General features: G+C 40.6%; 11 protein-coding genes and 1 non-coding gene across 25 annotated transcripts; 6 read left to right on the plus strand and 6 right to left on the minus strand.

Moving 5' to 3' along the window:
- Positions 1-28,136: 28,136 nt before the first annotated feature.
- On the minus strand, positions 28,137-31,184 carry LOC136783115 (uncharacterized PE-PGRS family protein PE_PGRS54-like). Its single transcript, XM_066742975.1, has 2 exons — positions 30,952-31,184; positions 28,137-30,756 (listed from the first exon to the last, which is right to left on the minus strand). Exons 1-2 carry the CDS (start codon positions 31,072-31,074, stop codon positions 28,276-28,278), a joined length of 2,604 nt encoding a protein of 867 aa, XP_066599072.1. The 5' UTR covers positions 31,075-31,184; the 3' UTR covers positions 28,137-28,275.
- Positions 31,185-37,344: 6,160 nt separating this feature from the next.
- On the minus strand, positions 37,345-39,054 carry LOC136783113 (uncharacterized). Of its 2 annotated transcripts, none has more exons than XM_066742973.1 (7): positions 38,908-39,054; positions 38,720-38,793; positions 38,512-38,628; positions 38,259-38,438; positions 38,083-38,191; positions 37,858-38,020; positions 37,345-37,777 (listed from the first exon to the last, which is right to left on the minus strand). In XM_066742973.1, exons 2-7 carry the CDS (start codon positions 38,789-38,791, stop codon positions 37,774-37,776), a joined length of 645 nt encoding a protein of 214 aa, XP_066599070.1. In that variant the 5' UTR covers positions 38,792-38,793; positions 38,908-39,054; the 3' UTR covers positions 37,345-37,773. The 2 variants fall into 2 exon arrangements, with proteins under 2 accessions (XP_066599070.1, XP_066599071.1); XM_066742974.1 differs by having other exon boundaries at positions 38,720-38,831; positions 38,908-38,950.
- A 2,705-nt stretch (positions 39,055-41,759) lies between these two features.
- Ehbp1 (Eps15 homology domain containing protein-binding protein 1) lies at positions 41,760-48,440 on the minus strand. Of its 2 annotated transcripts, XM_066742971.1 has the most exons (16): positions 47,741-48,440; positions 47,464-47,671; positions 47,201-47,382; positions 46,903-47,114; positions 46,706-46,841; positions 46,401-46,631; positions 46,140-46,329; positions 45,899-46,062; positions 45,609-45,822; positions 45,320-45,493; positions 44,975-45,055; positions 44,592-44,888; positions 44,382-44,513; positions 43,901-44,307; positions 43,686-43,807; positions 41,760-43,606 (listed from the first exon to the last, which is right to left on the minus strand). In XM_066742971.1, exons 1-15 carry the CDS (start codon positions 47,842-47,844, stop codon positions 43,726-43,728), a joined length of 2,814 nt encoding a protein of 937 aa, XP_066599068.1. In that variant the 5' UTR covers positions 47,845-48,440; the 3' UTR covers positions 41,760-43,606; positions 43,686-43,725. The 2 variants fall into 2 exon arrangements, with proteins under 2 accessions (XP_066599068.1, XP_066599069.1); XM_066742972.1 differs by lacking the exon at positions 45,320-45,493.
- Positions 48,441-49,003: 563 nt separating this feature from the next.
- LOC136783122 (uncharacterized) lies at positions 49,004-54,938 on the plus strand. The gene is made up of 12 exons (XM_066742983.1): positions 49,004-49,299; positions 49,390-49,759; positions 50,051-50,397; positions 50,485-50,718; positions 50,821-51,072; positions 51,140-51,302; positions 52,372-52,616; positions 52,769-53,138; positions 53,378-53,709; positions 53,930-54,172; positions 54,260-54,511; positions 54,703-54,938. The coding sequence occupies exons 1-12, from the start codon at positions 49,116-49,118 to the stop codon at positions 54,870-54,872; spliced, it is 3,162 nt and encodes a 1,053-aa protein (XP_066599080.1). The 5' UTR covers positions 49,004-49,115; the 3' UTR covers positions 54,873-54,938.
- A 126-nt stretch (positions 54,939-55,064) lies between these two features.
- Positions 55,065-58,374, minus strand: LOC136783180 (glycine, alanine and asparagine-rich protein-like). Of its 2 annotated transcripts, XM_066743106.1 has the most exons (3): positions 57,481-58,374; positions 56,224-56,471; positions 55,065-56,133 (listed from the first exon to the last, which is right to left on the minus strand). In XM_066743106.1, the coding sequence occupies exons 2-3, from the start codon at positions 56,455-56,457 to the stop codon at positions 55,333-55,335; spliced, it is 1,035 nt and encodes a 344-aa protein (XP_066599203.1). In that variant the 5' UTR covers positions 56,458-56,471; positions 57,481-58,374; the 3' UTR covers positions 55,065-55,332. The 2 variants fall into 2 exon arrangements, with proteins under 2 accessions (XP_066599203.1, XP_066599202.1); XM_066743105.1 differs by lacking the exon at positions 57,481-58,374 and having other exon boundaries at positions 56,224-56,827.
- LOC136783124 (tol-Pal system protein TolA-like) lies at positions 58,264-59,637 on the plus strand (the record flags this gene model as incomplete). Its single annotated transcript, XM_066742984.1, has 3 exons — positions 58,264-58,434; positions 58,496-58,699; positions 59,290-59,637. Coding segments are annotated over 3 exons (723 nt in total), but the record flags the coding sequence as incomplete, so codon positions are not given.
- Positions 59,638-62,797: 3,160 nt separating this feature from the next.
- LOC136783179 (uncharacterized) lies at positions 62,798-68,577 on the plus strand. 2 transcript variants are annotated; one of them, XM_066743103.1, is made up of 6 exons: positions 62,798-62,935; positions 66,559-66,685; positions 67,202-67,399; positions 67,615-68,046; positions 68,130-68,363; positions 68,438-68,577. In XM_066743103.1, the coding sequence occupies exons 2-6, from the start codon at positions 66,617-66,619 to the stop codon at positions 68,558-68,560; spliced, it is 1,056 nt and encodes a 351-aa protein (XP_066599200.1). In that variant the 5' UTR covers positions 62,798-62,935; positions 66,559-66,616; the 3' UTR covers positions 68,561-68,577. The 2 variants fall into 2 exon arrangements, with proteins under 2 accessions (XP_066599200.1, XP_066599201.1); XM_066743104.1 differs by lacking the exon at positions 62,798-62,935 and adding an exon at positions 66,372-66,482.
- A 31-nt stretch (positions 68,578-68,608) lies between these two features.
- On the minus strand, positions 68,609-72,359 carry Vang (Strabismus domain-containing protein Vang). Of its 3 annotated transcripts, none has more exons than XM_066743102.1 (4): positions 71,921-72,359; positions 71,259-71,847; positions 71,019-71,177; positions 68,609-70,942 (listed from the first exon to the last, which is right to left on the minus strand). In XM_066743102.1, exons 1-4 carry the CDS (start codon positions 72,049-72,051, stop codon positions 70,115-70,117), a joined length of 1,707 nt encoding a protein of 568 aa, XP_066599199.1. In that variant the 5' UTR covers positions 72,052-72,359; the 3' UTR covers positions 68,609-70,114. The 3 variants fall into 3 exon arrangements, with proteins under 3 accessions (XP_066599199.1, XP_066599197.1, XP_066599198.1); XM_066743100.1 differs by having other exon boundaries at positions 68,611-70,942; positions 71,259-71,853; XM_066743101.1 differs by having other exon boundaries at positions 68,612-70,942; positions 71,259-71,850.
- Positions 72,360-72,651: 292 nt separating this feature from the next.
- LOC136783100 (replication factor C subunit 4) lies at positions 72,652-74,583 on the plus strand. The gene is made up of 2 exons (XM_066742960.1): positions 72,652-72,862; positions 72,941-74,583. Exons 1-2 carry the CDS (start codon positions 72,750-72,752, stop codon positions 73,896-73,898), a joined length of 1,071 nt encoding a protein of 356 aa, XP_066599057.1. The 5' UTR covers positions 72,652-72,749; the 3' UTR covers positions 73,899-74,583.
- Positions 74,584-90,656: 16,073 nt separating this feature from the next.
- Arl8 (ADP-ribosylation factor-like protein 8) lies at positions 90,657-94,228 on the plus strand. Its single transcript, XM_066743172.1, has 3 exons — positions 90,657-90,958; positions 91,254-91,570; positions 91,658-94,228. The coding sequence occupies exons 1-3, from the start codon at positions 90,836-90,838 to the stop codon at positions 91,776-91,778; spliced, it is 561 nt and encodes a 186-aa protein (XP_066599269.1). The 5' UTR covers positions 90,657-90,835; the 3' UTR covers positions 91,779-94,228.
- A 167-nt stretch (positions 94,229-94,395) lies between these two features.
- LOC136783214 (dipeptidase 1-like) lies at positions 94,396-216,859 on the minus strand. 8 transcript variants are annotated; one of them, XM_066743164.1, is made up of 15 exons: positions 216,779-216,859; positions 216,542-216,736; positions 209,660-209,968; positions 160,768-161,051; positions 160,181-160,337; positions 139,282-139,414; positions 135,697-135,847; positions 131,281-131,350; positions 125,370-125,546; positions 117,607-117,691; positions 117,142-117,217; positions 116,824-116,962; positions 115,896-116,597; positions 115,707-115,798; positions 102,263-102,441 (listed from the first exon to the last, which is right to left on the minus strand). In XM_066743164.1, the coding sequence occupies exons 1-13, from the start codon at positions 216,857-216,859 to the stop codon at positions 116,508-116,510; spliced, it is 1,947 nt and encodes a 648-aa protein (XP_066599261.1). In that variant the 3' UTR covers positions 102,263-102,441; positions 115,707-115,798; positions 115,896-116,507. The 8 variants fall into 8 exon arrangements, with proteins under 8 accessions (XP_066599262.1, XP_066599263.1, XP_066599267.1 ...); XM_066743165.1 differs by lacking the exons at positions 116,824-116,962; positions 117,142-117,217; positions 117,607-117,691; ... (7 more) ...; positions 216,542-216,736; positions 216,779-216,859 and adding exons at positions 94,396-96,663; positions 96,748-97,009; positions 97,383-97,608; ... (2 more) ...; positions 100,503-100,605; positions 101,447-101,530 and having other exon boundaries at positions 102,258-102,441; positions 115,896-116,506; XM_066743166.1 differs by lacking the exons at positions 115,707-115,798; positions 115,896-116,597; positions 116,824-116,962; ... (9 more) ...; positions 216,542-216,736; positions 216,779-216,859 and adding exons at positions 94,396-96,663; positions 96,748-97,009; positions 97,383-97,608; ... (4 more) ...; positions 105,551-105,702; positions 107,164-107,578 and having other exon boundaries at positions 102,258-102,441.
- Positions 98,891-98,963, plus strand: TRNAT-UGU (transfer RNA threonine (anticodon UGU)). The gene has a single exon. It is a non-coding gene; the product is annotated as a tRNA-Thr (tRNA).
- Positions 216,860-257,265: the final 40,406 nt, after the last annotated feature.

The following is a 257,265-nucleotide window of genomic DNA, read 5'->3' on the forward strand; positions in this document are numbered from 1 at the left end:
ATGCGGCCGTCCTGCTTTTGCCCGTGTGCCAGAAGCGAATACCGTTGCGTCTCACCGACAAAGGCACAACACACCGATGCAGCAAACATGGACAGATCCTCCCGTAGCCGACACACATGCAACGCCACAGTGGCGTGGGTCGCCTGCAAAATCCATCCTTCTCTATTTTCCTACTCTGCAGGGTATAAGCGTACACCCCCTGCACGGTACCGTACGTATATCCTGTATCCTCGCTACAAACGACTGTTTCCTAGGCCTTCTACCTTCTAACCCCCCCCCACCATTATACTACCATAACATATAGAATTCGAGCAGAAATTGCGGCTTTCGAGAGAGAGAGAGAGAGAGAGAGAAACGAAACCGGTCCCTCTCGCAGCGGAGGACCGGTCATGAGAAGGTTTCGATGAATTTTTAAGTGGCTCTCCACAGCCACCAAGCGCCGACGCGCGATCCTCTTTCGGTGTGTGTAGAGGAAAAAACGGCGACTCGGACGCTCGTGGGCCTCAGGGCCCAAGGATTTATTCCGCCCCAAGGACGATTCGTCCTTCTTAACGGGCCTCCGCTGATTCATTCTCGTCTCCCTGACAAGTGACTTTCGACTTGATCGATGATGATTCTCCACGGAGAGTAATCCTGCCGGACCGAACTCTCTTCGGTGTATTCCTGTGTGTGATCCCCGATGCGAACGAGGGTATAGTTAATATTTTTTAAATGGGAGGGGGGGGGGGAGGGGAGATTAGCTACGGTAACCTTTTTAGTTTATTAGAGTGGCGTCATCTCGAGACTGTGCATCGGTGACCTTGACAACCGAGCGACTCAATTATTTCCTTTTTATACGCACTTCAGTTATTTGTTTATATATATATATATATACGCGTTCTCGAAAAATCCACACCCTCTTTTCCATGCGGCGGAGCCTGCAGAAGCACACATGGAAAAAGCGATTCTACCAAATGCGACTGACAAAGGCTGTTCCATTTAGGGAAATTTCAGTGCGAGTCCCGAGTGCAAGGTTCGCAGGGATTACGCTAATGTCGTAATTGGAAAACCTGGAAATCTTAATGTTGAAATGCTCGAAAGGCTGCGCTTAATTACATTTTCTCATTAACAGTGTTTCTCCATTTGTAAGCGCAGTATGCTGAAAAGCCTTGGGGCGCCAGTATAGAGATTACTTACGCTAGTCAAAACGCTTGCCGAGAGCATGTCAGAGTCCGATTCGAAAATCAATTAGCGCGAGAGATACGGTTTCCATGTAGAATCGGCTCTCGAGAGGTCCCTCGCCTCTCCGATGCGATGCGAATCCGGATGAGGCGCGGATAAGTCCGCTGATATAGTTCCGGGGCGCCGGCTAACCCGTGTTAGAAAAAAAAGTTTTAATTAAAGCTGGAATAGGAGTTTAATCGTGCAAAAGGGATTAATTGCTGACGTTGGACAGTAGGGAGGAGGGGGGGGGGGGGGGAGGAACTGAACTGGAGCAAAGGAGTCAAAGGGACTACGGTCCGTACCACTCTTACAATAATTGCGTATTTTCCGAAGAATCTGGATTAACAAATTCATACATATATATATATATATATATATATATGTAATATAGTCAATCTCCTTTCTCAAAAACCTTTCCTTCGACACCGATGTTTCCTCGATAAATACATCAACGATTCCTAGAAACATATGACTATACGAAAAAACTATGGATAGTAACGTGAAATGGCGAGGCTGCATTATTGTTACGACATATATATATATATATATAGATTTGGCAATAAAGCAACGTGGGAAAAGTTAAACTGTATCGGCAGGCAGGTCAAGACGCAATTTGTTTTGATTTAGTTGGGAGTAGTGGGAGGGGGGAGGGACGAAAGTTTTTCGCAAGTACTTTCCTGCTGGGAATTTTAGGAGGTGGCCATTTCCCATTCTGAATAACGGCCGTTCGGCTTTATCCGGCGCGGCGCGGCGTCTCTGCTTATTCGCCAACTGTATTTGTGGCATTCTTGCAAGTCGTATAAAGTTGAGTAATAGCGAGGACGAAAGATTTTAGAACGGGACGTTATGATAGCGACGCTGTGACTCCGTGCGCGGTTCCAAGAGTTTGCTGAATGCTTCCTTGGGAGATTGTAGGGTGGGGGTGGAAAAATGGAGGGTAAAACTGGCTCCCAGCATGGAAAAGGTCGTCGCACGCAATTCCACCATTCAATCTTCTCTCGTATTTCACGTGGATTTCACGTGGAACGCTGGACAATGTGCTTAAACTGTATACGTTACGGTTAACGGCATAAATGCTACAACCCTCTTCCACGATATACTCGTAAAACCCCTGTCCTCTATACATATATATATATATATACATCTCCATCTCTCTCTCTCTCTCGGTATACCTATAGATACTCGTCATTCGAGTGATTTTCTCGCGAGTAAATCACGCGAGCGAAATTCGATTAAATCGCGAGACAAAAGGGAATCGTTTATGGGGACTTTGAATCGGTAAATAAAGCAGCGAGTAATCTTTTCTTCGGGGTTATTCCGTACGTGGCTGTATATCGTAATATCGCTAATGGATCTTGCGCGTGGAAAGGGTCGAGAGAGCCCGTGGGTTAATTTGTCGCGGAAATCTCGATGGTACGCGCGCCAGTGTAAGAGTGTGTTTGTATTGTTTGCTGTGTGTGTGTGTGTGTGTGTCTGCTTTGGATATAATACACACATACGCGTGTACAGATACCGGTATAAAGATGAGACGACCGGAGGAGTCGAGGGGACGGGTCTCTCTCTCTCTCTCTCTCTCTCTCTCTCAATAAAGCAAGGACCTTTTTGAAGCGGCACCGACAGGGGCCAAGCGACATTTAACCGGAAACTTGATATCGGTGGACATTCTTCGTTCCAAGCTCTTTCAATTGATTGTGCGCCGCACAACAATGAAGGATCAACGACGCTATGGTATATATACGTGCTGGAGACCGTACGCGGAGGCCCGTGTATGCCTTGCCGCTCCGTATTTGCTCTTCTTTGTGCACGACTAATCGCCTTCCACTCCGAGATAAACGTAAACGTCTCTCAAAGATTCGATAACAGCTACCGATCGATCCGTCCCGACGTCCCACAAGCTCCCGTTAAAAAATTAACTTTCGGATCCTCGAGTTTCTTCTCCTCTTCGTGGTTGCGCGAATGTGGAATTCGTTCAATTAATAAGGGATGATTGGTTCGTCGAGAATTTTCCAAGGATCTCGATGACAAGTTTTAATTTAGAACATCTTGTTTCATCTCGATAATTGTTTGTCTTTGGTTTGTATCGTGGTAATGTTAACAAAGTCTTGCGAAAGTTTTCCCTGAAAAATTAAATTTTCTAATATCTCAGATTGCTCTGTATAATAACTGCAGGCTACAATTTGCTCAGTGGTTTCTTCTTACACACACACCGACATTGTCGATATACCATAGAGAATACCAATGGAATCCTCGAAACGTCCCAAAAGCCTTCTCGAAAAAACTAACTCTTACACGACACGGTGCAATTTTACCCCAACCACAATTTAGTCCCCGATGGTATCTTCGCGCGAGTATGGGATACGTCACGAGTGAAATTCGCGAATGCCCGGAAATGGCGAATATGTGTTGGGAAGCAGTGATATGACACAAAAGATAGATAGAGAGAGATATACTGATCAAAGGCAAACCGAGGGTCTTCCAATGCTATATATAGTACACTCACCATCCCCCCCAGCGAAGCATCAAAGTTAGGACCAATCGATAAACAGAGCTGCGGAATTCGTTGGCGAAAAGAAAAATTGGCCGAACAATTGAATGGTACTCGTGCGAGCCAAGAACAAACTTAATCCTAGAAAAAGATGGAAGGGGATTATCAGGAAGATTTCCAGCAAGTACGCGGACCAAAGAACTCGATCGGAGGTCGATGTCTCGTGCGGCGGCTTTCGAGCGGGCGAAATTTTTCCCGGTACAGAGCTATACATACACACATATATATATATACAGTGCGCGAGTAAAAAGGTGACGCGGGGTCGTTTCGTATCGCTAACTGGGCACGTTATACGAGTGTCAGGTGCTTTAACGTCCGCTTCTCGTTACCGGATGAGATTAATTATTTCGAGCGAAGCTAACCAAGCGTCGGGCAAGGCACAGGGACATTCTTCCAACTTATTTCGCGAAAATTGCAGCGCGTTAAAACCGCGCGAGGGATCATATCGATCGAGCGCATCGCTTTCTCGTCTTCCGTCACGTAAATTTCATTAGGAGGCTGTTAGAGTGCTGGTGGAGAGTATATAGGGTAGGGGGGATGAATTGGCGAAATAGTATGTAAAATGAAGCGGAGAATCGGGGTGGGAAGGAAATCGAATTGAAAAAATGCGGGCGGGGTGAACTTTACAGACATTTCTCTCTCTCTCTCTCTCTCTCTCTCTCTCTCTCTCCCCCCGTTATTCGCGCGAGGTTAGGACCCCCGCGAAGTCTCCGGAGGAGGCGAGCGGGGGAGGGGGGGGGGGGGTAGGAAAAAGTTAGTAAGAAGCGTCGTCTGCAGATCCAGGATCCAGCTGGCTAATTCCGGGGTAATGAAGCCGGGAGTGGGGTTTATTTTATCGTAACGCGGGACTGGAATATCCCGCCCGTGTTTTCGCCGGTTGAGAGCTAATGAGCAGCGTGTCGCAAGCCAGGAGAGTAAAATTGGAGTTGGAGGATGGTGCGGCGGAGTCGGAGCTTGCGGATTCGAGACAAAAGAGAGGGGTGGGGAGGGGGTGGGAGTTGACGATAACGCGGGCTAATCTAATATCGAAGCGAAATTACGCGTAAGGGATGCAAATGCACGGGGTACCCTGTGCCCTAATAAACTCCTTTCATTAGAGCTGCCTACTGGGCGAACAAGCCTGCAGTCGTAACGTAATTCGGTGACAGCTGCGCGACGTGGCTCGCGGTTTCCTCTTCTACCCTCCCCTATACTCTCCATCCTGTCACACACCCCTCGACACTACCACCCTCGCGACCCTCGTTTTGTATCAGCCACACGTGCATTCGTCAACTCGCAGCAGCCATTGTTACCGAGACTCGACAAATGAACGCTCTTCTGCCCTCAAACTTCCTCTTATAATCGTATATATATATATATATATATATATATTAAGCGAGCTTGCATATTTTTATTATTGCAAAATGATAAATTTTTCTAGAAAATTTCATCTATACTATATATTATATATAGATATATATAGATATGGAAAGTTCGATGACTCGCGTAACAATTTTCCTGCCTAATTCATGGAACGATATAAAATATATAAGTCATCCGGACGTTTCGGCAATCTCCCGTAATGGATTTGTCGCATATGCTGTATCAGTTTAATTGAATTGACGTTGCTCGATGGGTATAGGGATTTAAAGTTGTATGGAATTTCGAAAAATCCCAGACTGTGCACGGGTCCATTCGTCAACTCGGCAAAGTTGCATTTCTAGCTGGCTGCCGAGCAAATATGAATTAAATGGCCGGGCTGCGTAGTGAACCTCGACGTTTTAATTACTGCTGTTTAGCCACCAGCCTCGCCTCTCCGATCGTTCCCCTTCCCTCTTCACTCTCTCTCTCTCTCTCTCTCTCTCTTTCGCTCTCACTCCATTCCCGGGCAACCGACTTTTTCATACGCGCAGCTTTGTTACATCCCCCCCCCCCCCTCCTGCCCCTACTGGATTCTACACCACTGCGAGAATTTGTAACCAACGCCTGCGAATGAAAGTTCCGAGCGAAGCGTATCGCACGGAATTAACATTTCACCCCGAGTCTCATTACCCCTCCCCCTCCCCCCTACCAAACCCTCTTTCAACCTCACTCGATATCCAAGACCCCCCCCCCCCCGCCTTCCTTTCGAATCCAATTCCTACCGCGCGATCATATACATATACGTCCCGTTCGATCATCGAGATTTGCCGCGCGCGCGGGAAACCAGATTCACGCTTTTAATTTCTTTAATTAAGAGAAATTGCGCGAGCGCATATCGCTCGAGGACGGATCGTCCTTGGATTTTCAGGGGTGTCTCCCGTGGGATTCGATAAGAGCAGCTAATTCGAGCTGGATTGGACGGGAAAAGAGCGAGAAAAAGAGAGAGAGAGAAACTGTACAGAGACGAGATCATCCGTTCTGCAGCGGAAGCTTAACCGGGGCTTGCGGAATATATATATATATATATAGGAAGCTACTTATCCAGCGAGGTTCATTATCCTGTAGTATAATGATATGGCACTTACGAGACTGGCTTGTTGGAGAAATTTCAACGAGGGGGCCCGATGGCCCCTTTGTGAGCTTTGCGGCCTCTGTGACATGTCAAACGAGCCCCTTAAATTCTACTCCTACCCCGTTGCTTCACCCTTCATCCCCCCTCCCAGCCGTGTTCCACGACTCACTCGACCCACAACTCCATTGCCTGAATACAAACAAAGAGCCAAGTACAACTCCTCGTGCTCTTTGGATCAATGATACCCTCCCCCCTCCCCTCTACCCTCTTTCACGTATAAACAATTTGCCCTACAATTATCAATCGACCAAAACACGCTCTATAACTACATATATATATATATATAGGAGAAAGTTTATATCGTTCCCTTGGAGAACCACCAGTTCATTAACTTTACACTCCACCCCCCATTGTTGATATTCTTTTGCTCTTTCTTCCATCTCTCGAAACAAGATATAATTCGTTCGATAAAATCATATGTCGTTTAGGGAGCTCCGGACCAGGGTGCCTCGACGAAAAGTTTCAGTGGGTGGATTCTGGATGGTCCTTTGTGAAGTTTGCGGCCTCTGTGACATGTCAAACTCTCTCTCTCTCTCTCTCCACCCTTGGTCCCCTCTTGCTACCCCGAAAACTTTGTCGAGACCGAACTGAAGATGCGGAATGTAAACAAAGAGCTCGCCGGGTATAATGTCCGGTGGTGGAACGGGCAGAACTATTCTTCCGCGATCCTATGATCCCCCCCCCCCCTCTCCTCCTCCACCATTTCCTCCGTCTCTCGTCCTTTCACATGCTCCTTCGCAAAAATCTCCCTCGGATCTTAATTCCTTCAGGCTTTGCATCTCTTCCTAGGGAATTTCTCGAGCGTAAAATCGCCCCTCTCTCTCTCTCTTTCTCTCTCTCTCTCTCTCTCTCTCTCTCTGTCCTAGCGTAGATTTGGAAGAAGAATAAGAGCGCGGCGTATTATCGGATCAAGATATTATCATAATTGTGAGAGAGTCCGCCGGGCTCGAATTAACATTGAAAACTGGGTCCTCGTTCTTCTAGCTCGCGTCTAGTTTTTGTACTACTCGAGCAGTGCGAGAGAAAGAGAGGGAGAGAAAAGTAGAAGCTGAGCTCTTATTTCTCGAATAGCAGTGAATCGCGTTGAATTATATTGTTGGATAATTGGGAGGAGGGTGGCAAGTGCCATGAGATAGGGCAATGGGTTAATAGAGCGTAGAGTAACGATGGATCATATTGGCTCTTATTATTACTATATATATATATATATATATATATATATTCTCACACGTAGAACGACCGACAACTTATTTTCGGTAATGTCAACGTTGAAAACTGGGGCCTCGACTCTTTTAACTCGCATCTAGTGTTTTTCTGTTACTCAAATCAGCTAGAGAAAGAGGGAAGACATTATACAAAATGAACTTTTATTTCTAAAATAGCAGCAAATCACGTCGAATCATATTTCTAGATAATTAAGAGAAAAATGAAAACTGTGTCACGAGAAAAGGCGATGTGTTAATAGATCAGGCCATTCGTGGATCAAAGTTGATCGATATTATCATTCTTATATACAAACTCAAGGACCGATTTAAATTATTTTCGGTATTTCGGCAGGCAGGGCAGAATACGCAGGATATACGGCCCTGCATACCAGACATTTTCGCCGGGACAACACATGCTAGCCCTGTATCGACGCCACGGATCCACGAGCCTCGCTCCTTCGTATTGGTGAATAAACAGATACGATAGCGATTCGCGACTGTAGAAAAAAAAAATTATTGAAATTTCTACGGAAGAATCCATTCCTATTGGAAATCGATGGGAAAAAATTGCTCCCTTGGTATATACATATATATATATATATATATATATATATATATATATAAGAATCAAGAAACCTATCGTTGCTTACATATATATATATATATAAATCTACAATGTAAATTTTCCGAAATTTCTCCAAAGAGTAATTCATCCCTCGAAATCTTTGATTTTCAGCGTCCTATGTATATATTCGTTTGCTTCTTTTCAGAAACTGCAGAAATAGTAATACAGGAGCGTAGCAAGCGTGGGAGATTGGTGGCCGAGAAAAAAAGCGGCTATATTCTTTAGTAAAGGAACACGTGGCAGGGTGAGTTTTTAATTGTTTAATATCAACCAATGAGAAGCTCGAGAACCGCAGCCTCGTTGGTACACAAATATTTATATAACTACAAAATATAAATTTCCCAAAAATTGTTTAAAAAACAAAATCCTCCCACGAAATCATTAATTTCCAGCCTCTTGTGCATAATTCACTCGCTCCCTCGAAGAAACTGCGAAAATAACAATACAGGAGCGTATCGAGCGTGGGGGAATGGTGGCCGAGAAAAAAGTGGCTATATTCCTTAGCAAAGGAACACGTGGCAGGGTGGGTTTTTCGTTGTTTAATATCGGCCAATAAGAAGCCCGCGAGCCGCAGCCCGTTGGCACACACACACACACACACACAAAGGGTGCAGGGGAAGAATACTCTCGGCTGGAGGCCGATGAATGGCAAACACGGTGTGTAAACACCGAGTTCGCAGTTACACGATTCAACAAGAACGCGAGTTTGCATCGCGATACAGCGTTTCGTTTGTTTGCTCCCCCGTGAAAACGATAAATACGCTCTTACGGGAGGATAATTGTCGCCGTTGCGTTGCGAGACTCCTGGCCGAAGAAGTCATTAGCAATGAGTTATGTACTTTTGCCCGCACGATAATTACTGCCCCGGGGGACTCTGGCTTATCTCTACTCCCGACCGAAATGACTCCACCTCCTCCCCCCCCCCCTTAACCCCTTCCCGCATCCTCCACCAAAATATAAAAAGAGAACCGAGTCCCGACGAGTTCCTACGAGTTCGCCACGTGCCGTGCATCAGTGCAGGGAACCTCCAGAGGGTTGGAGACTGGATCAAACAATTAGGAAAAAACGCGTATCGTTTATCAACGGAGCAACGAATTCGAACGAATCGGTAGTTTTCCAGCGGAAGCCGCTGCTTTTTCAGACCAGAACCGGATATCGACATTTTGTCTCGAGAGCAGAGCGTAGGAATCCTCTTGGGTGCGCACGCGCGTTCCCTCCTCGGCCTACGCAACCATAGCATCCCTCTCGTAACCCATCCACTACTCGGCAGAACCTCCGAGCGTGGACTTTCTTGTCGCTATAGTTTTCCTCGTCTCTATCGCGAAAAATAATTTATCTCCGCGATGCGCTGAATTATGCATAACCCCCCCCCCCTCCCCCCTCCTATCCCCACTCACTGGCTTACACTCGGATTTTTGTTTCTCGCCGCGTTCTGTCGCTGGAATATAAATAGTATTTATTCGATTCACGACCGCTGTGTGCCGGGATGTATCGCGGGGTAGAGGGAGGGGGGAGGAGAGAGGAGGGAGGGTGCTAAATTAATTTCCCCGCGAATTCCTCGAGCCAATGAGATGCGTCGAGTTATACGAGGCAAGAGAGATACCTGCGAGATTATCCCGGGGAAAACTTTGTCGGAAGTGCCGCAGTTAAACACAATCTACAGAATTGAAATAATATGCAGATGTAATTTTGGAGTAAGTTTGTATCGGGGGGGGGGCCCTCGCCCCGCTATTTTAGCAGCGGGACGTCTGGCGAATCGCTCGAAAAGTTGGTCGATGCACGGCGATGGGAGCGTCACTTATCGTGCCATGGATGGATCCTTGCCGAAGAGTCGCTGGGCTACGGTCAAACGCTCTTTCCGCTCCACCCCAACCCCCGTTACACCATACCAGAGCGCCTTGAGTAGAAAATACTGCGCTAGTCCGCCCACATCCATTCTCCCGCAGTCTTCTTTAATACACGCTGCGGAATTCAGGCCGATATTTATCGCGAAACAACATTGCTCGGCGTGTCTCGTACATATATATATATATATATATATATATAGGAGAGCCGAGGTAAAATGTGCCTGGCGTTAATTTCATTTCAAGCCGGTTCATCGGACGAATAAATTAGAGGGAATCCCGAAAGCTACCGAATTCAATGCAGAAATCAAGCGGAGTTACACCAACGAGGTAAACGAACGGGATTGAGGGTCGAATTAACTTTTAATTGGAAAAATTAGTGGAAAAAGGGGGGGGGGGGGATAAGGCTAAGAACGTATAAGAAAATTTCATTATTCCGCTTTGGCGCGGGGGATCTCGCACCGACCTAATGAATTAGCCTTCTTTCGCGCGTATTGGATTAAATCCCTGCGCCGAGACGCTTCTCAATTGATACAAACGACGCCCTCTTCATTGGCCGAGCACCCTTCTTCTTGCAGCGCGCGTGGCGAGGAAGCTTTCGAAAAATTTTCATCACGAACCGCCATTGATCTTTATCAGCCGGTTCTCCGCGCTTTCATTCGCTCCCGGGGAGCACAGCTTTATATATATATATATATATATCGCTGCGCGAGCAAAGCGAAACGTGTCAGGAACGTTGCTGACACGTTCCGCCGGACCGAAAACGAGGCCGCGCCACAAGCGCCATCTTCTTGCAGCGCTCCGACCGCGCGCGCGGTACCCGCTCGAGCACCGCGAAAGGGTAAACAGCTTAACCGTCGCTGCCAATTAAGTTTCACGGCTCTTCCGCAGAATTTTTAGCAAGTACGTTCCTTTGTGGTAATTTCCGCGCGCCAACTTTCCCCATTATCGCGTAATTCGCAATTTCGAAAGCTCAAAGCTCGCGACCGGCAATTATCTCGCGCGCCAACTTATCTCGTTTTCCCGATCAAAATTTACACCTTTCGCTCGCTTTATCAATTCGTGGCCCGAGGGGAGAGCCACATATATATATATATATATATATATATATAGATAGATAAAGAGAAAATTAGGTGTAACAAAAAATGGGATGGAGGAAGTGGAGGAGCAGATAAATAACGGCCGAAGGAGTATAAATTAGTACGCGAGAGTTCCAACTGGAGGACTTCCGGTACAAACAAGCGCTTATATATATAACTGCCCTTTGGTCGTATCCACACGCTCTCGTGGCCCACATATCCCGAAATAATATACATCAATCGGATATGAGAAGCCGGAGAGAAAAAGAGTGGGAGGGGGTCTTGTACTCAAGATCGTAAATTCACCGGGCAAAAATATTCCTTCCGAGTGGCTCGTTAAATTCCGACGTAGAATCGGTCGGCAAAACTCCATCGATAGATCACGCCAAACTTCCTGCACGTTCGAACCAGCAATTTCCTCCTCGGGCCCGCGCGCTCGCTTCGGAGTCGATCCACAATAACAACAGTATTATTTTCGCAGAATTTTCCTCGAATTTTCCTGGAATTTTCGTATACGTATATATAGGTTGCGGCGCGAGGAGAACTCGACTTTTCGACGCGGTTCCAGAGGGGAGGGGGAGGGGGGAGGAACACAAGCGCGACAGTGTTTGACGGAGCAACGTCGACGCGCGGTGACCTCGTCTTCCGGAATTAGTCCCGTGCTTGCGGCTCCGCCAACAAGTGGTTGCGTCTTGTTGGCTCGCAGACTCGTTGCAGTTGGGACAGCTGCGAAGATGTTTGTCATTCGTCCCGACCACCCTCCCCTTCATCCCCCGCGGTCCCCGACGACTTATCGATCCTATTCCACGCCCACGCATTAATTATGGATACGCGCTTCGACCATCAATTACTACCCATCTGTTTTATTCATCCTGAAAAAGCTCTGCTAATCTTTCTTTAATGCCCGATCCAATAAAACGTGCTATTTACCAGGAGAGCCGCGAACTTTTGGGAAAGGAAGCTTTTTGCCGGCTCTTTAAAATATTCAGGAAACAAGCCGATTAATCTAACGGAGTTCAAGGACAGGGGATGAAAAGCTGCGTGTAATGGCGAGAGTTAATAGCGAAGGTATTAAATGTATCTATATACATAGGACACGGTGGAAAAATGGCCGAAGCACTCCAACTTAACAATCCACTCCGCCTAAATGGTCCGGCACCATTCGAGATTCCAACGACGGATGGTTGGAATATCCAATTCCGCGAATTTTCTACCCCCAACCACTCTGTACCGAAGGCTTGCTCGGCGAGCCGATGAAAATTTCAACGCCGGACAATCTCTTACAGGTTTTTTCTTTCTTCGTTTCCTGTAGGTAAAGCGGGAAGATGATCAACACGCGTGTCCAGTGTAACCATATATATATATATATATATATATGCTACTCGAGTCCATTACGAAGTGGCAAGGTGCATCACAAGCGTGGCCGCACATGCAGGTACACACCAGCTACGGATATTACGAGCGGGCAAAGTTGTCAAAGGACTTTGCCGGCGACTGTACTCGGGTCGACATATTATTGCGGAATCGTAGCTCGTAGGACCACTGGAGGAAGAGCCGGAGGTGGGGAAAAAAGCCCGAAAGCTTAGTCTAAGCCCCCCGAGCAATGTTTGATCAGTTAGTCACCGCTGGGATATTGTTACCGATGGCCTCGCTTAATATTCTCGGATTACTAGCCCACCCTGACCTAACTTTTCAAAGAACCTAGCCCAGCCCCTGCGAGTCACTCCCCGTACCACCGTGAGCGACCGATTTTCCACGCTGATAGAAGCGAAAATTCTATTCCTAATTGGAGAACGTGTTGTTTGTAAGAAATATCAACGACAACATTTCAGACAAATTTACTCGTGTCAAATAAACTTGTGAAAAAATAAAATTCGCCTAGGAATAATAATCCTCTGTTCATTTTAAATGTGGAAATCTATGATTGTTCTATATATATATATATATATATATATAGAACAAATGATGAAAGAAATTTTCATGAAACTCTGTCGCAGAGTTTTTCATCCTTTTCGTCGATCCAAGGACAGAACGATCGGAATCGAGGGTCGAGTAGGATTTGCAGGTGGTGTACTGGTTTCACAGGAGGTTTTTTCCCCCAGGGGGAGGGGACGGATCCCCGGGTCCGCTAATTGAACGCGTAATTGATGAGGCTGCAGTCTGTACTTACACAATGCTCCAATTGTGCTCGGGTAAGCGCCGTCGCACGGTATGCCAATATTAGCGATGCACTCGATGTCCCTATGGAGAAGAGTGCCTCTCTCGAGGCACAAATAATGTACCGAGCTGCATAAATACTCCAATAGCTGGGGCAATGTGCCTCGTGAGGCAGAGACCAAGGCCGAAAAGTGGCCCTTTTAATTGTTTTTTCCTTCGGGCCCCGAACGATGCTCGGCCTCCTCGCCAGCGACTCTGATTCCTTCTCAAGGTCACGCGCTCCACGAGCGGCCCAACCCTGACCAATCGTCTCGATTGAATCCCCCCTCCCTATAATACTAATTCCACAGGAGAGTTTTCCAAAGTTTGGCTCGTTGATGCAGGCGAAACATATTTATTCTCCGGGTTTATCTTCCGAGTATAAGGGTGTGGGACGGGCCGTATATACCGAGGAAGAAGCCCCGTAGAAGGGGAGGAATTTAATAAAGCGGAGGATGGACAGCGCTCTCCAAACAGTTTCGAGGAACGCTTATAATTCAGCCGGCACTGTTTGACCAATTCTCGAACAAAGTAATAATGTGAAAAGATCGCAGGTCGACCCTCCCCCCCCCCCCCCCACTCCTCCCTCTCTCTTCCGCAGCTCTCTCCACTCCACAGCGAGGAAAAAGAGATAAAAATTCAGGGGCCCCTTGCTCGCTATTAAATTGATACAGCCGCGGCTATTTTTATTTGCCTCCAACGAGAAACTTTGCCGCCGAATTAATTCAAATCTACGGTCCCCCTCTGTATTACAAAAGTTTCAGCCAGTCTCTCCTCTTTTTCTTCGCGTCCTACCGACCGGTCCCTCCGTACCCCCCTCCCCTCTTCTTCCGCACTCTCATAACTGGTCGACTCGTTTCTAACTGCGAGTAACCGTGAGTTTATCGCGAGAGTATATCTGGGGGAAAAAGGAATTTTTGAATCTTTTACGAATTTCAATCGTCGTAAGGGGAGCGGGGGTTAAATTTTCCAATCGCGAGATTATTAGAATGGAGCAGTTTTTCAAAGTTCCATTTTGCAAGGATAAAAAGAGTAATAATCGAGTGATAATTTCGAGGGAAGTTTTGAGAAACTTTAGAATGGCTGCATGGTTTTCACGGACCAACCTAGCTGTGATTGGCCGAAGGAGAGTCGAGTATATTCCACCGCGCGATGCAAGAACATCTGGCAGAGATTAAAAGTCATTTGCCGTACCCAGTGTGCTTCGCTATTTTATAAACATACGATGGAAATTGGTGCAGAATTTCTGGTTGCAGGATTTCTCTGCACCCCTCGCAAACGATTATAGCCTCGTCGCGTGTGTAATGGGCAGAATGCTGGAAACACAGGGGTGCTTTGCTTACTCGAATTTGTTCCGCGCCCGTTGCATTACCTGCTTTTCTTTGCGCGCGCGAGCGCACTTTTGTGCCTCTGTGTATGTGCGTGTGACTAGATGGGATATAGTTAGGGGTTGGGGGTGACAATTGCGTATTCCAGCCATAGCGTGTAATGCACTTTTGCGATGCAGTAACGCCCGGGAAGAAATGCCATCTTCCATATATGTGCACTCCGCCCATTCGGAAAGCATTTTAACAACTTTGCTATATCAAAGATATAATTATACGAAATGTCAATAGACCAGGGAACCAACTCGATCGAAGGTATTGTTTCTGGAATTTATGCACGAGAAAATTATGTCTTCCATATATATATATACTAATGTCTCTCGTTTAAAAATTATTTCAATTTCATCATAAAAGATGTAGCCAGCCACAACGTTAATCGACTGGAGAGCAAACTCGATCGAAAGTATTGTTTTTCGGATTTATCCAAAAAATTTCTCATAAAGAGATTAACGCACGAGCGAGAGTGCAGCGTACGCTCCTAATGGAAAGGAATGTTCTTCGCTCGCGTATAATATAAATTAATAATGCTATTGCAAAGTAGAGCTTGCTACGCTCGGCGGGAATAATTTTATTTCCCGGACACGTTATACATATAGTTACTCTATTATATCGCGGGGGATGGGGATATTCTCGAAGGTTCTTTTATTTATTCCAACCAGTCCGATTCCTTACAGCGCGCGACGTGTCTAATGTTCCTGGAGGGGCTATTAAAGTAACGAAGCTAAAGCCGGGCAATTTGCGTGGACAAAATATCCGACATTTAATTAACGCACCGCTTTTCCAGCCTCCGTGTGCGCGATACGCGTTGATAGTATTGCGTTTAATTCCCAGTAGGTGCATAACATAAGTTATCCCTCTGGCAACTTTACCGTCCCCTGATTAAATTCGCTAATGATGGAATATTGCTAAACTGCTACTTCATTTTTTCCCTCGGTATTGTTTGTCAGAGTTTAGGGGGGGGGGGGGGATGATTAGTGGTTGGGAGTAATTAAAAATAAACGATCACACGTGGAATAAACGTTCCAAAGATATTCGGTGATTTAATCGTGTGGGACGTTGGGAATCGAGTGTGCGATTCGCGATGCCAAATCGAGTGGACCGAATTCGAGTTATTCGCTTTGTTACAACATCGATCTTACGTAATCTGCGGTGGACTGTGACCGAGGTTGAGTCGACGAATTTTTCATGATTCTTTGTACTCGTTGTTTACTTTTTAACGCTTTCCAATTAAAGCGTCTTGAAAATCTTATTTCGAACCGGGTAGGGAAATATGACGAGGATTGAAAGTAATCAAGGATGAGTGATGATTCGTGGAATAAACGTTCCGAATTAATTCGGTAACGGAATTGCATTGAGCATTGAATATGAAAACCGCAATCTTTCTTTACGAGCATATATATATATATATACCTGATAAAAGTTATTCACTGCACTATACGCAAGGTTACGTAACCATGCGGCCAAAAAAGAGCAAAATTAACCCGGTGAATCTTATCACGATGCTCTCCAGCACTCGGTTAATACGGTAATTAACGCTTCTTTACTATGCTCTTTGCTTTTTAAGGCTTTCCAGTTAAAATACAGTAACTTGCAAATTTTAAATGGGGTAGGAAATTGACAAGGATTAAAAGTAATCGAGGATAAGCAATAATTTCTAGAATAAATTTTCAAATTAATAGTGCATTAACACAACTCCATTGAAAATTCAATAGAAATTTTTCTTCCTACAAATAAAAGTTATTCGCTGTTACAAAAGGGGGATTACGCATTCATTTGACGGAAAAGGACCAAAATGAACCCAGTGAATTTTATCACGATGGTATCCAGGACCCGGTTAATACAGTAATTAACGCTTCTTTGCTCGCTCTTTGCTTCCAACTTTCTCGAAATAAAACACACTAATCTGCAAATCTTACTTTAAACATAGGAATTTCGTGGAATAAAAATTCCAAATAATTCCATCGAAAATTCAATAGAAATTTAAAACCCTAAATCTTCTTCGCGAGCACCGAATAAAAGTCGTTCGCTGTGTATACGTTACGTAACCGTACGACCGAAACGAACTCAGCGAATCTTATCAGGATGGCATCCGGCACCGGTTTGATACAGCAATTAACGCTTCTTGCTCGCTCTTCGCTTTTTAACGCTTCGGACGAACGGGACAATTCGAAACGGCGCATCCCGCGTATCTCGCTGTGCGCGCGCGCTGCGCGATCTTTCTTCTCCGTTCAGCAGCCATAAAATGCGCGCAGTATTACCGTAAAACTAGCTGTTAAGCTTGCACGTGTAAAGTTACCGTGCGTAAGAACGTACTTTACGCGGCTGCGCTTCGGTGCGAGTCGCGCGCGCGCGCGCGCGTATAAATCTGTGTGAGTTGGTACGTGCGAATTAATTCATGCGAGTAATGGTGTGCCTTGATGCATTCGTACGGGGCGCGAGTTAATGGCGTGCTGGGCCCGATGCGTTTGTGTTAGAAGGGACGTGGGTTCATTTCGCGGATGGGAATAGGAGAGGAGCACCCTGCTGGCTCGGTTGAGCTGAAAAAATAATTAGCATATAAGCCGGAGCACCGGACTCGCTCTTATATATATATAGGCACCTTCTAATTCCTCTGGCTGCACAGCCTCCTATATATACACCACAATAAAAAACCACGATTCTCTCTCCACTAAAAATTTCTTCCGAAGAAACATGAAAAATTCAACGAATAATTACAAGTGTATCGATCGGAGAGCGGAGATTCGAGTTCTCGGCGTCTGGTGAAAAGTTCCGAAGGGGTGGGGAGGAAAATCTGGGCCAAAAAAGAGTAGACTCGATCGAGACGGTGCGTAAAGCTGATCCCGCGAGGAAAAGGGTCGCTATGCTGCGGTGAACGCGAAAGATTTCATCCGTTGGTTTCTCCAGCAAAGATCGTGGCCCGGAAAGTTTCACCCCCGCGAAAGATGGTCCCACGACCTTTTGAAAAGTTTCCGAGGGAATCTCGAGATGGATCCTCGTCGCTGCTGTCAAACGCTGCCAGTCGAGGAGCCTAATCCTCCGGTCCGTCGGACAAATAACCGGGAGGGAGGGTGCGCGCGGAGTCCCTCATTTTTATCTCGAGCGTCAGCGATCGGGCCCTTTTACACTGTCAGCTTTCTGGACGCGCACACAAGCGCGCGCGGAGTGTATATGTGGGCTGGTCAACGACGATTGGATCTGATCCGATCGTTGGAGTTAAGGGATTACCTGGGCCCGATCCTCCCGTACCCTATTCCATTCTAACCTAACCTCAGGTAGAATGCAAATGACACGGTAGAAAAGCCTCGGATTCTTTCCTTTCGTAGACTCACGCACCTCTACGTCTCTTTGCTCTCTTTCTCTCTCTTTCTCTCTCTCTCTCTCTCTCTCTCTCTCTCTTGGATATATATACAGACACACAGTTTACTCTCTATCTATATCTCACAGTATACGCGTCCGCTCCTGATTTTTACGATAACGTCAGACCCGGAGTGCACGGAAATGTATCTGTGAATCTGGCACGGGAAGATGCAGTTGGAAAGTGTCTCGAGAGAACGTGACGTTTCCGTTGCAGATGCAGATGCAGATGCACTATCAACTGCAAACCTCCTTTTATACATTTTCCTGCACATATTTCTCGGATTAAGCCGAAACACCTCGTCTGGTTCCTCGATGAAGCACCGAAAATGCGGACTATTATTTTTCCGGGGCCGATTCGGAGGGATCGACGCACACGACTGCTGCTGCTGCTTAATTGTCAACCGGGCGAATCTGTGTCGCTCCGCCGTGCAAAGGAGGATAAAGGGTAGAGATCCTGGCTCGCAATCATGCGAATGGAATAATTGCGCGAAGGGAATTAACGCGCATCGGCTACGGAGGACAAGGAACCGTAATTGTTGCCGCTAACTAATTAATTAATAGCTCCAGAAGGCGTTCCCTCGAGTTCCTCCCAGATATATCACTGGAATTCTACTCTATCGCCTTATTCCACCCGAAATTATGACGATTCTTGTCCGTTTCACCAGATAGATTGGTTTTTTCTTAGGAACATACATGCTAGTCAAGGTAATTGTGATCTTTGATCATCGAGCATTTACGAGGAAAAGTTTTGTAAGCATTCGATAAACAGTTGTTCATTGTTACAAATTATTCCATTATTAATCAGTGCACGGTGTACTATTCATGTAAAGCAAAATAAGCATTCATAAATACTGCAAAATTAGTCATTATTATAGTTTATACGAGTTGAATTTATTTATTCAACGAAAGTATAAACACATTTATGCAAAATCTTACATAATTAATAGTATATATATATATATCGGAATTCTTTAACATCGATCACACACACACAAGTGACCCAGTATATTCATGACAATTAATTAATAAACATTATTCAAATTTATAAAATTGCACACGAATGACTAAACAATTAATAAAACGCTCTAACAATAACAATCACACAATATTATTAAAATCAAATGCAACAATATACCAATCGATAACTTTTCAAATGTATTTAATTTGGAAAGAAGAAAGTTATAAATTCCAAAGAAATTATCGAACAAATTTCTACAGTATATATATACACACGAGGTAATGGAAATTGGCGAGGTTTTCCGGCGCCCGGTAGCTATATAACGCGCGAGCTGCCAATCGCAGAGAGAGAGAGAGAGAGAGAGAGAGAGAGAGAGAGAGAGAGTCTCAAGTGACAAGGCGCTCATCTGGCTGCAGTAATTGGGAAAAAGGCCTTTCACACGCAAATGCCTTTCGATTTGCCGCAAGTGCGTCGAAAAGCGTCTCGCTGCTCGATTGCTCCGGAATTTTTCTTTCGGAGCACTCGACGAGCGTGTCGCTGACCTGACGTTTAATCCGAATTCAATCGAGATTCTAAAAATTCATTTCGATGGTGAAAACCTGTTGGAGAATCGGTGCTACGCTGCTCCACACCTCCGATGAATTTAAATTCTTTCGCCAGTCGACGTATTGTTCCAAAATCTGCCGGAGCACCGATACATACACACACACACACATATATATATATATATATATACGCGGGACGTATAAGGGGATTAAGTTAGTTAGGTATACGTCTCGCGATAAAACGATATATATATATATGTAGTGTCCGACGTTTGACGGTAAAAAATAAAGCCAATCAGAAGTGACTTAATTTGCCGGGGAACTCATGCGATCTCGTAATTCCGTTGGTTCTGAGAAATCGTCGGTGTAGGGGTAGAAGAAAAGGAGGGGGGAGGCAAATCCAACGAGCGTTTCGAATTAAAAATTCAAATCACCCTGCGCCCGTCTCCTTTTGCTCGATTTACAGGCTTTTTACCGCTCTCCGCCGATCGAAACTGCCCCGCCTAGCGTCCTCCTCCCCCTGTGATATACGAGAGACACCACGCAGCAGAGAACAGACCGCCGCGTGCATCTCCAACTAATTTCACCTGCCACGAATGTCTTCATAATATTTAGTATCCTCGACCCATTTAAGCTCCTTCTCCCTTTCATCCTCTGGCCCGAACCTCCTTCGCTTTTTAATTACCAGCCAACCTTTTTCTACATATGTATATATTATTTGTGTGATTTATCTATCTAGAATCAACATGACCATCGGTATTTTCCTCCCGACAAAATGTTGCCAGACTCTGCATGGTTTCGTATTAGAATAAGATTCTTATTAGCAAAGCAAACCTTTTATTTAAATCACGCACGTGCAGTTTCGCCAGTTTCATTGTTTAATTTTATCCACGCGGAAAACACTCGAAATATTGAACAAGTTTTTTTTATACCAACCTTTTCTTTTTCTCTTTCTTACAATGAGCGATCTCGTTTATTAGAGATGGAAGTGCGCGTCGCGAATTAAAGTTTATTTTAAATATCCGAGTCGCGTCGTAACAATTTAAAAATTAATTAATCGCGAGTGCCATTATCGTCGCGGTCGTCATGGCCCGCAGGTTGCAGAGCAGATGTATCTTCGCCGAATGAGTGAGTCCCACGGGTAAAACTGATGTGGATTTTTTTTATCGACCAAAGAATGACCGAGAGAACCTATACCAGTAGGCTCCAATCGGTCCTTCTTCGGTTAAAAACCATTTTTTCATGTTTTCTTGTGTTCTCAGGTCCAGCCCTTGCGCGCGCGCTTATATTTCAGCGTTAGATTTTCGATGTAGGTAGGCCCCCTAGCTTTGCGTTCTAGGCAGGCGTTATAGCTTTCGGTGATAGGTATATAGGCTTTCTTTCTCAGGTACACAAATGTATAAAGTAGCTTGAGCGAGTGCCAAATCTCGAGAAACCCAGCTCCAAAAAAATAAAAAACACTCTTTTCCAATTGTACATATACACTAAACAAACACGCGTATGTAAATTTAGCAATCGTTCATGTACAGCGAAGAAAAAAATTCAGCAAGATGGATTTCTCGTAGTTGAACATTTCTATGAATAATTAACACGGCCTCGAATTAACGGGATTAATTTAGCAGGTGGGAGCTTCTCACGGTAATGATTAAACCGTAACGCGCGGTAATTAGTGACCTAATTAACTACGTAGCGAAGCACGAGGGATTACTATGATTCAAGGAGATAATTCATTAAGCGTCGGTTAATGATCTTTCATCTTTTATACGACGCGAGGCTGTTAATGAGCGTATCGATAAATGAGGGATGCAAATACAATGGGGACCACCCCCTTCCTCCGGGCCTTGCATCAATTCGCTCGTTTCCACCTTGTCAGTCACTCGCTCCGAACACGAAGAGACGAAGGTACATAAAATACACATATATATATATATATATATATATATCACCCAGAAAGAATTTTAACGAAGAACATTACGAATCTCGTCACGACAAAGAGCGCGAATTTCCATGAAAATCGTATATAAGAATCGCTGTAGCACGTGGCAATGGAACACACATATAGGTACACACAGAGGATAGTTTGATTTTGCTGCAGAAATTGATCGATTCTCGCGGTATTGTACGAAGCTATCACGGGGTGAAATTGCGGCTGGTCCCGTGACACGCGGTTATCAGTTGCCAAATAGGAAAACGATGCGGTTACATCGGTTGCGATGCACGCCGACTAACGAGCCGTTGCTTACAGCAAAGTCGACCAACAAAACCGTCGATCGCAGACGGCCATTTATCGAGCTTGTGGCGAGAGCCAAAAGGCTTATTATTACCAAATAACCCTGCAGCGTTGCGCCTGTGTGTGCGTGTGTTTTTTGTTAGCCTATATGAATCACCCGAACACCGCGAACCGTGTTAACGATGCATTTTTCAGCCGAGATTCGGGAGGGGGGGGGGGGGGGGGAGTGGAAATTGAGTGGCAAAAATGGAGCACGAACGTTTCTTGGTTTACACGCGCGAAAGGGGAAGATTTCTCGGTGGGGAAAAATATCAGCTGCGCGCGGAGCAGCGGCCCGTTATCCTGCAAATCCCACTCTCGTTTTATCGCTCCGTCGAAATTGGACTCGCAAAGGATATCGGACTCGTGGAGCATCCTGCGAGTGGGCCGACGCGACGCTTTTTCATTAAAGTCGAATAAATTGCACGGTGCGTGCTCCCAGCTCGGTTTTCATGGCCTTGGAATACTCGATTGTCCTTCGCGATACAAAGAATTTCTCAAGAAATTCTCTCTAGAGCCAACCACCATCCCCCCTCCTCCTTTCTTTCGTCTCGGTTCAAAGCAATCATCTGGTCCTACATTTAATTAATCCAATTTCACGCGCAGACTGCAATTTATCTTAATTAACTTCTCTCCAATAAACTCGCCACTCGATCGTGCTGCAATTTTTCTCCTTTGCCTCGTGCGCTTTTGTCCAAATCAATTATAATCGTCGCTATATAATTTTTAATTAACCAAGCGAGATCTCTTTGGAATAAAATAACTTTTCTCGCTGCTTCCTTTCCTTTTTTTTTTCAAGGGAATGATAAAGCAGAGGTGTACATATATATATATAAATATGTATAGACACAATTGATCGTGAGAAGAAGCGAGCGCAAAGTTTCGGATAGAAGCGACCGGTCTGCACGCGGCGATCTCCGTGCAGGTTTCCTCGTGGTTTTCTTTCCGACCTTTCAAAACTGCCACGGGGATACAAAGATCGTTAACTAAAGTGGGTAATCATACCCACCGGTTTCACGCCGCAACCAACCGGGTCGGTCGGTACACCGTGAACACATACAGGGTGATTCAACGAAAACTGCAAAGTTTCTCGAAAAATTACCTACTCGTTGGCAAAACACAATTTCAACTCTCTCCATTATTATATCTTGATAATTCGCTCGATTCTCTTTATATTTCGAGTCCCTCGCGAGCGAGGCGTTCGGGAGACTCCTCGGCCTGCGCGCGAGATACCAAGGCGAAACGCCTTGATTGCGGTTATTATATATATATGCTGTCCAAGGAAAAGATTTCCTGCGAGTGGAGAGTGGGGCAGAGTGCAAGCACACACACACACATAGAGTGCGCGATTAGCCAAGTTTTTCCATCCCTTTTTCCCAAGCCATTGCGGCGGCTCCAAGCGTTTGTTAATATTTTTAACGCGGTACTTTCTTCCCTCGCCTCCGCGCAGCTATATATATATATATACATCCAAGGGCAAATGCAATTTGGAAAAGTCTCGAGAGGAGAAAGGCGCGCGGGGTGCGATAAGAAAGTTGAGGAGACTACGCTGATTCTATGCCGTAAAGGGGAATGAGGAGAATTGACGAGATAAGGGAGAATATCGTCCGTTTGGAATTGGGTCACCCGGTAGATCGGCGAGCGTATATGGCAGCTTGCATACGCATTGCTGAACGCAAGCGTATAATTATACGTCTCAAGTCCGCACCTCGAAAATGCCGCCTTGTTAGCAAATCTCGCGAGTCGCGCGCAAACACCTGCCTGATTGTTAATAATTTGCCACGTTAGGGCCCCGGCCGATTTCGTCGAGACGACTCCGCACCGTGTTCCTCCGCGCAGTCTGCTCTGCTCCGAGCCCCGCACTTTATTATTATTATTTTCATTTCGAGTCTCGATCGCTGCTCCCTCAAAGCCACGCCTAAAACGATCGAGAAAGGTGTTAATCCCTCCCAATTTTCACTCGCGTCGTCGTAACATCTTTCCCCCGTTTCTTACCTCCGAGAGAAATCGCTACACGCGTTATGGTGTATCGAGTATCGTGTATTCCTCGCGTCGATACATATTTCTCTCATTATTTCGTAGGTTTTACGAGCATCGCGTATTACCGGTCGATACATATCTTTCTTATTTATTTCGAATTTTGAAGGAAGCGAGGAGAAGGATATTAATCTTTGCTATAATTTTCACTCGTCGTCGCGGCGCGATTCTCGAAGAGAAATACGCGGGGTGTCTCGAGTATATCGTACGTATCGCTGGTTAATACACATTTTTCCACATTATTATAGGAATTTGAAAGGAACGGAGAGAAAGCTAGTGGCAAGCCTCGCTAATTTTCGCTCATCGCCGAAACCTCGCAGCTTCCTTGGCTGGCAAAGAAATGGCTGTACGCGGCGCGTGTATCGGCTATTATTGCCGGCAAACACATTTTTGTTCTCGGCGCACAATAGCCTTTGTACAACTAGAATGCATAATGGAAAAAGCGTTCTGCGGGATATAAAGATAAATTGACTGGATGATAATAATACGGGGATTATTAATAAAAGTAACGTGCGAGCGGTTAAATCCGAACGCGATACTCGGAATTATTTTAAAAATCCCACGCAGCATCGATATAAAGAGCGGAGCGAAAATTCTCCCTGTCATTCCTCCGGCGGCGCGCACTCCAATAGTATATATATATATATATATATGCACGCGCGTTGGATCGATTTTATTTATTAGCCTCAATTTTCTTTTATTACCTGACAAAACTATTGATATTCCTCTATTTATATAAGCGCACGCTCGCTTAATTTCGCCGTGAGTTTCATCGATGCTTATCCCCGGGTGAATTTTGCCAGGCCAATCTGCGCGGCGCGGAGCTAGTTGATAATTGGTAGATTTAAGCACAGTGGGGGTAAAAAGGAGGGAAATAGCGAAGGTTGAGAACACTTAACGTTAATAATGCCGTCACCTGTGCACGTTTGGTCATTAATCGTGGCGAGAGAGGCAGGCAGGTCCGTGGGATATGAGGCCAGTTAAAACACGCGGCAACGTTGGACCTCGTTCCCCCCCCCCCCCCCCTCTACAGGAGGCCCATTCGAATCCTCGCTGCGTTCTCGCAATTTGTTACTAAATTTATTACGCGGACAAAGATAAAAAGTAACGGATCGTGCGATGAAAGTAATCTCAGCACCCCCCTCCCCCACTCTCCTACTCGACCTACCCCGCGTCCTTACCTACCACCCCAACTCCCTCGATTCTCCCCAAGACTTTAAGCGTCCGTTTAATCATCCAATTGCAACTGGCTCTATTAATTAGCCAACGCGATGTTGGAAGTATAAATGAAGCTTTGCTTTTTATACTTTATATCTCGTCCCCCCCCCCCCCCCCACGAGATCGTTAATCGATTAACAGCATCGAATAAATCGCAGCTGCGTCGTGTTGTTTTTCCAGCCTGATAAACTATATATATATACATATCGTGCAGATTTTCATTCGGCCCTTTAAAAGGGCAGTTAACGGAATAACGCGAGGGATATCCTGCTGGTTCCAGTATAGTGAGTGCAGGGTAGAGGGGGGGGGGAGGGTGATATAATAACGAGGATGGTGCTCGGTGCAATTCTAGGCGTGGCCCACATGCGTGTGACAGTGGCAGTAGCGCGCTGCAGACACACCGTGTATATAGCGCCATATATTTAGAGCGCCGCAAGTGCGGAATGCAAAACGCGTGCACGCACGTGCAGCAGCGTGAAATTGCAGCGTGCGTTGTCGAGGGAGAAAAAGGCTTACTTTGGAATTTCGTAATGCCGAGTCACCGTCGTGGCACCATAACGGCCCACAGTTGGTGTAATAAAGCGGAGAGCAGGGCCAATGTTCCCTGATACATTTCATCCCCCTATCCCCACGCAGGCCTGCCTCGACGCGCGTACCCTGCGAACCATCGCGATCCCCCGTCCCCTCCCCTCCCCGAAGCCACGCTACCAGCCCCGTGACCTCCGAATGACGTATGGAGCCCGCATTAACCACCTGGATTTTCCTCGCACTGCATTTGTTGCCCGATGATTTATACTCTGATCCTGCAGCAACCTCCCTCGAACCTTCCCTACTTACTCAAACCCGGCCATAATCTTCCAATCACATTCTCGCCCCGGAATATAAATACCAAATACACAACTCTACACCCCTGTGCGCCCCCTGCGATCAATCTCGTGGATAATGATTTGTGTTGCTTAATTTATTTCTCGTACGAGTGTTTGTTTGTCTTATTTTACCACGAGGTAATTGTAACTGGGCCATGGACCGACTGTTTGTTTTTATGGAGAATTTTTCGTTGATATATTTGTGGATTTTCAGATCATCAAGCTTCTAACACAGCCTGGTCCACTGTATTAATTACCCCTCGGTCTCAATTTCACGCTCTTTATTGGTTTTGTTAATTCTATATTAATCGAACCTGATAATTTACAAATGATTTCTATACTTATGTATAGAAACGCAACTGTGATCCGCGAATCGCGTTCTGCCTCTCCAAATATATAAGAACCAAATACACAAGCCCAAAACCCCCATATATCCCTTCGCACACGATCAATCTTCCAGCTAATAATTTATATCTCTTAATTTATTTTTTGCCAGTGTTATAGTTTTTTCCTCGTTTCACCACATGCATGGATGTATTACAAGAGAGAATGAGAGAATCGATACGAGCCACTTTGTTTCCATTTAGATTTCTTGATTTATTTATTTGGAGAATCTCGCGCTCCCCTCACACCTGGTCGACTGCGTATTAATTGCACGGTTTCGATGACCTTTCATTGAATTTTATCATTTTATCCAGCTTCGCGCCTCCTAGTCAAGCCTGATAATTAAAATCTCTCGGTTCGCGTATTCCCGATGAAAAAGCCTCGCTCGGCGGCTCCGATTGGCTTCAAAGCTATCAATTAATTCATTTCTCTCATCTGGACAAGTCCGTAGAAATTTCCTCATGGCCGACGTACTGCAGCGTAACGAGCTATAAAAATAAATCGGAGGAACATGGCGGAGGAGGATCGATGGAGAGATTTGCTGAAATAAATATTGTTCCCTCTGTGTGTGTGTGAGTGCGGTGGAGCGCGTTTCGGGATGAGAAATTAGGAAGTCCAGCTGACACCGCGTAAGTCAGGCTAAATTATCGAGCGGTCGTATCGGGATATAATTTACGTTGCTTATCAATTCCAGGCACAGAGTGTAGCATTTGCTGACAGACTGCTTTCGCAGGATGCGCAACGCTGAGGAATTTAAGGCTGCATAGCACGTAAGCCGCAACTGTTACTTGATTCGGTTCATCCTCCGTGTCCTGGCTCGAGGCTTTTTCTTCTCGCATGACTCGCGAAAATTGTACTCCAATTTAGTAAAATCCGATTTATATGGATAGCTGCGGAGTCGGGGACGTATCAAGATGTCGGCGGGTGGAGTGTGGCAGAGAGAGAGAGAGAGAGAAAGGGGAGGGGATGGGGGAGAGGGTCGCCCACGGAGGCCCATTTGGAATTTTGATGACGTCGACGAGGCGATAACGCGTCGATGCTACTTTCACGATGCGATGATAACGATATTTACGTGCCGTCTATAAACAGGATCCTGATCCCCAGCTGTTTATATCGGCCGGCCGATACGTGATGTATACAAAAATCCACCAAACTCCACGATTCCATCCAATTAATTTCAACCTGTATGAAACACGCCCACGCGGTATAAAAGACCGGAGGAGCAGTAGCGCGGGATACATTCGCTGAAATTCTTCGTAAATAAAAACGGAAAAACAAGGGAATTTCAATGATACGATGCACACCGAGAAATTGTGCTGAAAATCCCTTTGGCATAAATGTTTGAACGGCGGAAACCCTTTTACCGGAGTAGCAAGCGATGTCGACAGTGAGTGAGATAATTTTAGATCAATTTTGACATGGCAAGAGGCTGCTCTCCTGCATTCAGCGAAAAGCCTCGGCGAACCAGTTCGCTGAATCGATATTTTACTATAGGCAAAGGCGGGGCAAAGCGAGAGAGAGATGCTCCAGGGTAAAGCGATCCCTTGAGATTTTCATCGAGCTACACTAGATGGCAACACACGCCCAGCCACTTTCCATTCAATGTTATATACCTATATATGTGTATATATATATATATATATATATATCTATACAGTGATAAACAAAATATGCATAAAGTATATAAATGAAGAAACACGGCGCTGCTGCCAAAAATGTATATTGCAACTCTTAAATTTTTATTTTTTCATCTTACATTAGATCGTTCATCAGCCACATTCGACAAGGACGCATTGGGTATTTACCAAACAATCTCTTTTCCTTGCTCAACCTCTGGTTCGCAAATGTCATTTTCAATTTGTTAATTTCATATAGCTAGCTAAGTATATATTTACAAGAATTGGTTTAAGCCAGTGTAAGACTGACTGAGCTATATCCTAATAGATAAATAAATTCGTTGGCCTAGTTCGAGCTTCAGGGATAATTTCCTTCTTGATTGCCCCAATTGATCACAAGTTTAAGGGATCTACTGGCCTTCCTCCAACGGAGGAACAACGTTTCCTACATTCGCTGCATCATTTGAATCATCTCCGGCCGCTGCGATTTCTCCATCGACAGCAACGTCATTGCCACCGTCGCTTCCACCATTGACGACACTGCTGCAGTCGAAATCGCAATCCACATCTCCAGCATCGTCATTGCCACTTTCACCGTTTGCTCCACTACTACCGTTCGTATCACCGCTGCCATCTCCACCATCAGATCCTGTGTTTCCATTGTTACTATTACCTTCATTATCACCATTTCCATCATCACCTCCGTTGCCTCCTTCCCCTCCGTCAGCGCCATCACCTCCATTACCACCGTTTCCACCATCACCACCATCTTCGCCATTTCCGCCTTCACCTCCATTGCCTCCTTCACCACCGTCGGCCCCGTTTTCACCGTTTCCACCATCACCTCCATTGCCTCCATCTCCTCCATTAGCACCATCCTCGCCATTACCACCATCTCCTCCATTGCCTCCGTCTCCTCCATCACTTCCATTTCCTCCATCTCCACCATCTGCCCCGTCACTACCATTGCCTCCGTCTCCACCATCAGCGCCATCACCTCCAGAGCCTCCGTTTCCTCCATCACCTCCATTGCCTCCGTCTCCGCCATCAGCACCATCACCACCATTACCTCCATCACCAACGTCAGCACCATCACTTCCAGAGCCTCCGTTTCCTCCATCACCTCCATTACCTCCGTCTCCTCCATCAGCCCCATCACTTCCATTGCCTCCGTCTCCGCCATCAGCACCATCACCACCATTACCACCATCACCACCGTCAGCACCATCACCTCCAGAGCTTCCGTTTCCTCCATCAGAGCCATCACCTCCATTGCCTCCATCTCCTCCATCAGCTCCATCACCACCATTACCACCATCACCACCGTCAGCACCATCACCTCCAGAGCTTCCGTTTCCTCCATCAGAGCCATCACCTCCATTGCCTCCATCTCCTCCATCAGCTCCATCACCTCCATTGCCTCCGTCTCCGCCATTAGCACCATCACCACCATTACCTCCATCACCACCGTCAGCACCATCACCTCCAGAGCCTCCGTTTCCTCCATCAGAGCCATCACCTCCATTGCCTCCGTCTCCGCCATCAGCACCATCACCACCATTACCTCCATCACCACCGTCAGCACCATCACCTCCAGAGCCTCCGTTTCCTCCATCAGAGCCATCACCTCCATTGCCTCCATCTCCTCCATCAGCACCATCACCACCATTACCTCCATCACCACCGTCAGCACCATCACTTCCAGAGCCTCCGTTTCCTCCATCAGAGCCATCACCTCCATTGCCTCCATCTCCTCCATCAGCTCCATCACCTCCATTGCCTCCATCTCCGCCATCAGCGCCATCACCTCCATTGCCTCCGTCTCCGCCATCAGCACCATCACCACCATTACCTCCATCACCACCGTCAGCACCATCACTTCCAGAGCCTCCGTTTCCTCCATCTCCTCCATCAGAGCCATCACCTCCATCTCCTCCATCAGCTCCATCACCACCATTACCTCCATCTCCACCATCTGCCCCGTCACTACCATTGCCTCCATCTCCGCCATCAGCACCATCACCACCATTACCTCCATCACCACCGTCAGCACCATCACCTCCAGAGCCTCCGTTTCCTCCATCAGAGCCATCACCTCCATTGCCTCCATCTCCTCCATCAGCACCATCACCACCATTACCTCCATCACCACCGTCAGCACCATCACTTCCAGAGCCTCCGTTTCCTCCATCAGAGCCATCACCTCCATCTCCTCCATCAGAGCCATCACCTCCATCTCCTCCATCAGCTCCATCACCACCATTACCTCCATCTCCACCATCTGCCCCGTCACTACCATTGCCTCCATCTCCGCCATCAGCGCCATCACCTCCATTGCCTCCGTCTCCACCATCAGCACCATCACCTCCATTTCCTCCGTCTCCTCCATCGGCTCCATCACCACCATTACCTCCATCTCCGCCATCAGCGCCATCACCTCCATTGCCTCCGTCTCCGCCATCAGCTCCATCACCTCCATTTCCTCCGTCTCCTCCATCACCACCACCTTCCCCACTGCCTCCGCTTCCACTATCACCACCGCTGTCTCCGGCACCTCCACCTTCCCCGCTACCGGCGCTTCCACTATCGCCTCCATTGCTTCCGCTACCACTATCACCATCGCTTCCACTATCACTGTCGTCGCTTCCGGATCCATTATCCGGTGGTGGTGGTGTAGATATCGGTGTAGCCCACACTTGGAAGTCCAAACGCAGTCCTTTGCCTCGTTCACCAACGGCCAGCACTAGTACGTTATGAGTTCCAATTCCGCCACGAATGATCTGTATTACCGCTTTACTTTTTCCAAGATCGTCAACCTTGATTGCACTGATGGTACCATTATTACTGTGTGCCCCAGCTCTTGCAATCATCGGTACTCCAGGAATCGGAGGCTGTGCGATAAGGAGAGAAAATTGATAAAATGATTAAACAGTCCGGTCGTTATAATAATTATGAAGAGAGTCAACGATTATGCAGAGGAATTGTGAGATACTTTGTCCAAGCACCACATTAGACCACGGCGTGGAGAGTATTCGAGCTAAAGATCGTAAGCGGATGAAAATGAGATAATAGAATTTATTTTATACCTTGTAAATTAATCTGTCCGTAACTAGAACATCGCCTTCCTTTGCATGGCCAACGATCAGATCGTTTGCCATTACGAAGGCGGCCATTGAAAGGCACAAAACTATTGAAATTGCCGCCCGCATTTTCGCTCCCGTCAAAACTAACCGTTCGAGAGAAATATTCCTTCTATACTTGCTCCGAAATCGATTTTCTCAGTTAGTCAAAATTGTCCCTTTCTCTTCCGTAGAGCCAACTTGCCCCTACACTCAATCATCACAGCATTTATACTTTCTCGTTATCTGACTTATAGACCGATTCGCAGAAATCATTGCTCATCGATATTATTTCTTCTACTTCGAACGTTGATTGATAATAAATTAGATAAATTTATTTGTTTGTTAATACAATTTTTCGTTTTCTCTCTCTCTAATCGTCTCTCTCTCTCTCTTTTTCTATTACTCTATTGTACCGATGTTTATTGGACTTGAAAAGATAACTAGCATTAGAGAGAGAGAGAGAGAGAAGTACAGAAAATTTGCTAAATCCTTGAAAAGATTCGCGCGTAATTACACAAAATGATAATCTTAAATAATATTGAATTTTATCGGTGTTTTACGATTTTTCAGCAAAGACACATTTTTTAGTTAAAACGAAAGAATCCAGTCAAGGATAATAAAAGAAAAATCTGCGATATGAGGGCTTAGGAAAATATTTACTGTACTTTAATCGAGAATTATAGGTGATTTTCAATAAAATTATTGTTTACTACAGATTTTTGATGTTGTCACCAGCCTTCGCTTTATGTACTTACACGACGTTGGGGGCCTGATAACTGAAGAGGGATCTCGATAAGAGGATCATGTGACCATTAATTACGACGCCAGGCCTTGTTATTCTAGAAAAGCTACTGTATTAATTTTTTTTCTAAAAATATCGCTGAAGAAAAGTTTAAACGTTATCCGAGGACTGTCTTTACCTTTACAAAACAAAGGACACTTGAAAATACCACGATACATGTTATTTCTAATAAATTTTATTTATTTCAGAGGAGGTACAAATATAGCTGAAATGTTTTCGTCTCGGATGCTTCGTCACAATTACCTTGACTCGTGCAAAGTACAGCAATCGTCTGTCTCTAATCATTTCCCACAGTCACAAACATCGGACGTTCAACATGAAATTTTGGACTCGCATCACATGGAATAGTAGGAAACAATTCTACAGCTAAACGAAAGTTGAATCACGTTTTACATGCATATAAATATATATATATATATATGCATCGATGGAAAATTATAGAAAATTTGCCTTAATTCATGAAAAATTGTTCCATTAGAGGTCGACCAATGAAAAAAGAAATGCTGAACGATTCGCTCGCTTGGCTGAGCGTCGCGATAAAGCAGAGGACGAGGGAGAGTGTTTCGGATTGACCTTGCGAAAAAAAAAGTGTACGTGCAACGACAGTAGCTAAAGTTACGCGTGTAAAAACTACTCGCTTTACACCTGCTCGGCGCAGCAGAATTTTTGCGTCCCGGCAACCGTGCTTTTTCGTTCATCTGCATGAAAAAACTTGAAAAGGCCACAAATCCACTTTACTCGTGGAAACTGACGTCACAACCCGAAAAATAAAGGAGAGCCCACTTTTTGCAACGTTTCGCGCGCGATCGCAGATTAAATCATCGGCAACTATTGCACTATAAATATCGCACAATATACATATATAGACAAATGAAAGTGTTTAATCGATAAACGACGAAAGAATTTCCATGTGAAAATTGTACACTTGAACATCCACCGACAAAGAGGAGGAACGAAAACATCGGAGGGTATAATTGGGGACTAATGACCATCGTGTGGGATGAAGGGGGATTTCGAGGGAAACAAACGGTTCTTGGAGAATTTCAAGATGAATGGGAATTAAAATTAAGGAAGGATAGAGATGGACAAGCGGCTAAACAGCCAGTGGGTTAACCACACCCTGAAATAGATTCAGGGAAGATTGTGTGCAGATTGAAGTTGGCGGCCCTAGGGGCCCGAGGAAGCCCTGCAAAGCCTCGGCCAGCAGCGGAAAGCCCTTTTTGTCCGCTCTCCCTCTCCCTCTCTGCGTCCCCACTCCCTTTAACCCCCGGGCACCGGAACCCCGTGCAGCACAAATCCCTCTCCGTCCCGCAAACACAGTCTGCTCGAAATGCGGAAGATCAGAGCGCGCTCTAAAACAAGGAATTTCAACGAGACACACCAAAGGCCACCTCCAATTTCACGCTTAAGAACTTTCGATCCTCCTCCATTGATACTCCTACATTTTAAATGCCACCCTCGTCAACCCCCCCCCCTCCTTACTATTCCCACTGGAGAACCATTCACGCTACCATTTTCGACTCTAATTTATTCCCCTCCTACCCTCCCCTTTTCCACGCAACGAACCATCTCGCCATTTTTCCAACTTCGGGAAGACTCGGGACTCGGAGGACCACCCACTCGGTTTTTCCTAACGAGCAGGTGACCCTGCACAGGATCCCTCGACTGACAGCGGGACGTCGCAAGCGGAAGCTATTTTTCGGAAACAAAGAACCGTGTGGCGTCGCGAGGAGCGAAGAGTCGAAGAGTCGTGGAGAAAGAGCTGGACGTCTTCGGCGTTCCCAGAGCTTTACACGGCACAAAGGCAATCGGCCGATTGCTTATTTCCGGTTCACGTCGGTCCGCAAAGAAAACGGAAAATTACTCGACGAATGGGAGCCAGAAAAATCGATATTTTTCTCGGATTCTCGCGATATTAACCGACCATTACTGGCGTTTTTTTCTCATCTCCAACCATTTGTATTACGAGTCGTATATATATAGTATAATGGTTCCTGCTTTCTCGTTATCCTCGAAGAATCCTCAAGGTGTACACACGTATATATATATATATATATAGGTATGCAAAAATTGGAGCCTTGCGGGGGTGGAGTTTTCGGGAAAGGGAAAAGGGAGCTTATATTAAACTGCGAAGGTGCGAAGGGTGACTGAGAGTCGGGTGGTATCAAAGGAGCTGAGATAAAGGACGATCGTTAAAGGGGGAAAACGAAATTGGCACACGCGTGCTTGATTCTACTTCTTTGAGGATCACAATTTAGAAGGTTCATGCCAATGGAAACGCACCTGGAATGCACAATCGATCGTCCTCCTATGCTTTCACGCATCCCTCTGTCTAGCGACGAGCGATATTTCTCCCTGCGACTAAACTCCGAACGACTACGTACCCATATATATATACAGAGAGAGAGAGAGAGAGAGAGGAGCCAAGGGTAAAACGGTTGCAGGAAATTTTGATTTCGTCCAGAGAGAAGAAACGGAATGGATGGATTGATCGATTGATTCAGTGTAGACGGGCTCCCTAGGGAAACACACACATATATATATAAAACACGCAAGAAAATATATATGCACTCTGGCAGGTTTTGCGTGACGCGTGCTAATTAAAAGGCAAAAAAGGAGCCTTCCGGGCGAATCAGGACGAGTCGGTGATTAAAAGAGAGAAGGAGGGGGGAGTAACTGGTAAAATCGAACGGGCTTGTAATGGGTTTCGAATCCCGTAGGCAGCTGCTGGAGATGAAGAAACGATAAGGGAGCAAGCGGCAAGTTTCTAACGAGAAGCATTAGCGAGGTGGACGAGGTGGCATCAAATATGTAGATAGTGCTTCGGGGAATTTCTCCGGAGAACAAAGTTGCGACAACGAAGCCGGAGGTGAACGAGCTCTGCCGGAAGTGCTTTGGAGGGAAGGAGACGGAATCTGCGTAGAAGCCTGCAACTCGTCTCTCTGCTCTCTAGCTTCTCCAAGATCCCCCCCCCCCCCCCATCCTTTCCTCCCTCCCCCACTTCTCACCAAACCCGTACCAACTCTGCTCCCGTAGGATAATGCGAGAACCCAACGCGAATAAGTCGACCGAAAAGCCCGGAATCACCCTATTAATCCTTATCAGAAATTTCTAATGAATTCACCAAGTCTCCGTTTCTTCCCTCCCCCCTCCTCCCATACAGACACGCTTTTTCTATTTGTGCGTGTACGCGAGAGATATTTCGCGTTGTTGCATGCATTCAAAAATTCTTTGCACCGTGACTCTTCTTTCCTTCGATGCGATTTGAATCTGATCCCCGTGGGATAATTCGGGGAAGATAGAAAATTTCCAAGGATTACGTCTCCTATCCCCCTTTAAGGCTTTTTGTTTTTGTATCGTACAAAGAAAATTGTTGCGACGTTTGAGAAATTCATTGGAATACGACGCGCGAATGTTGCATGGATCGATTGGATCGAACGTTGAATCCCGACGAAAGCCCTTTGCCCTTTAAATCGTCCTCGACCCATCGAGTGACCAATCGGAAATCGCTGCATTTTGGTCAGCCGCCTTGCGCAGGAACTTGGTCCGGAGCAGTGCATTAAACTGTATCGCTAACTGGGAAATGGTCTAATCCAAACTTCCCGTCTGATACCGAAATTAGTTAATATGTAAAGCAACCACGGACTGCAGTTACCCGGACTCTCTGCAGGGATTCACCTTATCGTTTCGCCCACCTATCCTTACCATTTTGCATTTTACACCTTTCTTACGGTATGCAAAGTGGAGACGGTGGTTCTCCGCTGATAAAAACAAGAATTTCGCAATCATTGAAAAAACTCCCGCGATATACGCGCAAAAGTTTCTCGCCTTGGACGCGATTGACGTTTCTCTTTTTTCTCCAGACTTTTGTCCTCCGGATAGGTAAAGAAAGAGTAGAAAGGGGTGAAGGAGGAGGAGGAGGGGGGGGGGGGGGGGAGTAGAGATAGAGAGTTATAAAGCTATTTCGTGGAGTGGAATTGCCAAGGAGAAGCAGAATGGAAAGTCATCTCGCGCGGTGATCACGCGTGAAACTGGCAATCGAGCTGATTTCCATTCTGGATTGTTATCCCCCGGGCTTAATATCGTCCCAAAAGGGCAACAGCGTTGCGGGGGGGGAGGGACAGGAAGCGCGCGGTGAGCGAAGCGAGGCAAGAAAGGGATGGCGGTTTCCGGTGAAGAGAGTGGCGAGGAGACGCTAGGTGGAGTCGAGAGGTACGTTGAGAAAGGGAGGGGGGGGGGGGGTGGAGGTAAAACGTGGATGGTCACCGAGGTGGAAAGTAGTACGCGAGATAGGACATATCCGTGCTGGAGAGTCGGATAAGTGGAAAAGGGCCGGGAGTACGCGGACACACGAGTGAGCAAAAGGGTAAAAGAAAGTTCTAGTCGGACCAGAAAAGGCTATGCTCGGTTTCCCTGAGACGTTCCAAGGCTTCGTGCCCCCCCCCCCTCCTCTTCTTCTCTCCCTCACTCTCTCTCTTTCCACATCCCACCCAGCCACTCCCAACCGAACGGAACAGGAAGTAGAGAAAGCCGCCGCGCGTCACTCCATTCTCCACTTAACGGAATGGAATTTGTCAACGCTTGCCTCGCTGTCAAATAAAATTCAAATAAGACGAGGGTCAACTAATCGTCTAGCCTCGCAACATTTTCACCCTTAAACTCCGCTGCAGAATGGACCACCCTTCTCTTCCCTCTCTTTGAGGTTTCTTCGTCTCTCACGCACATCTACCCCTGCGAGTTATGGATTCGTCCCCGTCAGCAGTTCGTGATGGCCATTCCTAAGACTCGTCGATGGACCTGGTGAAAAATAAGCCCAGGAGCGTCCTTCGAATGCCTCGAATTACGAATCGCGCGCAGATGTGTACGTACGGGTGTGTGTAGAGGGTACTATGTGTGTTTGGAGAGAGTCTGGCTTGCCGAGAGCACGCGGTGTTGATGTTTCCTTTGGACGAGGAGGAGCGAAACGCACACTTGGAATAAATAGTGGATCCTGCAGGATACGTGGCTGCGTATCTGATTAAAGCATCTCTCCCTCGCGCGATATATATATGTACATGTATATATATATATATATATATGTATATATATAAGAGGGAATTCAGTTGGCAAGAGCAGCAGTCCGGAGACGGAGGCGATCGACTCGTAGACGTCGGTCTGCGCAGGCACACGATTAAATATTAAGGGTGTACTCAGCGAATACATTAGTAACGGCGGAGCAAGTTCTGCTTGTAGCGCAGACGCCGCAAACACAAAGGACCTCGCAAAGTTAAGAAAGCTTCGGAAGGGGATCCAGGATCTCCCCTCCTGGGAATCCTGCCACGTGCCATTATTCAGAACCTTCTCCCTCTCTTTTTTTTCATAAATACACTCCACTCAAACACCAGAAATAACTTTGCATCCCAGGGCTTAATTGCCTCTCGCTCGCTCCTTCGTTCATTCATTAACCTTTCAACAGCCACGCTTTAAACCCTCCCAAACACACACACGTATACACAGGCATTCTACTATATCTATCGCAACAATTGGAACGATTTCGCTGGAAATTAAAACACACCTCGTTTCCAGCCGCTAATTTCATTACACCCTCCAACGTTATACATTTGTTTATTTTGGCGTAACGGTAAAATGCTCGCTTTTTCTATACTTTAAAGGTCGTTCTATTTGTGGAACAATGAGGTCATTAGCAAAGATTCGGAATTCAGCGTATACAGTTGATAGTTTTAACGTTACTCGCAGGAGTCGCGTTCGTATCGTCCGTGTGCACCAGGTCCGAGTAGAAGCTAGGATAGTCCTTTCGATGCACGTGCGTCCAGCGTTGTTCCATATACCTCTAAGCGCGTCCATAGATTCTCTTTCCTATAAACCGTACGTCCATGATCGTCGATGCTCTCCACTGTGCGTCGCAACGTGCCATATTTCTTGGACTCGGAGCAGTGGTGGGACTTAATTGCAGCTTAAAGTAAGGCAGGAAATGGGCTGGAAGGTTAGCTGTAAAATATCGTTTCTTGTGAGAATGACTCGCGTTGATAATATACTGCTGATAATGGCTGGCAGGGAGCGAAACTTACCGAGAAAGGAGCGTGTAATGGATGGTGCATGACGCAAATACGATAACGTATCCGTACGAAATAATTTCGTTAGCACCGTTATCCTGGAAATCCTTCAGCTTGTTACTCCCGTCGATACTGCCGCTCCTGCTGCCAGCACTCGACTCCTCCGAGGAATCCGATCCTGAAAGGATAATAGCAATTTGCTTTTTACTCCATCTTATTGCAATCCCCGGCGATAAATACCCTCAGGATCGACGTCGTCGTCATCGTAAGCCACGCAGGCCTCTATCGCGTCGTCGCTGAAGAAACGGGAGCTAAAGTCTCCCGTCTTCTCCTCCCACTTTACCACCAACTTAAAAAATATCTCTCTTAAGCATTCGTCTTCCACCACGTCGACTCTCCGTCGAACAGTCCCTTACCTCCAGAACGTCGCAAGCCTCCTTATCGTATTCCGCCAGTTTCTTCGATAAACAATCTACGTCCGCGAGCGAGGCGTTCGTCACGTTCTCGCACAAGTAAGTTTCGGGATTGCATCCGGTGAGGGTCACTCTCATCTGACGAATCACCGGTGGCAGGTTCGGAGCTGAGACATCGTCCGCCTGCAAAGAAATTTCCATTCTTGCTCCAATCTCTCGTTCTCTATTATTTCCTATCTTTTATTTTGGATTTTACCCATCCGGACGCCACGTCAGCGATCAATTCGATGGTGTCGTTGTTGGATTTCACCACGACGTTTTTTATGCTCCAGCCGGATCCTTGGCAGCCGCTAAAACTCAAGTCCTGCTCGATCTGCGAAACGTCCATTCTCGTTTAGCTTCTTCCACGTCTCGTCGACGTTCGCTATATATATATATATATATATATATGCAGGTATACTTACGATTTTCGCGTGTCCGCTCAGAAGCAACGTCGTTAATATGTACAAAACTCGTTGCACTTTAAAGGATGACATTACTGGAAAATGTTTTATTCGTAAACAAGGACTAGTCCCTCTGGCAAGGATAAAAAATACACGTGCCAATATATACACGAGAGAGGAGCGACGTAGTTTCGTCCTTATATACTTACTTGTTAAATTAAAATGTGCTTCTCGCTGCAGGTTTTAAAATGTACTGGATAAAAAATAGAGCTCGAGGCATAACTAAGTGATAATATTCTGACGTAGGCACGCTTGTTACGTCGAGCCCCGTGCCAGTCACGTATTCTGCGTTCTACGCTTTTCTTACGTTTCTCCAGTATTTTCCTTCTCGGTTATACGACTCGAACCATCCTGGATTCTAAAAAACCTTTTTTTTCTCCCTCTCTCTCTCTCTCTCTCTCTTTCTATTTAGAAAAGTGCAAGAATCTTGATCGATGACGGGCGCGACTAAAATATCGAGCGAGAAATATTTCGTCGAGGAGAGCGAAGCAATCGTACGGAGGAGAAGAGTCGACGATTAGACCGTTGTACGAGCGCCGTCCTTGAATTATCCTTATCGCTCGGAAAACGAGTATTCTTAGAAAATTTCTATTTACCCTGGTTCTCCATTTAATCCGTAATTTTCTTATCGACGGTTCGACGATTCTCCTTCGAGTGCCTGTATCGTCCTTGGCGAAACACCCCTGTGTGTACGTACGAGCAATGGAAAGCGAGGAACGTTGGTTTTTGGGGAAGAGCAGAGCTCTCGCGGGGAGAAATATTAACGCTCCAATTATTATTCCAGTTCCCAGCGGAGAGGCTGAAGAAGGTGGGTGGGGATTTCTTTTCAGGGCGGAATCCGTGAATCGTGCGCGTTTTTCAGCAGAGACTCGGATGTTTTTCGCAGGGACCCTCGTAGTTTGAAGAGAAAGATAAAAATTTGAGTAGGAAAGCATGTGTCAAGATTGTAAAAGGGCGAGGTTTTAAAGTGGTGGAAACGTTGAATGTATAAAGGCTTATAAGGAAGGTCGTGCATATTCCAGGCTGCAGCTTAAATCCGAGTGTTTCAAGACGCGCGAAGGGGTTGCTCGAGCGAGAGCCGAGCTGGCATAATAGAACGTTTTGTTCGCGTTGACGGACATCAATATCGGCGAGTATTCCCTCGGAGGCCTTGAAGAATTTTAATGCGCCGGAGGAAGAATTTATTGCGACATAGAGTCCACGGTAATGGCGGAAATACGTATAAAAGTCTGAAAAAGGGTGAGCGCATTGTCGACGTCTAATGGCTTGCCCGGGGCGACACACGCAATTCACCCCCTCCCCTTTTAACCCCCTTTAAAGCGCGAGCCACCACCCCCCCCCCCCCCTCGTGGAAAAGCCTAAAGAGAGCCTCCTACGTACTCTCTGCCCATATTTGAATTCCCGCGCACTATATACTTTCAGTGCCCTTTTCAAAGAGTTTTTAAAAATTTAAGACCCTGGGCTAACAAATAAAATCCTTTTATTCGCGAAATTTTAGCCTCGTATAAAGTGAAATCACCTGGCAGCCGACGCCATTTTCGCCGGGCGTTAATAAATTTCCCGAGTGGATGTCGAGTGTGGTACGAGCTGCAGCGAGATTATTATCGCAGGATCTCGCGTTTATATCGATTATTAGGGCTTCGAGTGGTCCACGGTGTGTAGCATGATACTGGGAGGCCGACGAGCGTGTCTTTGGTATCCCAACACCTGGAGGAGACAAAGGGTTATTGCCTTGTATAAACCGGGCCAGTACCAGGTATGACGTAGAAGAGTATACGCGTGGAGCGACTCCCCCTCTTCGCTAATGTCCTTCGCCACCTGCTAAACCGCACCGGCCACTCCAAAAACTCCAATTTTTCTCTCCAGACGTCTCAGCTTTCTTTCGCCGACCTTCCCCTGCAAAAACATATACACGATTTAAAACCACAAATTACATCTCTCTCCCCGCGTATTATTTTCAATTTCCCCCACCGACTTTCGTTCGTTTGCGCGAAATTTCATTCCGGACCTTCCTCCTTACCTTACCATGCACGTATTCATGTATGTATATAGAAGCAAATCGATTTTTTCCTACCAAGCCGGATTTAACGCAAGTTGTATATATGGCATTGTAATAGGAGGCTCGCAGAAACTTAATCCACTCATCCTATTATGTCGATATAGCCCTGGAGGCTTCCGAAATTAAATGTAATTCCATTGAATGCAGTAGAAATAGCATTGTATTTATTCCATTGTACTGGATGATAAGACGGTACAACGGATGTAATATTCAGCAAATATTTAACCCAGCTGGATTAGATCGCAACATTGTCAAATGCCAAATTAATTCCACGATAAATGTACTCCACCATGCTCCAAATGCTGTACGTACGATATTTATTCAATTTTGCGTTTACCGTACACTGTATGTATGTAGTAAAGAGAGAGAGAGAGAGAGAGAGAGAGAGAGGCCAAGTTGAAAACAAAGGTGCACCAAGGGATAACGAGCCGAAAGTTTAGCAAAGCACGATTAAAATTGGCAAGAATTAGTTGGGTATTTTTCAGATTATCGTGCCCCAATTTCATAGGTTTCCATGATAGCATCATTATTAAAATGTAATTCACCTTCGCTGTCGCTTATCAACGCTTATATACAATTAGTGAGTTGCGCGAGTAATGGATGCATAATTAAACGACGTCTCGTACTTTAACGAAGTGCTTTTAGAGCTCCCGAAAACTAAAGCTTCTTTGAGCAAGGCGAAGCCTGGCGAAGATTGGGACGTGTACGGGAACACTGGCTTCTCGAGGATTAACAAGTCCTGGAAAAACTTCTCATCTTAACGTTCACTCTTGGAGCAGCTATTTTGCACTACCATCTCACTGCCTTTTTATCGCAAACATTTTTTCAAAACACTCTTTCTTATCTTGCTGCTGCTGCTGCTTCTCCTCAAGCTTTTGACCCAGTTATTGTTGTTGAAAGAAACGTAAGAGAGGCGAGAAGGCAAAGGAAAACAACAAGAAATACTTAACTCATCGTTAGTCTTCGTTTATTAATATCGCACGATACGTATATCACTTTCTTTATCATTGCTTACAAGACATTTTTTTGCGGACGCCACAAATGAGAGAGAGAGAGAGAGAGAGAGACAAAAAACAGAGAAATGCGTTTCAATGAAACTACAGCATTGGCAAGAATCATCTATGATTATATCATTTATATCGTTAGTACAGTTACTGAGAAATATAAATTGGAACCACTTTAGCAGTACAGCAATTAAGAGAATTTAACAAGATCATACAAATTACGGTATAAACGTATACGTGCATAGATGTGTCACTGTATGCGTGATCATGAGATTGTGTGTACAAGCGCATCCCTTTATCTATTGTCAAGTTGCACTTGTAAACATAGAAGACACCATTCGCTGATATTAAAGTAAATTATTATTGCTCAAATACAGTTAATTTCTTGCTCGCATTTATTATAGATTTGCTGAATTCGCCGACACACTCCTCCCTTTCTCGCCGGAATTCTACAAATCTTTCTTCAACATTTTTTTGTTCTTTATTTTATTTTTCAATCATTCTTTAAACTAACTTATACATTATTGCATTATTATACCGCAGTTCAATTTTTACAACCAAGTTTTTCTCGTTTCTCCGGTGCGAGTAAAATCAGTCGTGAGAGTTACGTATTACCGAAAAGATTTTACTGCAAATGAAAATTATTTACATTGATAATTAATTAGTAAATAAAAAAATAGGACTTTTGCTGATAAGCTTTACGAATTATTAGTTTCGTACAAGATCTATAAAACTTCTAGAATTATATACGCTGAACACAAAGAGATCATTTTACAGACTGTACAGATTGCGCCTAAAAACGGTTGAATGTTGAGTGTGGTCCGATAAAAATAAAATAGACGGGATTACAAAAGTAATTTGGCCTGGTTTCTTTTTTTTTCTACTATAAAATCAATACATAAACGTATGTATTCTAAGTTGTGCATAATTACAATCGTCGTCCCCCTAGCAAATCTTAAAAACGATTCAAGCAGCTTCGCTGGAAGAGTAAGATAAAATATACTAGATACGCGATTCACATAACAGATATTTAAACTAAGTCGTAGCAAAATACCTTTATCAAAGCAAATTATACAGGAGTCTAATGATTATCAAGTTCTTTTTTTTTTCTTTTTTAATATCTCAAGCGCCTCTTAAAATTTATAATGAGCCAATATGCATTTTCAACAGTCATATCACACGACTTAAGCACAGTCCAATTCGTAAAACCTCGGTTTCCCATTTTTAGGCCAGAAATACTCTTAACCTTACTATATCGATTAAACTTAATTGCAATTGAAATACCGAATATAGTTTAATAATAATTTACATTATATTACAATATGCAACTAACGTTATTACGAATAGAAAAAAAAACTTGTAGAACCAAAACCCTTAAATTAGTTTCCTAAGTATCTTAGAAAATTAAATGTAGTCAATAAGTTAGAGGAAGATTGAGCATCAAATAAACCTATCAATCTTCCACATTACTCGAGTAGACACACAGACTTTATAAAAAATGTAAAATCTTCATATGGCACAGTTATAGAGTATGTATGGCGGCCAATGCAGACTTTCGTTCAACTTGTAATAAATAGTTTGATTCGAGTTGCCAAAAATGTTTTTTTTTTGTTATGTCTCTACATGCAACTGAGATTAACGTGTTTATCGAAGATGAATCGATTTTTAACTCACAGCAAAAAATCTCTTCTTCGAAAATATTAATTCATAGAATTTTATTTTTTACCCGTAGCCTACCCAAGACATGGTCGTGTCCCCTCTTTGGCAACTCCACAGAAAAATGAACTGTAATATAACAATAACGGTATAATAATAAATATTCTTCGAGGAGAGAAAAGTGCTTTTTGTAATTTAATTTTATTACCTTTTCCTTCAAGTTGATTATACACACATTAAGAAGCTATTTATTGCACTAAACAATTCTTATTTCGTTGAGCCAAACCTGCCCGAGACAAGTCCCGTTCTATCTCATCATCGTCTTCGATACTGCAAAGCAAAATTAATGATAGACATATATATAATACAATATTTTTTAGCTCGAATAGAGACATTGAGACGAAATATCCAGATTACACTTACGCTCTTTCCTGCGTGTCCAAGTGATGAACCAGCTCGTCTCTCTTATTAACAATCGATACCAACTCTTCCAGTAACAGATTTTCTCGAATCTTCTGTTCCGGCGTTTTTCGCCAGTCTTCCACAGCAAGCATGCTTCTCAGTTCACGATTCAAGAGCTCGAAACGACGCTCCAGATCATCCTCCTTCTCCAAGATATTCAACTGCATCTGCCTTCGTAGCAAAGCATTTTTCTTGTTAACGAGGGTGAACCATAGTGACATCAATCTCTCCGTTTCCTCCTCGTTATCACTCTCCATAGCGGCGCGAAGCTGCTTCTCCAATTTTCCTGCCTGTATATCTATTTGACTCTGTTCCCTCTCGAGAGCTTCCAGCTCGTTTTGTATATAGGACGTCATGTCCTTACCCAACTATAATTAAACCAATCGATAAGCACACCTAATACAAACTATTCTGCCTTTTCTTAATCATCTGCTTAGCTTACCCCTTTAACGGTGTAAGGAGTTTTCTCCGGACTCGGTTTATCGGGAGAGATTCTCTCTATGATTTTGGAAAACGAGTATAAAGGCGAGCCAGTTTTCTTCTCACCTTCCAGTATGTTACCATTGTGCTCGGACTATAATTAAAAGAAATCAAATGTATTAAATTGACATTCTGGATGATCACTCTTTTGAGCATTTACTCAGATATTTACCTTGACGCTAAATCTGTCCCCAGGAGTAGAAGGCGTAACACTTCTTCTAGGACTATTGTTCTGATCATCGATCGACCTCTTATCGCTATTATTGTCATCGCTGAGCTGAGTCGGCGTTACACCCATTTTTACTTCAGCTATTAAACGCCTTGCTCTTTCTCGCAACTGTTGTTGTCTCTCGTTATCGCTCTGGGAATCAATCGGGCTAGTGGCAGCTGACATAAAACCTGATTTAGATCTTGATTCCAATAGTTGCCTGGCTCGTCGTCTCAGCTCGTCATGACGGCTTACCAGAGGCTACCGAATTCAACGACCAAACGTTACGCGTTTTTCTCATTTTCTAGATGCAAAGTCATAAAAAAACTGATAGAAGAGATAATTACATGCTGGACTCTTGGTTCTTGCATAGGAGACGAGGCTGGATACTCCAAGCTTCCGCGACTTCCTCGATCGACCACAGTGTCCTAAAAAACAATTTCCAACAATATTACTCTGTCTTTGTGTGCGCACATTAATATGGCAATACAAAAATCAACGTTTTCTTTTCAATTGTAAAAAGATCATGCAGTGAGATAAATCTTTTTCTGTCGATTATGTGGTCATAGGGATAAAAAAATCATGCACGTATAATACTGTGCTTAAGACAATAGTGCAGCCAATCATGCAAATCAAAATGTAGAACGAGCAGATAAACAAAGAAAAATTGTTATTATCTCGCATATACTAACATCACGGGTGGGCGATTGTGATTTCGTAATAGAGATTGACTGTGACCATTTATCATCTATAATCTGAATATTTTCCTCTTCATCGTCAGATCCGAATGGATCGGTTAATTGGCGACGAGTCATTAAAACAGGACGCTGCTGCACATGCTGCTGTACTCTCGTTGGAGATTTACTCTGTATTATTTTATCAAATAACAATGTGTCCCTTTTTATTAATCAACTCCTTCTCTTAAACTTACGCTTACACGATTTACAAAATGATTTCTTTAATTCAAAGGATTGATTTTACCTTTTCTCGAAATGCATATTTCTCTTTAGTCGGCGAGAGAACTTTGCCTAGAATGCTTTTTGAGCTGGCGAGAATGATGTCCTTAACATCCTTAACGCTGGACGGGGATTTGTCTTTCACGTCATCTTGATTGTCACTGTTGAGGCTTAAATGTAATTTATTTTTTAGCGAATCGATGCCAGTGTCATCCTTTTTGTTGTCAAATGGATTCGACCTGTGAAAATTTGTGTTACTGCAGAAGTTGTTTGAAAAACTTGACGTATGATCGATAGATCAAAATAATATATTACCTTCTATTATCAGTTTTATTATTTTTTAAGTCCAATTGTTCTTTCTTGCGTAGATTTATGATTTCTTGTCCAAACAGTTGAACACTGACATCGGTATCGTTATCAGTATTAAATCTACCTATCATGTAAGAAGACTCATCAGTGGTTTTTCCAATTTGGTGAACCTTCGACAAATATTTTTATATTATTTTACATATACTTATACGCATTTATTAAAATCAATTCTTAAAGGATAAGTCACCTCCAATTCGTGACCCGTGAAATGTGCCCTTAATTGGTATAAGTAAGTCATTACAGCTAATTTATCAGGTACGGTTAATATATCCATATCTGCTGGTTCTATCACTCTAGGAATTCCTAAGGCTTCTCCGGCATCAAATGCCTTTTTACAGTTTCCTTTCACGTCGTGCGGTAATAAGGAATCAATTTCGCTGCACGAGTATTATTTTTATATATTAAATTGCTTATAACTGCGTGTATGATCCTGCAATTAAGTACTTACATCATGTCTGGTCGAAAATAATGAATAATAGCACAGAATGCCATCCCATTGCGCCATGATGTAGTCAAATTTGTAACTTTAACTCCAGGATAATCCTTGGTTATATCTTTGCACCATTCCAATAAATCCTGACCTGGAGTAATGTCCCTCAATCTAGATACATTGGATTCATTCTTCTTGAAATCCAACAGTAGCAGTGGTAATCTCATTGTATTGTGTTCCTTATTTTTACTGAACAATTGTCCAAGATGAATATCGAGCAATCGAAGTTGCAATGAAAGTAAAAGAATGCACAGTAGACTTACTCATTTTCTGCAATAATGTTATCCTTTAATGGAGACTTTTCTTTGAACACATCCTTTATTCCTGTAAGGCTGATATCACGTAGGAAATTACCACCATCGTTTACCGGTGTTGTCTCATCTTTTGATAAACTGGCCACTGATAAGCAAAGCAAGATTAGACTAATAACATAATTTTCTTGACAACTAAGCAAACTTACCACTAATGGGAGTACTAGGTAACTCGCTTTCCGTAAGGCTGCTAGTCATCAGATCAAGCTGAGCCGATATGTCTAAAATTTCATCCAAATTTTGCCCAGACACTTCTTCAACATCCTCAGGAATGTCTTCATTGTCAAAATCATCCAACGGTGCAATATCACTGTTGTTATTCACAGACATCAAACTAGCCATACTCTGCATATCTTCATCCCTATATATAAAATTTAAATAATCAATAACACAGTAGAGTAGGGGGAGAAATTCTAAGGCTATCTCATTGAGATTATTGATTCTTACGTTGCCTTTCCTTCCCTGAGGAATACGCAAGATAAGGTACATTCCAAACTAGCACTGACAATTTTTTTAGAAGTTGGTTTCAACTCTAGCTTGAGCTGTTGTTGACTAGACTCGAGGGTTGCGTATCTTTTCATGTTAATATTAGCAGCAGCAACATGCCTTCTCTTTCCAGTCTGAGAAACCTGCAATAGGAAAAAAAATTATTAAAATATTCAACAAATGTGTACCATATATTTTTGATTAGTTCAATGATCAATCCTTACATCTTCTATAACAAATGTCCAGTCTTTGTCTTCCAACTCGTGAGTTCGAGGATCCTTGAACAGTGTCACTGAGACTGTATGATTATCAGGAACTGGCCAGCTAATAACACCTTTTAAGGGGTCACTTAAACTTGGCTCCCAGTCCAAGGGATCAGAGCTGACCCTTCTACTGCGTCTCGTCCAAACGACGCTCAACTTGTTTGGTTTCCTAATAAACGTAAATAAATAATGAAAAACTGCTCTCCATATTTTTATTCGCGAAAAAACCAAGACTCACCATTTGGTCGTAGTCTCGAGCGTAACTTCATGATAAGAAACAGTGAACTGAAATTTGGCAGCCCTCTTATTCACTCTCTGGAGACGTTTCCAGACAGAACTCATGTTTCTTATTGAGCTAGACTCTTAAAAAATTGATCACACAGCAAAGGCTCTCAATTTATTGCTTGGTCACAAGACAATGCATTTCTTTAAATGAATCGTGACGAAACTGAGCTGTCAGTGAAGCTCTTCCTTAATAGCAAAGGTTACGAGTTCAAGGTCTGTGATTATTCGCAGCAATTCAGTTGCATTGCGTCGAATGTTGTGTGTAAATTCAATCATCCGTGCTCTGCTGGGATGTAGATGTAGCTATATACCTGACTTATTCTCTATTTATAACTTTCATCGCCGACATTTTGCTAGCAGCTCTACTGTCATTTCCGTACAATGCTCTTTTCACAAGAACGACAGCTCCAAGACGAGACGGAAACTTCCGGATGAAGCAGCGCGCGAGCACTCTCGACGATCCCGATGATTGCGAAAACCGAAAAAAAACTTTTGCAATTAATCCGTAGGACGGTAGGACGTCACACACCAGGGTTAGGTAGTAGGTGAAGAGAAAAGTGGACGACAATGAGAGAGGAGGAGAAGGAAGTGTGGTGGAACGAAATTTACCGTAAGCGGTGAAGAACGTGAGAGCCAGTAAGCTTTCGGATGCATCGGTTCACCGTCAGATAGCGCGTCGATCGGCGTCGCTCGTTCGCTTGATTGACAACGTGGCCGGCAGATGGCGCGTCGATCGGCGTCGCTCGTTCGCTCGATTGACAACATGGCCGACAGATAGCGCGCCAATGCTAGCAATATTCAATGTTCCTATTCGAGGGAAAATTCAAAACTCTCCAAGAAACGCTCCACCACCACCACCTCCTCCTCCGTATCATTATAACCCGAGGAACCAGTTTCTCCAGCATCCCGATCGATCTCCCAGATATACATAAAACATAAATTCGAGGATCCAACGGAGAACGATTACTACTTTGTTTTACATTTTGTCGTTACACGTGGGATCGAGCCCGGGGCCTGGGAAAGTTGTTATTTCTCCTAATTGGCATTTATTTGAAAAAGAAAAAAGACTTATCGTGAGAGAGACTGGCACTATCTATCACGCTATGTTTAATAACAGATTTCCCCACGCGTCCAATGACACGGCATTTCTCGGAAGACAACAATTTCCAATGAATTGCAATTTTCTCAGCGCCTCTTATAAGAGTAACCAAGCGACAGGGAGCCAGTCGTAGATCGTTCCTCAAGCGAGCTAAATCCGATCGTTATCGCGCGCCCCATGCGTATTTTCCTCTTTTCCCGCACTCTTGTAACACACATGCGTCTCTGAAATGTCCATGCTATCGCTGATCGCGTACGAGTTCCTCGGGACAGCCATCTTATTGTTCGCCGGGCTCTACCTTTACTACAAATTGGTGGTATTCAAATTTTGGAAGAACAAAAATGTTTACAGTCCCGATCCAACGTTCCCCACTGGAAACGCCTTGCCGATGGTCACTGGCAAAAAGTCTCCCGGTAATTCACTATAATTATAATAATTATGGAGCGATGTATGAAAGAGAGCAAAATTCTATATTCAAATGTATACAATTGCGTTTTATACAGGCGAGGTCCTAGCCGAGCTTTACCTGCAACACAAGAAACTCCCTTTCATCGGTCTGTACATGTTCTTCAAGCCGAATCTCTTCGTCAATGACCTTGACCTGGTCAAGTTCGTTCTCACCAAGGAATTCGGCAGCTTCCACGATCGTGGAATGTACTGCAACGAGAACATCGATCCTTTGTCCGGTCATCTGTTCTTGTTACCCGGCAAGAAGTGGAGGAACCTGCGCGTCAAGCTCACTCCCACTTTCACTTCCGGTAAAATCAAGCAAATGTTCCAGATTTTGAAGGAGAGTGGCGATGGCCTGGCTAAATTTTTGGACAGGGAAGCCTCGATCTCGGACTCTTTGGAGATCAAGGACATCTTTGCCAGGTGAACCATTTCGAAGTTATCAAATCTCGAGGATCCTTTTTATCAGTATATAAACGTTAAAACGTTAAATTAACAAAGAAATGATTCATACAAATACATGCATTCGGACGTGCAAGTCATCTCGCAACGAACGTTTAATTGACATCGATGAGTTTGATCCAACGAATTAAATTTGGTCAGATCCCAATACTTTTCTCGTTAATTTTCTAACGAATAAACCAAGTGCGTATCTCAGTGCACGTGTTCGCAGCAAAATACTCGTTTGATTCGAACGATTTTTTCTCTACTCAGGTACTCGACCGACAATATAATGAGCACCGCATTCGGAATAAATTCCAATTCGATGGAGAACCCAGACTGCGAATTTCGATATTGGGGTAAAAAGGCGTTCGAGCCCAAAGCAGTGGTCAATACTTTCACCATGTTCGCCCCGAAAGTGTTGGAGATTTTTTCAGTTCCGTTCACGGACAAAGGAGTAACAAAGTTCTTCATGAACGCGTTCGAGGAGACGGTGAAGTATCGCGAGAAGCACAACGTCGTGAGAAAGGATTTTCTCAATTTGATCATGCAGTTGATGAAGAACGGATACGTGGAACCGGACGAGGACAAGTCCAACTCGAGCAATCAGGAGAATGGCAGTGAGTGCATTGTTCACGAGGAATTATTGTAGATAGATACAAAGTAACGATATGAGGTGGAAGGATGTAATGGTTGATTCATTTTAGAGGCTAATTATAACAAATTGACGATGGAGGAAGGAGCTGCTCAAGCTTACGTATTTTTCGTCGCTGGTTTCGAGACCTCCTCCACAGCGGCCACTCATTGCCTGTACGAGCTTGCGCTACACCAAGAAATACAAGACAAAACTCGAGAAGAGATCAACGCGACCTTGAAGAAATACGGAGGTCTCACTTACGACAGTATCAACGACATGCCTTATTTGACCAAGGTCATAAATGGTTCGTCATTTTATTATTTCTTTTGCGATTCTTCGCTTTTTCTTCATGATTAAAACAGTCTTCACGAAGGTTTTAATATATATATATATATATTTTTTACAGAGACCATGAGGAAGTATCCTCCAGTCCCAGTCCTAAATCGAATCTGCACGAAAAAAGTGCAATTACCAAACAGCGACGTTGTCATTCCTGAAGGTACCACCATCACTATCCCCATTTTTGGGATCCAAAATGATCCAGACATCTTCCCTGATCCAGAAAAATTCGATCCTGAGAGATTCAGCGAGGAAAACGTTGCTGCCAGGCACTCCTACGCTTTTCTACCTTTCGGAGAGGGCCCTCGGGTCTGCATAGGTAAACTCGAAGAATGCATGAAAAAAATCAAGAAAATTCTTGATAAACTTTTTTTTATCATTTTCAGGCATGAGATTCGGCCTCGTACAAACGAAAATTGCTCTTGTCAGTGCTCTGACGAATTTTAGATTCAAACCCAGCAAGAAAACTCAGGTTCCACTGATCTTCGATGGCGGCAGTCTGATCTTGACTCCTGTGGATGGAATTAACCTCAAAGTTGAGAAGATTTGATTAAGCGAATGACTATGATATTTGTACTGTCCTGTATACGTTCGTTGCAATAAACGACAAACGTATGTTACGTTACCTAATTTGCATACTCGTCTCTCAGTTATTAGAATAAAAACAGTTCGCGTTAAGAGTCTTTCGTGCTCTTCCTGCCTGCTTTTTTCTAACGTACTTAAATACGCATATATAATAATTTGAATGCTGGTGATGCAACGCAGACAGAAAACAATTGTCAAGCAAATTTCAGCATCGTGACTGTATACGTGCACGCCAGTGATTAGCAGATCGTTAAGATTTAATTGCACGCGATAAAGAGAGGATGTCATTTGTTAGGACAGGTTTGTCGAGATGAAAAATTTGATTGATCACCTGGAAATCTCGGAATTAACACAGCTTAGAGAACTAAGCTATATTTAACGTGAAATGTATATATAAGCATTGTTTAATTAATTTGTTTTTTATTATGTTTGTTTTATCGTGCCATTCGATATAAGTAGACATGTGCTTTATTGTTCCGAAAGAATGTCCTTTATTCGATTTTTGTAACAATCATCAAACTGGCGAGGATCATAAAGGGAACATTGTTCTCATTACGTACTGATGAAAATGATTCAGCCCGCTCGCCAATGAAACTTTGCACGATACTGCATTAGGAGAACGAGAGATCGTGATCGTGATTGCGATATTCAACGTATGATAATTATATGCGGTGCTAAAACCTGTTGGGAATCCTCGTAGGCATTGAAAACACGAGTCAAGGCTGGTTGAAAAGTTCAAATTTCTGATATCTGGGTAATTAAAGAATTTTTATTTATTTATTTTATTTTGTCTTCTTCTTCTTCTTCTTCGAAGCAGAGAAAATCAATTCAGGAGACAAAAATCAAGCTTCTGTAATCGCGAATGCTCTTATCAGAAATTTTGCTGATTTTGCTCGTCTCTTCTCCGCGAACGACGATAGAAAATGACTCGACGATTTCTGTTTTGCTCTGATGGAAAAAACTGGTCGTTTATGCGATCAATTTTTGTACCGGAGACGTTCGAAGCATTCACGCACGAACCTTCCAAGTGAAGCGAGCGTCGAGCACTGCTCCATAAAGTTGTGATAATTTTTCTGCACGCAGTTTTCAAAATGTTCGACTGGCTGAAATATTTGCTACTGAATTTTATCATTGCAATCTCGTTCCTTCTGTGTTTATTCTACTTGTATTGCAAATTTGTGGCTTTCGAGTATTGGAAAAAATTGAACGTTCCTCACATAGAACCAATCTTTCCACTTGGCAACCTTCTTCCATTCGTTTCTGGAAAAATTGCGGTCGGTGAGTGGTTTATCATTAAGATTTTTTATCTCCATCTTAACGACACTTTTCGATCTCTCTTATCTAAACAGTAAACAGATGTCTATCTGCGTTTTCTTTCGAAGACGAGAAACATTGTTCCTGAGGAATTATAATCGTGCGATTTTTTCCAGGCGATTTTATGAAGGACGCGTACCTGAAGTTTGCGGATGAGCAATTTTTCGGTATTTACACGTTCCACAGGCCGAATTTCATACCGGTCCATCCGGAAGTACTCAAGTTCATCCTGGCGAAGGAATTCTCGAGTTTTCACGATCGTGGTTTGTACTGTGACGAATCCCTCGATCCGTTGACCGGTCATCTATTTCTGAACTCTGGCAAAAAGTGGAGGAACCTTCGCGTGAAGCTCACGCCAACTTTCACTTCCGGAAAAATTAAACAAATGTTTCCGGTGCTGAAGAGCAGCGGGGAACAGTTGAGGCTGTTCCTGGACAGTCAAGTGGAAAAATCTGGAAGCGTTGAGATTAAGGAGACCTTTGCGAGGTACTTTTTCACATTGTTGCTGAAATTCTTTCCTTTCGCAATTTTCATTTCCACATCCTCCGATCTATGGCAAGACCATGAAAAAAGTGCAAAGTGTAGTTTTCGATGACCTTCCTCGAGATGGAATACGATATTTTTAAAACCGCGAGGATTATGTTGATACAGCACTTTGTTGAAACAACAATTTAACCTTGAATCATGAACGAAGAAAAATTAACGTTATAATTTTTCCCTCGCAGATATTCTACGGATGTGATAATGTGCGCCGCTTTCGGTGCGGATTGCAACTCGCTGCTGGACCCCGAAAGCGAGTTTCGTTATTGGGGCAAAAAGTTCTTCGCGCCAAGACCGTTGAAGAACACGCTCATTTTGTTCGTTCCGAAACTCATGCAATTCCTGAGGATACCGGCCACTGACCCCGGGGTCTCGTCGTTCTTCATCAAAATATTCCAAATGACCGTGGGGCATCGGAGGGAACAAGGACTCGTGAAAAAGGACTTTTTGAATCTAATCATGCAGTTGATGGATAGAGGATACGTGGACGTTGACGATGAAAAGGACAGCGTCGACTGTAATTATGAAATATCATTCGTTATATCTATATATACTAACACTTGCAAATATTTTTTCAGATGGTAAGTATATATATTTCTTATAACGATAAAATTATTCGTAAATTGTATCAACCAATTTCTTCGTTATTGCGCTACAAGTGTTTATTGAACAATTTATTCTCAGTGAAATGTATATTAATTGCTTCGATAAGAGAATAAAACTCGTATAATTTCCAGTAAATTTATCAAACGAGACGAAGAAGTTAACGATGCTCGAAGGAGCCGCACAGGCATTCGTATTTTTCTTGGCTGGATTTGAAACTTCGTCCTCGACAGCGACCCACTGTATGTACGAGATGGCCTTGAACCCTGATATTCAAGAAACTCTTCACGAGGAGATCGTCTCCATGGTGAATAAACACGGGAGCTTGAGCTACGAGGCTATAAACGAAATGACGTACCTTCACAAAGTGATAAGTGGTTTGTGCATGAAACAGAGATTTTTTCATTCAAATTTGTTATACTTGTATAAAGTATATCGTTTAATTGTGTGGGAATAATCGTTAGAAACTCTGAGGAAGTATCCGTCCTTACCGATCCTCAATCGAGTAGTGACGAAGACAGCGAAACTGCCAAATTCTGACGTCACTCTTCCAGAAGGGACTCTGGTAATGGTTTCCGTTATAGGATTGCATCACGATCCCAAATATTACCCGGAACCGGATAAATTTGATCCGGAGAGATTTTCCGATGAAGCCATTTCTTCCAGACCTCCTTACACTTATCTTCCATTCGGCGAAGGTCCCAGAATATGTATAGGTAAAATATTATATATTTACAGAAATTTTTAGCTTTAAATTTAAGCAAAGAAGCTATACAGTTTAATGATTAAAATTAATGCTGCGATAAATTGTGCATGTGCCAATATATTTCTTTTGTGTGCGTGTCTTCGAGCTTTAATTACGATAATTATTGCAATTCTCATTAATACTCTACTTTATCGTTTCAAGGCATGAGATTCGGTATGATACAAACCAAAGTAGCCGTTGCCAATGCTCTCTACCACTTCAAGTTCAGTCGTGGACCGGAAACTCCGTATCCACTCAAATACGACAAGGGAATCATTACGATGACCCCGAAGAGTCAAGTGAACCTCCTGATCGAACGACGAAGTAAATAAACTATAGCCTTTAAAAAAAAAAGCTTCTCTCCCAATTATATAACATTACCATCTTTTCATACTCCACAATTTCTTCGTGTTTACTAAAGTTCATCAAACTCTACCAACATTATACTATATACATGTATAGATAATTAGTATATCTCTAAAAAATTAACGCTGCGCGCACGATTAAACTCGACTTAGCGAGAGAAAAACCAACAACAACAATGCATAAATCACGTTCAACGACTATATATATTACAGCAATAACCCACAAAAAGCGCAATCTGGGTGAGGGAATAAAAGAATGCGACCCAGAGGAGCGAATTATTCGAATTTATTGAGCTCTGGCACACTGGGGAAGACGTAAAAAATGGAAGAAACTGACATGGTGTGGGAGGAAGGAGTTAGGAGGGGGTGGGGGGAGAGAAAAAAAGAATGAGATGACACCTATGCAAAGTTCTACTCGGAGAATCTATTAAAGGGCGTATTGAGAATATCCAGCGTATCCCTTGAGGCTCTTGTAGTCGAGCTGAGCTTCCGGTACCGAGTTGGTCAATTCCCTGTGCAGAAGATGATCCGGAGCTATGGCCAAGGTCCTCTCGGGTATTATGGCCACGAGAGAGGTTCTCTCCTCCAGAGGGTCCTCGAGCTCGAGGTGAGCGTACGCGGATTGGTCCGCCTGCAGCTGCTTGGAGGGCTTCTGGTGGGCCACCGCGGCCGCAGCGGCGTCAGCGGCGTGAGCGGCCGCAGCCGCAGCGTTGTTCTGCGCGGTCTGGGCCGCCGCCGCGGCCTTCTGCGCGGCCGCCTGCGTCGCCTCGAAGTCCACCCTGGCCTTGGCCAGCTGGTCGTCGATGTTGTGGGCCCTGACCTTGGCCTGACCCACCATGGTGGTCTGCGCCGCGAGCTCCGCGGCGGCCTCCGAGGCCGCCTGATTGGCGTGCTCCAGCGTGGCCTGGGCCGCGTTCAGGGCCGTCTGAATCACCTGAACCTGGTGCATCGCCTGCTGCGCCGAATTCTGCGCCGCCGTTGCTGCCCTCTGCGCCTGCTGCAGCTGCATCTTCTCGCCGTCTATGGCCTGGTGGGCGTCGCGACTCTGCTGCTCGAGGCCCATGAGGATTATCTGTTTACCCGCCAGGGCGGCAGCAGCGGTGGCCGCTGACTGCGCAGCTGCCTGGGCCAGAGTATTCTTGGCCGTGTACGCTGCCTGACTCGCGGACGAGTGCTGATTGTTCAGCTGCGTGTTCGCCTGATCCGCCGCTCCCTGGGCTATGCTCACCTGTGCCAAGATTTTTTTTAATATACTTTCCTTGCGTACTCTGCAGGTATTTCTGGTACCAGTGACGTCACAGCGCTACTTCGCACTTACCAATCCCCCACCCACGCTGTAGCCGACCTTTCCATGGCCCCCGCCGTGACTCGCCGCAGCCGCGACGTCCACGTACTCCTCGTAGGCTGGCTCCAGCACCGGCTCCCTGGCGTACTCGTACTCGTAGCCCTCTATGTCGTGCTGCCGCGCCGTTCTCTCCTTCTTCGAGTCCTTCTTCGGCGCCCCGTTCACCACCACGAACAACCAGACCAGTGTCACCAGAAGTATCCTCATCTTTCTTGCGCGATCTGTGCAAGATTTTCTTTTTTAATGAATCATCGTACGCAGCTTACAGGTACCAACCCTCTTAAAATTCACCGTGGTTCCTCATGAATGAATCCGAGCGTGCAGAATTTATTTGCACTGTACCCGAGCGCATTATTGCGCAAGGACTTTTTCCACGCGAGAATTTCTCCGGTAAGCACGCTCCGCTAATTCGTAGGAAACCAGTGACATCAATGTTACCGCCGGTTCGATCGCTCCAATCGATTATTTCGTGCCCGATTGCATTGTAGCCACCCGAGAAAGCGAGACAAATCGTGCGTGATAAATCTGACGAAACTTTTCCGATTTTAGAACCGTTGTTATATCCAACGTCCACGATCGTCAAGATCCATGATCCAGATTTTTTGCCCCCCCCCCCCTCCCCTCTTATTTGCGCTCTTCTGCCAATTTCTTCGTCCCTCCATGGCGGCGAGTGAAAAATTTTGCGAGAAGCCCGCGAAGCGCGGAGGGGGAGAGAAAAATACTGTGGAAAATGGGGAAAACTCTAAACCGGTTCGGTCTCGGTCTGTAAAGTTCGCGCTTTGGTGGTCGTTGCCGCATTTTTCCTCGGGGATCCTTTCCAATCGTGCGTTTCGTTGACGTCACACAAATCTGCATAACACACGCGTCACCATGTTACTGCAACTAACGCACTACGTTCGATCCCGATAATTCTAGATCCTTGAGAAAAAACATTCGATCCGGAGCACCGATTGAGAACCGTGAATTTATTTAAAAAAAATTCTACAATTCGCACAACGACACGTGGAAGGATTTGAAGGAAGTATTTTTAATGGATGTTAGTATATTTTTGCAATGGCGATTAAAGGTCCAGCAATTTTTGGAGATCGAGGAACCGTGTTAAGGTCGAAAGAATGTCTAGATCGGTTATTGGATGGATCTTCAGGGTTTACAGAGGAAAAAGCGAAAAGGGCTGTTAAAATTGAATGATTGTAACGTTTTTGGGTGAATTTATAGTCAGATAGTACTTACGGATAGTCGAATCGTGGAAGTCTGGCAGGATCTGAGCTGTCCTTGCTCGGGGAAAGAGCTTAGAACTGGATACTACTTGGGCAGTGATCGTACCTCTTATACTACTGCTCACTGGTCCAGTTCCCAGTTACTGTGTATATATATATATATATATACAGTGAGGAAGGGGTCGCCCATTCAAAATTAAGGGTAAGTTTCACCGATCAACGCCACTTACAAATTTCCTACCAAAAAATCCACCTCATTCCTGCAAAAACTTTGCATAAAAACGTTCTATTAGTTTTTACTGTAAAATACTCCATAAACTCCCCCCCCCCCTCCTAAATTTATCAAAGTCCATAAAATTGATAAAACGTCATCTCTCCACTTCCTTCAAACTTCACGCCGTTAAAATCGATCGATCACTCGGCTTGTTGTTTTTTCAACTCTCATTCCATCGTCCGCTAATTTTCCTTCGTTTCACACCGGAACCAAACGAAGAATCTTGCAGTGGGAATTGGGCCTGCGAGGGTCCTAGGGCCCTCCTCGTGACGCAGTCGCTTCGCTGCGATATGAAACTAAAGTTTTTCCTCTCCCGCATCTTGATAAGTAAGTGGAGCAAATTATTTCGAGTCGAGAACGAGACTAACCAAAAAATTTCGACAAAGTTTTCCTGATGCTCGCTGAGGTTCTCGCTGGATTCCGGAGATCTCGGCTGGTGAATATGGAAGTTGGAGGGGGTGATGAGTGTACTAACATTTCATAGACCTTTTCTCTCGATAATTTTATATTTATTGATTTTAAAAGGAAAGGTCGCCAGGATTGACTGGTAGAGGGGATTGTCTGCAGAATGGCGCGTCGAGCGTTCAAAAAAAAACAGCGGAGAAGGCCAGTAATATCGCTCAGAAAGCTGCCCAGGAGGCGAAGGCTGCTTCGGATGCTCAGAACATCGCTGGACAGCAGGCGGCACACCAGGTGAGATTTCTTCGGCTTCGGGAAGCCAGCACCGGTGAAAAACGAGCGGTAAAATTTGCAGGTCAAAGTTCAGTTGGCGGAGAAGGCGATAAACGCGGCAAAAGCTGCGGAGGTTGTGCTTTCCGGGAAGAAAGCTCTGGTGGAGCAGCTTCAGGAGGAGGTCAAGGAGGCCCAATCGGTGGTCCAAGAAGAGAGCCAATCGCTCCAGCAAACTCAAAACAACGCAAATGCTGCTGTCCAGGCTGCCAGAGAGTCCCAGGAACAGGTTACCAAAGCTCTTTCATGGCTTTTCTATATATAGGAATTCTATACATATATAGAGAAAACATCTATTAAACGCTAACATTATAAAAAAAATAATTTTCCAAATTGAATTTCTCCAACGATGATCTTCTTGATTTAACCTTAAAAATTCTCAATTCAAAACATTCGTGATTTTTTTTATCAAAGTTTCTTATCTGCAATTATATACATATATTGCTAATTTATTATTTAATCTCGTTATAATTAATATATTTTGCAATTCATTTTATCGAATAAATCCTCCCATTTATATATATATATAACATTATCTGCTGAAAGTGAGGCACCTCTGACGCCCTAGAGCTAGAAAGTAAAAATTCATTTATCTACGTAAGTTTGTCGATAGATATCAATCGTTTAAGACCTCTTCGAACGCAAATAGAAAGGAGCTTGTAAAAAACGTGCAATGTAAAAAATTCATCTCTTGCAATCGACGAGATAACATTTTTTAGGTTAATGCATCTATGATCTAGAGCGTGTTCGATAATAAGAGCTACCTTGTCCATGTATGCACACATATGCATGTAGATCATGCATGACTTTGTTGCACAGGTGAAAACACTGAGTCGAGCGATGCAAACGGCAAAGGCGAACGTGGCGAACGCCGAGGCCGCTGCGAGAGGCGCTCAGCGTGCGCTGACCGAGAAGGAGGAACTGCTGGATGCAGCGAAGAGGCGCGTGGACGAGCTCAGCGAACAGCTCAGGGTCGCCAAGGACGACCTCATCAAGACCAATCGCGCAGCCGAAAAAGCCAAGGCAGCTGCGCGCGAGGCCAAGGTCAACGCCATCAGGAACAAACGAAGACTCGTCCGCTCCAAGAAGAAGCACCGGCGCTTCCTGCAAGACCAGGAGGACTCACCGTCCTTCCACGATTCAGCGGTCCTTCCACCAGCGCGCTAAACCGTCCTCGCACGACGCATGTACGAATAAACGGACATTTTTATATAGCAGAGAAGTTCCAGAAATGTGGAAATGTCCGTTCTTTTCTACGTGTACCGTGCGAGTCGTTCGATAAAATTTAAGAACGAAGACTCTTCTGGTTCAAGAGGGAGCATCGTCCTTTTCTTCAAGCACGAGAGGATCTACGGTATTGCCAAAAATGAGCGGTTCTTCAGGAACGAAAGAACCCAACGTCCTTGCAAAAATCAGCGACCCTACCACCCGAGTCGAAAGCGAAGCGTCTTCCGGTCCAAGAGGAAGCACCGTCCCTTCTTCGAGAACCCGAGGATCCAAGTGCTCGCGTTAATCATCGATCCTTCCACCTGCGCGCCGAGTCATCATCCGCTGAAACTAATACGCAGTTGCGCCACGTGCGATTTCAACAAACTCGCGGTGGAAGGCATTGCGCGTGCTTTCAAGGATCGTTCGTTTGGATCGAGTAAAAAATGCAATTGGGTCGAGCGCGATAATTATCCTGCCACGTCACGCCAGGCGCAGCCACGTGGGCCGGGGCGCGTTGCCTCCGCGAAAATCCTCGGGAGGAAAGGAGGAGTCGTCCCGGATAAAAAATATTTTCCGAACGGCCGGATATTTTCTCGCGAGGTTTCTTCATCGGCCTTTATAATACTACATATATATACATACAATGTACACATGCATATAACCCACAAGGCCTGTGTACACACCGCGCAGTGAACTTTAATCGTATAACGTTAGCTCTCCGCTTTCGGCAGCCTCGTACACGAGCGTGATCTTGTTAATATCTCCCGACGCTGCATTTTTTTCTCTTTCTTCTCTCCCAAGAGACCCAAACGACCGCTGACATTTACATTGAAATCGTGACTTAGGAACAAACGCGCAGTTCCGGTTGGCTGGCTTCTTGCCTTTCTATAGCTGCTCTCTGCTGATACGCATTCACAGACACAGCCATGGAGCAGAGTGTAAAGTGGAACTCCCGGCGTAATAGCCAGTTACGTTCTCGTTAGACCAATCTATCCCTACCAGGGATGACTTAACTCTTGCGCAACCCCCCCCCCCCCCTCTCCCACTGCTACTCCCCCACCCAACAAGATTCGATAACCCCATCTCGATCATCGCTCCTCTTTCGCGATAACATTTTTTCCATATTGCTTATTATAACGCATATGTGTCAAATGTTTATTACACTATTTATACATAGTTGTGTACGTGATTGTACACGCTTCGACGACGACGCAAAATATTGCAACGATCCAGTAATTATTGGTTTTCTTATTTATTTTTTTTTCTGACTTTTTGTCAGTAGCTTTTGTACTCTCTCCTGTCTCTCACGATCTTCCCTTAACTGCGGTAGGATCAAGGTTTAAGGGCGAAAATTCGTTACGAGTTGCGATGGAATGGGAAATGCTCGAGTCGAGTGCAGACAGTGAAATTGCAAATTAGAAAGCTAACGCTGCAGCAATGTCTGCGTATGACTGCTTTGTTTCCACTTGCAGTCAGCTGAAACGTTCTCTTACTCTATTAACTTTTTCCCTTGTATGTTTTTCGCCTAATGTTATGCCAAGCCGCTGGTGCTGCTCGCATAATATTTCAATTCCTACCCATCCCCCCCCCCCCCCCTCCTACACCTCTTGCACACATTTCTCTTTTATATCCAATCTCCCATAACTAATGTTTCCTCTCCTATACATCGATCTATAACCGATCGTACCGACCGTGCTATTTTCATAGTAAATGTTTCTTAGCGCCCTCTTCGTGCCGATTTTTCTACTACGAACGAGAGAAACCGAGAATTCGTCGATAAAACTGCTTTGTTTCGAGGGGGTAACGATAAAACACGAGATAATTGCATTTTCTTTATACACCGATTTTTTTTTTTTAATTGCGAAGGTAAGATTCGTTTTACTCGATTTTTCTGTTCGCAATAATAATCAATGTCACTATTATACATTTTTTATCATAAGAATAATTTTTATTTAACCAATCTTGCTCGATATATTTAATTCTAAATTTCATCGAAATGTGAAAGACTGTCGAGTCAGCTCCTGTATGCCATCTTTAAAAAATATCTACATGAAAATTCTTTCAGATGCACAATGTAAAGAGGAATTTGTTTAATTTTCGAATTTTAAACAAACATTAAAAATTAACAGTATCCTGCTTTATTATAGAGAATTGAAATTTCTGTCAGTAGGCGTCGTGGAACGAGAGCAATGCGTGGGTAATGAAACTGTTTAAAGAGTCCGAACGAGGATGCGTCACCCTGAAAGAAAAAATCTGTTATTCATTGCGTGAGAAAGTGACAATCGCTAGTAAAAAGCAATTTCTGAGTGTGTTGGTACAGGCTCTATTCATTATTCTTCGGAACAGAGATGAAGAAGAAGAGAAAAATGCTAGTGCAGCTTTCAATTGAACGAGACTCTTCCATTGTTAATTTTACGGGCGATCTCTAACGGTCTTCACGATTTTACGCCAATGTCTTAAACTTAACGCCATTCGAGAGGATTTATGTACGATAAATCCAGCCACATAACGAAGCTAGTTTATTATACGCATGATAAATCTCACTTTTCGCAATTCCTTCAAGAATTCGTTACAGATTCTTGCTGCTCGTTGCACAAGAAGCTAATTAACGATTGTAACGAGTCGTGGACTGATAAATCTTCGGGGAATGCTAATCGCGCGAATCTGTCCACTATTGATCACCGATCGTTGAAAACGATCCACGGATTTATGCACGGTAGAATGATCCATGCATTAGCTTTAACAAGGAAATCACTTATGAGGGGCTTCGCTCGTGACATTAAGAAACACTCGTTTTGCAATTAGACGTTGAATCTCGCGGTAGAAATAATCACTGCTCTATATGTGTACACAATGCAAAGTTTTTAAAAATCTCTTTAACATTGAAAAAATTATTGTAAAATTTCATTCAATTGCACATTTTCTTATCAAAATAATCCAACGTTTATCCCAGTTATTATTCGACCAGAGCAATCTCCAGGCATTCCCTAATAGAGCTTTTGGAACAATATTGGATGATCGACCATTAGAAATTATTGGACGAAGATAACCACCACGTGATTGTGATCACCCCTGAGATAATTGTAGTTGGTGCAGAACTGGTGAAAGTCATAGAGATGTCGAGTCACGTGTTTAGCAGCCCCGAGTATATCTCGCGTTGGCCTACAGCAAAACTGCTCAGTATCCTCTTCACCAACCTCAGCCTCAACCATCAACTATACCAACCAAGACCCTGAATATCGGCGAATTTTCTACAGTGAGTAACGATTTTAAACCAATTTAAAAAGCCACTCGACAAACCACCCAGTTTTGTTTACCAAAGAAAAACAATCCATGAATTTATTTTTAAATTTAAACCAACGCAAAAATAAATAAGACCAGGTTCGTCGAATCATGGGTGAATCGCAGTTCGAGCATAGGACAGTATAAAAAAACAAGGAAAAGTGCAGCGATGTTCCTCGTGTGATTTACGAGCAACTGTGATAGTTGCGGTTCACGTGCAGCTGTGATTGGAGGGGTTGGGTCGAGGCTTGAAATTATCCAGGACGATCCACGAATTCGTTTCAACCGTCACGTACAGCCAGCGTTGATCTCGTGTAAGAGGGCCGGGGAGAAGAAAAAAGCAGAAAAATCGAGAGTCACGGGGGGTTCGCTAAACGTAACAGTGGAAAAAGTCTTTCTAGATGAAACAAACTCTCTCGCGAGTGTTTAATTAATTCTACTCTCGACTGAGTATGATAAAATCGAATCCAGTGGGAGAAAGATTGCGACAATTAATAATTATTATCACGAAGAAAATATTTCCTTAAAGTAGAAAAGGCTGTGGTAAAAAATACGTTGGAGCGCGAGAATCGCGAAACGGATCGAGTGGGTCGATTTGTCTCGTGTTTCGCTCGTCAAACGATCCACGAATTCGTTTCAACCGCGTCGCGTACGGCCAGAGCGTGGATCGTGCAAGAGGGATGAAGAAAACGCAAAAACGAGCCGGTGGAGGCTCGCTAAACGCTGCAGTGAAAAAAGGCATTCTGGGTCAGACGAGCTCTCGCGAGCGTTCGATTAATTCGCCTCTCGGCATCGTGTCGTAAAATCGAAGACAATCGGAGATTGCGATAATTAATAATTGTTGGCACGAGGGAACGTTGTTGTTGGCTCGGTGTACCTAGAATGGACTCGATGGCTGTCAGGTGAAAGACGCGTCGGGGCGCGAGATTCGCCAAGTAGTCCAAGTGGGTCGATTTGTCTCGTGCTCCACTCGTGAGAACGGACGATAGCAGCTGGCTGCTCCTGGCTAGTCCTCTCATCTATCCACGTCCAGCACGAGCTGCAACCTGCCATTTTACTCGTCCTGCTTGCGTAACCAATAATCATCTCGTTCGCTAAACATTGTATACTATATATATATATAAACATTCGCGAAAAAACAGTTCAAGAATTTTTTCAAATCTTAAATAAAATTTTTAAAAGGGCTCCAATTTTGGTAAACTGATAATCGTTCCATTTATAAAATATCTAAGAAGCGATGAATTTTTTAACGTTCCACGCAACAAAATTTGAATAAAAATACAACGTCAATGATAAATATATACCTTCTCCGGGAAGCCGCAATCGCGATGCTCCGACGTTCTCCGTCTTTCGATCTCGTCGATCCATAACTCCACCCCCTTAAGAGCCTTTCACTCTCATCCCAGACAGACAACGAAAACGGGCGAGATTTTTACTCGATTATTTCAGCTTTCCTCCTCACTGGCGATTTCTAACGAAAGGATAGGAGCGTCGATTTTCTTCGTACCGTCCGAATGACTCTGCAGGTAGAAATTGATAGATCCTATAACCAACCCATCGTGTATAATACGTAATCACTACTCTTTAATTACGCGAAATGAATCCTCTCTTTCAGGCTCGATTCAAGGGGAAATTTCTCACATCTTTCTATATACACTGTGTCCATATTATAAAAAACTTATACACACTTGTAATTTTGTTTATTCTCAATTAATATTTTTCACAGCGAGGCAATTCAATTTTACACAGATATGCAGCTATCCTGTGAAGTAATTAACATTTTTTTATATTTTTAAAATACGTAATAGTATAGCTTTTATAATTATTGCATAAAAATAAACACAGTTGGTTCCAGTTATATTAATAAATGAACGTTAATAATTCTTCCAAAGTGTTTTTAAGATAATTAAATATCTAGAATTCAAATATCAAAATTCCAATTTTAAAATGAAGATTTGACAAGGATCGGAGGTTCTTAAAAAGAACATCCTGTATGTGTAGTGAAGAGTGAAAGAAGCCAAGCAACGATTTCTTCAATATCTTCTTTCAAAAGTTGCAAAAGCACACCCTTTTTCTATATTTCTGCTGCTGCTGCTGCTGCTGTGCTGAAGTTCTGCCTGACCAAGCGTCCTACACCAGCGTTATGTAAATCTTCTCATCGAGATGTCGTCCCGTCGATTCTGTGTATACGCGCGGAGCGCTTCATACTTTCACCTAGAATTGCACTAGCTCGCCGCGTGACTCCAATTTCGATATCGACGTTGCATAATTTTTCGCGCTCACCGGAATCGCCTGCTGGCGCTGGGATCCCAACGATGACGTCCATAAATCCCCACGTGTCAAGGACAAACCTGGAATACCACAAAACGATTCCACTTACTCTATTTATTGTTCCCTCTGATTTATTTATTCCCACGCGCAATTTTACGTGTTAAATACCCCATATATGGCACAGTGAGAAAAAAATAATTCGATTCAAATAAATAAATTTTTATCATTTAAATAAATTATTTTAATTAAACTTCATTAGCATTCACCCAACCAAAAATTTATTTCAACAAAGTGATCATTGTTCTAAGTGTTTTATCATTTCCCTCGGCTACCCATACGAGCAAAATTCATTTTCCATATTTATCGTAAATCACAAAATAAAATTCACATGCAAAAATAAACGACGAAAAACTCGTGAAAATTTTTCTCTCCAGGGTTTTAAAGTTATCACGCGTGGTGATGATCCAGAATTGTGTAATTGAAATATGAACTTCGAGCGAGCGTTTTGCAGCTGGTTCTTCTCACAGTTGACGAGAGAAACGTGTGTTTTGTTCGGGTAAACGCTCTCCCTCTCTTACATAGGCGAGGTACTTCCGTGAGTAAGTTGCCTTTGTATCCCGGTGCATCTACCACGAGAGAATCCCAAACGTTTCGCAATTGATCACGCGTTCTTCAGTATTATATGACAAATGCACCTCACCACCCCAACTTCCAAATAATACATATGTAAAATTAATTATACCTTGGTGATAACATTTAGACTCGTAATTTAATCCAATAATATTGACGTATACGTCGCTTCAAACACTCGACTACTGATGGAATAATTAGACGTTGCTTATAGTCTGTTTTGTCTGATACGGTAGATCCAGATTGCTTTATCCCCTAGTTTGATAATATTAATAATCCTGTCCTGGGTTTTGGTATACATATATATATATATATATATCGTTGACGAGAAGCAATCAACTCAAGGGGATGAGAAACCGTCACTGTAACCCCGCGGGTCTTGCCAGGATTAATGTAGACGCGTAAATGTTACATATATAGTAACGTTACTGCGTGACGCGTTCAAGCCTTCGAGCAGAGTACACCGAGCACGCAGACGGCGGAGCATCTAACGCAGCAGTGAAGCAATGCCAACCCGCGTCAAAACTTCCGCTAACACCAAACAACCTTTCACTCTCAGATTCTTCGCACGCGTTATCCTTCCAACGAATTAATTATAGCCCAAACTTCCATCAGTCAAAGTATGCAACGTTAATGTGTAGGCTATATATATGTGTGTGTACATGTTTCTAATTTATTTTTTCTTCTTCCTCATAGACCGGACCGAAAATGCATCGAAACAACGAAGTCTTCTAGAGCGGAGAGGAAAACAACAATGGAAATTGGAATCTGGTGTAGATCGATCCTAATCGTTCTAATCCTGAGGGACTCCCAGGCGGAAAAGGTTCGATCGAGCGCATCCCTCCGATTTTTCGTCCGACCACGCACGATCTTCGACTAACAGATTTTTTCATTACTTCGTCCATTTTGTTTCGTAAAATTGCTAATAACGCGATTCGGAAAAATGTTGAAGTTTGGTGGAATTTGAGGAGCTCGACTTAATTAATTGTGCCAATGTGTGAATTTTAGTCTCGCGTTAAGATATTCGTTCGAAACGGTTCGTCCGATGACCGTTGATGATTGTATCTCTCGCGAACGCGAGATATCGCAATGTTAAAGTGCTATTTATATATACGAATGCCGCAGGAAAAACTCGAAGCTAATATTTCTACGAATATAACACTTTCACCCGGCTGCTTGTGTTTATTCCCCCAGTGATGTCTTCCTTTCGCAAGTCCGGGACCCCTGCACTACTGTTGAATTCAATCAAAGAGCGCAATGTGAACGAATCGTGCGTCGATCGGTTGATTTTCGAGCGAACTTAGCGAGAGCCAAGATAAACCGAGGATTATTGTTGCAGCAAAAAAGGCAAATCTTCAGGGAACAAGTGCTGCCTGCTTTGGGAGGCAAGATCCCGGAGGATGCATTCAGGACGGATCGACTGGCCTTGAACAGACTCAACAAAGAAGGGATCTCGGTACCGGATGGAGTACTGCTTGATCAGCGTCATGTTCAGAAACATCCACAGCATGTGCAGCGCATGCCCGACGTGATAAAGGTCAGACATGATCGGACCAACTTCTCCCCACTTTTTACCAATACAAAATAACCTCCAATTTATCCACCTTGATTACCTCCTTCGATCAACCGATCAATCATTAATTAATCGATCGATTAACCTGGTACACTGGTTAGTGCCAATTGGTCAATTCTATTGTCTTCTTAATTGTTATTTTAAATTGTACAAGTGTTATATGTGCATTTATATCCCAGGTTTATCTGACGTCCGATGGAAGGTACACACCTCCGGAAGGCAGATACCATTACAAACAGCCGAAAGCAGTCGATACTACTTACGTCATTACAAAACCATTCGTAGTGGAAAATCGATACATTAGCACCAACCATCAACCAGATTACAAAGCACCGAATCGCTATGGGGCTTTCCAAGAAACTATTAATTATGGGAACGCTTATTCCATGCTCCATGGGCACTCGGATTTTAAGCAATTCGCCCCCATCATTCCACCGGAGAAGCCTGGTGTCTACAGGCCGATCAACGTTCCCCTTGTCTTACCCAATACGCACCTGATCCAGCCACAATTCGATCCCAGCTGGAAAATTGCTTACGAGTGGCCTGAAACCTTCTATCAACCGTACGAAGATTATTTTATTAACAGTATCGCTCTCTTTAATCCACATCAAGTAATCCATCAGTCACTTTATTCTTTCTTCTTCTTTACATCGATTAACGTCTTTTATTGATTATTCTGATTTAATGGCTGCAGATAATCACTGATTACGAAGGTTTCTTGCACAAGTTTCACGATAGACATCACAGACACGTCCAGTCGAGATCGTCCAATAATAATCAACGCATAAGCGGGCCCAATTATCATGATAGAAAGGTCAACCAAACTCCACTTGGTTCTGATTATCCCAACTTGACGAGAATCCCCGAGACAAATTTTTCCTGCAACGGCAGGAAGGGATTATTTGCAGATGCGAAAACCAAGTGTCAAGTAAGTCCTATCGTGTTTTGTAAAAATTACTCAATATTCTAACGCAATCATTATCACTTTCTGTTTTTCCTAAGGTTTTTCATGATTGTACTGGATGGTCAAAAACCTCCTCTCTCTGCCCACCAGGAACTGCTTTCAGCCAGATAGAAAAACGCTGCGAGTGGTGGAACAAGGTGCAATGCAACAAACATTATTAACCCGCCAATAGGTATGTTTTTTTTTTTTTTTACGTAGATAGGCGCGTGGGGTGCCACGGACATTCCGTTTATTTTTCGTTACCTGACGTAAAATATTTACAAATTCAGATTTATTTTTCAATAAATATCATCTATGCGATGTTCCCTCTGCTACAAAACAACAATTGTATTTCTTTAAGTTATTTCTATTAATTAAACGCTAATACTTGTAAGTGATTGCACAAATTTTTCGCCAAGTTACCGTTAGATTTCTATTTTTTGGGTGCTCTGGACACCCGCCCATTGACGGATTAAGCATAAAATTTTATAATCGCTGTTCGCTACAAGTAACCTCTTTTATATGTTTTTGTAAGAAAATTTTATGAAAAAACTTAACCAATTAATTGTTTCAGTGTACATCTTTTTTATTTTTATAAATACACAGTCATCACAAACTCACATAAATAAAAAGACTTAATATAAAAGCTTAATCAAATGATCACATTGCATACTCAGAAATATTAAGTATTGGATGCAATATAATCCAACCTATTAATTAGGTTGTCCATCTTAACTAGCAAATATTTCAGCGACAAGAGGCAAGTAGGATATTTCAGTCCTGAAACAATTCTGATATGTAAATATATATATATATATATATACATATATATAAACTGATAATTTCATTTTCTTTCTTATTCTCTTTTCATGGAATGTGAGGCTCCAAAGCCAGGCAAATGTTATAAAATTTATCTGTACAAACTTTTTACTTAGCATAATTAAGTAAGTCTACATCTCATAGACAATTCACTGATCTCTTGTATATGCATACAATGTATATACAAGCTGTAAAGCGTTTGTAGAATAAACTTCTCATTGTCATGTATACATATTTCATTTTGTATTACAACAATAATTACGTGGCCCACGTATGCAAAAGTAGACTCAAAAGCAGTCTCCACTAAAATACCATACAAAATAGTATATCAATATAGTTGCAAATCAGATTGATCAGCTCCATTTAAACGTAGTTCTATCACTAATAAAATGTACTGTTTTAAATAAAAGTACGAGAAAATTATACATATTGGAAGTATGAGTTATAATGATTGACTTAAATAGTAACTGAAAAAATGATATATGAGATGGAAAAGCTATGTATCATTGAGACCTATATACGAGATTGTCTATACTACATAATCCCAACAATGTATAAAAAAAATAAAAAACATCTAATTAATCATTAAAGCTAATTCTTTACTAGTAGGATATACTAATTAAAGTTATATAGAGAGGAAATACGTTCAAACGAAGATACTTATCATTGAAATAATCCGTTGTGCGAGTATTTTCATAAAATGGTGAGCAATAATTACAAGTGAGAAGATGCAAAATAAATAAGTAAACAACAAATATACGATTGAGTATTTTTGCGTATTTCATACGACTCGCTTGTATCTATAATATAAGTTTTAGGAGATATGAGAAATGATAAAAGAGAATGCCTATTGTGGAAAAATTTAAGGCAATTTCTCAGCTTAGAAGCTTGACGCTTATGTCGATTCTGTCTCTCAACTATACAGAAGTCTCAGAATTTAATCTCAATAAAAATTTATTGGATTTTGGATGAGCTAATTGTTCGGTCAAGCTGAAATGGGGAATCCTGTAAACAGTACAGAGAAGTGCCACCTCTCCCTGTCTAAGCTGAAATTCCGAAGCATTGGCGAGTGGCCTTGAAGGTAATTCTCCCTCGCAAACAAGAGCCCAGTGATGGGATCGCTTCTGTCGTTCTTTCTCGTTGGAAAGAACAGGGCTGGTGGTAAAGAAGGGTTCAAGGAAGGCACGTGGTGTTGCATCCTGTGCAAGGCACCTGGCCAGTCTATTCAGGATGGATTCTACGGAGTGTCGTGGCTGCTGCCGTGTCACCCTCAGGTACTTCTGCAGGGCCCTTGCCATCGATGGGAAAACCGCTTGTGCAGCCTCCATAGGGTCCATCGGATTTGGAGCTGTTTCTACCTCAGAATGCAATCGTTTTATATGTGCAAAAGCCTCTTCTGCTGCTGTGATCAGTCTTGCCCGCCGTTTGCGCACTCTTCGCTCGTAATCGTGCTCCTCGTAAAATCTCTCGTTGTGACTTGAGTCTCGTCGACGTGCTTGGGCAGCAAGAACTGCTCTGTCTCCACTTCCTGCTCGAGACTGCACTCCGGTCACTGCACCATCCACATCGTAAAACTTGAAGCTCGATTGCTTCCTTCCGGATTTTGATACCGGCAATCGCTCTAGATATGGGTTGTATATTGGAAATTCTGTATAGTATTTTTCCAAAATCCAGACAGCTGCTCTCTGTATTGATAATTGTCCTATTGCATACGATCTGGATTCTCCATCTGGCGATCTTACCACCTATAAAAAAATAAACTTTGTCCACTTTTTTCTTCATTGCAATCAGTAGAAGTTTTAAAGAGAACAAAATTAATACCTTAATGTAATATACAGGCTGTAATTGACGTACTTCTATCAGTAGTACAGCAATATAGTGGATATATAGTAAAGTGTCGGTAAGGGTACCAGCATAATTTACCAAACTTTTGTACTCTGTTATTTCGCCATTAGCAACAGTCTTAGCACTCTCCGTAAACTAAAATAAAAAAAGAAAATAACATTTGTTACTTCATCTATTACACATTTAATCATGCTTAACAAATGTGACTGTATGTACCTGTACAACATAGAATAGCCAGTAAGTACAAATACATAGCATAGTAAGCAGTAGCACTCCTGCTCTGAACAAAAATATACGAGGCATAGTGGCATTTCTTGGACGTAAAAATATTGCCCAACTTCCAATACCTAATAATACTAATTTAAAGGCAAGTCCAAGCAATTGACCTTTACATTCTGCATTACACGACAGCATTTGTAGTCTCTGCTGCATAGTAAGTACAGCAGTAGCATCAGGAAAAAATCCTAATTTTGGCAGTATGACCATAGCTATAGGACTAAGAAAGGCGCTTATCCCAAGAATCATTGCAATTACAGGGCCTGTGTATCTATTGCATGTAAACCCAAAGGATCCATCATGATCATTTGGCCAATGGCTTACATCTTCGGTAGATTCAGATCTGTCAGATGTGTTCCCTGTGACTGCAGTAGTGTTCTCTCCCCAGTTTTCATCTTGGGGTAAAATCTGTACCTCGATCACTTCTTGACCCAAATTATCAACGCTATCTCCTCTAACATTGACCGTAGTTTGGAATGGGGCCATCTCACTAGCATCTATATTTGTCCTCTCTTTCCTCTGATTTCGACTGCTTCTAGCAAAAATATTTAATCAAAACTTGTCCATGCTACAAATAATATTATTAACAGTTAAAGATATACCTAGTATTTCTGTGAGAATGCTGCCGATGATGTTGTTTTGAGCTGTGACTTCGGTGGTGTTTCTGTGAAGATTTACTATGGTGGCTAAGGCTATGCTCACTAGCCCCAGACTTTACGCTCTCTGTCTCCATTCCCCGGCATAGGTTACCGCCCAGGAACTACCCCATACGAACATTCCCTCCCTTGGGAGTCAATAAGACGTGCGTGTATTTATAACAAACAATGATTAAAATTTTTACAACTCGAACACGAACTTCCTATGGAGCAACGCCGGAATATCCTCACACACTTTGCCAGCTTGGATCATACCGACCATACTGGTTCCAGAAATAAATATATTAAAAAAAATACGCTATTCCATTTTTAGTAACATTTATTTATTTTTCTGTTAACCCTTGTTTATACGTCAGAAAACGGACGCCGACACGCCTAGCATATATTATTCCTACCCCCTCTTCACTGCTTTTCAACCCTTTCCACATTCCTAAGTAATTGCTAGGAATAAAAGCTAAATCTCTAGGCAGCGTTGCCAGGAGCCCAGACCGCCCAGACGGCCCAGACTGGCCCAGACTTGCCAGCTAGTGACTATTATAGGGTTTTTCTCTAGGGAGTCTCAGTGAGCGCCGCTCACTGAACGGTTATATTTTTAAACACTCCCATTAGATGTGCGCCTATCATGCTCATTCTGAACTACCCCGACGAGTGAGAACGCCGACGCCAATATCGCGCCAATCGCGGTAGTTTAATTGGTTTAATTTAGTCCGATGTCCGGCGAAGCTATCAGCAGTGTTAACCTTGCGATTAAAACGATACATTTTAGTCAACCAGAATGCAAGCGTTTTTAAAAAGTGGAAAATTAGGGCAAAGTGAAAGTAGAAAGTGCTCTGTATCAAAACATAAGGAAGAGAGAATTCCTCCCACACAACCATGGGTTGAAAAATAGTGAGTAGTTAACTTTATTATGAATAAATGCCACAATTGTATTTCAATTAAAATTCATTTTAATACATTAATTTTTAGTCGACCAAAAACAGTTGAAGATATTGTTGAGCAGTCTGAGGTTGTTAAAGTACTGAAGCAGAGTTTAGATGGTGGTGATTTTCCTAATTTGCTATTTTATGGGCCTCCTGGTACTGGTAAAACTAGTACAATATTAGCAGCAGCAAGGCAAATGTTTGGCAATATGTTTAAAGAAAGAATTTTGGAGCTTAACGCATCTGATGAGAGAGGTATACAAGTAGTAAGAGAGAAAATTAAAACATTTGCTCAATTGTCAGCAGGAAATGTTAAACATGATGGAGAGAAGTGCCCACCATTTAAGATAGTCATTTTGGATGAGGCAGATTGTATGACTAGTATAGCTCAATCTGCACTAAGACGTACAATGGAGAGAGAATCTCATAGCACAAGATTTTGTTTAATTTGTAATTATGTTTCAAGAATTATAGAGCCTTTGACTTCTCGCTGTACCAAATTTAGATTCAAGCCACTTAGAGAGGATAAGATAATAGAAAGATTGGAGTTAATTTGTAAGGAAGAGAATCTTAGAATTGATACAACAGTTCTTATGAAAATAGTTGATGCTTCTGGTGGAGACTTAAGAAGAGCTATCACGTGTATGCAATCAGTTACTAGATTAAAAGGAGAGAAAGCAGAAATAACATCTGACGATGTTATTGAAATCATTGGTTCAGTACCTGAAGTTTGGTTAACCGCTTTAATTAATTCGTGTAAATTTAAAACTTTCATTGAAGTTGAAGAAGTTATAGATAATTTTATGTTAGAAGCATATGCAGCTTTACAAATCATTGAACAAATGAGTGAGAAAGTCATAAATGATAATTCATTTAGTGATCAGCAAAAAGCATTAATAGCAGAGAAACTTGGAGAGTGTAGTTACAGATTGATAGAAGGTGGTAGCGAGTATATGCAGCTCATAAACATCTGCTGCTCTATTATTAAAGCATTTAATTTGTAACAGGATATTTAAAAAAAATGTTGTAATTTAATATTATCTTATAAAAAATAAAATAATTTTTATTTTTTAAATGCATTTATTAAGTATATTGAAGCAAATGTGGTGCAATCTATTACACAAAATGTTATTTAAAAAAAGAAAAACATTAGAAAGGGTATTTGGTATAAACAATCACTTTAAGATTTTGTAATGACATTGGAAAGTTTTTTAAATCCAGGAAAATTATTCAATCAAAAGACAATAGGATCTCAACGTCAAGTAACTTCAAAAAAAAGTCTAGACCAAGTTGGCCTAGTTCAGCTGACTTCAGCTTGCTGACAATGGGCTCGTTCAAAAACAACCGGTCAGTGAGCGCTCATTGTGTACTACTTGCACCTGATTGGCGAAACTCAACTTACAACGTCCATGCAAGTGTACATACATCTAACCAATGCCAGATATGGCTTTTTCTAATGTTTCGATGCATTTAGGAACTGCTTTAAAAAGACACCAGCGCTCTTACTATGTAGTGCTAATACGCGCGCCTATCTATAACTCATCCTCGCTTATCTCGTATATACACAATGGGAAATTAAATCATATGTAGCTCAGGCATCAGACAGTGTAGTAATGAATTAAATAATATAATTCAACCCTGGAAAGAAAACTATAGTATAATTAACGGGAATCCGTATACCGACATTACAGGGCGAAAACTATTTCGCATGCAACGTCGTCATTTGTTGACGGATTGTAAAGTTATTACAGGTTTTTGGAAATGCCAGAAGCTTATCTACTAAGTTACGTTAGGAAAATTAACAAAAAATGAAAAAAAATTTTTGTTTAAATAATTATGTTAACATTATTGAGAAACAACAATTAAATCGCAAAATCCCCCAACGTACTTTACTAGATAATGTTCATACGTTTCCAAAAAGTCCACAAAAATGCAAATCTGTCAAGAAATGACGATGGTGCATGCAAAATAAATAATGGAAGAATTTCGTATTCGGGAAGTCGCCAACACGAAATTCTTCCATTATTTATTTTGCATGCACCATCGTCATTTCTTGACAGATTTGCATTTTTGTGGACTTTTTGGAAACGTATGAACATTATCTAGTAAAGTACGTTGGGGGATTTTGCGATTTAATTGTTGTTTCTCAATAATGTTAACATAATTATTTAAACAAAAATTTTTTTTCATTTTTTGTTAATTTTCCTAACGTAACTTAGTAGATAAGCTTCTGGCATTTCCAAAAACCTGTAATAACTTTACAATCCGTCAACAAATGACGACGCTGCATGCGAAATAGTTTTCGCCCTGTAATGTCGGTATACGGATTCCCGTTAAGGTGTGGTGTGCTCTTGGCACTTCTACAAGATTCCCAAAGATCAGAAAATTAATTCGAATCATTTACTAATCGGAAGGGATCTTGTAGAAGTGAGCCCCCCCACCACGACAAGGTGGCACACCGTCGGGGAGGGAGGCGGCGCCGCCTCACCTGAAACAAAAAGAAAACAAAAATATACTTGAAAAAACGAGTATTCAACCCGAAATGTGGAAGGATTTTCAAAGAAAATATTTCCACATTTCAGATTCTAATTAGGAATTTCAAAGACAGACAAAGATACAAAATTAATAAAGCATGCTACAAAAAGTGAATGTATAGAGAAACTAACTAAATTGTTACTTCTTTCTAGCTGTTAATTGAAAAGCTTCCTCCTCTCGAGCGTGAATGTTAATTCACACAAAGGTCAACCAGATCATGACTGATACTCTCCTCAGTGACTAATTACCCTTACATTCTTTGTCCCTTGGTGTGGATCCGAGTTGTCACACGAAGAACTACTACGTCGAGGAAACGATTTACACATCAATAAAGATGGACCCCTATTAGGTGAACTTAATGAGCCAACGTCGAGAGTCCACAAGGACAAAGTAAGTAAGGGTTGATAGTCGCTGAAGGAGGATCAGCCCGAGCCAGTTGACACTCGAGAGTCCACTTCTCAATAAACACCTGTACTTGAATTAACAATGAATGAAAATAATAAGATTAAATTTATCTATCCTTGAAATTATTTAAATAAATGTGGACTTAAGTAAACGGTCTGGTAATTAAGCCCTCCTCGTTGACAGCCTTGTCCTACAAGAGTCCTTCCTAAAACATAAAATAAATTAAACAAGTATGAGATATAAAAAAATAAATTATTTGCCAGTACGTCCTCTCCCGATGATGTCCCGATTCCAAGTGAGGGTTTGACTTGGTCCAACCCAGGATGGCAATGGCGCATGATTAGTGTTGGATTTATGTCGATATTGGGAAAATGCGGTCACTATCCATGGCTCTCTCCCGCTCCAACTGAAACAGAAAGAAAACAAAAATAAAATTGAAAAAACGATTATTCAACCCGAAATGTGGAAGGATTTTCAAGGAAAATATTTCCACATTTCAGATTCTAATTGGGAATTTCAAGGACAGACAAAGATATAAATTAATAAAGCATGCTACAAAAAGTGAATGAATAGAGAAACTAACTAAATTGTTACTTCTTTCCAGCGGTTAATTGAAAAGCTTCCTCCTCTCGAGCGTGAATGTTAATTCACACAAAGGTCAACCAGATCATGACTGATACTCTCCTCAGTGACTAATTACCCTTACATTCTTTGTCCCTTGGTGTGGATCCGAGTTGTCACACGAAGAACTACTACGTCGAGGAAACGATTTACACATCAATAAAGATGGACCCCTATTAGGTGAACTTAATGAGCCAACGTCGAGAGTCCACAAGGACAAAGTAAGTAAGGGTTGATAGTCGCTGAAGGAGGATCAGCCCGAGCCAGTTGACACTCGAAAGTCCACTTCTCAATAAACACCTGTACTTGAATTAACAATGAATGAAAATAATAAGATTAAATTTATCTATCCTTGAAATTATTTAAATAAATGTGGACTTAAGTAAACGGACTGGTAATTAAGCCCTACTCGTTGACAGCCTTGTCCTACAAGAGTCCTTCCTAAAACATAAAATAAATTAAACAAGTATGAGAAATAAAAAAATAAATTATTTGCCAGTACGTCCTCTCCCGATGATGTCCCGATTCCAAGTGAGGGTTTGACTTGGTCCAACCCAGGATGGCAATGGCGCATGATTAGTGTTGGATTTATGTCGATATTGGGAAAATGCGGTCACTATCCATGGCTCTCTCCCGCTCCAACTGAAACAGAAAGAAAACAAAAATAAAATTGAAAAAACGAGTATTCAACCCGAAATGTGGAAGGATTTTCAAGGAAAATATTTCCACATTTCAGATTCTAATTGGGAATTTCAAGGACAGACAAAGATATAAATTAATGAAGCATGCTACAAAAAGTGAATGAATAGAGAAACTAACTAAATTGTTACTTCTTTCTAGCTGTTAATTGAAAAGCTTCCTCCTCTCGAGCGTGAATGTTAATTCACACAAAGGTCAACCAGATCATGACTGATACTCTCCTCAGTGACTAATTACCCTTACATTCTTTGTCCCTTGGTGTGGATCCGAGTTGTCACACGAAGAACTACTACGTCGAGGAAACGATTTACACATCAATAAAGATGGACCCCTATTAGGTGAACTTAATGAGCCAACATCGAGAGTCCACAAGGACAAAGTAAGTAAGGGTTGATAGTCACTGAAGGAGGATCAGCCCGAGCCAGTTGACACTCGAGAGTCCACTTCTCAATAAACACCTGTACTTGAATTAACAATGAATGAAAGTAATAAAAGTAAATTTGCCTATCCTTGAAATTATTTAAATAAATGTGGACTTAAGTAAACGGAGAGTGTTTACTTCCTACTCCTTGGTAGCCTTGTCCTATAAGCGTCCTTCCTAAAACATAAAATACATTAAACAAGTATGAGAAATAAGAAAAGAATGTATTTGCCTGTACGTCTTCCTCCAACGACGGCTCGATTCCGAATGATGGTTTGACTCACTCCAACTCAGGGTGGCAATGGCGCATGATTGGTGTCGATTCGTTATAGGGTTTATATCGTTATTGGATACGGGGTCACTATCCATGGTCCTCTAGCGCTCGACCTGAAACAAACAAAAAATTTAGAATAAATTTGGAAAAAAACGAGTATTCAACCCGAAATGTGGAAGGATTTTCAAGGAAAATATTTCCACATTTCAGATTCTAATTGGGAATTTCAAGGACAGACAAAGATATAAATTAATGAAGCATGCTACAAAAAGTGAATGAATAGAGAAACTAACTAAATTGTTACTTCTTTCTAGCTGTTAATTGAAAAGCTTCCTCCTCTCGAGCGTGAATGTTAATTCACACAAAGGTCAACCAGATCATGACTGATACTCTCCTCAGTGACTAATTACCCTTACATTCTTTGTCCCTTGATGTGGATCCGAGTTGTCACACGAAGAACTACTACGTCGAGGAAACGATTTACACATCAATAAAGATGGACCCCTATTAGGTGAACTTAATGAGCCAACATCGAGAGTCCACAAGGACAAAGTAAGTAAGGGTTGATAGTCACTGAAGGAGGATCAGCCCGAGCCAGTTGACACTCGAGAGTCCACTTCTCAATAAACACCTGTACTTAAATTAACAATGAATGAAAGTAATAAAAGTAAATTTGCCTATCCTTGAAATTATTTAAATAAATGTGGACTTAAGTAAACGGAGAGTGTTTACTTCCTACTCCTTGGTAGCCTATTCCTATAAGCGTCCTTCCTAAAACATAAAATAAATTAAACAAGTATGAGAAATAAGAAAAGAATGTATTTGCCTGTACGTCTTCCTCCAACGACGGCTCGATTCCGAATGATGGTTTGACTCATTCCAACCCAGGGTGGCAATGGCGCATGATTGGTGTCGATTCGTTATAGGGTTTATATCGTTATTGGATACGGGGTCACTATCCATGGTCCTCTAGCGCTCGACCTGAAACAAACAAAAAAATTAGAATAAATTTGGAAAAAAACGAGAATTCAACCCGAAATGTGGAAGGATTTTCAAGGAAAATATTCCCACATTTCAGATTCTAATTGGGAATTTCAAGGACAGACAAAGATATAAATTAATGAAGCATGCTACAAAAAGTGAATGAATAGAGAAACTAACTAAATTGTTACTTCTTTCTAGCTGTTAATTGAAAAGCTTCCTCCTCTCGAGCGTGAATGTTAATTCACACAAAGGTCAACCAGATCATGACTGATACTCTCCTCAGTGACTAATTACCCTTACATTCTTTGTCCCTTGGTGTGGATCCGAGTTGTCACACGAAGAACTACTACGTCGAGGAAACGATTTACACATCAATAAAGATGGACCCCTATTAGGTGAACTTAATGAGCCAACATCGAGAGTCCACAAGGACAAAGTAAGTAAGGGTTGATAGTCACTGAAGGAGGATCAGCCCGAGCCAGTTGACACTCGAGAGTCCACTTCTCAATAAACACCTGTACTTAAATTAACAATGAATGAAAGTAATAAAAGTAAATTTGCCTATCCTTGAAATTATTTAAATAAATGTGGACTTAAGTAAACGGAGAGTGTTTACTTCCTACTTCTTGGTAGCCTATTCCTATAAGCGTCCTTCCTAAAACATAAAATAAATTAAACAAGTATGAGAAATAAGAAAAGAATGTATTTGCCTGTACGTCTTCCTCCAACGACGGCTCGATTCCGAATGATGGTTTGACTCATTCCAACCCAGGGTGGCAATGGCGCATGATTGGTGTCGATTCGTTATAGGGTTTATATCGTTTATTGGATACGGGGTCACTATCCATGGTCCTCTAGCGCTCGACCTGAAACAAACAAAAAAATTAGAATAAATTTGGAAAAAAACGAGAATTCAACCCGAAATGTGGAAGGATTTTCAAGGAAAATATTCCCACATTTCAGATTCTAATTAGAAATTTCAAGGACAGACAAAGATATAAATTAATGAAGCATGCTACAAAAAGTGAATGAATAGAGAAACTAACTAAATTGTTACTTCTTTCTAGCTGTTAATTGAAAAGCTTCCTCCTCTCGAGCGTGAATGTTAATTCACACAAAGGTCAACCAGATCATGACTGATACTCTCCTCAGTGACTAATTACCCTTACATTCTTTGTCCCTTGATGTGGATCCGAGTTGTCACACGAAGAACTACTACGTCGAGGAAACGATTTACACATCAATAAAGATGGACCCCTATTAGGTGAACTTAATGAGCCAACATCGAGAGTCCACAAGGACAAAGTAAGTAAGGGTTGATAGTCACTGAAGGAGGATCAGCCCGAGCCAGTTGACACTCGAGAGTCCACTTCTCAATAAACACCTGTACTTAAATTAACAATGAATGAAAGTAATAAAAGTAAATTTGCCTATCCTTGAAATTATTTAAATAAATGTGGACTTAAGTAAACGGAGAGTGTTTACTTCCTACTCCTTGGTAGCCTATTCCTATAAGCGTCCTTCCTAAAACATAAAATAAATTAAACAAGTATGAGAAATAAGAAAAGAATGTATTTGCCTGTACGTCTTCCTCCAACGACGGCTCGATTCCGAATGATGGTTTGACTCATTCCAACCCAGGGTGGCAATGGCGCATGATTGGTGTCGATTCGTTATAGGGTTTATATCGTTATTGGATACGGGGTCACTATCCATGGTCCTCTAGCGCTCGACCTGAAACAAACAAAAAAATTAGAATAAATTTGGAAAAAAACGAGAATTCAACCCGAAATGTGGAAGGATTTTCAAGGAAAATATTCCCACATTTCAGATTCTAATTGGGAATTTCAAGGACAGACAAAGATATAAATTAATGAAGCATGCTACAAAAAGTGAATGAATAGAGAAACTAACTAAATTGTTACTTCTTTCTAGCTGTTAATTGAAAAGCTTCCTCCTCTCGAGCGTGAATGTTAATTCACACAAAGGTCAACCAGATCATGACTGATACTCTCCTCAGTGACTAATTACCCTTACATTCTTTGTCCCTTGGTGTGGATCCGAGTTGTCACACGAAGAACTACTACGTCGAGGAAACGATTTACACATCAATAAAGATGGACCCCTATTAGGTGAACTTAATGAGCCAACATCGAGAGTCCACAAGGACAAAGTAAGTAAGGGTTGATAGTCACTGAAGGAGGATCAGCCCGAGCCAGTTGACACTCGAGAGTCCACTTCTCAATAAACACCTGTACTTAAATTAACAATGAATGAAAGTAATAAAAGTAAATTTGCCTATCCTTGAAATTATTTAAATAAATGTGGACTTAAGTAAACGGAGAGTGTTTACTTCCTACTTCTTGGTAGCCTATTCCTATAAGCGTCCTTCCTAAAACATAAAATAAATTAAACAAGTATGAGAAATAAGAAAAGAATGTATTTGCCTGTACGTCTTCCTCCAACGACGGCTCGATTCCGAATGATGGTTTGACTCATTCCAACCCAGGGTGGCAATGGCGCATGATTGGTGTCGATTCGTTATAGGGTTTATATCGTTTATTGGATACGGGGTCACTATCCATGGTCCTCTAGCGCTCGACCTGAAACAAACAAAAAAATTAGAATAAATTTGGAAAAAAACGAGAATTCAACCCGAAATGTGGAAGGATTTTCAAGGAAAATATTCCCACATTTCAGATTCTAATTAGAAATTTCAAGGACAGACAAAGATATAAATTAATAAAGCATGCTACAAAAAGTGAATGAAAACAGAAGCTAACGAAATTGTTACTTCTTTCCAGCGGTTAATTGAAAAGCTTCCTCCTCTCGAGCGTGAATGTTAATTCACACAAAGGTCAACCAGATCATGACTGATACTCTCCTCAGTGACTAATTACCCTTACATTCTTTGTCCCTTGGTGTGGATCCGAGTTGTCACACGAAGAACTACTACGTCGAGGAAACGATTTACACATCAATAAAGATGGACCCCTATTAGGTGAACTTAATGAGCCAACGTCGAGAGTCCACAAGGACAAAGTAAGTAAGGGTTGATAGTCGCTGAAGGAGGATCAGCCCGAGCCAGTTGACACTCGAGAGTCTACTTCTCAATAAACACCTGTACTTGAATTAACAATGAATGAAAATAATAAGATTAAATTTATCTATCCTTGAAATTATTTAAATAAATGTGGACTTAAGTAAACGGACAGGTAATTAAGCCTTACTCGTTGATAGCCTTGCCCTATACTTGTCCCTCTTAAAACTTAAAAAAATTAAGCAAGTATGAAAAGTAGAAAAATAATTAAGATATTTGTCAGTACGTCCTACTCTGATGACGGTTTGACTCCAAATAATGGTTTGTCTTTCTCCAACTGATGGAGAAAAGGGTACAGGATTGGTATGAATTCCATATGGAATATATATCGATATTGGACAGTTTTGCCACTAGGAATAGTCCTCTTCCACTCCACCTGAAAATAAGAAATGTTAATAAAATTTGAAAAAACGAGTATTTAACCTGAAATATGGAAGGTTTTTCAAACAAAATATTTCCATATTTGATTTTATAATTTGGAATTTCAAGAACTGGCAAAAATGGTATTTAATACGAAGATTCTACCAAAAACATACGATTATAAAAAAAAGGAAAATGGTATTTGATTCTAGTTATTAATTGAGATGCATCTTTCTCTCGAGAGAGTGAACGTTAATTCAATTAAGATGTGCCTTTATTAGTTGAACTGGACATGTGGGAAGATAGAATCTCCGTGGAAAATGAAGTTGAGGTGATTCCCTTTATTTTAAAAGGAATTAAGAAACCTGAAAATGATACCCTACCTAATACCGAAAACTATAATGACTATCTAATTCACAAAGCTAAAGAGCCTACATATAACGCCAATCTAAACCTAATGAAAAACAGAAAATACGCGCAAAATAGAGATAGACGATACGGAGGATCTGAAAAACATTAAAAACAAAACAAGAAATGATTTTAACTGAAGAATGGCCAACTGTAACCTACTGATAGGCTTTTGGTCATTCTTTAGTTAATAAAAAAAAATTCCACGGTTTTACCCGTGGGACTCACTCATTCAGCGAATTCCCAGCCATAATTCATACATATTCCGCGATAATACCGAAGATGGGAATGGTGATGTTGATGGCGATGATAATGGCGTTTATGGTGACGATGGAGATGAGGACGCTGACGTTATGCACTCGCGAAAAAATGATTTTTAATCGGCACTGCGCGAATTGTTTTTAAGGTACACTTCTCGCGACAACCGCACTACGCGACGAGCACTTCACGACTGACACTACGAGACTCGGATTATTCAAAAGGCAGTACGCGACGCGATTTCTCTTTAACGTACACTACCGGGACAACCGCACTACGCGACGAGCAGTTCACGACTGTCACTACGAGACTCGGATTATTCAAAAGGCACTACGCGACGCGATTTCTTTTTAACGTATACTACCGGGACAATCACACTACGCGACGAGCAGTTCACGACTGACACTACAGACTCGGATTTTAAAATCAGCAGTGCGCTACGCGATTTCTTTTTAACGTACACTACGCAGGAGAACCGCACTACGCGACGAGCAGTTCACGACTGTCACTACAAATTCTGATTTTTAAATCAGCAGTGCACTACGCGGTTTCTTTTAAACGTACACTACACGAGAGAACCGCACTACGCGACGAGCACTTCACAACTGACACTTCGAGACTCGTATTTTTAAAGTAGCAGTGCGCTACGCGATTTCTTTTTAACGTACACTACGCAGGAGAACCGCACTACGCGACGAGCAGTTCACGACTGTCACTACCAATTCTGATTTTTAAATCATGAGTGCGCTACGCGATTCCTTTTTAACGTACACTACGCGGGAGAACCGCACTACGCGACGAGCAGTTCACGACTGTCACTACACATTCTGATTCTTAAATCAGCAGTGCGCTACGCGATTTCTTTTAAACGTACACTACGCGGGAGAACCGCACTACGCGACGAGCAGTTCACGACTGTCACTACACATTCTGATTCTTAAATCAGCAGTGCGCTACGCGATTTCTTTTAAACGTACACTACGCGGGAGAACCGCACTACGCGACGAGCAGTTCACGACTGTCACTACACATTCTGATTCTTAAATCAGCAGTGCGCTACGCGATTTCTTTTAAACGTACACTACGCGGGAGAACCGCACTACGCGACGAGCAGTTCACGAATGACACTACAGATTCGGATTCTTAAATCAGCAGTGCGCTACGCGATTTCTTTTTAACGAACACTACGCGAGAGAACCGCACTACGCGACGAGCAGTTCACGACTGTCACTACAAATTCTGATTTTTAAATCATCAGTGCGCTACGCGATTTCTTTTTTACGAACACTACGCGAGAGAACCGCACTACGCGACGAACACTTCACAACTGACACTACAGACTCGGATTCTTAAATCAGCAGTGCGCTACGCGATTTCTTTTTAACGAACACTACCGGGACAACCGCACTACGCGACGAGCAGTTCACGACTGACACTACAGACTCGGATTTTTGAAGCAGCTGTGCGCTACGCGATTTCTTTTAAACGAACACTACGCGAGAGAACCGCACTACGCGACGAGCACTTCACGACTGACACTAAAAGACTCGGATTTTTAAAGTAGCAGTGCGCTACGCGATTTCTTTTTAATGTACACTACGCAGGAGAACCGCACTACGCGACGAGCAGTTCACGACTGTCACTACAAATTCTGATTTTTAAATCATGAGTGCGCTACGCGATTCCTTTTTAACGTACACTACGCGGGAGAACCGCACTACGCGACGAGCAGTTCACGACTGTCACTACACATTCTGATTCTTAAATCAGCAGTGCGCTACGCGATTTCTTTTAAACGTACACTACGCGGGAGAACCGCACTACGCGACGAGCAGTTCACGACTGTCACTACACATTCTGATTCTTAAATCAGCAGTGCGCTACGCGATTTCTTTTAAACGTACACTACGCGGGAGAACCGCACTACGCGACGAGCACTTCACAACTGACACTTTGAGACACAAATTATTCAAAAGGCACTACGCGACGCGATTTCTTTTTAACGTACACTACCGGGACAATCGCACTACGCGACGAGCAGTTCACGACTGACACTACAGACTCGGATTTTTAAAGCAGCTGTGCGCTACGCGATTTCTTTTTAACGTACACTACGCAGGAGAACCGCACTACGCGACGAGCAGTTCACGACTGTCACTACAAATTCTGATTTTTAAATCATCAGTGCGTTACGCGATTCCTTTTTAACGTACACTACGCAGGAGAACCGCACTACGCGACGAGCAGTTCACGACTGTCACTACAAATTCTGATTTTTAAATCATGAGTGCGCTACGCGATTCCTTTTTAACGTACACTACGCGGGAGAACCGCACTACGCGACGAGCAGTTCACGACTGTCACTACACATTCTGATTCTTAAATCAGCAGTGCGCTACGCGATTTCTTTTAAACGTACACTACGCGGGAGAACCGCACTACGCGACGAGCAGTTCACGACTGTCACTACGAGACTCGGATTATTCAAAAGGCACTACGCGACGCGATTTCTTTTTAACGTATACTACCGGGACAATCACACTACGCGACGAGCAGTTCACGACTGACACTACAGACTCGGATTTTAAAATCAGCAGTGCGCTACGCGATTTCTTTTTAACGTACACTACGCAGGAGAACCGCACTACGCGACGAGCAGTTCACGACTGTCACTACAAATTCTGATTTTTAAATCAGCAGTGCACTACGCGGTTTCTTTTAAACGTACACTACACGAGAGAACCGCACTACGCGACGAGCACTTCACAACTGACACTTCGAGACTCGTATTTTTAAAGTAGCAGTGCGCTACGCGATTTCTTTTTAACGTACACTACGCAGGAGAACCGCACTACGCGACGAGCAGTTCACGACTGTCACTACACATTCTGATTCTTAAATCAGCAGTGCGCTACGCGATTCCTTTTTAACGTACACTACGCGGGAGAACCGCACTACGCGACGAGCAGTTCACGACTGTCACTACACATTCTGATTCTTAAATCAGCAGTGCGCTACGCGATTTCTTTTAAACGTACACTACGCGGGAGAACCGCACTACGCGACGAGCACTTCACAACTGACACTTTGAGACACAAATTATTCAAAAGGCACTACGCGACGCGATTTCTTTTTAACGTACACTACCGGGACAATCGCACTACGCGACGAGCAGTTCACGACTGACACTACAGACTCGGATTTTTAAAGCAGCTGTGCGCTACGCGATTTCTTTTTAACGTACACTACGCAGGAGAACCGCACTACGCGACGAGCAGTTCACGACTGTCACTACAAATTCTGATTTTTAAATCATCAGTGCGTTACGCGATTCCTTTTTAACGTACACTACGCAGGAAAACCGCCCTACGCGACGAGCAGTTCACGACTGACACTACAGACTCGGATTTTTAAAGCAGCTATGCGCTACGCGATTTATTTTTTACGAACACTACGCGAGAGAACCGCACTACGCGACGAACACTTCACAACTGACACTACAGACTCGGATTCTTAAAGTAGCAGTGCGCTACGCGATTTCTTTTTAACGTACACTACGCAGGAGAACCGCCCTACGCGACGAGCAGTTCACGACTGTCACTACAAATTCTAATTTTTAAATCAGCAGTGCGCTACGCGATTTCTTTTTAACGTACGCTACGCAGGAGAACCGCACTACGCGACGAGCAGTTCACGACTGTCACTACAGATTCTGATTTTTAAATCAGCAGTGCACTACGCGATTTCTTTTAAACGTACACTACGCGGGAGGACCGCACTACGCGACGAGCACTTCACGACTGACACTACAAGACTCGAATTATTCAAAAGGCACTACGCGACGCGATTTCTTTTTAACGTACACTACCGGGACAATCGCACTACGCGACGAGCAGTTCACGACTGACATTACAGACTCGTATTTTTAAAGTAGCAGTGCGCTTTATACGCGATTTCTTTTAAACGTACACTACGCGGGAGAACCGCACTACGCGACGAGCAGTTCACGAATGACACTACAGATTCGGATTCTTAAATCAGCAGTGCGCTACGCGATTTCTTTTTAACGAACACTACGCGAGAGAACCGCACTACGCGACGAGCAGTTCACGACTGTCACTACAAATTCTGATTTTTAAATCATCAGTGCGCTACGCGATTTCTTTTTTACGAACACTACGCGAGAGAACCGCACTACGCGACGAGCAGTTCACGACTGACACTACAGACTCGGATTTTTGAAGCAACTGTGCGCTACGCGATTTCTTTTAAACGAACACTACGCGAGAGAACCGCACTACGCGACGAGCACTTCACGACTGACACTAAAAGACTCGGATTTTTCAAACTGCACTGCGCGAAGCGATTTGTCTTTAACGTGCACTAGGCAGGACAACCGCACTACGCGACGAGCACTTCACGACTGACACTACGAGACTCGGATTATTCAAAAGGCACTACGCGACGCGATTTCTTTTTAACGTACACTACCGGGACAACCGCACTACGCGACGAGCTGTTCACGACTGACACTATACAGACTCGGATTTTTAAAGTAGCAGTGCGCTACGCGATTTCTTTTAAACGTACACTACGCGGGAGAACCGCACTACGCGACGAGCAGTTCACGACTGTCACTACAGATTCTGATTTTTAAATCAGCAGTACGCGACGCGATTTTTTTTAACGTATACTACGCGGGACAACCGCACTCCGCGACGAACACTTATCGACTGACACTTTGAAACTCGGATTTTTTAAACGGCACTGCTCGGCGCGATTTTTATTTCAACGTATACTACGCGGGACAACCGCATTCCGCGACGAACACTTATCGACTGACACTACGTAACTGGGATTTTACAAACGGTATGCGCGACGCGAATTTTATTTCAACGTATACTACGCGGGACAACCGCACTCCGCGACGAACACTTATCGACTGACACTTCGAAACTCGGATTTTTTAAACGGCACTGCGCGCGACGCGAATTTTATTTCAACGTATACTACGCGGGACAACCGCACTGCGCGACGAACACTTATCGACTGACACTTCGAAACTCGGATTTTTTAAACGGCACTGCGCGACGCGAATTTTATTTCAACGTATACTACGCGGGACAACCGCACTGCGCGACGAACACTTATCGATTGACACTTCGAAACTCGGATTTTTCAAACGGCATTTCGTGACGCGAGTTTTATTTTAAGGTATACTACTCTGGAAAACCGCACTCCACGACGAGCACTTATCGACTGACACTACGAGACTCGGATTTTTCAAACGACACTTCTCGACGTGAAATTTTTAAACGCGCTCTCTCACTCTTTAGTGAAGTCGCTAACTGTAACAGAAATAAATTATTGCATGTAATTTTATAGAGTTAATTTTAATTTATTTAACTTTAATATAATTAAAGTAAAACTGGCAGGCTTTAAAAGTCTTTGAGGCTTCTGTCTTTATTCGCTGCAGCACTCACACACACATACACAATAGACACGCTCCGCACTGACTGTAGTCACAAACTTTCTATTTATTACGCGAATTACACACAGATAAAAGCTTTTATTTTCATCACACACTGCATTCAGTACTATATATTCTATTAAAATATCCCAACTGCATTACTTAAATTTCCCTCTTGACATAATTAAATATGCGGAAATTATATAGAAAAGTTAAGTTTAATTTTTAAACAATTTATTGTCACCAATGCCGAATACTTATAATTGCACAACACTATTAAAAAATTTTAACCAGAATTTTAAATTTATTTAGAAATTAATAATAATTAATAAAATATTAAATAAATTTAAATTGTTTGTATAAAAATAATAAAAGCTAATTAAATTTATTTAAATTTTATAAAACGCGGCACAATTTTATTAATATTATAAAATAAATAGCTCATATGTGATGAAAATAAAACATTAAATTATTTTTAATCGCGACTAATTTAAACTAAATGTCAGTACTCAGTGGTTACGAAAAACCACAACGCGGGATCCACTGACGACCGGTACGCGGATAATTGATAACTGAGTATTTATTGAGTTGATGTACCCGCTACGCGAGAGGGCTATGCGGAACAGGTATCGCTTATTGTGGGCGGGTTAATTAGCAATCGCACCTGATTGGTTGCAATTTGAGATATTCCGCAAATCAGTTGCGACTGCTATCGGTATGAGTAGGATCTCTTTCACCAACTTTTAAAATGATTATTTTGCCAAGTACGGATTGACCATTTTTTCGAAAATACTTATGCTAATACATTGCAATGTTAACAATTTTATATCATATGGCAAATTTAGCTTTTAAAAGCCAGTGAAAAAGAATCTTAACGAGTAGTACCTGTCCCGGATGGTATTTTTTTGAAGCGCGAGTTTCAGTTTATCTATCAAATTTCCGCGTATGAGTTGTCAGTAAATCGCGCTGTTTCTTTTTATAATCACTGACATTTATTTCGCATTAGTCGCGATTAAAAATAATGTAGTGTTTTATTTTCATCAAATACGTGCTATTTTATTATTATGTTAATAAAATTTTACCGCTCTTTAATAAATCTATGTAAATTTAATTAAAATAAATTATTTTGTTACAGTTTAATTAATTTTAAGGAAATTTTCATTCATTATTATTGATTTTATATAATACAATAATTTAATGGAATACTGTATGTGATGAAAATAAAAGCTTTCATTTGTAAAAGAAGTGTAATAATTAGAAAACTCGTAAAAATTGTCAGTGTGCAGCACACGCGTGTGCGTGTATAGTGCTTGCACGATTAAAAGTAGAAGACTCAAGGACTCTCTTAACCCATAATTCTCATCATTTTATTTTGAAGTTAAATGAACTATAAAATGAACTCACTACAGTTTAATAAAATAATATTTGTTATACATTAGACGATCTTATTCTAAAATGAATGCGCGTTTAAAAATTCCACGCCGTTTAGTGACATTTAAAAAATTCGTGTCGCGTAGTGCCGTTTAAAAATAATTCTTTTGTAAGTGAATATCGTCATTATATATGCTGTTTTGCAATTAATTTACAATAAAAAATGTAGTTAATAAATATTTTAAAACATTTGCATGTTATAATAAATGATGTTCTGTTAAACAAATGTCTGCATTTATACTATTTATAGTTCCCGCTTACATCTGACGTGTATAACGAAATTTACCGAGCTCAGACGAAGTTTTTTATAAGTTTTTTTAATAGTGTATAGACACTGTGGAAAATTGATCGCCGTCTTTGAAATTCGTAGAGAAAGTACGAAGTGAAGTTAACTGAAAGGTCGCCGAATCAATTTCCTATGGTGTATGTAGGCCGTGTTCCGTTATTGACTGTGAGTACTAGTAATCTATAGTTTGCGTGACATAAACTATAGATTTTCAGTACTCACAGTCAATAACGGAACACGGCCGTAGTGCACAGTGGGAAATCAGTGGAAAATTGAATCGTGTGTGGTTCAGCTAGCTTCACTCTGTAATTTAACATGGAAAATGATTACTATAGCTGAAAGCACACACGATTCAATTTATAGTTGTAGTATATACATACGAACGAAGCAAGCGAGTGAGTTAGGTGCGCGAAGTAAAAGCGCTGGTCTTTTTAATGCGATTCCTAAAAGCATCGAAAAATTATGGGAAAGCCATACCTGGCGATTACTGTACATACTATGTACGATCACTCCGGTCCCATTTGGTCCCATTGACTAGAAACCTGAACCACCAGAACTGACGTTGCTGATTACTTATCGCTACTTTGGTGCGCGAATGAATACATGTCAAAGTTTCCAAGTATCCGACTATATAAATAAATTGAAGCAAATTATTTACTTCTCCCAAGCCTAATACTACCGGCTTCAGAATGATAGCTCTGATCAATCGGATCCTTGACTGGTTCAGATCTCTCTTTTGGAAAGAGGAGATGGAGTTGACACTTGTGGGACTCCAATACAGCGGAAAAACGACGTTCGTTAATGTCATTGCGGTATGCTAAATCTTGTGTATTTTCTTTAATTCCTCCCTTTTTAGACTATCTTTTTCCGAGTCAATGATGAGACATAAGAGATTTGTACATATATTGTTATAAATATGATACTAAGTCTATTGTGGTTTCCTCATTTAACATTGGATTTGATTAAAGTCTATTATATTTTTGTCATGCTTGTACTCAGATTCAGTTGATATATATTACTTGAATAATTACTGTGAAAGATATAATTTAAGTATTTTTTAACCATAACCTGTAATTATTAATGATTTTTTTACCTGCGTTTCTTTAGTCTGGACAGTTTAACGAAGATATGATACCTACAGTTGGGTTTAATATGAGAAAAATAACCAAAGGAAACGTAACAATAAAAGTCTGGGATATCGGTGGCCAGCCAAGGTTTCGATCAATGTGGGAAAGATATTGTAGAGGTGTCAATGCAATAGTATATATGGTAGATGCTGCAGATTCAGAAAAAATTGAAGCAAGTCGGAATGAACTTCACAGTTTGTTAGATAAACCACAATTAGTTGGCATACCTGTACTAGTACTGGGTAATAAGAGAGATTTGCCACATGCTTTGGATGAAAATGGTCTTATAGAAAGAATGTAAGCTATAGAACATCTGGTATAATTAATCTGTCTAATCCATATATAAATACTTGTAATTAAACTGCATTTCTTTCCTTCTGTCAGGAATTTATCAGCTATTCAAGATCGGGAGATTTGTTGCTACAGCATTTCTTGTAAGGAAAAGGACAATATTGACATTACGCTTCAGTGGCTCATAACACATTCCAAAAGTGGAATTCGCTAATGTACAAAAGAAAATTCGTAAGCAATTTGTACCAGAGGAGCCCAAGAAAATGAGAATAAAAGAACTGGGAACAATCTTGCAAGGATGTTTTGGATGTTATTATTTTAAAATGAGTCACTAATGTAGAAATTTCTTTGGTCTAAGCTTTAGCTGATTCAGATTTTGAGGTGTGATATTCGCAATGAATTTAGAAGGAAATATGCTTTATGCCAAGTATGCTCATGTGAAAAACATGCCAGCAACTCCTGTGAGCATGTTATTAGCCATAAGTGAAAATTTTTTATATTTGTTGTAGATTACTAATTTTCTCTGTCCTTTAAGTTAAACGTATTGTCAAAGAATAGTCTTTAAAGTTAATATAAAATGATGGTAGCTAATGCAAATAAAAGTGCAAAGGTTGTACTATCAATTATCATATGATATGCAGTTTTGAACTATTTAACAAGTGATGATAAAAACTCGATATAAAAGGTATACAAAATTGGTCGCTAAATGTAAACTGTATGATATTAAGAAAATTATATAATTAATCGAAAATAATTAAACATAAATGTACTGGTTTATTATTATAATCCACAAAGTATGATCATTGTGTTTTTGTATATACTTTACATATAAAATAATGAATTTTTGAATACAATATTTTTAAGCAGGGCCATTTCTCATAGCCTTTATAATTAGTTAAACAATTTTTAGTATGAAACAAAATCTAAACTTGCAAGTTCTAAATTCCACATGTCACTTTTATTTGTTATGCTATGTCTCTCTTTTAACCGATATTCTTTAAAAGTCAAATGAATTTAGCAGTAGTTATTATATATAAGAATACATTCAAATTTTTGCAGAGTGTATGAAACCATTTAAGATAACATCTACTCGATTTATAAATTGTTGATATTTATGGGTTTTTATGGTTTTTTGGTAATTTGCTATGACAACTTGCATGGAGCAAGTGAAATTTAATATAAAGAGTGTATCACTTATGGAGCGCCAGATCCTGTAAGGTAAAACACGTGTTTGTAGCAGTTTAAGATATGGATTTTTTTTACAGAACTTTTCTAAAGTCTACTTGTTAAAACTGAAAGGTCATAAGCGAAAAACTGTCATTCGTTTTATTGTCGAAGATAAATTAGTTTTAAATTTGTATTCTGGTGCATCTTCAGTGGTACACCCTGTAAACAGTTACAGCAGAGCAATCATTAGAAAACTGGACAAAACTTATAATTATCATTAGGAAATCTAATTATTTATTAAATTTAAACTATAATATTATTTTATATCTATGAAATAAGATTTTTAATAATTTAAATGTTTTTTTTTATTTGCACAACAGTCAGCATGCAAGCTTACAGCAAAAACATAAATTTGGCTTTAATACCATCTATCTTATTTCGCAATACTTAAATGTTTATTCGGAAAAGGATAACATTGTTGTACGGATTTCCTAAAAAGCAAATTATATTACATTATAATTTTGTTTATTATTTTTTCATGTGAACTATTTATGTAAAAATATGTGACAAAGAAAGTTGATAAAAAATGGTATAATTTTCCATACTGTAAATTAAGTTTGAATTATATTTCTAATTAATATTGTTTGGTAATTTATGATATTAAAAAAAGTATATAAAAAAATAGAACTAAAGATTTAACAAATACTTATCAACCAGTGTATATGTAACAGTAAGTGAAAACTTGTTAAAGTAACGTAGTGCCTCATGTTGGTGAGCTTCATTAATCTTGCATTGCATTCTTATTGCCTTAGTTTATTCATACTTTAAGATCTACATATTTAACATAGTCTTTAAATGGTATAAAATGATGTTATCAAAACATAATAAAGTGCACTTGAGATCCTAGTATGGAAATATAAGAAATGAGGATACCAGAAAATTACATAAATTTAAAATTAAATTCTTTATGTACATTTTTATCATATAGGCAAATCTAATTTAAATTTAACATTAATATTCTTAATCAATGTTATATGTTTGAATATTTTACATTACAGGTACGTATATTTATATAGGTATAAACGATTGAGTCACGACAATGAATTTAACTCAATGAGCAGCTATGTATGTATGTATGGTTTGCTGGTTGTCTATCAATTACGGTACGATCACAGTTCGATTATGTTTTCTTTGTTTAATTATATTACAATAATACCTCGCGCATGCGTGTGAACATATTAAACTGAATTTTTTTATTGCATATAACTACAATTAATATGCATTTTTATCAAAGAAGATATCCTATAATAGATAATTACCTATTTATCATGTTCAGGAAGAAATTAAAAGTGATTGAAGGATAGAGCTATTACTATTATAATATTTAATTAATTATATAAATGTTTTAATAGAACCGCTGCTTATAAATGAGTCACACACAAATGTTATTTCAATATTCTTTCGTTTTTTTCAACTTGAACACTATTATAGTATTGAAAGCTCAAAATTAAAATTAGCCGATTTCTTTTATAATTTGTTATATTATTATTTTATAGTATACAAAAATAGCTTTAGGTATAATTTGAGCTAGATTTAAATTATTTGTTTTATTAATACTATACTACAAATTTGTTTTTTATCACAAATCAATTTTTTGGGAATGATTTTTCTTTAACGATACGTGTACGAATCGCTTTCAGAATTTTACTAATGTTCGTATACGATTTTTGGCTTTATAAATTTATTTATTTCACTTTTTAGCCTCTCATCTTTGATTAATATTAATTTTAACGTTTTAATATATGATTACAGCAATAGGCCGCGCTTTTACCAAAGCTCATTAAGTGTGAAATGTATAATGTATATATGTCGACTACGTTACACAAAGATTATAAACAGTTACTTCTAACGTTGCGTTTTATAGCCTATCTATATTTTATATGCCTTTAATTGGCTAACAATTTTTTGAATGGCCATTACCACTTGTGTTAAAAATGATTGTCATCCAGGCAGCGACAAATAAAAGTTATTCTAAAATACATAACAATTATCATGGTTATATCATGAAGGTAATAAATATTGTAAACTTTCGATAGAAAACTGAGCTTTTAAAGACTAATAATAAAATAACAATGATCTATTTTTGTTAGTATTCTGAATGCTCTGTAGGAGAGAGCTCTCGATATAAAATTACACACATATACATATAAATACACCGATCTTTAATACAAGATTATTCTATCTTTTTTGAACAAATTTAATGACATTTTTATAAATTCACATTTAACGAGGGGAATTCGTTCTTTAAATAAAACATTTAAATTATATTGTAAAATAATAATTGAAAAACTAAGTTTATGAAAGCTGAAAACTCTTCTTTAAGTTCTTAAATTTACATACTTGCTACTGATTGTCTCCTTATTTCTTATCAATACTCCGGGATAAATTTATACTACACTTTCTCTTAAAAATGATTGTCTTATTAAAAAACGCAATTCAAATGTTTGAATTCTAAATTTTGATATGTTATGCCAGTATATTAGAGCTTTTAGTATGTACTACAAGAATAATTTTAATATGAAGGTGCACCAGAAACGAATCGATACTGAGAAATAACAGAAAAAATATACCTTAAAATACATTACCTCTGGAAAAGTTCTTGTCCATAAACTATATTTACTACTTAACAAATTCTGAGACATACACAATAGTGCACTTATAATACTTCTTTTAAAACTGTGATGACTATTTGTATTTAAATTATATTAAATTTTGATTACTGATCTGGTTAGCTAGTTTTTATGAATCTTACGGATGATTTTATCTTATAGTAATAACTATTTACCATTTCAAACTCATAAGTATAAATTTTGATTTATTTTGTGTAATCCCTATTTAATATTATCTATTATGTATTTCTTCTTCCTATCAACAAACATTATTATTGACACAGCAAGTTTTTATAAAAAGAAATGTTTTATTTATTGTATTGGCACTTGTCGGTTTTAACCGAGCATTATCAAGCGCAAAATAGTTTCTGAAACCTTAACAATTTACTTCTCGCTTAAGAATGAATCTTTTCATTATGAAACTCTGCACTCTGCTTTGCCTAAAATTCTTTAAATATATAATTTAAGAAAAGAGATCTCATTGGATTCAATTTCATTCTTTTTAACTTTAGCCTGTCAAAATAGCAGACGTTATCCTAATACCAATTTGCTATATATATATAAAAAGTTTTCTGATCATACCGATTGCTTTTCTGATAATGATCTCGTAATCGATTTGATATACACAACTTAACAACAATTATAATACATTTATTTCATACCTGATTTTCGTCGATATCTAAAACTATATCATCTTTAATACCACTGCTTTTTAGAGCCTCGGATTCTGGTCCACTTTCAGAATTTTTTAGGGTGTCCTTGGAATCTGTTAAGTCCTTCAAGGTATCGCTGGTGACGTTCTCCTCCTTTTCATCCAAATCATCACCTGAGCTTTCAACATCGATTTCCGTTAGATTCTCCAGTTCCGGTTCTTCCAGAAGAGCATCAGCTTCCGCAGGGGCTTCCGAGGATAAAGCCACTGCCATTTGTTCATCAATGTCAATCACCCGACTGTCATCTGAATTTTCAGCTCTACTTTCCTCGGTATCCAAAGAGGTGGTGGTAGTGATGAAGTATCTCTGTTCGTAATCCGCTCCTTGATACTCCATCACTGCTTGAGTGTTCAAGGAATATCTACTGGATTGCGAATCCCTTCGATGCCTGTCGAAGGACCTTCTCCTATTATCGTCTGACCTTGAATGATGCAATTTCGGATATCGTTGCCTTCTCAGATTCTCACCACTGCTAGTTCTACATCTCATCTCTATTTCATCCGAGGTGCATTTACCATAATCCATGCTGAATCTTTCCGTCGATAGTTTCCTATATATGATACATATGGTTCATTATTATTAGAATCAATTCATCTTTTAACAAATTTTATTAATCCTCTGTCATAACACTAACCTGTATTCCCCTCTTCGGAAGTCTGGACTTTTTCTGAATTCAAGACTAGCTTTTCTGTTGCCCATTGTTTTCTCAACTCTCCTTTCGGGTCCAATACGGTCAAAGGACATCTTGCGAAAATTGGGAGACGAGACTTTGCGAAAATCTCGAGGCGAGGTTTTAACTGAATCCTTCGGGATTGCACCCAGCTCTTCTAATAGCCTGAGATCGATGGAATTCCGTTTCCTAGGCACGAAGTCATCCGGATATCGGCAATAAGAGCCTGAAAAATATTCACCGTCAATTAACTCAGAATTACAGATATAGCAACGCACTAGAAATATTCTCACTACGATCAACATATAAAGTATGCATTTTCATCTTTCTAGGACCCGTTTTTGTGCAATTAAATTTGCATTCAAGGATTTAGAGAGTTGTGGAGGAAAAAGAAATATTAATGTGCTACTAAAACGAGATATGAAATGCAAAATAGTCGCTTTTTAGTCAAGTAAATGATTTCAGAATTATTGTATAAATTTTACTTCAACGAATAAACCTGTAAAATTTCTTTTATCGTATATTTAATACTTTATGTCTGGAGTGCATATTTTTCACTTACTGTATAGGAAAATTATATTTAAAATATATGATTATACCAGGTAATTTGGGTGAATACACGTGGCTAACGGTGAACCTTCTTGCCTCATCGATCTCTTCCACATCTTCCACCTTTGTTTGTCTCGATAGTTGATGTCTCCTGGCTGTATCCGATCTATCTTTAATCTTAAGTGTAATGGGACCTTTATTGGGAAGGTGAAGGTCCATTGCCATTGATACTTGGCTGCCTCCCATTTTCTGTCGCTCTAAACTTTCCCTGCTCGTCTAATGAGAAACGCAAATATGTCACTATAATATAAATAATTCCTAAATTATGCAATTATTTTATTTGCTACCTGGGTGGGGTTATATCTAGGGTTGTCAACCGATACCGCGTGTCTCTGCAAGAGTTCTGGATTTAACAGAGCACATCCGGCATATTTTGGCGCTTTCTTGCACGGAGACTTTTTTTCTATTAGTGTAGGAGCACTCGGGCTCTTTTTTATGGAACAAGCTATGCTCTTCTGCTGCAATTCTTTGGAAAATTGCATGAATTCCGCTGTGAGCTGTTTCCTGGATGCTTCGTGGGCATTGGGACTCGGACTACGGTTGACCTTGAAGAGACCAACCTGCTGGTCCCACTTGGTTGTTTGACAGGAAGTCGACCTTCGGCTGCGTTGATTCTTCGAATTTCTCAAAGTCGAGCCTTGATTAAACCGGAAACGGGCCGGGACCACTTTCGCCGCGCTGTCCCGGGCTTCGAAGGTCATCACGCAAGCAGCCACTACTATGAAGCCTGTAAATATCGTATGAAAATTTTTACTAATTTTTGCATTTATTTCATGCAATTTTTATGATAAATTATATGGCATCTGAGACCTATGTATAGGATTAACTTGTTTCAATCTCCTTTCATTTTTATTGATTAGTGCATAAAACTTAAATTTTAATTCATTTTCGTAGTACAATTTTGTATACAGAGCGTTCCACTTTAATGGATTAGTTTTTTGCTGCTTTAATGTATCGAGCATCTTGTCATGTGTTTTAGGCGATTCTTTGGTTTTAATATTTTGCATTTGACTATTAAAAAGGAAACAACTCGTAAAACTTGATACGAATATTATTGAAATTTTCAAACTGAGAAATAGCAAATGGTTAATTATTTTTAAGTAGTAAATAATGTCATGTTTCATTATTGAAATGTATACAGGTACTAAATGTGAACATATCAATATTAAGCTCCCTTGATGTAATTAATTTAGGGGCAAATGGTTCATTCTACTTCATTTGCTATAAGCTTATGATTTTGCGTTTAAACTAAAATTTAATTTGGTAATTAATTACTATTCTCGTTTTTAATTTATTTATATATGCATATATTTATTCCATTGGTGAAATTAAATTAAAACATTTTATTTTAAATGTTTTTCATTAAATTTCTGTGAAAAAAGACTCTAGCATATAAAAAATGTAAAAATTATATTATAGAGTTTATTATAATTAATATAAAATATTTTAACAGTCATTCGAGTTCTACATACTATTTTACGGACATACTCTCGCGTGAGCCTCCATAGCTCAGGGGTTAGAGCACTGGTCTTGTAAACCAGGGGTCGAGAGTTCAAATCTCTCTGGGGGCAAAACTAGTTTTTGTTTTTTTATCCCTTTTCCCAAAATTTACTGTGATGTATACACATATTTACATTAATTTAGGTTTTTTTTTCTTAAATGAATATTTCAAGTGTATTTTAAGATGTAAAGTGTATTGTCGCCTTTCTTCTTCTCGCGCGCAGTTAAAAATTATTTATTTGAACGAGTTTATTTATTATGTTTCATGCGTATTCTATAGTTGCTCTAAAATAATTTTACATCGAATAATAAATTCCAATTTTATTAATAATATCAACATACAATTTTGTTATGTTTTTATTTATTAAAAATCTATCTCATTTTCCTACGTTTGATCTCTTGAGATTTCGATGACATCACTTGAAGCATCAAGCGGAAATTGTACGTTATCGTTAATGAAGTTTTACCTTATCGAAATTCGATAATGATATTTTGAATTATTAAACAGATATAAAAATTAGAATTTCTTACAGCATAGAGTTCTCAAAATAATCTTAGAACGTACAATTAAATAAGTTGAATTTTCTGCATACCAACAAATTCAAAGTGTCTTGCTATCTTATCTTTGTTATCTCTTTTAAAAAGAAATTCAATATTTTCACACATCTTCTAAATTCTGTTTTCCAAATGCGTTAAAAAAAATATTTACCTCCAACACCCATGACTATAGGACCAGCATAACTAAGGTTGTTTAAATGAAACCCACGTGACTCGTTCTTTACTTTTACGGTGAGATTACCTCGGACTTCTTGCGCCACGGATAATTGATCCGCATAATAACCTATTTTTAGGAATCGTTAGTAATAAAACAAAATTTTATTCAGTCAAAGCATTGCTACTTCTTTGTTAAAAATTATGCCTCAACCTTATACACTAAAATACAATAATAATAATTAAATCAATCTACTATTATTTAACAGAGAGAATATAGTCTGATCAAATGATGAATGACTAATTATATAAAGAGTAGAAGTAATCTTGAATAAATGATTTATTATTATAGCATATTATAGGAGTTCAGTACGTAATCTGAAAAGTGCAAGTGAATATCAAAGATATGAAATCGTTCACATGCTCTTCTGTTAAAGACACTAAGAATAAGCATTCATATTTTTTAAATAAATCAAAATCATAATACATATAAATGTATTGTTTATACATTGATCTAGAATCTGATGAAATATCGGATATTAATTTGATTAAAATTCTACATTTTATTTTTCTGTTGAAAATATTCTAAATTGATCATTTGATTGATTTATTTCAACATCTTAAAAATACGATACTTTCTGAAGCAGAGCAAAGGCAAAAAAGAAAATTTTATATATAAAAAAGCAACATATGGAGGCTTACAAAGGAGTAGAGAAATCGAAAATTTGTATAAAGAATTGATCAAAGTTTCGAAGAGTTTTTGGAGTCAAGAGTAAGTTTAGCTTAATAGACGGTTGCGATCTACTTTTTGTATGACTTGAATCTCGTGCAATTCTACGAGGTCCTTGGCAATTATTTATTGGTTGATGACAGATGGTGTGTTTGGAGAATCTACTCACCGATTGTCGCCATGCAAGCTCCTAAAAGCATTAGCAGCAGCCCGATTCCGAGAGCTTTGCAGGCATGCCACAAGCATCGCGTTGTCACCTTCCCCCTCACCACCTGTTCGGTTTAATTACTCCTGTTAACCATTTATAACTCGAGCCTACCGTTCGGCATCCCAGATCATAAGTGTTAAACGTCCGAAACACCCAGTGGGAGAGAGAAATGGAGGGAGAGAGAAGGATGAGGGGAGGGGGGGGGGGTGAGAGAGATTCCTTCAATGCTGTAACTCAACTACTATTCCTCTATATGGAAACAACTACATATTATTAGACAAACCTAATCAAACTATTTCTATTTTATGCGAGTGTAAAATCTAACAAATAGAGACTCGTATAGTTACATGACTAATACAAAAAATCTAAACTTACGAACTAAGATAAAATTATTGGTTTTCTGTCATACATAGAAAACAATAAATTATCTACGATGTTCTTCTAGTTAATCTCGAGTACCTTTTTCCATTTATTTATTTTATTATGGAAAATAAAAGATATAGATTGTTAAGTAAGTATATAATAAATGTTAAAGTTTTAAATTGTGTTTTGAAGAAAATAAAAATGTGACTTTTTTGCATTATTCGAGTAATACTTTCACAATCAAATTTTGTATTTAATCAATGTTGTTTTCCTTAAGCTGTGAATTTTATAAAATTGTGCAATAGCCTAAAAGTGCTAATTGTTTTCTACAGCTATATTATTTCAGGCAAATAGAAGGCTAAAATAAGGCAAAGTTACAAGAAATCTAGAAAAAACTTATTTAGTATAAATAAGAGATAATTAATTGATTGTTAAGAGTCGTATTAATCGAAGTTTTCTAAGTCCTTGTACTGGAAATTGCTTTTGGGGTAGCGTGGAGAGTACAAACTTATGTTTACTGATAATTTTCTGTACAAACAAACCTGAACATTCCAGTGTGCGCCAGGTCCACATGCTCTTCTCTGCGTACCTTGCCAGTGAACGCTTCCCTGAGGCATTCTGCACTCCTGCAATGAGAATCGATCGAAACACTTTTATATTCGAGCACTAATTATTTTTTTCCTAAGACTCCCTACAATTTTCTTATCTACCATTACCATTACATTTCCTTCTTACTTCCAAAATTAATAGTCGTTTATAAAATTCTTTTAAAAAATTATAAACATTTTATCTAAATTATTGTAACTATCGTATCCCCATTTTAATTCCTATATAATAATGTTGAATCACGTTGTTAACCTATTTTCTTAACGAATTTTCTTCATTTGCGGAACCCCAAATCAATTCAACTCACAGTACCATTCAGCATTTTTCATTATAAAAATTAATGAAGTAAACGTAGTGTCTCAACCAACAATCAAGAAAATCATTAGTACGTTCTACGTTAATGATCGTTGTAAAGCACGACTTTAGTCGTCTTAAACATTAATTATTTGAAATTCGCAAACGGAGTAATGTACATCTTGTAAACAATAAAGTAATTAAAGTTTTGAAAAAAAGAAGTGACCTGTTTATAAGATTAAAAAATAGTGAAATTGCTTTTTGAAATTGTTGATAACCTTCGATGCTTTCTCTGTCGTTACTTTAGTATTACTATCCTATCTTGCTCATTTCTTCACAGTATTCATATTCAACAGACAGCACAATGCAGTTCCGCCCGTTGCATTTGAGCTTCACGTGCACATGGAAAACTTGTCAATATTTGATAGCCTCATCTACAAGACTTTATCTTACCACTCCTTCGCGTGTGTTGGTTCCCTTTTGTAACCTTTCACTGTGAAACCTTATGATACGTGCTGCCGCATTTTCAAATCTGCAATTTTCTGATCCTTCCAATATATGTTTGTCTCGAATGCTTTTTATGACAATCCATTGCAAACGTTCGACTAGTATCTCCTAACCCGTAATATTTTGTATCCTGAAATGTATGCAATTCAATTAGTACATGCTTATTCTATAATTAACACGTTTTATTAATATACGATCATTTAAATAAATTATCAAATGAACCCGTTTCGGTACAAAACAAAAAAGCATTTTTAAACTAAAATTGCAGCTGATTGAAAAATAATATAAAGTTTTCACGTCTTTCCAAATTGAAATTGTCATATTGATAAAATATGTTGAGATAGATAAAGAATAATGACAGAATCTGAAAGAGCACACCTTAAAACCGTAACAACATGTGCGACAAAAAGATCTGTCTATGCTTTCTATCATTTCCAGTAACCTAAAAAGAAGAAAATTTGTGTCGCTTGCTACCAAAAGGGGTTAATTTGATGGTTTATTAAACTTTAAAATAAAATTATTGAAACTTACAGGCTACGCGCGCGCAGGAGTCTTTGACGCCTTTGCCTTTGGCCGCTGCAAGTTCAAAAACCCACAAAACAGCACATGCATTTCCCACTAGCAACATTCACTATAATTTCAATTATTACACGAATTTTTACAATTTGACATAATATTGAAGTGCAGTGTGTAATGAAAATTGAAGTGTTTATATTTGTAAGAATTCGTGTAGAGATTGAAATTATAGTGAATGTTACTCCAGTGGGAAATGCATGTGCTGTTTTGTGTTGTGGGTTTGTGAACTTGCGGCGGCCAAAGGTAAAAGTGTCTAGGACTCTTAAAGCCTATAAGTTTCAATGATTTTATTTTAAAGCTTAATGGCATATAATTTCTATTAATTTCCTTATTGTATAAATTCAACTTTTATTATATTTTTCGTACACTACAAGAGAAAAATCACTATTGCACATACGACTTAATGCAATACAGCTAAATATACTAAAAAGAGCCATTATTATTTTATATGTAAATTTTAGCAGCCTTGGTAATCTATAATGTACCTGTATCATCTAAATTTTCACGATATTATGCTAACCTACGCTTGCCATACTATCGCGTATTCCGGCAGTTGTAATATTTCAGTTATATATTTATTATCACATTTAATGTTTAGTCAGAGTTACTTTGCATTTACCACGCTTTGATCGTTAAATTGCAAGTAATTTTTATTGAAAACATCTTGATCAAAACTTTAAAGAAAATTTATGAAGACTTAATTAACGCGATTGGTTCTACTATATACAAAACTCTAATCAATACTTCGTGTGTTAATTATTAAAGTATGATAGAGTGTGATATTACAGTTACAATAAAATTTATTACTTAGTTTTATAGCATCGTTTAATTAAAACAAGGCAAGAATAATGAAAAGTGTACAGTATCAATAATTGTAACATCAATTGAAAAAGTTACAAATATTTTAAATTGACGCATGCTAATCATGCTGAAATGGGGACTGAAATAGTTAATCTCTGGCAGTCGAATGCTCTCATCGCACATTTCAGCGAAAATTCTGCTTAGTCTAGATGCTGGAATGATTCGACGGGGATTATCCGAATTATTTTTGTGAGGTAAATCGAGATTTCTACTGTAGCCACATTTGGATCAAGGCTACTCAAGCCGAACAAGAGAGATAATGGAAATTTCTAATTATGCATTGGCATATTTGTGGATCACTAATTAATATTAGAGAGAGAGACATATGTGGGAAATACAATCTGTGTGACATATTTCAGCAATGACAGATTTTTTAATTCCTTATATACGGATAACTATCGATAAATTAAATTCGCAATTGTTTGTCGAATAAGAATTAATTTTGTGGCTTACAGAATCGATTGTCACATCTAATAGCTATTGGATTCGTAATGAACACTATTAATTAAAATAAAATAATTATATATTTATACTTATATGAATAATACTTCAAGATCTCAAACTAAGCCAACAATTCTAATTAAAAAATATAAAACCTGGAAAAGGAGTGCTAAATACATTTGGCTTTAAATGTCTTGTGAAAGCGGAAGCTGCAATTTTAGATAAGCGCAGTCTAGGGTTAAATTGGCTAAAGCTAGGGATCTATGGATAATTAATGCAGCCAAATAATCCAGATAAGTAATAAAAGCGTCTGATAAGAGTTTACAATAAACCACGAAGCTTTTCACGTAAAATAATCTTGTTGCTATAATGAAGCAAGCAATAAAATTTGCTAGTGTCTTAAAATTTAATTAGGAGCTCTAGTTTCAGAGTTCGAGATAACAGATTTAGGCTAGAGATAAGCAGGAGATTTTAAGGCTGTAAGGGACTTTAAGAAAAAAGCTGATGATAAAAGCTAGTGCAAAAAATCAAATATAAAATAACTTCTATGGTATGAATTTATTTAAAGAAATATTTGATGCATAAGGCTTTATATTCGTGTTTATTATACTGAGTATAAAGTCGTGCAACTTTATTATGCAGCCACTTGGAAATATTTGCCTCCCTTGCAATATTAAAGCCTTGTAAATGCGAAATTTACGTCGCGCTGTACTATTTTGTGGAGCCAGCGCGTATAATTTTCTACTAAGCTCAACATTCTGCTAACTAACACCCGTACAGTTAAAATATTGAGAGCTTTTAAACATCTGACTACATTCTGTCAAAAATATTCTAAATATTTTCACTTGCAGAGAAATACCTTTGAGAATTATAATCGTAAATTATTTGCAAGAAAATGTTGTTCCGTGCATGGATATTTTTAAACTGAAATGAGCTAAATTATAAAATTATCGCAATTAAATTTTACGTTTGATATGTATGCAAAAGTTCGAGATTTCGAACTGCTGAAATAACAAGACTGGAGAGATGTGCGTTTATCGATTAGTTGGTTTTTCCGACAATAGAAATTCCTCCCGAGAAACCTTACGTATTTTTAGAACCAAAGAGTATGTAGATTCTATTTTTAAATACCAAATCATTTCTACAATATTATATAGTACTATGTTTTTATTTTAAAATGTTCTGATTTTATAACGACACAGATGTATAGTAGTGAACAAACATTCTTGCTAGTTTTTCGCAATTATCTATTCTCTATAAATTATGATAAATACTCGAAATATAATCTCTTAAATAATTAAATTATACTTGTTTATCTGAATGTTAAAATTGATTTGATGTAATTGAGATAAATAAGCTACCTCTTTGTAGATCAAGCTGCTGTTGCAGCATTGTCCTCGTCAATTTTTGTTTGGCACATTATCACTGAAACTTCTTTCTTAATTAACACATTGTTTTTTCACAATTCACAAGCTACGTTTGACTAATATCATTACTGATAACCATAGCTGAGCTGAAAATTTAACAGTGATAAAAAAATCTAACAATGGAACATAAAAAAACGAATTCAATTTTATAAGACATTAATAAGGGTTGAAATACTTAGATTAAATAATAATAAGCTGAGATTGAATTAAAATTGAAAAATCAATTTAAGTTAAGCAGGAATTTATTTACTCATCAAGCCTGCAGCTTTAATTTTATTGAAGCACGTGGGTCGCTCAAGCAACAATAAAGATTACGGTGGCTATTGGTAATGACAGAGATACTGGGATGTCTGGATCTCCATCATGATTCCCTTATGATTGCCAGAATAATCAAAAAGGCAATCATGGTAGGGATCCTGGTGCCCTAGTATTTTTTATCAATATTAAAAGCAACAAAGTTTAGATCAAATAGCATTTTATCCTTCGCCTCTTTCTGCCATTCGTTTGCTTATTTAAATAAAATACTAACAACCTTACACTTTGCTCAAACAAAGCCAAGTAATTTTAGTTAACCTTCTTCTCACAAATATTTAATACTTTTGCAGAAGATTTTTTCATCTATAATTATTTATTTATTTGAATTATTCAGATTAAACTTGGTTGATAATTATTTAAATTTGTTCTTTAAGATAAGACAGAGTTTGATAATTTATAGAAAACCATTTTTTTTATAAAGAGTGAAGGACTCAGTAGCTAACTTAGATATATTTCTGTTTTATATATACCACATATAATTTTTTTCTAATCTGTAAAAACTGCCGCTTTTATTTTTCATTTTAAAAGCAGGACGCGATCAATAAAGCTGTTTCATTGCTTTTTCATTTGCAATTTGAGTTTGCACAAAATTCATCATGGCTGCCTATTGTAATTATGACAAATTTAGGCTTATTAGCTTGATTTTTCAATAAATAAATAAAATACGATTAGAAGCTAATTAAAATAATTTCTCCTCTGTGTGTAATTTTGGTAGGCAAGAAACGAATGTCCATTTTGCGTAATTACTGTTCTGATCTAAATTTCATAATTTATTTGTATCGACAAATTACTAATAACTCTTTGTTCATCAATGTTACGCTTACATAAATTTAATTTCTACTAAACAAATATCATCACATTTTTTAGAATCTTCTTTACATGAAACTCAAACTATTCAACCATGTGATATAATATTTCAAACTCTGTTTACTGAAACGCCAAAAGTTTCAAATTCATAAAAATCATATAAAACCACATTTCAATCGAATTTGTAATTGCACGACACTCTCTATTGGTAATTAAACTTGAAGAACTATATAACAATGGCTAGAAAATGAAAAATCAAGCCTAATAACAGTTTTGTATTGTGTTATTTCAAATGTCGAATATAAAAATGTTCAAATGACTAGACGATAACTTCACCTGACAAAATTCAAACCAATCTAAGTTTAAGAAAAAAATTAAAAACTACAAGTATAATAGATTAAGAAAAAGCGTTAAATTACAATCACCATCTTAATTTTCCAATCACCACAATCTTGCAAAATCACAAAGAGTTCGAGAAAAAATTTTGACGTTATAAGTTGCAACAGTAAAAAGAATTCTCTTGTCACACAAAAGGTTCTGATGAGCACGATGACGAAAGAGGATATTGCTCTTTGTTTGTTTAATTTACATTTAACACACGAGGGTAGAGAGAGGACTGTAACAAGGCATAAATGGGTTTAATCGTGAGAACAAAGGATTTTTTTTTATGGAAGAGATGGAGGGTAGGTACAATGGGACAATATTTGTATAGGTAATGTAAGAAAGTGATAACAGCTGAGCTGGCGGCTAAGGATGCCAGCAAGGGACTCGAGTAGGATTCGCAGGATTCGAGGAGACTCGGGGGAGACGCTGGACCGTGTGTGCCGCTCGAGGGAGTGTCTCGACTCCAGCATCACCTGTTGGTCCCTCTATCCCGGTCACGGTTTACCTATATCTACACGGTATGCCTGGCACGTAGAAAACCATTGTGCCAATGCGCATGCGGAAACACAGATCGATGTGTTAAATCGCGCGCTTTTTCTCATCGCTAAACGTCCCTACTTTAATTTATTCTTCCTTTAAATTTTTACGTTCCCTACAAATCTCAGTCTACATCATTATATTCGTCGCTGCAATTAAATCTCAATATTATAAATAGTGTACAAAAAATTGAATTTCTATAAAATTTTAATAATGTTTCAGTGATAATATATAGTTATTATTTTGTAAGGAACGTTTAAGATTTTATTGTTTATTGTGTATAAGCTTTTAACGATTAATAGGAATTTTTGGGGAAAATAGCTAATGTCTCTCGAGTGATAGTCTTAGACTACTTGGAATCGCGAATTGGTGGTCGATATTCTCGAATGTAAGATTGAAAGTCGAAGGTAGACTTACAGTGCAGGATTCTTTCTTTTTGGTATTGAGATACTCGAACTAGCGTCTTATTTGGAGTTTCTCCAAAGATCCCTTGTGCCAGATTCGTGGCGAAGAGATTAAGCGCGCTGGAAATGCTTCAAATACTGCAATTTCTGGCTAATTGTATAATTCGATGCGTTCTGATAAGAATAAAGTAATTGGATGAAACGATGCGGAATATTAGAATTTTGGACTCGATAGTGGAATTTCATTTGCTAATTCGGTGGTCGGTATGATTTATCGCCAAGTGGATATAACTGTATTCATGCATGAGAGCTCGTTTTTCACACACATACATACATTCGAGAAAAACTTCTGAGAAACCCTTTGAAATCCTATTTTCCACGCAATTCTTCGAGTTTTGTCCAACGAACGAATTTCCGGTCAAAATTGAATCGCTCGAAACTTTGTTATATTTCTTCCGGTAAACTATTAACTGATCGACTAAACAACAAGCTACTGTAATTCACGGAGTAAATGCTCGGAAGGTAAGTGAACTATTCTTTTTTCCTATAGTTTTCAACTGATGGTAAGAAATAGTTTGATTAATTTATTCGATTTCAAAATTAAAAAGAAACGAATTGTTCTACAATGACGCATTTGTTCACCTTTCCTCATTAACTTAGGCAGAAAGAAAGTGAAAATTTTGAAAATAATTTATTGCAATTTTAACCTTATTAATATATAAACTAAAAATTTTTATTTTAGTTAATAATTCTTATTGTTTTTGAAAAAGAAAAAAAATTCATTTTAATCAAAATACATTATGGCCCAAGTAGAACAATTCGATATAAATCCCCCGTAAATATTTCTTGATCAGAAATTATTGTATAATAATAAAAATACTAGTGTTATATAGGAAATCGTTAAAAAAAGAATGATTTAAAAATAAATTGTATGGCAAAGTAAAAGGTAATTCAATTTCTCGAGAATCGTCATCGTCGTTTGATTTTTGTAAATAGTATTTTTATTAGATAATGTGTGCTTACGATTATTAGGTAACATAATGTACTCTAGGATCCTTCATAGAAGGCGTACAAATCATTGTTCCAGCAATGTCGTCTAGATTAACACAGATAAATCCATCGCCGTCGCCATCGTCGTCGCTTAAAGTTCCTGCCCGGTACTTTGCACATCGTTTCAATAGGATTTTATCCATCAACTTCTAGGAAGAATTGGCACAGAGAAATGGAATATCTCTTACATCACTACACAGAACCTAATCGAATGATAAAAGAGAATAAAGTTTTCTTAAACCGATTAAAGCCCTCCTAGAAGTTCTTTCATTGGCAAATCAATCTACTAATAATTATTTGTCTTCAATTAACGCGATGTGGAAAGAATCTTTGATATATTATAATATTGCACAATTTTATAACATTATGTTATTTTATTAAACGATTTTATTCTCATATATTGAATAACACATAATATGATATTTTAATAAGTTACATTGACTTAATAAAATATTTATATTATGTAACGCTGTATTGTTAGGATAAATAGAAATAATTTAAAGCACATAATATAAGAAGAAATCCTATTTTTTAAATAGCCGAGAAATTTAAGGGCACATAAATAGTAATGTGTTTTGTTGCAAAATTCTACAATATTATAATATATAACGAATAATAGTGAAATTTGAGATAATTAATTATTTATGCAAAATACCGTTTCGAGCAGTTGATGCTTCCGCCACGAGTAATCCGATGATCGACTCAATGTTCTCACGAGTTCTAACATCAAACGAACTAAAAGTTCATAAACTTATTTATTTATACACTCGCTAAAGTTTTACTTTCACTAACTAAAATTCATGTTTAGGTATCGCATCGCCTTTAAATATTTTCCTAAGTTTGCCAAACACTCCATGAGAAGAGCTCGTGAAAAATCATTGTGTTGGCTTTTGTTTAAAAAATTTCTTCAAACAATCTTCTCTCACCCCTAGACTCATTAAACACATTTACACTTTTTTGAAACTTTCCCTCTCATGCATACAAGTTTGATACACACTCACACATGCTTCTTGTATATATATATATATATATATATATATATTTATAATTTTTCATATGTTAATAGCAAGGGACTTAGTCTCATGTATGCTTACACGTACGTAAGTACATTAATGTCTAATTTTAAAGAAAGAAATGTAACTACGCACGTACGTTGATCTATAATTACATAATTATAAATAATGCAATAATATAATTACTTATATACAATATATTATATAATATGTTATATTTATTAATAATTGCACCATCCTTATTCTAGAGCTTTTAAGGACATAATCATAGACTGCATATATAATATATTTTATATTATAAATATATCATTACAATTATAATTATATAATTACGTCTCTTATATTTTTTTTATAATTATTTTCGTAGGATGCTATGTGTGAGAATGTGTATTTATGTGTATGTATAATATATATATATATACCTATAATATAATATATTGGGCTTCTTAAATAATAATAGGTGTCAATAGTATCTCTTGTTCGTAGCGTTAATATTTAATTTATTAAAACTTTCTATAGCATCTTAATTCTTAATATAGTCTCTTCGAGTCTGTCTTACACATGCTCCCTTAATTTTTTCCCTTTCTTTTGCCTATATATGTGCTTCGTCCGTACGTTAAGAAATTAGCTTCCTTTATCTTACAAATCTTGAAATCTTATTTCTTATTGTTCATTAAATTATTCTAAAGCACGATTAAACCAACGCCAATATCTCCGAAGTCAAATTATTTGAAATAAATGTTAAATTGCGTTAAACTTTTTCTCCATAGAATGTTAATTGGTCAAATGACAAAAGTGCAAGAGCATCTCATGTTAAAAAATTTGCGCAACATTTTATTGCAAAATTATGTTAAATATTTCACTCTGTAATAACAGTCAAGTCATTAATATATTTGAATAATCTTGTTAGCGATCAACAAAGTCAGTCTAGATTTGATGAAAACAGTTTTTCATATAACAGAACTGTTCGCGCGTATTAAATAATTATTTACTCTGTAATAAATGATTTTGCTTACTATTCTAATATACTTACGTCTAATTCGTATATTTAACAATTAATATATTATGAATTATCGTGACTCAGTAAATATTAATGAAATAACATGGTTAATTTATATAGAATATTTACTTAGTAATAGAATTCTGAATTTATTCTTAAATCTACTAAAATTTGTTTTCTCTTAACAAGATGAAACTTATCAGCTCGTGCTTAATTTCAAATAATCTTCAAACACTTTTGTCATTGGATCCAGTTAACGTATCATATCAATATTAAACATTGAGAAGTGCTCAAGTTAAAAGTCTCTAATGAATTCATAATAAAAATTGAATTTGGAATTGCAATTTTCTGCATTTCAGTAGAAAACGATTTTGATCAGTAATTTAAGATTTTATTTCTGACTGTTTTCCTGGCTGCCAATCCCCCTTCTATTTACACACCTTTGACAGTTATGTACACTTGCATTTTTGTCGTCATCTTTTTGCCAAACATGCCCTTTGTGCGTTTGGACATGTCATTAATTACATACAATTATAGTCAGTAATAATCTTATAATTCTGAGTTTCTAGGCAGTTGCGTGTCGTTCATAGTATAATATATGTATATATTTATATGTATATACTTTAGGGTTTTTCCTGTTATAAAGATTATCCTCTTATTAATCTTTCAGTAATTTTGTCGTGCTTCTTTGTATTGGTTTTAAGGTAATTTAGAAAAGAGATTATCCCCTACACGCTGAATCTTAGCTTGTAATTCTTAAAAAATGAACACGTGACCTGCTGCAAAAAATATCTCAGAGCCCTTGGAGAATTTTACAAATTTTATCATTAACTATTTGCTTTAGAAAGTCTTTGATTTCGAACAAGTTTCTAGTGTGTTAAATATCGCGTAAATGGAAAAGTGCCGTGTGATCAGACTGGAGTTTTTTATTTCTAGAAACAGCTTTATTTCTAGTCAAAGGTTATCATAATTTGCTAATTATTAATACATTAAGAGAATTAATTGAATTTAATAAATTTGTTGAATCAGTTGAAACGCTCTTCGCCAGACTTTAATAAATCCAATCAAGTCTTCATTTACTATTAGTGCACTCTCCAATTGTCTTGAGAGTTAAAAGCTTCGTTTTACTAATGAGCATGCAAATGTGCTAATTTATAAAATCAATGGCTAAACATTATTATCTACAGATCTCTATATACGCTATTTCTTAGCAAATATGTCGTGTGAATTATAAAATTTCTATTGAATGTCTTTACAAGGGTGAAGTTTTCTCGAAAGGCTCTAAAATTTTCTTTACTTCTTGTGTCTAATCATAAATACTACTTTGTTACATTTTATCGCTTCTCACTTTTCTCTTCCATGTCAAGAATGATTATCTAATATATCCTAAAGATTTTTCTTGTATATCTTCGACAATTTCTCTTTTCCCTAACACTTAACATCTAAGTGCTTGCATAGTTGTCTTCTCGCTTGATTTTCACTCGAAGAAAATATCTTGTCCAAATTAATTCAATGGTTTAACGAAAACACAAGGGCTCTACCTTAACAATTAGTCAGCTCTAAAGTCCACTTAAAAGGAAATCACTTCGAACGTTATTGAGCAATAATGCTCAGATTCCATGCCTAGACTTAGTCAATTATAATTGTAGATTACAAATATATTAATTTTTGGTCATTTATGTTACTTAAGAAACTATTTGATGGTTATCCGTTATTATTGCTACTAAATTCATCTAAATCGATTATCAATAAGAATAAAAAATCTTAATTAAATTACGAGTATATTTTTGCTTCGAGGGAAAATTTTAATGGCGATCTTCGATGGTAATGAGTCAAATGAAAATTCATGCCAAGTATTTATCTAGAAAGCAGTGTACAAAATAGGTGCTTTCTGCGTGTAAATTTTACAAATTTCTTTTATTACTAGTTCCAAGTATAAGAAACATAATTTGTATCACGCTAATTTAAGAAGGTTACCGTGCATTAAAGTTATATATTAATCAGTACATACTTGAAATAAATCTCTTATTTTGGATAAAGAAAATGTTAATTAGTTGAGGCTCATGAGTGATGAAAAGTTTGTATTTTTCTCCGCAATGAACGTTCATAATTTTTTCATTCATTAACTAGCGTGATACAAATATATGGAAAATCGCCATTTTTATGCTGCGTAGAAATTTTGTCCTCGCCTTGTTCGTATTTTCTGAATCTACTTAGATAACACGTATCAGAAATTGTTCTTATGTTCCCAGATTTCATGACAATTTTGTTTGTCCGAATTCGGTGGTACGTTGCATAAATATTGTGCTAACAAAATATCATGTGAAATTCGTATAATGTTTTACATCACCAAATCCATTTTAATTAATTAAATTTAACAATTATAATATTTATGCAAGGAGATTTTTATGAAAATTAATCGTTTAGAAAAACTTAATTATAAATAAGTATTATCTAATAATTTTGATTAATCTCATTTATTAGATAAATCGAAAAATTCTTCCTCGTCAATGTAGTAGGTAAGCGGAGGGTCAAGGACTTAGTTTGTACGGTAGGTAGTGTTTTTTGGATATGTGTGAAGAAATATTTGTTTTTCTGGCTTGATTTTCAGTGATTTTTGGCATCGTTTGGAATTATTAGCTAAATTTTATTGCTGCGCTTAATTATGCCTTTCAATAGGTTCTCTTTTGGCAGAGTAGCATTGTATATGACCTATTCATTTTGTTTATAATTAATGGTTGCGTGGTTTATCAGTAATATAAAATTCAGATATTTTTGTATTAATTGTATAAGTGTATGTGTAAGGAATTGTCAAGTAAGTATATAAATAAAAAAAGGTGTTTCTACGATAATTAAGAGATATTCCTAAAATCTGTAATAATATGAAGGGTGATCACAAATTCTAATAATACTATTTTACACAATTAACAAATATGAAAAATAGTAAAAATGTAAAAATTGTCAAAATTGATTGATCTATTTAATTATTTCATCAATAAATTTGTATTTTTATTAATTTAACTCTTGTATCTGTTTAACACTTGTGTTTTGCACGAATATATATACGCGATTTTAACTTTCATTTAATTGCGTATTTCGAATGTTTAACATTCAAAGTTTATATTGGTTAAAATTCTCATTAACTATACTCGTATGTGTACACTGCCTCGTCCCGAAATTGAAGAAGTAAAAAATCAAATAAATGGAAAACAATTATTTTGCTTATCGTGTACGTGTCCTTGTAAATTTATTTGTATCTGATTATCTATATTGTAAATGCTGTATATTTAATTCTTCTGTTGTTTCTAGATTGTGAATTGGCTTATTTAAAATGACCTTATTTTAGCCTCGTTAATCCTAATGCTGTTGTGAGACAAGTTGTATTTTATAAAAAACAATATAATCCACAAAACAAATTTTAAACTCCTATTAAAATTAAATCAAATTTAATAACCTTCTTTTACTTCCTTTAAAAATTATCGAGTATACGTAAAGTGTTTAGTCTTATGTACAGATATTAGAATGTGTCCATCTAAATATCTATGACGTTTAAATGTTACAATATAGAGTATTATCTACTAGCTATGATCCTTCTTTAAATTTGATTTTTGTATAAATTAGTATACAATGTATAATATATTCTTTCTTATAAAATACAAATTGACAGAAGGCGGATTAGCTTCATTACGTATATTACAGCACTGGAACTGGCAGTTACTGTGGAAAAAGCTGATATACTCTTGGCACGTGATAATCTTTTAAAGAATGAGACTACTAAAGTAATTATTCAATGTAAGATTAATCAATCTCAGTTATTTGAAAAAAAAATCTACAGTACCCTTGAAAGTAAATCAAAATACTATTCTGTACCAATTATCCGTATTATCATATGTAGAACTGTTTGAGCTCCGATAATGGAGCTCACAACATCCTCTTTATCGATCACTGCATTCATTCGTATCTTATGTTTGCAAACCTCCATCGTATAAAATGTGAAAAATGTTGTCTGGAAGCGTCGGCTATAGTTTTAAACGCAAAGAGATTATTTACTTGTAGATAACCAATACCACACACTTCTGTCTACTTTTAACTAAATTTTTTTTTTCAATTAACGTTTTTAGCTATGTAGATTGTCCCAGACTTCCTTTTCCAAGGATTTTCCTTGCGTGTGCATGAGGATTTCTTATAACACAGCGAGGATTTGCCCACAGTCAAACTTACAAAATAAAAAAGTATGCAAGAGGTTTTCAAGCTACATTGACAGGCTTTGTGAGACTCGTCTATTTCTTCTATTGTTGTATTGCCACGTAAGGCTAATGACTCTTTGACAAAAGACTAAAAGCTTTTGAATTTCCTTTTATCTAGATCTACTATGTTCTGTCTACTATCTGTTGGCCTCGATTCAATGCCACCTTATGGCACCTTTAACGATTCTTTTAAAAAAATATATAACGTTCGCTGTTAAATTATTAATTTCTATCGGATCTTTTAAATTGAGACTTTTGTATGGATTTCTAAACTAAAAGCTTTTCCCAGAAATAATTTTACTCTACTTTGCAAGAAGAAGAAATGCAACTTACATTTTGGAACTCCTAAAATCTATGTTTCATACGTTTCTTGTAGCTTCTTGTACCATAAGAGATATTCTATGAACTGCAACGGTGAATTGATACTGGAATACGTGAAAGAAAATTATTTTAAAAACCAGATTATTACAAAAAGTGTTGAAACTAAATGTTAAAATCGAAATAAATGAAGTAATAACTTACTTTTAAATCAAATGTAGACTAATAAAACATTATTATTGTTCAATTGAAATAATTAATTAAGATAAATAAATGCTCATGCTTTAAAGGTAGAAAAGTTTGTTAACACAAATGTGATGGGATCAATGGTATCGTCAGGGCTTCTTCCAGTTGAGTTCGATAATTGAGCAGAAATCTTGGTACAGAACACGTTTGGAACGAAATTGAGTTGTCTAGTAGCAAGAAGGAGCTTTCTTCAGTTAGACAATCAGAAAAAAAACAATACTTATAAAATATTGCGATGCTCATTCTGCACGGTGTTACAAGAATCCTCACGTGTATGTCTAAGATCGATAGTAAGATTTTCGTCTTTGTCTAAAAATCGATGAAATCGATTTCGAGGATTGATCAGAATTTTGCAGCTTTTGAAATCTCACTTAAAAAGATTTCCGATCATTGAGAAGAATATTGCAGTGGGGGTACTGAAGGTCGCATGTTTGCAGGATTTTAAAGAAAGCTGCTGATGCGTCTAAAGGCTCGAGGATAGTAGAACAAGTGTCCGAAGATGCTGCTGCTGATGTGAAGGATCCTCGACGAGTGTGCAAAGTCGACGAATCTTGGCGTCAGGGAAGCCAATCAAGACGCCCCATATGTACAGGCTGTGTTGTCTGGTGGGCTGATCTTTTCTACTGGCAATACCGCTGCTCGGTGCCATTCATCTCGTACCTAATATCACAAATTGGAAAATGCTACTTCAGCAAAGTCGAGCAATTTAATTATTAACTTAAATATATAGTTTATAAAGATTAAAATTAACAAAGATCATCTTTCTTAATATTTATTATTGTTGAGAGAAAAATAACAATGATAAAACGTATTAAGAAATTGAAAGGAGAAGAGACGAAGAAATGTGAATAGAGCACGCTTGATCCAAAGCAAGCTAATTTCGTACCTGTTCGACTTTAGCAAACACCCTCAACAAATTGAGGCCAGCTAGCTTCTTTATATCCTCCTCCGTCCACGCAGGATCCTCCAAAAGTGTTGCTAATAATTGCGGATATCTCGAAACATCCTCCAGACCGGTTGGAGTACTGCAAAATAGAAATTAGTTTAAAAAGGTGCTTCAAATTTATACAAAAGAGTCTTTTACTTTATTTAAAGTACATAATATGTATTATAATTTAATATTTGAATTAGGGAACTAATTTTAAATCTTATTAATAATATATATATATATATATATATACAAGTATTGTCAAAGAATAATTACATATTTATTCCATCGAAGCCAGCCCCTATTCCAACATGATCGATTCCTGCCACCTTTCGTATGTGATTGATGTGCGCTAAAAACAAGATAGCAACTTAATAAGGCTTTCTGCCATGAAAATCTCAAAATATCCTTTCTTAAAGTATCCTCTGAGGAATATTCAATCAATCAATCAATCACAGCCTCGGATAAAGTATCCAATCTACCACAACTTTATAATCTACAATATAATTATTGTTATCTAAGACACTATATTAAATATTTCTGTTACATCAAATGTCAGAAGGAGTTTATTAATTTCAATTAACTTAAAAATGTTTTATACGTTTAATTAGTTTCTAGTGGCAATTCAATTGTGTGTGTGAACCTTTGATAAAGAAAACTTTGGAATGGTATCGTCCCAATCTGCAAGGAATGCAGGCCAATAGTGATTGGTAGTTACTTTTATGAGAAGATAGTACTCACCAATGACGTCCTTTATAGTAGCAGTATTGTTACACGTTATAAAGTACGTATAAAAGGGAACCATCGCAACTCCGCCGTTTTTTGCCTATAACAGATGAAAAACAGAAACCCACATATGTTAGTGACACCCTTCTAGCAGTTTATTATGATTTGTTCGAATGAGTGTAAAAGTGTGATGAGTCTCGATGACATAAACCGTGAAACGTAATTGTAATGTGGAAAATTTCATATCGTTCAACATAATAAAATCTAGTTCTTTAGCTCCATGGGGGAATACAAAATTGTCAGACTGTGCTGGATCCTTCCATTAAATAAATAATAGCGAATATACCGTAAATGAATAATTTCTTTTCGAGCCTGAGCATTTGTTTAATGCTTATACACAAACTTCAAGAGTACGATAAATGAAAAGGCCCTTTAACGAGGAATAATACTGTCTGGTTATATATCCCAACACTTAGGATTTTTAATTTACAATAAATATTAAATTAATTAATTCATTTATATAATTGACATAGAAATAATTAAAAGTATTTAAAGCAGATAATATCGAAAAGTACGCGTTAAATTCCATTATAATAAATAGAATTATATTTTCTGAATTAAACTAAATCTTGTAATTACTGAATTCTCTCCTATAGTTACACGTGTGGCTTAATTTTCATGCAACAAACAAACCTTCAGCTTCAGCTGCGAATGAAATTTCGAAGTACGAGAAGAAGAGGGATGGAAAATGAGTGAGATTGTGGGGGAGGTCGGGGATATAGGGGGTATACAGAGGTTACATTCGTAATAATTCTCTGCTCAACTGCTCATCTATTACGCAACTCGCAATGGCGTTGTGCTCCAAGGGACAATAGCCAGAACGCGTTTTCACGATTTTGCCGTTTTAATCCAAGCTTAAAGGGGTTCGACGTCGAATATTAAAAAAGTTGCGACAACTTGTGTGCGTTTGCAACACTAAGGAGAAACAATGGTCGGGGGCGGAAAATACAGAAGAGAACCAAGTGCTAGAGTGCAATTGGCTAGGAACGCACGTTGAAATTCGATGAGCGAGCCTTCGTCACTCTTCAAGCCAACCCTGAAGGAACTCCGTGAAACATATCGTTCCGATCCAGCCGTACAACATTCGTCTCTTTCCACTACCTTAACATTACAACCCCATTCGTATAACCATCATATCTTCGCTCAACGATCAGCTCTTTTATGAACCTGTTCTCAAATAACTCGTGGCAGCCCAATAAAACTTGTTTTTCTCCCCAGTCCATCTCTCATTCGTATACACAGTTTAGATACTTTTATCTGTAAATCAATATTACAACGATATTAATATGGCAACCATAGATTGGCTCAAGAATGTGCAAGATGTTGAGCAATTATTGTGCTAAGTAAAATTTAAACTGCGAATCGGATTTAGCTAATAATAGGTAGAGATAATTAGGATTCCAGAGGTGATTCGGTTAACTAGTCCATAAATTGTAGTTGCAGTCAGATATTATATATGCATATTTCCAGTGGTTTGGTAATTAACGACGTACTATATACTAGTATATAGTATTAGTTACCATGAAATATACATACCAGTCTAAACTTGGCTCGAAGCTGCTATTCCTTTTCGTGCGGAAGGAACGAAAGTTCAAATCTAGCGAGACGAATCTAATTTTTTTTAAATTGCCCTTCCAATGGCTTGTGGGAAGCTCGAGCGATTAAACTCTCCCCGAGCATTTTGTCTCAGCCCAGTTATACTTGTGTTATTCCATCAGACACTATTATCATACTAATGGAAAAGCCTACAGTTGTTCGTGTCACATTGTTTCTTGAGGATTGCTTCATTTTCAGAGAGAATAAATAATAACCTTTTTAAATATTTTGATCTCTAATTTGTTGTTAATCGAAAAAATCTTGCTCGTGGACAATATAAGAGATACACAAATCAATGTTAAAGAAAAAAAAGTTTACGACAACGTTTTGTCGGGCGATCACTGCCAGATTTAAGGGAGAATTCTCCAGCAGGGTTCGGTGTAAAACGAAACGTTATCTCAAAGCTGAAATCCTGAATAAGTCAATTCTACCAGTGCATGGACTTTCAATCTTTATCTACTTGTTCACAGAGAGCCATTCATTCAGCCAATCTTGCTTGAACAATTTTCAAGTTTTCTGACGAATTTTATTACTTTTGAATAGCTGAATGAACTTGCATGAATACACCAAATATATACATATATAAATATATATATAAGAATTAGAGTTAGATGAGACTTTTGCTAAAAATTCGATTCCTTGCAGGAGATTTAATTAAAATGATAATTCAGGTAAAAACAGAAAAATCGTAGGTACAGGCTGTTAAAAAAAGCTGTCCGGTATCGCAAAATTGATCTGTGTGCCTGCAGGAAGTCGAGGAAATGAGAAAGGAACCGAGGAAAAAGCATTGGGAGACATTTTAAGCGTACTTTGCACGTTACACTCGAATGGAATAATGAATGCTTCATGGCAAGTATACAATGGAAAAATTACAAGGTCGAACGTGATTTATAATGCGAATGTATTAGAATTTCAGCTGCAACGTTACATTTTCGTACACAACGTGGAGCAATGTATCCTTCGTGGTAGCAGTAGCAGCAGCGCCGGTTTTATGATTTCTCCGAATTTTATTCCCAGACTCTTCTTCCCAATGGAATATTCGAGGCGATAAAGTTTCCGGATTAAACGCCAGTTCGTGCTGTGAGTTACAACGTCCACCTCTGTACTGATTTTATCAGATTTATCTAGATTTAAAAGTGCTTTACGTTTTGTTTTTCTACGCGTTTCAGAAATGAAGAGTAATGGAAAAGGCAAGTAAAAAGAATCACTGAGATAAAAAGCAGAATCTATTCAATCGACAAAAGTACCAAATAATCAATTGTTGAATAAATAAGATAAATCAATATGAAAGAATTTTTATAAAATTTTATGAAACTGTTGGCACTTTGTAGAGAGAGAGAGAGGAATCTTATCGAAGTGCGAGTTCGTTTGAGAAATTTAATATTCAAGGTTGAAAATAGAATTTGATTACTCTACAATTTTTCGAGCGGTGAGTACTCACCCTGGTGCGAGTTTATGATTGTGTAAACAGATTTAAAACATTTCTCGACATAGACTAGAGTTGAATTAAAATATGAGAACTAAAACGAGATGTAACAAGACTTTTTAAGGAGGTTCTTACGGTGTATAGCACCTATATACATACTGCACTAGTCAGATACGCTTTAAATTTTAAAGGAAAAAATCTGTTATATTGCAATTGATTGATTGATTAATTACGAAATTTTTTAAAATAGTTAAGGAATGATAGAAGATAAAATATTCAACTACGATCATAGTATATTTGTTCCTATTGCATATTTTTATGATGGATAAAAGGTTGAAGTGTCCAAAACCATAGAACAATAAAAATTGTGCTTTAATTTTTTGCTAATATTATACCAAAGTCTCAATTTTTTGCCCCTGTGATTTCCGAAAAAAATTACCCCAGATATTCCATATTTTTCATATAACTTGTTGGACAGAAACACATTACATTTTTAGATTGATTTTCAATTGTTCGTGAGCCACTTTAATCGTAAAAGCTATATACTCTACAGATTCACCGTTTCAATTTTCCTAAATTAAGATAGAGTCTCGTGTAACAGTTGAAAAAATCAATTCTTTTTTATAAATCGGTGATATTTGATTGCGATAGCTTATCAATAACAAAAACCGAAACAGAAATGTACACTTTTCTATTCAACGAGTGATTTTCAAAAGAAATGGAAAATAGGTCACACAAGTTTTTTATAGGGCGTAAAAATGCTAGTCAAATATTTTATCATTCCTGAACTATTTTTGACTATTTCATCATAAATTGAGCAATAAATTAGAAAAAAGGTCTCTATCAAATTTGAAGCATATTTGATTAGTCAATCTGAATATTCTATATCAACTAGAACCTCTGTAAGCATTCTACGCTCGAACAATAATTGAAAAAAAAATCTCACGTTTTAAACCAAATATTCAAAGTGAACAATTTTAATAATAAACTAAACTCTCCGCGAAGTATAATTTAAACCTTAACATTCGAATGTCCTATAAACCACAATGCACCGAGTAAAGTTTGTTTGCAATAAAGTAAAGGAAGCAAGTAGTAAGTGGGATATATGGTCAGACGTGCTACTTTTTAAATATTCTTCCTCTTAGAAAAAATTGAATCGAATTTACACTAAACTAGTTATCTCCTACATTTTGGCTTTGCAACTGGAATATACATTACGAATTATTGATTGGACTAATAGATAGGAGACATTGGCTGGCAGAACGGATACCTGACCTGGCTGAAACTACGAAGTGGGTGATGTTAATTGGGACAGTCAGTGTAGCACGGTTAATAACAAGTTATCGAGGGAATGGGAGAGGGATGAGAGCTTTCTGATCATAGCAGCTAGAGGGGAGAGACGAAATGAAAGGCAAGCTGCTGAGGAGAGAGCAGAAGTAGGAGAAAGATGGAGCGAGATAATTCGTTGCCGAAGCATCGACATAATTAAGGGATTATGCATACAGTATTGAAAGAGGAACCTAGACTAAACTTTCAACTCGATTATACCAAATTGCTTCTCAAGATTCGCCCGCGCTTTTGACTTTATGAAATTACAAAATCCCGTAGTAAAGACATGAATAATTTCAATATCGCTCTTGGCATAATTCAATTTTTAAAGCTCAATTATAATGCAGGAAATTCTAATGTAATTAAAAATTCGTAAACTCGATTGTTTTCGTACATTCCAATGCAATTTCAGTAAAAAAAAGTACAAGCTATATATATGTATATATATATATATATTGTATATGTATATATTAAAAAAATAGATAAAATTAAAAGTTCTCGCGATGGAATATTCCATATGATATAAAAGTGTATTAACGAATCAATGTACTTATACACGTAAGCAAATTAAAGCGAAGAATGTACACGTCAGTATAATTCTTGCTCGCATTATGTTCATAAAAGCGAAGGCTGAACGAACGATAAGCCCACGATTATCCATTCTCTGGGCACACAGGAAGGCCACCGCCGCGATTGAGCTCGAAACTGCTATAAGTCGATTGAAATTTCTTTAGAAAATTTTGCGGATTATCCGCGCGAGTATTAAGCTCAAAGAAAATTATTCCCTATTTCGAAATGTCGTTTTAACGACTTTGACGAATTATTTTGGTCGCGTGAATTATGCAAATTACCGGAGACTGTTGGTTCCATTAAGGTAAAACTTGTGCAGCACGCGTGTTGGGGTTTTCACCGATGTAACGCACAGCTGCTATCAGAGCAATTGTGTGTATTCCAGTGGACTGATTAAACGAAACTCTCTTTCATTAAGCCGCAGTGGGAAAGAAAGCAAATAAAGACCATTCTCACCACGTGGATTAACTTTCTGACGTTCGCTCTTTTACGATGCCGATAAAATTCATTTTACCCGGCGGTTCTTTATCGCTGGATTTCTCGCAGCTTGCACAGCAATATCGATTAATGTATGTAGGTTTATCCAATAATGGAGGTAGCAATTTTCCAAAGCGAACAAATGGAAAGGGCGAAAGAAGGATAGCGAAGAAGGAGGAAGGAAGGAAGGAGGAAAAGAATTGAGAGAGAGAGGAGAGTCCAGTGGGAAGGGGAGGAAGGGGGGGGGGGGATCGAGGGAAGAAAATTCAACGCACGTGTGGATGCGCGCATCTCGTTCATCTCGACCAGAAGCTTTTTCCAGCTACATTTGCGTCCAGCGAGCTTTTATGAGTGTGCAAGCCCGCTGGCCAAAACATTCGTCTCATCCGGTCCTCGCCACTTCAACCGGACGCATCCTGCAAAACACCACCTCTTCGAGTTCCTTCACCCCCAAAACCCACCCTCCCTAACGGCCTTCCCCTTTAAGCCTCAACGATCTTTAAATATACCTTCGCGTGTTTCAATTAGGTAAAACGAGAGCGCACGATTTTTGTCGTATTAACTAATTGAAAGCTCCACTTTCCAATAAATTAAATCGTTATTTTCGTGCACTAAAATCAATGGAATAACACAAAAACGATCATGACAGTCCTAGGTTCGTTTTTGAAAAAGAATTTCGATTGAATTTTCTATAGGTATACCGAGTATGTGAGAATTGTTCAAAATTTTGGATATTAGTTTTTGTTTTATTCTATTTTTACTTACTTATTATAACGGAATATTGAATTACTCGCACGTGCTTATTTCACAATTAAACACAACGTTTATCGCGACAACGTATTTTCAGCTTTCACTTACACTTTACGCAAGCTTAGAGTGATATTAAACCGAGCTTTTACGCTTCAGGGAGAATCTAGACGTGCATTTGGCATTTCTTCACTTGCACTTGGACTGGCAACCTTTTCAACATTGACTGCAAAGCTTTACAGTAGAAAATGCATCGATGCCTTCAGCCACTACAATATTTTGTCCCCACTCTTTGCCCTCTTTTCTTTCCTTGTATATATATATTTCTCTCCAACCCTTCGCTTTTAACCATTCGAATACTCTCGTACACCTTGCCATTTCTTCTTTTTTAATCTCCATTACAGCAAAAAGAAAAATCATCGAGATAAAATTGAATATCTCTCTTTTACAATACCCCTATTAAGTTATAACAATAATTCGAGAAAATTTCTCTCCGTCTAATTAAATATTAAAAAGTCTGTAATCGCGCGCGAAAATATAGGCATATTATTAAATTACAACGATGATCACCAAGCTATCGAAATTTTAACTAGTATCGATGCTAGAATTTTTCAAGAATTTTCCAATCTCGTTGCTTTTTTGCCAAAGCTCATTTTCTAATTGAAGCTCCGCAGCGTTAGAGCAAGAGCTCGCGCGAGAACCGAAGTTTAATCCAAAGATTGAAATGGTCTCAGTTTGGCTTTGGATTTTGCTGATTTCGCTGAGTAATTTTATACGACAAGCATCTCGAAGTTTGTGTCGTGTCGTACCGTGCCCCGCTATCCAGCTTGCATTCTTTCCTAGTTTTACCTCGGTAAGACTATTTTTTTCCCACTACAGCTTCTATTTGCCGCCCTATCTACCCTCTTTTTCATGCACTTTCTTTGCACCGACCAATTTACTAATTGAACACTCGACGCGTCCAATGTATCCCCCCCCCCCTCCCCCTCCTCCTAACCGAAGTTTTTCCAATGGAAATCCCAAGGCGAAATGAAACCTCATACAGAGGAGGTTTGCCATGTAAAAGCGTTGAGAGATAGAAAAATAAACCTACGACACTTTACTATTGAATTATTATCATACCACCTCAAATATAATGTACATATTTTAAGGTCGTTGATAAAATTAGAGAAAATTGTTTTACTCGTGCAAGGGGTTGAATACTCTCGTTAATTCGAGTAAACTATAAATGTTGATAATTTTGTTAAAGTTGACGCAAATAACATTTTCAGCTGATAAAGAGAAAGAGATATAAGGCTAGTGCGATGGATAAAAGCGAGTAGTCGTTAATAACGCGATTATTCGGAGAATCAGCCACAGTTGCGAAACGTGTAATCAGAAAGTAATTAGTGGCTCCCAAGAGTGGATATTAAAATTGGATAAAAATCTAGCGAGATGATGGCGAACCGTTGGTGAACAAGGATAACTCATCGCAGTTTGATCTTGGTAGTCATTTTGAATTTCCATATCGCAATTTTCGCAGTTACACGAGGGATGAGAATGGATTGAGTTGAGGGACAGATTTAGGGCTCACCAGATTTCTAAGCACGTCGTCCGGCACGTTCCTGGTGGAATTGCAGAGCGCCCTGGCCGCACTGTGCGAGAAAATCACCGGAGCCCTCGTCGTCTGCAGCGCCGCCCTCATCGTCCTCGTCGAAACGTGCGACAGGTCCACCAGCATCCCCAGCCTATTTAACTCTCGTACTACTGCCTGCAAAATTCAAAACTTTCGTTAGAATAGCACCTTTGACCTTTTTACACTCAATCGTTTGGTTAATTCGTTATTTTAATATAGAATGCAAAAATCACCTTCGAATTCGATTTGCTACTAAATTCTAATATTTATTCCATCTATCAGCCACTTTACGCTTCGTCGATTTGCCCCTATTTATGCTCGGCCAATTCGTCAGCTGTAGAATGCAAAACCTCCGTTTCCATCGTCAATCGAACAATTACGCACGCTACCTGAATTCACAGATTCCCCTCCTCCCACGTACCGTACGTTCTGCTTCATCAAAATGGCAAGCGACCAACTTCTATTCCGAGCAATTTTTCTCCCATTTCCAACCAAACCTGTTTACTCCCTAAATTATTTTTTCCATTTATTATTACTAATAGATAAGAAGCACACACACACATATTTATAATTCAGTGGGTTCTCGCTGGGTTATTCCGGAAGAATATCTAAAATTTTCATTTGCGATTGAAAGTCGGTGTACGTAATGAATGATTTATTGCAACAATCGGCCGCCAGTGATTAATAATAATTCCCTTTTATTACTACCATCTGTTGATCAATCACCCACCTGTGTACTGGATTAATTTCAAAACTCAGTTGTTCTCATGGGTCATGAATCAAACACGAAGGAGTGCAGGAGAGGAATCAAGAGAGTCAAGGTATTGCAGAGAGAGAGAGAGAGAGAGAGAGAGAGAGAGTGAGTCTCACACACTTGACCAACCCCCAAGATACACACGTGAGGATGAAAAAATAAAAATAATTCACAAGAATGTTGCAAGAGAATGACGGAAAGAGAGATAAATACGAGGGAGAGAACAATGAGATGTACTAGTGAGCTTCGGTTGAAGAAAAAATATTCGGAGATTCCCATCTTGTGACCCCTTTACCACCCATTTAAGGATAAACGCGAGGATGGGAGGAAATAAAAATAATGCAGAAAAGTGTTAAGGGAAGATAAGAGAAAGAGGGGATTATGGAAGGACAATGGGGTGTACTAGGGAGATTTGGTTGAAGGAAAGGAATTCGGGGATAGAAAAGAGGAATGGCAATGGAAAGGCTGAAGAACAGTGCAGGAGGAGGGGGGGGGGGGGGATAAGGGTTGGCCAACAAACATTAGTCGGCGGCGTAAGCAAACGTCCCTGCTATTTTGTGAAAAGCGAGAAAAAGCAGCATTGTAAGCGGCGCATCGATGCGAATGAGAGTGGAAGGGATGTCGGCTGGGATGTGAGGGATGCTGGGATAGAGGAAAAGAGGAGGGAGCGAGAGACGCGAAGTGGGAGCACAATGACCGCGTTTTTCAAGCGCGCCCCTTAACGAGAGTCTGTCTGCCATTCGCTTTACTCGACACGCACGTTTTTATCGACCTGCCTGGCCGTGCTTTCCGATAAACAAACTACTAAACTCCGAGAGCTCGTGAAGAAAATTGTTATTTGCCCCGGTGGGATTCGCAAATAATGTAGTTAGCGTTGAATAAAAATCACCATAAATCGCTTAAAAAAAAAAAAAAAAAAAAACAATGATATTTTTCATTCGGTGTGTCTAAAGTGAAACGACGGGACTTTTAAAATAATTGAAGGGGAAGGGGGTAATGTTATTTCAAGCGATAATAACCCTCGATCGTACGATAAGTGGTTCAAATCGATAACAAGGCCGGCTTTCAGTAGTTTGTGTCAACAATTGGTGAAACAAACAAGTAGTACAGGTCTGAAATAACGTCAGATGCCAAATGTGCGCGCAGTAATCCAAACGAAAAATTTTAACAGCTAGAGCTTTCGCGTTATCGATAGTTCCATCCTGATTGAGATTCAAGAGCTGCGATTAGCCAGGATGGAAAGAGCCGAAATGAGAGAGGAAAGCTCGCGAATGGGGCGTCTCGTATACTCGATTATGCGAGCGACGATCGTTCGACGAAACTCGATAACGATTAAGCGTTTCGCGCGTAGTTCGCGTTCTCGCAATCATACCGCGCCAAGTTTTAATCTGCATAAACCGCTGGCGCTGCGCAATTTGAGTTTATGCCGGAGCAAAAACGTCCAGTACAATCGCCAACAATGTAGAAGGAGGGTAAGTAAGGGGGAGAAAAATAGAGGGGGGAGGACCAAGGGGAGAGTACGATGCATATAAATAATAACAGTAATAACCTCCCGGACACTACTGCCGTTGCCGCTGTCTTTAAAGCCAACGACGCGGCTGCTAATTGAATCGCTCTTCATTGCTGGCGGCGAAAAAAAACTCATGCCGCTTTTAATTTGCTGCCCTGCTAACTACGACTTTTATTGCTTAAAAGGACTTGACGCATCGTGTATTATGAAAACTGAGTGGGGCAAAAAAAAAATTCGAGACTCTTTATATAGGATAATTTGCTAAATAACAAATACAGCAGGATAAACAGGTTGAAAAAATAATTACTGACATTTTTCAGTAGGAATAATTAATATTCGCGAAACTAACCATGTTTGAAGGAGTAAAGTATTATCGAGGAATTTTACGTTATTTCAAGAGCAGTCGAATAATGTAAATTTCGAGGAAGAAATGGGAGTTCCTAAAGGCTTTGCAGTTTTGAAATTTATAAGCAAAATTACTTGAATCTACTTGTTGTTATTTATTTAGCTATTGTAAAGGCCCCCAGTGTTATCCAGTAGTAAAACTCTATGCTTTCCACGGCTAACTTTATTGAAACGTCACCGTAAATTGTTATTGCTCTGCTCTTGGCAATGGGAACAGACATTTCGGATTAAAATTTCAGCGATCTTACGATTTCGCGAGGAACTATCTTCCCTCCCAGTTTATCTTATACAGAAGCTCTCCCGATGCTTTTTCCTATCACGGCTTTTCCTCTTAGAACTTTTCGCCGCAAGATTGCGTCAGGAAGGAAAACAGAAATTGCTTTTCGCGCACTGAAATTCTCCAACTCGTCATCCATCGTATTTACAAGTTTTATACGCGGACTTCGCGTATGATTCCTCCCTCCAAACTTTCACTCGCATATATACAAGTACAGCCGAGTTTTGCAAAAATTTTCATAGAGCCAATGTGGATAAGATCTCTCAATGCTTCTAGTTTTCTTTACCGTGAAGAAATTTAAACGGAGACTCAATGATTCGTTAATCTTTCGGTATATTGTACGACTTGTATGTAAAAACGAGTAGTACGAATCAATGATTACAGATGCAAGTAGTACGAGTCAATAACTCTTGGGGAAATTTCAATGTGGCTTGATACTGCGCGTACTCCACACAGGATTAATTAATAATTAACAAAATTATAAAACCACCGAGTCAGCGCCTCGAAACAAATTCACGAGGCACGAGCGAGTTACGTACCACAGGAAGAAGCAAAAAATCTCTAAACCAGTATAAACAAAAGAGTTGAAAAAAATGCTAAAGCTTTAATGATCCAAGTTGAATTCGGCGTTGACCCACTTCACGAAAGTTTCGACGGGGAAAAACCCTGACGAAATAAAAAATGCGCGAGAGCTGAAACGCGCGAGCGACGGTTGCAGCTAGCCAGAAAATTTTCAGTCATTTCGTCGCGAAAATGGCGGGAAGCTGAAGAAAAATGGTAAAATCAGTAGCTATCCAATTTCGAAATAAAACGAGGCCGAACTAAAGTCGCGAGCGTGGAAAAAATAGATTTGGTTATAAACAAAAAGCGACGAGATAGAAATGTAGTCCCTGTGGCGGAGAATATTTCGTAGCGCGAGGAAGCCGTTGGCAAAAAAGAACGTGAGCGAGGATAAAAAAAACTGTTTTAATTTACAAAGGGAGCTTAAAACGCGAGGGATTCGATTGAAAACGGTAAAAATTATTACTGAAATTACGCGAAACATTCTGGTATAAATTCGCTTGAATTTTAAATGCGCCTGCGGAGCGGAATGGACGAGTGTAAGAATTGAATTCGATACGTGTAACTCTCGAGGGCTGGGAGACATGGGTCGAAGGGGAGGAGGAGGAGGAGGAGGAGGAGGGAGAATGAGCAGACGAGACGTTACAGAATAAAAAAGGGAAAAAGGTTGGAACTGAAATTATCTGCTAAAACCGGGCAAGCTCGTTTTCCGCAAACCACATAATTTTTGTACGAAACGATCCTCCATAAATAGAAATGGGTATCTCTGGCGAAATATTCTAAAAAAGTGATTTCACTCGGCGTGGGTGGTGGCACGGCTGCACGTACAGGTGCGCCGTTGGCTTCGAATGTTTTAGTCCTTTTCTTTGCTCTACGCGGAGGCGGCGGTCTTGTTATTCTTATTGGCCCAACTCAGCTCGACCTATATTTCTTCCCAAAGCAGTTTCCTACTCGAAAAGCTTATGTGCATTTCAAATCATCGACAGAATACCACTACAGTCATGTATCTTCGCTACACATCCGCTATTACTATCGATATATCATTGATTCCCAAAACCTCCCCCTCTCTGTATATACGTATATGTATATATACATATAGTACACTACTTCAGTATCCAATAGACCAAAATACAGAGAAAAACGTGGAAAAGTTTACTAACCTTCGACGGAAGCATTAATGATACATTGAAGTGGGCAAACGGGTGAAATTTAAGCGAGCACAGGTAAATAAGATAAAAGGGAAAATGTGGATGGTGGTTCATCGGTTAATTACGCGCCACCAGTTCCGGCGCTAATTAGCATAATGCTGCAAAAATGCATAAATCAGCTCGCGTAAGGAGAGTGCGCGCATGAATCAGTCGGATAAACAGAAAGGTAAAAGTAAATAGACAGGCGAGCAGAATTTTGGAGATTAGCTAGAATGGGTATGGATAAGGTCTGGCGTGGGTGGCTGATAGACGACCAGACCGGACAGATAGAAATCCGGATTAGTGAAATTTCCAAGCGAAATGTCTGGCACTGTTCCTCCCGCAGTGGTATACCGGCGCCGTAGTTGCAATAACAATTTTGCAACGGCGATGCTTCAATAAAGTCACTGGGCTGCTTCGACAATCGCGGGATGTACTCTCGGCGTTACGCGCATATTTCCACGGTTTCCTCGGATTTCCCGTCGCAAATTACAACTTTCGAATAAGCGAAATCCCTTTATGAGATCAACAATGAACGTTTGCAGTGCTGGAAATTATGCGATCAATCCCCGAACGCGAAATAATTTTTTTTTTCAGTAGTACGAGTCAATGCTTTCTCCGACTACCGATGAATCTTCGGCAAAGCGCGCGTTACGCGGTAAACCGTTTGAAAATGAAATGCACACACGCATAATGGAATTGGCAACGGAAATGGCTTATTTGATTTGCGTCCCACTTTTCCACTGACCCTAAAACGGTTTCAATCCTTTCTATATCTTCCTTCGTCCTGCGCGGACGAGAGATTGTAAAATTACTAATTTTATACTAAATCTAAAATATGAATTTGTTTTTGCGCTCTTGCTGTAACGTTTTTATACTTCTATGTAAATCGTTACGGGTTGAAAAATAGAAAAGCAAAATCTATAGTGGAAAAATATATACGAGAATAATTTTAATAAATTGGTCGATCAATATTAAAAAAAACTGAGCAAAACGAATCGACTAGAAAAATTCAGCCTGATTCCAAAGTACTCGTTTCACGAGAGTTATGTTGATCAAAATTAATCCCGGAAAGCTTCCGCGCGAGCTCTCGAAGAAGCAAATTGTGAACTTTAATAAGTTTTATTAAAATAAGGCTAGAAGATGTAACAATGCAAAGCTCATTTGGTACTCACTTTGCCGAAGTCGCTGAGACCTGGTGTATTGTCCTGGGTATTGTTCGCCTCACCAACAGAACAGACTGCCCTGCCAAGAAAATGCTTATTAGAAACCAAATGTATATGACTTCAGGCATACCATACATACGCATAATCAAATTTCTTGATATCTTATGTCTTTCAAATGTACACCCTCTGTTTATGGTATATTGAAGTTCACGAACAAACACAGGTAAAAACAGATAGTTTTATATATACGTGAAAGAGATAACGGTGTATAAATAAAATGGGTCGCTCAAGTGAAACAATTTTTTTCTGAGATTGGGTATCAAATGGAAAAAGAGAATTTAATGGCGATACGAAAGCCGATAATCTTTCGATCCCGCTTTGGTTTCCAGTCGACAAACCGAGACGCAGCTCTGTCGCGGGAAATTCAATCGCGTCAGCAATCACGGTTTCCCGTGGGAGAGCCTGTCCGAGGGTTTGGGAAAAGTGGGATGCGGAGAGGGAAAAGCGAAGAGGGACACGGGGGGAGTGGCGCAGAGGGCAGGGCAGGGGGAGGGGGGGGGGGAGAACATTAGGCCTGGAGCACACGTTCGAATGCAATCACGATATTGCCCGAATAAACGTTTTATCCTACCTATGCTACGGAAATGGAAACCCGAAACAACTATAGTTAAACTATATACATAAAATGCTTTTTTTTTTCTCAGTCTGCCTTTTTAATCCATTCTTCGTCAATCTTTGCTTCCAATTCTGCTTTGCTCAATTTATTTAACGAGCTTTTAGGAACTTTCAGAATTTAAATTAACGTTCTTATATATATATATATATATATATATATATATATATAAAAGAAACGTAAATAAACTGCGATAAAATCAAAAAATGGGCTCGAAATGCTTCGGATGTATTATGATATGGAAATCGATTGGAATGACGCAAATATCAGGAAATACTAACACAAAATTTATGACAGTATAGCATACGCACAGACCGCACACACACACACACACACACACACGTTTCAAGAGTGAATACACTTGACGTAAAAATTGTACGAACCTCTGATGACTATTATGAGCAAGTGTATTACAATGACGCAATACTTGAACGAAGCGTAAGTAACAGCAATAAAACATGCATGTTCCTTTTTATAGCTTTGTGATTGTTTAAACATCGAGTTGACTGTTTTATTTGATTTTTAACGCCACGTACGTTTATTCGATTAAAAATTGAACAATTTCACGATGTATCTGCGTTACGAGCGTTTGTACAGGTATACATTGACATAAAAGCTGAAAGTGCCATGAATACACTCGAAGCTGAATAAATAAAATGGTGTAAAGTGAGAAATTTCTTTGGTTCGCTTTTATTTTTTAATATATCATTTTTACAGGCTGAAGCGTTTCTACGTAGATTAAATCGATAAAATACAGCGAGAATATTTACATCTAATTGAAAACTATAGTTTGAAAGAGAAACTTTGTTCGATTATTAAAGGAACGATCACAGATGCAATTTGGGGAAATATTTTATGGACGAAAGAGAGTCGAGCTGCTGGTAGGTCTGCAGGGAAAATAATTTCTTGCAGTACGCGTTTGGAAGGTTCATAGTTCACCGGGACTTAAAGATATTATTAAAATTGAATTTAGCGAGCCGATGCAGGATGTGGCCCTGTTTTGTGTTGGGTCTCCTCGCATGGCTCCTTCGGGGATCCGCCTTGAGGATTTATTCGTCGAAAAGTTCGGGCCGAAACGACACGGGTTTCCGGTCCCAGCCGGAAATAAATTACTAGCGGGGAGAGCTAACTCTGTCGGTGGTTTAAGGCCGAAGTGTTATACGACAATGGCGGACATGACCCGGTTCAAGCCTCTTCTGCTTTTCAATCCTTTCCCGAGCTTTATGCGTCCCCGGAGTTGGGAGTCTGGGGGGTTGAAAGAAAGAGAAGAGAAAGAGGGAGAAATGCTGAGACTGTGTGTGAGAAAGTGGGAGAAAGATGGAGAGTACAGCATGCCCGTTTTATACAGTCGTAGTAAATAAGAGCACATCCGGTTTCTGCCATGAAAATCTTTCGCTGTCCACTGTACACGTCCCACTCCCTTTTCTTCCCCCCGCCTACCTTCAGAACCCTCCGCGCGTAAAGCGCGCGAATAAATTGCGTGGAAAACGCGAAACTTTCCACGCTCCTTCATTCCCAATGACCAAGGCCTATAAATATAGAAAAAAATTTGCAAATCGATACATTATTCGCACCTAAACACGACTACAAGGGTCTTGCATAAATTTCAAAGCGATTTCGCACGATTTGCAAATTTTCAGTAGAAAAATCTGAAATTGATCGAACGGTTCTAGTGGAACGAATAGATCATAAGGGAGACAGGGGCTAGGAATTCGATCGATAAAAGTGCCGGTGTATTTAGCAGTGAATATTGGAAAGCAATTAGGTGGATTACGGGTGCCAATGGGAAAATAAAGTGAAAGGATTGCAGGGGGGAGGTGGAGAGCTTATAAAACGCATGGAGTTAAGGAGGGATTTGAAATAATTTCCGAAGATGTTTAGCGATCGGTGATGCGTGAGGGATTAAAGTTACGGTTAGGTGGCATGTGTAGGAGGGGGGGGGGAGGTAAAGGAGGGAGAGAAGGAATCGCGAAGCTGGATTCTGCTAATGATTCCTGAGTCCCTGGGTGTGCGGTGACAAGGGAAAAGTGGCACTTCGGGGTAATTCGGATGCTGATGCGATACGTTACCATGGTAATGCGATCTGGAGTAACGGAGTCCCAGGGAGTGAAGAGCTGCATAAAGCACGACTTTATTTACAACCGTACGACGCGGGCCCGGTGTCGGGGGACGCATAAAGCTCCACGTAAGGATTGATGTCCTGGAGGAACTCGCTTTACCGCCACGTTTCGACATTATTCGTTGCCCCGCGCACTTTTCAACTGGAGAATCGGCCGACTCCCCGCCACGTTACTTGCCTCGTAAAACTAAAGCTTTCCATTCTTGTTTATTAAGCACCCTCTCTACTCGACGCAACGATAAACTCACCACTGCTCGACAAAAACAGCGCCCGAAGCCCTTTAATATCATTCGAGCAACAAAAACACCAATACCCGAATCATCCTGCGTCCGATCGGAGTGCAAACTGTAATTTTCCGATGATCCCTGCCAGTCACTATACTGAAAGCTCCGCACTCCCTCTGTGCTTTCAATTATAATTGCAACGCGCAGTGTTATACGAGCAATGAAAAGCTTATCACTCACATTTGGTTTTCGCGCGGTACGACTTTATTACTCGACATTATACAGTTTTGCTTTTAAGAGCAAACGTGATAAATTGACGTCGTAAAACGAGTGTCGAAATTGGAACGCGCGCGACTTCGAACTTTTGGGGGTGAATGGAAATTTTTATTTGTCTTTTTTTTCTGTGTGTGTGTGTGTTGAACTTGGAGCTAACGAGTGCTATGGGAGTTTCTAGGGGTGGAGTATATATATATATATATATATGTGGAGTATTGTGTTGATTTCAAATGGAGATCATTTATCTTGAGTTATCAAAGTTATAGGGAATCTTAATAGCCGAAATACACGAGCTGCTTCACGAACACGCAAGTTTACTCCGGTGAAAGTACGCAAGTTCCCGAAGGAACTGGCAAGGCGATATCAATACGTTTCTGGATTTGTAAGGGCTGCCCGGTCAGCCATACAGAAACTTCACGGACGGATCTTAGCTTTTAATACAACAGATTTCAGCCTCTAAGATTTATTCTTATATAGGATAAAGGATTGTGAGAAATGTACAGATAAAAGAGACCCTTAACAAATGTTCCTTTGTCAAAGTCATGAAATAATCGAGCTAAAAAAATATTCTCTGGGCATCAAGCTATCCTACTAAATTGCTTTCAACGCTTCATTTCTCTCTCTCTCTCTCTCTCTCTCTCTCTCTCTGAAGCTTCTGATATTTTTATCTGCTTTGTACTTTCAATCTTACAGTTATTAGATGAATTCTTCGAATGCTCCAGTGTGAAATAAAAACAAGAGATTAACATTTACCGTTGTGATGAATAATGCAGAATTGAAAGGAACAAATTCTCTTGTTAATAAAACTTTCAACGATTCGAAGTTATTGTTTTCGAGTCATGCAATATTTGTATACAATGAACTATCAAATATTATTCATTGTAATTTAACTCGTGGATTGAATAACTTTATAAACAACAAATAAAGCCGTCTTGTATTTCCCGATAAGTTATCGTGTTTCAATGAGTGTGGTGCGAAAGCTTATAGAGTTTTTGTAATTATTATAAATGCTTGGGGAAATGAAATCTCTATAGGAGGAATGGGGCTGTCTTTAGAGATTATTCGCCATAGATTTGTCATTAATAATTCGGTAATATTTGCATAATAATCATAATTTAGGGTAGCGTACTCACCAGGAGGTGTCACAGGCATGCGTCAGGGTAAGATATCGCGCCCCCAAGCCGTAAAACGTCCTGAGAACCCCCAAGGAATTCCCGAGGGAGTGACCACCTTCCACTCCGATCAGACTAGCGATTTTCCCATCTCGGTGTGCCTCGATAAGACCTGCACAAGACACAAACATTAAATTTTCCATTTCACATTTTTCACGTAGACTTTTTATCTTCCAACATTACAATAATAATGATCCACTCGACTAACAATAAAGCCAAGAATTTCTCCGCAGTATTTCAAGCAAGTGAAAAATGTGTGGAGAAATTTGGAAATGGAGCAACATTGGCAGAAAATTGACAGGGCTTCCGTCAACAAATCGATAAAGGCGATGGAAAATGTGCAAGTCATTTGCAGTATACAGGAGAAGATCGGAGGTACAAAGTCTTTCGAAGAATTTGTTATGACACGCGGGAAATAGTATATCGGAACCAATATAGCCTCTATTTTAAAATTCACTGCATCCTTGGCTTCGATTGAAGTTCAGAGGAATGGTGACCCGCATTTCTTATCTCTTTCTCCCTCTTGTTTTCTTTTCCCAAGGAAACCTCCTTATTTCCTTATAATACAACCCCTATTATTCACTCCCCCCTCCCCCTTATATCCCCTTTTATTTTTGCTATATATAAAATCATAAATCATACAAGCGTTCCTTATCAATTCATAGCCATATAGCTAGAACATATACGTGTCATTTTCTTCTCAGTCATTTTACCCTTTTTATTCTCATTTTAAACAGTTCTCCACTTTTCCTCTGTTTCACATATTTTCCGGGATCCCATATTTGACTTAACGATTTAAACCGCAGCTTCAACCTCTTTCTTCCTTCCACGACCTCGTTTTGCACTCATATATATATATATATATATATATATATATATATATATACTCGGTAGAGTTTCTCTCGAGCTTATGAAAATGGCTGACAGCATTCAAGAGCTTCGGAGCAGGAACAAGTTTTACCACGAACGTTTCTACACTGCAGCAGAGACTGTGTGTAAGAGCAACCGAGACGGAGGGCCAGTTGCTTTTAAGCTTTCCCTTAGTCTGTCCGTCTACTCGGTCGTCTGGCTCGCTACTATACAGGCTCGCAGCGTTGTTTTGCAAAGCCGTCCGCGAGAATGGTCGAATTGCTGTCGGCGTAACGGAGCTAATTAACCGAGCACGTTAATTTTCATTAGGACAATGCATTTGATGCTCCACGATCCAATTACCCGATCCTAACGTTCCACGATTCTCGCTGCTCCTTTTTTTGTATCTTGCCCAGCGCGAACTCAATCCCTAAACTTAATACACTATATTAAAATAAAGCAACGGCGAAGCTTGCAAGGAGCTGTCAAATTATTTTCCTCCTAATTAATTTTCCATGCGTGAGTTATTCGACAAAAAAAAAATGCATTATTCGCATTTCACGATTATAACTACTTTTACTTTAATCCACACTTTGATATAATCCACTGTGGCTATGATAATCGTGCTAAACTCATCCATGAACTCGATTTGTTGCTAGTTTGTCGAAAATTGCTGAAAGTAATTAGCGTTACGTTGCTAATTGGCTGAACGCTTTAAGTGTCTTCCTACGAAAGTGCGACACATTTGATTTTACCCAATGGACTCCTTTAATGTCTCAGCTTCTTGTCCAACTTTTGCCTTTTCGCCAGCCTCTAATTACGATACTAATTAAGAGCCATAATTAATAATACTCGCGCAGTTCAGCGTACCCCGGCCTTCTCTTCTTATATATCCCCTTAAATTTTCTCCAAGACCTTTGATCAAGTCTTGCAAGACTCGACCAATCTGAAGGATAATTAATATATACAATCATTTCCCCGGTATATTATAAATTCATGGACGTAATGAATCTTCGCTCAGTAGGATCAAAAATTAGAAAAAGAAGAGAAGAATTTACTGTAATAAAATGTTTTACCTGCAGTCGATAAAGCTTATAAATTATTCTCCACTGTCGGTAAGACGTAAAGCATGAGAAAAAGAGGTAGGAAGAGGGAGATGGGGGGGGGGGGTAAAAACCGGAGGATTATAAAAATAAAATGGGGGCTGGAAAAAGTGAGCGAATGAAATAAGCAAAAATAGAGAGAGAGAGAGAGAGAGCAAAAAAGAAGGGCAGAAAGGAATGTAAGACGATAGTGTTAAAAGCGATAATTACATTGGTCTTTATAATTTCTATAGATAGCGCAGCAGCGAGAAATCGAGCAATTAATACTGGTCTCTTTTGTCCCGTGGAGTTTCCTGGCGGCAAACTTCCTGGCAAGGTTGCCGACGCTCCGCCATTGTTACTGGCAGCTGGTACGCGTTTCTAACAATCTAATTACCGTTGGAACAAGTTGCACTAACGATTGCACCTGCAAAATGAGCCGCCTGATACGGGCCATTCATCCCGACGCGATCTCGAAAATCGCAACTGTGAAATGTTTGATTCAACGCGCTTCGAAATTCAACTATCCGACGTGCGACGCGGGGTGCAACCCTCGCTTATCTCATCAATTTCGCTTCTCCAATCAGCATTCTACGCACCCTCAAATATTCTCCGAGAATTCTGCCAAATGATCAACAATAAAAAAATCAGGTTTTGTTTACGCTATTTATAATTAATTTTTTCAAACCGATTTACGAACCATCATTTCCATTATAAAAATTTATTGCAGGCATTAGTAGGGTTGGAGCTGGAGAAAAACTAACGTAAAAGAATTGTTTGATGCAAAATTGTCCATAACTACAGTTCTTTTATCGTTTTGCAAGAAAAAACGTTGACCGACCTTTAAAATCCTTGATTTTTTATTTAGTTTAACAGAGATTACCCTTTTTCCCACACCTGGCCCTTCGAGAATCGTGCTTTAAGCCGATATACCTCTCTATCTCTATTTTTGTTGTTAATACTACAAAACTACTGTTTTAGTTTTCCACTAGATTTTTTCCAGCGATAGTTACCAAGTGTATTTTTTATTTTGCCCCGATTCCACGTAACGAGTGTTGCTGTTACAAATACTAAATCGGTAACAGGGATCTCGGCTTTACGATAATTCCAGGATCGTAAAGCTAGGATCCTTATAAGCGATTTATTGCCGCAAGAACAGCCAAAGGTTTTACTATTATGGATTTAATCTGAGAGATACCGTTGCTGGTGCATATCCTGCACCACTTCCTATCCCTCTTTTTCGTCTTTATTCATACCCCCATGCACAGCTAACTACGAATTGCCAGCACCGTAAAGCAGATATTTCACTGTGTCAAGCGCAATTGCACGAGAATCACTAACCTTATTTCCAAATTCGCAACATCGCATGTGCACAATCTTGGCCAACGACGTAAATTCTATATAGCGTTCGAGTAGCCTAAGGTCAATTACCTTTTGTAGAAATAAAGTAAAAAAAGAAAAAAAGGTACTTTAATGAAAGTTTACGACCTTTGGAGGATTCGCGAAAGTGCATCAAGCCTCGACGACGACGACGACGACGGAGAGAAAATATAGGCGCAAGGGGGTAGGGTAAAGGGAAAGCTTGAAAGCTGAAAGGTGTGGAAAAAGCACTCACCTTTGACGGAGGTAACCAAAGTTAAATGTTGAGCATTCATTTCGGCGAGTCGACGAATCACGTCGATTTGTTCCAAGGAAAGTTGAACCGCGTTTAACTGAGCAGCCCCGCAGGGAACGTAAGCGGACCAAAACTGAAAAATACCAAGCAACAAGGTATTAATTAGTAAAACTCCATAATGATCCTCGTATAAGCATTAATTATTACAAACTCTCTCTCTCTCTCTCTCTCTCTCTCTCTCTCTCTCTGCGTATCTATATGCACACGCATGGTAGAGATTCGTAGTAATAATTGCTATACAATAATTATACAAATATAGTTAGCACGGTGCATCGATTTTTTATTCGATTTTCTAATTATCGTCTCTCCGAAACTCAGATAAAGTTTGAGAGGAATTTTTGCTCAAAAATGTATGCACATGGAGATTTTTCTTTCGAGTGTAATTGCGTATCGATCAGGGATTCTTATAATGATGATTATTACAAAAATTACGCAAAAATTCTTAGCAGCTTACGTCGATTTGTTATTGCATTCTCGAATTATCGACTGAAGCTGAGATAAAGTTTGAGATGAATTTTTGTTCAAACACGCACGTAGAGGTTTTTCGTTTGAGCGCAGTTACGTGTCGTTTACGGGGCCGTAACACAGCCGTAACCGTAAAGTACCAAAACACTTACAGAGAAAACACATGGCAATGTCCATCTTAGATTCCAGTGAAACGTTATATATATATATATATATAGCACTGGGCACTATCGCGAAAGGGATCACTGCTGGATACGATAAAATAATGGTTTTAACACTGCTAGCCTGTTTATCAGTTCAATTCACTTTACAACTTTGAGAGAAAATAACGTTAAAAAATAAGGCTAGCCGAGTATTGCACTGGAAACCACAAATACGTCCAAGCACAAGAGCAATGATTCAAGTTTTATTTCATTTTAGTAAATCGTAAAATACTCTTTTTTTTGGCAAAAGGATAGAACGTTCTGTATGATTGTTGGAAGGAAGACTATCTCGAAAGGTTATACATTGCTAGTAATAAAGGAGGAACGCGCGTTGAGTTTGCTGGTTAATCGAGTGGAGAGCAAAGACGGTGCAAGGGCTTTTCAAAGGAACCAACTTAGAAAGAGGGTGATTGCTTTTAATTATGACGCAGGGAGAAGAGATTTGCAACAATGATCGGTTAATAGAGGTTTCCAGTGAAAAATATTCTTTCAACTAGCGGTACAATTGAAAATGCTTTGCTCTCGAGTGGAGAGCAAAGATTTTAGAAAGGTTTTTGAGAGAGCAGAAACAGTTGGAAGAAACGGAGAGAGTGAGATTAGCTTTAATTATGAAGCAGAAAAATAAGGAATGATCGAAACAAAGATAAATTATAGTAGTTTGGAATAAAAAGTGTCCACTTTAGCGAGCAATCGAACATTCTGTCTGATTGTTGCAAGGCTTCCTCCAAGAGTAAATTGCGAGTAAGAAAGAAAAGTCGTTGAATTTACTGGTTAATCGAGTGGAGAGCAAAGATGGTAGAAGGGCTTTTGAAAGGAAACACGTTAGAAACAGGGTGATTGGCTTTAATTATGACGTGGGGATAAGTAGGGGGGGGGGGGAGACGAGGGTAAATTTACATTTAGATAGAAAATTGCTTGAATTAGCGTTAGGAGGTATGAATGAAGAGAGGATTTTAATGGGGTTCGACGGGTACAAAACGGATTGGTTTGCACTTGAGAGAGTTTGGCATGGTGTGTGTGTGTGTGAGTGACGGGCCGTCTGGCTTTTATTCCAGCTGCGCGTTCTCTGTGCCTGGCGATTGGTACATCGGCCAAAGATGTCCAGCCAGTGTGCAAGAGCCGCTTATTTTCCTCATGGAGACACACTTTGCGCCTCGTTAACCAACAAATTCACCGTGAAAATCCCTGTAACGCGGTTTAACAATCGCATTGCCATTCCTGAAACAAAAATCCCTCTCCTCGTGTTACATTATTAAAACTCTCTCGCCTGGATTTCTTCCTCTTTCTCCTATTTATTTTTTATATTACAGCAAATTAGCAAAGCTCCTTTGACACGTGTACGGTGCACGGGAGAAACGTTCCGTAGGAGCTACGAGGGATAAACATGCTCGCGCTGAATTAATAAATTCTCCTCACACCGTTGTCCCATAAATTCTCTCCCTCATTTGTTTACTGTCACGCAAATGACTCTATTTTTAAAGCGACAAAAAGTATGTATGTTCGACGAAATATGCCTCTACCCTGTTTCACGGTCAAAGAGATAGGGGGATGAGAGTTTCTGGAATTCGTGAAATAAATAGGAGGAATGAATGATTTACCTTTTGATTTGCCTGAGTGCAATTGCATTACCTCAAGCAGATAGCGTAAAACCTCACGTATCATATCGCATTCACAATTAGTTCGCCGATCGCTTAATAATTCATTGAGAATTTTCGATTAAACAGTTATTTATTCAATCCCATTCTCATTTATTATTAATGAAACTTATATTGCTCGTTTCGCAAAATCGCTATTACCGAGCGACTTGCTCCAATGAATATGTTGTTGTTAAAATTAGCAATTGAGCGTTATTGTAAATTTTGTATAGTCATTAAAATTTATTAACCTATCCGAGCCAGATATTGTTTAATGTATTTTGTTTGGCTTTAAAGGTTTATGAGGATTTTTGCTAGACTATGCTTTGTTTTGATTTCCACGAGTTATTTTTTTTTCGGATTTTGATAGTTTTGATAATGCATAAAGCACGCGACACACACTGGAATGTGTTTGTATGCGTTCGCTGCGGATGACGAATATTTCGCTCACGCTCGTACTACACCACGTTCACTTTTGTAAACAAAAAAAAGCTGATCCGCAGTGAAAGTGTTAATCTTTTCGTAACCGGATACAGGCATATAATTCTTTTTTTTTTTTCATTGAAAACAATGGTGATAAATACCAATAACAGATTTGATAAATTTAGAGTTTTTAATGAAAAAAAATCGTATATATGAACTATCAAGATCGAGCTCATTGATACGATGCCTATAAACTAATTTCATTAATTAAATTGCTCAATTAAACCCGAATTGATTCACCTATCTTTTGATGGAACACATTTAAAGCGGAAAACCCACCACGACATAAAGTGATTATGAATTTAACAGCGTCGATTAAATGTTGGTATGTTTATGGGAGACATGATCTATTCAATAATAACTAAAAAATAAATTGAATTTCTTTCGCGAAGCCATAAAATAGTCAAATGCGACAGAAAGTGTATAAAAAAATTTAATTCTTCCGTGGATCAATATAGTTAAGAGCATTTAAACTGAATTGGGGGCTTACTATCATTTCAAACTTTAACTCTTATATAATAATAAAACGATCCGACTACAATTTAACTACAGAAATGTATATTTTTGTACATTAGAATTGTATTCTTTGATTCGAACGATAAGTTTGTTTGTTTTTTAACATAATAACAAATTAATCAAAAATAGTGGTTGAATTATTGATATTTCCAATATTAGATGTTAAATAAACAACGTATTATTGTTTGCTTTTAAATGGAATATAACAGCTATTTGCACAAGTAATTATACTAAACCCCTATACGTATAAATTTATCAGTGAAACTATTGACATAATAACATATCAATTAACCTTTCATGTTGTATCGTATTCAGAGACATCGTTCGACACTCAAAGAAACCTCTGAAACTGTAGTATATGTTATCTAAACTACAGTTTTCGAGGCTACATTTACTTCGAATAACGTTCCTGGATACGATTCTTTGCATTTTAAAAAAATTCAATTCAATAAATTATATAAATTCAATAATAGAATTGACCAAGCAGATGTACATAAAAATGGTAATGTTACTCCCCACCCTAAGAGTGGAATAGGAAGGGGGGAGGAGAGCGACTCCTCACAATCTACACAACTACCCCAATCAGCAGCGATCTTAAAGATCCGAGAACCTTCAGGAATATTTTCTACGAATATTTGTTCTTACAGAGAGAGTCTTCATCCTTGTAAGTCTAGTTATGTCTAGGGGTATAAAAGTGCTCTAGAAACTACTAACGAATATACTCGAATTACACTAAGGCTCCATGTATTCAATGCTATTAATCTATTGTGCACTATAATCGCGGTCTAGTCGTTGCGTGCGCAGAGCGTAATGATCGACCACGTGGACGATCGGTATCTCGCGCGCGCCATCTGTATTGGTGCCTCAGCGTATGACGTCACGCGGCTCGAGATCTTTTCCCAGCGCATGCGCGTACGCTACGTGGCTACCGACGGCCTGACCTAGCGACGACCGGCCCAATCAAAACAAACAGCCAGTGTTGTTTCGATTCGGACGATCGAAGGTCACGACTAACACAAAGACTAAGGGGATTTAAAGGCCTCGAATCGTTTTTAAGAAAAACAGACAATTTAAACGTCTAAACTAATATCACTTTTATGCAACGGCGTAGTTATAATTCAATTCGCGCCTCGCACAAAGAAACAAGGGACTTACTGGGTCCGACGACCCCTTGCTCAGAGGCCTGCGCAACCTCTCAAGGTTCGCAAGGCCAGCGTTTCTTTATATAAAGGGTAGACGCAGAAGGGCAGTTTTGCCCTCGCGACCATCCTACGTCACAGGACGAAAACATAACGAATATTCATGCGAGCTGCTCCGCAAAAAGCTCGAATCCTCCTCAGCTCCTAGCACGTAAGGTTGCGTAGTTCCACATTCGCTGATTAGAATTGGTCCAGAGACTTCGCTGACTGCACTTATTTTCACCACTTAAACACAGCGACCGCTAATTCGGTCGCGAACTCGGTAAACTGCGAAGGGAGCCAGAAACTATAACGAGTGTCACTTCCGACATTTGATATACGAGCATCGGCGCAATCGCACGAGAAAAGGTCACAAGTCATAACACGCGCGGCCCGCGCGTGCCTATCCGCTACTGACGTTCTGCGCAGTACAATGACCGGCAGCAAAGGTGTTCCTCGATGCATTTAGGAACCGCATTGGAATCCTCCGATTACTCAAGACGGAAAAGCGGAAGTTGACGCAGATTTTAGACTAACAAGACTTGGATTAATAAAATTTATTTTTCTTAATAAAAAATTTACGTCGACTCACGCTTTTGGTCTCGAATAACCGATAGTAAGGGCCTTTAAAATGCGGCTCCTAAATGCATCAAAAACGTCATTCCTGTAGTTTGCGTGACGTCACACCCGTCGCCCGGAGTCGATGCGTCATCGATTATCGATCGATAACTCCCTAATTCCTAAGCGATCGCTTACCTAGCGCTTGAGATCGAGAAAGCGCTAAGCAGCGGATTTTCTGACGCTGTAGGAACGCAAGGTTACATTTAATTGACACACGGTATATTAAGATAAAGGTGTGTAACGATCTTATAATTATGAGATTTTGCAGTTTCTTTATTTTTCTGTAACTTTGAAAGATTGATTGGTTCATTAGAAGTATCAATTAATACAAGGACGTTAGAAATTGTTTATACCGACGTGAATGACCCAAGGGAAGACAGATAGCGTCGTTTAAAAAGGTGACGTAAATAATGTTGGCCCCCATTTTAATCCAGCTTCGCGCCAGCGTTTTTTCTTCGCATTTCAGCGTGCTCTTTCTTTTTGCCTGGACATTCGTATAAGCTCCGTGAAATGCAGGCCAGAAAATTTCGGACGGCTTTGGCCTAGCGCGCTCGTTTCACCAATTACATCCACGCTCTAATTACCATCAAGTTTCCTAGCTAGCGTAAATATTGAATTTCTACTCCGGCCTGGGCATAACGCGATTGGCATCCCTCGATTCTCGTACGACGACACATCAACGTCGTTATTCTAATCGAATAATTCCCATCGATCGTTGCATGGATTTTCACACAAAAAAAAAGACGTCCCAATTTGTAACACTCGATTAATTTATTTTTACAATTTTTAGTATGAAAAAATGTAAACTGGACCGAGATTTTACAATGGATTTAATCTTTACCGGTTTTCGAGCAAAATACAATTTTTTGTTTACTCTGCTACTCTAGCTCGTTATAAGACTTCTGTGCACAGCGCTAGAAGGTTTTACCTTACTTTTAGAGTTAACTCGTTTCTTTGAAATCCGTGTAGTAAGATAATCTTCAACCCCAATTTTTTCCCCACTTATATCCTTTGTTTTTTACGTCCATTTTAGCAAGCAAGCTTTTTGCGAACTTTGACATTCCATTTCAGAGAGCTTTTCAGTTTAACGAGGGGAAATGCAAATTATTGCTAATTGATCTTGCACAAATGTCAACTTTTCCTCTAACCAAAAATTTCCATCTGGCAGGCTTCGTAATATTCCAATGTATAAGCAAAGATTGGATTCAGTCTTCTCAGATTTAAACATTCCTATTTTAAAGTTCTCACAAACGAGGAGAGAGTTTTAATGGTTTGAGAATGTAGGCATTCATACATTCTTTAAAAAAAAAAGAAATTCTTTGAATGCTTGATAAGTAGTTTTTTTAAATTAATGCAGCGAGATGGACGATGAGAATAAAGAGGAAGCGAAGAACTAGGAAGATGTAAAATAGAATAAATTGTTGAAATCACGTATTTCTTATACCCTGTGGCATTAGCAATCTGACTTTGCCACTTGATCGAGCCAACTCGTCTGCGACACTCGAGTAAATCCAGTGGCAGTCCTGCAGGAGCTCTGGCGAGGTGTATTTACTTGTGTACCGAGAGTCCTATAGTTAATAAGCGGATGGGAGATAAAGTCATTCGAGCAGAAAGGGACGTGCGTTCTTCCAGAAGAAAAACAGATAATACTGACGTTTCGACTAACGTGTTGTACACAAAATATTCACAGTCCTATTCTGCACTCCTACTCTTTTATGCACAATTATTTACTGCTATCTCTAAATCACGCTTTATTTCCACGAATAAAATTGAGTGGTTAAAAAGAAAAGTTGTTGATAAATAAATATAATAATAAAATTACTGTAAACACATTCGTTTATGAAAAACAAACTGTACATATATGTTTTCATCAAATTTATTGTATACATTTCCCTTCCATATTGTTACGCAATAAAAACGTGTACCATTAAAAATATCAAAAACTATTTTTAAGATGCACCGAATTTAGAATCGGTCGAGCAAAAGTACAACCGCGGCTTAAAATATTTTACCATTCAAATCAGTTAGTCGAGGAGTGGTAAGAAAAGTATTCGTGTGCGGGTAAAAGCTTTCACGAGAATTTCCAAATAAACAGGCATGCTTTGCCCTGTTCCGTGAAAGCTTTCGAATCGTTGATTATCTTTTATCGAGGTCGACTCATTCAAACTTTCTACGGTCCTTTCGCGGTCAGCTTAGTTTCCCTGTTTTCCCAAAAGAAAGTTGCGAAAATTGCGAGGAAAATCGGTTATTTTACGACAGACTATTCCCAGAAAAACGTTTATTTCAACTATAAAAACACAGCCATATCGATATAAATGGTCTTATACGGGCTAAGTAGATAATATCAACGTTCTGTCAGACCACCTATACCGCGAGCAGGGAATTTTAACTCGAGCTCGCGCCAGTCTATAAACACACATTTTCCCTATAAAATATACGAAATTATATTAGTGTTATCTAAAGTAATGTGTCAAGTCTGTGATGTAACCTGTGTAATGTAATTACACTAGCTTGCAGGCATGCACATGTGCTCCTTTATGCTATATACGTACATGTATATGGGCACTGCTCAAAAGCGAAAGCTAGCATTTACATACGCGGTACGTTTACAGGTCACTAATTATATTGCGAGTCTTGAAGGCGATTTTTTCCATAAAATCATTCATTATATATAAGTTTATATTTGCAGATATAAGTGGAAATGAAATATATGAATAAAATCGTATATATAATTGGTATATACATTGACTATATCTCACTCTCAACAATCTGGTTTATTCATATTCTTTTTTTTTATACTTAAATTCCTGCACAAACATCTCAATCTCGCTGTCGGGTGGGGGGGGGGGGGGGTGGCCACGTAGCTTATTTCCACGCGGACGAATATTTGAATCACCAAAGCACCAATTTACGTATTGAACAATCGAATTTGCAAAGAAGGGAGGTAGAGAGGAACAGTGGCACGGGGGCAAAGGAGAAAGAAAAGGATAGAGGGTGGCTTCTTATCTAATTTTAATATTTACCCGAACATTCGAGATGCCAGGGTCGAAGTAAAAAATTGAATTTTATCCATCTCAGGCTTCTCCGGTCGATAACAATGGAAGGAAGGCACCCCCTCTCCTCCCCCTGGTCGAGATTGCAAGTCGATAATAGAATTACGAATAACCCCCCCCCCCCCCCAGCCACATCTTCCCCTTTCTCGACGAGTCCAGGCCAAGGCTTTCCCGTGGGTTCACGGGGAAGCCTTCGGGGTCCTTTCGCAGCTCAATTGGAATTTCAAATCGCGCTCTCGTCGCATTCCACGCGCGCTTATGCCCCTGTCTTTTGTTTCTTTGAGTTTCATTTACATTTCATTCCGTCGAGACCACACCGCGCGTGTTCTCCTGCCTTCCCCCCCCCCCCCTCCCCCAGTGCATCAGGCATCGAGCATTCTTTTAGGGAAATGTTTCCCCTCGAACACTCACCCACGCTGAGCGAGCTCGAATTTTGCTCGAGAGAGAGAGAGAGAGAGAGAGAACCAAAGAAGATCGATATACTCCGTTCCAAATTATGCGTGTAACAAATGATTATTGAAATTGAGAAATTGCCAGAAAGTTTTCCAGTCAATCCTAGCTGATTTTACAGATGCATCTCTATCTCTGGACCGGGGGCAAATTCATAGCCAAGCAGGCTCGAAGGGGCAAAAACGTTACGTCAATTTATCAGCGTGGTCGTGGCTGACTCGACGAAGGAAGCGCAGCTTGGAATAAAAAGCGCATGGAGAAGCTGCAAGGGCAAAAAATGCACGGCTCGCTGCGGTAGATGTGCTCGAATCGACCCCTGATAAACCTTGGTAAATAGGGGCCAACTTGATTGCAAAATTCCTGCGATTCGATCGTTGTTATTATATCAAATACTACACAATTTGTTCCTAATAAACAGGACTTTTTTGAAGATGGGATAAAATTGTGCTGCCTGCTCGATTAAAAATCCATTTCGTGTTAAGAATATTCATAAGTTGCGCACGCTGACGACCACGGGCTACTGAAAACATCTGCCACTTTTAATTAGACTGCCAATGTAATTTCTTGCTATCCAAGCACGAAAACCATCTTCGCGAGAAAATACTGAACGAGAGTAATCATTTGAAGGAGGAAATTATTTTTCTAATTCATCTCTTATTTGTTTCTCCACTATAGCCAGCTATTAAATGCTCTCCATTTGCGAATCATTCGAATAATCATGGACCTTCTCATTTCCCTTCTTGCAAATTTTCTTTGTAAAATTTATTCTCGTTGTGGAAGAAATAAAGTTTTTTGTAATTTTCTAATTATTCGAGTGATTTTAATTTAAATTGGCAATAACGATGAGTGTTTCTTTTTTTTTTATAGAATTAGAGAGAAACGTTGATAGAAAAGATATGAAAAACTTGGATATCGCAAATGATGGAGAAAAAAAGAGTTGGCTGGCTCGAATACTGTAACTTCTGTTTAGAACTGACCGACCCTTTAGGGTTGTTTGCGAATCTCGAACCTTTATCGAAGAAGACAAACAACTGGAATGAATCCTTCCCTTTTCTGTGTGCTACGATAAACCGTGAGCACACACACACACACACCAACATATGTATCCTCATTGCAGACTTCCAATAGCATAGTGAAACGTATGTAGCTTTGTTGTTCAAAAGCCACTGATAAAATTTATAACGAGCCAGTCGTTATTTTATTTGTTTGCAAAATTTCCAGCTTTGATGGAAAGCCCCATTTTTTCTTTGTTTTTCAAACCTAATTAACGTCATCGCAAATGACCAACGTTATATTTGTTCGCATAAGCTTGTTACTATCCATGAAAATGTATAAATGATAAATCTTTTAAGCAACACACTTTAACAAGTTTTTATTGAAAATTGTGTTTGCAAGGTTACATTTTGATGGTTTTAATTAACTTTTTTAGAGGCTTCTAAAATGTCGAGGGGGCTGTGGAAAATGATCAGTGGTCTTAAATTCAGTAAACTTAATAACGCGAGCGGACAAAGAAAGGTGCTTGGCCTCCCTTATTCCAAACTTGAGTTTCCCACTAACTATTTTCATTGAAGTTTCAAGATATTCGAATAATCTGACTACATTAAACTATTTCAATCTTCAACTATTTCTATTCGTTAGAATTCATTGCACGCTTGGACCAAGGAATGGCTGAATTTGGAGATGGAACGTTTCGTTAAATAAATACGTGGGTTTTGTGATAAAAAATTTCTGTCATTCGTCAGGTTCGGTGCCAAATAGGGAACCTATCTCCCAACTAGATCCGTTCGTCCCAACAAAGATTTGGCTCGTTTTCATTGGTAAACAAAGCTCGAGCTTTATCTCCTCCCATCTTTAAATGCTTTCTACCGCAAAAACTCTTGTCAATCGCTACTAAGATTTCTCCTATGATTAATCCAATATAATAAATGAGAAACTATATAGCAATAAAAATAATAATAATATTACTATAATATTACAGAGAGAGAGAGAGAGAGAATCGAAGAGAATTTATTTGTGCAATTGTAGCAGCAGAAAGCTTTTATTCCCAGTCACGACTGAGCTTAATTTTGCTGCTAGACCACTTCGGGTTGGCATAATTACTCGAAGAAGAGCCCAGACTGAAACTTCGACTGAGATAGAGATCTTGCTAAGTTATAATTTTGAAATTACAAGGAGCAAGAATGAATTGGTTTGCTCGATTCGGTGTTCCCAGTGGAGATTTGGCTCGTTTTCGTGGGCAAACAAACTGGCGAGCGCGGTGGGGGTTGACTTTTTTATTCATAACGCGCTGGGAAAGCTCCTAGCCGACCAGCCATGCACTGCACAGCTCCAGTTATATTTCTATTGATTGCAGCTCACACGGTAGCTCGTTACATACGGCTGACTCAAAAGCCAATCAGTGTAAGTCATCTTGTTGTGGCGCCGGAAATTAAGCTTTTGGCAGGAAGCCCGGATAATCAATAGTTCTCATGAACAGTGCGCAATAAAACACACTTTTCGTTATTAGTAGCAGCTGCCGAGTAACGAGAGCAGGAGCCCTTTTAGAGAGAGAAATGGCGCAGAGGGGGAAACTTCGATCAATTCAGCCGTCAATAAAGAAATCGGAAAAACTTTCGTGCTCTTCTTCAAAAATCTACTGTTAACTTATTCGTTAATCACTAAAAAGACAAAGAGCTTCCAGGGTGGCAGAGAGAGAGAGAGAGTGAGAGGCCAAAGTTTTCAATTCAAGCAAGTTTCTAATAATTTAAAGTGCTGGATCGATCGTCAGTCGCACAAAAAACTTTTTACAAAGAAGGTATATAAATAACATTATAGTTATTAAACAAACGCATGTACGTGTAACGGAATAAATTAAACGATTCGTAAAGAGCCGAGGAAACGAAGGACGAAAATGAAATGAAGAGAAATTATAAGCGAGATGTAGAGAGAGAGAGAGAGAGAGAGAGAGAGACGGGGGAGTAATTAGAATTATTAAAAGAGAGTCGTAGGCTATGACAGTTTAAAGTCAGACGAGCGAAAGTAGAAGTAGTTGTCGATATGTCAGACGGTTTCGAGATCAGTAGAGCTCGGTAAGCGTGTACGAGGTGTTCGATAAACTCGTAAATTACAGACGCGATGGGGGATTGGATGAAAATTTCCAAAATGGAATTATTGTATTTTTATCTCTATCGTAGAAGCAGAGTACCATGGTATATTCTACCCATCAAACTCGAGCACGTCAAATTAATCCGATAATGACCATTTAAGCTGGTGATAATTCATAAATAACAATTATAAAGCAATTTTACGAAAATGATAAAAATTTTATTTCTCGTTAGTGGCCCGGATTAATTCGATGCTTTAACGCTTCAATAGCGGTTTATCGCTGGACATTCGACTATTAAGGTAAAAACAGGAGGTGTACAGTATTATTTTTTCTCATTTTTACTCCAATACGTTAACTCATTTGATTACCTTGCCATTATCCAGGCCGGTAAGAAGCTTTGCATTAAAGAAACATTAGTTCTTGATTGGTTTTTTAATGAATTAAGAAATAAGCAGAAATGGTAGAAAGGAATTTTTACCTCGGATCAACCCCTTTAACACGTTTTCCGCTGAGTGATATTAATCGGACACCCTGTATAATGGTAACTCGCACGTTCCACCCATCAGCCATTATCGGAAAGCTTCGATCATGTGAGCTTGTGAGAAGAGCCGCAGTTTATGATACGTTACGCGAACCACTGCAATTCGTTCATTTTCTCTCAGCGAAATTCACCCAGTCATCTAATATTTATTCTCAAAATCATCCTATCTCGAACTGCAAACGTACATTATCGAATAAAAGTGTTTTTTTACTAAGCGCGGAACAAGCAAAAACATTTAGCAATCAACTCATATAAACCGGCAATTCTCTCAACGACTTTATATTTATTCTGAAAATAATCCTGTTAATTAAAAAAAAGAAAAAATGGAAAGACGAATTATTCCTCGAGATTTGTAAATATTGTACAAAATTTTGTATGCATAGTGTGCTTATTTATGGAATCTGATTGAAAAGAGTAATTAGTGGTTTTTAAAGCAACAAGTGATTATAAGTGAGAGTGACGCAATGTTATTTTAGGTGTGTTACAATATTTAAGAGACAATTGGTTAATTCCAATCGATCGTTGTGTAAGTGGATAAAACCAAAGGCTTCATCGGATATTTAAAATGTAGATAATTCATTAAAAGCTGGACGTTTCCCTCGCTAATTGAGTCAAAGAAAAGAATAACGAGTTTTTCACTTATGCTGGATTTAATTAGCAAGGGAGGAGAGTGTGGGTGAGTGTGCGTGTGTGTATATGTATATATACGTGGAGGCAGGCATTAGAGCAGTAGGGGGTTGAAGAATGAGATTTTTACACGCATTTTATACGCTCACAGGTGTTATCTTTGCATTCAGTGAGGCGCTCGTTGTTTTTCTCGGGGTGGGTCGACCTCGCCAGGGGGTAAATAACATCCAGAGGGCTCGTGTAATAAATAGAAGACATAAATCGGTGTGTGCTTGGCATGTGCCATCCCTCGCTGTCACTGGTCAGCCCTCGGTAGGCTTCGCAGCTGCATAAATGTGCAGGGATGAATGACCACTACCAGCCATCCGTGCAAACCAGCCCCCTACCTATCCCTATCTACCCCCATCTACCGCTAATCCCCAAAACTGATTGACGTATCGACACGTGTCAACACTGACACACAGACTTTGTCGTCAAATTCCACAACTTTTCCATCTTCGATGTTAATAATTTTCCAGGCGAGTCCGGTGAAACTCGAAGGAAAACCTCCGCACGCAACATCCAATATTGCCAGTCACAACACGCAGTGTAATTTTACCACTGGAAACATTGATCCACCCTGGGAGAAACTAATGAATATTTTTCGAGAAGAATATCGAGTTGTAAACAAACGTCAATGCAGTTTCTTACGATAATAAAACACAGAGGGATGATATTAGTTTTGCAAAGTTGCATACTGATTTGATATACGAGATGGAGTATCGAGGCAGCGAATAAGAAACATTTAGGAATATCACGGTTGACTTGGAAGAGGTGGAAGGACTATACGATTTCGATGGGTCGAGTCGAATTTCATAATTAATGGGGGAGGACGCACGAGTGGTGGCGCGGGCGGTAGGGTGATGAGAATGAAACGGCCAGGTGAGTGAACGAAGTAGAGGGAAGGTGGGAGCTGAACGGGCTTGGAACGAGGTGTGCAGCTGCAAACAGCATTCTATCAGCAACGTTTCAGTAATTTCGAGGCGTGATTGGCATATCGACACCTTCCACCAATTCGGCGCAACTTTATTGAATCTCGAGGCAGCCGTTCCAATTGACGAAGCCCGCGAAATCAAACGAGACGCGATCGATGAGCGTGTGAATCAGAAGTACCACTGGCAATCCCTGGTACCTGTGTGTGTGTGTGTGTGAGAGTGCAAGAGTGATAGCGATCGGGAGAATTTCTCTGTGAGAGACTGGCAGACGCTCCTTTACCTTAGGCTAATGGAGTTGCGGCGCGAGAGTCGAAATTACAGGTTAGACCAAACACTGGGCAAACGTGTTTCGGTGGCGCCTTCAGGATGCTGGCCAGTCTTGTTAACATTTCGCTAACGAGGTATGGTAATCAAAGAATATTGCTCGATCGCTACTGCAATTGCTTAGAGCGACCGGAACCTTCTATATATATATATATATATATATAGTATGTACAGGTTACTTTGCCCTCGGTTCAATGTAATTCTGTATAGATGTTACAAATTACATCCTATACGTTTCTCCCAATGCCAAACTTCTTACTCCAACCTTATTAAAGCATTGTGATCACTCCTGGGAAGCAGAAGGGACTATCGACGATTAAACTCGGAGAAAAGTATCGTTATTTTATTATTGCCCTCGTTCGGAAAAAAGGCTCCGCGACCAAACTCGAAGGACTGGAGTATATTTTATTGAAATAACATTGGATGTAAGTACGGAGGAGAGCAGTTTGATGAAAGTTTCAAACGTTCTTTTCGAGTTATTTGGATTTTATGGAAGTTTTGCGAAATTTCAGATTTTAAAGGAGAAAGGAGAGGGGGGAGGGGGGGTTATGGATGTTTTTCTGGAGGAGGTTAATCGTGGGTTTTCAGGCTACTCCCGGCGTTTCCGGAAGTGTTTCTAGAGGGCGGGTTGGAGTAGGGGGTAGGGGAGAGGGGAGGGGGTAGTCAAGGCAAAGCATTCCGAACGATTAGTTATAATGGACCAGTCCGTATAACGGGCGAAAGCCAAGAGACCACGTACTCATTACGTATTCAGCTCGGATTGTGCTGCATTCGGGACTTGGACAAGTTCGCCCCCCACCGATGCTATTTGGATTAGGGGGATCGGTCGACTAACGACTTTGCCGGTGTCAATAGGCCGAAGAGCTTGCGTTTCGCAATTCGCTTCTCGATTGTCAAACTAATAATTACGTGAGCTCCTTTAACGCTTATTCACCTTTTCCTTCTATACTTTATATATATATATGTATATAGATACAGTTCTCCTCCGGTTCTCCTTGCTGAAACTTTTTCCCCTTCGACCCTATCGACTTTTCGACCCTCGCAAAAACGCCCAATTTCCAGTGGAGAGAACAAGCCAAAACACAAAGTTTGATTGTAGGTACTGCGAGGACCTAAGAAAATAATAGTACGGCGTTATACGTTTGATCGAAATGTCGGAAAAGTTTCGAGGGAAACTGATTAGAGAGCGAGCAATGCCTGGTAGTACAAAAGTCCCAATAAAATGAGAAATGTTTTGTCCAAAAATCAGACTTTTTCCAGTGGAACAACACGAGATAATGGAGCCGAGTTTAAATGCTGCCCCAATTATTGATTCGTTCCACTTACTCTGAAAATTGGAGTTTCATGGCTGATAGCATCGACTGTGCAGTTTCTATACGGAATTGATATTATCGAATATAAGGTGTATTTAATAATTACGTATCTATATCGAGATTCGATTAGTCCTTAATCGTTTGGATTGAGAAAATAGTCAACAAAAGATATATAGTTCTACGTTGCTTAATCTCTTAATGGCTCTCGCGTGATTTTATGTAACAGGCTCAGCTGTGACTGTGGCAATTAATTTACGTTGACAGGTACACGAGAGCTAATAGCCATATCGTTAATAGCACAATAGAGTGGTGAGAGTAAGGGAAGGGGGAGGGGGGGGGGGGGAGGATGGATATGAAGCAGTTGATATAAGAAAATTAAAGTGTAGTTTCACGTGACGAGATTTTGGAAAGCAGGGTGCAGGAGCAAAGTGTGTTGGTTGACTTTGGCAAGAAGTTACGAGTAAATTAACATTCTGATGTGTAGTCAAGTTCCTCCCCAGGGAATTTTAGGGTAGCTTCAGCTATGGCTATAATCTGTATGCATAATAATAAGCTGCATAATGCAAGTAAACTATAAATTACTATTAACACGGTAGTTTCTCCCATAACCACTGTCAATAGGATGCATCGTTCACATAAGAGAAATCCGAGTTGTCCTGGCACGAAGCAGGATCCAGTGATCGTGGAAGAAAATAGTCAGACGGGGGAGGCAGCTGTCGCAGTAGTACAAACACAATTTGGTCCTGGGCGAGAGAAACGTTTAACTTATAACAGCTATACAATTGGCTGAGAGGTAATTCGTTAGAATTGACAAACTAGTTGGAGGGGAGAGGAAGGGGTATACAAACTGTCGTAAGAAAAAGTCAGATCGAGTCGAAATAGCGACAAGTGAATTTATCTTAAAACTAATTCCCGTGGAATCGAGTGGGAAACAATGTAGAGTTAAAGTGGCTTAAACGTACTGGGTCTTTTCTGGGTTTGAGGTAGGAAGGTGGTGGGGGGGGGGGGGGGGGGTAAAGGAAGTTTGAAAATTGAGAGGAATTTAATATAGGAGCGATCGTGGAATAAATCGGAGGGCGATCTTGGAAGAAGTTCTATTCTGCTCGGGCATTAGGATCGAGGGAAAACTCGGTGATCAGCTAGTGTGTGCCCGAGCGATGGAGGAGGCAAGGAGCGTGCGAGAGCGTTGGCGTGGAGCGTGAGAACCGAGAATGGCAATATCGAAGTTTCTTCGCAGTTTCCCACGAGGGAAGCGCCGATCTAATCTCTCCGACTAATCTCGCAGGTGAGAGTCCGCGGCCCCTCGGGAGTAGCAAGGGGGTGACTCTCGGGCAACGATAAAGAATCGAGGGCTTTAGCAGACAACAACAGCCACCAACGCGCGGACTCTTCAAGACCGAATCAAAAAGCTGAAGAATTGAAACACAAAAGTGCTGCGAACTGCGCTTCATCTCTTTTATCGACTTTGCTAAGAAATAATTGAAGAAAAGCGACCAGGAAATAATAAAAATCTAATGGAAAAATGGACAAGGATGTGGTGCTCGAGGAATATGAAGAGGGAAGGTGAAATATTCCCGGTTGAACGATCACGGTATATACGGAAGAAAGAAAAGCTACTGAGCCAATTTTGAAGATGAATGATTTGATGGATGAATAGGAATTACGTAGAAATAAAGCGTCGCTGCTGAAGTAGATTCAAGGAAAAAGGTGAATAGAGGAATAAATTGGAGAAAAGAGTTAATGATAATATATAAAACTCTAAATATGAGAAAGATTTATGAAATTTAGCGCGGAAACACTGGAATGATTTCAAGGTTTCAAGATAAAATATGACGTAGAAGGGATGGAATGTTATAAGATTGAAGTAAACAAAAAATGAGGAGAAGAGGGAGTTAAATTGTGAAATCCATATTTTTTCTTCGAAAGAATTTTACTATATACGAGTGACGTAGGTGGTGAAAGTAAAGAAATAAATAACATAATTTAAAATATACACACGAATGAAAGCAACAATGCGTTTGTTACTAAAAACAACGTGTAACAAGGGAACAAGTTTAAACTTTGGGTTAAAGGAAAATGAAATATAGAAGCAACGATAAAAAAATTAAATTTGAAAAGGAATGGTGCAGTATGTGTATATGCAAAAGTATGTAAAGCGTATAGTTGATAAGTGAAAAGAGTGGAGGTCGCGAAGTCTTGGGAAATGGACATGGATATGAAAATGGGGTAGGTCGTGGAGTAGACCATACTATAGTATATAGTGTGTGTGTGTGTGTGTGTGTGTGTGTGAAGGAAAGTATTAGTAACGCGACCGCAGCTATATGGAGGAGTACAAAAGAAGAGAACAAGTTTGAATTTTGGGAGAAAGGAAAATGAAGTATATATAGGGGTTGATAGAAAAATGAGATTTGGAGGGGAGTGGTGCATTATGGGTAGGAGAAAGTATCGAGGGTGAATATATAGTTGATAAGAGTGGAAAGAGTAGAGAGGACATGGAGATTTGGGGAATGGACAGGAATATAGGAGAGGGGGTAGATCAGAGTAGATCATAGTAGAGAGTAGAGTGTAGTATAGCATAGAGCAAAGGAAAGCACAGTGTGGCGTATTAGTGGCGCGATCGCAGCTAGTATAGAAGCCTAAGTGAATGGCTTTACCGAGGGTTTAGCTGATCATGGTACCGCCATTGATCCAGATCGAAATTGGCTCGGCTCTGTCATGAAACGTGCCCGGAGGATCATTAATATCCTCCTACGCTAAGAGAGTCCTGTGTGTTAGATTGGTCGGTATAAACAATGAGAGGGACCAATCCGCTTCAGTCCAGTCTCCATCAACAAATCGATATTACGATTAGTCTATTAATTAGCCATTCTTAATCATTACCTCCACTACGTAACTTACACTCTAATTCATCATCACTGGCCCAACGACGTATTTCCCTGCACCTATTGATTTTCCTTTTAAGAATAATTTGGTAAATGTAAGATAAATGAGAGCATATTTAATTATTCTCTTTTCGAATGAAAGAAAAAAAAGAACAGTAAAGACTTTATAATTAGTTGTAGTATATTTTGAGTGTACAGAGTGTGCATTTAACTGTGATTAATTAAGAAATTGTACGAAGGAAAGAGGATTTGGTGAATTTGATTATTTGCGATAAATTTCTTCAATTCGAATCAAATTTGGCAGCTTTGATCAAAACTATTTAATTTATGGTAAGAGATAAAATTTTTTATAGAAGTCTTCACCTTGGAATCACTTAAAGGATTTCGAGATGACAGGAATTAAATGCACACCTTGTACAAGTCCTGACGTCTGTGCCAGGCTTATAATTTGATTGTTCCCGTAAGGTAGTTATCAGTTGATCTTCTGAACTGAAGAATTACAACTTTCGGTGACTTAAGGGTTTAGGCGGAAAAGACTCGAGGGATAAAAATCCCCGTGGCATCTAGTGGAAGAAAGAGGACGTTAACTTATCCAGTTCTAGCTGTTCGCTAATTGAAAAAGTATTAAAAAAGTCTAGCGATTCGTAGATTAAAAAAATGTCATTACGAGGGTAAAGGACTCGAGTCTTGGAGGGAGAAAAAGTGAAAGGGAAAGGAAGAAAGCATAAACGAGGGGGGGGGGGGGGGGGGGAGTCAAGCCACAAGGTGGAAAATCGTCGACTGGTGGAAATAGAGTACAATATTTTCCAGGCTGATCTGAAGTGTCCCCCGATTGGCTGTATTCTGTCAACTCGAAGATACCAGTATCTTTCCATCCGATAAGAGTCAGTGGCTCACTTGTTGACCCGTTTCACCGATTACAGCCTATCCAGATACTAGATACGAGATGAGCCTGGATAGACGATGAGAGGGAAAGATAAAAAACCACTGACACTAAAAGGTAGGGATAAGAAAACTGTTTACTGTAGTTTTCAATATAAAAACGATTTTCCACTGGCTAATTTTATATGTTTAGTATAAATCGATTCTACGGTAAGTTATTCTTTCTCTATATTTGTAATATTTTCATAATTAATTGCAGCAGGCACAGTAGAGCTTATACAGAACTAACAAAATTATCGCCAAATCGCAGTTAAACGATAATTATTCTGGTTTACTTTATTTAACGTTCGCTGCATTTAAAATATACACGTAACACCTGAGCTGCATCATATTGTATATAGTACAATGCAGAGAACGTTTAGCGAGAGAAATATTTTTCACGAGAATAAACAGCACGTCTGTTAGTTTCACAGATAAAGCTTAAAGTGTTAGTTTAGTTTTCAGCGTCGATACGTAATTACTCACGTTAATTAACAGTTCAGCTAAGCCAGTGCAAAACGAGAGAATCGTATGTGCCAATTGCTGTTGCACTCACGCACCATCCGAAGTGGAGGTGTATAAAAGAATGGTTTGGAAAAAAGGACATATTGGGGAGTGTAAGACAAGAGTATATATATATGGTATAAAAATAATTAAAAGTGGCAAAGAGAGATTGGCCCACACGAATGTTGAATGTTCAATGATGGAACGTTCGTGGTCAAAGTATATCATCTCTCTTTCCCAGTCCAGATGATTCTCTTTGAGTCCAATTAACCGCATTTGGACTCTAGTTGCAGTGGACGAGGCTGAGAAACTTGTTTGGGATTTAAGGGTAGAGCACTCACTCAAAGTTTGCCAGATTGAAACACAGCAAGTCTCACCTCCCTCTCTCTCTCGCTCTCTCTCTCTCTCTCTCTCTCTCTCTATACTCCTATTTTCCCCATCGATAAATAAATCTCCTTGGAAAAAATCCTCTTAAATAAAAATTACAACTTACCTTGGAATTAACATAACAGCCACGTTGGACTCACGTGAATTTTTTTCTAGAGGAAGAAAAAATGAGAGAAATAAAATAAAAATAAGCTAATTATCGAATGGAGCATTATCGAAAATTGATAGTTTATTTGCGATTTATTATTATGGTCAAGAGAGCTTGGGGAGAAATTCAACTAATAGTGGAGCAATCGGGATAACAGCATTTCGACTGAAAGGAAGCAGAGTGAAACGATAGCGCGTGTGCTCCTTCCGATATTTATCTTTGCGGGAAAAGTCGTAAATCGTTAGTGCAAAGGACACAGAGGAAAAGGGGAGAGAAAGGAAAAATAAGAGAGAGAGAGAGAGAGAGAATGATGAGAATTCAGGTGGCACGAAACAATTGGAGGAAAACGTGGAGATGCCTTTAGTAGCTATTTGGACGATTGTGCAATAATTCACCTTATCAATGCTCCACGCTATATATATATATATATATATATATATATATTTGTTTTACGAATTGATATTAGTCGAGAGATTTGCGCAATTTCCTATACTATTCCAGAAAATGGGAGAAATCGTAGAAAAAGTCACCTGTGCTCCGACGAGACCAGCACGTAATCTAGGAATATCCGTGTGGCTCCAGACCGACCTAGCCCAAGGGTCGACTCTGCCGAGGTCACTGCTCAGGTTGACCTCGCCCAGTTGATTGTGTACGAACTTTCTGACGTTCCAAGGCAAATCGTTGTGCCTGTTAAAAAATTCCTACATTAATATACAAAATTTACAAAGCAGCAAAATAAATGAAATACAATTTTGGTGGATGAAAGAGATTAAAGGAAATATTTATTTTTACTACAATACGTTTGATTAGGAATAGGTAGAAATTGCGTCAAGTGGCTCTGAATCAAAGCAAGCGTTCCCATTCGTCATGCCATTATTGAAAATGAATGGGCGACAGGAATCGATATCACGTCCCACTCGGTTTAATTCAAATGGTGGGGTGAAAACAAAGGGAAAATAGTGTCGAGATTTTTTGATTTTTTAGAAATATCGTAGTTTGTGAGATAAATGAAGGTGGGGAGGGAGTAAGTAAATGGAGAATAAAATGAAGGAAGTTATAAGGGAGAGAGAGAGAGAGAGAGAGAGACGGAAGAGAGAAAAAGAGTGTAATTACTGACCCGTCGATCAGAGGCACTTCAGTGAGGATCCTCCTGATCACGTCCAGCCTCTGCTGGTGCGTGGCAGGGGCGGATTGTAGTAGCAGTGGGAGGCACAGTCCTCCGAGTAAAAGTGCGGCCAGCAGAAGAAGAATCGGCGCTAAAACTCGGCACCTTTTTCGTGGACTCTCGTCCCTTCTGTCTTTGCTGCTGCTGCCGCTGCTTGGCGAATCCTCGCAAGGCGGCGGAAGTCGCACGGTACCGTTGCACGGTGCTACGTCTGGCAGTTCTGTTAGGCACGTCGTCTGAAACACCAAAAGCATGCCTCTGGTTAATTATTGATACTATATCTCTTTCATCACGTTAATTATTAATTACCACAACGGATGCTTTTATTAATATATTTAGTTGATACTGAATAAGCTATGAATATAGTATATGGTTCAACATTGGATTTGTTGAATCTCGTGTGTGTCAAGTTGATTCAATGGTAAACTCATTTATTTATCCTGAAAATTATCCTTGAAAAGTGACTCGAATTTGAAGCGTTCTTGCAATTACTGAGAAACTATCAAAGATTTGTTAATTTTTATAATCACGAGGGAATGATAATTTCTGTTATAAATAAAGGGACAAAAATTGCAATTATACAGATGATTAAATTCTTGGTTAATTTTCAGTCTAAATTAACTTTGTCAGTGTAGAATAATATAGTTTCGTCTATTTTAATTTTGTCGTTTAATCCCAGAAGCGGAGCACGGTGGGTATTTGTTGAAATAATAGAACGAATCATTGCACTGCGAGGGGTCTGCTTTCCACATTCGGTTAACGTTTTTCGGAATATTTTTTAAAATTGCCATGTATCCATTTCTCGTGCAAAGATTCGTGTGAAAATATAGCGAAGAATGCGGGAGTATCTGAAAATTGATACGTTTAGTAAAGTTGTGCAGTTACGAGGTAATTAATCAGTCAATTATCCTTCTATTAGGAGCGGAAGCAAATGCAAAAATTGCCTACACTTTGGCTTGATAAATAGGGGCGTATCAAAAGCAAAGATTACATTATGATTAATCAATTTGCCTGAGCCATTTATTAAAACGTCGTTTATTCGCTTTATCATAACCTTGGCTTAATTTCGATAAAATCATTAGGCATATTCCTATTAGTTATCATTTAATACCCATCGATCAATCAAAGCCGCCTCGTATCGATCGGTCGCACGATAGTTTATTTAACAATACAAATAAACAAGATTATCTAATATAGATGCTTTAATTAATTTCCCATCGCCTCTCCCAGTTTGCGTGAAAATCCTCGAAGCTGAAATAAATCGAGTCAAAAAAATAAGAGAGTCAATGTGAGTCCCCTGTGTTCTCAACACCCTAGAACAAAGCGACCATTCCATAATTCCCACAAATTTTCCCTAAAAAACATAGTAACCCGAAGCACCAATTAAAAACCGTGTAAATTTCAGTAGACATAGATTGAAATTTCGTCTCGCCGAGTGCTATGCTCCAAGAGACGACAATTAGCAGGAGCAAATAAATTCAAGTGGAGGTTAAACGTCCAGTGGAGATGGAGAGAAGGGGGAGGGGGGGGGGGGGGTGAATGGAGGACGTGAAAAGAAAGGGTGGCAATAAGAAGGGAGGGGAATTTCATCAAATTTAAGAGAAGCTTTTAAGAAGAGCAATTACCGAGGGCAAGTGGATACACTAGGAGCAAAGTGAAATATCATTGGTGCAGCGATGTCCAGTTGAGTGGTGAAAAAGCGTTTAGAGCGAAGCGGAAGAGCTGGAAAGAATTTAGTTGTTTAGGGTTGTGGAGGATCGTTACATTTGCCCCGCACGCGCTTCACCTTGGCAAGCCAGCTCTCTATTCGACGGTCGCGCAAACTTAGCCTCGGCTTTCGTCCATTCTCGAGCACCGCCGGAGCGTGTTTGGTTGCTCGTGGTGCAACTATCGTAAAGTGCAATGACGCTGCGCGCACGGAGCTCTCACGCGTGTCGCCAGTGCGAAACTTTTATCGCGCTGACATACGACTGTGGACTGTTCCTCGACTCACCAACACATTGCAACACGCCACAGCGAGTTTCCGGTATTTATGGAGCACAATAATGCGCTAGAACGGACACGGTACCGTCGTATATATAGTGGAACTTTCGCACAAGTGCCGTACCGGGACGAAACCTTAACGGAGAGGCCAGGTCAGTGAGAATCCTCTTCAACTGCCTTTAACCCAACCCCACACGACGCGCTTTTCCCCCTATCAACATCCTTTCTTCGCCCTTTCCACTTTCTCCCTTAATCCGGACAACATCTTCACGACTGGCTTTCCGTAGATTTGATAAATTATCATATAGCGACTCTCGGAGGATCTTCAGCAAGATCCTCTCGTACTGGTTTATTTGATTTTAATGTCAAATTGTATATCACGTGTGTATCGTGAGATAAAGCTCTTACCAAAGATTTTTTGTCGCATGTAAGAGTGCGAATATAGAAATTCTTCAATGAAAGTACGATGAGCTTGTTCATGCACCATCTTTGTTTTTCCACGTCGATGAGTTGGTTGGTATAATTAAAGCTCTTCTCTATAAATAATAATATTGATCTGTCGTTGATTGTTCGATTATTATTAAATGTGTGTATAATGCATCGTCCATTAAGCGAAAGGAGTGTAATAGTAAAAATGTACACACGGGCAGAAATCCTATTACTAGCATTTTCATCCATTGCCAATGACAACGATGGTATCGATCCGAGCGATTATAACTGATTTGTAATTCGGTTTATGGAGGAGAGAAAATACACAGCATGGACAATGTGAAATTGTGCCGACATAAATTTCCCTTTGCTTATAAAGGCACACACACATGGGCCTGGCGGTGCGTTAGATGCAAAATAAAAATGTTGACTTCCTACGGTTTAGCCTGCGGGTCATCAAGGCTGACATTATAACGAGTCAATGGATTATTATAGCTGCTGAGAAAATCATCGAGTGTGAGGTAATTCAATTGAATAATCGACATCCGTTCAAAGTCAGTGAAACTTCATGCAATAAGGTGCAGAGTTAAAAATAAAAACCTGCACGAGGCCCTTATACGTTCTCGAGTTGAATCTTAGATGCGAGAAGACTTTGAATTAATTGAGTCAACTTTGGAAGGTAGGAAAGCACGTTCGGAATCCATTTATGGATACAGCACACGTATTCGTGTATTAAAATACTCTTCTATTATTTCTGGTAGCAACGATGCACTATATAGTTAATCATCCAAATCATCCCAATTATTTTGCAATTATCGATGTCCCAGTAACAGAACTCTCGGATATTCGACGTATTGATTTACGAGCCGAGGCAGAAGTGGCGTGGATGTCGAAATTTTAATCGAACGGCGCCATAAAATTGGCTTAAACGATGGCGAGAGCCAATCGTTGGTATCATGGCAATTATTTTGCAATTACCGACGTCTTAGTCATGAATCTCTGATATTCGAGATATTGATTTATGGGCAGAGGCAAAAGTGGCATAGACGTCGGGATTTTTATTGAAGGGTGCAATAAAAATTCTGCATTGCGGGGGTGGTTAAGGGGGAGGCGGATGGCTGCTGGGGAGAGGGGGACGAAGAAAGAAATATTCCTATTGGATCGTTATTTTCACTGAAAGGAACTGCACTTTTACTCGACGTTACATCGAGGAAAAAATTAGTTGATTCAACCGAATATATACTCAGGCTGGCAAAATTCATATTTGTGCGAAATAAAAATTTGCAAATAAATATTACGAGAGAAACATTGCATCGAAGCAACTATTAAATGTCTTCGAATTCATAGACAAAATAATTTATTCGAATTATCACGTCTATTTGATTGCTGAATAATCAAAGCAACAAATTAAATTTAGTAAGATTTCGGAATCAGCAGAATATATGAATGATTTGATTCAATTTAAATTGTATCAATAAAATGCTTCGATGATTTGGTTGAACAATTAATGCTATCAATGATATTTTAATGATAAAGTATAGTTTAATGAGCTAAATATTGATCGAATCAAAGTTTAATACACGTATTTACTCGATTGAAATAATTTTTTCTCCTTCTAAAAGTACATGAAGTCGCGTTGAATGTCGGGATGACGCTTATAACTCACGCAGGTCGTAATTTTCGAGAAGGAAGGAGAAATATCGGGGGATTCGGCTGGATTTTGGCAGATCGTCTATTGGATCACCATGGAAGACCTTCGAGAGAGCATAATAATCCAGTGGAACCATCTGCACGCTGATAATAATTCATTCCTCCTCGCTGATCCCATACCTTCCAAAACGTTCCCTCTCTGATCCAATTATTCAGCTTAATTTCAGGGGGATCTCGAAAATATTTAACCTCTTCTACAATTTCAGTCCCATGACAGTGATTTTTTCGTCCAATGAAACTCCGACCTTTTTGAAATACATATATATTCCCAATGAGAGCACAGTGTTCCTGATTCGAACTGTCAGACCCTTTACGATCATCGAAATCCCCCCCCCCCCCTCCTCCTCCTCCTAAACTTTCACAGGCGAATCAAAGTCCAAACTTTCCATCTGTATTAGTCAGCAACAAACTCGACTCTTGATCTCCTCAACGATCCGAATTTCTAAGCTCACAGATTTTCCGCAAAGAGACTCTTCGCAATTTCTTAAAACTGCAGACTAAGAGCAAGTTTGATCTCACGACGGATGCCATTCTTATATACTGTCGTGTGTTCTACAATCTAGTAAAAATAGGAAACACTATTTACTGTAAGACTATCTGACGTTTCATATTTTTTATCTTATCAGATGTACCGTATATATTGAAAAATAATTTAACAGAGCTTGTTAACAAAAACTGCAATATTAATGTCAAGGGATACATTCGATATAAATTCAACAGTTTTTTTTCTCTCTCTTTTATAAATTATATTAAACACGATACTTGTAATATAGAGATCGACGAGTAAATTTTAATAAAACTGTTGCAATCGAGGCATGTTAAAAGTGTGGTCACTCTCGTGTAGCATTTCTATAGGAAACCGAATTAATTTTTATCTCCCATTTTCCTTACGCTTAAATTTCTTTGCGCAATTGAATTTAATAAGAATTTAAAAATCTCATGGTTTTTTCAATGTTCAGTTACAGCGGTAAATGGCCTGCACCTAAGTGACCCACTAACACGGCTTAAAAACTTGAAGCTTCGCTTCTGATTCTCCGCGTTGTTACAACTACGTTAAAGAGTTATATAATTGAACTAATTAAAAAAGCCAGCTGAAACACGCGAAATTGTTCGCTTGTGACGCTTGTTTTAATTGTTTTAATATGTGTATAGTACTAATTAATACAGTTCACTTTCGAAACAATTTTCTATAAGATAATCATTTCAGTAAGTGATACAACTAAATAATTTGTCAGACAATTTTCTCAAACATTCATTATCAATAATTATATCAGTTTTCTGGCAAGAAACTAGCCTTAAATCACCTAATTCTTTTATCCCACAGTCTTATAGATAACTCTCCACGTGTATTTTACACCTATACGTAACAAGCTCGGTTTTGTTTAACAAAATTCTAACGAAGAAATTCAGAAATCATAAATGGTTATAGTAGAACGCGTTGTCGGACCATCGACAATTTCCTGGCAGCAGGTTCATTAATTAAAAATTCTTTCCAATTTGTTCCGGAAGGCACTCACCTTGGAAATTCATGAAAAAATCCCATGGTATTCAACGCAAAAGAACGTTGGCACTTTCCAACTTTATCAGAAACTTCTCACTATACAATAAATTACCCAAACTATATAGTCAGCTAATAAAATTACCTCTAACAAATGAGTCTGAAATTGATAAAGATCAGTAGCCAATAAATTAGCTTGTTTCAATTATATACCTTGATAATTTCCAAAGATTGTATAAACGTATTCGAGCATAAGTTGGGTTTCTATCTAAAATATACTGCACCAAGAGTTTTTAATCCTACTTTTCTCTAGTAAGGAAAAAATGAGGAACGAGTAAAATTTATGTTTCAGAAGATGAACATTTGTTGGAAAGACGAATATAAATTTATAAAGTTGACAAGTTCTCAATGAATTTTTGAAAGGGCAAAGGAAAATATGAAGTTTAATATATATATATATATATACATACAATGAAAAAGAGGAGGAAAGGGAAGTAGAATAAGAAAGGCAGGAATAGTAAAAAGAAGAAAAAAGGGGAAAAAGTAGAAGAAGAAAGCAGAAGATCCTTAATTCAGAACATTCAGGACTAAACGAGGGACTTTCAACGTTCCTCTCTTGGCTCTTGCTACTAGTTTCTTAACTGGTTCTTCTGCTTTCTTGGCTCTTAACCATCGTCTTTTTTGTCCGTGGAAGTTCGCGATCGCAGAGTTGCGGTACCTACAGGTAACTAGACAAAGACTTACGGTCCCTTTTAGAACAAATCTCTAGCTCTTTGCGGCTTTTCGTATGTTCCTCGCTTTCTTTTTTCACCTCGCAACCACGCAAACTTTCCCTCAATTTCAAGTATGAATCCATAGGAAAAGCTGGCGGATCACCGACTCTCGCTATTTACACTATTGCCTATTCTCTCGATTCTACGCATATATATACACACACACAAGAAGTGTCTCCCTTAAAAACCATATATATATATATACGTTAGATATAACGTTGCTAGGGTAAATTTCGCCAAGATTCCTATTTGAATATGCAAACGAACGCTTTGTTTCCACGCTCTCTAGTCTCATTAAATATTTATACTATTTACATTAAATTAAACGAATGGCGTATAATTCATCGTACCTGATGATTACGATCCTCCGGCAATCGTTTCTAATTAGTCACAAGTTGCTGCAAATTAATGCTATCATCGGTAGTTGAGTATAAAGAGTGTATGAATTAAGCCACGAGCTTGTTGCTTTGCGTTTATCGGAGAGGGTAGAGGGTGGTGGGAGTGTCTGAAGCACTCGTGTACGTGTGTGTTTAGCACTGTGTAGTGTAAGTGGATGGCAACAAGGCGATACAAGAAAGGGGTTGAAAAGGGTAAGCGGGTAGGTTAAAGGAAGTCAAGGGGAAGAGGGAGGAGGGGGGGGGGGTATATTGGAGAAGGGTGGAATTTTGCAGATAGGTTAATGGAACGAAGGGACCAGTAAGCGTGCTAAATCTGGCAAAGGCTTTCTACTTTGATCCAGCCTCGACAAGTGCTTCCGTCTTCAGTCGGCTAAATATCAACTCCCTTAAGGTGCATTCACCTTCGCATTTATAGTCTGTGTTCATTTCGAGTGACTCGTCGTCGGTCTGCTGCTACCTTTAAAGCTTTATCCCAACTGCGCAGCAAAATTATTTATCTATTAGACGATACTGGCTACCTCATGTATATATATACACGTGTATACCCTTAAAACTCGCAGCTTCTCAAAGATTCACAAAGTTGAGCGATGCTCACCGAAAACTGATCTCTAAACTTTTCAATTACCGACAAAAACTAATCAAAGCTCTCTTTTCGAGAGCAGCTCTTTGTTAGCTACCACAGTATTAGTGTTAAAAGTTTCTATTGGTATTTGACTCTCCATCTATCTCTCGCTGGCTTCTTTTCGATAAAATCTAATCGTGTGCGTATACTTTATAATTGCTACGTGTTCTCTGTGCGTTATAAACGTGTATAAGAAGAATTAATGGCAGTGGTGTAAGGATTGCATAAAGGAAAAATATGGAAAGTAGAGGTCGAAGGGGGAATAAACGTTGTGGAGATTGATACAAATAAAGAATATTTATCTCAAATAACACTCTCCTTTCGTTTCAATTAGATTTTCCACTCTATCAAAGAGATTCTCCCTGCAGCTGGTTATATTTAAATCAATTGATTATAATTACAGTTTGCTCTCTGGCTGGGAAGCCAAGGTGAAATAACAAAATGCATTTGGTTTGCATCGTATCTATTATTCAGACGAACTATCCGAGCCACGAAACTTTAGTCGTATCGTTGGAAAGCGGAATTCGGCAGCAAGGCAGGTACTCCGCCGGTTTGTTTCGCGTTACAGATAATTGCAAAAGCGCGCGCCACGATAATTCCACTAGTCGCGAAAAACATGCACTTCCGTTAATGCCGCTGGCTAAATAATCATTTCCTCCATCGAATTAATTTAACGAATCAATTATACCATAAATCATGTACGAGCAATCGCGTAACAAAACGAAATATTAACCAACGAAATTTCTCCAAAGCGCGTGGAGAGAGAAAAATGCACAATTGCACGTATACCCTCTCTCTCTCTCTCTCTCTCTCTCTTTCTCTCTTGACTGGCGAACAATGTACAAAGTTATTTTCGTCGAAAGAAAACAAAATAAGCGGCGATTAAATATTCTCAACTGGCGATGAAACTAATGAGAAACGAAACGTTTCGATGTGTGTTGCCATGGATGGATCAATTTGAACGAGCTGGAGGGTAATTTGAAATTACAGTGGAATGAAAACATATTTCCCGCAGTGACAAGGTAGCGGTAGAAGGACTGGATGGTACCTTTAATCGAGAAAAATTCCCGATAAAAAAGGCATTTAATTTAATTAAAATTCCGCGCCGTGCATGGTCTAGATATGAAAATTACACGAGATCTCGAAGGTGGGGGGGAGTAAGGGGTACGGAAGTGGCTCCCTCGGAGTTTAGCTCCGGTAATGGCGTTGGCACTCCGAACAGGCGCGTTGCACATGAAGGAAGGGTGAAAAGAGAGAGGGTTGGGAAGAATTCGAGAGAGAGAGAGAGAGAGAGAGGGCTATAATAGTTCAACGACAATAATTCATGCACCATGCCCATTTGTCCAGCTTAAGCTGCGCCGAACCATCCAGGAGCATCTCTCTCGCGTTCTTGCAGCTTATGTATTACTGTAGCTATATCCCTCCCTTGCTGTCCCATCCCCCTCGCTACTACCCCTCCTCGATGAACATGCACTCAAACAGTCGCACGTGTCCCAATCTTACACAGCCATTTCTCATTGTATTCGTCTCGTTACGTGCTTACTTACAGGAGCGTTACTCGGATTCTATACTGCACTCTCGCCAACCCTTAAACATTTCTATTATATATATATATATAATTACATTATGCAAATCCTCATAAACGAGCACACAGCAACGCACCCAAAGATTCTCGTTACGCGTTCATTTACACGCGTCGTAAACCGATTTGGCAATGTGTTTACGCGAAACTAATTTGTAGGAATATTTGTGCGGGTAACGCACGCACGCATTACACACACGCATAACTGTGCAAGGTACGTTCTTAGACCAGCAGTGGAGCAGTGGCGAACAGGTTGGACCTGTGCTTGTGTGTACGCGTTGCAAATACACGTGTGGAAGCGTTAAATGTGTACATACGTAATCGACACAATGCAGGTGCTAATCAGTATGTACAATTGCGGCACGCAGACGTTTGCTCGTGTGCGATTGGATAATGCGAATAAGCCACGCACACACACACACAGATATATAAGTGTATATAGACTCGGAGGAATTTAGACGCGGAAGGACACGCACGCGTGAAAAGGGACGAGAATCGAGAGAAAAGCAAATCCACTCGGCATTGTCAAGTTTTCGTATAAATTTCTCGTCGACGCGAATTCAAAGGGAGAGATTACAAAGGGGATGTGGAGAGGGGGAGGGGCGTGCCAAGGGGAAATGGGCTAAAAGCAGCCCTACTCCGTCTTTATCCCCCTCCCCCCTCCACCTCCTCGATCTCTTAATTCCAGCGCGATTAACGACGAGAAATTAGCCCTGCTTGTTCCCACCCTCAATCCCCCCCCCAGCCGGAAGGGGCAAGACAGGGACGCGCGCGTGTGTGTGTGTGTGTGCACGCGTCCCTTTGGCGCGCTCCACTCATTTGCCTCTACACTTCCATACCAACCCCTTTCATCCCTCTCAAGCTCAACCGCGAGCTTCACTGTTTTACAATGTCGCGAGTTCTCGGTTTACTCTTTTTTTTACCCCTAAAATTGAATTTCTCCTTTGTTGCTCCCCCACGTCCACTGGCTCGTCCATGCACGATACGTGCGTGCGTCTACGAGAGAATATCTAATGTTAATTTTCAGTCCGGAATACGAAGCTCTTATTGCGTAAAATTTTATTTGCTTGATATTATTTTCTTTCCGAGATTAGAAGGGTGTGGAATATTTAATTTTGTTTTTTTATTTGCGGCAAACCACGCTCGTGAGCAGGTATACGGAGAACACTGAAATTAGCGCAGGAAAATAAAGAATAGAGTTAGCTCTCGATAATACATATCGAGTAATTTATTGTTTTTCAAGCCAGATTTTTTTTCTCGATAAAATCTCGTGTTTTAATGGATAAAGTTGAAAGAATGTTAATAGCGATTGTTTTTTTTTTATAAATACTGACTTAGTACCTTGAAACGTACTGTTTCACGGTTTTGGAGTTGAGAATAAATTTTAGAGGAAGGAATTATCTGTAAAAGTTATCAGCACATTTGCAGAAACCAATATTAGCTTTGGCGAATTCTCTTTCTACTTGGTATATGTGTGTGGCCCAGTTTTTTTCGCCTTCGTCGCTGTGAACACTCCGAAGCGATTTTACGATTTGCCAGTCGTTCACCCAATTCAACGATATTTACTCATCAACTGATTGAAGAAAATAAGAAGAACGTATCAACGAAAACGTGACCTAAAACTCTTGCAAATTTACAGAGCTGGTCTTTGCTTCAACGCTGTTTCTCTGTGTGAGTCATGCAGACGGAACGAGGGGAATGACGATGATAATTTATGCCATCCCGAGAGAGAAACTGAAAATTAATTATATAATCGAGTCATGCTCTTGCACTAATTCGTGAGAGAGAGAGAGAGAGAGAGAGAGAGAGGCGAAGAAGCAGGGTCAAAAAACTTGACCCGTAACATCCGTGAACTGTGGAAGCCATGTGTATTTCCGGTTTAATTATTTTTAGCTGAAAGTGGAAACTTACCGTGTATGGTCAGCCATATGTCAAGAGACTAATTGCGAGAGGGATGTTTAGTCATTTTCAAGGGGAAAAGGTCAAAGTATTTTCAGCCTGCCCTTCCTCTTGCGATAAATTGCAAATTCAACATTAGCTTGGCCTTTATTTCGCCCATACGCTGTTTATTTTTTCCTTCGGATAATTAATTTCAGCAACGCTTCGAAAACTATGGCTTCGGATGATTTCATATATCGCAGAGATAAACTTCGCTATCGTGTGTTTTCAAGATAGGCAGATTCCAATGTATCATCCAGTGTGTCAGGATTCAGGATGAAGCAAGTGGATAAAATTTACTCGTGGATAATGGAAAATGCGATGTTATACGTACTATATATATAAAATGCAAACGAGACTGAGGTTAATTCACAGGATTCTAATGCCTGGCGTCATTAGCCACGTTTCGGGCGAATGAATATTGCTATACTGTTAAATTATTGCAAGTGGAATGAAAAGTAAAATTAACGTTACTTCCCCTTTAATGCCATTGACTCCATCTGTATATAGCAAATAATTATATCGATTCATCGCAAAGTTTCAATGCCCACTTCCTGCTAAAGCAAAGTATCGATGATATACTCTATTTGGACGATACCAGTACAGTTGCATCAATCTCTGTTGAAAACTAAATCAAATAAGCAAATAATATTGTTATATTCCAGGCTTCCGAAGGTTTCCTGCTATCACAGATGAATTGCTAGCAGTGAAAAAGGAAATGACTTTAAGTTGAAGGGATTAGACGATTTATTCTCTCAAAGCTGCCAATGGTTTTACATTGACCAATGGATCAAGAGTGTTTTTGTGCTTGCGTCTCTATCATCGAATAAAATTTCTCTACGATATCATGAAAATACACAAGATACAAACGAACATGGTTATTTAGCTTAATTCGTTATTGAAATTTTCAGTCTGTTTATCAGAAAAGTCCCGCTTAATTACTTTTGGCTTTTCGATCGTTTCGAGTAATTGGCATTGGACCAGATAAGGGAAGGAAGAGTATCGCAGAGGAGACGCTGTGAAAGCTGCGAAATAGAAACAGAAGTGAGTCGAGGTAAAAACTACTCGGGTAGGGAAGAGACCTTTTATTGGAATTAAATAATTTAAGTCTGTCTCTCTGATTCCTCGAGCTTTAAGGACTCGGAGAATCTTGTTCAGCATCTAAATTGAAACTTCCAATCAATATTGTCTGGGATATTGTCTGCAACACTCGAAAGAGAAACTATTAAAATTTTGTTGGAAATAGTCAAGTGGCTTCGCGGGCAACTTGCTATCTTTGATTTTACAGCCTCTAAAATACCTCTCCCTCCCCTTTCAATGGATCCCCAACCAAAGAGAATAATTATTCTAGAATATACAACAATAAAACTAATCAAACCACGAAAACTATCGATTAAAATCCAATCCACCCGTCACTCTACGCTAATTAAAATCAAACCTCGCCAAATTTGATCCTTGGAAAGATCCTGGATGAGTTCTATTACACATAAAAGTAGCGAGGGACTTAAATATACCGGGGGATATAAATTTCAGTGATTAAAGCAGAAATTTATCATTCAAACGACGCTAAATCCATTTCTGAAAGTTCGACTTTAATTCATAGAAAGCTTTTTCGCGTGTCAGGGTGGCGCGATTTATTCTCCACCATTTTTCATAACCAGCCGCCCTTTTCGTCGTTTTCACTTGGGTGTAACTCCGGGGAACGGAAAGGAGATAGCTTTTCAATGTGTCGGTGAAAGAGGGAAGAGGGGGGGGGGGGGGGATCGAGAGAAAGATTTAACAGAATGCCGATAATGTTTTATGCATCCTTCATTCTTGACTCGTATGCGGCGAGAGCCAGGGGTCAGGGGTCAGGGTTTGCTCGACTGGAGAACCGAAGAAGGGGGTAAGGGTGCGGTATACGGAGGGTTGAAGGTGTTGTGTCGTGGATCCGCGATTTCGAAGATCGTTCAGCCTGCGCTCCGAGCTATTTCCAGGTGGCGAGTGGCATTAGACTCGTGGTTGCCTATATGCACGTACGTGCCGATCGCGTATGTGTATGTGCGTCGTGTGCCGAGCGGCCACGATCCTCACCCCTCGTATCGGCTGCTAGATCTTAACGCTGCGCGTTATTCACACGTCGTTCGGATAATTTCACGCTTATTCGCTACTCGGTATTGAATGACGAGAGACGTTTACGGGTTTCCTCCCTGGCAATTGTAATTCCGAGGGAACACCCTGTCTCGACAATCTTCGTTAATTCCCCTCGCCTCTCCGATATTTAACTCTAATTTCGTTTAACTTGTGTCGCACTCTAGCTTGATCTCTACTACTGTCACCTTGCGTCAGCCTATTTCTTCTATATGCAAAAATTCATTTCAATTATTTACCACAGCCTATCGATTACTCAGTATATTTGCAAAAAGAAAATAATTGTCCAAATGGTAGATTTTCAAGCAAGAAAATCTGGGGCTGGCATTTTATGTTAAGTATAGCTATATATGTTGGTTTCATCAGGCGAGCAGAGCTCCGAGCATCCTTCGTTTTTTCGGCCTCGTTAATATCGGCTGTTCGTAAATCCTATTGGCGAGCGACGGTGAGACTGCGCCCACTCGGTTTGACGAAACGTAATTACCGATGTTGCGAATGAGCAATCTATCTTCCGCACGGAATAGAATTCACTTTTTAAGCTCCATCCTTCCAAGCGTTAATTGATTCATCAACCGAGTGAGAAGCGACCGGCTTTATTCTTACGTAACGGCAATCACGGGGCACAATCATTTCCTTCCCTGGCAAAGTTGCAAGATCTCCACGATATATATATATATATATATATATATAGCTACAATTCGCGCAGTGTCAAAGAGTGACAGGGTAGCTTTAATCATTCGCCACCTGATTGCTTCCCTTCCTTCGCGAATATTGCTTCAGTCACAATTTTTTCATCGCTGACAATGAAAAAAACCTCGGCAAAAAAAGCAGCCTCGACCGATCGTATCGCGTACTCAACTAATTTCGTATCGATTTAATGTGGAATTGCCTCGACTTCCTCTCTCAAAATCTCGTTAAATTTCTTTGAGTTCATTTACAAAAGAATAACATCGGCTGTATATATATATATTTTTCGTACGGATGTCAGCGTTGACAAGGAAATGATTCATTTTGAGTCAAGGATTCCAGTCGAAGCGATATTAATGCAAATTCCATTGCAACAGTTAAAGCGAATAAGGAATAAAGGATCGCAGTTAAATTGCGCGGGGCTTAATGATTTTCGTCTAATTTATTATGGTGCAACAGTCTCGGCTAGAGTATCGCTGATTCGTGGTTGGTTCTCGAGGAAAAAGTGTGAAGCGTATAAAAGATTAGACGAGGTAAGTCGATTGGAATACGAATGATCACGAGTAATTAACACTGATCGTACACCGATAAATTCTGTACATTTTATTTACTCTCGAAGCTGGTCGTTTGACTTGAGGATGGTAGAGTCAGTGTTAATAAGGTTTGTGGTGAATCTTGAACAGAGAACGATCGACTATAGTTAATTAACGAGGTTTAATATCGAAGGGTTAATTTGTTTGCGCGCAGGAATTTCTGCTTGGCAAGTTTTATAATTCATTAGGTGATTCGAAACGGAAAGTCCCGTAGGGAACAAGCAGGCCGTGTTGATTGCACGCATCCGAGCAAACAATGAAATGTCGAGTGTTGTTCAGCTAACTGACTTACACCACGTGCCAAGCTCAAAAGTTTCACATACGCCTTCCTCTCTCTCTCTCTCTCTCTCTCCCCATGATTCCCTTTTACCCCGAACAATGCCACCTCTACTCCTTATTAACGATGAATAATCCACGCTTTTAATAACCCCCCCACCCCCCTCCAACTCTCCCCCGTAATTTATTATTTTTTCAAAAGAAGAATCGCAAACTCTCTTTCGCGACAAAAGCCAATCAAAGGAAGCTTCTTTAATTGTTTCATCGAATATAAAATCTTCCTCTTCTTCAAATATTTAACCCTTTTATTGGGCCAGCTTAAAAGAACTTGAGAGAACCAGTTTTTTCACAAGAGAAACTTTTGGTTAAAATTAAAACTGAGACTCTGTCCCGAACTATTTCGCTCTTTGTGCTTATGCATCGGTGCAATTACAAGCTGGCGCAATTTAAACGTAAGGCGACTCTTTGGTGAAAGAATTCAAAGACGAGAAAAGTATTGGAGAAACGGAAGGCCTTGATTAGAGGTGATTAATAACCTTGTAGAATGGGAAGGGAGGGGGAGCCGTGTTAAATTCTACGCGACTCTGATCGATACGGGGATGAAAGTTTTCTGCAAAAACTCGAAGAAAGTGAAAGAAGAATTAGTCGTGGATCGATGCTACCGAAATTCGATAAAGACATTTTAACAATCGCCATTTAATTCACGAATAACATTTATTCTTTCTTAAAAAATTCTATAAATGTCTCAACGAGCAAATTTAATCTTTACTCAAATAAAAAAAATTATTAGATTTAGATAAATTTCACTAATTAATCACTATATATAAACTTTAATTGTATTAAAAATTGATTTCGTATAATGGAGATTTTCTCTTTCTCCGGATGAAACATTAACGTGACTCTTTATTATTTTACTCTTCCTCCAAGATTCGTCAAAAGCTTCAATAACGCTGCACCCTTACCTCCATTCTTGTCAATAAGCGAGAGCTAGTGGAGTAATGAAGGGGGTTGAGTAACATATATATATATATATATATATATACATTTCGAGTCTTGTTAGTTGCTCCGAGCGCTTTGACCGAGAGGAGAGCGAGAGAAACGGGCCATGGCAAATGCAAGCGCTTCTTCGTTTAGGTTTTTCCCACAAAACGACAAAGGAATTAAAAGCAGGCTGTATTATGTAGCCACCCAGTGCCATTTGCTTCGTTATGAAACTAAGCGGCGTACTTTAAGAGCCGCTCACCCTTAAATAGCCTCGCGGGTACCAGCAACTGTCCAAGAGAAGGGCACTTTACTACTTAAACCTCCCGTTTACTGCCACCCCCCCTCTCCCTTCAACTCCTCCTCCTCTACCTATTCGTTCCTCCTTTCTCTCCCCCTATTAGCTTCCTCTTTTTCTACCCTTATCGTTCCACAGTTTTCTTACGGTTCTCAGTTTCCTTACTCCCCAACTCCACTCACTCTCTTCTTCTCATTACACTTCAAATCTTCCACGTTTACCTTTGCAGTTTTCTTACCACTCTTCCCACTTTCTTGCCCCACTTTCCAGCCTCCGTGCACTCCCCTCGTTTATATATGCCTCCTCCCCAATTTTTACAGATCGCTCGCGACAGTCCTGCGGCATTTTTCTTTCGTCGCCCATCGATCCAGCAAATTTAATTATGCACGAGACTTTTCGTAGGCGGATTATCGATGTTTCTCTGTTTAAATTAATTCCATCTTCGGACAAATGGTAGGACGTTGATCCTGTATAGAAATTTTATTCGTTTTCCTGCGAAAAAAGCCTTTTCACGTGGAGAAAGCTCGGAATCTATCTTTTCCACTGGTGCTATTTATCCTTTTCTCGAGCTTCTCACTTTTCATTTCTCTCCACCCCCGAGGTCGTATATCTCTCGGTAAAGGGAATCGAGATGTTTCGAAGTGTCCGTTAACGAAACCTGGATACACCCTTGTAGATATAGAGCCTTTGGTGTTCTTTGCTGCTCGAGCTTTTAAGTGCCATCCAAAATCTTTCTTTATCGCTGCATTTTGGACGTACAACTCTGCCACGTTCTCGTAAATCTCGTACGTCTGGTTGTGCGTTTGAGATAAAATGATAAAGCGATAACTGGGAGTAACGCGTTAATTTTCCTGCAGCTCACTCGAATCTTTCAATTTGTCCGTAGTGCTTAATACTTTTTTCAGGCTACGTGAGAGAGAGAGAGAGAGAGAGAGACTCGAGTCTATTTGCCGGAGAAAAAAATTGCTAGGCAAAGTAGAAACGGAGGAAAGAGCCTGAGTAGCATGGTAAATTACGCTGAGTAATTCAATAGTGGAATGTAAAAAAGTTTATTCGACGTGCAGCAAAGCTTCTTTCTTAGTTTACTCGTGTGTATTTGTACTTTATCGCGTTGGAGTCTGAAGATTTTTGGTCCACGAGTTTCGATGTCTCAACGAATCGGTATACAGTACGATCGTTAAACGGTCGAGTTAGGAAGCCAAGTGTCGAGGATTCGCAACGCGTTGTCTATTCTCCGAATCACGTGTCCCATTCTCCTTTTCTCGATCGTTTCAGACTCCTTGCATTTACCTCATCCATGACCCGAACGCTTTATTACATTCCCCCTCTTATTGCCCTTTTACCCTTCTACTTTTCCAGCCACTTGGTCTTATTCTCCCAACTAAACTCAAATCCATTCCAAGGATCTTAAACTCTGGATGAATATTTAAAATTGTAAGATGAGTTTTTATTTATTTTCTTAATATCAAAATATTGTTCAGCATTTCTCGTACGTCGAATTGTGCAATAAATCTTTTGCCTATGTGTGTGTGTGTGTGTGTGTGTGTGTGTGTGTGTAATATATAAATGAGAAAAAAAATATGAGACAGAGAAATATTAAATTTGCAGTTTTCTGAAAAAGCTCAGCCATGCTTAAAGTGGTACGTGATAATGGGACATACGTAGCATAAAGATGCTAGTAGCTATAAAACCCATATACTGAAAAGTAACTACCACATAATGAAGACCCACATGCGTCAAAGGAATAAAGTTCACGTACGCTTGAAAAAATTACACCAATTGGAGCGAATACTCAATTTCATTTTATTTCTTATACACCATCGCAATACGGTTGTTCCTTGTTGAAATTCGTGAAAAAGCTACACGCCCTGGCGGAGATTTTAGAAAAGAGAAACGGAAATATCGGGATATGGCCGTGCAGCGATTAAAAATTGGATATTATTTTTCGGAGGGTGCAGAGAGTCTATCGAAAAATTTTCTAACTTCGTGTTTAATCGTCCGAGTATTCAAATTCGATAATCCGTTAATAATATGTCAGTGAACCTTGAATGGAGTTAGGGAACGCCATGCCTTTGACACAAAGCCTTCTGCTCCTGTTCCGATCCTGTTCAACCCATCCAGCCGATTGCTCACGTTCCGCTGCGTCGAGTTAAGCAAGGTAACAGAAGCCATTTGCTTGAAAATCATACGTATAATTATTTCTTGCGCTTAATCAGATTTTTCGCAACAAAAAATGTGTCGAAAATTCGACGAGTATCGGAATAATTAAAATATTGCTGCCAAGTATTTACTTTCACCGAGGATGAACGCGAGAGCTGTTTAATATTCCCAAGCTCGCGTTTCCACCGGAACCAGCGTGGTTTATTTATTTTATTTACCGTAAATTCACGAATAAAGCGATATAGCGAGTAAAGAAAATAGCCTGTCCGTTTATTAATTTTAATGCAAAAAAATAGCTATTAAAAAAATGATATAAACGGGTGGTTCTCGCGTGTGGTCGAGTATCGAAAAAATGCACAGCTGTAAATTAATTATTCCCAATTTAACCAACCTCGAAAAGTGCAGGAATATCAATTAACCAAATGAATTTATAGCACTCGTTTGAAATTCATTGTAACATTGATTGCAGGGCTCGCGAATCCTCACTTATTAATTTGACGAAATTTCAAGCAATTAAAGTTAGATAGGAATACAGGTAATTCCCCCCCCCCCCCCCCCCAGGGGATATCATTTCTTTTCGAGAGACGAAGCCCCGTGCTTTTTGCGCGCGGAATACATTATTATTTAAAAAAAAAAAAAAAAAAAAAGAAGTACCAAGTTTCCATTGTTCTTGCTTTATTCAGGTTGTTTTATTGAAACTAAAAAAGGGAGCTTTATTTGTACATAAAAGGATTTTTCACTAGAGGGGAGCTTGAAAAATAAGCGAAGCGAGAGACATTTTTCATGAATTTCGAGGAGGCTCTTATCAGCTATGACTAAGCGCTCGTCATAATCGGGTTCCATCTCATCTGCGTCAGAATTCTCAGGGGTAGAGTTGTTCTACACGTAAGGCAGTCTACTGTACATCGCCGAGCAAAATAGCTGGTAATTTGAATACCTTATAGTTCCTGTAATAGGACCTACAAGCTTTGCACCTGCACTTTCCGCGTTACTCAGCACAATGCGCGCAAAGCCCTCGCATAAAAGCTCACGCAAGATTATTGGCGCATAAATTAAAAACTTCAACATTTCCAGAAGCGCTTAAACATGTCACCGTGGCCGTAAAAAGTCTGCCATCCTCTTTTTACCAACCAATAATCCCAGGGCGTTTATCAAACAAGGACTACGAGCATTGCTCGCATGAATTTTCCAACGACAACGCTGACGAAAGAGCCCGTAAGAAAATAAGGGGATATACACGCGTTAAATATTCAAGTAAATATTAATAAGTTTGTAATAAGCATTCGAGCTTTTTCATGGCCGCAAAATAAAAGGAATGAAACTTATCTCTCGTGCCAGGGTCAATCATACTTTTGCCAATTTAATTCCCACATATTTTTCCCGAGACGCGCGCCCGGGATCCGAGTGAGCGGAGCAGCCAATTTGGCCGAACGAGGCTTGGAAGGAAATTTGTCAATTCAGAGGTGGCTCGAGATTAAACGCCCGTGGAGAGATGCGTCGTCTCTCTTCTACTTATTTAAATTCTCCCGTAAGAGACCGGAGGAGAAAGCTGGGGAAATGAAGAGTGCGATGGGGTTAAAAAATTCCAGTAAATAAGAAATTGCGTCATTTTTGCTTTTTAACCATCCTTCGATATCGCCTATATATATTTCACCCTGCGTCGTTCCACATCTCAACAATTTCCACCCCCCCCCCCCCCTATCCTCTGCGTGTGCGTTCGAGTTCCTCGCGAGAGAGATTAATTAAGCAAAATATCGCGTTGCAGCATTCTACTTTAACAGTCGTGAGTCTGCGAACAGTAACGGATCTCTCGTAACTAATAACGTGCGAACGCGAGTGATCAATCTTGCTCGCCCTATTAATCCATAGGATTATGAAATGGAAGAATAAAATGCTACGAGTGAAACGTGTTTGTTGTCTTGTTAAATAACTGGGTTAATTTTGCACATTGCATGTATAAACGTGGAACGCAGCAGTGTGGTTCTCTCGTTGATAAGGAATAACGTAAGGAAGGGCGCGAAGAACTCGCAGTGGCGCATTTCGACTCTTGTACGGATTTGCCTGCTACACGAATATTAATGAGCGATGTTAAAAAAACTCGAGCTACTCTTAACGGCCATTTCAAGCTTAAAATATGTATATATATATATATATATATATATATCGATGCGAGTCGATGGATGAATTTTTACAATTTCCTTTGACGGAGAACGATCGATAAGGCTGGCATAAATTCAGGTTAAAATTGCTGCAACCGATGCACTATCCTATTTATTCGTTCAAAGTATATATATATGTATATGTATCTAGGCTGCACAGCAGCTCGTTAATCTCATTTGCTCGGCACGATAATAATTTGTCGAATGATAAAAGACGAAATAACATACGTACCTATATATATATATATATATATATATATATATATACGCGTAAAGCAGGGGGGGGGGGAGACGTAATAAAAGTGAATTTGGCGGTTCATCGTTGACAAAAAGGAATTCGCGTGAATGAGAAAAGTTTTGAGGAGAGAGAGACGCGAAGAAACTCGGTGAAAAATCAACCTTCGCTTTTGCAGCTAAACGCGGCAAAAGTTGGGAATGCCTGCGGAAGAAATTTCTGCGAGTGCGCATCCAGTCTGGCTAGAACTTTCCGTTTCCACTGAAAATATTATGCGAAATAGCAGCAACAGCGCCAAATCCCCCTCATAATTCCCACAAAAATGTCAACCGGCAAAAAGTAATTTCTTCCTCGCCTCGGCTGCTAATGGATTTCCGATTATTCCATTATCAATTTCTCTTTTGAAAGAGATGAATTTTTTTCGCTTCTCGCGCGTCTCGTATCAATAATACTCGGCTGGTTCATCGGGCCGCTGATACTTTTTCGTCGCGATTGCGAGATTCGGCGACGGTTTAACGATTGCACGGCGTTGTTGCGCAGGGAAAACGACGCGATCCGAAAAAGAAGATGGAGTCATCTCGTTGGAGCAAGTGTATCGTCACTTTCGAGGAAAACAGTGATAAACTGTTGGATTATCGATAACGATAAGGCAGCAGGTTTGGTGGATCTAGGGAGTATTCTCCGCAAGTCGATGTGAACGATGGTTATATTTTTTGCGGATTTCCAAATGTGCAAATTGACGGGTCGGACATCCATTTGGATAGAAAACGTTTTAAGCGACCCAGGAAATTGCCGTTGCATTATGGTCCACGCCGCATATGCACGGATTGCCTCAAAACGATGCGAATAACGCGCGTTCGAGAATGAAACAATTAATGGAAATGCGGGGATTGGCATATGCATTTGCCGTATCCTGCAAAATAATTTCTGAGAATTACTTCGAGCCGAAGACCCAATTTCTCCTCTCACGTTCTTTAAACTTTTACTTGGAGAGCTTTCTCCACCATTTTCGCTCGCTATAAAGCAGCCTAATTAATCAATTTTTAACCCTTTTCTTGAGTATATCGATTATTAAAATTGCCCTTTTGTTTCGTTGCGCTAAAAATCATTTGTTAACTTATTCTGCGTGTAATGATAGTTGGGAGGACAATTGAGAATAAGTGATAAAGCATTAAGATTGGTACATACATACATATACATGTATTAAAAAGCGTGATCTTGAAAGTTGGGATTCGAGAAGGAAGAATGGCCCTTCGAAAGGGCGATTATTCCAAGTTCATCCAACTACGAATCGTTCGCAATCTGATTTCCTGAAACTCGAGAGTCTCGACGTCATCGAGTCTCATCCGGCGACCCCCGCGCACCCCTTTTCCCATTCTTTGCTCTCGGGTCGTTCCAGAGGGTAGAGAGAGGGGGAGAAGGGGCGGAGGGGGGGGGGGCGGGTGCTTAAGGATCTGCCGATTCTCTTAATTCGAAGGTGCATCGTAGGAACTGCTTGGGTGGGAAGGAAAGTTGAAGAGAGAGGCAGAAAAAGAAAGTAAAAGAGAGGAAGAACAAGCAAATTACGGAGGTGGCAGGTAGGAGGGAGAGGAAGAAAAATAGCGACTGGAGGAAAAAGAAGCAGGGACGCCCACTCCGTCCATTATTTTACTCCCGGAGGTGCGAAGTAATTTGAGAGAAAATTAAATCCATCGGCGAGCGATCCACGCGCTAGAACCACGAGAATTAGAGGCGATTTTGTTGCGAGGATCTTTTTTGCCCAGACTCTCCACCCTATTTACCCCCTCCCTCTCCACTCCCTCTTTAATCGACAAAAACCAACAAACATTCTACATACTCGCCAATTACACCTCGATGCTCGTAAAAGTTTGTTCGAATGACCTTTGTCGATTTATTATATATATATATATATATATATATATATATATATATGATATTGATACATGGCGTATATTCACAAAAAATGAATAGAAAATTAATCAAGCACTGCGTTGGCTGGTTGAGACAATATCGAGTATATTATCGTGTGCCATTTTACTTGTAAAATGTTCAATCATGAAAAAAGGTATAGCAGAGCTATTCTAGCACAGTGATAATCAAGATCCTTTTATATATATATATATATATATAGTTTTAAACAAAGAATAGTCAAGGGAAACTTTACGATGGTGCATTTCATGGGTATTTCGCGAGTTTTAGGGGGAATTCAATCAGTGGAAATTTTATCGTCCAACGACAACTGGCCGGTACAAGTGAAAGCTCGCGCTTTTCCAAATGAGATGACTGAAATCAAATGGGTTTATCGAAAATCGTTTGGCCATCGGGATTATATTCATCGAACCGGGACGACACGCACGTTCCACGTCGCCAAGTGGTGGCACGAAACACGAGAAACGAATCAGGTCGAGGGAAATATTGAAAGCTCCGCAAAAAGACTGATATAGGTGGAATTACACTGCAAGATGACTATATACAAAAGCATACATATATAATTCAGAAGATATTCGATCGATTGACGAGAAATAATTTCCAACCCCCCCCCCCTCTCTCTCTCTCTCTCTCTCTCTCTCTCTCTCTTTATAGAGAGAGAGAGAGAGAGAGGTTGCACACAGTGGCATAGAAAATTATTAATCCGAAAATAGATTTTTCAGGCTATTTCTACCTGTTAATATATATATATATATATATATATATATATATAGGAGAGAGTGCGAAAAGGTTGGGTAAAAGTGAGGAAAAAAGAAAGAGAAATTGATGCATTTCGTTAGTTCGCAGAGCCACTTGCAGTGTTATCGTTTATCGTGTTATTCACGGTGGTTGCGTTTAATTCGTATTCCATGGAAATTGGGCCCTTCCACCTCGACGAATATTTGCAACAAGATTTGAAAACCAATCGCATTCAACTATCGAAGTTTGTAAATTTTCATCGCTGAAAGCGCCAATGCAAATTGAAAAGTAAATTTTCACTTTTTAGCGAGTCTTTCGAGAAGAAACTGAGGTCGTAGGTCGGTTAAATATTGTAAGAGGGAGAGAAGGTTTGATGAAACAAACGCTTTGTCGCGTCGTCGTATGAATTTAAAAGCTATACTACTCGTTTGGTCGCTTATCGTAAATTAATGGCGCGTGGGTGGAAAAAGCACTATTTTCAGGATAATTAGCTCCATGGAAATGGCCTGTTTGGAGATTTCCAAGAAAAGCCCGAAGAAAAGGAAGTCGATAAAAGCTATCCTTGGGAGAACTTTGTTCTTTCGTTCGTTCGCTGACTTCAGGTGAATATTTGCCGAGGGCATGTCTAATACAGCATCTGTGCATTAAAAGTCCGAACAAGTTCAAACTTGTGTTTCTCGCCAGAAGGTAGAAGCTTCTTTCCAACGATTTAAGCATACGTTCTGCCTCCTCCCCACCTTCTCGAATTCAGAAAAGATTGATTGCATGTGAAATGAAATCAAGCAAAACGTATTTGAAACATTCCTCTTGAAATATTTTCCTAGCCAATGCTGTTCATTCGAATTCCTTTCAAACTTGTATAAATTTGTAGATTGAAAGAGCGTAATAAAATAAAAATGACAAATAATTAAAGGTCATTGACCTTTTGCTGACCTCGAACCAGAGAAATAAACTTAAGAAATATATCGTTCGAGTTTAGGTGCAAAAATGTGGGACGGGTTTCTCAAATTTAATTCATATGGAATAAACAAAGTAGAAATAGTCAATATTGGGGGAGACGGAGCGGCTGTTTGTCTGGTCACAGTTTAATAGAGTACACCGAGTCATTAAAAGTCTGCACGAGTTTTTGGCACATTTGCCGAGGAAATTTCCCGTTTTGTCCGCCGATTTCGAATTACGTGGCTGCCCCGGCGTGTAAATTCCATTAGGAGCTGCAATTTCGCGGCAAATTCCGTAGCTGGTGGGAAAGATCAAGAGGGTGCAAAGAAATGGAACTGTCGATTCATCGTTGAGGAAGTCGCTGAGGAATCCTAGTTGCTTTTCGATTGGTCCAGTGGTTTCTTCGAAAGGAGCTGGTTTCTATATTGCTGAATTATCCAAACATGGATAGTCATCTCTGATACTTCCGATTGATGGATCGATTACATCCTGGTTAGTTAGAAGCTTCTCCACAACCTGCACCAAATTACGTGAATACTAGTCTATAGTGGAAAATATCACTCACAAATCAGACATCTAAATTTCAGAATAATTTTTGTTTATTATAAAAGTTTCCACCGGAGCTTTTTTCTACTCAACACGCTCGTCCAAAATTTTCCTACGGTATTTAAAATATTTCGTCCCAATATATATATATATATACAGACTACTGAATTAGATTTTTTGCAAAGAGCAAGCAGTTTAATAGGATGGTCGATTTAGTAGATGATCCCCGAGGAAGATGAGAGGTATACTGCGGTATTGGGAAAATTGCGAGATCGACGTGCGCGATTTGCGATGCGCAGCCGAATGTTTGGTTGTAGGTTTAGCTGTCGCGTTGTATCCTCGAATAAGCGAGCACCTTTCGAATCGTAGTTTGTTTATTCTCCGGCAGCTCGATTTGTACCGAAAGTGTTGGAACGAACGATAAGTCATGATCGTGGATTTCCGGTAAGCTCGGTAATATCGACGTTGGAAAATTTCCAGATCGCCCGATATCCCCTGGAAAATTTATTTAGGATAATTTATCCGGTTTCGGAGTCTCTATGAAGATTCGCGAGACAGAAGAATTGGCGGCGAGACCGGGCTGTTCCGTACATTTCCATTTCCTATTTCAAAATTTCTCATATAAATCCATCACGAATTTCCCTTCGGTCATTATAATTTATCGAAATAAATGAAAAAGCTATACTTTCACCGATAATTATATCGCGACGTTATATATATATATATATATTAATAACCTTACGATATAAAAATATCCAAAAGTCTGTTATTATCCGTGCAAACACAAATATGAACAAAGAGAGAAGCGTGTAGCACAAAAGTTTGATACGAAAAACGAGGAATATAAAATTGAGTTGGAGAGCGACGATGTTACAAACGAAATTAGCCAATATTAATTAACAAGGGCCAGTTTGAAAGTGCAGTGCGAAGCGTAGACAAGGATTTTAATTATTTCTGCGGGGAAATCCCGACGATAATTGGAGGTAGGAATTTTCTTTTGGATTTACGCAGCGTCAATGGATGGTAAAATGCACAATGCGGCGCTCATAAATAATCATAGCCTGATTACAAGATTTTTTTTACGAAATACCAAGTTCCGGCCAGGAAGGAGGGGGGAAAGGAGGAGGGGGAGATTTAGCGAGCGTTGGCCGGTTTCTCGGGGAGCGCGCGCGCATTCCGAGTTAAATAAGCAGCTGAAATACGCGGACGGTAATTGAGTGGTAGTGTGCGTCTATCCCGCACAGCGTGCACGGGGAAAAGGTTGGTGAATCTTGCGTGGTTTTTATCGAACGAGTGACGCCCGCTTGTAACGTTCGCATTACACGTTTCGTTTATCGACCTAACCACCGATTATACAAGACTGTATATATATATATATATATGTAGTAGCAGCAACCCCGAAATTCCCCGTGAAATCTGGCGACTCATCCACTGCTAAGCACATCCTGATAAATGTTTCAAGCAGAAAACACGAAAAATGTGCAACGATGAAACAGCCAGCTCATATTTCTTTCTTCGCGTAACTAATCTGTCGCATTAAAGTCAATAAAGTGAATTATTAATGGGCCGGGGAAAGTTTTTATTAATCGTTCGAGGCTCCGGCCAATGACCCCCGATCATTAGTTATTCCCTTAAAATTTCACGATAATTGATTTCCGTCGATCCCCGCTGCTAATCGCCGTGCTTTTTGCGGCGGCGCAACTTTTTCCCGCGTGATTTGCACGAATTTTCGGACGAGCTTGGAGGTTTCGGGGGGGGGGGGGGGGAGGGGGTGAGGTATTTATGGGAAGTAGGGGTGTTTAAGGAGATGGTTGATCCGCGCGAAGAGCGCTCAATTGTCTGAATAATGACGAGTGAGCGAGCATGAAAATGGTCGCTACGCGAAAATAGAGCTTCGTCGACAAACGGGACCTCTGCGAGCGCGATAACAAACGTATTCGCGAGCTTGCAGCAAATTGGATCGGAGCCCTCGAACGAATTAACGCTGCAAGCACTGTCGTTTAGCGGCTTTTACGATTCTTCTCTTGTTTACGTACAGTTGGCTCAAATGAGCTTCGCTCACCGGAACTTATCAACATTCACGATGCATTCGCTCAATACGTTTGATGACACAAACTTTGTATTGCAGAACCACTGCTTTATGGCTCGTGCATCGCACTTGCATTTTAAGCGAAAACGAACAAAAGCTCGCCAGCCCCTTTGTGAATTTGTAAACTGCACCACTGACCTTTTTAACTCCCACATTTTCTCCATGTGTGTGCGCGTGTGTGTACATCGAGTACAATATATTTTATCTCCCATACACACGTATATACGCGATTATACATTTACGTTCCCTGCGAGTATTTATGAAGAAGAGAGGAGGAAAAAGCTGGAGCTTTTTTCTTATATTCAATAAAATACACCCCAAGTTCGTCAATTTCGTGCCAAGACTAACCTTTCGCCCTTTTAAATTTCCTTCAGTTTTATATTAAGAAGCTCCTCGCCCTTTTTTACCCCCCTCCCTCCCCCCCCCCCTCTCTCTCTCCTCGTGGTTACAGTATTTACATACTTCCATCATTTTTCAATGGGCTAACGCTGCTTTCACGAAGAACACGATAATGATCATATGTTCATCATCGTATTATCATAAATCTTCCATTTTCTTTTTCTTTCATTGCTTCGAAAGTCGTTCAACCTCTCTCTCTCTCTCTCAAGCCCTTTATTGCTTCGCGCGATATTAATTAAACATGATTCTCGTAATTATACTGATAAAACATGGAGGTATAAGCAAATTAGTCGTAGGTTTCTCTATCGAGAAGACGACCGGACTTATTTGCATGTGAGAATCTGCATACAAGCTATATTTTGGCACGTATGAATATTCCTAGGAGGTAAAATTGTGACAAGTATATCGCGCGTTGTGGTCAGAGTTTGTGCCAGGAAGCAGCAACGTGTGCGAGGCAGAAAGTACGGTGGCATTTGCATGATATTTTTTATTTCACTGCCAGTAGAGGGGATCGCACTTTGCTCCGGCAATTTTTGCTCACTTGCGATATCGGAGTTACGATTCCCCGGCGGAAAATGAGCGCGTTTGATATATTCATCCGACTAAAGGGTGTTTTCGGAGGTGGAAATGTGCAGGAACCAGGGGTAATAACGTTTATTGCCCCTGCGAAAAGTCTCTCATTCGCTTGACTCGCGGCTGACCGAACGTCGATCGTACTACTTGCAGGAGAGATAAAACCCAGCTCGCCTCTCATCAACCCTTTCCCAAAATAACCCCATGCTCCACCTCCCTCCCTCCCTCCCTCTCTTTATCTCTCCGTCTCTTTATATCCGTCTTTCCATCTGGTTCATGCGTGGCCGCCGCCATAAACCCTGATACCAACACTAAACTTCTTAGCTTATATTTACATTATAGCTCTGCTCGTAAAATTAAGCCATATCGACGATAATCGACTCTCCTCGTGTAATCGTATCGTTATTTTGACTTTCAAACAAGACTCCTCGTAACTTTTAGTTCTTCCAAATGAGCGATAAATGTAAAACGATATTTTTTCAACTGGAAACAATAGGATTTTTGATAAACAGGAGAAACGAGTGATTCTGCTGGCAAAATTAGGGTTTACCAGTAATAAGCGACTCTTCCACAAAGGCAATATATTATTGTTATGCAAACCAACGAGTCGCCACGTAATGTTTAGTTTCTCAAAAGAAGCGACGAGTGGCAAACGACATTTCCAACTAGAAAATTGAATTTGCGATAAACAGGAGAGACACAAAGAAATGAAAAATCGCGATAATGGGCTTAGTAATTAAAAGTTATTTATTAAAGCTGGATAATTAGTTTCCGGTGACAAGGGTGGTCACGATGCAGCCGTAAATGCAGTGAAAATTTGATGCTGACCATTTCCTGTTCGCTGCGAGAAGGTGCGTTCGCAGCGTTAATAAACGCATCCGGAAATGGAAAATAATTTTGCCACGCTTCTTTCCCATTGGACGGCAGGCTTTTTCTGATAAATGCGAACATTCGTCTGTTCCAGTGGCGTAAAACGTTCGGGGATGATATTTATAGGCGCCAGAAGCTTCGCTACCGGTTTCGATGGCCTCCTTATATATATATACCATCTCCCTTCCACGTATAAGAGTCACACGAAGGAGAAGGAGGGGGGAATGGGGGATAATAATTATTATCGAATTTCCATTCGACTCTCGTTTGCCTCCTAAGACCCATGCACGAACACTGCTGTTGCCGCAAGCTCTAAAAGGGAAGGGAGGGGGTTGAAAGGGGGTAATATCTAACGGAACTGTTTTACACGATGAAATATATGGCTGGCGTAAAGCGAATGGATGCATCCAACATATGTAATTCCACATTTTATCTAAAGCAATCTCCTATCATTCCACCAGCAGCTGCAATCCTATTTTTCATCCGAAACCTTAAACCTTGCTTTAATTCAAATCTTTAACCTTAATTTAAAATCACCTCGACCTCGCTAAATATACATTCCTTCCACAATGGACGATTCGATGGAATTATCGCTCTTGAAAATGGAGATTCCTCGAAATAAGGCGAGAGGTCACTGGAAAAGAAATTCATCAATTTCTCAAGGACTGCGCGGTGTGTGAAGGTATATACTTTCTCCACAAATAAAATCTGCGCGATGTAGCCTTGACAAAGTTTTCGACTCTGTTTTAACAATGTTATTACGTGGCAAGTGTAAATGGGTGTAATTAGCTGTAATTACGATTTGGGTTAGGTCATGTTGCTTCTCCACTGTTGGTAACTGGTCCATGCCAGGTCGATCGCGAGATTTCATTGCGGCCAGATGATTGGTTGCCTCTAAATAACGCAATGTGCACAGTTTGGCCAATGTTTGTAGTTACTGTTGACGTATGTCATTGCCATGGACTGCTCGCCATAATGGGATCTTAACTTTGCGGCCAATTCCGCAACACCCGCGTCTCTGGTAAATGATCTTGTCATCTTAGACTGTACAGGGTGTCTCGATTAATGACGATAACATGGACCAGTTTCTCGCCTACGATTTATGCGCGTACCGGTAAATTCTCGGTTTCTCTACTGGAACACACTTCGATAAAGTCAATAAATACGATAATCTCCTAATTACTCGTTTAAAATTATTCAACAGCGTTCGACGAAGCTAGATAAATCACGACATTCAAAATTCACGCGAGTCGGTCCCATTTGACAAAAATCACCTATTGCAACGAGTGGGCCACAAAAGTGAGGGTGAGTAATCGCCGGAACTCGGCGTCGTAACAAAACCGACCAGCTCGTGGAATCAATGAACTCCGATAAATTATTAATTTTCACAAAATTATTTCTGCGTGATTAAGCTGCTATTCTCGTAATATTGATACACGGCACCAGTGATATTATCGAGCGGTTGCCGAGCCGGGGTATTGCATGGAGCTTTCAATTTTTAATGGCGCTTTGCGGGGAAACAATATCCGGAGGGGCAACGCGTTGTTTCTATTAAGCCATTATTACACCGTAGCATGCAATACCTCGAATCAGATTTCTATATGCATATATATATAGACAGTCGAAACACGGAACACGTGAAAAGTGAGAGAAATTCGGATGCTTATTTCGAATTTGCGAAAACCGAGGGTACGACGCAATTTCATGCGGATCACGATTATTCGGTGCGTTCGAATCGACTCGAGTCGTCAGATGTATGTATGTATATATATATATATGTAGTTTTCTGGCGGGGACGTAAAATTTCTTTCTCTCGGTTGCATATCCTAACAAGGCATGAAAGAAACATAGTTCGCTCTGTAGCTGCTACAGGGAGAAACTGCAGTCACCGAACCTCGTGTGTCAGCTTACACGAGTACCTATACTACTGATTTGTGCAACTGTGGCTGACATTGTTAATTCAACAAACTTCATACGACTTTCATGCAATCCTCTCCTCCCCCCTCCCACTTCTGTCACCCCCTCTACAAACTCGTCAACTCTTTTCCATTCTTTTCCCATTACACGGAATATCAAACTTTCCACGTCTGTTTTACAGCGTACATGTGTGTATATGTACGAGATGAAAATTACTAGTGAAAATTTCATGCGTGGAATTGAAACTGTTTTGGAGTAATGGAAACTGAAAATTTCTTATTCCAAAGTTTTGGTAGATTAGAGGAGTTTGCGTATTTTTAGGACTTTTGTTGGAATATCGAGACTATATATATATATATGACTATAAAGTGCGATGAATCTTCGTGCATTAAACACGAGCTTATGATAAAAGCATCCTCTTGACAATAGCAGGTGGGAGCTAGGGTGCTTGAAGATAATTTCGTGCTATAAAATCAAATCAAGCCTCTCTTTATAGCTGTCTCGGTCGCTCGCTTCCAGACGGAAATGTTTATTCGATTTCTCGCAGCAACGCGAGTTATATCTCTCGATCGAGAGGCATGGACAGATGTTTTTTACACTACGCTTTAAAAACTCGCAATTTTTGCTTTCCTCCAGTCAGGCTGTGCGAATGGTTTTTTCAGTAAAATTCGAGTGTTCAATTCTTTTTGCTCGTCGTACGATTTTAGATTTTTCCTCGGACGATATATGTGACAAGAAAAAAGTTTCAAAGGGGGGGACGGAGGATGAAAGATTTGATTAAAATTCGATGGTGAAGCGGTGTGCGCGTGTGTCTGATGTTTTTATCGTATTTTTCAACGTCGATAAGCGAGGACGTTGGAGATTAACGAAAGGATTGGAAGGTAGAGAATAGTCAAAAGAGAGGGTGAGTGAGAGACTTGATGTGGAATTAAAAACGCTGTCAGGGCGTTTCTGGTGCCTGGTGCAAACGTCCCAGGTAAGCCCTACAACGGACCGAGTATCGAGCTAGCAATTAATTTTCTGTCGTGCCGAGATTCGTAAGAGAGGGGGGAGGGGGGTGAGAACTTTAAAGGGGTGGCCCACCATTCGCTATTGCAGGACATGAATAACCCAGAGCTGAAAGCTGTGGCTTCGTAGGGGCACTCTCGCTTATTTCCCATAAATTTTATGAAATTTTAGTGAAATATTAATTACCTTGCGTGGCCAGCGATCACCCCCCCCCCTTATAGAGAAGAACTGATTAAACCGCTCCCTATCAAACATTCCAGCTTTCCCAGAGCCTTTTTCAAACTTTAATTATAATTATATTTTGTCTAACACGGTACAAAATAACAGCTCTACGTTGAATTTGAAAAATTAAATTTCGCACTTACAAAGTGTCAACTAAACACAACGGCATCCCTCGAAAAAGCTATCCCGAAAGCTCATTTAAATTCGCATCACTCACGAATAAGTTAGTCGGACAAAATTCCTACGGGAGTTTCTATTTTACTTGCTTATTATAACCGTGGCAAATTTCGCTTCTCAAGCGACAATCAAAATTAGAGATAATTAATCAACTCTACGGTTTAATTAACTCTCGCAAAAATTTAATTTTCGTTTTTCGAGAGCAGTCGAGGTCGCGTGTCTGGACAAATCAGGGGCCTGAACGAAGAAGGGTCGTGATGAGCCGGTGCGCGTGGAATTAAATGAGTAAAAAAGGGTGGGATTAATAAAGTCGAGTTTTTGTCCGGGTAGAGCAAGGCGATCGCGTCGGAGGAGTGGCGACGAGAGGAGGCATCATTCGCCACGCTACAATTATTTCAATAATTGCTCATGAGACAGAGTGGGGGAGGGGGAGGGGGCTTGAGTAGGCTACGAAGGAGTAAAGATTCAAGGAGGAATATTTCACGGTTGGGGCCATATTAAGCCAGTAAGTTACGCCTGGCCATCCAGGCCAGATGTTTCTAGGAGGAGGCCACGAGACGAAGGTAAAGTTACGAGGAGAAATGCCGAGCATCGCCGAACCAGCTTTCGGTCGTCTTCGGGAGGGTCACGTGGTCCCGTAAGTGCTGCTTGCCCCTGAGGGGGTGGGGGGGGGGGGGGTTGGAAGAGGGTGACAATCACCTAGGTGGGGGAATGTCTGTTGTACCCGATATTGATGTCAAGGTCCTCCATCCCGGTCTCGTACTCCCGTCTCTCTATATAGCTTGGAGCCAGCGTCCAATCAATAGGATAAAATCGTACTCGACACTCCAACCACTGTGTGTGTCTCCGGATATTCTCTTCAGCTTTCTAAATTAGACCATCCCTTCTCTGCATACCCTGGATTCCACGTCGATACCTCTCTTTTAGATCCGACTACTTTATCATCAATTCTGTGTAGTAGATATATTCTTGATTTAATATATATGGTACTAAAAATTTTAATAATTTAGCAAGACTGATCTTAGACTGAGATAAATATTAGGTTTCGGTCACGATGTACAAAGATTGCGGGCAAACACTCGTAACTGAATTAGTTTTTACAGCAAAATTAAGCAGTTTGAGATACTGGATAGATTTATATAAACACAATAATACTGTTATCAATGGACCATTTTGATAAGATGAAATCATTCGCGCAATGTTTTGCATAGCATATGGACAGCAACGTTTTATTATACAGTGTCGTAAAGCTTCAATTGCTTCATTTAGCACTAAACAGGTAAAGTCGGGAGTATCGCTTATGCAAGTGGAACGAGTCAAGATAGAGCGAGCCATTGAAGAATATATTTAATAGAGAAAGTGAGAGAGAGAGAGAGAGAGAGAGGGGGGTGGGTGGGGGAGGGTGTAGGGTTGATTGCCACCTTCTCGTCAAGATAAGTTAAATTTACGATGGCAGAATTTCATACCGGCAAAAATCGTAAAGTTCTCGATGCCAAAAATGATAAAAGCTGGCGTATAAGATGCACGTATAGCTGTAATTTTTATACTCTAGCAAAAAGTCAGGCGAAATAAAATTAATCTTTGCAGCAGGCGGCTATAGTCATTCTTAGGTAGATAAAGGGAATGAAATGTTCCCTCTTTCATTGTCCAGCTTTCTCCTATATATATACACAAACCGCAGTAACACTTAATCACCATGGCTTTAATTTCAATGTTATCGCATGCAGTCTTTTTTCTCCTTGTCCATCCCACGGGACCGAGTTGTTGAGCGTAATAAATTATGCGCCACTTCTCTCTTTCCCCTGCTGATTGTTTCCTCTACCCCCACTCTCCACCTTTCTTTTTCCACTTCTTCGTCCTGTCCGTCCATACTCCTCCTTTGGCTCCTTCGAGACCGTTTCTTGTAATTCAGTCTTTTTATACCGATTCTCTCTCTCTCTCTCTCTCTCTCTCTCTACCGCCACAGACCGTTTAACACAAGTTCCAACGCTCGTTTAACCCTTTGTCGCCAGCCTCATCTCTTTACGTTCTTCACTACTCCTTGCCTCCCCCCCCCTCCTTCTTTTCTACACCATTCTCTCACTACTTTGACCAAAGGGAAACACAGCTTTAATTCGTAAACTCGTATGCGTGGCACTTTGCAGAGTTCAGGTATTTTAGTTCGCTTCATTAAGCCCGCCAAGCAAAGTCAGTCACTTATATACGCGCCTCGTACTTTTACAACGTTCGACTATAATGCAATAGATTGAAAAATTCGCATTATAATCGAGTCCCCGTCCACTCGAATTTCTTTCGAAACTCCTCTCACGAGTTTCGAAGCTTTCACTCAATTAACACACCCATATGCTCCCCCCGAACCATCAACGCGCGCCAATTCCACATCGACCAGACTTTGCACAAAGATTGCGTTTAAACTAAATTACAGCGAGGTCACGTATTAGCACGAATACTACAACTGAAATTGCGGTATTCGTTCGATTGATTTTCACGTCGCTTCTAATTACCGAATTTGGCGAAAGTTTGATTAACTTGCACTACTGTATTAATGTAAATATAGAGTGAAAATGTAGTTTATGCACGATTTGCATTGAGGCATTACGCGCGATAATGCGCCGGCAGATTGTTCGGTTCAATAATGCCATTATTCAGGCTGCATCGTCTGACCACAGAATTCTATGACCACTGCGCGCCAAGTAATAATCCCCGCGCCACCTTCCTTGCTCAGACGAGCGCATTCATCGATTTGCATTCGACGCTTCTCTACGACTACTGGTCTGCAGTTTCATGAAAATACGAGAATGTTACGGCACCTTCGTCATTTATCTTCATACGTCATCACTCGACTCGATACGTATAACAATCATCAATCCCATCAATTCAACCTATCAGAAACACCCTATTTATGCTATTAAGCTATTGGTCCTTTCTTTAATCATTTAGGTTACTTGGAATTTCAATTTAACTTTGAACGAAATCTTGGAATAATCTTACATCGTGTCATAGAAGTTCGTACGATTGTCGAGAGCAAGAATGCAATTTTTTGCTGCAAAATTTATAATATTGTTTGTTTCTCGCAGTAATACTCGCGTTAAAAATTAGTAATTGGATGGAAAAATGACGAGAGGCGAGATTGTTTTATATATCGTAGAGAAGCGTCGATAAGCTGGTAAGTTAAAAGTGAAGTTACACAAATGTTACTGCTGCAGTTTTAAAAATGCAGTGAACCTACAATGACCGGGTGCAGCGCGTAAGGGATTTTAAATAAATAACGGATTTCTCGAGATCGATCGGCCTCGTAAGGCGATTTTGCTGGCAACAGGTGCACACTGGGGGGCTGAGAGGGGGGATGAGCAAAAAAAAGAACACATATCGGCCCTGCGAGGATTCCAGATTAATGGGATAAGCCGGTGGAAGAGGCGCAGGCGTGACTGGAGAGAAATACGCTGGAAAACGGAATGAGTGTCATGCAAATGAAAATTTAAAAGGCGAAGGTCCTTAAAAGCTTCGGGCTTCTGTCATCCCGTTTTCACGATGTACCACCACCACCACCACCAGCAAAGCCACGAACGCTTTCGACCTAGCTCTCTCGCATATTGTACCGGATAAACCGACTAAGAAAAGCCAACGAACAAAAAATTACCACGTCGACTCTTTATACACGCTTTTCCTAAACTGTCCTATTAATGGCTGCTGGGAAAACCAATCTCCCTCAATCCTAACAAACTTACTTAATTAAGGATGAACCTGTCGACCTCGCGAGAATCGATTTATACCTCGATAAAGAAAATTACGTTTAACCGAGTTGGAGCGTAAGAGTGGAATGATTCTAATAACATGTATAATACACAATAGCATCGGACTGTATCGAATTTCGCTACCATAAAATTGAATAAATTCGTAAAATTTAAATCCACCGATCACTCGGTTTATAGGTATAATAAGGCGAGTTTATCGCCAGAGAGATTCGTTGTTTTTTTTTTTTACCATCGGTTTGAAATTTCAATTGACACGATTGCGATAAAAGAGAGTTATTTTGATGTGGTAGTTGCAAGGCTGGTGTAAAAGGGCGATATTCCCTCTGACATAGGAACGCGAGGGTAGAGAGACGATTGTTGACTTTTAAAACGGGGAAGGCTCGGTGGGTCCAGCTCCAGCGGACGTGGTTGATCGGCCAGGTCGATTTAGGATTTTGTGGCTGGAAAGGGAAGCAGGTGGGAGTGGCAGTGGTGAGCCGGCAATGGCTTTGATCTGCGTAATTGGCGTGGAGGGATTGCGGCTTGCCCAAGTAAATTGCAAAATGGACTTTGCACGCCGATGCAACAATCGAAAGTGCAAACTCAACATTCCGAGTGTTACGTACTTTTCGACGATACGAAACACTCGTTTCTGCCCTCGTCGCATTCCTCGCGAAAGAATTTTAACGCTAATTTTCTATTATCCTGCATATATATATATATATATATATACACGACGATTGTAATCCACGCGAAAAATACAGTTTTTACAAGTGTACGTGCGTGTTGAACGAGAAGTGTGTGTTTGGAGGGAGAAATCCAGCTGGAAAGCACGTATAGCCTTTGTTCTTTTGCTCGTCCTGCTGTATGTGCTTTTGACAAGCCGCGAAATGACCCAAATAAGCAACACGTTGTAAAAACGACCGTCTTCGCTTCTCCGCGAAGAAGAAAACTGTGCTTCGACGAGCCAGCTCGTCCACCGCTCAAACTAAATTCCGAAGCTCCACTTTCACTCGAAATGCAGCGAATGAAAATTTCACGCTTTTAAATGAATTTCGCATTTGCATAGGGCTTAAGAGTTTTCGCTCAATTTAACCAAGCTTTACCATAACATTATGAGAAAACTCCGTCGAGTCTCGCACCAACTTCTAATCCCTTTTCTTTAATCAAAGAAATGATTTAGCTTTCTGCCAGTGCACGTGTACCCATCGCACCATCCTAGCTCCCACCGAGGCCACTTTTACGCATCGTAGTTAATTCTCGGAATTCGTTGATAAAATTTATAAGAAAAATCGCGGTGGAACATTTTTGGATCGAGCGGTGGTAACCGTTTCGATGTTAACGAAGATGTTTTTTGTAAGAGGGGTGTGTGTAGAAGCAAAGCCAATTAGTGGACGATCGCGTATATGGGGAATGAGAGGAAAAAAAGGAAGAGAGGAAATTGTCAAGTAAGGTTCGATGCGGGTGGCCAAAGGACATCGTAACAAGACACGAATATGGCGCGGTGGTTGCGATCCCAATTAGCTACGCAATAACGGCGTTCGATTCGAAAGAATTCGATTAACGTCGGCAACGCTCGCTTTTGTCGCCGGGAAACTAACCAATCATTCTGGAATCACGTCCTTTATTTATAAAAAGAAAATGGACAAAAAAAACGCGAACCTTTTCCCAGTACCTGTATACACACACATATACAATATATGTAATCCCTAACTAGTTCAGCCTGAAATATATTTACCGTTCGGTCCGTGCGGCAAAGAAATGTAGAAAAGTGGGAAATTTTAATCTTATTTATAGAAGAAAAAATCTGAAAGAATTTATGTGCGCAATTTGTAGAAGAAATCGTACAATAAATCGTAGTCGGAGGATTTTAAGAGATGGTCCAATCTCTGAAAAATTATGAAGCGATCCAGAGGCAGACTCTGAATCCCGATCGATAAATTCTCGTCGATTTTGCATTTGCCAAGGATTCCAATTTTCCTCGGAGATTTTTCGTCGGTCCTATGGTTCATTTTTCTCCTCTGTCTTGGTTTTCGCCTCGTGCTAAGGGGTGGGGTGGGGGTTGTGGGTATTCTCCGTTCACCCCTCCGCGCGCGAGCTAAATATTTAGCCGCCTATATATAGTCGGTCCCGGGAAAGGTGAAAAACGGCGGGGCTGCTGGCCAGGGGTGGAAAGGTGATGGTTCTCGAGAGTGTGCGTGGAGCAAGGGGTGCGAACAAAAGACTGGCGAGCCCTGGGCTCGAGACGCCGGCAGTTGGCGAGCGAAGAAGGGTGAAGTGAACGGGAGGAAGAGAGGAAAGTGTGGCCTCCTGACGTCGAGCTGAAAGAGGAGAGACCAGCTTCGGAGACAGGCATATATTTCTGAGTTACGACCGCCCCATTGGCGTAGCAGCCTGGGGACACGATACGAATTTTACCCCCTATATTCTCGTAAAATCTTAAAAATTTCATTAGCCTAGGGCTACCTGACTCCTGCATCCCCTATATATATATATATGTAACTCTGCAGAACACATACATATCCTATGCGCGTGAGACTCTAAAATTAGGTATTAAATGTTGACCTAATTACTTGACCGTGCTGAACGCATAAACTGTTTCCCCATGCACAGTATCAAGCTCGGGTTAATTTTGGATTATTCGTTTAGTCGCTTATTATGAATATTCTATTAAACCTGAAATACCTACCTAGCTCTCTCCGCTCTAAACATTCCATAAAACATTCTGCACTGATTAAAAATCTTACCGTTGGTGCTGGAAAACCAAAGGAGCGAGGCGAACGGGAAGGGGATCGGTGTGAGTCGCGACAAAATGATAAATATGAAAATTTTACAAATGAGTAGAAATCGTACGACGTGTGTTTATAGAAACGAGCCACTCTCTGCGAATGAAATTCCAACGAGAGGCGAGACTGGAAGATACGGTACTTGCGTGTGGGAACGAACGAACAAATGGAAGCGTGGAGGGGGGAGAAGAAACACACAAACGTGCACCTACACTCTTATAAAAAAAAAATGAAAGAACCTTTGGGAGAGACACGAGAGGATAGATAGAAGGACTCGTTGAAACGCGTTTATTTCGTTTTGCTTGGAAGGGCTGGCCTCTGACAGCTAGTGACTGAAATGGAAACACAGGGAAAACGTGTGTCTATATATACATACACCTATATAAGTATCCGTGCTCGAGAGACTCCCTTTTATGCATGGATACAAACGCGTCCGGGTTGCTCCGCTACGTGCGAGAATCGAAAATCTTTGAAATAAAAAGGAAAAACTATGGGAAAATAAAGCATCAAGGACACGCTGTATATGGGGAAGGAAACAAAATTTAATTCGAGGAAGATTCCTGAGGAAGGTCAGAATAAATGAGATTCTTTTTTATTGAATCGTGCAGTGGTGGTGCTCTCTAGCATACGTATAAATAAATATATAACAGTGTACTCCACACACACACACACTTACACAAGGAGCGACTAGAGAGGAAGCGATCGACTTTAAGGATTTGGTTTTAGCACGCAAGGCCGCTCTCTCTCTCTCTCTCTCTCTCTCTCTCTCTCTCTCTCTCTCGTCCTCCCTTTAATTCTCTCCCTTTGCCCCTTCTTCTTTTAGAGTTTCGTGCATATAAATCGCTCGTCCTAATGGAACGTCCGGATCCCGCTCGTCGAAGTATTTTACGGTCCCGCTGTGTTCCGCACGTCGGATAAATAAGTTTCCCTTCGAGTAAAACTTTGAAATGCTTCGCGAAACCTGCGAAAGCTCGTCTTGTAAGCCAACTCCACTCGAGCTTTACGTACCTTACGTATATATATATATATATATATATATGTATAGAGAAAGAGAGAGAGGAGGTTGCGAGGAGAAGGATGAAATTTCCGAGGCCCGACGTTGCCATCGCGGGATTTCCACGTCCGGTCCCGGAGCTTTCGCTTAAGAGAGACGCGGCGCCCTTTGCAAGTCAAAACGGCTGGCCCGGCTACCGATATAGAGTGGATGAGGCACCCCGGGATAAAGCCTAATGTTTTCTTTCGCGCTTGGAAACTTCGCGAGTCGCGGGACGGAGAAAGACACTCTAGAAACTACCCCCCCCCCCCCCCCCCCCCGGTGAATAAGCTAGCGCAGGGAGAATTCTCGAGATTCTTCTAAACGCCACAACCTCCGTTCTCGGATCAGACCGGTACTGCACACTGCGAACCCTTCGAGAGTCGAGATGCTCGGCGTTGGACACATTTGCATTTTCCCACGAAGCAACGCTACGCGATACGTTCAACTGTCGCGAGAGCACGCACGGCTCGACAAATTCCTCATAATTATTTCTTCGCGTTAATTTACATGCTACGTCTAGATTTTTGCATCCAACCACTCCTCCCCCCCCCCCCCCCCTCTCTCTTTACTTTTCTTCTTTACATTCGAAATTTGATAAGCACCTTGGTTTTCCGCTCGCCGTTTCGTCCGTTGTACAGCGTGGTGTATTTTTCATATCGTCGAGGATTGATGCACGAGCGGATAAAGTTTATCGGCTAATTTGTCTAGGTTGATAAAAATGGATATTAATCGTCCGGTGCCGCGCATATGTTTAGCGCTAATTTATAGCAAATCGTTGCGAAATTAATTGCGAGCATAATGCGCAGAGGGGCGCGAGTGAAAAAATACTTGTACCAAAAAAGCCAATTATCCTGCAGTAATCGGTGTGGTTGGATGCGTAAGGACTGTAATTTAGTGGGAAATTAATTGACCACGATTGACGCGAGATGATTATTTAAACGAAAGAACTCGAGAGCGTTGCTCGTAAGATAATGGCGGATAATTTTATCGATTCGCCGTTTAATTACTTCCACTTAAAACTGTGGAGGTATTTTAGTAGAAATGTTGGTACTCGCCACACTCCAAAAGGATTATAGCTCTTACATACAATTTCATAAATCCGATTCAGGAGGATATGGACACATTGCACACTGAACTCTGCCGTTTAAACTGACCTGTGCAAAGTGGGATTCAACATTATAGTTAACCACATGAAATTCCGTAATTACATTCTGGATTAACACTCGTCTTGAATTATCACTTTGCTGGAATTATTGATTTCTGCAGTGTAATTGGCTAGTATTATTTTTGTAAAATATCTCTCTTCGCCATTAATCGTTCTGTATTCGTGCCAAATGTTCTACCGCAGTTAATTACTATATTTTCTCAACAACTTTGTTGCACGACGGTGGAAATACTGAAAATAGGTATTTAAACAATTTTATATGTGTTATCGGGGATTATATTATAAGCTGTGCATCTGGTCCGCATCCAACGTAACCTATTTATTATCATTTTAATGGAATTACTGATTTGTGTAATTGGCTAATGTTATTTTTTTAAAGATTTCAGCCCATGATGAATCGTTCTGATTTTATACGTTGATTATTAATTATTACATTTCACACGCGCTATTTCATTATATAAATATGGGGAAGTAGAAGTATATTGGAAATAGGTATTTAAGCAATCTTATACGTTATCGAGGATTATATTGTAAGCTATGCATATCTGGTCTGTATCCAGTATATATAACCTATTTATCGACTTTACACGTGTGCCACATACGGGACATAACCATTGCGAAGCGCGTTTACACGAACCACCTTGTTTCAGCTTATTACGCTTTAATGTTAAATTGAACAGAAATATGCACTCGCGTGCTTTCAATTCGCCTCTTGATTTTGCGCGAACCTATACATCTTCGAAATTTCTCCGAAACATCGTCCTTTCGTGGTACAGCCTGCGGATCATCCAATATTCTATCATCTTGCCCAAATCGCTAGCGATAAATCATCAAGTCCATTTGTTTCAGCGCGAGTTGCACGAATCATCGGGCGGAGTATTATATTTTCAATATTACATCATTAAGTTTTTCCCAATGAATTATACTATCGTTAATTGATATTGAAAGTATAAAGCTTTAAACCTGCAGCGTACCGCTGCATTACAATTCCCTTTTGCAATTGGCCGATAACTAAATACAGCGTATAATAATTAATAACAGTGAACAAAGGCAGCTTTCAGGACGGTGAATGTTAAATAATAGCAATTTTATGATGATATTCCTATATCGCGCTGAGAAAAAGTAATTTTCATCGAACATTCGATATGAATATCGCAGCGATGGATAAATGATAAATGGGCATTTTTAATGCTGCGGGAAAAAAAGGGAGGGGGGGGGTGGGGGGAGAAGTAGGTAAAAACGATTTGGAAATTTAGTTTAATTTCTTTTGTGCGGCTTGCGGTAATTTGACGTGGCGCATTTGCCGACTGGTTTTGTTCGGCATAGCCAGGGGATGAAATAGCATCGAGCCAGCTGGAATTTAACAGAAGCACCCCGTGCGCGCACAGTAGCATCCTACCTTCAGCAGCTAATTTGTCAGAAATCCGCGGCAATTTAGAAACGGCAATTAGCTGGCAGTATGCCGCATAGAGATGGAGATAGAGATAGAGAACGGCTGATGGTGGTGGTGATGGAGGAGACGAGACAACACGCACACACACGTGTGCATGCATAACTGGCACGTGATTGGTCAATGATATTCGCTATACGTATATATATATATATACATATGCACCGTATCAGCAAGGACAACGACATAGGCGAAGTTTGCTTGGTGCAGGCAAACTGCAGTGGTGCAGCCACCCCCACCCTCTCGCCAACCCCCACTTTCATCCCCAACCACCGTCGCACCGCACCACATCATAGCAGCCAGAGCCCGGATCAACCAGCCCTTATCCACAGCATCCGAAAATGGATTCCTCCTGCTGCTGCTGCACCTGGTCGAAATGGTTTTCCAAAAGTTTCGCGTTCGTTCAGGTGCCTGGCCTGCACCCCCCACCCGCCTACCAGACAGATATTACGATGATAGATACGTGTGGCGGTGCTGCCGGGCACCACTACCCTTTTTTGCCAACTCTCTTCCGGTTCTTTCGCCATTGGCTGCCTGCTGGCGCCTTGCCAAAACCACCCCCTACTACCCTTTCCTCGAATCGGTCCACGCGAGAGGAATTTCGACGTGTGTAGGGGTGCCAACCTCTTTTTCACCCCCTCCCCCCCAACCCTCACCCTTCGAACTACTCGCCATCCCTTTTGGGAGTGGCTCGGTCAAACTGGGCACCGGTATTTCCGAATGAATTTTTTTCTCTCGCGCTCGAAGGATGGCACACGAGAGAGAAAGAGGGAGAAAGGCCGGTCAAACGGGGGCATCGCGCAGTAGCCAAAGTTTTTTCATGGCTCGACCTTTGAAAAGATTTTTTTATGCCTCGCGAGGTTTTATCGACGACGAAAAAACATACGCCGCGAGTGGCTACAATTTTTTCCCCCTTTCACTTTTTTCTATCGAATCAACCCGAAAACCATAACGATAATATTCGGAGGTATGTATATACGAGGGTGATTCGGCAGAGAAAGGGGGATAAATGTTTAACTGTAGATTCTATCGCGATCTGTGACAAAAACTCTCCTCTAAACTTGTCCCATGCAGCCTTTCACAAGGGTGCTGCAAGATTTCCTGTTTTTTTATCTAGAGATATTAAACAAAAAAAAATTGAAAAACTCGAGCTGCAGAATGGACATTTTTCAGAAAAATGAAGAATCAATTGTTTCGATCATTCGTTATCAATCGTACGTTAAATTCTAATATCCTGTATTATCTTTATATATAATTAAAGAATACTGATTCTACAGGAACAATTGGCACAGCTTCGACAATACGTATTTTATCCTCTAAGCTCGATGAGGAATAAACACGTGGTAATTTTTACTTCGTCATTTCTACCGCGATAAAAGCCATTTAACATAAATTCTACATAAAAAATAGATCACTCTCGTGCTCGGTTCGAGTGTCAAAAGCAAAGGGTTGAACTGTACAAAATTCAGCGAGGGAAATATTGATGATAAATAATAAAGAAGAGCAAATGAAAAAAGTTGGCTGATTTAGAAAAAGGAGTTTGAAATAATTCACAGGAGTTTTGAGTCGCATCGTGAGACGCGATTTACATCCGACTTGGAGTCGGACTGTGCATTTTAGGGGACAATCGGAACCCACCCCTTCCCCCCTCTCACCCCTCATCCTTTCTTTTTACCCTCACTCTCAACTGGAGGTCGATACGAGACGTCTACCGTGAAAGACGGGTGGCTCGAGAGAAGGTGAAAGGATGGAAACTCTGAGGGTTGGAAAACCTGGGGGGGGGGGGGGGGGTGAAGAAAATTGCAACGCGAATGAAAACATCCTCCGATCGACCAGAACGATCTTCCTCGATCGCTTAAAACCTCTTCTAACCTCCGTGTGAACTTGCCATTTTAAAAATACTTATTTCAACCCCGTGCAAAATTTAACTCTGTACCACTGATTACTATCGATCACAATTATTAGTTTTCCCATTTTTTCCCTTCGACCATTCCACACGCTAGATTTCATCTTTCTAAATTTGATTTATCGTTTCCGATTGACTATTAATTCATTAAACGATAAAAGCCATAAAAAATTGAAATAATGTAATAAACGTACGTAATAAAGGGGTATTTTAGTGCTTCTACTGTTTTTTGTTTGAAAAAATATTCCGGACGCTGAAAAAATACTAAAAATGTATAACGTTTCGCGATAGTTTAGGTTTTTATTAACCGAAAGAGAAAATTGTGCATAGAGGTATATTGCCTCTAGTCTTTGCAACGGAAGAATTGTTATTTTGTTGCTGCACCAAAATCGAATCAGTTAATAGAGAATTTTTCCGATTATAATAATCAGTCCATTTTTTCCCCGCGATTCTCGCTACATTATCACGAATTCTCTCACGTTAAAAATCGTGCTGTCGATGAAACTTGAATCGAAAAGATTTCTCTTCAAAGCCTGCAGCGGTTCTCGATGTAAAAATTAATAAACATGTTTATTTCAATGATCCAACTGATCGGTATAATGGCAATGCTCGTTTATCTAAGACACCACAGCATATAAACACGGAACTCAACGATAAAAATTGATTGATCGGAAAATATAATAAATTTTATCTAAAAGAGAAAAGTATACATTTTCAAAGATCCGAGGCTGAGGTAAGGATTAAACGATTTTCCGTCGTATGAAAACTTTTAAACTGCACTTGAAGGATTTCTAAGCGGTAAAATTCGCGGGAGGATTAATCAATAAAGCGAATTACGAGTACCATTAAATTCTACAGTTATACCTGTCATCAGACTGGCTTCTATTAAACCGCTAGTGAAAATTTATGGTAGACAAATGACTGAACAAATACGCCCAGCTTAATCGGCCATCAAGCCGATTTACGCGATTCGGTTAAGAACGGACGTAGGAGCGTTAAAGAAGCTTCCGGGAAGAGACGCGCGAGAAGGAAGGAAGAAATTGAACATTTATTTTTCTTGCGATACTCCTACGTTGCACTTAGGCTTTTATTGTTATGCCGTACTCTCGGGTCAGACAAGATCCCTACGTGCTTACGAACACGTACACGCGCCTTTTATTCCCGAGATACCCCGGAAGTCCACATTTTCCCCCTTGCGAAACACCTTAAGGTCATAGCGATCCTATACGAGTTCACCGGATTTCTTCCCAATTTATCCATCTCGTTTCCCCAAATTACCCATGCCCAAATGGATGGAGGAAAATGCAGGATATTCCAACCTAACCTCGCGTCCCTAGCTTCAAAATTCTCACTTCCTCTTAAAACGGTTAACGATCGCTTCTGAAAACAACCGTCAAATTTCTAATATTATTATTATCACACTGGTAGATAACACTGGTGTGTTCTCAGTGGCGGAGTTCTGGGGGGAATTTCGAAGGAATTTGTGAATGGTAGGAAAGTGTCGGTGCGAAATGGCTCGGGGAGTCTTGTGATTTCGAGGAAAATGAGCTCGTATAAGCTTCAATCCCAATACGGACACGAGCTATTTCGAACATATGTAGTTGGGCTTGGGGAGGAGGTTCCCGTAGGAGGGTTCCCGAGGGCTGTGCGCCTGAGTATCGCATAATCGTAAAGACTTAAGTGTAACGTTGCGAGATGGTGGCGGTGGTCCTCCCTCCTACGTAAAACGACACACTACCACCCCGACACTCCCCATAGGCCAGCTCTTCTTAGTTTAGTTTCAGCTCACTCTCTGCATCATCCCTTAACTGTATACGCCTCCGCGGAGAAGCACAATGACTGTTCAACTTCGTACAGGGATTTCTCGCGAGCTTCCAGGTCTCCTGTGTGTGTGTGTGTGTGTGTGTGTGTGTGAAAGGCAAAGCGTCCTCCTTGCTTTGGAATAAAGTCTAGGATAGTTAAGGAGGGGGGGGGGGGGGGTGAATATATACAAGAGTCTCGCCAAAGGGAAGAAAGAGGTACCAAGATGAAGAAGAAGAAGGTGGACGTGGAAAAGGAGATAGAGAGGAAGAAGAGACCACCTCGTGAATTTTTCAAGTCCCTATGAATTACTTCTGATAGCAGTCCGCACGAGCCATCCGAGATAGCAGATACTTCCGAGGCCCCGGAAAGAGCCGAAGGCTTCCATGGCTCGAGAGAATTGCGATTTAACGAGCTGCAAATATTATTTATCGAATCCCCAGGAATCTCAAAGTTGTCGAAAAGATATCTTCCACTTGTAACGTGCAAGATGTCTATTAGACATTGGAATTCAGCTACACCTGTGCGATACATCATTTATCTTAGGATTCAAGTTCAAAGGTAGTCTCGTCCTCTCTCTCTCTCTCGTTTTATTTCCTTCGATGCGGAGACTAATTTAACGAAGCAAGAGCACGGCGCGATACAATATACCTATATATATAACGGTATAAAATATACGATCAGTACAGGATTCCTCGGAAGCGTTTGAAAAATTAATTAAGCGGCTGTCTTGGAGGAGCAAGATCCTCGGACAGATCCGTATCTCCCTTAATTCGATCGGGTACGTTGTACGGGCGCGGACCGGGACGGAGGAGGATCAGAGCCCTGAATAATGCAATATTTGCCGCGCGACAGTTCCGAGAGTGCGTAGCCTGCAGAATTTCCACGGGTAATTCACGAATTTCTCGATCGCTCATGCAAATCGCGTAACGCGACGCGACTCGTGCCGAATTTATTCGAACCTTTCGCTAACCGCGACACGATTCGTACCGACTACCCCTTCCCCTCCCCCCTCCTGCCACTATCCGTATATTCACATCCTCGTATTCGTATGCAGCACGACCCCGAGCGGATGCTGCGTCGTGTAAGATTAAATCAATTCAAGCCCTGCTTATGCTCCCATCGCCGCTAAATAAATAGAATATTATTTGCTCGCGTGCCGTCAAATTATTATTCACCATTCGATGGGAACAGTGTGTAGATGTGCCTCGTACATATTCTTAATTGATAATCAATTACATTAATTTTTCATTATCGCTTACTTAGCGGCCTGCGTCGTTGTAATTTTATTCCCAATTCCACGCGAGTAGTGTCAATATGTTCGCTCGTTGTTACATATATAAGAATTAATTACAAAATATTCAACATTATTAACTGGCACGACGTCGAATCATTATTCAGAATTCGGCACAAACAGTGTCAATATCTACATTCGTTATTAAGAATTAATTACAAATTTTTCACGTGAACTTTGGCGTGGAACGAATTCGCCATTTTACGGACGTATAAACGGTAATTGAACGAGTGAACAAAAACACTATGAGTACGCGGAAGCTTTTAAAATCGAAATTACGTTACTCGTAATTTTTCAGTATCTTCAAAGCAGAGTTTGATTGTTGATTATTAATATTTAAAATTATACGTATATATACGCGTGAGATATACCAAAGGGCCATTTACACTTTTAGTTTGAACAAATAGAATTACCACGAGAGATATTTTTCTGCATTAATTTAAACTTTCTCTTGCAGGGGAGAGCTTTACGGAATATTTGGCTTTGAAATTGATAAGTTTGAAAGTAGGATACAGTGGAGGAAGAGTTTTGGAGACTGCGAAAGAATATAAGGGGAGGGAGGAGGAAGGGTGCTTCGTGCGTTGGCATTAATAATTAGAGGAAAGAAAAGCTGTTGGTTGTTCGGATCCCGAGTGCTCTATAATGAACTATATATATATATATATTTAGGAATAGTCGGTGGGGATCTTTTCTCATAAGGAAACAATAGCCCGGCGCGGAAACCGTGTGGCTATACTACTTAAATGACAAGAGGGGATGCTAGACGAGCGTGAGAAAAGGAAAAATAGAGAAGGGGGGGGGGGTGAAAGAATACAGGAAAGTGTATAGTTTCCCAACGCGTCGTGGGAGAATCGGTGACGAAAAGCCGCTTCTCGGGTTCTTCCAATTCCTCTTCAGGGTCCAGTTTCAGAGTCAAGGATTTAAAAGCCGTCGTTCGGCAAACTTTGGGACACGCTCGATCGATAATGTGTCACTCGAGTGTCAACTGCGTCCAGGAATCTCCCCTCCGCCAGTCTCTCTGTTCGAAGTCAACGAGGGAAACAGCTCGGATTTCCCACGCCAAAGGGTACGAAGGGGGGAGGTGGGTACTCGCGAGCTCTTTCCCGCGCCATTAAAAAGAAAACTGTCGACTCGTGGAGCCCTTGAACGCCATCGCATCTCCAACGAGGCGAGTAAACACCGATATAAACCCGCTAATTTCGCGAGAAAAGCCGCTGAAAAGTCCATTGGGGGTTTGCCGAGCCACTTTGAAAGTTGGACGCTCGACTTAAAAAGCCTGGAGGGCACGCGTTATATAATCAAGATTTCTTCCGAAGGTGTTACCGCGAGCGCCTGTGATTATCGCAGCGTGCCGTGGAACCTGTCGAAACTTCATTAGCGATTTAAGAAAAATAAAAAAACTTATTTTCTCGCTATAAACACCAAATCTATCGCTATATATACTCAGGGCTGAACGTTTTCCAGCGAAACGAGATTAATACATGCAACAGGATCTATAGCAGTGACCGTATATACATATATATATTCATTGGAATCTTTCAGAGTAATAATAGCTGAAAAGTACACACACAGCAAACGTTCGGGGAACGTCATGGGTGAAAGGAGTAATTAATAATGACTCGTAAATGCATTATGGTCGGGTGTGTTTTAATCTTGGGCTTTTGTCGTTTAATTAAACAGGCAGAGTGCGTGGAATGGTGCTCGGTTGGTCAATGCAAGTCCCACATGGAATTGGGCAGATAGCGAGTAGTAGGCTTTTGCATTGTGCATACGCGTGGTATAATGGCCATCAGAGTTTGGCATGATTGACTGACCTGATAGTCCATATAGTTCCCATAACCCATGTGGTTGCAAGTGCAGGCGCAGGCCTGGATGTGCCTGCGCATGTCCAGCTCGACCTCCTCGCCGCAGACTCCCCTGCTGGTGGCCATCATGGTGTCTCCCATGCAATATCCACTGGTGCAGTACATCCTTGGATCGCTCTGGTCCAGGTATCCCCCGCCTGTGTCGTCGTATCCCAATCTGCTGGCGCACCTGGAATCCGAGGCGTAGCCCACGCGTGACTGGGGCCTCTCCTCGTATCCCAGTCGAGACTGGGGTCGGTGAAAGGTAGGGGGTACGTCCTGAAAATGATTTCCTTGTTAGAATTCGTGCAAAAATTGAGTTTTTGCTTAGGGATAACGTTGCAAGTGGTGTGTATCGATGATTAGGTCGCCTTGGTCGTAACGCGTGCACTAATGGATACAACGCACGATAATCCGCATAACCATCGCCTTTGTCATCGTACGATAGTTCACCGGAGTATCTGGAATTCGGGGAATACCCTTTAGGTATGTGAATGGGAGCATACCTCGTATCCGACAAGCTGGACTGAAGTCGATGCCAGCTTGAAAGCACACTCTGTAACCATATAACTGGCTAATGCTATACACGACAAACAAACAATGACCAGTTTATTGGCCTACCAAAATCCGTTCTCCAGTAGAACCACTGATAATGCGGAGTGCGTAAGAATATTTCGTGATTCGAGGGAGGATGGTTTGGGTGATTAATATTATTTGACGGATAAGCAGGGATGACAGTAATCCTACGTGTTCGACTCTTTAATTGTACCCTGAATTTTGATTATATTTGGAAAATTATTTGACACTCGATTCGTTGTACGAATGGTGTGATCGGAGAACTGAAAATTGCAAAATTACCAGGAAATGAACGTGAGCTCTACCGAAAGAACGAAAGACGAGTTTCGATGCGAAACGAACGATACTCGGTTGAAGGAAGATTTTTAGTGTTGCGTCATCGATGATAATATTATTTTCGCGTACTTTTCGTGGTTCGTCGAGACGCAGGGGTCACGTACGTAACAAATCTGGACGTTTCACGAGGGCGATTATCGTTTGATACGAAGCACGCTACCACTGAATCGCCTTTCTATCGCTGCGCTGCCTTTTTTCCACGCTCGATATGGCGAGCCATAACAGTATAGCATCGCTCCTGGCTGGAAATAACTGGAAAGCATCGCTCCCAATGCAGAAATTGTGAAGTAGAGCCCGCGGAAAATTCCGAGCACGAGGAGATTTGCACTTAATCTCTCGCACGGTGTTTTTAAAGCGGTTTCGTGAAAATCGGTGGAGAAAAAAATTCATTCGATCGAAAAGCACTATTGGAAAGGTGTATCGGTGTGTAGATACATAAATATATATATATATATACATATATTTATAACCCGAGGAAAAGTCGAAGAGGGAAGTTGAAAATTTATAATGACTCTGAGGAATATTTGCCAGGCTTTCTTCTCTTTATCTCTCTCTCTCTCTCTCCTCTATAGAGGAATAATAATTTGCGAGGGGTGTATTTGCGGGGACTAGGAGTAATCTTGGAAATTTTGAAGAATAAAAACAACGGCTTAAAGTTATTTCGTTGGAGAATAGAGATTATGTATACTATAGTTGCTTTGTTAGAAGGTCCAAAGGTTAGTAGAAATAATAGAGCGAGCACTGCTTGAGTCTTCCGCGAGGAGCGTTATATAAATATTTATAAATGCTGATGTTTATTTCGGTAGTTGCCAGCGCAATGGAAGCAAAGCGCGAAGTTGCGCTTCAAGTTTTTCATGCGGAATTGTAAATATTTATAAATGCTCATGTTTATTTCGCCGTCGCTATTGATCTCGGACCTCTTCGTGGCTTTTAGTCCTTCAACTTCTTGTTGCCAGTAAGTAATCAGAGGAGGAAACTCTTGTATACAAAAAAATAGGAAATGGGGGGGGGGGAGAAAGGGGTGGTAGGGAAAGCGTATAAATATCAGGAAACTTTCTCGGTCAGAAATAGAAAGAAAGTTTTAATAATAACGAGTAGAAGAAGAGGAGGAAGACGAAGAAGGAAATAAGACTGTATGGCATTAAAGGTAAAGGTTCCTTTTCGTAGTATTGGTGAATCTTTAATAGAGAATAAAGATCCAGGGAATCGCGTGGAAAAATAAAGCACGAACGAGCAATAAGGAGACGAACGATTTGTTGGAATTTGTTATTGACTGGAATGAACAGGAACACACTGGTGTATCACCTCCCCCCCTCCTCCCTATATATATACACTATATATACGCAGGATGAGGAAAATTTTCACTCGGAGGAGACGTCTCATTTGCGATTTTATCGTCCACTTCCGGGCGACCCAGATCGTTCAAATTCTAATCAGTTTTCATTCCGTTCGATCGAGTCTAGGATGTACGTGCAAGTTTCAGCGATCCTCCACGCTCCCCGGCTCGTTCCAGCCATTGTATCGGTTGCTCTCGATTCAGCAGACAGCGATTTCGAGTCGCGAGAAACGGATTTAATGATGCTACAAATCGCTCGGTCGATTTTCCCTAACGAATGCATCAACGCCAACCACGAATCGCAATATTGATAATTCCGCTGGTCGTTAAATTATCGTATCCGCCAGAGCAAAAACAGGCTCGTTGTACGCATACTCTGTGTGCTTTCTCATAAAAATGACAATAAATTGTTACGAGAGGGAAACAATAATAAGTGAAAGAATATAAGCTATAAATGAGATTATTGCTTGGCAATAACTGGCATGGAGATCAATCTCGATGATGGAGGAGAGCAGGAAGAGGAAGGAATGGATGGAGATTATTTATTTAGAGACGAGGTGGGGGGAGGGGAGGAGCAGGGGTGTGGGGAGAGAAGGATGCTTTTTGCTTATTAAGACGACGTATAGTGTTGAAGCACCTGCTCTCGTCACTCGTGGAAAGAAACATTCGCCTCGGGGGCTGAAGCGCCCTCGAGCACGTCGTCGTCTGGGTGTCTGAAGGGTAAAATGGAGGGGGGATAGGGTGAAATCCAGCGAAAAAGTAATCCGTTCGACGGCCCTCCACGCGAGTCCCCAAACAACAACTGCAACAATGAAACACTTGAGAAAAACACGATCGATCTCGCGCAACCCTTTTTCCCTTCCCATATCCCATCCTATACCTTGGATGATCTTATCCCTAGGGATACCGATTCTCAACTTGTTGAGAAGCTAAAGACACTCCCCTTGCACTATATATATACCTCTATATCTGCTATCTTCATCTATCCATAAACTTTATGAAGCCTAAACTCGGGAAAGCTTTACGAGATATCTCAATCGCATACTGATTTTATCGAACATTAATTTTCCAGCTCGAGGAGCAAGTTTATAATTATCGTAGAAGCTCCCGAACGTAATTAAGAGAAGGCCTTTCAAAGCTAAATGCTTTTTGGAGGGTTTCCAATAATTTTAGGCTCCTCTTGACTCTCTCTGCAGAATCTATTTTCAATTATTACTATTACCACTTATTAAATCGACGCTGTATGATAATGACAACAGTATAATTATAGTGATAATTATTGCAGCCATATATATATATATATATATATATTGATGAGAGTGGGTAAGAAGTAATGTCAAGCTTATATATACATTTGTTTATCTTTTCGTGGAGAATTTCACAAGGGCAATAACTGCAATGCAGCTGTTTTAAATTGCAACGCGAATGCAGCTGCATTCCGATCGCTACCCGCGCATCTTCCAAGGGTCTCGGAGCTTTTTAATAAGGGCTCCTGAATCTCGCGCAAGTTTCGACAACGAGACTTTTTCCAAGAGGTCACCGTGGCTTATCGTCGCAGATTTCAATTGATTCTACTCTCTGGCTCGACGAGCTTTCGGTTCCAACCACTCACCGAGCAGCTTTGCTCATCGATTTCGTCCACTTTCATCCATAAAATTCTTTCCCTCGATAATTATCCAACAGTGATTTGCCAACAACATTCAAAAAGCAAATTTTGCATCCGAGTATTTCACTCTTCGGCTGAATCTGGAAACTTTCTCGTAACAAAGTGCATCAAACGAATTACAAATCCGGTGAAATAGTACTTTGCGTAAAAACTGTGGAAATGGGCGAAATTAGTAAGTTTGTTTATATGGCATGGTGCAGCATATACAGTCGGTGTAATCTGCAATTTTTTCAAGCACCGATAAGACGCTTTAAAGCAGAGTTCTAAAGAGATCAAGGTTAAAGCTCTGTGGTACAGGCAGTCCTGTTTTATTAATATTGCAGAAATGGCGATCCGGAGATGTTGCAGGGAGAATATGGAATAAAATTCAACGGTGAACGGAAGGATTAAAGAAGCTAAGAGAAACACGGGAAGAGAGAGAGAGAGAGAGAGAGAGAGAGAGTTATGACAGAGAAGATATAAAGGTAGACCCTGGTTAGAGGCAAAAATTCTGAGCCAGATGTTTGGCTTTTGATACGAGGGAAAAATTAGAGGGCACCTGGGAAGATCGTTATTTGAAAAATTAATTGTCGTATTCCGTGGCGGATTTTGAAAATCGGATTACGCTTGGTAGGTACGAGCCTTTGAACCAAAAGCAGTGCCAGCATCAAGCAGCTCTGTGTGTGTGTGTGTGTGTATGACAGAGGCAAAGAGGGCTAGCAAAGCTTGGAGGAAAAAGGATATTGCAAAGTTCCTCTCGCGAAAATATTACCCACGAAGCTCCCGGGGATCCGAAACCCGACGTTTCTCAACCTTTACGACCAGCCAGCACTTTCAAAACTACAAAAACTCGTGTGAAAGTAAGTAAAGAGTTTCTGTAACAATGCGTGTTACACGCGAGGGCTCAAATATTTAAATGAATCTTGAAATTTTCACCAGCCAAAGATATAGCAGCTTTCGAGCTCTCTCTCTCTCTCTCTCTCTCTCTCAACTAATTTATAAGCACTATGAGGATTTTTCCACGGCAAATTTATACAAGCAAATAAATTCTATTAGAATTTTCAACGTTATTTGAATTATTATAAATTATTAGGTCAGAGATATAAATTTTCTCTATCCCTTTTTGAGGTTTCGTTTCACATTTTCCTCTTACGCGAGTAACCATTATCATACAGGTATTGAAAGTCGAAATTAAACGTGACTTTGACCGCATATTTAACCGAGTAAACTTCTAAAGGTGGTAAAGCAAGTTAATTTGAAAAAGTTACGTGAGAAAACACATTCAGTGGTAGAAACTTATTTAATATGCGAAAATTTCAATTACAAAGGATGAGGCACTTGAATATTCCAAGCTGGCTAAGATGAAAGATCAATTTTACGAGTGCGGTGAGATTTTCGATAACCATAAATTTTCTAGCGTTAAAAAAAGAAGAGTGATTTAGCGTCGTTGCATAATTCAAGCTGCTCGCACCTCGCTTGAGATTAGACTTAATTGATACAGAAATCGAGCTATGGAGACGTGATCGACGTATCTCGTGTAAATATTTTAAAGAGACGTACGATATCTTTTCTCTATTCTTGTACCACAACGCGTGTTTAAAATTCGTGTGTGAAATCTTGGAGATTGCACCATGCGCCAATAAACTCGAGTGTAAAACCATAAATCGATATTAATGATTAAAATAGGAGGGGGGTGGGCTATGATGTGATTCAAAACCTCAAATTAAATTGTATCTGCGCTAACTTAGTTTGTCCTTTAATCTAGAAAGCTATATATATATATATATATTACAAGCCTGGCTATTCTGTCGCCTGACGTACAACCTCGTACACGAGGAACGACCTATCAGTGCAAAATACACGCGTATAAGTGTGGCACACACACCACACGTAGTTTCGCTGCTTTATTGTACCGGAAAACCGCATTCGAATTTCCGCAATCCGCGTCCCTGCTGTCGCCGTTGTTCCGGAACCAGGAGCCAACAAAATCGAATAATTGTCGCCGACCAATATAAAACTACTGGCATCGAACACCATACAACGAGAAAAAAGAACAATAGTATATACGTCCTTGCAACTCATACGTTTGAAGATATTCACGCTCGAGGAACTTGAAACAAAAAAATATTTCGTCAATTGGAGCATGGTATAAAAAATATAGAAAGTGACGATTTACACACAGGAGACAGTTGAACATTTTCACACTGTTGGATTTGATAGATATAGAATTGCAGTCCAACGTTGTTATTTCTCGTTTGCCATTGGCACGCGTGGATGGGGCTTGTAAGATTTTTTGGTGCAAAATTCTTGCTCTGGTATCATTACATATTTTCACACGATTTTTCTTCGAAACCAACAAAGTTTGAAACAATATCAACGATGTTGATCGAGCGATAGAAAATAATTTTTAAACTCGACAACAGAGTTTCGGTGGAAAATATTACCAAGCACGCTTTTACAAAATACCATAGTTTACCGAAGAAGAGGAAAATCGAGAAGCGAGAGAGAAAAGATGGAATTTTTCCTCAACATAATTAATCTCAAGTGACAAAAATAAGTTTGGCAAAGCTAGCTTCATGGGAGAATATAAATGTTACCAAGATACCTTTATGTGGCACACATATTCCACAGGGAGTCCTCTCAGCAAACTTATACGATCCCGCGTGAACTCCTGTCACTTACGTATACATATAATCCCTAATTTTAAGCTAGGTTGTTCCGTCTACATGACCTCCGACCTTGCACATATAACGCGTACACGTTAAGCCTACAATTTAATCTTTGGACACTATTGCTATATTCTGAGCAAATCCGAGGATGTTCCTTAAGAATATCGTAAAGACGTGCACGACTACACGATTAATGTACTACAATGAAAATTGATTATGCAAAAATAATAACGAGCCGAAAAATTAAACGCAGGAATTTTTGCAAGAACGACGAATTAGTGAAGACTGACCTGATTGTACGCATCCTCCTGGTACGGTGTCCTTCGGTGGCAATCATCGTAGCACCTGGTGTCGTAGCCGCTAGGCGGCCGAGGATAGGGGTCCTGAGCCGCAGCGGCAGCGGCAGCAGCAGCTGCGGCAGCTGCAGCTGCACAGCAGTCCGGTATTTGCGGCTGGTAGGCCTCGTACGGGCACTTCTCAGCTTGCTGGTTGGTAATGCCGGCACCAACACCGACACCGACACCGACACCACCACCACGACTCGCTGGTATCTGGTGAACCCTCTCCTGAGGCCCCGCACCATACCCCACCCCTCCCGTGTGATGCATCATTGCCCCTCTCGATCGTTCTTTCGATCGTTCCCCCACCCCCTCCCCTCCTCCTCCACCCACCCCCAAACTCAACCGATCACTCTATCATCATCATCGTTATCATCCCCACGTCTCCCTTGCAACAATAACATCACTTTCGCTGCTCCGAACCACGAGAAAACTTGCAAATTCTTACGAGACGACCCACGATCACTCCACCATCCCCCCTTTTCCGCTTCTTCTGCTCGCACACCCCCACCTCATGGTGGTCCATCCTTTAACCTCGCTCGATTCGACGCCCCACTGAAATATCAATCTCTTCCTTTTCTCACGCGAAGCTCCAACCTGTAACAGAAAGATTTTCCTCGTTATTAAATATCGTCATTTGTTTATAATCGTAATCGGGATAAAAGGGAAGTTCCGTGATCGAAGCAGGGACGAGTCCTGGAGGAACACCAACTTGAGGAACAAAGCTGGTACTCGAGGCTCGAATGGAGAGGGGGTAGATATACATATTCTTATAATTTGGATGAGAAATTTTAAGGCGATGATAAAAAAAGCAGAAAATAATGGGGAGGTTCTCGGGTACGGCAGTCCAAGGTGGAATATTTTTTAAGCGAACACACGCAGAGGCCCCGAAGCACCACATGCACGCGAAAGGGCCATTTCGAGTGTCCTCGAGTATAGCGATAAAAAGTTCGTCATTCCAGTGGAATCCTTGAAGGCTAAATTAAAAGTTTCCGCTCGTTAAATATGCACTATTCCTCGCCCCAACGTTTTCCCTCGCCAATGACAGATTCGATTGAGTACTTATATTTTCCTGCCAGCTTGACGTTCGAGAATTTCTCTCCTGGAATAACTATCCGCAGAGTTGAAAACTGGCGCCGATAACGAGTCGACTGCATATTCCATGAATCGCGTCGCGTCTCGCTCATGGCGCGCAAATTCCGATGCATTTTCTTTCGAGAAGCGCCGCGACATTATGACAAAAATACTTGTCCACTTTGCCCTGCGACGAACATCCTCTCGTGTCCTTGGATAACGAGCAAAATTCCAGCTAAAACATTCAATAATTCCTCTCCCCCCTCCTCTACTCAAACAGAGATTCTTCCCAGACACACTCGACTCGCCCAAAGCGCTCCTATCCACACTTTTCTTTCGCCGTATTTTCTAATTCAACTTGAAAACTCCCAGACGCTTTTTAAAATATATCCAACGATCGCAGTCTCGGTCTCGACGATAAAAACACTTCTTGGCACTGTTTCGATGATCTCAGCCTCGACCACGATTATATAATTATACCTGCGATCCTACAAAGTGGATTTAGTGAAAGCGTTCCCTCGTTCGCACCGCGGTACGACTTATGCTCCACCCCCCCCCCCCCCCCTCTATACACGCGATATGACGCGCGAGAGAAAATCTGGATCACGAATTCATACCGAGAGTGTGTGTGTGCCATGGTGGATAAATTCACTTTTGCCCTATCCACCTTTCTCCTCACTTTCTCTCTCTCGACCCATATTATTCCCTGGTTCACCTGAGTAAAAGTCGAGTAAAGTGTTCGAAATGGAAATTTGGATGAAAAAACTCAAGTGGTTTGCTGTTGCGATTCCGGGGGATAATTCGGAGCTTTCGAGGGAGGATTCGAAATAATCGAATGTGCCAGGCAGAAAGTTTTGATTCAATATTGAAAGGGCTTGGGATTTCAAGCCCTTTGCCATGGCCGCGTAAGAGTTCTTTGACTGGAGATTTGGTGCGGTCTATTCCCAAACGCACGGGGATTCCAGCGAATAAATTGTCTTGCCGAGATTCTCAGAGATTTTTCTCGTGCTTGCACGCAGCATTCCTCAGGATTCTACTTCCGACTGAATGCGTGAGTTCTCCGCGCGAGAGAGAGAGAGTCAACTCTCTCGCGTTTCATCCATATCTCCGTGGCGGATTCCAATCTTCGACCGAAGGATAGACTCCGCTCCGCGCTGCTTGGCCAAAAGCTTCCTCCTCCGATTGAAGTGGCTGTGTGGTGCGAGCTAAACTCCTCGCTACGATTTCTTCCGCAGGCTTTCCTGTTTTATTCATGGTTGTGCCAGTAAGGGGATTGGACCATCTCCATCTTCGACCAACTTCTGCTTCCTCGATTAACCAACGGAATCTTGTTTTCCTTTCATTAACCTGGACATACGGCGCGGTTTGGAATTATTCTCTTTCTCTCTCTCTTATATAAATACATATACGATTCTAGGCTCGTATTATACATAGCACTCGCAGTTTTTGGTTTCAACACTCGAGAACCACATTGCACTCGAGTGCGGGAGATTTGACCCGGTACGAGTTTCCGTGTAAAATTAAACAAAGTCGAAATGGTAAATAGGAAAGGGTAGAAGACTACGCTTCCAAAGTGGAAAACGTAGATGGGTTATTACAAAATTAATAGGAACAGGGTTTTGAGTTCGAGGAGTACGGGCCTGGTTCGAAAAACGCCCCTGTGGCCTGCCTAGTGCCTGGCGCGACTGGCGCACTTAAGTACTGTGCGGCTGACGTCTTATGAGCGAGAATGCTTGCGATGCGGCCATCTAGCGGCGTTGCGTTGAACTAAGGCGCGAGGAAAGCAGACGGAGCAAGAGAGAGACAGACTGCGAGAGAGTCCTGGACCGTTCACCTTGAAACACTTACGCTCATGCACCAACAACTCGAAATTAAACACACTGGCACAATTTAAATTAATCAATATTCCACGTATAAGTTAAATTTCCCTGCAAAAATAAATATAATATACACTTTCATGAATCAATAATTATACTAGGAGAAAGAATGCTTTGAATTATTCACAAGGAATAATCGTGTGCTTTCCAGAAGTACTCAGGCTAATTAACCACGGAGAGGCAATTGTTTTTACAAGAACCAATTAACTAGCACGGCTCATTAATAATTATATATACCCCATTGAATCATTGTTTCGAGTAAGCTCGGAATATCCAAGAAAAGCGGTGTTTCCTCGACTGTGTAATTTTAACGAGGCATCGTTACTGACAAATAGCGATGAGGGAAGAATCGGAAGTGGAAGAATTATTCGGTTCAATTATTCCCCATCAGTGTGGCGGAACCTTTGATTTTTGCATGGATCCACTGGACGCTCGTTCCGCGTCTCGACTTATTAATAATCGTTAAATTCACTGGAGACTCTAAAAGGACGTAAAGAGGAAATTGAGAGTGGGTGTTGCATATCGAGGAACAAACGTGTATCGGTGTGTGATTAAAGATGTATTGTATACGGGTCGATTCGCGAAAGGACGGTGTGCGGTCTGCTTTAACAATTAGCTTGATCGTTTCATTTATGACCCGGGGCGATTAATGCATCTGATGTGCATGAATGCATCCTGAATTACTGCCATTCTGTTGTACGAACGGCTTGCTTACGGCGAAGCAGCGTTACAAGGCCCAATACTGCTTGTAAACTATTTTACAGTACAAAGCGTGAACTATGATGCGAACGACGTATAACACGTAACGCAGTAAAGATACCTACGATTAAACGTACATCGTATCAGCATCATAAATAAAGCTTCCTGTGCATGGTAATGGGAACTCCATAAAATCCATAAAACTGATTAATCCAATGCTTTCTATACGAACCTTCGTCAAAGTTCCTTTAATTTTATTCACCACGATTCTCCCTTCTTGCCTCGCGAACAAAGTTAAATTTACATATACTATATTTTTTTGTAAAAAAATATTTCAAGGTTATACTGGTAAGGATACCTCGAGAATCTCAGTGTTTTGTATAAAGAAGAAATTGCTGGAGTTTGGAACAATTAACAGCGATACTAGAGTGTTAGTTTGGAGTTTTGCAGAGGATAGTGTCGAGCTATAAATTCCGAGCGTGCAGCCAAGAAAGGAAATGATGAAAGAGAAGAGGAGAAAGGGGATTCGGGGTGAAAGGGCTAGACGATTTTTTTTCGGAGTGGCGTCGAAATTGTCGTTAGAATCGAGCAGACAATTTTCTCTCTCGTTGAATGCGACTTAGGCTCGTCCAAGCGAAAGTCCCTTTTCCCGAGTCGCGACGCAAGGGTGTTGAGGGGGACCAGGGAATTCTCTCTCTCTCGCTATATATACGTATATACACGTCCCTGTCCGTACCCCATAGCAAGCCTCTCCCACACTATCTCGAAATTGCAGTAGAGGCAGTTCGCTTCCTAGCTACGATCATCAATCTTCGGACCAGCGTAACACGTTCATCTTGCAATTACGTGGCTCTTCCTTCCGGGAAAGAGGATCTGCATCCTGGCGAAAGCAGCCGAGCACGGTCAATCCGAGACTTCCCATTCCCACCCAAAGACGTTCCAGCGAACATTTCCAAAGGCTGCCTCCTTATGTAACGTCAAAAGTATTTTTTTGCAAGAGTATAAAATTCTCCAAACTGTTATCATTATTTTATTGACTATAGCGATAAGCATCCAAGGGAATGCTTCGGAACGGCTTTGAATATTTTTTTCCGTTTAACAAAAATAACAGCTGTGAGGATCAGGGATGGAGGAAATAAGGCTGTTTTTTGGAATTGTTGATTTGGTATTCTTCGAGGATTATCATTAGCTTATATATATACAGAGAGAGAGAGAGAGAGAGAGAGAGAGAGAAGCGAGCAGAAGGGAGCAAGGGTAAAAGTCCTTTTTGCAAAGGAAAACGAACTTTGCCCCGGGGGAATATCGAATCTCTCGACGGCGCGTGCATGTAGCTTCCTTTCCGCTTGGAAAAAGACTACATTTCTCGAAATCCTCGGATATCTTTCTCCTCTCCTCCCCTCCCCTCCTGGCGCCCCCTTTTTACTTTTCCTCTATCCTCGCTACGCTCATCGTTATACTTTGCTATTGTATTATATATATATATATATACATACACTGCACACAGTCTTTACACAGATCTCGTAGCAAAACATGCAGGCTTCAAATCTTGTTTATCGAACACACGTACTCTCCATTATCCTTCGACGGCATCATTAATCTAAGCGAGACTAACACGTTTTGCTTCCCATCATGGAACAGCAAATTTATCCCTAAAGCCTCTTCAAGAGAGAAGTTTGTCAGTGTTCGCTAAAATCAAATATTTACGAGCTTCGAGTGAATTCGATCCAGGACCATTCTTCTAAAACCTTCTTACACACTTACGTATATTTCATTATATATATATATATATATCCCTTGATACCAGCATCGTGTTGATTTTAAACGAGTCGAAGGTACCATTGAGAAATTTACTTATGTTTTCTCAAGGACATTGCAGTGTTTGTCAGAATTTTTAAAAATTATATACCTATATATTTAAAAAAATGTTTCTCTCACGTGCAGATAGTACAGCTTAATTCCAGAGAGGACGAACTCTGGAAAGTTTATTGTTCGAGGTTTCGCGAAGGAGATGGATGTTTATCAATGACGAAGATTAAACGTGCAGTTTGCATCGAAGGTGCTCCAATAAGAGGCTCGCTCCGGCTCGCTCGTTCGGTGGATCGAAGCAGACTGCTGCACGAAGAAGCATCGATCTTCCTGGATTATACGGGTCAGGATAATACGTTCGTTCTTTGCCAATTACCAAAGGTGTTCTCGTCCTGTCGGAAGGATTCTCAGAGTTATCGACGCTTCTGGCTCGGATCACGGGAAAAATAAAAATCACCAGAGCTCCCGTGAGTCTCACAATCCTTTTACGAGGTCTCGGCGCAAGCTTTTACGAGTTCCCTCCGAGTAGATAAGATTCTCATGCTGAGTCTTGTTTACAGGATACACTTCTGACACTTGAAGCTTATAGGATGCAAGTTCCCCAGATAGCCGGATGTTGTTACATAAGCTGCTCTGACAGGATTCCGAAGGTCGTCGATTCTTGCCAGGTCAGATATGCTATGTATACAGGGTGGTCCGTGTAATGCCCCATTGGTGAAATTAATTTCAAGTGGCTTGGGTATAGATATGCATCGGGGAATGTATTGGTTTTTTCTTGTTGTTCAAGGCTGGAATTTCAAGGTCAACTTTCAATTGATTATTGAGAATCTTGAATTTTGACTTTGTTTAGTTCCTTTTCAGGTTTTTTTATTTCAAATTTTAAGTAAAGACCTATGTACGATTGCATAGTGGACTTTTCGTGTAATTTGCTCTTCCATACAACTATATCGTGTAAACGATTTCTCTCTCTCTCTCTCTCTCTCAATGCATACATTATGAAATATTATCCTTGATCGGGTGGACCAATGGAATTCTTCGTTTTTTCTCTCACAAAAGTCATTTATACGTTTCCTCACACCCCTTATAAGCAATCGCTTTCAGTTAGGAGGGTTTTCCCTTCTCGTTATTTCTCTTATTCTTATTTGACCCAATTTCTCCTACACAGTCCTCAGAGTCTGACTCTACCTTCGATTTGGCCAAATCGAAAAGTCATTGTTTCTCGACAAACACGAAGGAATACGTGTTAAAAAGACTCCTAAAATCCTTCCAGTGCATTTGCCGGATGGTCCAGCGTTTAATGCAGCTTTCCAGCGAAATTTTCTCACAAGCACGTAGTCCAGGTGTACTTTCTCGCGCAGCTTCTTCCAGACGCTCGCCTTTTCTTTTAAAAGATAAGAAGAGAGAGAGAGAAAGGAGGAAAAAAATGAAGAGTTTTCACCGATTTCCAGATAAATTTCTCATTTCCCTGCCTCCTGTGTCGTTAGACTCGCCTATTGCTGCCATTGTTGCCAGTATCAGCATACTCAGGAGCCACAGGATCTTCCACAGGATCATAAATCACATTTCTTGACAAATCCTGCTGCTTCGAAATATCAGCCATTCCCTGCAACGAGGGAAATTCACCAATGCTCGTCCTTTCTTCTCATTCTTAATTATAGTTTCAATTTTCTCTCCAGTATTCGCTCAAAATTCCATTATTTCCCATACAAAGAACGAAGTATCTTTCACCGAGCTTCGTCCATGTTCGAGAATAATTCTTTAGATAATTATACATGTTTCTCTATACTAACGACCGAGTGCAGTGGCACTAGAAATTCACTTTGCTTCGAAGATAATTATATTAACCAGGATTAAACTTTTAGTTTCCACTCTTCTTTCCAAACTTTCGATCTTCTTCAGCAATTTATCTCGAAGCAGTATTTTTCAACTCGTATTTCCATCCAAATAAATGCGTACAGTATTCATGTTCCATTCGTAAGATTGACTAGCAGCAATCAAATCTTTCAGTTTCAGCTTGAAAAGGCAAAGTTTACCTCGGCATGTTCCTTTCTCAAATTTCGTCGCTTCTTCAGGGCTCTCGTTAATGACGCGACAAAAATAACGAGAAGAAGAATGTCTGCGTGCGTGCGTGAGAAGGAGAGTAAAAGGTATGCGAGCGGGGAATTGAACCTTTTTCCGAGGTCGAACGTATTGGTGCGTGTGGCTTCCTGGTGCAACGACCTGCCAGACGCCACCCATTGGCTTCCACTTGTAAGCAGCTTTGCGACCTAATGCGCCACGTAATAATTCATAGGCAAAGTTCACGGATGCGAGAAGAAGACGGAAAGGGCAACTTCAACTGCCTCCAACATCGAGCTTCATCTTTGATTTTGCTCGAGATTCTTCCATGATACTCCAATACACACACACACATATATATTTATCCCTTCGAGTCATTTCCACGTGTACCACGATCCAACGTTTCCAATAAATATTTGACTTTCGAAAATCTCGAGTATTTTCTTATTTCTGTCCCAACACTTGCGTTATCTATATACATGAAACGTTTAATTATAAAATTGAAAGGTTTGGCAAAAGCTTACGTATATATATATATATATATACTACTTGAGGAAAATCAAAGGCTAAAGAGAGATAGAGATAAGAAAATAATGGAAAGGTTGCAGAGATAAGATTGTCGCAAGAGACATTAGTCCTTCTGACACGAGGGAGGATATTGTTCCTTCGGGCAACGATGGTTAGATCTGGCACAGTCAAGTTCTGGCTGCAGCATCATTATCGGGACAGAAATCGCGAGAAAATTGGGTCCCCGTACAGGCCGTGGAGTAGGAAAAGCAAGTTGTTGGCTGTAGTTGGCGAAGCCAAGAAGCTCAACGCCGTAATTAGAGGCTCGTTATTCGCTGGATAAGATTACGAGTTGCTCATATACACCGTTGGAACAGCAAATAAGATGCGTTTAATAAGCTCGAGACTATACCTTGAAGAAAATTCTCGACTATTATAGACGGACCATTCTTCGTTCGGGGACAGCCTTTCTCTTCGGGAACAAGGACATTCCGATGAGAAAAATTTTGTGGAAACTCTCTTGAGAATTTAATTCGTGGCTGGAGAAACTTTCAGTCGAATTGTTTCGTTCATTACGTCATAATTAGGTTTCGTACAGTTAACCCTTGTAAACTTAACTAATTAGCAATAAGACCCTTCAAGGTCAACCCATTGACACGAAACGCTCATTCAACCGAGCTTTCCAGATGCATTGTCCGTCTCGAGCGTTCCATTCGATTAATTTCCACCTCGTTTCAAAACCATTCGAGAGAATGGTGAAAAAAGGAGTGGGGGAAGGTTGGACGATGAATTTTAAGTTACAAAAGTACATGATTGGCATCCATTTATTGCGTAAATCGATCGATAAACATCCAATCAATTTCCAGTTTTATCCAACCTGTTTAAACGATTACTTAATTATAATTAATTAAACCTTGCGTTAAGAAAATATACGAACCTCCCTGCGACCTACCCTGAGAATATCTGCTTTCCCAAGAAGCTCAAGAGCTTTGAGGAAATTAATAGTATATTTCACGGTTGATATCTAAATATTCCAATATTAAATCAAGCTTCTTTTTAGTTTAACCTTGATGAGTCGCGTATACATAAATACGAAAACTCGATAAATTAACTGCGTGGTACAACTTTGAAAATTTCTGATCCCCAGCAATATTTGCAAAATGAGGAAAATATTTGGAGAGAGAAAAATGTGATAACTCGAGGAAGGGTGAGGAGGGGCTAGGGGGGGGGGGGGGGATCAGGGCAGTTTCTTTCAGAGGTTAACGCGGTTAATTCGAGGTAGGGCTGAGAGAAAATTGAGGCGAGGTGGTGGCTTCGCGCGAAATGGGAGGGCGTAGTTGAATAGAATGGAAGACCCTGAAGAGAAGCCTAGCTCCGATGGCACAGAGAGAATTTCGAGGCATTGCGAGGCTAACGCGAGAAGACGAGGAGTCGTAGATCACGTGGAAATTCCGGCTTGCCTCGTCTCGATCGCGGTGAGTCGTGGAAGTTGGCGGAAAATCGACGACAGGGCTTAAGGGGCTTGATCGAACCCTCGAGGTCGTTATATCAGGAAATAGAACGGGGAACTCTGCCGGGGAATTCATCCTCGCCCGGAGATGCGCATCGCGAGCCATGCTGATATACGCAAACCACGGAATCTGATCTTACACAACCCTTCCACCCCCCACCCCCCTCCTAAAGCCCGATTCACACCCCCGCATACACCGAGATTTCCGCTTTATCCTTTCCCTAATTCCGTTAAATCTTTCCTAAACAATCATCTTACCTTTGATTCTCCAATTTTTACACCGCGCCAAAAACTATCGCATATTTATCATTCAAAATGTGATCCAAAACATGCAAGCAATATTTTATTAAATTTCTCAGCTACGAGAGACAGGAATCTTTTCTATGATACAATTTTCAAGCTTAATACGATGTACACTCGATGATAAACCTATACTACTAGTCGATCAAGTTGCTCTTTTTTTCGCGTTAAAAATATTTTATCCCAGAAATTAATATTCCTTGGATTTTGCAAAGATAAGCAGAATTTTACCTGCATAGTCTAGTTGGAGTTTCAATCGTTACACCCTGTATGTGCATATCACAGATACACCCGTATAATTATACAAACGCTTTTCAAGAGGAGAAATTCTCGTTAAAAGCTGCATAAGCTCGTTTCTTGGATAACAAGCAGCAGCAAGTTGGAAAATGACCATACAACTGGTGCACAGTAGTATACACAGAGTGCAGGTCAGACGGGTCCGAGGAAGCTCGAGCTTAATAAAGCCAGTAAACCGAACGTGAGTTTCTCCCTCTTAATTCGTTGATTAGAATGATCGCTGGATGATCCTTTTACTTTCCGAGACAAGTTTTCTCTCTATTCCCTCGGTAAGCACCGGCTCTACGAGGTCTCGCGCAATTTTCTCGCGATTTCTACGTGCTAACGAGGCACGAGTCCCGAGTTTCTCGCGAAACTCGGAGAAATATCGTTCTCCGGCGTGCTTAAGCGAGAGTGGAAAAGTCTGTAGGCCATTTCCTCGGGGCGCTCGGGCTTTTCTCTTATGTTCTGTGTTCTCGCTGCGCTTTCGCACTTTTTCCCTGTCTTTCCAACACCCCTCTCCCCCACCTCTTATCCATTCTATTCTCATATCTTGCCAAAGCCACCCCATTGGCGTACTTCCTTCTTAAGCAGCTGATGAAATTAACCCCCACCCCCTCTCTCTAAAAACAAACGACCTAATCAAATTACGCGGCTCCCTGTATAATAACTCTCCGCTCATCCTATATAAATTCTACTCTCAAAGCGAAAACACGCGATCGTTCAATTCCATCCCCACGCGTCCTCCTCCTCCTCCTCCATCGAGATTTCCATGCGTGAAATTGATTGAAAATTTATAGAGAGTGCTTCGCGTATATCCTTCATCGGAGTTGTGTCTCGTCGAAATAACTTTTTATCTTATTGCTGCTGTGTGAGAAGATGAAATTTTTTCATTAAACTGTCTCTCTCCCGCCAAAAATATACAAACAGCTCCGAGAGCTCAGACTCTGAGCCTCGGCGTGCTGTGCAAATGTATATATAGAACGATCCATCGTCAATGATGCGTGGAAACAAACGTCTTGTTTTATCTCGCGATTTTCGAGGTGTACCGAGGTAGATATAAGGGAATATCGCGATTGCTCTCGAGATGTACAAAAATTACATGAAAATAATTATAGAAGCTCGCGCGTTTGTAAAGAATGCTGCGAAAGTGAAAATAACAAGGGAGGAAAAATTGGAGATGTTATTTGAGCTTTGAAAAGCCGCGGAAAATGGAGAATCAAGGAATTCGTCGTCTTCTTTCGAGTAGCTCGAGATATAATGTTTCACGTACAGCCGGCAAAAAATTCCGCTCCAACTCCGGCAAATGGCGATATTTCAATGGGGCGAAACGGGCTTTAAGGTCTGTGCTTGACAAACTGTTGTTACTCTGGCCGGTCTGAATACGCTCGGACTTCTCTACTGTCAAGAAAATTCTATTCGCACACACGCTGTATTTCGACCTAATAAATACCTTCCTCTATCTATAGTATACGCTAGCTTCGTATCCAGACTATTTCTTATTTATCACGTATTCGAGCTAGGTTCTCAATTACTGAAACCTGCGACGAATTACTGATTACTTTATATATATATATGAAGCTGGATAAAGAAAATACGAAATATCTCCTCGATTTTCAAAAATTCCATTAGAAATATAATTTTCACTGCAATAAAATATTGTTAAAAGGAGAGAGAGAGAAAAATGTCTAATGAAAAAGCGAAGAGTGAAAATGAGCGATAGAAAATCAGTCATTGGTAGACAGGTCCTGTTGCAATTATACGAGAGAGGGAGAGAGGTGGGAAAATATTCGTGGGAACTAATAAATAAAGCATATCTGGAAATATGTCGAGCTGTCTTCCAGACAGCAGGAGCAGCAAACGAGAAGAGCTTAACGATGAAAAATGAGTATCAGCGGTAGTTTGATAAACGACACACGCGGACCTATGTTTCTCCTAAAATAGTTTTCGTGTAGTTGGTTATTGCATACCCTTCCTAGCGTGTATCTCATATTTTACCGGTTGCCGGGGATAAAAAGCGAGCTACCGCAATATCTGTGAAGGAATAATTTCAACGATTGGAAGTTTATTATACGAGTAGAATTTTAATAAGGATAATCGAGTCTCCCACCACCTCTCGCCATCTGCCTCGTCCTTCAGAGTACTGTGGCTGCTATCTTTCTAATTTTCCTGCCTCTCGAACACTATATATATATATATATATATGTATACATAGGGCCTTGGGAAGACGGGTATAACACCGCTGGCTTACTAACGAGGTTACGTGGCTCAAAAGCGATTCCAGTCGTGAATGCACGAGAGAGAGAGAGAGAGAGAGAGGGAGAATCGATTGTGATCGAATCATACAAGCTGCACTGAGCAAACAGCCGTCCACGGTTCCAAATTATATTCAAGATTGACGTCGTATGGACATCAAAGCACGCGTCACCTGGATGGCTATCACTTAAAGAGCTTTTTTCGATAAACTCACAATGGACCAGAGTCCCAAACGTCAGACGCTCGATGGGACGAAGCAGCCAACCCAGACACTCTCTCCAACCCTTTTTAACCCAATTCCTCCATAAAAGATCTTTCGCTAACAATGCCACTGCATGCGCTTTATAATTGCCACTGCCAAACGATATCCAATCAACTATCAATTTTGTTTCGATGATTCATCGAAGCTTTCGAGAGTGGATAAAAGAGTTGTTGTTTGTGAATTTGCAGTGGCAGCTGAAAGTTCTCCATGTAAATAAATTTGATTTAGAGTTTAATTCTTTGCCAGGAGTAAAGTTTTAATTGAAATCAAAATAGATAGTGGAAATGGTCAATAATACAGCCGACATTGTCTGTAAGATATCCTCCTTCTCTCAGCAGGTGCTCAAGAAAATCGATCGAATCCTTTCGCTAACTCGATTAAAGCTGAAACTTTAATAATTCCAGCTGCATTGTGTAATCTTGTCAGAGAGACCATTAAATTATGGAAAGTTCACGAAACGATCCGTGATGTCTACCACTGACATTTGTAAAAGGTATAGTACGATGGCTATTCAGCTCCCGAAAATCTCTTTCGGAACATCCAATTCGAGTTAAAGATTTCCCTCGACTCTGCAGAGTGCTTGACCTGCTCGATATTTCGATCTGGATGGTCCAGAAACTGGGGGAAAAGTCCTCTCTCTCTCTCTCTCTCTCTTTAATGTATATTTATTTTCATTCTACATTCGATAATATAACAATCGAACGATTTTTATCGCATCTTCGATAATTCCATTACTAAAAATAATTATAATTTTTATATTTTTCAAAGCTCCCTCTTGAAACATTTTGTAAACAAAATAGATAGCTTCCTATATAGCTAGAGCATCCATTACCAATTTAACTGCTTTTCATGAAAATTGTGCAAGTTTCTCGAGTGAATTTAAGTACAGTTAACCCACCTTTACTCGAATAAATACTTGCGACGAAACTTTTCATTCATCTTCTTAACCAAAAGAGAAGAAAAAAATCAATAAAATTTATTGTAAAATCTATGTAGGTGGAATATAACTGTAATTTTTCGTAATGTAGAAACTGTTCTTTATATATATATATATATAATCGAATGAATCACGAGGCAACTCGATCGAGCGAGTGGAGAGAGAGAGGAAATAAGAGGAGCGGCAAGTGAAAAAGAAACGTAAGAAAAATCTTCGAGTGCAGCGCACATCAAGATCGAAAAGTATTACGATTGACTCTCGGCTATTGGACACCTGATAGAAACTTACGCCTTGACGCACCTTTAAACTCCCACCTAAACTCACAAATCGCGAGAAAGAGCAAGATCCTGTAAGACCCCGACGATCCAGCGGCTTTCTTCGAATTATTGCACGAGGATGGATCGATGTAAAGAATCTCTATAATAGTTTTAATATATATATATATATATATATATTTTTGGAGATACACGACTGAGAAAATGCAAGAATAAAAGAAAATAGGCAAATGGCTTGCTTCGACGTAAAAAGCTTTAGGTTGGGTAAAAATATGAGAGATAAGGGAGACAAGGAGAGAGGGAGGGGGAGGGGAGAGCTTAGATTGATGCGATATAGGAAAACTACGATTGAATTAGGATTGAAAGCGATGGAAAAATGTGGATTGTAAGCTCAGGGGAGCGTAAAGCGCGGTCGATTTCGTAAAAACAGAAGCTCGCGGCGTATCTTCCCCGTGGAATTTCCAGAGAGTGCAGAGAGAGCGAGAGAGGATACGGGAAGTGTAGAGTTGCATCAATGGAGAAGCAGAGGAGTAGCGGAGCAACTGGTTGCAAAAAGAGCGATGCGAGAGAGAGAGAGAGAGAGAGAACTCGGAGTAGAAAATGCTCGGCGTAAAGAAATACTTTCTTCATCATCGCAGGATTTGCGGTATCCTGTGCGATTTGGTCCCTTCGTATATCGGCCCCGAGAAATAGCCTCTAAACTCTAAACGGAACTGAGATCCTGTCTCGCCAAATGACGTATCCGTTTCGAGCAAGTTTGTCCTATAACGTGGTCCAATAAAGCGATTGATTTTCTATAGGAGAAATAATGGACAAAACAAGCGATATGTATCTCTACGATCGGGCTATCTCACTTTTCGATCGAAATCCGCTTAAATCTCTCGTCGAAATATATATATATATATATATAGCTCTGATTAAACTATTATTATTATTACAATTGTGGAGAAGACGCGAATAAAAAGACGATGCGTTCTTCGATTGCGAATAATTCAATAACGAGAACGCAAAGATTATTTTTGTTTCAAGGCGAAACGACGCGTCTGCCATGTTTCCTACACATTTTTCTAATACACCGAAACGTCATTACAATGCTGCTTATAAGCGTCTTATTTACTCATTGACCCGACGAACGTATAACTTTTTTTACTGAAACTAGCTTGGCGAGTTACGCGCATCGATGGCTACGTATAACAAACTCGTAGAGAAAATCTTTTTAGTTTACTCTCTCTCTCTCTCTCTCTCTCTCTCTCTTTTACTATACAGAAACGCTATTTTCTAACTACGCCCATCCAACTCGTTCGATTCCGCTTTTCTGATCACCTAAAATATACAGCACAGCATTTCCGATGATACCCGCATCTAGATCGAAACGACATCATAGGATCGTGAAAAAATTCCTGGAAAAACAACGTCTCTTCGATGTTTTTCATCGGGCAACCGAGGAAACGTGGCATTCGCCTCGCGTACGCGTGCAAAGTCAGACGAATGTGCGTCGCCAAATTGAATTTTATGAAATTTTTGCAAAATGTATACGTTGTTTAATTTGACTGCGAAAATAGTTTTCTCGTTGTTGCTGCTTCGAGGATAAAACTGCGCCAGTATATATATATACATGTATAGTAGAATATTCGTGTTACACTGGATTGGACGAGGCAAGAGCAAAGTTTCAATAACGAGGATAAAGCTAATTTAATATTCGATAATGCAATGCTCGAAGATGCATTCAACTTTGCAAGTATCAAATTTTTCATCTATGGAAAACAGAAACTATAATCTTTTAGCTCACCGAATCGGCTTTAACATTCTTATAAGACGTTCATAAGAAGTTTCTAGCAAGTTTCACATGAACGAACAACTTTGCGAGACTAAGTTTGCCGGTGAACGCGGCTTTTTTCACATAACTGCAGAAAGAAGCGGTAGACGTCATACAAATAGCGGTTCCCTGCTGCAGTTTGCACTAATTATTGCACAAAAAAAACAGACGAATGTAATATATAGGTTTCATTAATTAATTTGTAATCTGCTAATAAAAAGAAAAAGAAAAAATGGGAGATGGAGAAAAATCTCGTGAAATTGAGGTTCCACCAACGAACGAGTAAATTATTATTCGTGCATTTTTTCTAATGGAATTAGCGTAGGAAGAAAATTATAGCAGAGCTTTATGGCCACTTGTTAGGTTTGCGTGAAACGCGCATTAGCCTCGAAAAATTGCATTTTCCTTGATCTCTTTTATAGTAACTAAGATTCAAGCCGACCGTAATAACCCTGGAGTGTGCTTGTTTTTCACCGGAAATGGTCAGATTCCTCCTAGTGTCTCTCCATGTATAATATAATAAGCCGTGTGATAAGAACAGGCAGATGAACAAGGTAATTAGCATGGAATCAAAATTCGCCCACTTGTTTCGTCGGATTAAAATAATGGATATCAAGAGAGAGAGAGAGAGAGAGAGAGAGAAATACCGATCGCTCCGAGCATTCTTCATCCTTCGCAATTATATATATATATATACACACACATATACTAATTTACCAATCCGTGATAATAATTAATCCACAAACATATTCCTTGAAATTTCACACCTCACAAGAATCATTCAGAACAATCGTTCTGAAATTTGCACAATGCGTTCGTTTCACAGAGCTTTCAGAGGCATCCCTGCCATATCACACGAGTAATATCACAAATCTCATAAAACGCGCACAATAACAAGAAACACAAAATGCTGAAAATGAGAAAGGAGAGAGAACCTGAGGAATTATTTCAACGATACGGCAAGATTTATGGAAGCAAAAAATGGCATAAAACTGCAACCAAAGATACGCTACAGTCCAGCTAAAAAATATTGTAATTTCGTATCGACGATTGATCTCGAGGTGAGGAAAATCAAGGGAGGATCGAGTGGCGCAAACAAATCCTATGCTCGAATAATTAAGAGAATAGCGTTATGGATGTTAAAGGAGACTACAGGAAAAGAGAGAGGGTTGGGAATGGGAGGGTGGGGGAGGGGGTGAAAATAAACTGGAGATTACATTCCGATCCGGATGAGCGATGGAGGAAACTTGTTGCTAGATCACGCGGGGTAGAGAGCTGCTGGTAAAAATGCTGGATCAGTATCCGTGCGAGAGTGGAGCTTTCACCGCGCAGGAAAGTTGCTTTCGAATGGAGCGAGTAGTACACGCAGTGGTAGTAGTGGTGGAAGAAGAAGAAGAAGAAGAAGAAGAAGAAGGGTTAAAAACGCGAGAGCTATCACAGACGAAAGCGAGGATGGAGAACGGAGCCGGTGCGCACTCGGCGACCGCCGCGGCAAGACTGGGGTTGCGGGGTTCGCTGATCGTTTCCTGCTGCTGCTGCTGCTGGCCGGCCGGGGTAGCTGCCATGGCAACCCCCAACCACCTCCGAAAGCTCATCCCCTATCTCTCCCTCTCGCACTACCCCCACGAGCACCGACCTCTCCCTCCAACTTCCAACGCAGTCACTCTCCTCCCCCCTCTCCGTTTATCTTTCTCTTATCAAGCTTCACTTTCTCATTCAGTCTTCCACCACCAGCCACTCACCCCCTCTCCTTCCACTCTCTCTCTGTCTCTCTCTTGCGAAACCAACCTCCCCCTATCCCCTTTCATCCCTTACGTTCGTTTCTTCCTGCATCGCCCCCCTCCTCCTCCCACTGCTCCTGAATTTCAACTCGTCCTTCTCGATCCACAGCTTTCGTTTTCTCGCTTCTTCGAGGGTAGCGCACGCGGGTGGGAGGGGGGTGAAGGGTGCCATCGGCCACACTGCTCCGGAGCTTTCGCGCGCAAGCTCCGACCGCTCGAGGAAAACTCGCACAAGCTCGTGGTGGTCTCCTAGAGTCCTCTCTCGTCCGGTTGCAACCCCTCTACGGTGGGGTGATTTACCCCCGCGGTAAACGAGGGATGCTCCACCAATCCTGCACCCCCTTCTTTGTACCATACACCCCCTATATGCTTTGCCTACCTTCAGTTTTTTTCTCTCAAAAACACTCGTTTACACTTTTCCTTTGCAGATCTTAATTTTGTCTTAAAACGTTCTTGGAATTTTTCTACATAAGGATTCGTTACTTAAACTCGTGTAAAATCTAAAATCCTGTCTCTTCAGACTCAATTATGCATATATCGAATCCAGTTTTTAGTCGAGATAAAGCACAACGCGTTTTATAAAACACCTGTCGATACTCTTGACGAAAATTTGCAATCTGCACTTTTCCCCTCGTTAAAGCCACTGTGATTGGCTCCTTTTCCATTGGCCATTTCCATGGAAAAAACGAGAATGAATATTATTTTAATTTTGCAGTCTGAGCAGATTCCTCGGATCAAAGTTGGTAGGTGTATATATATATATATATATATAGGAAGCTGATCGATTTGCTTACAGGACGGCGAGTTTCTCATTTAATAAGATGTTTACGCAATAGCGAGCTTACCTGGCAAGATTTCATAACGATCTGATTAAATTTTCACGATTCGCAATTCGACTGCCAATGAGTATAATTTTCTCCATGCAATAAATTACTATGATAAGGTGGTCGTAAATATGGTGATTTCTCAAAAGCGTCGAAAGACTCGGAAATCCAATTGTGTCGCTTTCTTGCGTCTGTAATTTTCTTTAAGAAAAAAACACAAAGTGCACAGAGAAGATTCTTGGCTACATTTATACAAGCAATTGTATAGTTGTTGCGTGCAACAGTCAAGTGGCCCATTGGACAGATTGCAAAGAAATGGCCGCTAGGAATTTCCCGGTAGTTCGCGAGTCACCGTGAAACGCTCTCTCTCTTTCTCTCTCTTGAATTTCTCAAGACTCGCTTTGCCACACAACTTTATCTTTGCTCACAGTCTATTAATCTTACTCGTCACGCGCGCGTCTGCATTTTGTCAATCCACCCCCAACAGAATTCCTCGTGGCCCTTGTACCATACGAGAGATAAAAAATATTCGATACCTATCGATCCATCAATAGCAATCACAGTTACGTCGAGTAATTAGATTAAAAATTTAATTACCGAATATCCCAAAACTCTCTTTCCCATATATATTCCTCTTTAAAAAAATTCAATCGTGTAATATACATTTATTCATTTTGTTTCTTCGTTCGATCGTAACTTGATAAATTCACTGGGATATTGGGTAAAATTTCAGAAGAACGAAAGTATTAAAGCAGTTTAATATTTATAATGCTGTGTGTGAGGGGGGGGGGGGGGAGGTGGGTGGAGGAAAAGGGGTGAACGATCATACGGCAAGAATAACGATGTGCGAAGCGAGAGAGAATTGCCAGAGGCGCATAAGAGAGAGAGACTCGCGTGAAAGTGAAAAATCTCGATCATGACCCGAGTGTACACGATTCATACATTATTCCTCGCAATCTTGCTATTTCATACTCTTAGCGATTCTCAGAATCGAGCTCGCGAGATTTATTTAGCCTTTCACGCACTTCCGAATTCGCTCGATTAATATTTTATGCCAGCCAATCTCGCTATTTCATTTTTCATATTCGACTGGCGCATTCCCCCATTTTCTCCATTCGTAACTCTGAGTGTTCGATAAAATGGGAAAGAGAGAGTGGTTGATCAAAGTTTCAGAAAATCAAGTTCCATTGCCGAGCGATACAATCGCGCGATAGCACGAAAGAAGCTTAATCGGTATTCCAGTCGCTACTTCCGGTTTCTAGTTACGTCCATGGTGTAAGAAGACGCACACACACACACATTACAGTATATCTGGGTCACGTAAGGAACTTAAATTCGGATACAGATTAGCTGCGAAGACGGAGCACGAGTGGCCGCTGTTAATTACTCCTTGATTATCCCTCCCAGGATGGTCATTAATTTTCACCGACCAGCCACGAAATACTACCTACGGAAACTAACTACCGCGCGCGCACCACCCGTTTTCTTTCGTCCGAACGCATATAAATCTCACCCCCGAGCCAACCCTCTCTTACCGCTCGCGAGGAAAAAACGCCAAGATACTTTTTCTCAATTTTAACATTCACTCATGCGTTTCATCTTAAATGCATTTTAATGAAAAACCGATTGGAAAGATTCGAAAAGGCGAGAATTTTTAGCACTTGATTTTCTTTGCTGCTAAAGCGAAAGCTATTACGTAAGGAAACCATGCAAAATGTGGGAATGATATTTCTAGTATTGTAAATACATTCTTACCTCTTTGAAATTCTTCAATATCGCCAGGGATATTTGTTTACGATAAATCAGCCCAATCGTGTTTTCTATTTAAATTCTAACGAAAGACTGTGTGTTAGGTTGCTTCTAGTCTCTCTCTCTCTCTCTCTCTCTCTCTCTCTCTTGCACGATTTTTCTCTATGCAAGGCGGTTTAAGAGTCGAGGGACCAAGGAAAGGGGTGAATGGCGCTTCAAATTGGTTCACTACCTTTACCCCCTTAGTTATACTATGTATATATACATATATATATATAAAACCGAGTAAGTAAAGCGCGATAAAACGAATGAGACACGGTTAGAAAAAAAAGGGAAAAAAAGCTAGACGACAATTTTAACAGGTAAAAAAAAAACATTTCATTTAATTAAATGAAATACGGTAAAATTTGTAGCCCTTTTAAAGTTTCCAAGCAGTCTCAACTTTTGGCGTTAGTCGCAATAATAATCCGTCTTTATTACTCGTGTATCTACATGTTTAATTGCCGCGGCTTTAGAATGCGACGCGCTCCAAAGTGCCTCTCGAATTAAGTCTGAAAGAAAAACGACTTGTTTAATGGCCCGAGCAGAGATACTTCACCCCCACCCCCTCCCCTCTCCTCTGCTTTAATTAAATCGACTCATCTTTTTACACGGGCCTATATATATATATATATACTGCGGAAATTTTCGCTGTTTCGTCATTGCGAACCATCGCGGGATAATGTTTCAAGCGTCGTGTAATTCTCCAAACCCACGCCACTCTTCGCCACTGATCGAGAAAATCATTTTAATCGCCGGGCAAGCATTGACTCGTTTCACTTGATACACTCCGTACAGCTTTGAAATTCTTCGCCTCCCATTTTATGGTACATTTTATGGAGCTGTATAAATTTAGTAAGAGAAATTGAGTGGTGAAAAATTGCCCAAGCATTTTCGACCGAGACAACGCAAAGTTTAATGCAATTTATCTATAAAATATTGATCAATTACCTCAGCAGGCTGAAATTCGTCCAATAATTAATGCTCGTGCCTCTTGGCAATTTTTACCGTCCTTCTTTCGAATAAGAACTTGTATCAACTCCAAGATGCAAGTTTAATAAAAAAAAACCTGTGAGACTATACAGTGAATAAAAGATTATAAGTGCAGTTTTGGGAATTTCGAGTTATTAAGAAAACTTATGACTACTAAGAGAATATATTATCTCAACTCAAACTACTTATCCAACTTTTCACATAGTACTTTGCTCCTTACGCAATCGTAATAAAATCCTTCTTTTGCCAATTATTACAGGATATTCGCAAAATTGCACTTGATTATAACAGTATCAAAAATTAGAATCACGAGAAACGAGTAATCGTCCATTGCGATTAGCAGAAATCGAGAACGGTGCTAATTTTGATTACTCAAATCTGTACCAAATTGGACTTGCGACACGTATCTCGGTACATCTTGCAAAAAATTGCTGGAAAAAATATTTCAAAGTGGAAAAAGTTAAAAAAAATGAGGAAACGTGAATAGAGATAAAGATTAGAGCGAGGGAAGATAAAATTAAGACTTTTATGTGTACGTACTGTACTAAGGAAAAGCGGGGAGGAGGGGGGGGGGTATGGAATAGCGCGGAGAAGCTATTCTTCGCGCGATTCAATTCTGGTCAAACGTTATCGGATTCACTCGCATCCTAAAATTCCTTAGGGAGCGATTCCCCTCCACGTATACTGGATAGTGTTTACGAAAATAAACCCATATTTATTTAATCGCCTGCTGCACTTCCGGTTGCCGGAGAGCACCGAGCTTTGGCCGTAGCAAAGAAGATACTGCGAGAGGATAAAGGGCATAGGGGAGGGGGATAAAAAGAGCAAAAGAAACTGGCGAAATCTATATATGGTTTCGCCGAGCCATTGTTAAGATATCGCATCCAGCTTCTTATTGTTTTTATTACCTATACATGTGTTGTTACACTCACCCATTTGCCCGACGTAGTTGTTTCCACGATTTCTATCGTTCCCAGTGAGCACCGTCGTTCCTCGTCGAATAAAAGCAAAAATAATCGCAATCTCCAACGCTCGTCTTCCTGAAATCCAAGAAAAACTTAATATTGGATAATGCTCGCTCCGTCAGTCCCAAAATTCTCGTTTTTACTTAAAAATTCTTTCTTCCGTCGCAAATAAATAATTTCAGAGTTAAAATCCTGTCGGAGTCGATTTGGAGGGATCGATTCGAACGGGTATCATTATTAATGACGCGCGGATGAATGGCAAAATGGAGCGGAGGTCCGTCGATGAGTTTTTCGTTAAAACGTCGAGTTTGATGAAAAACTTCTGAGGTAAAAGAGCGAAGGTGCGGCTAATGCGCGAGACATTTCTTATTTAAAGAGCACCGGCACGAGGCACCGGTACAAGGTACAGCCTCGCAAGTCTCAGTGCTGATTGTCAACTCGGTAAAATTCCGACTCTCGGGCTTTACGGAAAGAATTCTCCACTCTGGTTCACAGCGAAGTTTCAATTTCCGCAGAGTGAAAAATGTAGCAAGTTTAAAATTCTCCCCACGTTCGCAGCCTTGAAGCGACTGAAGTTTTATGGCGTGCCCGCTGGTCACTCCATATTTCATATTTCATACGAAATTCCAATTATTATACCTATATACCGTGCACTACACGTCGCGCAAAAACACGATTAAAGAAGGTCCAGCCCCCCCCCCTCCCCCCGGCAAATTTCACTTTTTCTATATTATTAATGATCATACCCGGCTGACCACCAACGCTCTCGTATGCGGTAACCACTCGCGTCCGATCCATAATTTACCTTTACTACTCAACGCCGGTCCCTCAGCCGAGGCGATCGCCGGGAAACGTTCCTCGCCGAAAATTTTCCTTGTTTCGACCCCTATGTATACATATAGATGTATCGCGCTGTGAATAATTTGCGGAGAAATTTTCTTGGGACACCCCCCCCCACGTAAGAGAGTGCCAGGAATGATGAAAAACGAGACTGGATGGTGGGATCGATGATCGATGCGGCGAGTCGTTAACGATCGCAGCGCCCATCGTGCTCGATCACGGAAACGATGAAGAATAATGGCGGCTGGCCGGAAAAGTAATAGTAAAACGTTCGCAAACACGAGCCGGCTTATCAGCTTTATTTATTGCAATGGGAAGCGGCCACCTAGAGCGCTTTCCAAGCTTTCCCAGAGCTTAACTCGACCCCGGATTCGCGAGAGAACGGAAGCTGCCTGGATTTTGGCTGGCTGGCAGCTTTCGTGCTGACCCAAGGTTGCAAAAACCCAAATTTCACCTGCGTTCCAACATTCCCAAGTTTTCCGTCTCGAAATAACGACTGCAGGCTCTCGATTAACCTCGTCTTACAGCGATGGACACAACGAGAGCTTGCAATTATAATATTTCACGAGTGCATTAAATGGAGTAGAATTAACGTCACTCCGGAAGGTTTGGACGTTCCCCGCGTGAATGCCGAATGGAATACGCGAAAGTGGAGAAAGGAAAGTGGCGAGGAGGAGACGCTGAAGAAATGCGTGATCGACGCTTTGGACGAATGGGGTCGGCGGGGAGTTTGGAATTCCAATTGGTTCGCATCTCCAACGTGTCTCAATTCCATTAAAGCCTTTGGAAAGTAGGACCGTGTGCGTGTGGGTCAAGTCGCGCTCGATCGGTAATGCAGGTGGCTGTGCACTTTGCTTTACCGACCGAGCAAATGCAATCCGTGTACACGTGCGTGCGCGTAAGAAACGGAGCTACAATAAGGACGTACCACTGGCAATATCGCGCGTTAAGAGGTAAAAGTTTGCCTCGCGCGATTAGGAGCAACTCCCGGCAAACTTGTCGTTCGCTCGCTCGCGCGCACAGGCGAAATCTAATCATTGCGAGGCCCCGCGTGAATCGGGGTCGTACATTCAGAATGCAGGAGTCTTGGCTCGGTGTGTAGCTCTCTGCGTATAGTCGAGAGACTGCAGGGGCGACGAGGCACACGGTACGATAATTAATGCCTTATGTTGCTCTGCGGACCTAAGAACTCCTGCGGAACAACATTCGTGCAAACGCTTCTGCCTGTTACATCCAGGACCGAGCCAAATAAGTCGAGACGCCACATTCGCCACAAAACGTATTTCCACCGCACTGCCATTAAATCGACTCTCCTCCACTCGCTTTTCTTACATTACCAAAACCTACACCGACCTGCACCAGGCCTCATCCATTATTTCACCTATCGCGACGATAAAATCCTACCTTTCGCAATCCCCTTAATTATTCAGTCCTCTATTAATTTCATTAAAATCGCTCTCTCTCTCTCTCTCTCTTGGAACCAAATTCATCAGCATCAACCATATACAATAATATAGGAAATTCGTTCTCAAAAGTGACTCTTCTTTTTTTACTTCTCATAATAATAAAATTTTACAGCGCACGTTGGATCGAATGATTGAAACGGATTAAATGTACGAGATCAAAGGGATTGGAACGGATGGGGAAGAGAATATAAATTAACGAAAGTATAATAAAGGAAGCAGGCGCATTGAATCCGGCGACTCACTAATTGAATTAATTCGTTAACTAAAATCATTGGGGAATCACGGAAGCCAACTAGAAGAGCCGTTTCATCGAAGCCCGCGGATTTTCAATTGGAGAGAAAGGTCTCTCTTTGCGGAAGCGGGGAGGTAGAAAGAGAGAGAGAGCATAATGGCGTGGATAAAATCGATCGCTGTAAAATCTCTTCCCGTAAAAAGAAGGTCAGGAGGTTTCAGGGCCGAATTTCAATGGACGCTGGCTCGAACGAGTGGTTCCCGAGGGAATTTGCTCGGTACACGAAACGCGATGGTCTTAACGAAGCGTGCGAGCTCCCTCTCGCGTTTGCTGCTGCATTTAAACACGAATACGTTCGGTAACCAGACGAGCGCACCGCTCTTAATGCACCGAGCAAAGAGAGTCTTTCAAGGCCAAGCCTCGAGCACGCGTGAAATCGCCCCGATGAAAAAGCACGATTCACCATCGTTGGCAACAAACCTCTGATAACGATTAAACGCATTCGAGTTCGTTCGTTCGGACGAGCTTGATGTACCTAGACCGGGAAAAATTAATCGATTCGAGTAAATACGTGTAATGGCAAATTCAGTTGCTTCTATCGCTTATTTAGTTGGATCAACGATAGGAGGGATGTTCAAAGAAATAACAAGTACTAAATTCAACTTATAATTAATTAGTAAAAATTGATAACATCAATTTGCTTGACATATTTGATCAAATGGACTAAATTATTTTATTGCTTCGAGTAAGTATACTGGTTGAAATAAGAATGATTGCAAGAACAATTCCTTATATAAATATTTCGTATCTCCACACAGCACGAGGTATATCTCATCATCTTATTTATCATTATCATTATTAAATATTTTAAAGCCTCATCCTCAGAGGCTCCCAGGAATATTTATTCAGGCCACGAAGTTCATTTTACGAAAACTTAAACCGTCAATATACTTCGTCAGCTAACCCGGAATAATTTAGCTTTGCCATAATATGAAAAAATTCTAGTTTCCTTTTCGAGCCTTTCCGCGATACAGTCGAGCAGCGAGACGATGAATTAGTACGAAATAATTAAAAGCGAGAGCTTGACTTTCAGCTTTTTGAGGAAACTCTTGAAAAGTCCTCCTTGGAAAATTACGATATCTGCGAAGCTGGGTTTTAAAGAAGTTAAGAGAGGAGAGATTGCAAAAAGGAAAAAGAAGGGAGAGAAGGGCAGGACACAATCAAGGAGTGTCGTTGGCAGCCAAGAAGCGATTGCAGCTCTAAGATCAGGTATTCACGCTCTTTTAATCTTCCAACAGCATCGCCTAGCTGCTGCTGTCTAGCCGCGAAACAAATGACTTTCACGCTAGCTCATAACCCGATACCGAAATAACCATGTCCTCCATTCATCGTGCTTCAAGAAACTCGCTTTTCCTTTGGTGCATCGTCCCTATATATATATATATATACCGATCGCAATCGTCCTTGGACACCTCTGATTAAAGATTTCACGACATTTTTCACAATAAACCTGTCTCGTCGGAAAAATCAATTTTTATCTCTGCCCTTCCAGTGATTTAAAGTGGTGTTTCGAGCAGAAACGATTGAAATGCGTTCGTACGTTTAATAATAAATCCGATGATTCTTCGATTTCACGACACTCGACCTTGAAAACGAAGAATCACCAACATCTCCGAGATTAGAATTATCGCAAGGATATTTCTGAAAATTATAAATGTTTATACCTCTATCCTCCTCGGAGCAATTCAAAGTGGTGTTTGTGTAAAGGAGAGACGATCGAAATTCGCTCGTATATGTTTATAATAATAAATCTGATGATTTTACAATTGGATGACACTCGACGTTGACAAAAACAATTATCGTAAGAACGATAGGTGTAAAAGAGGGACAGTGTGTTTGGTGCATAACGATATCCCACTGAATCATTGCACTATCGATTTTCAACGAGTGTCGTAGCGAGCTTATGGCTTTCGGTGCGTCCAAAGCCAGGATTCAACTGCGATCGAAATGCGAGATTTATCGAGGCTCTCGATGAGTTTAACTGACAATGAAAATAATGCACCGAATCAATCACGATTGGTATCTCTCCAACGAAAAACACTGTAATCGGTTGATATCCTATAAAAATATATTTCAGCCATAAACGAGATTTCCAATTATTCCAGCATCAACTTTACACGCGCGTTAATGATACGTCGCGCTGCATAATAAAATATAAAGCGTCGATTCATTCGTCCAATGGCAACGACGTTCCACGCGGAGATCGGTAAAAAAGCGCAGCAAGATACGAGTATCGGCACGCGAAACAAATCGGGTGTCTCGAAAATCAAAATATACGATGAGAAAACGAAAAACACAGGCTTGTTAATCATGGAACATTTTTAGTGGACTTTGACACGGGACAAGAAATATGGAGAACGATTTTTTGTCGATCGTTCATGATATACGCCAAGCAAATTCGACATATTCGCGTAAATTCGATAGTCCGAAAAACGATCGTTGGAAAGAAAAGCAAACAAATGGACTGTCAGTGTACTAGCTGGCGGAAAACAGTTTTCGAAACTTTATACGGTGTACGAGAGAGACCCGACAAATGTGGAATCATTGAGCGGTGCACGGTACCCCGATGCTTCCCGAAACTCAACTAACCCCCCCCCCCCCCCCCCTCCGGCGAACCACCACCTACGCTCGAAGCACTCGTCCCTCCTCGAATTCCCGCCTGCTAGGGACTCGAAAATTTGCCACGCGTCTGCTCCAACTGCAGAAAAAATGCAAAGGTTTTCTCTCGCTGCTTTATACGGTTGTAAGAATGACGGAAGGAATTTGTTTAAAAAATGGTGTTTATAAAAGCATCGAGAGAGAGAGAGAGAGAGAGAGAGAGAGAGAGAGAGAGAGCAGAAATCCAAGGGGAATTTGAAATTTTCTGGTAAATCAGTCAGCGTCGCGTCAGGATGACAGTGCAATTATTTCCCCGTCGAAAGGAGGCTGGAATTACACTTGCTTTTACGTAAGAAACTGTATGCAAGTGGAAATGACAAGGTGCTCGCTGCAGAAACTCCTAGTACGAAGATCTCGTTACGCTTTTTGTGTATACTTTCCTTTCAGTTTTTACACACAAAGACACCAGCCCGTTTATATAGACTACCCTTTATCATTAATTTTCTATAGTACTAGATATATGTATATATAGCACGCGTATAGTAATCTAGAGATTTCGTTAATTTCCCTCCTCCCACTCGGTTGCTTAATTTTTTAAACGAAAAATCTCGGCGTAAAAACGTAAATGACGTAGGAAAAAAAACACGGGGACATTGGACGAAGCTCGTTTTGAAGCAGGTAGGACCGGAAGCAGATTAGTATCGGAATTAAAATAAGGGTATATATATAGGAGGGGAGAGCCGAGAAAAGATAATATTCGAAAGAAAAAGATTTTCTCGTCGGAGGAAAAGTTGCAGTGGAGTAATGCATTGAAGCTTTAAGAATAGCGCCAGTTGGCAGGACGTTTTTAAAATCTCATTTTCAACCGCGGCCTGCAACCGCGGAAATTTATACGGAAACGACTCGCGCTTTTCTCGTTGGCCCTTGCACGGGCTTGCAACCTCTCTCTCTCTCTCTCTAGGCGAAAGAGCGAAACGTTAGAAAAATGAGTAAAATAAAGGACGAAGAGAAACAGAGATAGGCTTCCAGAAACAGCAATAAAAGGAGGAAAAGATGGCGAAATACGGCAAAGGAAAGGAATAAGGAGCGAGAGAGAAAGGAGAGTAACAGAAATCGGTACAGTATTTGTCCCTGGACCACTAAAGCCCGATGCATCATCGTGGTTCACTGCGAATAGGAAGTTTTGAATTTTTCACTCCGACGAAGCTCCACGCTTCGTCCCATTGGATGGAAAACCATCCTTCACCCATAACTCATACTCCAGGCACTTTCCATACTCACCCCCTCCGCCCTCTACGCGTTTGCACACTCTCTACACTCGCAGCGCCACTACAAGAAACTTTGCTCCGATTACTATTTGATGATTCAGATTTATGCTCGCAACCCTCGGCAAATTGCATATTGAAAAAATCCGAGCTTTTATGCACAGTTTGACGAAAATTGTTTCTATCGAAATCTGCTGTGGTTTTGCAAGGGGAAGGGAGAGTGCGGATAAGATTAAAAATGAAGCGAATGCATGGATCGCGGATGCATAACGGGTCGGAAATGAATTTAAGGGGCGGTTAATGGCGGGACACTCGCGGCATGGCGGTAAATGGAGGCTCGGGCTGAAAGGCTGGTTTTTCATGGAGACAGCGATGGAGGGGTGGGATTCCAGGCACGATATAATCCTGCATCCGGGGTGGGGGTAAATGCATGCATGCAAAAGGATGGTTTTTCGCGTCGAGTGCTCGGCCCGAGCGGAGACGCAACGTCACGCGTGTACTCGCCCCAGGCCGAAGAATAAATTCGATCCTGCGAAACTGTACAGTGGTGGTCTATATACTTGCACGAACGAGTGGTATCGCGCGTTAAAAATTTACATAAAATTGCCAATGACGTTTAGCTGCAAAATTTATAAAGAACGGTGTAAGTTCTGGTAGCACGTGGGATCTCCAAAGTTCCGCGAGATATGGGAGAGTATCAAAGGAACTCGAGTGAGCTATGCAAAATGGAGGCTCTTTTATTGGAATTTATCAAGTAAAGATAAGGCTGTGCTGCGTGTTTAAAAGTATCCTGCAGCTTCGGAAAAAGAGGGGGGGGGGGGGGAGCACGCGAATGCTGCGATGGATAATGCAAGTATCGACGGTCGGGTTAAACGGTAACTGGCGTTTTTGTATGAATAATGAGCCTCGATCTGAATTACACGCTGTGCTATATATAGGGGGTGTATCAGCAATGATATGCTTTTACGGATGAATAATATAAGAATTTTCTACTTATAATTTATCCTCGAGAATACGTGGTTTTTAAGTTAAAAACGTCATTGCTGATACACACGCCTTGTAGAGAAGGTGAAAGAACCACGAGGCACACACAGTTTTAGGCTGTAGATTCATTTGGCTCGAAATGGCTTTGACCTGTAATGCAACTGGCACTGATAGAACGAAACGAGCCTCCTTAACTTAACGAGAGACGCGCGTACGTGCAAAAACTTTCAGCAAGATTAATATAAACTGACCTATGGAGGAAAATACCGATAAAAGTATAATAAGAACATTAGAGGATTTCAACATTTATATATATATATATCGATAATAAATGCTGAAAGGCATTCCTATTCACTGCACAATTGGTTAATGAAGCAAACAGGCGTCTATATCAATTTACCATGGAGAGCATCAGTAAAATGTCATAATGTAAAATTATAATAATTTCTATCGCCTATCTGGAAAATGCAATTAACCAGCATTACGATATTAATTATAATAAATACGCGAACTACTATCGCGTAGAGGCTGCAGAATACACTATATTGATAATTATATAGTATATATAAGTAATTATATAGTATATATTGATAATTATATAGTATATATAAATAATTATATAGTATATATAAATAATTTTAAAGCCGGTTCCGTCGGTAACGCAACAAATTATGAACAATCGGCTGTCGTTAAAATATTCTGCAGTATATAAACCCGTTAGAAATGGCTGACAGAGATGAATGCACTCGACAAATATCGCCGTGTGATATTAAATTCGACGCGAAGAAACCTGCCTCCCCCCTTTCCGAAAATCACCCATGTTTTATATGTTCATTAGTTTTTTATTATTTGTTTTTTTACATCAAAGCCATCCGTGCACAAGAACAACGTGTTTATTTTATATTTTGTTATTTATGCCGCTATGAATATTTACAGTCGTGATGTGCGCGGCACACTGTATTGTCTACATCGTTCATTTTAACGTCACAATTTCAATAAAAATCTCCGCCCTGACAGCAACAAAATTCCAGCAACATTGCGCGAGCACTCCACCAAGCACTGCTGCAGGAATAAAAAAAAATAAGCGACATTTATTCGAAACATAATCCTCCCACGACGGTTACGACAATTATTCAAATAATTGAACAATTATTACCTATCAATAAACAGTATTTACCGAACAGTATTTGCATAGCCCCGAGCACGCTCGAACCTTTGGCGAACGTTGACAAAATCCTCCTAGAAAATAAATAGCGCACGAAATATGTAGCACATATCTACGGGCGACGTAAATGCAATAAAATCAAATTATACGATTTCCCGTCTAGCGATATAAACGGGACGCGGTATTTCGCGTGGGACACACGCGCACTTAAAAAATCCAACAAATATCCTGAAGAGAAATTCAATTCGAGCGGTTCTACCAAAATTTATATTAATCTTTCACTCGTCGATAAATCCAGTGGTTGCAAAGTGAAAAGACGAGTCGGTGCACCGTGCGAGGAGGAGGAAGGGATCGATGGAAATTTCGATGCTTCGTTGCTGCATGCAACCAGACAACTTTTTCGCCTGGTTGTATCGTGCCGGATCTTTGGATGGTTATTTTGTCGCGAGAATAGGGCGAATCCAGAGGTTCCCTCCCAAGCTTCGTTAGAGCCTGCTCGAGTGCGCGGTTGTCGGAGGGCCGGGGTAAGGGTGCGCGTCGAGGGCGAGAGGGACTGTGTGAAAAGGGGTGAAAACCTCTCTCAGCTATGTATATATAGGCTCGGGTGTACGATGGCTTTACACTTTGCAGTGGTTCTCATCAACGCTTGATACGGTATACGCTTGCCAAAGGACGCGTCTGCTGGTCGAGTTGCTGTGTAAAGTCGATGCAACTGCGACTATAATCGTAACGCATCGACCATCCAACGTTTCACCCCAATGGCCATACCCATAATTATGTTGCACGAGCTCCGTTCGCCAATCCTGTGACATCGAGCAAGAAAATGAAGCTGAGAGTGCGCCGTTCGACAAATGGACCTTGGCAATCGTCGCGTTTACCATGGATCGATCAAAATTATTGATTCGATTCTTTGAAATTGAAAGAATTCGGTGAAAATCCAAGTTTTTAGCAAACTTGTTGCTTTGTTAGGTGTCTCGATGGGACGTCGAGGAGTAAATTAATTATGTTGTAACGATTGGTAGGGGTGGAACGTGGGAAGGGCTGAGTAAAAGATGAAGGGTTTGCGGGCGATGGAGCTGATAAGGGAGAGAATCACCGGACTGCATATTTAGCGAGGAGGATGGTAGCAAGATAAAGGAGGGTGTCTGTATCGGCCAGTCAAGGGCCATCAACCACCCCTTCTTCGAGTTCTCATCACCGAGCCTTATACCTCCGAACAACAACCCTCCACCCCCGAGTCCCTCGCACTCCTCGTCCTATACACAGAGCTCCATTCGACCATCATGAATATTGCATCGCGTTGTATTATCTACGCACACGCATCTTACGGGACTCGGATTAATCCCACGAAGCAACGGTCAATATTCTCGACACTGTCTCAAAAATTTATTCTCGCTTCTTCGACCTTTTATATCCAAGTCCTCGCCCGAACGATATAAATATCAACATCCCCTTAATAAATGTGGCATCTCCTCTTTCCTAAGCAATATATATAGAAACTTGCAAGATATTAACCGGTGGAAGAAAATATTGTGCTCGAAGAGGATACCTTGGGACTCTCTCCTGTGCAACTTTAAAATGCAATTAAGCAAGGCGATTAAAGATTTTTAAGCGAAGAACGCCTCCCCCTCCTCCCGAGTAACCTCTCCATACACGCCGATAAATCCTCGGATTATTATACAGTTCGATGTTAAACGCGGTAACCATCGAGGTATCCCCGTAAATACGAGGGAGAAAAACCAACGGAAACCTCGCGTAATCTTCCAGATTAACTTTTCGTCAATATCTCATCATGCTCCGGGCACTCGCGAGACTTTAATTGCTTTTCACCGCATCTTTCTCTCTCGCGTAGACTTTTATATTTTCCCAACGCTTTCAACGACCTCGCAGAAGCCAAGTAACACTCGCCAAAGGTGTGAAAATATTTATAAATGTACCGAAAGACGTCTTTGCACGACTCTCTTCGAACCTTTGGAACTTGGACTAAAATACCAACAGTTTTTTCGTCCTATGTATACACGCGTCGTTAGACTCAATGGTATTAGTGACTCTCTTGACACACGCGTACGAGAGATCAGCTTAAAAATAATAATTTAAAATTGACATCCGTTGCTAGAGGCTAATAGGATTGTTCGGGGTCAAATATTGACACTCGCGTGCGTGTGTAGTAGGCAGTTCCGGTATCGAGCCCACGGTGCAAATGGACAGTTGCCGATTATGCGCGAAACTATAGCTTTATCGGTTAATTGCTTGAAAATCTCGCACAGGACACACAAGTTACACTATTATTTAAGAGTAAAATTATTGATCCAAGTAAAATAATCCAATAATCATCGTTAAGAGTCTTATTTGCTTCTATATACGAGTTTAAACATTTTCATTCCTCGCCTTGCTTAAATATTCTTCGGTTATATATCGATGGTCGAGCATTTTTCAATCGCTCTAAAATGCCGAGGAAAAGCTTCGTATTACAATGAAGCTTGCGAGCTTCGAGAGTCACAATTACACTCCTCTCAATTTTCGCTTTCGTATCATCCTACGCCATCCTATATAGCACACACACACACATACACACACATAGTTTGGGAGCTTCGAAAGGTCTCTTCGTTCCTTCTAGTGTTTGCTCAGTATTCACTTAGAGCTCTGGACTGTGCGGTGCTCCCCCCTCCCCCCTACCATCTCACCGATTCGCTCACAACTTACGAACCTCTATATCCACCCTCACCTACCTTCCCCCACTCCATCCACCACCCCTCCACGCCTCTTAGACAGTCCCTGCAACCCCTTATACCTAACCAGGCTCTTGCGTTTGCACTCTACGTGTACTTTATTCTACTGAAGGTGAATTTCTGAGAAGTCACTTATTCTCCTTTTCCATCTTATTCTCTTTCACTTTATCTCTATCCCGTTTCCTTATTGCACGAGATATAGACTTCGGTCGACGATAAGCTTCGCTCTTCAACGACTTGTATATATATGGAAGAAAAGGTGTATTAAATTCTTTAATTCACCCCCTCGAATACCCCTAACGAACGATCGTCAGCCATACATTAGTGAGATTAACCAATTAAAATGATGAAACGATGAAAAATCTCTATCAGGATTATACATTCTCGTTTATTATCTTCTAACTGGAAAAACTTTCGTCGATTTCCTATGCGTGTACGTATATAGCGTTTCCTCGTACAATTTGTATTCACAAACGTTTACTCTTATTAGACTACCGGTATACACGCCCAAACTATGAATGATAAACGTTTTAGCACAAGTTTCCACGTTGAATTTCCACGAAATTCCAAGTCACTCGATGTTTCACCTGTTCTCCCGGAGGATCTTTCAATTGCGTCTCACTGTTTATTCCACGTTGGAGATTGGAGGCTGGGAATTGGGTCTCGGGGCCAAAGGTGATTGTGGAGACGGAGATGAAAGAGGCAAAGGAGCTGAAGGATCGAGTAAGATTGGCCAGGAAGGTATTCTCCTTGGAACTTATAGGATTCAGCGATATCTTAATATGGTTTTTCGTCTCTAAATACCAACTCTATCGACGCATGTACGCGCTGGAGAGAATATTTTTCAGTAGTACAAGTCAATATATATAGTTCCCAATAAAAACCATGAATAAACCATGGGCCCTGTGGAGCTCGTTCGACATTCCAGAGTGCTCCAGCACTGGTTCGCGAGAGAGGTGTTTCGGTCGACAGGAGTGATCCTGTGGTACTCGAGTCGTGAAAAAAAGGAAGAAGGTGCGCTAAGATTGAAAGAGCAGAGCTTTTGTTGTCTGAAAAATCTGAAAGCGATGCATCTACGTGTCTTTTTTCTCGGCATCGATGTCGAAGACTTTTGGCATCCTTTCGATCCCCCCCCCCCCCCCTCTCTCTCTCTCTCTCTCTCTCTCTCTCTCACTGCCATCTTTGTTTCACTGCAAGGGATGAAACTCCAACGGGACGGAAGGGGCTCCCCCTTGGGTACACGGAGAGGCAAGCCGCGGAAAGCAATATCTTAAAAACACGACGACTGGCCCGTGTCCAAAGCTCAGCAAACCATCGAATTCTACGACCCTGCCTTCGCGATATAGCTTCGGAAACGGGATTAAATATAAGGCTGGGAGAAAAGCACAACTCGGATAAATAAATCAAAATTATCAGAGACTCGAGACGAGCTTTCGTATATGTACGATTATATAGATAAGCTCCAAAGAAATTCTGCACAAAATTAAAGAAACGAGAAAAGACCTATTACGATTTATCGCCTCGAAATCATTTATACATACCACTGTGTGAAATTTAGCTGAAAAATTGAAAGCTTCAATGTTTGATTACGAGTGAAATTTGAGAACATATACATATAGAAATAATTGATTCAGTGATTTGCAATAAGTTTTATCGGGACAGGGAAGATTAAACCGTTCGTTATATTGTGAGTTTGCAAATCCTTGGAGGAAAACGTGTGTGGGTGTAGGCTAGTTGGCTGTTGTTGGTTGAGGATCATGGGAGGGAGAGGGAGAGAGGGGGAGGGAGGTGGAAGTAATGGATCCTGAGCAGGGCCGTCGTCGTTGGCATCGTCAACCACGGAGATGAACATTTCCAAGGAAATTTCTCAGCAGTCAGGCCACGTTCGTGGGAGGGGTGAAAGGGGAGGGGGTGTATAGGAGGCTTCGCGCAGGGTTCGGGAGAGGGGTGGAAAGGGGTTGACGCTACGGCGGTTTTCATATACGCATACGCATAAAGCTACACATCCATACGTAATTTAATTTAATTTAATATTTCCCAGCTGCTGGGAATATCAGACGTAAAGGCGTCAGCCATCCCCGAAGAGAGACCAGGGCCGTCTTACCGAGATGCTGCTAGTCAACTCGCGCGACTTTCTACCTCTGCCTAGCTCTCGCAGCTTCCACCTACTAAATGCTCTCCGCCGCCTGACACTGCCGCATTGCCTATCATACCTGCCTTACCTACTCCCCCCCCCCCCTCCACCCTCCTTTCACTCCGTCAACTATTTTGCATATTCCGCGAATTAACCCACTCACCCCCCACCACCACCCCCTACGTTCTTGTCGAGGTGAGAAAAAGGAAAGACAGGATCGACCAAGGCGAATAATTCTCAAAGAAATCCTCCATTTGTACCGAGAACCCTGCGGGGACCCCTTATCTTTAACACCCTTGAATTTTTCTCCCCCTAGAATTTTTCCAATTCGCTATAAAAATATTCCTCGAATCTCACGAGCTTCCATTTTTTGTTTGTTTCGTCTTTCTCCCCGTCCTTCCCAACGTACTCCAATTTATTCCACGGTTAATCCTGCAGTAATTAAACAGGTGTGTTGTTCCACTATTATAATTTACTAGGACATAGGTGCGCTAGCCAAGCTGAAATCCCTCAATAGTGCTCGTCAACAATACATTTGTCCATGCAGTAGTTTAAGCACGTTATCCGTTCGATGCACCGATGATCAAGGACAAAGCAATGATTATGTAAAATAAACTTTGAAGAGCGAGCGAGAGATTAATTACATATTAGCTCGCGAATGAATTTACCTGGAGAGCAGGACGTGCAATAAGAGCTTGGAGTATGAAAGTTGTTTAGTGCCAGTATTCTCCCTGCAAATTTCGCTTTAACGTTCCCTCTGGCTGAACCACTTTTAGCCCTCGGCGTCGTTTCCTGGTAGAGAAAATAGGAAGCGTTTCCTCTCGCACTTTTCTCGAATCGGACCATTTTCCTCCTTGAGAATCATTCGACTCGAATGAATTTGCACGTTTGCCAGAAATTTTAACCACGCATATTACGTAACTCGCGTGTCTCGATGCTCGAGATTTCCACCGGACCTTTCCCTATAAATTTTTGTAATTTAAAAACAAAGATTCTTACTCCCAGTGGAGTAAAATATTAATTACGAATTAATTATGATAGAAAGGTGATTTATTTGCTGGTAAAGGCTCGTTTGGAGGGCCGAAATATTTAATACTCGAGGCTAACGATTAATTTCTCCTGGAAGTTACGTTGAAACAGATCCGAGGCCTGTTTACGACTTCGTCGTGTGCTAACCAATCAACGAGACGGCATGTTTACGTTTCGGTATGCATCGAGTTTCCATCGAAATTGTATGTACGCGACCAGTGGCAACATGACGCCGCAATCACAGTTACAATATCGGACAGTTTGGCAAGCTGGGACCGGTGGCTTTTGACAACACGAAATATATACACAAAAATATCCATTAGTATTGATTTAAACTATTCGATACGGTTCGTCCGGCAGACTTTCACTATTTACCCCATGATTTTATAATAAACGCTTTTCCACTGATTCACTCGTCCAGCTGACAGTCCAATAATAAACCGTTGGATGCAAAAATTCAATCAACCAATTCGTGCAATGCGATAGTTGACGATACAAGAAACTTTGAAAAATTCCCTCATTCCCAATTTCATCAGGATTCTCTTCAGCTTTTTTTCTCTCTCTCTCTCTCTCTCTCTCTCTATTTTTTTGTTAGATCTATAGAGTCCGGACGAAATTAGTGAAATAGGAGTACGTATAATCGGACGACGGAATGGGACTTTACTATTGAGCCGAAATAATGCACGAGCCGAATAGTATTAACGCTTAAAGCGGTAACTAGAGGGACTAAGTAGCGCAGTTTCCAAGTGAAAATTAATGGGATAAATTTGAACTCTCTGAACTACGCAAGTTCAACCCCCTCCACTCTATAATTGTGAGTATTTATGCAAATACTTTGGCGTAGCCCTAACAAAACTAGCCTGAAACAATTAACCTCGCCAAGTTTGCTTCATTGCGGATAATTAGCATCAAACTTTATTTACGACATTGGTCCTTATGTTGCCTACCTTTCAGCATATTTCTTCGAATACATCGAACCGACCGGACCACCCCACGACCCTACAACGCATCGATCCGCGATATTCGGTTCAAGGACTATCCTCGAAACGCAGAAAATTTCCAACTCGATTATACGCGCTTTACGTAACACACACTTGTCTATATAGTATCTTACGTAACACAAAATCCTGAAAATATCACGTGACTCTTATATAAAATCCTCGAGCAATTCTAGTGTTATAATTACCACTATCGTTATTCGTATCACACGCTCCGATAACTCCATTATCGTCATCCTCCCGCGAACACACCTTTGATCAACACTTTTTCAATATTTCACGATCGAGTTGCGATAAGTATTGTAAAAATCTTTAGTATAGGGGAGGGGGGTATCCGGTGTATGATTCTCGAGTTATTGGAGAGCAAGAAAGGGACTTAATTGTTCGTAATAAAGTTGACGGGGATAAAAGCGGTTCGCAGCTGGCGCGAGAGTCCGCTTTTAATGAGCTATCATTCCTGACTTTACTACGAGACGGCATTGAGCTCGCGTCGAAGAAGTTATAGCATCACGAAGCTTAAACTTAGCCCTCGGGTGTATTCCGTTTCCAAGAATCCTCCACTTCCCACCTCGAGATCTCGATGGCCGATAACAATTTACGCGTCCCCTCGGTTATCACGGATCCTTCCTTATTTATCAACATATTCTTTTCCAGCCGCGACCTCCGGATACGCTTCGATGCGTGTGTGTGTGTGTGCACGGATCGAGCCAAGGGGACCTGTGGGAATATTGCATAATTTCCAATGGATTGCGAGGGGCACGATTGTTCGCCAGACCGAAATCGAGAATGATCGAGAATGATGGAGTATTATCACTTGGCTATGGCGCTGCGCCTGTTCACTGGCAAAATGGAATTTCAGGGGAATGACGAGTAGCAGACTGAATTGGATATGTAGCGACGCTAGTTATGGCTATAGTGGAGGGGGTAAGAGGGTTTGCCACGCGTAGCTATATAATTTCTGCGAGACGCAAATCGGATTCGCTGCAGGTCGCTCTCGCAAATCCTCTGCGCTATTTTTTTTACCCTCCACGAAGGGTGGTGTGTGGTACAGTATATACCGTGTCCCGGCCCAACCCTTGCTCCGCTCTCTCTCTCTCTCTCTCTCTCTGCTCTCCCTTCCAGGGGATTTTCTAAATTCCACTTACACACTTATGAGTATGCATACATGCATGAGTTAGCTCGTAACTTTCTCGTAAAAAAATATATATCTACTTGAGAATTGCGACGTGGCGCGAGTATAAAAGGCGAGGGGAAACGATTGACATAAAAATTGACCATTAACTTTTGCCGGTCTCATCCTTATTGAAACGTGGGAATTACGACGGTCGAGTATTAATTCCGAACGTCTTCGAGGCGATTTATCTCAATTCTCCGTGTAAGCGAATCAGATTTTTCGCGCAAGGTTTTCGTCATTTTCCGGGAATATTGTGTTTTTCGCGAAATTTAGAATTGTAGGTGGATAGGTGGGGGGAGGGGGGGATTCTTGGCGGATAGAACGGGAACGTTTGCGGTTTTGGGTAAATCGTGCACAGCCCGAGGCTCGCGCGCTGGACGTAGGAATATATTTCAATCCAACTGCCACGTGTCTCTGAAAAATCCATTCTTTCCACTTCCATCCGCTCGTCGACACTGAAATTGTCCCGTTTAGGCCACGGAATTTTTCTTGATTGGATTTTATTCATTCTTTTTTCAACGAGACTATTAAAGTGTCTCGTATTCCGAAATCTTTCAAAGGCGCACGGTGAAATTCATTTTTATCGATCGTTCAGTTACATCTTTTTTTTTCGTATAGCTGAGTTTTTATTTTTAACGTACCATTGCTCCAATCGTGAAGAAGAAAGCACTGATCAGTGGAGAAAAAGTTATTTGGAGTAAGGAAGAAGTATTTCGAGGTAAAGGGACGAGGTCCCTGGTGGGAAAAGAATTTTCCATAAAAAGATATTTATGCACTAACGAGAAGTCTCTCGCGAACTCTTCTGCCAAGGGAACAAGCTGGAAGTTAACAAGCTTGAATTAACAATGCAATACCGATGAACAGAACGCATAGCTATGGAAGCAGTAGGAAGAGAGGTGAAAAGGAGAGGGTTCATCGGACGTCTTTGGAAAATTGAGAATTTCACGGGTCACCAGAGCATGAAGCAACCGGAAGTAGATTTACATAAAATACCAATAAATGCTCCTCCGATTTACAAGGTACAATTGGCAAGAATCCTCTCGATGAATTAATTATCCATCGCAACTTGAAAAATCAAATCCTACACGTTATTTCTGGTGTAAAATCGTACAAGGACCACAGTATACGATTTTTTCCTTCTTATCAATCATATAAATGGTCTGAAGAGTGCGTAAAATGATTTTCAAACGTTTTATATTTTCGTAATTGAGAGACAGAATTAAGTGACTAATAAGATACGAGTAAAAAGCGTAATTCCACATAAATATATTTCCTAATAAATTCAACATTACTCGCTAAAAGTGGTATTTTCCGTGGAGGCAGAGTGATCGAGTAATTGGGAAAGTAATGGCGGAACGATCGTGATAGAAAATTAGAGAAGGTGTTTGCGAAAGGAGAGTTATAGGAGGAAAAGTATAAATAATGGACAAAGGACACTCTGGTTCATCGAGAGGTCTCTCGAGGAGGGCTTGTATCGGTCAGTGGAATGAAATAAAGCACGTGTTTCTAAGTAAAATGTACATAGACGTTGGGTAGCCGGAGAATTGGAAAAGCTATCGTGAGAGAAGCTATATATGGTGCAGAGAAGAGAGAACAGCAGGGTCCTCCTATAGCTGTATAGTGGTCGAGTGGCGAGTATTGGCAGGGGCGACCCCGGGAGTTGGCGTAAATCACGCTGCTCACCGACATCCGTGTTGATTAGCCGTGATAAACTTTCCATGTCGAGCTGCAGATTCAACTGTGCAAGAAAAAGCTGCCGAGCGACGATCCACCGTACCTCGATCCCACTGTTTCCCCAAATATTGACTCGTACCACTTGATTCTCTCGTCGGACCTCGCGTCGACTTAACCCCTTGCATGCCAGCCGGACAATTATAATTCCAATACCGTTGAAAGTTCTCGCTCCGACACAACTTGGTGCGAGAGCTAAGAAATCGTGGTAGATGGTTAAGGGGCTAAAGCTCTCTCTCCCTCGGCTTCTGTACACACAGTGTGCGC

The sequence above is a fragment of the Prorops nasuta genome, unplaced genomic scaffold, assembly GCF_024137725.1.
Source record: "Prorops nasuta isolate Cenicafe-Biocafe unplaced genomic scaffold, Cenicafe_Pnas_1.2 PNAS00032, whole genome shotgun sequence".
Taxonomy (NCBI): Eukaryota; Metazoa; Arthropoda; class Insecta; order Hymenoptera; family Bethylidae; genus Prorops; species Prorops nasuta.

Bases quoted from the DNA above. Each gene is read 5' to 3' on its own strand.
- Arl8 (XM_066743172.1), top strand. From the start codon at position 90,836: ATGATAGCTCTGATCAATCGGATCCTTGACTGGTTCAGATCTCTCTTT. The intron at 90,959-91,253 runs GTATGCTAAATC...GCGTTTCTTTAG, and splicing joins CGTTCGTTAATGTCATTGCG to TCTGGACAGTTTAACGAAGA. The intron at 91,571-91,657 runs GTAAGCTATAGA...TCCTTCTGTCAG, and splicing joins AATGGTCTTATAGAAAGAAT to GAATTTATCAGCTATTCAAG.
- LOC136783214 (XM_066743164.1), bottom strand. From the start codon at position 216,859: ATGCATCACACGGGAGGGGTGGGGTATGGTGCGGGGCCTCAGGAGAGG. The intron at 209,969-216,541 runs GTCAGTCTTCAC...AATCATTTTCAG, and splicing joins AGGAGGATGCGTACAATCAG to GACGTACCCCCTACCTTTCA. The intron at 116,963-117,141 runs GTAATTATTCTT...TCTATTTTGCAG, and splicing joins GGCTTCGATGGAATAAATAT to TACTCCAACCGGTCTGGAGG.
- LOC136783180 (XM_066743106.1), bottom strand. From the start codon at position 56,457: ATGAGGATACTTCTGGTGACACTGGTCTGGTTGTTCGTGGTGGTGAAC. The intron at 56,134-56,223 runs GTAAGTGCGAAG...ATCTTGGCACAG, and splicing joins ACAGCGTGGGTGGGGGATTG to GTGAGCATAGCCCAGGGAGC.
- LOC136783179 (XM_066743103.1), top strand. From the start codon at position 66,617: ATGGAAATTGGAATCTGGTGTAGATCGATCCTAATCGTTCTAATCCTG. The intron at 66,686-67,201 runs GTTCGATCGAGC...TTATTGTTGCAG, and splicing joins GGGACTCCCAGGCGGAAAAG to CAAAAAAGGCAAATCTTCAG. The intron at 68,047-68,129 runs GTAATCCATCAG...TAATGGCTGCAG, and splicing joins CTCTCTTTAATCCACATCAA to ATAATCACTGATTACGAAGG.
- LOC136783100 (XM_066742960.1), top strand. From the start codon at position 72,750: ATGCAAGCGTTTTTAAAAAGTGGAAAATTAGGGCAAAGTGAAAGTAGA. The intron at 72,863-72,940 runs GTGAGTAGTTAA...ATTAATTTTTAG, and splicing joins CAACCATGGGTTGAAAAATA to TCGACCAAAAACAGTTGAAG.
- Ehbp1 (XM_066742971.1), bottom strand. From the start codon at position 47,844: ATGAGTTCTGTCTGGAAACGTCTCCAGAGAGTGAATAAGAGGGCTGCC. The intron at 45,494-45,608 runs GTAAAATCAATC...AAAATAATACAG, and splicing joins AATATGCATTTCGAGAAAAG to AGTAAATCTCCAACGAGAGT. The intron at 44,308-44,381 runs GTAAGCTAAGCA...GTTTAATTATAG, and splicing joins CTCCTTACACCGTTAAAGGG to TTGGGTAAGGACATGACGTC.
- LOC136783122 (XM_066742983.1), top strand. From the start codon at position 49,116: ATGTCCATGCTATCGCTGATCGCGTACGAGTTCCTCGGGACAGCCATC. The intron at 50,719-50,820 runs GTTCGTCATTTT...TATTTTTTACAG, and splicing joins TTTGACCAAGGTCATAAATG to AGACCATGAGGAAGTATCCT. The intron at 51,303-52,371 runs ATTAAGCGAATG...TTCCAAGTGAAG, and splicing joins CTCAAAGTTGAGAAGATTTG to CGAGCGTCGAGCACTGCTCC.
- Vang (XM_066743100.1), bottom strand. From the start codon at position 72,051: ATGGAGACAGAGAGCGTAAAGTCTGGGGCTAGTGAGCATAGCCTTAGC. The intron at 71,854-71,920 runs GTATATCTTTAA...TATTTTTGCTAG, and splicing joins CATTCTCACAGAAATACTAG to AAGCAGTCGAAATCAGAGGA. The intron at 71,178-71,258 runs GTACATACAGTC...TTTTTATTTTAG, and splicing joins GGCTATTCTATGTTGTACAG to TTTACGGAGAGTGCTAAGAC.
- LOC136783115 (XM_066742975.1), bottom strand. From the start codon at position 31,074: ATGCGGGCGGCAATTTCAATAGTTTTGTGCCTTTCAATGGCCGCCTTC. The intron at 30,757-30,951 runs GTATAAAATAAA...CTTATCGCACAG, and splicing joins CGGACAGATTAATTTACAAG to CCTCCGATTCCTGGAGTACC.
- LOC136783113 (XM_066742973.1), bottom strand. From the start codon at position 38,791: ATGTCATCCTTTAAAGTGCAACGAGTTTTGTACATATTAACGACGTTG. The intron at 38,629-38,719 runs GTAAGTATACCT...GACGTTTCGCAG, and splicing joins TGAGCGGACACGCGAAAATC to ATCGAGCAGGACTTGAGTTT. The intron at 38,021-38,082 runs GTATTTATCGCC...TTATCCTTTCAG, and splicing joins CGACGACGTCGATCCTGAGG to GATCGGATTCCTCGGAGGAG.